The sequence below is a fragment of the Panicum virgatum genome, chromosome 4K (genome assembly GCF_016808335.1).
Source record: "Panicum virgatum strain AP13 chromosome 4K, P.virgatum_v5, whole genome shotgun sequence".
NCBI lineage: Eukaryota > Viridiplantae > Streptophyta > Magnoliopsida > Poales > Poaceae > Panicum > Panicum virgatum.
In genome coordinates, this window is record NC_053139.1 from 16,479,868 (window position 1) to 16,753,781 (window position 273,914).

At 45.2% G+C, this 273,914-nt stretch overlaps 12 protein-coding genes and 3 non-coding genes across 47 annotated transcripts in view; 6 read left to right on the forward strand and 9 right to left on the reverse strand.

Moving 5' to 3' along the window:
- The window catches only part of LOC120703317 (RNA polymerase I termination factor-like), a 7,119-nt gene extending 3,264 nt beyond the window's left edge, over window positions 1-3,855 (reverse strand). The window contains exons 1-5 of one of the 2 annotated variants that reach the window (XM_039987334.1): window positions 3,565-3,855; window positions 2,185-3,093; window positions 1,442-1,526; window positions 1,055-1,166; window positions 434-546 (exon numbers count right to left, since the gene is read on the reverse strand). In XM_039987334.1, the coding sequence (XP_039843268.1) occupies window positions 434-546; window positions 1,055-1,166; window positions 1,442-1,526; window positions 2,185-3,090 (1,216 nt within the window). In that variant the 5' untranslated portion in view covers window positions 3,091-3,093; window positions 3,565-3,855. Of the gene's footprint in view, window positions 1-433; window positions 547-1,054; window positions 1,167-1,441; window positions 1,527-2,184; window positions 3,104-3,564 lie in introns of both variants that reach the window. The other variant, XM_039987333.1, reaches the window with a different exon arrangement.
- Window positions 3,856-4,598: 743 nt separating this feature from the next.
- LOC120701968 lies at window positions 4,599-6,612 on the reverse strand. Its single transcript, XM_039985757.1, has 3 exons — window positions 6,043-6,612; window positions 5,545-5,955; window positions 4,599-4,844 (listed from the first exon to the last, which is right to left on the reverse strand). The coding sequence occupies exons 1-3, from the start codon at window positions 6,610-6,612 to the stop codon at window positions 4,599-4,601; spliced, it is 1,227 nt and encodes a 408-aa protein (XP_039841691.1).
- Window positions 6,613-58,779: 52,167 nt separating this feature from the next.
- On the forward strand, window positions 58,780-58,888 carry LOC120705385. Its single transcript, XR_005687965.1, has one exon. It is a non-coding gene; the product is annotated as a small nucleolar RNA R71 (small nucleolar RNA).
- Window positions 58,889-61,084: 2,196 nt separating this feature from the next.
- Window positions 61,085-61,193, reverse strand: LOC120705367. The gene has a single exon (XR_005687948.1). It is a non-coding gene; the product is annotated as a small nucleolar RNA R71 (small nucleolar RNA).
- A 58,267-nt stretch (window positions 61,194-119,460) lies between these two features.
- On the reverse strand, window positions 119,461-119,567 carry LOC120705365. The gene has a single exon (XR_005687946.1). It is a non-coding gene; the product is annotated as a small nucleolar RNA R71 (small nucleolar RNA).
- An 11,177-nt stretch (window positions 119,568-130,744) lies between these two features.
- On the reverse strand, window positions 130,745-136,962 carry LOC120703318 (polygalacturonase non-catalytic subunit AroGP3-like). Its single transcript, XM_039987335.1, has 4 exons — window positions 136,809-136,962; window positions 136,340-136,502; window positions 132,140-133,090; window positions 130,745-131,741 (listed from the first exon to the last, which is right to left on the reverse strand). The coding sequence occupies exons 1-4, from the start codon at window positions 136,857-136,859 to the stop codon at window positions 130,981-130,983; spliced, it is 1,926 nt and encodes a 641-aa protein (XP_039843269.1). The 5' UTR covers window positions 136,860-136,962; the 3' UTR covers window positions 130,745-130,980.
- A 6,832-nt stretch (window positions 136,963-143,794) lies between these two features.
- LOC120703319 (proteasome activator subunit 4-like) lies at window positions 143,795-165,281 on the reverse strand. 2 transcript variants are annotated; one of them, XM_039987336.1, is made up of 35 exons: window positions 164,926-165,281; window positions 161,315-161,417; window positions 161,113-161,225; window positions 160,916-161,038; window positions 159,484-159,585; window positions 159,224-159,389; window positions 156,499-156,615; window positions 156,083-156,150; window positions 155,898-155,999; window positions 155,599-155,809; window positions 155,205-155,432; window positions 154,991-155,118; window positions 154,775-154,892; window positions 154,465-154,680; window positions 154,231-154,380; window positions 154,043-154,119; window positions 153,726-153,940; window positions 153,289-153,505; window positions 153,130-153,209; window positions 152,942-153,059; window positions 152,694-152,864; window positions 152,138-152,306; window positions 151,684-151,727; window positions 151,137-151,179; window positions 150,883-151,028; window positions 148,777-148,871; window positions 147,732-148,630; window positions 146,535-146,816; window positions 146,350-146,445; window positions 145,571-145,749; window positions 145,008-145,089; window positions 144,641-144,762; window positions 144,422-144,514; window positions 144,085-144,238; window positions 143,795-143,993 (listed from the first exon to the last, which is right to left on the reverse strand). In XM_039987336.1, exons 1-35 carry the CDS (start codon window positions 165,084-165,086, stop codon window positions 143,952-143,954), a joined length of 5,430 nt encoding a protein of 1,809 aa, XP_039843270.1. In that variant the 5' UTR covers window positions 165,087-165,281; the 3' UTR covers window positions 143,795-143,951. The 2 variants fall into 2 exon arrangements, with proteins under 2 accessions (XP_039843270.1, XP_039843271.1); XM_039987337.1 differs by having other exon boundaries at window positions 153,289-153,502; window positions 164,926-165,086.
- A 3,483-nt stretch (window positions 165,282-168,764) lies between these two features.
- On the forward strand, window positions 168,765-172,638 carry LOC120703320 (protein FATTY ACID EXPORT 1, chloroplastic-like). The gene is made up of 6 exons (XM_039987338.1): window positions 168,765-169,202; window positions 171,163-171,358; window positions 171,679-171,846; window positions 172,076-172,122; window positions 172,227-172,267; window positions 172,351-172,638. Exons 1-6 carry the CDS (start codon window positions 169,041-169,043, stop codon window positions 172,430-172,432), a joined length of 696 nt encoding a protein of 231 aa, XP_039843272.1. The 5' UTR covers window positions 168,765-169,040; the 3' UTR covers window positions 172,433-172,638.
- A 7,774-nt stretch (window positions 172,639-180,412) lies between these two features.
- On the forward strand, window positions 180,413-182,225 carry LOC120705092 (putative cyclin-dependent kinase F-2). The gene has a single exon (XM_039989616.1). The coding sequence runs from the start codon at window positions 180,766-180,768 to the stop codon at window positions 182,041-182,043; it is 1,278 nt and encodes a 425-aa protein (XP_039845550.1). The 5' UTR covers window positions 180,413-180,765; the 3' UTR covers window positions 182,044-182,225.
- Window positions 182,226-185,799: 3,574 nt separating this feature from the next.
- Window positions 185,800-191,023, forward strand: LOC120703321 (ERAD-associated E3 ubiquitin-protein ligase HRD1-like). 3 transcript variants are annotated; one of them, XM_039987339.1, is made up of 8 exons: window positions 185,800-186,000; window positions 186,123-186,761; window positions 188,495-188,671; window positions 188,745-188,894; window positions 188,977-189,182; window positions 189,373-189,517; window positions 189,707-189,926; window positions 190,708-191,023. In XM_039987339.1, exons 2-8 carry the CDS (start codon window positions 186,229-186,231, stop codon window positions 190,795-190,797), a joined length of 1,521 nt encoding a protein of 506 aa, XP_039843273.1. In that variant the 5' UTR covers window positions 185,800-186,000; window positions 186,123-186,228; the 3' UTR covers window positions 190,798-191,023. The 3 variants fall into 3 exon arrangements, with proteins under 3 accessions (XP_039843273.1, XP_039843274.1, XP_039843276.1); XM_039987340.1 differs by having other exon boundaries at window positions 189,382-189,517; XM_039987342.1 differs by having other exon boundaries at window positions 188,977-189,170; window positions 189,382-189,517.
- LOC120703322 (BURP domain-containing protein 10-like) lies at window positions 190,844-214,809 on the reverse strand. 29 transcript variants are annotated; one of them, XM_039987351.1, is made up of 11 exons: window positions 214,343-214,809; window positions 214,192-214,226; window positions 214,025-214,083; window positions 213,624-213,705; window positions 213,458-213,548; window positions 212,952-213,097; window positions 211,950-212,061; window positions 195,495-197,309; window positions 195,176-195,341; window positions 191,232-194,995; window positions 190,844-191,088 (listed from the first exon to the last, which is right to left on the reverse strand). In XM_039987351.1, the coding sequence occupies exons 8-10, from the start codon at window positions 195,525-195,527 to the stop codon at window positions 194,166-194,168; spliced, it is 1,029 nt and encodes a 342-aa protein (XP_039843285.1). In that variant the 5' UTR covers window positions 195,528-197,309; window positions 211,950-212,061; window positions 212,952-213,097; window positions 213,458-213,548; window positions 213,624-213,705; window positions 214,025-214,083; window positions 214,192-214,226; window positions 214,343-214,809; the 3' UTR covers window positions 190,844-191,088; window positions 191,232-194,165. The 29 variants fall into 29 exon arrangements, 14 of the variants coding, with proteins under 14 accessions (XP_039843285.1, XP_039843283.1, XP_039843282.1 ...); XM_039987349.1 differs by having other exon boundaries at window positions 213,927-214,083; XM_039987348.1 differs by adding an exon at window positions 212,121-212,197 and having other exon boundaries at window positions 211,950-212,020; window positions 213,624-214,083.
- Window positions 214,810-218,321: 3,512 nt separating this feature from the next.
- On the reverse strand, window positions 218,322-226,493 carry LOC120701969 (enhancer of mRNA-decapping protein 4-like). The gene is made up of 13 exons (XM_039985758.1): window positions 225,643-226,493; window positions 225,044-225,093; window positions 224,619-224,775; window positions 224,313-224,531; window positions 223,850-223,978; window positions 222,355-222,913; window positions 222,081-222,263; window positions 221,737-221,996; window positions 221,462-221,647; window positions 219,755-219,949; window positions 219,437-219,595; window positions 219,169-219,294; window positions 218,322-218,917 (listed from the first exon to the last, which is right to left on the reverse strand). The coding sequence occupies exons 1-13, from the start codon at window positions 226,369-226,371 to the stop codon at window positions 218,609-218,611; spliced, it is 3,261 nt and encodes a 1,086-aa protein (XP_039841692.1). The 5' UTR covers window positions 226,372-226,493; the 3' UTR covers window positions 218,322-218,608.
- A 3,464-nt stretch (window positions 226,494-229,957) lies between these two features.
- On the reverse strand, window positions 229,958-240,811 carry LOC120703324 (serine/threonine-protein phosphatase 4 regulatory subunit 2-like). Its single transcript, XM_039987358.1, has 8 exons — window positions 240,657-240,811; window positions 240,260-240,471; window positions 233,498-233,578; window positions 233,107-233,155; window positions 232,921-233,029; window positions 232,153-232,205; window positions 231,933-231,995; window positions 229,958-230,738 (listed from the first exon to the last, which is right to left on the reverse strand). Exons 2-8 carry the CDS (start codon window positions 240,451-240,453, stop codon window positions 230,382-230,384), a joined length of 906 nt encoding a protein of 301 aa, XP_039843292.1. The 5' UTR covers window positions 240,454-240,471; window positions 240,657-240,811; the 3' UTR covers window positions 229,958-230,381.
- A 22,484-nt stretch (window positions 240,812-263,295) lies between these two features.
- On the forward strand, window positions 263,296-268,364 carry LOC120703325 (39S ribosomal protein L46, mitochondrial-like). The gene is made up of 6 exons (XM_039987360.1): window positions 263,296-263,579; window positions 263,680-263,745; window positions 266,283-266,357; window positions 267,417-267,546; window positions 267,672-267,791; window positions 267,926-268,364. Exons 1-6 carry the CDS (start codon window positions 263,374-263,376, stop codon window positions 268,073-268,075), a joined length of 747 nt encoding a protein of 248 aa, XP_039843294.1. The 5' UTR covers window positions 263,296-263,373; the 3' UTR covers window positions 268,076-268,364.
- Window positions 268,365-268,719: 355 nt separating this feature from the next.
- LOC120703326 (uncharacterized membrane protein At3g27390) lies at window positions 268,720-272,017 on the forward strand. The gene is made up of 10 exons (XM_039987361.1): window positions 268,720-269,039; window positions 269,189-269,297; window positions 269,451-269,643; window positions 269,739-269,875; window positions 270,063-270,351; window positions 270,464-270,570; window positions 270,700-270,871; window positions 270,949-271,147; window positions 271,263-271,503; window positions 271,591-272,017. The coding sequence occupies exons 1-10, from the start codon at window positions 268,943-268,945 to the stop codon at window positions 271,820-271,822; spliced, it is 1,776 nt and encodes a 591-aa protein (XP_039843295.1). The 5' UTR covers window positions 268,720-268,942; the 3' UTR covers window positions 271,823-272,017.
- The last annotated feature ends 1,897 nt before the right edge of the window (window positions 272,018-273,914 follow it).

Consider the following 273,914-nt stretch of genomic DNA (forward strand, 5'->3'; position numbering starts at 1 on the left):
CCTAAACGGACTTGAAGATAATGTGAACATGAAAACATAACAAAATTCGTGTCAAAGAAAAAACCCATTGCAAACAAAATATTGATCTGTACGGGCATATTGGCTAGTAAATGATAAACTACAAACCATAAGCAGATTCTATGAAATTATCTCTTCTATTGAAATCCGAAATATCACAAAATAAACTGAAGTGAAAAAAGTTGCTCTGCAGCTAAGTCCCAGAATATTGTTTTTTACTAAACCAATTTACCTGGCTGACGCGGAAATAATGCAAGTTCCGGTAGAGTGTACAGCAGGTAGAATAATGTAGAGATTTATAATTGCAATAATGAAAATAAACATTTATATGTAAAGAATCAAGTTTGGTGAAACACGGATGAATCTGTTAAATTATGATAATCTTATAAGTCATAGCAATAGCAGTGACAAACACCTTTTTTTAAATTTTTGGGTTTCATTCGTCTCCATGTATCTTTTACATGGATTTCACTCTTTCCAAGGTCTGTTGCCAGTTCCTTCCAACTTGTGCCATTCTTTTCAACAAACCTGTGTCATATGAAGCCAGTCCGAAACAAGATCTTAAGGCTACTCCGGGTCCCAATACAAGAATGATACGAAGTACCAAAGTAAAAGCATCAGTTACAAAGAAAAAATCAACTTCTTAAAGAAAATTCTAATATTCTACAGAAAGTACCAAAGTAAATAACTCAAGGCTATAGATAGGGAAGTCACAGAGCTATAAAGCATATTACCATACATGCCAATATGCCATTGTAGTTAATTTGACTTTAAAATGCAGTGATGCTAGTAGTTATCTCTTCATCTCTTAGCACAGTTTTGAATAGTAAAGAATCAAGACAGTTAAGGACTAGCGTTCACGTAGTCTGACTTTTTGGTTGAGTTCCACAGCTAAAACACAAAAGTATAGAAACTCTGGCAAACCACAATGGAGAATAATATGATTCTTTTCCAACATCAAATAAGTAACGCTAGCATGAAAATAGACAAAATAAAATAAAGTTCATATGATCTCAGAAAGAGAAATTTATGGTACCGTCGAACTATTTTGTACTCCTCTTCAGTCCATTTACGTTCCGCACTTCTATAAAGTAAAATCCGTGCTCGTTTGTATACGGCCATCTGTGGTCTATGAGGTAATGATGTTGCTGCAACAAAAATCATTAATAAGTCATCTGCTACCCAGATCAGGAAAACGTACATTAACGAGATTCAAGCAATGTTACATTATTCACTAGCTGATTTCCCAAAGTATATGCAAAGTACGTATTCTATGAGAACGAAGTTTGCAGTCAAAGAATGAGCCTAAAGACCGGTTTCCAATTTGTAGTTCCAGATTTACATGTGCAACTGATATTATCATTAAAAGGAAAGGCAACATAAGAGAATGTAAAAGAGATAGCGCTATATGTTTTTGGCTTACCTATTTCAGCCCAGCAACCCCTGATCTCTGGATGTTTCATGCTAGCACGAATCATCTCTAAACCTTTGTCTCCCAATTGCTTCATCTATACCCAAGAAACAAATTAACTGAATTGAAGTTTGGGCCACACTGAGGTGCTCACTCATTTATTTATTTGATAAGTAGAAAGTAAGAAGAATAATATAACATCAAGATCCAAAATAATTAATACATGTAATAAAGGTTACTATCCAAATATGGAACACAAATTACCTAAAAGGCCAGGTTAAGACTCTGCAAATAACATCACGAACTCCCCCATTGAAGGTAACACAAAAAATAAAGGAAATAAATAAGCACAACAAAAGCTGGATTACATGAATGTTGAATGCTCAGTTGAAGTTTCGTATACAAAACAGTACACGCAAATATAAGTGCAACACAAGTTCACTTCATCAATATGTTTAAAATTTCAACAAATAATTGGCAATAGTCTTGTAGTAAATAGGTTGATTTGGTAAAAGAATTGTCACAATCCATCTAAGTAAGTTAAAGAACAATATCACCAAGTAACAAACTATATTAAGTACTGTCTCGTACTTCCATGTCTAGGCCCTAGTTTCCAGTCAATTAAGTATGCTAATAGCCTGATACATGATTATACGCTTATTAGCAAGCAAAAAACACTAACCAGAAACACACATGACTTATTGAATACTTATTGAATGAACAATACATACAGACTACAAGGCAAGAGAAGACACCTCTGCATAATATACGATGGCTTCCATTAGTTTCGCATCTTCCTCAGGGGTAAACCGTTTGCCATGCACCAGGCCAGAATCACCAATCCCATCACCCTCTTCATGATCATCACCACCATCTATATTAAACACCTCCACATCATCAGTGAAGCTCACTCGTCTACCCTTGTCCTTTTGATGTGCCATGTTAATTTTTCCGCATTTGCCACCATCATTGTCATCCTTACTTGTTTTTTTCTCTTTGTTGTAATTCTTGCAATCTCCAGCTGGTGTATTCAGACTTAGGTCTACACCAATATTATCTCTCTCCTTTCTCCTCTTTTTCTTGCCCTTTGTGTTTTGCCAGATCTTTGAAATGTCAACTTCATTGCCCTCTTCCAAAGTAATTGAAGGTTCCTTCCTTTTCCTCTTTTTATCACCCCCTGAAACAATTTGATCATGAGAAGAACCATTTGAGGAAGTCTCCCCATCCCGGTGCTTCCTTTTGCCCTTCTTTGACTTACTATCATGCTCTCCTTCTCCTTTGTTCATTTCTAAATACTCTGACCCAACGGTTCCATCATTAGCATCAAGTATCTGCTTCTGGCTGATAGTATTAACCTCTTTATTTTTCTTCCTTTTCTTCCTGTCTTTCTTCACATCCCTTTTGCTCATGATGACCTCTGTATTCTCCAAGCATGGTTTTTCAGCCATCTTGGTTGACACTTCAGCATGCTTCATGTCAACACTATGATTCTTGTTGTCAGATTGAATTAATCTATCACCATCACCTCTGTGACCCTTGGCCTTGTCTTTCTTCCTCTTTCTCTGCCCCTTGTCTTTCTTGCTTTTATGGGCCTTTTTCTCCTCATTGCTGCCTAACACAGCCTTTACCTCACTGTAATCCGCAGCAGAATCCCTTTCCATTTCCTGTTTGATGCTGGCCCAAAAATTCATGAAATGAACCGATATTAGTATTCAGTGAGGTCATGCAAGTCCAATATCTAATATTACAATAGACCCATCTCATCATAGACCAAGTACAGAACTGGGATATTATTTGTGTAGCCTGAAATACGCCTATGTGTTTTTGAACCTTTTTGTGTTGAGAAGAATCCCAGTCCTCTTCAACACATTTAAATTTTAGCCTGCAAGTTTCGAGCAGTTGAGCTGTGCCAGTACCTCATATAGTACACACCTAAGCCTCTCATCCTGCCCATTACACAGATTTAGCTACACTAGAAGGGACAATGGCAGGGGCGGAGCTGCAGTGATTCCTGGGTATTCCCAGGAATACCCAACATCAGCCCCCACCCGCTCCCCCTCCCAAAAAAAAACGTGCTTTTCACGGTTGGGATGGGAGAAGAGGAGGAAGGATACAAGGGAACTGGTGGGGCTGACCTCGAACAGGAGGTTGTTGAAGATGACCTCCTTGACGTTGCTGCCGACGAGCCGCGCAAGCAGCGGTGGCCGCGGTCAGTCGGCGGCTAGCGCGGCGGCGGGGTCGGAGAGGGAGCGCGGCGGCGGGCTCGGAGAGGGAGCGAGGCGGCGGGGTCGGAGTGGAGCGCGTCGCCGGCACAGCAGATGCAAGGGACTGGCGAGCGGTAGGCGGAGCCGCGGAGGAACCGGGGAGGGGGAGAGGAGAGACCGGTTGGGTCTTAGCTAGGTAACCAAGTCTCCCTGACCTTAACCCGAAGAGCCCAACAAGTATTGTCTATGTGTGGCTCATATAAATATATCTACATCGCTAAAATCTCTATGCTTGTGCAATAAAGACTAATTTTAAATCAGAATCACATTAAATATTTAAATCCTGTACTCGCAACAGTACTCGGACTATTGTTCATGAATTACTGCTGATCACTGTAGCATGCGATCTCAACCATCCATTCCGGATCGGACGGTTGTCAACCCTTCCACCTCTCTCTGCAGTACTTTTGAAGTACTGTCGAGGATCTCGTTTCATTTTCCTCCCCCCTCGCTATTCTAGCGAAACGTCGTTCCTGGCGTCGTTATCCTCTGCCGCCCAGCTCATCTTCCCCGACGCCGCACCCTCCCCACCCTCGGGCGCACCCTTCCCTTCCCCTCCCCAGCCTCCGCCGCACCAACCTCGCCGCTGCCGGTCTCCCGCCGCACCATCCTCCGCCACACCAACCTCGCCGCACCATCCTCCGCCGCACCCTTCCCATCCTCCGCCGCACCCTTCCCCTCCCCGGCCTCCGCCGCACCATCCTCCGCCGCACCAACCTCCCCTCCCCGGCCTCCGCCACACCCACCTCGCCGGCCTCTGCCCCAACTTCTTCCCCGCCGCACCCCCATCACTGCATCACGACCCAGTGCCCTGTAGCCCTAGCTGGTCTGCTCCTCTGCCGTCAAGATCCCGTCTGTGGAAGCATGCGCGGACAACAATCCCCACCAAGGGGAGTCCGTCCCCTCTATCCGTCCATCCTGAGGCAAGCCCGGAGCGGCGGAGGGTCAAGTGGCATTGTGAAGGTGTCCATAGCAGAGTAGGGCCGATTTGCCGCCGTGGCAGGGAGAACCAGGGCGGTATCTGGTGGTCGCGGCCACAGAAGCGCATCGTCGAAGAGGGAGTGGATTTCATCCAAGACACTGAAGAAGGGCCAAGCGAGGACAACATTTTCATCAGACAGACCGATGAGGTTGGTCTCGGCAACGCTGTGCTGCAAGATTCGCAAGGTGAAGACTTTGTGCCAGAAACCCAATTCGACGATTCACAAATTATGGCCGCCAATTTCCGGAAACGAACCCAACATGCTAGGTACTCTCGTTTACATGCATCCACAATTTGTTGCAGCTAATTGCGCTCTTTCAATTGTGCAGTACTGACAATAAAATTTTGTTCAGTAGTGACCTCAACAGCTGACGAGAAGGGAGTCCTACCCGAACAGCAAAAGAAAGATAGGGATTTTGTTCTTGAGCTGCTGGCCACCATTATGCCTAACAATGCCGAGATATTGAGAAAAATGAAGCATGATCAGAAAGACTAGTCCTGTAAATTTAGTTTTTTTGTTATTACTGATGCTATAGAAATTGAGATGTTAGCACTTAAGATGACTGATGCTATGCAAATAAGAAATGATTTACACAACAATAAGAGTAACCTTCAACCTTTATAATGCATCACTGTAGAATGCCATATTTTTATATAGATACAAGTACTACTTCCTCTACCAAATGTATAACTACTCTGAATTCAGCAACTGCAAAAGCACTTAGATATAGGTCCATATCACAATTCAGACTTCTTGGGAGCATGCCAAACCTTTCTAAATGATCCTTGCTCAAATGGGGTATCTTGTATCCATTGCCTCATCCATCTTTCATAACTTCTATGAAACAGCCCTGTAGGGTAAGGAATACCTTGTCCACCAATTCTGTATCATAGTCCTCATACTCCTTTAGTGTGTTTTGGACAATGTCATCAATGGTTCTATCATTCTTTAAGTATGTCTTTGTCTGTAGAGATGCAAAGAAGCCTAGGTCAAGGACATTCATGTTAGGAGAGTTTGGGAGCTGATTCATTATGCGTATATCTAGACCGGTCTGAGCAACTGCTTCCAGAAATACTGGATCATTTGGGGCAACATGTGTTCTGGCATTGTCCTGTTGAATCCATATGGTCTTCCATGCATCCTCTCTCGGCCAAACTCTGCGAATAGCTGGGATAACCTTAGTTATCAAGAAAGACCTACTTATATCTTTATTTACATTGATAGATTCAGTGACCAATGTTCCTCGAGGTCTGTTGCGAGAATTCCTTTGTGCAGGCACCTAACACATTGACAACCATGAAAACAATCAGAAGCAATCATAAAAACTGTTATTTTAAATCAATATTTGCTCTTATCAGTTCTGTACCTGCTTAACAAATGGCCATATGCCAATCTTGCCATCAAAGTAGCGATGACCTCCATTCTTCCTACGTCTCGCGTGTGCACATAAGAACATGACCTTCTTAATGCTATTTTTGTTCTGGACTGTCCGTAGTGGTTCAAGTTCTGCATCCCGTAGGTAAATATTTTTCTTTGTTGTAGTGGCATTGAACCACTTCTCATCAATATGCACTATGTTTTGCATATCAATGAAAGTTGGTTGAGAATGTAGAGTTTGGGGATCCAACATGGAATTACAAAATCTGAGCCGCTCTTTCTTATTTTCTTCCTTCAAATATGGCTTCAAGGAGTTAGTGTGGCGACGGATCAGTCCTTCTTTGAATAACTTGTGCAGCTTAGACTTTGATACATGCAAAGCTTCTGCACATGACCTATTTGTTGTCCTGTTGTTGTAAGGAATCAAGTGCATTTGAGACAAATCTACATCCACTCTTTTCTGACCATAATTCTTTGCCCTTTTTGAACTGACATCCACTGGTTCATCTGCTTCACGGCTTCTCTTTGCTATTCTCCAAATGGATTGGACATCTTTCATGGTAACATTGAATTTGGAGGCAACTTCGGCTGTACTATGCTTCTTTTGTGTAAGCTTACCAGTTTTCTTTGAAATGACACATCTCTCAAGCAAAGCTTCATATATTTTCTCTCTGCTTGTTTGTCAAATACTTCCTCCTTCTGGTACTACCACTTGTATTTCCCTGGGCGGTTGTGGTGTCTATATCATCATGGTCTGATCCTATTACAACAGCCCAATTGACATCTGCATTCACTTGCCATAAAACAATGATAAATTTTTCAGCATACTTGGATTATCACTTGAAAGTTCCTACTCATTTTCTTCCAAGACAATGTGCGCTTCCTCAGCGTAGACATCAATGTCTTCATCTACAAATTTGTCATTGGGTGGGAATACATATATATGTAAGCAATTTTGCAAAAATCTTTAGGTCTGCAATCAATACCTATAGCCATATTTAGGTCAAAGGTATGTGCTGTTGTCTGTTCTCCTTCATCTGCATGCAGCAAATTTTGCAACAATATTTAGGTCAGCAGGGTATAAGATTGTGGCATGGCATGGATAGCAAATTTTGCATATTACCTTCATTGATGATTGGATCTAATTCTTGAACAGGGACAGCAGCATCATGTTCTGTTAAATTATGTTATGTAGTACTACATGGAAAATCAAGGACTAATTAAGTTTAATAGATTCATCTTGTAAATTAGTCTTCATTTATGCAATTAATTTATAATTAGTGTACGAATGGACTCGCTCCCTCGGACAGGCCTCAGACACGGACAAATGATAGAAAAGGGGCAAGACGAGCGATCGCGCGGCGCTATGAGAAAACATTGCAGGCGGGCGTACTCACTCCCTCATATATCAAACGGACGGAGTAAGAGCAGAAAAAATTTCATATTAAAGATGTAGCCTAATTAACATCCAACGTGCTGACTAAAAATTATGATCTAGCGATGTGATGATGTGCCATTACACAGGCAAGGGATATGTCTCGTGATACTATAGTAAATATATGTTATTTATAGATTAATTTGGCTTAATAAAATATGTCTTGTGAATTGGCCCTAGACTTATGCAATTAGTTTTACAATTAGCTCATATTTTGTCCTTCTAATTGGCATAAAAACATTTGGTATGACTAAGCTAAACTTTAGCCCATTTAATCCAAATAGCCCCCACAGCTGGTTTCTACTATCGTCAAATTTCGGCTTTATAGTAGATGGGTAAACACCACACACCATACAATATTTTTGTCCACAATCACTTGATGAGTTAATGTAAAAAATTTGATCACAGTCTATCTCTGATCCCCTTCCTCGCGCCTACGTTGACCAACCATAGGAACAATATTGCAAGAAAAAAATGGAAAAAAGTCATAGCAAACATTTTTGCTAGTACATGTTAAGGTGGGAGCAACACAATGTGTTAGAGTCCAGTAGTTGAGCACCGCTGCCGATAAAGAGAGTCAGAACTAAATGACCTGGGAATGATATATTGTTTTGTGAGCAATGATTAAGTAGTTTTCATACATGTCTTCTATATAAAAGGTTTTTTTCGAGGTCACAACCTTTGGTGATATTACTTGATAGAAAATAATTATCGTTTAGATTGCCTCAGTGTCCCTGCTATTTTGTTTGCTAACACAATTGCATATTTGCATTCATAGTTTCACATATTTAAGTCTAATATATACATTCATCTCTCCGTAAATATTTATAAAGTGTCCATTTTCGAAAACTTTAAAGATATGTATACTTCTTCAAATATGTAATGCATACTTGGAGGAAGGTTCTAGAAGAATGGTGAGAATTCATGGATACTTTCGGTGCTCCATGACAATGGAAGGAACAATGTAGAAACTATATATTTAATATCATAGAAAATATATCTGGTTAGTGGATAAGGATAAAAGAAAAATCTAGAGTTAGATATTTGTAACAGAAGAGTGTGAAAGTTGGCATCAATGATCATGGGCACTTATAAATAGAGGTGCTCTCATCTCTCTTGCTGTATCAAGTGAAATGCCAATAGGCTATTTGGAAGATGACATAGATACATAAAGAAGTGATATGGTATTGTAACATGGCATGAATAGTGTAAGAGTAGCCATATAAAAAGTGTAAAGTCCTTGTATTGCGTATATTTTGTAATAGATTGCTAATACTTATTTGTTTTATAGATATATTAGATTCAAGCAAAATTAAGGGTCAGGGAATACCCAACTTTGAAATTTTAACTCCGCCACTGGACAATGGCTGCTTAAATTTTATATAATTTAGAATATAACTATTGGGTAAGAAAATTATGTAGTAACACAACATCAAGCAATATTCTTCAGTGGGCTTGTCGATCCTTGGACCGGAGCTTAATCCAAGTATTCACACAAAAAGGACAAGCAAAATAAAGGAAGAATAACTTAGGAAGACGAGCGTCATACCTCAACCGGAGCATAATCCAAGTATTCACACAAAAAGGACAAATCACAAAGAAAGGAACTGTAACTTAGGAAGATGAGCGGCATATACCTCGTCCCAGGCCCTGCTCGGCCACCGTCGGCCGTCTGCCACGGAGCGCCGGTGCCCTGCGGTTGCGGGAGTGCGGGGCTGCAGGCTGTCGCAAATCGCTCGTCGCCACATGCTCGCTGAGGCGCCGGCCGCCGGCAGCCTGGCCGCGCCGCCTAGGGTTCAGTCGGGAGTGTGGCTGGGGGAAGCGGGAGGACTGAGGACAGACTGAGGAGGATGAGTTACGAGTCGGGGGAGCCAACGGGCTCCGTTGGTCAGACCACGGAGGCCCAGCTGAGTGCCAATGGGCCATGTGTGGCCGTGCGGGCTTTTGGGTGGAAGGTGTGTAGGCTGCTACGTTTTTGTTTTGAATTTATTTATTTTTATTTATACTTTTTATTTTATAATTTTTCAAAAATATACTTCCAATCAAAAAATCTGCAGATATATACCACTGCCGCCGAATGAAATACTTCCTCTGTCCACAAAAGAATGCAACTATGGGATCAATGCTGTCAAACTAGTTCAAATTTGACCAAATTGATAGTAAACTGTATTAGCGCTTATGTCACCATATAATTTATTATGAAACTATATTCTATAACTAATCTAATAGTACTTATTTTGCATCATGAATGTTATTATTTTTTACATAACATTAGTCAAAATTTAAACTGTTTGACTTCTCGAAAAGCAAGAATTTCCTTTTGTTTTATGGACAGAGGAAGTAGCTACAACTGGATGAACTGCTGGTAGGTGCGCTATAGCAACTTTACCGCCGATTCATCCGGCGGAATTTTCATGACTTGGACAGCTCACTTTGAAAAAAAAATCATAACTAATTATATGAACTCGGATGGAGATAAACTTTATATGAAAATTGTGGATCTCGATGAGATCTACAACTTTGTAGTTCAAACTGATTTTATTTGGAGCCTTATTGGGGCTAAAATAACCAATAAAAGCTTCAAATCTAAAATTTAATTTTGGATAAGAAGCTTGTGTCAATTATTTGAGCATCAAGATGACTGCAATGAAAAAAGTTTGTACTATAAAGTTGTAGATCTCTCTGAGTTCTACGATTTTCATATACAGCTTATCTCCATACAAGTTCATACAAATTAATTATTATTCTTTGAAAGTGTGTTGTCCAGTGTTCGGATAAAATTTTAAATTTTAGATTTGAAATTTATATCAATTATTTGAGTCCCAAGATAGCTACGAATGAAAAACATTTGAACTAAAAAGTTGTAGATCTCATCGAGATCTATGATTTTCATGTAAAAATTTATCTCCATACGAGTTCATATAGATTAGTTATAATTTTATGAAAGTGAGCTATCAAGACAGGGAAATTCTGCTAGATGAACCAGCGGTTAGGTTGCTACAGTGCACCTACCTCCGGTTCATCTGACTGTAGCCATTTCCTTCGGCGGAAAAGCGGTATAGATCAGCAAATTGTTTGATTGGATGTATATTTTTTAAAATTCATAAAAAATAAAAAAAATTATTTTGCCGGAAGAGTGTGTGACTTTGAGAGCCTGTTATGTTGTGTACTATTTTTATTTTGTGGCAAATATTTTTTAATTACACATGGGATTTATAGTATAGTAACAAATATGTCCACTCATTTTCATGGACAAAGATCACGTATGAGTCATGGTAGATTTTTTTCAGCGGTGGGTTTTCTTCTACCAATATTTTACTTGTTTTTATGTTCTCAATGTTGTGGCGGAATTGTCCAATTTATCCCGACTTCAGAGCGCCAGATCGCCTTTTTACAAAGATAATATCGTTATCACTCTTAAGACAGAACAAATCCAGTAGTCTGTCGGGTTTCACCCGAATCATCCACCGTACAACAGATATGCGTACATGATCATTTTGCATTGGAGCATCAGATATTATGCACAAATGTTCCATATAGATCATAAAACAAGATAAGAGTTATTACATAACAAGAACAACCCTTAATGCATGCCAAACTATAGAGTTTGAAACACGCAGATCCTATGGACGTAGAGTTGGTTAACATGCAGGCCTTAATTCACAAGAGTTTATATAAAATATCGGAAGGTGTATGGACTCATCAGCATACACTCCGGGTCTTGAGATCTTGAAATATTGAATTCCGAGCTCCTTTTGTATCAGCTGAACACACACAAGCACAAACACTGAGTACAAAAGGTACTCAGCAAGACTGACCCGACTAACTAATATAAATATATAAGTTTCAAGGATATGCAAGGCTTGTTGAGTGGACTGGTTTGTTTGGTGGCAACATTTGGATTTACTAGATACTAACCTTTATTCAAACAGATCCAATTACTAATTAAACCGAAAGATAAAGTTTACTTATCACATTCATCAAGATACTTCTAGATTCAGCAAACCAAAACTTTTATCAAGGTTGCATCGTACTTACTTTACGATGTTTAAGCGATATCAAGCGGCATTCATAACCGAGAAGTGCAGCGATTCGAATCGATTATACACCCGCAGGGGGATCCTTGATCACACGTCATGTACGCATTCCTGGGGTGGACTGTACGTGGCAACCTTTGGCCTGATCTCGACACAGATTTCAGACTACGACCCCGCCAACTTCCCACGCCAGGTGGGGTAATACTCGGTTCAAGAATCTAGGTCAAACAAGTTACATCAGCTTAATGGTCCCATTCAGCCTTCATGCGAATCAATATGTTCAATACTTGATCAAGGTTGAACATGCCATAGATCCTTATTTCTTTCTTTGGAAGTGAGGATAGAATTAGAGCTCCTCTTCTGTTCTGTACTCAGCGACCACCATACATGTCCCATATTTTCTTGATTGAATGGAGTGAACCTTTTGCTAGTATCTTGACTATTATTGCTTTTAGAGTAGTACACTTTTAGACAATTGGGTTCAATCTAAACTAGTTGAAAGGTGGCATCTATGTACTTAAGTCAACGAAGTTAAACATGCATAAGATGGGTATTCAAACAATTCCTAGACTTAAGCATTCAAATGCAGTACGTAAATAATAATATAAGTTAATTAAAATTAGTAGGCATAGATGCTCCGGTGCTTGCCTTGTTCTGATTCGGAAGGTGAAGCTTCAACTTGAATTTCTTATACGAGCTTTATCCTGATCAACTTCCTTTCTCCTCTTCCAAAGCCTCGGACAATGACTCGACGCGCTTGACTCACACAGCTTGGCCTTTAGGTTCTAAGCGTATGATATGTAGAATCGATGCAAGTAAAATATTTTAGAAAATGGATCACAACTTCCAATCTCAAAAAAGTTGTAATCCAACACCTAATTACCCTTCTACAAACCCTAACACATTTTATCCTAATTATTTAAACCCTAAAACAAATTTTAAATAATTCTTTAAGCTTGAGTTATTCTATAATAGAAAATCCTTATTTCCTATTTATTATTATTCCTAAGTATTTCTAATAATTGGTTAATAATTATACATATTTCATAATTTTATGAACTACGGATTTAAGTATTTATTTAAATACCTTAATGAATAAGGAAAGTAAATAAAAATCCTTAATATTATCCTTGGGCTTTTATTTTTTTAATGCAAAAAGAAAAATCACACAAACCTAATAAATTGATTTGACTATTTATGGACATTTCTAAAATTTATAATGAATTAAACAAGTTAAGCATTAAAAGAAATCTAAACTAATCTTATTTGCACAAAACCCCTTGAGAAAACTAACCTCTCCCAACTCTGCACCTCCTCCCTCTCTTTCTACTCAGGCGTGGTCAGCCTGAGGAACAGGGGCGACGGCGCCCCTGGCCTCGCCGGCGGCGAGCCTTGCCAGTGGCCAAAACCTGCCCCCGAGCAAACCCCAGCAACGGCACGATCCCCAGAACTCGCGGTCCCGAAGCACGGCCGTCCCCAGGCGAGAGACGCCCTATAACAGGCAACAGACCGGCCCTGGCCACGGCGACCAGCCCCGATGGCGCTTCCCCTCGCCCACCCTTAGCTTGGGAAGCACCACAAGCACCCCAAAAACATGCCACGACACCGGATTGGCCTCGGTGCAGCCTGAGCACACGGCTCAACGATAGCACCCTCGGCGACGGCTCGGCCGCGGCGACGCCGCGCGTTCCGGCCGGCCCGAGCACAGAACAAGACGGCAACTAGATCCTACAGCAACTATAGGACCTCACGACCCTGCTAGACCTACCAGAACGGATTGCAAGCCTCGGGAAAACAGAGCTCACCGGCGACATGCCCTTTTCTGTATGGAAGCGGACTGAGGAAGAAGATGACCGGGATTTGGGGCTCCGGTGGTGGATTTAATTCGGGAATGGCTCAAAAGGATTGGTGAAGACGATGCGCGAGGAATTGGAGGAAGATCGAGCGAGGGCGAGGAATTTCGTTCAGCATGGGGCTCAAGGCTGAAGATGATGAACTGACCGAGAGGAATAGAAATGATCTGATCAGCTATATTTTTTCAAATTCTTCACCGTGATCCATTGCCACCTCCTGCCTGCCTGTTAGAGCGTGTCCCAACTGCATACTCGACGCGTGGAAGAGGATAAAATCGAGCAGATACAGTAGAAGTCTGAATTGACTGAATCGAGCTATTTTCAGCCCTAAACCCCAATCTTTGGGCCCTTTATTCTCCAAATTTCATTACCAAACATTGAAATCGTCCAAAATAAAAGTTGTGGACCTCACATTTGGATATACTTTTGTTTTGAGGCACAGGTCAAATTCAGCCTCAATCATAGCTAAAAACTGCTGGCTGGTTCAGCCGACTTTCAGAAATTCACAAATATATATTCCATTTAGGAAAAAGTCTATATCACACCCTTAACTATGGAGGATGGACTGCATAACCCCCAACCTATAAAATGGTATATATCACCCCCTGGACTTTCTAAAACCGGTCAAATTACCACCCTAAGGTAGTTTTGAAAAATCATAGTAAATCACAAAAAAAACATAAAATAGAAAATCCAATTGTGTTAGACTTCAAATGAGTAGATCTACACAGTGAACATATAATATGATATTTTTTGGTATATTTTTTTTACAGCTATGAAGAAAAGCATAGATCTAAAGTTACAGAAAAATATATTAAAGCATGTCATATTATATATTCACTGTGTAGATCTACTCATTTGAAGTCTAACACAATTGAATTTTCTATTTTATGATTTTTCTGCGATTTACTATAATTTTTCAAAACTGCTTTAGGGGGTAATTTGACCGGTTTTGGAAAGTTCAGGGGGGTGATATAGACCGTTTCATAGGTTGGGGGTTATGTAGTCCACCCTTCATAGTTGAGAGGGTGATATAGACTTTTTCCTTCCATTTACCTGTTTTTGCATTCAAATTTAAATACATTTCTGCACTTTTCCATAGGAACAAATAGTACCCTTGTGAAGTATGAACATCCAAGTTTCCATTTTATACTTGTTATACAAATTTTCTACATCAAATGTTATTTTATTTACCCCCAAACTCAGCCATTTATCACTGTTTTCAGACTTGGCAAATTCGTTAGTCTTTGTTGAATTGTGGTACTTCTTCGAACTTTGGAGCTTCCAAACATGATCAAAACATTATTCAAACTCTTCCAATTTAGTTTCATGGCAAAGTGCATACTTCACAGTATCTTTTCCATGTTGACCCCATGTTGAGTTAGTCAACAAAATTTCAAATTAGGATCACTTAGGGTTTGATCCCACTCATTAAAAAGGGTGAGTTGTCACAGCCAAACTTTGGGCCCCTCAAATAAATTGTTAACACCTCCAAAACACTCCAACCTTAGTTCCTTTGCAAAGTATACACTTTGTATTGTATTCTCATGCTAACCAATGATCGACTTGCTTAGCAACATTTTCAATTATAAGCTGCTAAACATAGTCAAGTAGTCATTTTGTCTTTTTGAGGTAACACCTCAAATTCAATCCCTTTCTTATGGAAATTTGGATTCCATATTTCAAATTTGAGTGTCCTTTGTTGAAATATGTTGTTTGACACTCTTCAAAGATGTGCATTCAAACATTCCAAACTTTTCAAATTTGGACGAAGTTTGATCCAATTTGATCTACTCTAGTTTGACTTTTCTTTACTCTATTTTCTTTCCTTTTCCTTTCTCATCTCCCTTTCATCTTCTTAACCCTAGTTGCTTAGGGTTGATCCATGCTCATAATATGGTGGGTTGTCACAAACGTATTCAAGTCTGTTTTGGACACATTATGGTGTGGATTGATTCTTATTATATATACTTTGGATCCACCCATTGGTGATTTTGTTGGACCAAACCAAAATTTATGGTAGAAATATTGTGTGCTTTGGAAATATAGGTAAATATATACAAACTTTTTTGTCAACAATAATTGGTATTCAGTTGAATACCTATAAATTTAATTGGACTCATCCCTATCATGGCAGGGTGCAGGACGGTGTGGCGGTGGTTGGAGCACATGGAGTGACACATGGTATTATGCTCATGGCGGATGTTTGAACGTAGATCATGGTGAGTGCATATTTGGCGAAAGAATTCAGCAAGCATGTCATTAGACTACAGGACACTATAGAAGCAGTTGTCTCGAGAACATTCGAGCTGGATAGAGAAAAAGATGAATTGACTTATGCCCTTCGTAATCCATAACATCTGGGTCGAACACGAGGTAAAGACGTCCTTCCAGGGAAATATGGGTCTAGGGAGTTCATCATCACCTACAAAAGTTGGCAAAAAAAGGAAGAACGAGGAGTGAGAGCACTTGAGAAGGCTTGAAGAACAATTGTTATCACGTGATGCAAGAATGGAGGATTAAATTTAAATGGCAAGTGGCCTTAGCAATGGGCCAGTGTTGATGGTGCTTAAGTGCCATTATCACCCGTCAACTATACTCAATAATAAAGGAAAACTACATGCCTTACTCACATATTTGTATCACTAACCTCGCTCCATAGTTGTTTTCGAGTTTTGTACATTTCAGATGAGCAGGAGCGGAATAAGATGAAAACACGCAGCAGACGCCATACACCTACGCAGAATATCGCATCCGGCGTCACACCCTTACAAAGAGGGCCCACATGTCAGAGGAAACGGGGCCTCCACGCAAGATGCACCAGAGGATAAGCATCAAAGAATATACCATCCAGCAGAAGATCAGGCCGAGAGGCTGCCAGGTGGGGTCGGCCGAACCTGGCCTGGTTCCCGTCCAGGTGCACTTCGAGGAGGTGTGGCTGCCAAGGCACCTGATCACCTTCCATATGTGCGTTGGCGGGAAACTGACCTCTAGAGCTATAAATAGGCCTCTCCTCCACCCCCCTCAACAGACACACACACACACACACACACACACTTCATTCCACTTCATTGCAGAACCACAAGCCGAGGACATGGAGATAGATGAAGATGAACCACGACCAGTGCGGAACGATGAGTTGATGATATTATATGCCATGGTCAACAAAATCCGAATCTCCCCTGCACAAGCAATGGTTAAGCAATGGCTCACAAATTTTCGGATGACGGGTCCTATTGAATGCACTTTTTTGGTCACCCGCATCGCATCAAACATGGGGATCTTAGATGGAAACCCCGTTCCCTTCATTGAGGAGCCCCGTGTTATGATCGATGAGGCGTACTTGGTTCAAGGCCACACACTCAAGAAAGGCCCAGATGACTCCTTGATTTTCTTTTCGCTTGGTTATACAAGCGCGGGGTATCATCTGTATAACTGCCGTTCGCTAACCATACCTCTTGTTCCACAAGAGGAGAGCCGTAGGCATAGTATTTCTGGTCTTTCTGGCAGGGTTACAAGAAGCAGGGCAAGAAGGGAGGAGTTCATGCAGCAGCAACCTCAGCCTCAACCACAGCAATATGAGGCTGGAGGTTCGTCATGGCAGAGTGCCAGCTCCACCGAGTGGGCACGACAGGCCTCAGGGCACCGGTCCACTAGTTCCAGCTCCAGTGGTCCCCCGCGACGTACAGCTTCGTCCAGAGGCTTCGCCACTCTGACTCGGCAGATGGGCGAGCTGAACACGCGCACCACCAACATCGACGAGTCGTTGGGCCAGCACATCGAGTCAACTCAAAACTAGCAGAGATACACAGGCAAGAGGATCCGCAACCTGGAGCAGCAACAGCAGCAATCCCAGGAGGAGTGGAGGGCATACTACCATTGGGCTGGGTTTAATCCCAACCAGCAGCAGTGAGCCTGAAGCTAGCTTGGGGGAGGACCCCCATGAGAGGTACCTTGTATCAAACTCTATCTTTACTGCTTTCAAAACCTTGCATGAAACCAAATAAAAATTTGCAAAAGTCTAAAAATCCTTAAAAATTCGCATAACTAAAATCAAATAAAAATTGGCAAAACCTTTAAAAACCCAAAAATATTTACTTGCTTTCCAGTATGTGTAGTAAGCATGTGTAGTTTTTCCTTGTTGAGATGATGAATAGTTGCTCTGTTAGTTCCTTTCATATGCCTAGTTACAACCTTGTGCTCTCCCTAAGTTTTGAGTTTGGTGGCTAGATGTTCAAACCTTAAGCTTGAAACTTGTGGGTAGCGAAAAAGCAGAATTCGAATCTAGGTTGTTGTGGGTTATGATATGGCTGAAAAGAGTTGCTATGATCTTCTCCTACGTGATGCTTGATATCCAGAGTATTTCTTTTCAAAAATACAAAAATAAAAATAAAAGTTCCTTGGTGATATGCAATTCCCATCCAGAGCCATATGAGTTATAAGTTTGAACAGCCTTTCCACATATTCAACTTGTCATCTCATTGAGCTTTGTCAAATTGTTGTGACCCTTTGTGAGAATCACTTCATACGCCCATGATCAAGATCACGTACACGACCACTCACATGCTATACTTCTAACACCTGGAAGATAGCAAGTACATCCATCCATCCACAAATAAAACTCCATGTTGTACCATGTTTATCTCTCTCCAAAGTTATCATCATGATGTATGAGCTATACAAAAAGAAATAAAAGATGCATACCCAAAGAAGGTATGCCACATGCCCACAAGGCATGTCAAAGAGAGAGAGAGAGAGAGAGAGAGAGAGAGAGAGAAAAGATGCATACCCAAAGAAGGTATGCCACATGCCCACAAGGCGTGCCAAAAAAAAAAGAAAAAGAAAAAAAAGAAAAAGAAAATATAGCCCATACCAAAAAACAGTTTCATCCACCATCCACAAAAAATATCCACACACCTGCACATCTGGATCAAGGCTTATGACTTGTTTCTCCTGTGGATTTGGTCTTTGACTTAGCGAAATATGAAAAGCAAGTTTGCCATTATATCCTCCATACCTACAGATCCACCAAAAAGAAGCCATTAGAAGTAGGATGGAAAAAGAAAGGCGCATAAAAAGGCCTTGGTGAGGAATGAAACACATTGAGCGATCTGAGAGATCACCCGTGGAACTACAATATTTCTTTTCAAAAACTTTATAAAACCTCCGGATTGACGGTTAAACAAAGGAGTGGTAAGTGGTACTCTACAAGCCGTTCTGACCCTCAACCGCCAAAGATGAGGATGATGCTATAAGCCCCACAGGAGTAAGGTAAAAAGGTGCGAACAAGGCCAACTTATTCAGAATAAAGGTAAGAACACTCGGTTGTTCCTTGGGCATAAGTCAGGAATGCGACATTGTAGCAACTCCTGATCAACAACCTAAGTCTAAAACTTTGCTCGGGACGAGCAAAGGGCTAGCTTGGGGGAATTGTTGACGGTGCTTAAGTGCCATTTTCACCCGTCAACTATACTCAATAATAAAGGAAAACTACATGCCTTACTCACATATTTGTATCATTAACCTCGCTCCACAGTTGTTTTCGAGTTTTGTACATTTCAGATGAGCAGAAGCGGAATAAGACGAAAACACGCAGCAGACACCATACAACTACGCAGAATATCACATCCGGTGTCACACCCTTACAAAGAGGGCCCACATGTTAGAGGAAACAAGGCCTCCACGCAAGATGCACCAGAGGATAAGGATAAGGATCAAAGAATATACCATCCAGTAGAAGATCAGGCCGAGAGGTTGTCAGGTGGGGTCGGCCGACCCCCTGGGTCGGTCGAACCTGTCCTGGTTCCCGTCTAGGTGCACTTCGAGGAGTAGTGGCTGCCAAGGCACCTGATCACCTTCCATATGTGCGTTGGCGGGAAACGGACATCGGGAGCTATAAATAGGCCTCTCCTCCACCCCCCTCAACACACACACACACACACACACACACTTCATTCCATTCTCTCCAAGAAGGCTCTCCTCTCTCTTGCTCTCTTAGCTAGGTAGTGGAGCTAGGCTAGTAATCTTTAACGAGCAAGTCGTCCTCGGGGTCGTTGAGCAATCCTCGGCTCCTGGTATGGCTTTGTATCCGACTTGTCAGAATTCTATTCATAATATAGAGTTTTGCCATGGTTGCTTTACTATCTTGATAGTTTATCAATCCATGCTTAGATAGTTCATAAGTTTTGCTACGGTCTTGGTTAGGACAGATGATCCGGGTACGGATAGAGGTTCGTTGTTCTTTCGGGCTTGTTCTAGTGTTTTACTCGTCCATCCGAAGGGTGGGAGACCTGGGGGCACTAGAGTAGTGACTTCATACACGAGCGTGGTGCTCGGGTATGCGGGATCCTTCGGATATGACCATGCTCCATGGTGCGACTGGGGTAGACGGCAGGTGGTGACAGCCCTGTCCGTCCGGCGTAATAGCGGTGTTGCGTTTAGCGTACTCCCCGACATTCGGGGTTCGGTGTAGGAGTTCATGCAAAGAGGTAACGGGACTGGATGTACTCCAGTGCGGGACCTTCTCCCCGCTATCTCATTTTCCTGGCATCTGCAGTCCTAACCATGATCTAACATGACCCCAGCTTTGGATAGAAGCACTAGGATACCTAACCTAGCCTAAGCTCCAGCTGACTTGACATAGGATAGAGTAGTTCTTTGTTTTATAGTTTCTCTTCTTTATTCCTTCCTCTTGGAGTGTGGATGTGTGTTGTGTCGCATTACCCTTGCTGATTCTTTATCTGTACTTACCCCTATTAGAGTATTGCTTATTGCTTGAGGCACAATGTCATGGTTAATGTTGAGTACAATACCTTTGCCGCTGCCGTCCTTTGAGACACAAATAAATGACGATACCCTTACTCTCCGGGTGAAATGCTACAATGGTATATCCGTGCGCTTGCAGATCCATCTGTAATTGTATTGATTATACCACGAGAGTGGCACCTCTTGGGTGCAGTTGCTAGGATGGGTTCGGCGCCCTCATTTCTAGTGATTGCACTAAGGACTGCCAACAGGCATTTCTGGCGCTGTTGCTAAGGATTAACCATTCCTAGTGATTGCGCTAAGAAATGTTAACAGCCAGTAGCAGCAATCACACACAGCTCCAGAGCCTAATGTCAACAGATCAATCTTAGCAGAAAGCTTCCATGGGCCTCCCTATCAACACCGCCACAATCCCCACTATTGTAACCCAGTGCAATCATGTTGATGATATCACTCAGCGGACACCTTGTGAGTTGCAAAGTCCTTTCAAGAACTTAATCTTCACGGGTACCGCTAGGCCAACCAAACCAGGCGACATCTACCATGGACAACAGATTCCGATTCTAATTTAGAGACACTTTTGTGTAGAAATTTTATAATTTGTCTTTACAAATATTTCACATTGTACTATAAAGACACTTTTTATGGTACTTTAGAAAGCGTCACATGTATTGAGACACTATTTGAGGCATTTTAAATCATAGAGATATTTTAAATCATTTCATAAAATGTCAATAGAGATTATTAGGGGTAAGTTTGAGACACTTTAATTTTTGACCTTAGCCCCGGCATAGTTTGAGTCATTCGTTTTAGTATCTTGAGACACTATTTTAGATCATTGAGGAACATTAATTATGGAATACTCATAAGAATTATACTAAGTATATGTTAACAGTTGCTGTAGTGTTGAGATGTCTAGCAAGTTGAGGATTATGCAATATGATATCAGGTCAAAGTTCAAAACTTCAAAGCTCCATCACTCAAGTATTATCTTATTTTTTAATATTTTTAGTAGACCTAGAGGGTAGAGACGTAATTGTCAGACCCGGGGCAGCGGGACTGCTCACAGGCGTGAAATATTCTAGAGTAGGGAATAGCACATGGATACACCCTACCTCTACTGTAACTACTTGTATAGCAGTAGAACTAGCTGGAGTACAAGGAAACTGCCCGACCTACTCGGAGTAGAACTCTACTAGTGCTCGGCTAGGATTTTCCATGTACCCCTGTCCCCCCCTCGATAATATAAGGGTGGGCAGGGACCCCTCCAAAACATCGAACAACACCTAAGGAAATACAAACCACCACACAAGACGTAGGGTATTACGCTCCGGCAGCCTGAACCTGTCTAAATCCTTGTGTTCCTTGCACCATCGTGTTCTAATCTCGGCGAGTCCCTACTCACAACCACTCTCCTCTGGATACCCCTCGGAGAACCCGACGGTAAAATACCGACAGCTGGCGCCCACCGTGGGGCCATTTGCCGACAATTATTAGAAGAATTCGATAGCATCCTTCGACTTCGACTACCCGGCGATCGACGCCAGAACCACGTTTGTCTTCGGCTCATGGAGTTGCACTGCCGACGGATCAGGCAGCTTCTCTAGCCACCTGATTGACACCCTGAACGCGAAGGAGTTGCAGCGGGAGGAACTCGACAAAACCTCTTCCGCCGAGAATTCCCTCCCTCAACTCACGGAAGCGATCGAGAGGATCTCTCTCTCGAGCACGTCTTCAATGTTGACGCTCGCTAACGTCTCATTTCAAGGTTCACCTGGAGCCTGAAACCATGAGAATAAAGTCTCATACCTGCATATGTTATCCAGAAAGAGCCAATTCCACGTTTCCTCTTAGAAATATTGCTATATTGGAATTCGGGCAGAAATGCAGGTAAAACAGGCTTCAAGCATCAAGATACAAACCCGACCATCAGAGCAAGCCATCAGCTCTTGCATGAGCGTATGAAAGACAAGCATCAACACTAGTGGTAGGAGTTATTACTAACGAGTTCCACAAAGTGTTGGTGTACATTTAGGTGCAGGTTGCTTATGCTTGGAAATGAGAGGAGAATGCACCCCGAAAGCAAGGTGACACGTCATTGATCCGAGGCAACGAGTTCTCGACGAATCAGGCGCGTTCACGAGGATCTACGGGCCCACCAGAGCACCCAAACTGACTTAAGACAGTCCCTTACCCATATATATGACATGAGGCCCCACCTAGCAGCCATCTGACCGAAGACCGGGCCAAACGGGCCCAGCCCACGGTCGGCCGACCAAGTGGTGATGGCCCACGGGTCCCACCAACTTGCAGATGACACGTGGCAAGGTGCTATTGGTCCTCCATGGCGGTTTGGGTCGGTTCTCGGGCAAATGGCAGGTGGCTCCCTCTTATAAATACAAGGGGAGGGGCTCCAAATGAAGACACCACACACCACACCATTCACTCTTCTCTTGAGTTCTTACTTGGGTGAGAGTTGTCTTAAGGAGTTTAGGAGTAGAGCTACTCGGGAGGGGCGCCGGCAACGGCGCTCTTCTCCAATTTGTACCTCTACACGAGAATCAGGAGGAGTCGGGGGATGTGCCGGGCTTGTCGGCGTTCATCTCTGCTTGTACCTCGACGGATGCTTATTCGGTTGTAAGTGTTCGAGACTTTCTTTGTTTATTTAGAATTAGAGTTTAGATCGCTGTTGACAGTCCTTAAGTGTCATTTTCGACCTTCAACTCTTGCAGTTTTTTACCAGAAATAATCACCAAACATAGATATAGGGCTTACAACTAACCGTTTCCACGAGTTTTGGTGAATTGTCATCTGTAGGCACCCACATCTGTAAAAGAGGGAAAACACAAGTGAACATGAGGAAAAATGCACAAAAGATCCACACTGAAATGTGTCACTTACAAGAAGGGCACACATGTCAGAGCAAACGGGGGAACCAAGGCAAATGCACCACGGGATCTTGACATGGGCCCACATATTAGACTCCCCGAGGAAGATAAGGACGAGAGGCGACCAAGTGGGGCCGGCCGACCCCCTAGGTCGGCCGAACCTGGCCGGCCTCCCGTCCAGGTGCACTTCGACATGGCGTGCCCCCTACTCCTCCTGATCACCTTCCATATATGGTTTTGGCGGGAACCGACCCTGAAGACTATAAAAGGGGGCTCCCTCCACCTCTCACAACACACACCATATCATATGTGAAGGAGAAGAGTAGAGAGGCTCCACCTCTTTGTATCATTAGTCTAGGGAGTGTGTGAGGAAGGAGTGCGGAGAAGAGCCGGACTTGTCGGCATCTCTTCGGCTTTGTACCTCTACGGATATGGTACATTTGGAGTACATATCCGGGTTCTTCTAATTGGTGAGTTCTAGTTAAGTTATTCTTTTCTTCTCATTCGTTCGCGGGTTCATCGTCCGTTCTCGTAGCGGATACTCTAGAAGAGGGCTAATTGGTGAGTTCTAGTTAAGTTATTCTTTTCTTCTCATTCGTTCGCGGGTTCATCGTCCGTTCTCGTAGCGGATACTCTAGAAGAGGGCCCCTGATAAAGATGGGATAACCCTGCGCAACTCTAGAGTAGTAGTCGAAGGCATAGGCGTGGTGTCAGGGTCTTAGATTGCCTTTGTTTGTCTCGTACTCAGCTAGTATTGTGGGGTAGACGGCAGGTGGTGACAGCACAGTCCGTCCGCTACGGAGACAGTCTGCGTGGTTAGTGCACTCCCTCCCGCCTGGGTACGACATAGAGCGATACCGGATATTCCTTGGCAGACCAGGGCCAAACCGGTGCCTAAAGTGAGCGAGTGGAAATATTAGTGTATCTTCGCTTGAACCTATCCATAGATCAGAATCACACTACCCTAAGGTCTATTTATCTCCTATCTTCTTCGGGGTAATTTAGATAGAAGACAGTTACACACCCGTTCCTCGTGGAAAATACGATACCCTAAATACTCCCGGGTGAAGTGCTACAACGGTATTTCCGTGCGCTTGTGGATTCCTCTGTGAGAGTTAAGAAATACCAACTAGCATTTCTGGTGCCGTTGTCGGGGAACGGTTGCCGTAGTTGTCTTCGAACCTAGTTGCTCATGTATCCTTTCTTTTATTCTTTCTTCTCTTTTTATCCTTATTCCATGGATACCCTTTCTGTCCACCATCTCTCTGCTCCCTCGGGCGAGTTCTTAGAGCCACCACAGTCATCCAAGCCATTCACAGCTTCAGGCTTTGAACTCCGCCCTGGCTTCATAGCCATGGTCCGGGAACAACCCTTCTCAGGATATGAGCTAGAAAATCCCTACCATCACCTACGAGAGTTCGAGCAAATGTGCTCTTGCTTGTCCATTGCAGGCATGGCACAAGAAACACTTCGGTGGAAGTTATTTCCTTTCTCCCTTGCTAATAAAGAGAAACAATGGTACACCCATAACGTAGGAAAGGTAAACGGAGAATGTGAGGAATTGCGGAACATGTTCTGTCTCGCATTCTTCCCTATTTCTCGCATCGCTTCCCTGCGTAAAGAAATCCTCGACTTTCGTCAGGATGAGAAGGAGACCCTTGGGACAGCCTGTGCTAGATTCTCACAACTCACACATGCCGGCCCAGACTTGTCCATTCCCGACCATGTGCTGCTTCAGCACTTCTGGTTGGGGCTGAACAATGACACAACCCAACAGCTTGATATCACCGCTGGGGGATCTTTCGCCTACAAAACCACTTCCGAAGGGGTGGCACTCCTGGATCGTATCCTGGAGAACACCTCCTTCACAGAACCCCTTCCAGTAGTACAACCTTCAAGCCAGGAGGAAGTTTCGATAGTTGAGCCCATTCACTCTTTAGTAACCCATGACGAATTATTGGCCAGACCTTCCCCTGAACCAGAAGACTCGGAGGAGGAAGAAATTCTGCCTCCGGAATTCCCGTTTAACATTGAGGAGGATATATTCAATGACTTTGGCAATACCACATTATATCCCCTCCAGAAAAGGCCTCCAGTCCCTTTAGACCCACCGGGCGGTCTCGATAAGGCTTCCCTTAGAGAGACCGTGAAAAGGGTGACCGCTATCATGAGCAACGAATGGGTACATGAAGGGGAACATCTTCCGAAATAATCCAATTTCATGCCCCTCCTTAACCATTCCATGTTCCATAGAAGGGACTGCAATCACGGCTCTTTACAATCCCACAGTTGGAGTAAACATTATTTATGCTTTGTTCGCTTCTGATCGCTTAGGCAAAAGACGTGTTACTCCAACTACAAAATCCTTTAGAACTGGGCCACGTTCCACATTAAGAGGGATTGGGATTATGCACGAAGTGCCAGTTTGGCACAGGGAAACAGAGATTGCTCTAGACTTCCATGTCTTCGAAGTCCAGGACTTCGACATCTTGATAGGGCATCCCGTAGAAAAGTTCTTCCTAGATGTTCTTAATCTAAGAGAACTTCAGGTGTCTCTTGGGGGAAAACCATTCACTTTGCCTATCGGCCAAGCCAAAAACTCCATGGCCGAATCTGTTCCCCAAGAAGGACCCGTTGAGGATGTGTTGGCTGTCATGCCAGACGATGACTCTAAACCCTCTTTAGAAAAAGATGATGAACTCTTCATCCAAGAAGAGGACGAATTAGAGGAAAAACTCGAACTGCCCATTCACGAGAAGCCGACACAACCTCCAATAGAACTAAAAGTCCTTCCCGACAGTCTTCGCTATGCTTTCCTCAATGGTGACACACAAACTCCCGTCATCATTAGTAGTCACCTTTCCGACGAGGGGACGGCTAAACTCTTAGCCGTATTAGAAAAGCATAGATCCGTCTTTGGCTAGTCACTCGAGGACCTAAAAGGGATCAGTCCTACCCTTTGCACTCATCGTATCCCTATCGACTCTACCTGCACACCTTCTAGGGAGCCTCAGCGTAGGCTAAATAATACGATGAGAGATGTCGTTAAGAAAGAGGTCCTTAAGCTCTTACATGCCGGGATCATTTATCCCGTGCCACATAGTGAGTGGGTGAGCCCGGTACAAGTTGTACCAAAGAAGGGAGGTATGACGATCGTTCAAAACAGCAAAAAACGAACTCATACCTCAAAGACCTGTCATGGGGTGGAGGATGTGCATAGACTATCGGAAACTTAACTCGGCCACGAAAAAAGACCACTTTCTGCTGCCCTTCATTAACGAAATGTTAGAGCGGTTGACCAAGCATTCTTCTTCTATTTCCTTGATGGGTATTTCAGTTATCATCAAATTCTCATCCACCCTGATGATCAAAGCAAGACCACATTTACTTGCCCATACGGAACCTATGCTTATCGCAGGATGTCTTTCGGGCTTTGTAACACTCCCGCATCATTTCAGCGGTGCATGATGTCTATCTTTTCGGACATGATCGAGGAAATCATGGAAGTTTTCATGGACGATTTCTCCGTCTATGGAAAAACTTTTGATCATTGTCTCAAAAATTTAGACAGGGTCGTGCAGCGTTGCCAAGAAAAGGACCTGGTGCTGAATTGGGAAAAATGTCATTTCATGGTCCGCGAAGGCATCGTCCTTGGACACCTTGTGTCCGAGAGGGGGATTGAGGTGGACAAAGCAAAAACCGATGTTATAGAACATCTCCCACCTCCAGTTAACATCAAGGGGATCCGTAGCTTCTTGGGTCATGCGGGGTTCTATCACCGTTTCATTAAAGATTTCTCTCAGATAGCTAGACCGCTTACAAACCTTTTAGCTAAGGATGCACCCTTCGAATTCACGGATGAGTGCCTTCGCACCTTTGAAATCCTAAAAAAGGCACTCATCTCGGCTCCAATCATTCAACCCCCAGTTTGGAGCCTCCCGTTCAAAATAATGTGTGATGCTAGTGACTATGCCGTTGGTGCGGTCCTAGGCCAAGCCAAACATAAGAAGCATCATGAAATTGCCTATGCTAGCAAAACTCTGACAGGAGCACAATTAAATTATGCCACTACTGAAAAAGAGCTCCTTGTAGTTGTTTTTGCTATTGATAAGTTTAGATCTTACTTGGTTGGAGTAAAGGTTATTGTTTATACTGACCATGCAGCTTTGAAATATTTGCTCACCAAGAAAGATGCTAAGCCCCGTTTGATTCGGTGGATTCTCTTACTCCAAGAATTTGACCTTGAAATAAAAGATAAAAAGGGAGTAGAGAATACTGTAGCCGATCATTTGTCACGTATGCAAGTTACTAACCTGCAGGAACCACCAATCAATGACTTCCTATGCGACGACATGCTGCTCAAGGTGACAGACTCCAACCCATGGTATGCAAACATTGTGAATTTCATGGTTGCAGGTTATGTACCACCGGGGGAAAATTAGAAAAAGCTGATCTTCGAGAGCAGACGTCACCTTTGGGATCCACCGTACATGTACAGGGTGTGTACGGATGGATTATTAAGGAGATGTGTCCCTATAGCAGAAGGGGTACAGATTATAGAAAAGTGCCATATTGCAGAATATGGAGGCCACTTTGGAGCTTTCAGAACACAAGCAAAAATCTGGCAAAGTGGTTTCTTCTGGCCCACAATGTATGAAGACACCAGAGAATTTATTCGAAGGTGCCGAAGATGCCAGCTGCAGGGAGGCATCACTGCTCGCAATGCAATGCCCCTCACATACAATCTCCAAGTTGAACTGTTCGATGCCTGGGGTATTGACTTCATGGGACCATTCCTAAAGTCCCATGATTGTGAGTACGTCCTGGTTGCTGTGGACTACGTCTCCAAATGGGTAGAAGCGTTACCCTGCCGAGCTGCAGACGCCAAGCATGCGAGGAAGATGTTTCATGAAATCATCTTCCCTCATTTCGGAACACCAAGGATGGTTATAAGTGACGGGGGGTCCCATTTCATCGACAAGACCTTCCGTTTCTTCCTAAAAGAACTTGGTGCAAGACACAACATTGCTACACCCTACCACCCTCAGACCAGTGGACAGGCAGAAACTTCTAACAAGCAAATCAAGAGTATTCTGCAGAAAACGGTGAACGGAATGGGTAAAGGATGGAAGAATATGCTACCTGATGCACACTGGGCATACAGAACAGCATATAAGACTCCCATCGGCATGTCACCATATCAACTGGTCTACGGGAAGACGTGTCATCTCCTAGTTGAGCTTGAGCACAGGACCCACTGGGCCATTAAGAAATGGAACATGGACTACAAGCTCGCTGGGAGGAATAGACAAATGCATCTGGCAGAGTTAGAGGAATGGAGAGAAAAGGCATATCATAGTGCCAAGATATACAAGGAGCGTACCAAAAGATGGCATGACAAGAGGATCAAGCCCAAGGAGTTCAAGCCAGGTGACAAGGTATTAATGTTCATGTTGACGGTGCTTAAGTGCCATTTTCACCCGTCAACTATACTCAATAATAAAGGAAAACTGCATGCCTTACTCACATAGTTGTATCACTAACCTTGCTCCACAGTTGTTTTTGAGTTTTGTACATTTCAGATGAGCAGGAGCGGAATAAGACGAAAACATGCAGCAGACGCCATACAACTACGCAGAATGTCGCGTCCGGCATCACCCACTTACAAGGAGGGCCCATCTGGCAGAGCAAACAGGCGCGCCACGCATAATGCATACAAGGAAAGGTATCAGGGTCCACATGTCAGCCTGCTAGAGAAGGATAAGGACGAGAGGTGGCCAGGTGGGGCCGGTCGACCCCCTGGGTCGGCTGAACCTGGCCGGCCTCCCGTCCAGGTACATTTCGAGGAGGAGTCGGCCCCAAGTCTCCTGATTACCTTCCATACGTGCATTTGGCGGGAACCGACCTCCACTAGTATAAATAGGGCCCCCTCTCACCCCTCACACACACACACAATTCATTCCATTCTCTCCAAGAAGGCTCTCCTCTCTCTTGCTCTCTTAGCTAGGTAGTGGAGCTAGGCTAGTTCTCTTTAGCGAGCAAGTCGTCCTCGGGGTCATTGAGCAATCCTGGGCTCCTGGTATGGCTTTGTATCCGACTTGTCAGACTTCTATTCATAATATAGAGTTTTGCCATGGTTGCTTTACTATCTTGATAGTTTATCAATCCATGCTTAGATCGTTCATAAGTTATGCTACAGTCTTGGTTAGGCTAGATGATCCGGGTACGGATAGAGGTTCGTTGTGCCTTCGGGCTTGCTCTAGTGTTTTACTCGTCCATCCGAAGGGTAGGAGACCTGGGGGCACTAGAGTAGTGACTTCATACACGAGCGTGGTGCTCGGGTATGAGGGATCCTTCGAATATGACCGTGCTCCACGGTGTGACTGGGGTAGACGGCAGGTGGTGACAGCCCTGTCCGTCCGGCGTAACAGCGGTGTTGCGTTTAGCATACTCCCCGACGTTCGGGTTCGGTGTAGGAGTTCATGCAAAGAGGTAACGGGACTGGATGTACTCCGGTACGGGACCTTCTCCCCGCTATCCCATTTTTCTGGCACCTGCAGTCCTAACCATGATCTAACATGACCCCAGCTTTGGATAGAAGCACTAGGACACCTAACCTAGCCTAAGCTCCAGCTGACTTGACGTAGGATAGAGTAGTCCTTTGTTTTATAGTTTCTCTCCTTTATTCCTTCCTTTATCAAGAGAGAGGTGTGGCAGAACCACCTGAATTATCCCGGCTCAAGTGCGCATGCCATCACCATAAAGGCAACACCGGCTCAACACACTTCAAACGGAACAATTCTTGGTCTGTCAGGTAACGTCCCGATACAACCACCGGTTCTCGGATCGAACAAGCATACCCCGCACGAAGACGAGTCCAGAGATATTACAACCACAAATTTTACAACATAGGCAAGTTCAGTAGTGATTACAAACTAGTTCAAACCATTATTACAAAACCCAACTTAGTAGAACAGTTATACAAACCACAACTGTAAGTTCAGAGTTTGAAAAACAGCGGAAAAAGACAACGACGGCTACAACACGTCGCAAAGGTATACCAAGCTAGCCCAAGCAAGGTAGCACTCGTCAGGGTCAATGCCGGCCGAAGACGTATCCCACTCTACGGACCAGCCAGGAGGCAAGGAGCAGGGCCAAGACAAACTAGCAACCAGGTCCTCAAAACTCATACCTGAAAAAGGGTTTCAACAGCAAGGCTGAGTATTCTAATACTCAGCAAGACTTAACCGTCAACGGGTATATGTAGCCCACATAACTAGACTATGCCGGGTTTTGTGAGGCTCTGGTTTTCCTTTTTGCTGAAAAACAATAAAGAGTAGGTCCTTACTTTCAAATTTTAGTTTCCAGGATTCTAGTTGATTAATCATTCTATGTAAGCAACTACTATTCAACCATGGTAGATCTTTAAGCAAACATCAAGATTGATCATAATAATGTTGCTCTTATTACTCTGTGTGGCAAAGAGATCAAGCAGTCCCAAACTGTGGGAAGCAGACGATTCGAATCGAATTTGTTAACCTGGCCAGGCAAACCTAACACACACGTTTAGAACACCGTCGGGTCGTTCCCAAACAACCGTTTACCTTTCTTTCCGACCTGTGGATAGTGCCACTCTCCCCGACTACAGGGCACCAAGGTCCAACCTTGTCCCTCCTAGTCGCAGTGTTGCGCAACATAAAAATAAAACCTATCCCTAAGAGAGAGTGGAAGGTATATCCACTCACCGGTCCAATCGGCTACTAGGCTTACCGCGTACCATATTTATGGCATGTGGCTAGTACGTTCAAAAACCTAACCAGCACTACCACACACCGCGACCTTAGCAAGTTCATCAACACAGATGGGGTCTCATACAAGGTCATGATATCGAACACGACCCCGTCCGTCATCGTTATATTGATAACAGAAAGTAAACAAGCAATTCCTATAGAGCTCGCGAGTGACAGGCAATCACTCGACTTTTACCGGTCCTATAAGCTTAGCAATTATTCGAACTCAGGTCTAGTGTTCAGTACATAGGTTCCTAGGATCATGCATCTAGGGTTTCAATTCAAATCCTAAGAACTGTAAATGCACAAGTAAGTAATAACAATAAATGGTAATACTTTGAAATATAGGTTATGTCCGGGGCTTGCCTTCTCGGTAGCCACTAACTATTTCAGCCCTTGGCTCTTCTGAACTTTGGTCCGGGGCTTCAGTTAGTACAGCAGTGTTCACTTGAGCTTCGAAATCACCGCCGTCAGACTCCGGGATCAGCTCGTACGTTCCGTCCTATAAAGCAGTCGTATCTATATGTGATGCAAGAGATGAAATTATAAACAACTTTACTTCACGATAAAGTTGTAGTCTAATAATTAACAAACATACTTATCACATGGGCAATCGTTTATAGAGTAGTAACTTAACAAACCTAACTACACAAGGCATCATGATCAACGGCACAAAAGAAGCTTACTAACTTCATAAACAAGTGGTGGTTGTTTCCTATAGCAAATAAAACATAGTTTGCTAACAAATAAACAATTCAGTACACAAGCAGCAATAATTTCAGCAAAAATTACTCTAAACAGAAGGTACATAGAGCAATCTTCTCTGTCAAAAACATGTCAATTCATGCAGCCATTTAATCAGAACAATTCATTTACTCAGACAACACGTAGAACAAGATTGAATTAAACAGGTTAGAACAGAGTATAACAGAAGCTAGAAACTTAACAGCAGGTCGACACAGATCAAACTTAGCTACTGTAAAATTTTCAGAATTTATTCTGCATAGGATTAATTCTGAGAAAAAAAACAAAACAGACATCAATCTAACAAGATTCATTTTTAGCTCCTGTTCTAGTCATGAAATGGTGTTCAATTTTCACAGTCATGAACATATGATTAAAATAACACTCCACAAAAATTATTAGGATTTTCTAAACAATAATACTATTTATCATGATTAAAGATCACTTAACAAGAATTAAATCAAAGAAATATCTAAACAGAAGGAATGACCACGAAATTTTTATAGCAATACTATAGTTACATGAACAAACCACCATAAAAATTTCAGAGCATAAAAAGGCTTCAAGCAATAGTTAAGAAAAAGATAATACAAGTAGCCTTTTTGTACCTAGTAACATAAATCTACTTCTACAGCAAAAACGTTCAACTAACACCCATCATATTATGATCCTACTGCATAGAGGTACTCTCAAGGATTCCAAAACATCAAGGTTTACATTTTTTTGAATTTCCTACGAATTTCTATGGAATATAAAATTTTACAGCCAAAAATAACAAAGAGGTCCTTGCTGCTACTATTCATATGAGTCTTGGGCTATTCAAATAACCCCCTGGGATTTCTTGAATTCTAACCGAGGGGTCCTCGGCCGTGGTCAGAGAGGGTGGCGGGTTTGATCGGCCAAATCCGGTGACGGCGATCGCCGGCGGCGAGGGTGGAGGGGTGTGGGAGGTACAGCAGTCCAAGGCGCACCTCTGGGTGGCTTTGGAGGTAGAGGGGAGGACCGGAGCTAGGGCGTCGACGGCGAGCGGCGGCTGTTGGAGCTCGGGAAGCGGCGGTGGGGTGGCTCCGGTGGGGATTGGGCAAGGATGAGGGGTGGGGGAGCTGCACCAGGACACGGCGGAGCTGCTGGTGAGGTCAATTGAGGGCGGGGAAGGGCGGAAGAGGGGGTTCGACGGTGAGGTTGAGCTTGCCGGGGTTCGAGCGGAGCGGCGGCGGTGTTGTGAAGCGTGGAAGCGAGGAAAAGGCGAAAGAGCTCTTGGATTAGCTTTCTGGGGTACTTGTAGTGCTCATGCGCGCGAGAGGAGAGAGCGGCGGGCTCTACCCCGTGCTGTCCACAGCGGCGGCGAGGTGGCGGCCGGCAGGTGAGTCTGGGCGCGTGGCACGGCAAGGGAGGCTCCAGCGCGAGGCAAAAAGCGGTGGAGGAGGTCGGGCGTGACGCGTGGAAGCCAGCGCAAGCAGGAGGTGGCTGGGCTGGCCCTCGACGGCGACGGGCGGCGCTGCACAGCGGCGGCGGTCAGAGGAACAGAGGAAGCAGAGAGGCAGGCTGGAGGTGGAAAAAAGGACTAGTTTGCAGTTTTCGAAAATTCTAGGGACCCAACTGTAAACCAGCAATAACTTTTAGTCTAGGGCTCAAATGAAAAAGTGCCCAACATGAAAGTTGTTCAACTTTTCAAGATCTACAACTTTGATGTTGTACAAAAATTGATTTGATCAAAGGATAAAGAGCTATTTTTGAAAACATAGAAGGGATTTTGAATTCAAAGGACTTTTGTCTTTTTCAAGGTAAATTCATTTTAAACATAGGCTGAAATGAAAGATTTCCTGCCAAGCAATGATTACACTACAATTTGCAAATACACCCTCCACAAAAGCTATAATCACACATCCTATTCAAATAAAACTATAGAGAGGACCTTGCATAAAATCATAATTACACATATGACCTTTATATTTACAAAAAGATCCTTTTTCAAGCAAATCAAGCACATGATGCATAAAATAGATACACAACAACTGTGCAGACACCTAGGGTGTCACAACCTTCCCCCCTAAAAGGAATCTCGTCCTGAGATTACAGGAAGAAAAGGATGCAAAGATTTGGTACCTAGATTTGTTCTAAGAAAGTCGGGAAAGTTTCTTTGGAGAAAATTTTCAGTCTCCCAAGTGGCTTCTTCTTCGGTATGATGATTCCACTGGATCTTGTAAATTTTAAGTTTCTCCCTTCTCGTACTTCTTTCCTTGGTGTCAAGAACTTTGAATGGATACTCCACATAGGATAGATCGGATTCAATCTCGATATCTTGTGGTTCAAAGATCTCAGTAGGTACCTTGATGCACTTCCAGAGTTGTGATAAATGGAAGACATCATGAATGGCGGCCAACTGAGAAGGAAGACGAAGTCGGTAGGCAACTGGTCCACAAGTTTTGATGATTTCAAATGGTCCAATGTATCGGGGTGCTAATTTCCCTTTTACGCCAAAGCGTTGAACACCTCTAGTAGGAGATTCTCGCAAATATACGAAATCCCCTACCTTGAATTGTAAAGGATCTCTTCTTTTGTCTGCATAACTTTTCTGTCTTGATTGGGCTGCTTTAAGATTAGTCTGGATAACTTTGACTTTCTCCTCTGCCTCAGAGACTAAATCTGGCCCAAAGATTTTGCGTTCTCCAGCTTGTGACTGTTGACGCTCCTTAGCGCCCTGATTTGTATACCACAAGCGCACGGTTCGCGTAGCTTTTCCCTTAGAGTATTCCCCCAAGGTTTATCAATCCGTGGATTGACAAAGAACTACCTAAGGTTTTCCATCTAATCTAACGGATCTATCCTAACATGAAGCATTGATTGCATATAAAGGGTAAACCTTTGACAGATATGAGTGATGTGTAAAGGTTGATCTCATCCATGAACATAGGCTTAATCATAGCAAAACCAAAGACATGACTAGGCCTATCATCATCTAGTTGTAGTTCAAGCTAACGAGCAAATAAATCATGCATCTCAATCAAAAGCATCTTTAAATCAAAATCTCCAATCCGATCCTTCGATACCCCACCTACTCAGTGGAAGCGCCCTGTCACGACACCCCCCTTTTGACGAAAGTACCCTGAAGCAAGTCGAACCCCCTTTGGTAGTTCCGCCATGAACCTCTAGCCACCATGACTACAAGATCATGCTAAGCGATCTATATCGATAATAGATCTAAGATGAAGAAAATCCAAAGAAAAGAATGAAATCGAAAGAGAGAACATGATCGCTAATAGATTCGGAAGACATGATTATCATTATTCACATAATAGATTCATTTAGATCGTCACCACCGAGTACATACCATTGACGACTCCAACTAGCTCATGAACTCCACCATGGCACAACCACGCAGGGAGGCCATGGCAGCTAGGGGTGGCCTAAGCCATCTCCTAGACAACTTCGAAGACTTGCGGCAGCCGTTGTCTCCCTCCGGTCTTGGCCCTAGGTTTTCGTCAAGTTCTGGTTGGATGGATGCTCCGAGTTGAATAAGGTGCGAGCTATTTATAAGCCGAGGAAGCCACCGGTCGAAGGGGAGGCCGAACCGCCTCAGAAACGGGTTAGGCCGGCCGGCCCCATGGGCCTAGGCCAGCCGGCCTACCCCCTTTTGGGCTCGCCTCGGTCTCATCTTTCGCGTGCAGAGTCCTCGCATCTTCTAGAGTTTATGTCCTTCACGATTGCACCCCTTTGGACGTCGTTATCTTGGAGATATCTTCGCGGAAAGGATAGGATAGGGAATCCTTTCTTAAATCTTCATTTGCTTTGCTTAATCCCGAAGTATCTTGATCTCATCTTCGTGGGCTTGGTCCTTTGGGCTCTCTTGGAGGATGGATGTGCATGAATGGGCTTCGAATCAACATGGGCTTTGGTCCTTCCTTTGGGCTTTGGCCTTCGTCTTTCTCCGTGTTAGCGCTCGATCATGGGCCTTGTCATTTCATGCTCCAAAATAGGCCAAAAACCTACAAAAACAAAGTTCCTCCAAAATATATGTGCAAGTGTGAAAATGACCAATAATTATGCCGGGGTTAGGACGGTTAGTGAGTTTGATATTAAATTCATGCCATTATCAAGGATAAACAAGGGATAAAGTGGGTCCAGGAGTAAGTCCAGGAGCTTTGCTTATAAAGAAATCAGCGTTGCCCCTCAATGTCCTCTCTGCACTTAGTCATATATAACAAGACATATTGCTCTCTCAAGTATTTAGCATTTAAGTTCATGTTGTGACCGGCTACTTTTTCATTATGGAAGATAGACTAGCAATTAAAGAACAAACCACAATAATAAATAAATGCAATGCTCTCAAACTTAAGTGAACTTCAAACCTTTACCTTGTTTCATCGTGAAGAGTTTTCAAAAGAATGCATATCAAACATAAGTGAGGTTCTCTTGCAAAAGATCATGGAAATACTCATCTCATCAAGTCGCTCAAGCCTACGTTAGATTGTCTTCAATCTATTCTACTCATATATAAAAGTGGAAGGCTTATGTGGAGCTTGGTAGGTAAAAACAATCCTAGCAAAACATTATATCTGAAATTTTGTCAAACTAAGAGAGAGATCTATTGGATTTACTGTGACTAGTCAAAAAGGCCATTGGAAAATATCGTTGGAGAGGGAGAAAGATGAAACACACACATTTAGATAGGTGGACATGTGCAAGTGGCAAATGGATGATCCCGAGACACAAATGAAGTTCTCGTTATCGGATTGCACATGGTTGGAAGATTTGATTATGGAATAATTCTTCAAAGTAACTTGGAAAATTAATGAAGCCAAAAAGAGCTAAGGAGCATTTTATTCTTCTCTTTTTTTTCTTTCATTTTTCTTTTCTTTTCTCCTTTTTTTTCATTTTTCTATTTTTCTCTTTCTTTCTTTTTTTCTTTCTTTTTGCTCCTTAGAACTTTTGATAGCATAGAATACTTACCCAGCCATCCCCCCATGCTTGAACGAATGCTCGTCCTCGAGTATGAATAGTGGGAGAACCAACTAGCTAGGGTAAGTATCTCAAATTCACCTTCTTCTTCGTAGAACCTCTTGAATCTCCGGAGAGCCTTGTCTCCCAAAACTTTTCTTTATATGGTGCCCTTGATTCTTTTGATTCCGTCAAAATAATAATCCATACTCAAATTGGGTTGCGGTCAAGGAGGTAATCACAAAAAGATATTTTTGGTTTAGGGTGGATATCCAGTGAGGATTGCAAAATTCCCGAAGTAGAAACTCACAATGCATGGATAAATAGGCTAGGAAAAAGAAGGTTACACAAAAAAAACGGAATGAGCAGCTTCTTAGTCTCATACCAAATAAATCAATCTTAATCCAACTCATCAAAATATAAGTTTGCAATCTAAAGGTTTCATCATGAAAGAATATGTATGTATAGGCTTTGGTAGGTAGAAATTTGCAAGAGATTCACAAATGTAGATAACATATGAATTAAGTTTTCAAATTAAACAATCACAAGGTGTAAGGTCATCGGTAGACTTAAATCAAAGAGCAACATAGAATATGTGGGTTTAGAATTTAGTCATTTAACCTCCACAAATAAAAGAGCCGGTATTTAATCATTTTAATTCCATTTAATTGAGAGCGAATGGTCAAGTCATATACAACATAGCGTAGGTAAAACAAAGGAGCAACTTTCATCATTTTTCCATAAGCATAAGGCATTGCCAAAATGTATCAATGTGGTGAGCACAAAGTGATGGTGATCCTACACTTATTGAAAACAAAAACAAAACTTGGTTGTCCTCCTAGATGCCATGTGATAGGTTGAGAGGTATATACAAAGGTTGCATCTATGGTTGAAGGCATATATGTACAAGCATTTAGAAAAAGAGAGAGTTGAGGAAGAATTACTGTCCTTCTCGATGCTCGTAATGAAGTGTAGCGCGGCCTCCCCCATACTTAAGCATTGTGCTAAGCATGGAAGAAGAATCATGAGCATCTTGTGGCAACCGTGATTATCTTACTCCATGAGATCTTTCTTCCTTGTCCACGAAATCCTCCACCATGCTTAGCATGATGCTAGGCGTGGAAGGAGAAGATGGACCATCTTGAAATTCTTGAAGTCCTTCCCTCATGTGTATGAATATCATCTTCAATGTGTCTTTACCTTTGTTGCCTCAATTTCCTTCAACTTCTTCTTGTACTAAGTCATGGTCCCAATCATTGCTTCACATCGTCGTCGCCTCCTTCAATTCCTCGTTGTCCCATTGCTGCCTCATCTTCATGAATTTTTTTCTTTCAATTTTCAGAACAGAACATGTACTGAAACATTGCTCCATTGCAAAGTGCACGAATTTTCCTTTCCAACGAGTCCTCATTCGCCCAAAACTGATTCCGAACAAAAGAGTTATGTCCATTTCATCCCAGTGCTGCAATCTGTCTCGACGAATTTCAGAACGCGCAACGTCCAATGTTCTTGCCATATCTCCTTGTACGGGTCTTGAAATTCATTGATCTTGGATGCGTTGGAATGAGAATTTCATGGAGCTTCTGAATAACAACTTTTTATTCATTGTACATCTCTGTCCATGTACTAAATTTGATGAAAACAGCAGGGCTTGCTTTCGAACTTTGGAGATGTTGACGAATTTGATTTTTTTTATCACGAATTCATGGGAACGCTTTGTCATGCCTACAAAACAATTCAAGTGCACAATCTACCCCCAAGGTGACAGTCGAGAGTAGAGATAATTGCCAACAAACCTACAATTCCTAAGATCTCAAATTGTGGCATAGCTAGCTTAGCGAAAAAATAAAAACCTAGTGAGTGTACGTGTGTGCTAGTGTAAATGCAAATGAGAGGAAGTTATATAAACAAAGACAATATTTACACCTAGTTCTAAACACCATGTTTACAACTAGGTTGCCGAACTTCTCCATAGCCACAAAGACTTATTTAACCAAGGTCAAAACACCATGTCTATCCCAAGATCAATAGGTCTTCATAGCACAAGAAAAAAAATAAAGCGCATTGCAAAGCTTATAAACCAACCAAATGCAACCTCATAGCTTGGTTTATAAAACTGAATGATGATGGTCTTCAATCATATCTAAACACCATGTTTACACAAGATTGCAAAAAGTAAAATGCTCACGTCAAGCATTAACATGGATATGAAAGCTTTCATCAATAAAGTTCTACCGAAGGATCAAGCTAACAAAATGAAAGTGAGGACAATGAGGTGGATGCAAAATGTAAATGCAGTGCAAAGTGGAGAATAAAATGCACATGAGGTGGGAGAACAATATAGTCAAACAAAATGATGTGACATGAAAATATGGAGGTCCTAAAAAAAGAGTTAGCCTAAGTTAACTAGCCACAAGTTTAGAATCAAAGGGTGGTGCAATGCTTCATAAATCTCTCTAAAAGGGACACAAAGAAAAAGACTCAAAACGCTAATAGGCACACAAAAAGGTCTACAAGTTTCCCAAGATCAAATAACAAAGTGCTCCCTCAATAACATTTAGAAAGAACAACATGAAGTTGTGGTTTTTGTTAGAGCAATGGTACAATGTTACTTGATATTCCGATTAAAGAGTGCAATGTAGATGGTCATATTAATATATATAAAATAAAAGATCGGGTTGCCTCCCACAAAGCGCTTCATTTAGAGTCATAGAGCTCGACTTTCTTACATACCTTCTCATTAATGCGACGCCATGGTCCTTCATGCAAGAGGTGAAGGTGTTCCATGCAGCTCTTATTCGACTTCCCATGTTGGACATGATCAATCACGCTTAATGGAAAACTTGCCCAATCGTCTCTCACATCATGCTCACCTCCTTCTTTGTTGTCCTTCGTCGCTACCTTTCTTTTCACGGATTTTCCTCTCTGTCCAGATTGGGAATTGCGCCAAACAATTGATCCAATGCAAGGTGCATGAAATCTTCTTTCCAACAAGTCTTCATTTGCCCAAAATGTATTCCAATTGAGGGAGTTATGCCCCTTTTTCCCCGTCACTGCAATCTGCCCCGTGCTGATTTCAGCACGTGCATCTCCGATGTTTGAGACATAGCTCCTCCCGTGGGTCTTCAATTGTATCGATCATGGATGCGTGAACCGAGGACTTGATGGAGATCCTGAATATTCAACTTTCTTGCATTGTAAATATCTGGACTTGTGCACAAAATTGATGAGGCTTAGCGATGTCCGTTCCTGAAACTTGAAGATGTTGATGATGGTGTTCAAAATTTTGGGCACGGTTTTCCTCCTCATCATTTGAGTTTCATGTCCTGCATGGTTAGTGAAATTCGGGGCTTCTCCCGACATGTGCTCTTTTAGGGTTATGAGCTTGACCAAGTGCAAAGCAAGATCAAAATTTGCAATTATTTGTAAACATATGCAACATAATCACATCCTCAATTAAATTTCATCAACAAGGCATGGTGTAATTAAATGCAGCATGTGTTTCTTGCATAGCGCGGAGCTCATTATTAGGCAGAGGTTCTTTAAGCATGAAATCAACCTTCTCAAGAAACTCTAGCCTATCATCATGAAAAGAACAAGGCATAGAATTTAAACTTTCATTCCGACTATTGGTTCGAGCATGAGATTTTTAACGATTATCAACAAAACCAATAGAAGCTCGAGAATTCACTGTATACCTTAGCCTCGGAGCTTTTTCATACTCATTGCAGTTGTGGTGCTTTGTGCGAGATGTCATCTTGATGCACTCCTCGTGGTCCGTCGTGATTTGCTTCTCACGTCTCCATGTGTTGAATGTTGCGATCTTGTAATCCGTCGTGGTTTGTTTGCAACATCTTCGTTTGTCGAAGGTCGACTGCTTGTGGCTTCATTTGCCAATGTCATTGGGGTTCTTCCTCTACTCCAATCCTCTGAATTTTATCATGTACACTTGATGAAAACATCGCCCAAGCTCCCCTTCATTGTTGTCATCATCATCTTTTCTATCTTGTTCTCATCGCGTTGGTCCTACCTCTTCTTCATGGAATCTATCCTGTATACTCAACAGAACATATACCAAAATATAGCACTATTGAAATTTTTTATGAAATTACCTTTCCACCGAGTGGTCATTTGCTTTAAACGGAGTCCAAACGAGGGAGTTATGCCCGTTTCACTTTTGGCGCTGCGTGCTGTCCAAAAATTTTCAGAGTGCACAACCTTCAATGTTTTGGCCATACCCGCTTGTAGGAATATCCGATTGACTTGGTTCCTGATTCGTTGGGACGGGAACTTCGTGAAGCTTTTGAATATCCAAAAATATGCTGCTATTTGCTTCTGAGGTTGAGCAGAATATTGATGATAACAATGACTTCTTACGAATCGATCCGAAGATGTCGATGATCTTGATCTTGTGGTCTTCGGAGCGTCTTGTTGTGCATCTTTGGCTTTAAGGTCATCACCATTGATTCACCAGCGAGTAGCATGGCTCCAATGGTCTGTCTCCATGGTTCTTTCTTTGCCTAAGGTGTCGGGATCGAAGGAGGCTCCCGTGCTTTGTGTCAATGATCAGAGCGGTCTCTTTCTTTGATTGCACTCGACTAGAAGCTTCTTGAGCATCCCATGGAGAAGATGGGTGGCATCATGGTTCCTCTAATCTTGTTGCCTCTAGCATTGGTCAACTTCAAATCATCAACTTTTGTGCACAAGGTTCTCCAAACATCTTGCGACATCGTCTTCACTTTCTCCATTGTTTGTTGCTGCCTGTTCTTTGTTGAATTCCTTGATCATCCTGCACAGAACATGTACTAAAATTCTACTCCATGGAAAGCCTTATGAAATTACCTTTTCAAAGAGTGGTCATTGATCCCAAATGGACTCCGGATGAAGAAGTTATGGTCGTTTTACTCCGGCACTACGCTCTGTCCCGAGACATTTCAGAACGCGCAGCGTTGAAAGATTTTAGCATAACTCTTCACACCGATCTCCAAAATTCATGATTCTTGATGCGTTGGAAAGTAGACTTGATGGAGCTTCAAAATAATCTATTATTTGATCATGGTACTTCTCTGATCTTGGACGAAAAACTCATTACAACAGTAACACTTTGGAGATGATGATGATCCGATCGCACGATTTTCTTCGCGGGCATGCTTCATACCTATTGCTTGAACAAACATTTTTTCCCAAAAACATTAGTCTTTAAAATCAATTGACACGGCGGCATACCTTATTTATCAACTTTTGCTTTGGGGAGTGGGGACTCGATAGCGGATGCTGGGCCACTAACAAAAGTTAGCACCTACCACTAAAGAGCGGGTCTTCACGTAGCCATCAACTTGCTTGAGTGAGATTGGACTTGTCAAAGTACGGACGTTGAGAACTTCTCAATCGCTTTGTGTCTAGGGTTTTACCTGCATTCATGGACACAAACAAGAAACACAGGATATATGCAACAATAAAATTAGGGTTAGTCCAAAAACTAGATAGATCGCCCTAGGGTTCGTGTTGCCGATCCCCGGCAACGGCGCCAGAAAAGCTTGTTGACGCTCCTTAGCGCCCCGATATGTATACCGCAAGCGCACGGTTCGTGTAGCTTTTCCCTTTGAGTATTCCCCCAAGGTTTATCGATCCGTGGATCGACAAAGAACTACCTAAGGTTTTCCATCTAATCTAACGGATCTATCCTAACATGAAGCATTGATTGCATATAAAGGGTAAACCTTTGACAGATATGAGTGATGTGTAAAGGTTGATCTCATCCATGAACATAGGCTTAATCATAGCAAAACCAAAGACATGACTAGGCCTATCGTCATCTAGTTGTAGTTCAAGCTAACGAGCAAATAAATCATGCATCTCAATCAAAAGCATCTTTAAATTAAAATCTCCAATCCGATCCTTCGATACCCCACCTACTCAGTGGAAGCGCCCTGTCACGACACCCCCCCTTTTGATGAAAGTACCCAGAAGCAAGTCGAACCCCCTTTGGTAGTTCCGCCATGAACCTCTAGCCACCATGACTACAAGATCATGCTAAGCGATCTATATCGATAATAGATCTAAGATGAAGAAAATCCAAAGAAAAGAATGAAATCGAAAGAGAGAACATGATAGCTAATAGATTCGGAAGACATGATTATCATTACTCACATAATAGATTCATTTGGATCGTCACCACCGAGTACATACCATTGACGACTCCAACTAGCTCATGAACTCCACCATGGCACAACCACGCAGGGAGGCCACGGCAGCTAGGGGTGGCCTAAGCCATCTCCTAGACAACTTCGAAGACTTGCGGCGGCCGTCGTCTCCCTCCGGTCTTGGCCCTAGGTTTTCGTCGAGTTCTGGTTGGATGGATGCTCCGAGTTGAATAAGGTGCGAGCTATTTATAAGCCGAGGAAGCCACCAGTCGAAGGGGAGGCCGAACCGCCTGAGAAACGGGCTAGGCCGGCCGGCCCCATGGGCCTAGGCCGGCCGGCCTACCCCCTTTCGGGCTCGCCTCGGTCTCATCTTTCGCGTGCAGACTCCTCGCATCTTCTAGAGTTTATGTCCTTCACGATTGCACCCCTTTGGACGTCGTTATCTTGGAGATATCTTCGAGGAAAGGATAGGATAGGGAATCCTTCCTTAAATCTTCATTTGCTTTGCTTAATCCCGAAGTATCTTGATCTCATCTTCGTGGGCTTGGTCCTTTGGGCTCTCTTGGAGGATGGATGTGCATGAATGGGCTTCGAATCAATATGGGCTTTGGTCCTTCCTTTGGGCTTTGGCCTTCGTCTTTCTCCATGTTAGCGCTCGATCACGGGCCTCGTCATTTCATGCTCCAAAATAGGCCAAAAACCTGCAAAAACAAAGTTCCTCCAAAATATATGTGCAAGTGTGAAAATGACCAATAATTAGGCCAGGGTTAGGACGGTTAGTGAGTTTGATATTAAATTCATGCCATTATCAAGAATAAACAAGGGATAAAGTGGGTGAGCGCCAATAGTGACCAACTCAAAGGAGTTCGACACCTTCGACTGTATAATGCTTCAAATGGTGCCATTTGCAAGCTGGATTGATAACTGTTATTATACGAGAACTCTGCTAGTGCTAGGCACTTATCCCAGTTCTTGCCATATTGAATAGCACATGTCCTCAACATGTCTTCAAGGATTTGATTGATTCGTTCAGTTTGCCCATCTGTTTGTGGATGATAAGCTGAACTACGAATCAATTTAGTTCCAAGGGATTCTTGCAATTGCTCCCATAAACGTGCAATAAACTGAGCCCCACGATCAGAAATGATCGTCTTTGGAACTCCATGCAAACGGACAATCTGATCGAGATAAATCTCTACAAACCTCTTGGCAGAATAAGTTGTATGCACTGGAATAAAATGAGCGGTCTTGGTGAGTCTATCAACGATTATCCAAACAGAATCATGCTTCTGAGAAGTAGTGGGTAGGCCAACGATAAAATCCATACTGATGTCCTCCCATTTCCATGATGGAATGGGTAAAGGTTGGAGAGTACCAGCTACTTTCAAGTGACAAGCCTTAACTCTTTGACAGACATCACACTCAGAAACATATCTGGCGATCTCTCTTTTCATTCGAGTCCACCAAAAATTTTGTTTAAGATCTTGGTACATCTTGGTACTACCGGGATGAATCGAAAACTTCGATAGATGTGCTTCATCAAGGATTTGCTTTCTAAGCTGATGATCCTTGGGTACAAGTCGAGATTCAAACCATATAACTCCTCTATGATCCACATGGAAACACTTGTATTTTGCTTCTCCCTGGGATAGCTTTTCCTTGATGATCTTGATACCCTCATCATGTAATTGTGCCATGATAATGCTATCATGAAGTGTAGGCTCAATAGATATATGGTTCAAACTTCCTTGAGGTATCATTTCTAGATTTAATTTTATCATTTCCTGGCATAGAGTTTCATTGAATGGCTCTACAAACAGACAATGACATTGTGATTTGTGACTGAGTGCATCCGCAACCATATTAGCCTTTCCTGGATGATAGTGCACTTCTAGATCATAATCCTTTATCAACTCTAGCTAGCGTCTCTGCCTCATGTTGAGATCAGCTTGGGTGAAGATATACTTGAGACTCTTATGGTCAGTGTAAATATTACAATGAGTTCCCATAAGATGATGTCTCCAGAGCTTAAGGGCGTGTATAACAGCTGCTAACTCCAGATCATGTGTTGGATAATTCTTCTCATGATTCCGGAGAGCTCTTGATGCATAAGCAATAACTCGGTTGTCTTGCATAAGCACACAACCAAGTCCCGTACCAGAAGCATCACAATAGACGTCAAAAGGTTTGATACTGTCTGGTGTAGCCAGTACTGGAGCAGTAGTCAATCGTGCTTTGAGAGTTTGAAAAGCTTCTTCACATTTATCATTCCAAACAAACTTCACTCCCTTCTTTAATAACTCCATCATAGGTTTGGCTATTCTGGAGAAATCAGTAATGAATCGATGATAGTATCCAGCTAAACTTAGAAAACTGCGAATTTGATGAACTGAAGTAGAAGATTCCCAATCCATCACTTCTTGTACTTTAGTTGGAACAACTGATATACCATCACTGGAGATAGTATGGCCTAAAAATTTCACACTATCCAGCCAAAATTCACACTTGGAGAATTTGGCATAAATATGATGATCTCGTAATCGCTGAAGAACGATACGTAAATGCTGCTCGTGCTCTTCTTCATTCTTGGAGTAGATCAAAATATCATCGATGAATACCACATCAAATTTATCAAGCTCCGGCATGAAGACTGAATTCATCAGGTACATAAAATATGCTGGGGCATTGGTAAGACCAAAAGACATAACCAGATACTCATAGAGTCCATATCTGGTCGAGAAAGCTGTTTTTGGAATATCACAGGGCTTGATTTTTATTTGATGGTAGCCAGAACGAAGATCAATCTTAGAGAAAACCTTGGCTCCAGCTAACTGATCAAACAGGATATCAATGCGGGGCAGAGGATACTTATTTTTAATAGTGACCTCATTGAGTGGTCGATAATCAACACATAGCCTCAAACTGTTGTCCTTCTTCTTCACAAACAGGGCTGGACATCCCCAGGGTGAAGCACTTGGACGTATAAAACCTTTGTCAAGAAGGTCTTGAAGTTGGATTTTCAATTCTGCCAACTCATTTGGAGGCATTCGGTACGACCTCTTAGAAATAGGGGCGGTACCGGGTTGAAGCTCAATAACGAACTCTACATCTCTATCATGGGGCATTCCAGGTAAATCCTCTGGAAATACATCCATATACTCACACAATAGGAATATCTTCTATTTTAATTTCTTTTGTGGCATAGGCACAAGAGTTGAAGCACTCTCGTTGTGGCAGATAGAGTATGGTGGCTCCTTGATATGGTGAATCTATCTCGATAGCTCGGGAAGAGGTATCTAACAGTACTTTATGTCTAGTCATCCAATCCATGCCCAAAATAATATCCATGCCTTCTAAGTTCAGTAAGATCAAATCTGTCTTTATCACTTTGCTACCCAACTTAATTGGCACATATCTAATAATTTGATTGGAAGCTATCTTCCCACCAGGGGTTGCTATCATAAAAGATCCCTTAGTATGACAAAAGTCCAATCCTATTCTTGCTCCAAATTTGGTACTTATAAAACTATGAGTTGCACCAGAATCAAATAATATGACTGCGGGTTTATTGTGAATAGAGAAAGTACCCGTCATGACTGGTGCTCCTTCGGGAAGCTCTGCAAGAGTAGTGAAGTTAACTCGCCCCTGCCGAACTTGCACCATTTGCCTTTTGCCCTTGCCTTTGTTGTTGTTCTGATTGGAGTTCTGCCCTGGATCAGAACTCTTGGATTGCGGGCAATTTCTGGCGAAATGATCAGTACTGCCGCAGTTATAGCACCGATTGTTGTCATTCCCACGATTGAACTATGGGGCATTCGGCCTTTGGCCAGACTGCTGATGTTGTTGCTGCTGAGGCACTGGAGGTCTGAATCCTCCTTGCTGCTGAGGCGGCCTAAAAACAAGCCTGCCCATTGGGGCATTTCTCTATGGAGGTCTTGGTGGAGTATTCTGTACCAGACGATATCTCGGTGGCTGAGCACTCGAGGGTCCCGTTGGTGCCTTTCGCTTCTTCTCGGTGCGATGTGCTGTGATACAGTCCTCTTGAGTAATAGTCATATTAACCAGCTCATTATAAGTATTGGGCTGAACCAAGTTCAGACGTTCCTTGAGCTTGGTATTAAGGCCATGACAAAAACGGTCACGCTTCTTGGCATCAGTATCTGCATGATGGCCCGCATACTGGCACAGGTGATTGAAGACCTGTGCATATTGTAGAACAATGCGGGTTCCTTGATTCAGAGCCAAGAACTCATTCAACTTTCTTTCAATCAGTCCCTCGGGAATATGATGTGATCTGAAGACATTTCGGAATTCCTCCCAAGAGATGACATGTCCAGCAGGCTGCATCGCACAATAATGATCCCACCGTATACGTGCCAGACCACGAAGCTGTTGGGCGGCAAAGTGGGCCTTGTTTGCATCAGCACAAGGTACCGCTAGCAAAGCAAACTTAGAATTGATAGTACGAAGCCAAGCATCGGCGTCCAGTGGGTCATCAGCCTTGCTGAAAAGCGGAGGTTGGGTACCAAAGAATTCCTGGTAACCTGCGGGCTGTGCATCCCGTCCTCCATGCTGCTGGCGTGGCTGATTCTGCTGCCCTTGGACTAGCTGGCGAAGCAATTCTATTTGCATGGCCATTAACTCGGCCAGATTCGGTGGTGGTGGTGGTGGCTGCTGAGATCCACTGCCAGTCTCACGGCCGAAGCCTTCAGGAGATCCACGAGTATGACCAACTATCTGTAATTATGGAAGACATCCATTAGATATATTTTTCTTGCTCCCAAAATTAATGGTACGTGCAATGATCATACATTGGATATCAAAACAAAATCAGCAGAATTTAGCTAGATGCAGTGTAACACAATACGCATAACACATATTTGTTCAACCACATAATACAGAATTGGTCAACTGTTAGATAACTTCATGCTCCATCGTATTGATACTCAACGCCGAGAGCAAAAGGGTAAAGAAGATAATCTATCAATTCACTCTTCATCATTCTGTGCTACGCTGCTAATCAACAGAGATCATTAGTAGTGATTGGACTAAAATATAGTCTCACAGATTCAATAGGCTAAAATTTGATGAGCACACATGCCACAAAATTTGCAACATCTTTAGTATTCATCAAACGGCGTAGAAATGCACAAATGAAGAGATTTGGCAAGTAGGAAGATCATGATTTCCAAACTGGTAGTCGCTACTTATATTACATCCAAAGTAGCCTTTTTCTTACAATCTAGCATCACACACCCTTACCACATATATTACAACAAGTGGTACTCCTTCCTAGGTCTATTTTACAACATCTCCTTTCCTATGTACATATGCTACAACAAGGAAGATCATCGACTATCTAGGAAAATCCTAAGATGCCTAGAAGTCATCAAGGTTGCCAACGGAAGAAGCACTGCCGGAGGAAGAGTCGTCCGGCTGTGGGTTGGGCTCAGCAAGCGCGTGCTCTGAAGCAATATCTGAAACTCCCTTCATCTGCTCTGGATCCTCTTCTACTGCTGCAGGAGCGGCTGGAACAACTGGCTCCTCCTGGAGCATACCAATATGAGCCATAGCATCATCTAGATCTGCTTGGAGCTCATGCACCTGCCCCTGAAGAAAACCAATCACTGTGTTGCGCTGCTCTATCGCAGCACCATGCTCCATAACCTGATGCTCAAATTGTGCAATGACATGATCCCTTCCTGCAACAGCATCCTGAAGTACCTGGATCTGAGTATCTCTCAAACGAAGGCCTCGCTGGAAGGTCTGAGCCAAGTCTATCACCTGGTCCATATGTCGCTGCTGAAGAATCTGATAGTGGGACTGAGCATTCATATACCTGGTCACAGCCTGAATAGTCTCCTCCACTACATCTCCAACTAAGTGCCCGAAGTGTGTGGTCCTGAAAAGCCACTCTGCATTGCCAGCATTGACTGCTAGAAATAAACCAATAGGATACGCAGCTACCTCCTCGGGATGTTGCTCACAAAAAGTAGTGATAGCTTTGAGAGCTGCTGTCTCAAAAGCATCCACAAGTCGGTACCTAATCACCTCAATCTCAATAGGTGGCCACTCCAAAGTGGGGTGCTGAGGAATGGTCATGGTAACTCTGTTCTTCTGAACTCCATCCTCAGAAAACTGGCGTCCCTTGTACCGGAGTGGGTCTGGGTAGTGAAAAATACGGAGTGTATTCCACAAAATCCTCGGAAAGCCCTCCCAGTATAAGCAATCAGTATGAGCACATTCCTCCTCATCCCAAAAGATATGGTGACAGCCCGCCATCTGAATCAAAAAGGATTCAAATGTGAGTAATATGATTATCTCAAGACTTCTCAAATATAACTTTAAGAAGACTGCGGAAAAAATGTGATTCTAACTCCAAAGTTTACTAGGCTTAGGAAGTAAACAAACCACCATTGGTACTGGTTCATCATTTGAGATTCTATGGAACAAAAAGATCATCAAGACATCAAGATGGAACTATGGATAAAGACATGACTCAAACTCCCTCTCTCAAACCAATTTTTCATTCAACCCTTTGTTTAACCACACTAAACATATTCATGAAAACAACTCTAGAGATTCCTTAAGAAGACTCATGTAACAATTTCCAATTCTAGGAATCAAAGTAAACATCAACCAAATATGCATGCATGTCCTGTTCGTTCCTCACAAGATAAACAATTGCCAACTATGGTTGGGCTTACGTGGTTAGCACGGTGGCATAACATAGATACGACTCTCCCTATATAGCTAGTCGATAAATTCTAACCATTCTTAACTTATCGAATCGTGGTTAGTGCACCTGCAGAAGATTGACAAAACATATATATATCCATTGAATCTTTCATGCCAGCACTCATGAAAGCGTTCCCATACATTACCGCTCATTATAGAAGCGGCAGCCATACAATTTCCGCCGTATGGCCAACGTTAACACACGCTACTCAGTGGCGTATTCACAAGTTCCTTTACTCCCAATATAGTCGACCGAGGTCGGTATATTGGCAACAGCTCAAGTAGGCCACTGCTTGAGCGCAGCGTTCGGTTCGCATCACCGACGGGAAGGTCAGACTCCCTCAGCTGACTGAGTACACTTTACTTCCAATATAGTCAACTAATAGTTGGTATATTAGGAGCACCTCAAGTAAGCCACTGCTTGAGGGCAGCGTTCGGCTCGCATCACCGACGGGAAGGTCAGACTCCCTCAGCTGACTGAGGATCCTTACCTTCTTACCTTAACGTAGGTGCGTCATTACCAAAAATTAAGGGTTGCTTGTGAGTATGGTTTGACAAAATGTAAAGTGCTGGAAGTCAGATAACATAAACCATACATAAATAGCCACCTAGTAACTCCCGTAAATTCCCTAGGACTTTACGTTCTATGCACAACCTTTAACGAATCCAACGTAGTTTTTAGAAATACCTTGTTGGTCAAATTTTATACGGAAAACGATTTTTAAGGTTCCAACACCTCTGGTGTACGCTTGTAGCTCTGATACCAGCTGTGGCAGAACCACCTGAATTATCCCGGCTCAAGTGCGCAGGCCATCACCATAAAGGCAACACCGACTCAACGCACTTCAAACGGAACAATTCTTGGTCTGTCGGGTAACGTCCCGATACAACCACCGGTTCTCGGATCGAACAAGCATACCCCGCACGAAGGCGAGTACAGAGATATTACAACCACAAATTTTACAACACAGGCAAGTTCAGTAGTTATTACAAATCAGTTCAAACCATTATTACAAAACCCAACTTAGTAGAACAGTTATACAAACCACAACTGTAAGATCAGAGTTTGAAAAACAGCGGAAAAAGACAACGACGGCTACAACACGTCGCAAAGGTATACCAAGCTAGCCCAAGCAAGGTATCACTCGTCAGGGTCAATGCCGGCCGAAGACGTATCCCACTCTACAGACCAGCTAGGAGGCAAGGAGCAGGGCCAAGACAAACTAGCGACCTGGTCCTCAAAACTCATACCTGAAAAAGGGTTTCAACAGCAAGGCTGAGTATTCTAATACTCAGCAAGACTTAACCGTCAACGGGTATACGTAGCCCACCTAACTAGACTATGCCGGGTTCTGTGAGGTTCTGGTTTTCCTTTTTGCTGAAAAGCAATAAAGAGTAGGTCCTTACTTTCAAATTTTAGTTTCCAGGATTCTAGATGATTAATCATTCTATGTAAGCAACTACTATTCAACCATGGTAGATCTTTAAGCAAACATCAAGATTGATCATAATAATGTTGCTCTTATTACTCTGTGTGGCAAAGAGATCAAGCAGTCCCAAACTGTGGGAAGCAGATGATTCGAATCGAATTTGTTAACCTGGCCAGGCAGACCTAACACACACGTTTGGAACACCGTCGGGTCGTTCCCAAACAACCGTTTACCTTTCTTTCCGACCTGTGGATAGTGCCACTCTCCCCGACTACAGGGCACCAAGGTCCAACCTTGTCCCTCGTAGTCGCAGTGTTGCGCAACACAAAAATAAAACCTATCCCTAAGAGAGAGTGGAAGGTATATCCACTCACCGGTCCAATCGGCTACTAGGCTTACTGCGTACCATATTTACGGCATGTGGCTAGTACGTTCAAAAACTTAACCAGCACTACCACACACCGTGATCTTAGCAAGTTCATCAACACAGATGGGGTCTCATACAAGGTCATGATATCGAACACGACCCCGTCCGTCATCCTTATATTGATAACAGAAAGTAAACAAGCAATTCCTATAGAGCTCGCGAGTGATAGGCAATCACTCGACTTTTACCGGTCCTATAAGCTTAGCAATTATTCGAACTTAGGTCTAGTGTTCAGTACATAGGTTCCTAGGATCATGCATCTAGGGTTTCAATTCAAATCCTAAGAACTGTAAATGCACAAGTAAGTAATAACAATAAATGGTAATACTTTGAAATATAGGTTATGTCTGGGGCTTACCTTCTCGGTAGTCACTAACTATTTCAGCCCTGGGCTCTTCCGAACTTTGGTCCGGGGCTTCAGTTAGTACAGTAGTGTTCACTTGAGCTTCGAAATCACCGCCGTCAGACTCCGGGATCAGCTCGTACGTTCCGTCCGATAAAGCAGTCGTATCTATATGTAATGCAAGAGATGACATTATAAACAACTTTACTTCATGATAAAGTTGTAGTCTAACAATTAACAAACATCTTATCACATGGGCAATCTTTTATAGAGTAGTAACTTAACAAATCTAACTACACAAGGCATCATGATCAACGGCACAAAAGAAGCTTACTAACTTCATAAACAAGTGGTGGTTGTTTCCTATGGCAAATAAAACATAGTTTGCTAACAAATAAACAACTCAGTACACAAGCAGCAACAATTTCAGCAAAAATTACTCTAAACACAAGGTACATAGAGAAATCTTCCCTATCAAAAACATGTCAATTCATGCAGTCATTTAATCAGAACAATTCATTTACTCAGACAACACCTAGAACAAGATTGAATTATATAGGTTAGAACAAAGTATAAAAGAAGCTAGAAATTTAACAGCAGGTCGACACAGAGCTAACTTAGCTACTGTAAAATTTTCAGAATTTATTCTGCATAGGATTAATTCTGAGAAGAAAAAACAAAACAGACATCAATCTAACAATATTAATTTTTAGTTCCTGTTCTAGTCATGAACTGGTGCTCAAATTTCACAGTAATGAACATATGATTAAAATAAGACCCCACAAAAATTATTAGGATTTTTTAAACAATAAAACTATTTATCATGATTAAAGCTCACTTAACAAGAATTAAATCAAAGAAATAGCTAAACAGAAGGAATGACCACGAATTTTTTATAGAAATACTAGAGTTACATGAACAAAGCACCATAAAAATTTCAGAGCATAACAAGGCTTCAAACAATAGTTAAGAAAAAGATAATACAAATAACAAAGAGGTCCTTGCTGCTACTATTCATATGAGTCTTGGGCTATTCAAATAACCCCCTGGGGTTTCTTGAATTCTAACCGAGGGTTCCTCGGCCGTGGTCAGAGAGGGGGGTGGGTTTGACCGGCCAAATCCGGCGACGGCGATCGCCGGCGGCAAGGGTGAAGGGGTGTGGGAGGTACAACAGTCTAAGGCGCATCTCTGGGTGGCTTGGGAGGTCGAGGGGAGGACCGGAGCTAGGGCGTCGATGGCGAGCGGTGGCTGTTGGAGCTCGGGAAGCGGCGGCGGGGTGGCTCCGGTGGGGATTGGGCGAGGAGGAGGGGTGGGGGAGCTGTGCCAGGACACGGCGGAGCTGCTGGTGAGGTCAATTGAGGGCAGGGAAGGGCGGAGGAGGGGGTTCGATGGTGAGGTCGAGCTTGCCGGGGTTCGAGCGGAGCGGCGGCGGTGTTCTGGAGCGTGGAAGCGAGGAAAAGGCGAAAGAGCTCTCGGATTAGCTTTCTGGGGTACTTGTAGTGTTCATGCGCGCGAGAGGAGAGAGCGGCGGGCTCTACCCCGTGCTGTCCACGGTGGCGGCGAGGTGGCAGCCGGCGGGTGAGTCTGGGCGCGTGGCACGGCAGGGGAGGCTCCAGCAAGAGGCAAAAAGCGGTGGAGGAGGTCGGGCGCGACGCGTGGAAGCCAGCGCAAGCAGGAGGTGGCCGGGCTGGCCCTCCACGGCGACGGGCGGCGCTGCACAGTGGCGGCGGTCAGAGGAACAGAGGAAGCAGAGAGGCAGGCTGGAGGTGGAAGAAAAAGGACTAGTTTGCAATTTCCGAAAAATCCAGGGACCCAACTGTAAACTAGCAATAACTTTTAATCTAGGGCTCAAATGAAAAAGTGCCCAACATGAAAGTTGTTCAACTTTTCAATATCTACAACTTTGATGTTGTGCAAACATTGATTTGATCAAAGGATAAAGAGCAATTTTTGAAAACATAGAAGGGATTTTGAATTCAAAGGACTTTTGTCTTTTTCAAGGTAAATTCACTTTAAAGTTAGGCTGAAATGAAAGATTTCCTGCCAAGCAATGATTACACTACAATTTGCAAATACACCTTCCACAAAAGCTATAATCACACATCCTATTCAAATAAAACTATAGAGAGGACCTTGCATAAAATCATAATTAACCATATAACCTTTATATTTACAAAAAGATCCTTTTTCAAGCAAATCAAGCACATGATGCATAAAATAGATACACAACAATTGTGCAGACACCTAGGGTGTCACAAGAGGAGAGCCTTCTTGGAGAGAATGGAATGAAGTGTGTGTGCGTGTGAGAGAGAGAGAGAGAGGGGGGTGAGAGGGGGCCCTATTTATACTAGTGGAGGTCGGTTCCCGCCAAATGCATGTATGGAAGGTAATCAGGAGACTTGGGGCCGACTCCTCCTCGAAATGCACCTGGACGGGAGGCCGGCCAGGTTCGGCCGACCCAGGATGTCGGCCGGCCGCACCTGGCCGCCTCTCGGCCTTATCCTTCTCTGGTAGGCTGACATGTGGGCCCTGATATCTTTCCTTGTATGCATTATGCGTGGCGCGCCCGTTTGATCTGCCAGATGGGCCCTCCTTGTAAGTGGGTGACACCGGACGCGATATTCTGCGTAGTTGTATGGCGTCTGCTGCGTGTTTTCGTCTTATTCCGCTCCTGCTCATCTGAAATGTACAAAACTCGAAAACAACTGTGGAGCAAGGTTAGTGATACAAATATGCGAGTAAGGCATGCAGTTTTCCTTTATTATTGAGTATAGTTGACGGGTGAAAATGGCACTTAAGCACTGTTAACAACTCCCCCAATCTAGCCCTTTGCTCGTCCCGAGCAAAGTTTTAGACTTAGGTTGTTGATCAGGAGTTGCTACAAAGTCGCATTCCTGACTTATGCCCAAGGCACAACCGAGTGTTCTTACCTTTATTCTGAATAAGTTGGCCTTGTTCGCACCTTTTACCTTACTCCTGTGGGGCTTATTGCATCATCCTTATCTTTGACGGTTGAGGGTCAGAACGGCTTGTAGAGTACTACTTACCACTCATTTGTTCAACCGTCAATCCGGAGGTTTTATAAAGTTTTTTTTGAAAAGAAATTTGTAAGTTCCTCGGGTGATCTCTCGGATCGCTCAATGTGTTTCATTCCTCACCAAGGACTTTTTATGCGCCTTTCTTTTTCCATCCTACTTCTAATGGCTTCTTTTTGGTGGATCTGTAGGTATGGATGATATAATGGCAAACTTGCTTCTCATATTTTGCTAAGTCAAAGACCGGATCCAAAGGAGAAACAAGTCATAAGCCTCTGATCAAGATGTGCAAGTGTGTGGATATTTTTGGTGGATGATGGATGGGAACTCATTTATATGAATTCTCTTTCTCTTGTAATGTTTTTGGTATGGGCTATATTTTCCTTTTTTCTCTCTCTTTTTTTTTGACACACCTTGTGGGTGTGTGGCATACCTTCTTTGGGTATGCATCTTTTCTCTCTCTTTTTTTTGACATGCCTTGTGGGCATGTGGCATACCTTCTTTGGGTATGCATCTTTTATTTCTTTTTGTATAGCCCATACATTATGATGATAACTTTGGAGAGAGATAAACATGGCACATCTTGGAGTTTTATTTGTGGATGGATAGGGGATGTACTTGCTATCTTCCTGGTGTAGAAGTATAGCATGTGAGTGGACGTGTACGTGATCTTGATCATGGGCGTATGAAGTGATTCTCACAAAGGGTCACAACAATTTGACAAAACTCAATGAGAAGACAAGTTGCATATGTAGAAAAGGCTTTTCAAACTTGTAACTCATATGGCTCTGGATAGGAATTGCATATCACCGAGAAACTTTATTTTATTTTTGTATTTTTGAAAAGAAATACTCCGGGCGAAAAGAAAATCAAGGAGTCATCCGGGCCTTTCTTGAGCGTATGGCCTTGAACCAAGTACGCCTCATCGATCATAACACGGGGCTCCTCAATGAAGGGAACGGGGTTCCCATCTAAGATTCCCATGTTTGATGTGATGCGGGTAACCAAAGAAGTGCATTCAATAGGACCCGTCATCCGAAAATTTGTGAGCCATTGCTTAACCATTGCTTGTGCGGGGGAGATTCGGATTTTGTTGACCATGGCGTATAATATCATCAACTCATCGTTCCGCACTGGTCGTGGATCATCTCTTGGAAAGAGAGTGACAGCCACCAACTTGTGCATCAAACGAAGAGTCGGATTTTGAATGTCATTGCACCGAGGTGCAAACTTGCCATGAACAACTTGACCCGAAATCAAACCCCAAAACTCATGTCGATCAAAACCGCGGCAAGCTTTTGCAAGGGAAACTGGAAAGCGCACGCTAAAACCAAGGAGGTGACTGAAATTTCTCCAATTAAAATAGTGTTCAACTCCAAAAAGTCGGAAAGAAACACCATCGTCCACCTCCCGAAGAGTGCAAAGAAAATGGATGGTGAGGAGACGAGAACCATTCTCCTTAACGGGCACAAAACCATCCCATCCAACCGCATGCCAAACACGAGCGAAGTCAACGTCCATACCTATTTTTCGAGAAGGTCTGGATTGAAGGCTCTGGTATGACCAAAGCTTCGATTCTTGATCATGGCGTAGGCTTGATGCTCGCGGTCGTCTTGCAAGTCGAGGTACGGTGCATCATCTTCATCTATTTCCATGTCCTCGGCTTGCGGTTCTTCAGCTTGCTCCTCTATTTGTTCCTCTTGTTCGTCTTGCTCATAGTCCATCGTGGTCGGCGTTGCTGCAGGTTCAGAGGAATGATGAGAGCTCGACTCGCCTCATGAACGGGACGAGCCTAACCTTGTCATTCTCTTGAGAGCTCCGGAGATCTTACGTCCTGCACCTCTCATGCTTACAACAAGAACGAACAAGAACGAATGAGAACAACTCGATTCGGGTTACGTTAGTGAAATGAAAATGAAACTCTTACCCGAAAGTTGTTCTTCCAAAAGCGTAGACAATCTTGCAGCAAAGAAATGAGAGAGAGAGTGTGTTCTTGCAATCAAACTTGAGCCAAAATCCAAAGGAAACCCGAGCAAGAATGTGTGAGAAGGAGTGTGAGTGAGGGAAGTGAGCATGAGAGCTTCACACCCCCCTCTCGGTCTCTATTTAAAGGGAAGATGGCGCGTGAACCATGGAAGAGGCCGGCCACAAAGGCTATGGAGCCGTTGGAGAAGGTGGGGCCCAGGAGCCGTTGGCCCTAGGTCGGCCGACCTGTGGGGTCGGCCGGCCCCAGGGTGGGACCCTTGGTGCCCCCCCTTCGGCCTGGTGCTTCCTCAACGGTTAAGTTCTTTGAAAATATGGTGCACGGCCAAAAGTTTGCTCGAAAAGATGTCCACATTATTTTTTCCAAAGGATTTTAAAACTCAGAAAATATTTTTGGTCTTTTTTGTAAAAAGGGAAAAATGCTAGAAAAATTCCAGCATGCAGAAAACAATTTTGAAAATTTTCAAACATGCAGTGGAGAAAAACAAATAAGGTGCAAAGAAAATGTTGAAAAGCGGAGAAAGCAAATATGAGATAAATACCAATTTATCTTTGGCAAGGGCGCGTCGTTTAAAGTCCGACGTGCACGACTTTTCCCTATCGTTATTACCATTCGTCGGCTCGTCCTGGAGAACTGGACGAGGCCGAACTCTCGACCTTCCGCCACAGCTTCTTTTCCTTCTTCTTTCTTTTAGGTGCGGAGGGTCATTGTTCTGGCTGGGGTTCTGATGCACCCTAGAGTGCTTGCCCTTTACTGTCTTGTTGGATCATGAAGCGCTGCTCTTCCTTCTTCTTGAACCTGAAAATCATATCCTCCCTTCCGACACGGAAATGGATTTCTCCCTTTCCGACATCGATCCTTGCCTTGGCATACCTTAGAAAAGGTTGCCCAAGTACGAGGTCGACTCCGAGGTCGCCCTCCATATCCATTACCACAAAGTCGGCAAGGATGAAGGAGTCTTGTACTCGTACGAAAATGTGTTCGGCTATCCCTTCGGGATACCGAATGGTTGAATCTGCAAGCTGTATGAGCATGGTTGTTTGGGAAAGAGCAGGATATTCAAGTGCTTCATATATTACCTTGGGCATTATATTCACACTTGCCCCCAGATCCCATAGGCATCGCTCGAAGTGTTTGATGTAGATCGAGCAGCTGATCATGGGGACCCCTGGATCCTCTTGCACCGCTGCCACCATGCCATCCCAAACGTCGTTCCTTGGGGGATAGTACCTACCTACATGGTTATTGCGTGGTGGCCTCCGGGACGAGTTATCCCATCCGGTAGACACCATGCTGACATTTTCAATGGGAGACTCGGGTTGCCACGGGATTTACCCGCTCTCAACAGCAGGTAACGAAGCAGCAATTTGTGCAAGCTGGGTTTCGATCATTTTGTTGAAACTTAACTTGTTTTTAAGAGTTGAAGACAAAGTTTCAAGCTTGACATTTAAACTTTCCAGGGATTTGTCAATGACCAAAAGCTTTTTATTTATATTTTCGTTGATTTTAACTTGGCCAAGAACAAGTTCTCTCAAGGGAGGTTGGTTTGAATTGAAATTTGAATTGAAAGAAGAGTTGTAATTATTACCTCCCTGAAAAGGTGGACGTGGCTGGTTCCACTCCTGGCCTCCTTGTTTTTGACGGTACCCGTTGTTGTTGTTGTTGTTGAGGTAGGCGCAGTCTTCACGGGTTTCGGGGCAGTTGTTCTCCGAGTGTCCATCATTACCACAGACTTCGCACGTGAAGTGCGAACCCATGGCGTAAACAGGAGCATGGATTAGTTGTTTGCTCCCTTCCTCCATCTTCTTGATTAGGAGGTCCAGCTTCCCGGCAATCATATCCATCTCTTTGACGGTATGCATGCCTTTTGTTCGGGGTTGGAGTCGTTCATCACTCCACCCATGATTGGAGACCATCTTCTCGACCAATGCTTTGGATTTGGCTATGGTTAGGTCGAGGAAGGCTCCTCCAGCAGCGGCATCAATGTTGGCTCGAGATGTCGTTGTGAGCCCGTTGTAGAAGCTTTGCAGGACGAGCCACTCGTCCAAGCCATGATGAGGACAGGCCAAGATGTATGGTTAGGTCGAGGAAGGCTCCTCCAGCAGCGGCATTAATGTTGGCTCGAGATGTCGTTGTGAGCCCGTTGTAGAAGCTTTGCAGGACGAGCCACTCGTCCAAGCCATGATGAGGATAGGCCAAGATGTATTCCTGCAGCCTCTCCCAAGCTTCTGGGATGGATTCCATCCCTGTCTGCTGGAAACTTGAAATTCTCCCGCGCAGGGCATTTGTTTTGCCCAGCGGGAAGAATTTTGTGAGGAACGCCTTGGAGCATTTGGCCCAGGTGTCGATATCCTTTTCTTTGTAAACCACAGTTTCGCCTTCCCTAGCAGGGAGAAGGGGAAACAGACGAAGCTTGATAACATCGGCGGCAACACCCCGTATGACAACGGTGTCGCAGAGCTCTAGAAAATTCTGCAAATGTGCATTTGCGTCCTCATTTGGCTTGCCACATAATGGGCTAGCCTGCACCATGTTGATGAGGCTTGATTTGAGCTCGAAGTTCATGTCCCCGACATTGATGTTGGGGCCAGTGGCCACATTGTCGGTGGAGGGGACGGAGAACTCGCGGAGAGTCTTTTTAGCCATAGCCTCAAGAACGAGTGGTGCTTCTGAAATGGGTTCCTGTGCCAGGAGGATAGCGAGAGGAGGAACGACGTGAGGTCATGCCCTTCTCACGAGCCTCTCTGGATTGTCTGTGTAGTTTTCCGACAGGGAGAAACCGGTCATACACTATCCCTGTCTTCTTTCAAATCAAAAATAAAAGATTGTCTGTGTAGTTTTCCGACAGGGAGAAACAGGCAGTCCTTAGACTAGAAATGAGGGCGCCGAACCCATCCTAGCAACTGCACATAAGGGGTGCCACTCTAGTGGTATAATCAATACGATTACAGATGGATCCGCAAGCGCACAGATATACCGTTGTAGCATTTCACCCGGAGAGTAAGGGTATTGTCATTTATTTGTGTCCCAAAGGATGGCAGTGGCAAAGATATTGTACTCAACATTAACCATGACATTGTGCATCAAGAAATAGGCAAAACTCTAACAGGGGTAAGTACAAATAAATAATAAGCAAGGGTAATGCGACACAGCACACATCCACACTCCAAGAGGAACGAATAAAGGAGAGAAACTATAAAACAAAGGACTACTCTATCCTACGTCAAGTCAGCTGGAGCTTAGGCTAGGTTAGGTGTCCTAGTGCTTCTATCCAAAGCTGGGGTCATGTTAGATCATGGTTAGGACTGCAGGTGCCAGGAAAATGGGATAGCGGGGAGAAGGTCCCGTACCGGAGTACATTCAGTCCTGTTACCTCTTTGCATGAACTCCTACACCGAACCCGAACATCGGGGAGTACGCTAAACGCAACACTGCTATTACGCCGGACGGACAGGGCTGTCACCACCTGCCATCTACCCCAGTCACACTGTGGAGCACGGTCATATCCAAAGGATCCCGCATATCCGAGCACCACGCTCGTGTATGAAGTCACTACTCTAGTGCCCCCGGGTCTCCCACCCTTCGGATGGACGAGTAAAACACTAGAGCAAGCCCGAAGGCACAACGAACCTCTATCCGTACCCGAATCATCTCGCCTAACCAAGACCGTAGCATAACTTATGAACGATCTAAGCATGGATTGATAAACTATCAAGATAGTAAAGCAACCATGACGGAACTCTATATTATGAATAGAAGTCTGACAAGTCGGATACAAAGCCATACCAGGAGCCGAGGATTGCTCAACGACCCCGAGGACGACTTGCTCACTAAAGAGAACTAGCCTAACTCCACTACCTAGCTAAGAGAGCAAGAGAGAGGAGAGCCTTCTTGGAGAGAATGGAATGAAGTGTGTGTGTGTGTGAGAGAGAGAGAGGGGGTGAGAGGGGGCCCTATTTATACTAGTGGAGGTCGGTTCCCGCCAAATGCACGTATGGAAGGTAATCAGGAGACTTGGGGCCGACTCCTCCTCGAAATGCACCTGGACGGGAGGCCGGCCTGGTTCGGCCGACCCAGGGGGTTGGCCGGCCCCACCTGGCCGCCTCTCGTCCTTATCCTTCTCTGACAGGCTGACATGTGGGCCCTGATATCTTTCCTTGTATGCATTATGCGTGGCGCGCCCGTTTGCTCTGCCAGATGGGCCCTCCTTGTAAGTGGGTGACGCCGGACGCGATATTTTGCGTAGTTGTATGGCGTCTGCTGCGTGTTTTCGTCTTATTCCGCTCCTGCTCATCTGAAATGTATAAAACTCGAAAACAACTGTGGAGCAAGGTTAGTGATATAAATATGCGAGTAAGGCATGTAGTTTTCCTTTATTATTGAGTATAGTTGATGGGTGAAAATGGCACTTAAGCACCGTCAACACTAGGCCAAATGCTCCAAGGCGTTCCTCGCAAAATTCTTCCCGCTAGGCAAAACAAATGCCCTGCGCGTGAGAATTTCAAGTTTCCAGCAGACAGGGATGGAATCCATCCCAGAAGCTTGGGAGAGGCTGCAGGAATATATCCTGGCATGTCCTCATCATGGCATGGATGAGTGGCTCGTCCTGCAAAGCTTCTACAACGGGCTTACAATGACATGTCGAGCCAACATTGATGCTGCTGCTGGAGGAGCCTTCCTCGACCTGACTATCGCCAAAGCAAAAGAATTGGTCGAGAAGATGGTCTCCAATCAGGGGTGGAGCGATGAACGACTCCAACCCCGCACCAAAGGCATGCATACCATCAAAGAGACGGATATGATCGTTGCCAAACTTGACCTCCTACTAAAGCATCTCGGCGAAAGGGACGAATTCAAGAAGCATAGAGAAAATTATGCTCGTGCCATGGAATCGCACTTCACGTGCGAAGTCTGTGGTAATGATGGACACTCGGGGAACGACTGCCCCGAAACCCGTGAAGACTGCGCCTACCTCAACAACAACAACAACAACGGATACCGTCCACAACAAGGAGGCCAGGGGTGGAACCAGCCACGTCCACCTTTTCAGGGAGGGAATAATTACAACTCTTCTTTCAATTCAAATTTCAATTCAAACCATCCTCCCTTGAGAGAACTTGTTCTTGGCCAAGTTAAAATCAACGAAAATATAAATAAAAAGCTTTTGGCCAATGAAAAATCCCAGGAAAGTATAAATGTTAAGCTTGAAACTTTGTCTTCAACTCTTAAAAACCAGTTAAGTTTCAACAAAATGATCGAAACCCAGCTTGCACAAATTGCTGCTTCGTTACCTTCTGTTGAGAGCAGGAAGATCCTGGGGCAACCCGAGTCTCCCGTTGAAAATGTCAGCATGGTGTCTACCGGACGGGATAACTCATCTCGGAGGCCACCACGCAATAACCATGCAGGTAGGTGCTATCCCCCAAGGAATGACGTTTGGGATGGCATGGTAGCAGCGGTGCAAGAGGATCCAGGGGTCCCCATGATCAGCTGCTCAATCTACATCAAACACTTCGAGCGATGCCTATGCGATCTGGGGGCGTGAATATAATGCCCAAGGTAATATATGAAGCACTTGAATACCCTGCTCTTTCCCCCAACAAATATGCTCGTACAGCTTGCAGATTCAACCATTCGGTATCCCGAAGGGATAGCCGAACACGTTTTTGTACGCGTATGGGACTCCTTCATCCTTGGCGACTTTGTGGTAATGGATATGGAGGGCGACCTCGGAGTCGACCTCATACTTGGGCGACCTTTTCTAAGGTATGCCAAGGCAAGGATCGATGTCGGAAAGGGAGAAATCCGTTTCCGTGTCGGAAAGGAGGATATATTTTTCAGGTTCAAGAAGAAGGAAGAGTAGCGCTTCATGATCCAACAAGACAGTGAAGGGCAAGCACTCTGGGGTGCACCAGAACCCCAGCTAGAACCCCGACCCTCCGCACCTAAAAGAAAGAAGAAAACAAAGAAGGTGTGGCGGAAGGTTGAGAGTTCGGCCTCATCCAGTTCTCCAGGACGAGCCGACGAATGGTAAGAACGATGGGGAACGACGCGCCCCTGCCAAAGGTAAATTGGGATTTATCTCATATTTGTTCTCCGCTTTTCAACATTTTCTTTACACCTTATTTGTTTTTCTCCACTGCATGTTTGAAATTTTCAAAATTGTTTTCTGCATGCTGGAATTTTTCTAGCACCTTTGCCTTAAACAAAAATACCAAAAAAAAATTTCTGAGTTTTGAAATCTTTTGGAAAATAAATTTTAACATCTTTTCGAGCAAACTTTGGCCGTGCACCAAATTTTCAAAATATTTGACCGTTGAAGAGATGCCTGGCCAAAAGGGAGACCCAGCGGGCCCACCATGGGGCCGGCCGACCCCACAGGTCGGCCGACCCTAGGTGACCGTTGGGCGGGTCCCACCTTCTCCAACGGCTCCATAGCTGTTGTGGCCAGCCTCTTACATGGTGCACGCGCCATCTTCCCTTTAAATAAAGGCCGAGAGGGGGGTGTGAAGCTCTCATGCTCACTTCCCTCACTCACACTCCCTCTCACACATTCTTGCTCGGGTTTCCATTGGATTTTGGCTCAAGTTTGGTTTCAAGAAATCTCTCTCTCTCATTTCTTTGCTGAAAGATTGATCACATATTTGGAGGAACAACTCTCGGGTAAGAATTTCATTTTGATTTCGCTAACATAACCCAAACCGAGTTGTTCTCGTTCGTTCTTGTTCGCTCTTGTTGCAAGCATGAAGGGTGTAAGTTGGAAACTTTCCGGAGCTATCAAGAAGATGACAGGGTCAAGCTCATCTCGTTCACGGGGTGGGTCGAGCTTCTGTCATTCTCCCGAACCTACTCCAACGCCGACCACGATGGACTATGAGCAAGACGAACAAGAGGAACAAATAGAGGAGCAAGCTGAAGAACCGCAAGCCGAGGACATGGAAATAGATGAAGATGATGCACCGTACCTCGACTTGCAAGACGACCGCGAGCGTCAAGCCTACGCCATGATCAAGAATCGAAGCTTTGTTCATACCAGAGCCTTCGATCCAGACCTTCTCGAAAAAACAGGTATGGACATTGACTTCGCTTGTGTTTGGCATGCGGTTGGATGAGATGGTTTTGTGCCCATTGAGGAGAATGGTTCTCGTCTCCTCACCATCCAGTTTCTTTGCACTCTTCGGGAGGTGGACGATGGTGTTTCTTTCCGACTTTTTGGAGTTGAACGCTATTTTAATTGGAGAAATTTCAGTCACCTCCTTGGTTTTAGCGCGCGCTTGTCGATTTCCCTTGCAAAAGCTTGCCGCGGTTTTGATCGACATGAGTTTTGGGGTTTGATTTTGGGTCAAGTTGTTCATGGCAAGTTTGCACCTCGGTGCAATGACATTCAAAATCCGACTCTTCGTTTGATGCACAAGTGGGTGGCTATCACTCTTTCCAAGAGATGATCCACGACCAGTGCGGAATGATGAGTTGATGATATTATACGCCATGGTCAACAAAATCCGAATCTCCCCCGCACAAGCAATGGTTAAGCAATGGCTCACAAATTTTCGGATGATGGGTCCTATTGAATGCACTTCTTTGGTTACCCGCATCGCATCAAACATGGGAATCTTATATGGGAACCCCGTTCCCTTCATTGAGGAGCCCCGTGTTATGATCGATGAGGCGTACTTGGTTCAAGGACACACGCTCAAGAAAGGCCCGGATGACTCCTTGATTTTCTTTTCGCTTGGTTATGCAAATGAAATCTCGTTGCCAAATGCGGGGTATCATTTGTATAACTAATGTTCTCTAACCATCCCTCTTGTTCCACAAGAGGAGAGCCGCCGGCATAGTATTTCTGGTCTTCCTGGCAGGGTTACGAGAAGCAGGGCCAGAAGGGAGGAGTTCATGCAGCAGCAATCTCAGCCTCAACCACAGCAATATGAGGCTGGAAGTTCATCATGGCAGAGTGCCAGCTCCACCGAGTGGGCACGGCAGGCCTCGGGGCACCAGTCCACCAGTTCCAGCTCCAGCGGACCCCCCCGACGTACAGCTTTGTCCAGAGGTTTTGCCACTCAGACTCGGCAGTTGGGCGAGCTAAACATTCGCACCACCAACATCGACGAGTCGCTGGGCCAGCACATTGAGTCAACTCAAAACTAGCAACGATACACAGGCGAGAGGATCCGCAATATGGAGCAGCAACAGCAGCAATTCTAGGAGGAGTGGAGGGCCTACTACCGTTGGGCTGGGTTTAATCCCAACCAGCAGTAGTGAGCCTGAAGTTAGCTTGGGGGAGGACCCCCATGAGAGGTACCTTGTATCAAACTCTATCTTTACAACTATGCAGAATGTCACGTCCGGCGTCACCCACTTACAAGGAGGGCCCATCTGGCAGAGCAAACGGGCGTGCCATGCATAATGCATACAAGGAAAGATATCAGGGCCCACATGTCAGCCTGCCAGAGAAGGATAAGGACGAGAGGCGGCCAGGTGGGGCCGGCCGACCCCCTAGGTCGGCCGAACTTGGCCGGCCTCCCGTCCAGGTGCATTTCGAGGAGGAGTCGGCCCCAATTCTCCTGATTACCTTCCATACGTGCATTTGGCGGGAACCGACCTCCACTAGTATAAATAGGGCCCCCTCTCACCCCTCTCTCTCTCTCTCTCACACACACACACACACACACTTCATTCCATTCTCTCCAAGGCTCTCCTCTCTCTTGCTCTCTTAGCTAGGTAGTGGAGCTAAGCTAGTTCTCTTTAGCGAGCAAGTCGTCCTCGGGGTCGTTGAGCAATCCTCGGCTCCTGGTATGGCTTTATATCCGACTTGTCAGACTTCTATTCATAATATAGAGTTTTACCATGGTTGCTTTACTATCTTGACAGTTTATCAATCCATTCTTAGTTCATTCATAAGTTGTGCTACGGTCATGGTTAGGCAAGATGATCTGGGTACGGATAGAGGTTCGTTGTGCCTTCGGGCTTGCTCTAGTGTTTTACTCGTCCATCCGAAGGGTGGGAGACCTGGGGGCACTAGAGTAGTGACTTCATACACGAGCATGGTGCTCGGGTATGCGGGATCTTTTGGATATGACCGGGCTACATGGTGTGACTAGGGTAGACGGCAGGTGGTGACAGCCCTGTCCGTCCAGCGTAACAGCGGTGTTGCGTTTAGCGTACTCCCCGACGTTCGGGTTCGGTGTAGGAGTTCATGCAAAGAGGTAACAGGACTGGATGTACTCCGGTACAGGACCTTCTCCCCGCTATCCCATTTTCCTGGCACCTGCAGCCCTAACCATGATCTAACATGACCCCAGCTTTGGATAGAAGCACTAGGACACCTAACCTAGCCTAAGCTCCAGCTGACTTGATGTAGGATAGAGTAGTCCTTTGTTTTATAGTTTCTCTCCTTTATTCCTTCCTCTTGGAGTGTGGATGTGTGCTGTGTCGTATTACCCTTGCTTATTCTTTATCTATACTTACCCCTATTAGAGTATTGCCTATTGCTTGAGCCACAATGTCATGATTAATGTTGAGTACAATACCTTTGCCACTGCCATATATCTGTGCGCTTGCGGATCCATCTGTAATCGTATTGATTATACCACGAGAGTGGCACCCCTTGGGTGCATTTGCTAGGATGGGTTCGGCGCCCTCATTTCTAGTGATTGCACTAAGGACTGCCAATAGGCATTTCTTGCGCTGTTGCTTAGGATTATCCATTCCTAGTGATTGCGCTAAGAAATGTCAACAGTTCAATTCCAGGGTAAAACTCTTCGGAGAAGGAAAACTTCGTAGCAAATGGAAGGGCCCGTACACCGTCGTCAACACATCTTCTCACGGGGCAATCACAATCTAGGATAATGACGGTGAGTACTTCAAGGTAAATGGCCATCGGCTTAATCTTTTTCATGAACCTTTCCGACCCGATGAAGTTTTTGATAAAATTAAGTTAGTAGATTTCGATTCTACACATGACCTTAGAAGCCCATGCACTATCTGATCACCTAGCCCATGACCTTAGAAGCCCACACACAGAATCTGGGGCCCAGTAGAGCCTAGAGGGGGGCAACCGAACCTAGGGGTCGGCCGGCCCCACCTCATGGCCGTTGGTGCTGAACCTTTGAAATTTAAACCCTCCAACGTCCCTTTTCATGTTTCCTTGTGTGGAGACGCTGAACTTCGGAAGGTTTGGCACCATTTTGATCCGCTCTTCCCTTTAAATTCATCTCCTCTCCTCTCCTTCTTCTCATTCATCCAAAGTCCAAGCACTCCACTCATCCTCAGCCTCTTCTCACCAGCAAAGCACCATTACCATGGCCGGAAAGTCCATCATCCCGTTCGTTGGGTCTGAGTCCACGTACGACTCAATGGCGAGCCATCTCCCGCCAACCAAGCTTTAGCGAGCCCTGCAGTGGAAGAAGAGGCAATGCACATTGCCACGACACCGCTGGCGATCATGCCAGCATCTGGGAGGAAGATAACGCCGAGGGGCGCCGAGGAGGGGGTGGCCGACCCCCTGGTTCGGATGAACCAGGGAGGAGGGTCCTCGGCCTCCCCTTCGGCATGGCGCATCGTCAAGAGGGCTACTGCCCAGAGGGGGAGGGGAAGGTGCCCAGGGACTACGCCAAGGCCAATGACGGGCGAACTTCGCCCAAAGGATGTCGTCATTCGCCTCTTCGCCGACCCGATGCCTCTGATGCCCACGGAAGAGGGAATGCAGCATGCTTACACCATGAGGAACAAAAGCGGCGACGTAGTTAGCCACCATTACACCACCTCTCTCACCCCCATTAGAGACAATTCTCCAAAGCGTTTTAGGGTCATAGGAGTCTGACTCTCGGAGGGGGGTACGGTATGGGCCTCTTTCCCGCGCTCTCCCCCAAGGAGAAGGGAGAGGCCGAATCCGTTGCGTCCACCCCTAAAAAGGTGAAGAGGCACCTAACTCCTCCTCCCATCACACGTCCAGGGGGGCAGTATGAGAGTGAGGACGAGAAGGTCCTAAAGGGGCCCAAGGTCGTCCAGCTTCTGAGGACTATAGTTGCGTTAAAGAAGGAGAATCAGAAGCAGGGCGACCAACTGGCGGAGTTGTCCTTAGAACTGAAATCGGTCAAAGACGACCTCGATACCCTCCGTCGTGGCCTCAGCTCTAGGATCTCACGCCTGGAGAAGGGTAAGGACATCGCTTAGGTGTACGCCTCCACCAAGCGACATGGCGCATTTACTTTTCATGTTTAGTTCTTGAGTTTACCTTTGCATCATGTAATAAGCGCCCTTTTCATTTCAATATAGTAAAGTTTGAGCTCCCCGGATTCCAATCCGGCAGAATTCTCTTTTTATTTGTGCCATATTTTTTCTTGAGATTTTGTACAGGCACAGAAACAAGTGGGGAGGGGATGCACCTCACAAAAATGCGACACAAAACTGACATGACCAGCACGCAAAAGAGGAGGGTGAGATGGCCCTCCTCAGAGGAGGCCGAACCCATGGGTCGGCCGGCCCCTGGTGGGGCCCACTCGACTCCCCCCAGCTCCAGATCGTTGGTTTGTGTCTCCAAATCCTTAAACATCCCTGCATTCATTTAAATTCAATGAATTTCTTCGCAAAAAAAATCACAAACTCCTTATGCCTTCAAAAAATAAAACCTTGCATGCATTTTATTCTTAGCTTTCTTTTTAACCTTGTGAATAAACTCCTATAGGGACCCCATGCTTTCAAAGTAATTGATCAATGAGATATGACTTGGTTTGATGGCATCATGCTCTTCCTTGCAAAAGCACTTGTTTTCTTTTTCAAAAGTTAAAATAAATATAGCTTGACTCCTCAAATTATCATGAATTCCTACCAAAGCCAAAGACAAGTTTTCATGCTCAACATTCAAATGTTGTTTACCTTTGCTTTGAGCTTTGTCAAATTCTTCGACCCCTGTTAGAGATTTGTCATGCTCTCTTGATCAAGATCACGTACACATGCTATACTTCCCCAGTTGGAGATAGTCGCCACATCCATCACTCCACAAAAATAAGAACTCTATGACCCTGCTCTCCAAAGCAACCTGGGCTATGCAAAAAACAAAAATAAAAGATGTCTACCCAAAGAAGGTAGACCACATGCTCATGGAGTATGTCAAAAAAAAGAGAGAAAGAGAAAAGAGAAAAGATGCATACCCAAAGAAGGTATGCCACATGTTTGCAAAGGCATGTCAAAAAAAAAGTTGATAGCTCACGGTTGAAAATAACAAAGGGAGAAAGAGTCAGGTAAAAGGAGTTCATCCATGAATCACCAAAAATACTCCACACACTTGCACATCTTGATCAGGTTGTATGACTCGTCTCTGCTCGGATCTTGTTTTTGACTCAGCAATACAAGCAAGGCAAACATGCCCCTCCATTCCTACCCTGAGCCCCACATAAGCCTGAATAAATGGTAGGAGAAGGATGGCAGCATCTTTGCCTTGGTGAGGATGTAAAACAAAAAGAGTGATCCAGAGAGTAATTTGAGGAGCAAGGCTATCTCTTTGTTTAAAAATAAAACATCCAAGTGCTAAGCAGGAAGAGTCAGGAGCCTGAATTCTGAGTCGTTCCTTTGTTCAATTACCCAAGACTGCATGGAAGCTAGACAAAAATTCACAAGGATGAGAAGAAGCTTGGAATAACTTGTATGCAGGTTGAATTCAAGGGGTAGCATCCAACTTGGTCCTTCAAACTTTACTCGAGGACGAGCAAAGGACTAAGAGTGGGGGTGTTGTTGACGGTCCTTAAGTGTCATTTTCGACCGTCAACTCTTGCAGTTTTTTATCAGAAATAATCACCAAACATAGATATAGGGCTTACAACTAACCATTTCCACGAGTTTTGGTGAATTGTCATCTGCAGACACCCACATCTATAAAAGAGGGAAAACACAAGTGAACACGAGGAAAAATGCACAAAAGATCCACACTGAAACGTGTAACTTACAAGGAGGGCCCACATGTCAGAGCAAACGGGGGAACCAAGGCAAATGCACCAAGGGATCTTGACATGGGCCCATAGATCAGACTCCCCGAGGAAGATAAGGACGAGAGGCGACCAGGTGGGACCGGCCGACCCCCTGGGTCGGCCGAACCTTGCCGGCCTCCTGTCCAGGTGCACTTCGACATGGCGTGCCCCCTACTTCTCCTGATCACCTTCCATATATGGTTTTGGCGGGAACCGACCCTGAAGACTATAAAAGGGGGCTCCCTCCACCTCTCACAACACACACCATTTCATATGTGAAGGAGAAGAGTAGAGAGGCTCCACCTCTTTGTATCATTAGCCTAGGGAGTGTGTGAGGAAGGAGTGCGGAGAAGAGCCAGACTTGTCGGCATCTCTTCGGCTTTGTACCTCTATGGATACGGTACATTTGGAGTACATATCCGGGTTCTTCTAATTGGTGAGTTCTAGTTAAGTTATTCTTTTCTTCTCATTCGTTCGTGGGTTCATCGTCCGTTCTCGTAGCGGATACTCTAGAAGGGGGCCCCCGATAAAGACGGGATAACCCTGCGCAACTCTAGAGTAGTAGTCGAAGCCATAGGCGTGGTGTCAGGATCTTAGATTGCCTTTGTTTGTCTCGTACTCAGCTAGTATTGTGGGGTAGACGGCAGATGGTGACAGCCCTGTCCGTCCGCTACGGAGACAGTCTGCGTGGTTAGTGCACTCCCTCCCGCCTGGGTACGACATAGAGCGATACCGGATATTCCTTGGCAGACCAGGGTCAAACCGGTGCCATAAGTGAGCGAGTGGAAACATTAGTGTATCTTTGCTTGAACCTATCCATAGATCAGAATCACACTACCCTAAGGTCTCTTTATCTCTTATCTTCTTCGGGGTAATTTAGATAGAAGACAGTTACACACCCGTTCCTCGTGGAAAATATGATACCCTGAATACTCCCGGGGTGAAGTGCTACAATGGTATTTCCGTGCGCTTGCGGATTCCTCTGTGATAGTTAAGAAATACCAACAATCGCAAGTTATCATCTCTGCCTTATATTAGTCGATGTGTATGCTTAGCGAGAAGAATTTGACTCTAGAGTTGGGATCCAGATAGACCTGATCGCCTCTAGAGTTAGTAGGGAAAGGCATAGATGTGGTGTCTAGGCTGGACTATACCACTCAGTTGTCCGATAGTCCCACGGTTTGTAGAGGTAGCCGGCTGTAACACCCCAGGTGTTTCATTAGCTAAACCAGGGTCATTAGCACCAAATCATGTACCCTTAACCCAATGCAAGTCTACATGAAATAATTAGGAATTTAAAATCTTAGTTGTGTTAGATTTAAAATAATTTTCAAACCGTGGTTTAATTGAACATTTTCCTAAAATAAAACTTGTAGAGTTTTAAGTGTTGAACAATTTTCATGTTTAAATATTTTTAAGTTTTCATACAAAAGTCGAAGAAAATTTGAATTTAACTCGAATCGGGTAATAACGTACTTTCGTCGGAATTTCAAATTTAACTTTTGAATTGAGCTCCAAATGAAAGTAAGCCTGAAACAAAAGTGGTAGGGTTTGAATTTTGGAACAGCTTTCATATTCAAAACTTTTCGAGTGTTATTTGAAAATTTTTGAGAAAAATTCGAATTCGAATCAAACCTCTATTTCTCTCTCTCTATTCTCTCTGTTCTCTCTCTCCCTCCCCTGTTCAGCGCCGGCCGAGCGCGAGGCCGCCGGCCACGCGCCGCTCCCTCGCCGCGCCCCTAGTCCGCTCCGCCCCCGGCTTCTCCCGTAGCTTCTCGGCCTCGCCACGTGTCGCAATCCATGGCGCGCTCGTCGAGGATGGCCGCCGAACCGCCACGGCGACACCGTGACGACCCGGCCGACCGCGCCTCGACCCGTCTCGCGCCCTTGACCGCCTAGGGTCTTCCTTCGGAGCCCAGAGGCATCCCCAACCCTTCTTTCTCCCCTCCTGATCGCGAGAGCCACGCTCAGCCCGCCCCTTTCGCCTGGAACGGCCACCGCCGCCCGCCATGCCCGCCGCCGCCCCCTAGGCTCCCGCGGAGCTCCCTCCTCCACCCTTCCTCGCGCCCAACTGACCCCACAGCTAGCTCCCTCACCCTCCGCTGGTGCTCCCCGACCCGCTCGCCGCCGCCCAGGCCCGCCGGACCGCCGTCGCCGCCGCTCACCGCCACCGCCACCGCCGGCCGCTGCTCCGCGGCGCCGCCCGCTCCGGCCACCCCAGCCCCAACCGAGCCCACTCCTAGGTTACTCTCGCCGCCCTCTTCCTCCTCCCCCTATTCCCCCTCGCCACCGGTGCCGGAATCCGGACGCCCGCCGCCTCCCCTGTCTCCAAGTCCGGCTAGGGGCTTATTTGCGAGGAAATTTTTCCTTCCAGGGGCCCCTGTGCAAAAAGAAATCTTTTTCCTTTTTAATTTCCAAAGCAGTGAACTTGTAAAATAGATATCAATTCGTATAAAAATCTAAAAAATGCAAACTCAATTGATCTGAGTTCCTTGTTACTAGATCTACAACTTTCATTACATGCACATATTTATTTTCTGTCTATATTTTAATCTATGAAAAATAAAATATTACATAGGCTATAATTATTCTAGAAGTTATACTCAGCATTTATAGGTGATTTTTTTCTGGTAGCTACTTCATGACATGTTTAGCTTTGTGTAAAAATTTGAGCACTAGTTAACACTTGTAACTGGATGAAACCCTAGTCTTGGCTAGATCTAGTTGAATCACTTACTTTTTATTTATGGATGTTCTGTTATAGATTTGTGTATGAAACTTTTTCTGTGTACTTGAAATACTAGATTAACACCACTGTCCAAGGTTTGTTATTTTTAGATTTGTGTAGCTAGCTCTGCAATTTAATCCTTAAAAATGGTGCTATATTGTGATAAATAGTTGTTGCATCTGGAAAAATATAAACAATTTACCATGGCTCATTATTCAGAAGTTAAGCTAGCATAAAAAATTTTAGAGCCAAAAACATTTTTTAACTCTATGTACTAATTAGTCTTGTTATGTGTGAGTTAAATTTGTCAATTTTATTACTCCTGTTTTATGTCTAGAAAAATTCTGATAAATTGAAAGTGTGTTTAGCTTTATGTGTAGACTCCTCTGTAAAAATTTGAGGTTCAAAAGTGTTGTGGTTTAATCTGTGTAAATTCATCTTGATCCTAGCATGTTATCGTTAGTGTTGTTAAAGGAAACAACTTTTGGGTGTTTTGGTCTGTGATGAAAACCCCACCTTGACTTTATGAACTAACTAATATTGTTTTCCTACTTTATAAATGATTGCTCAATGAAAGGAAAATGATAGTGTTTTATTTTCTAATTTGAGTCTTGTTGTATTACACTTTTATTGTGAACTAACTCATAAATTATTACCATCACAATGAATCACCCATGTGCATTGCATCTCATATAGATACTACTACTCTCGCTGATGGAACATACGAGCTGGTGCCCGAGTCCGAGAGTGAACAGCGTGAAGCTCAAGTTAATCTAACTGAAGCTGCGCAAGACCAGAACCCGAGTTCGGAAGAGCCCAGAACTAGTTACACCCAGGAAGGCAAGCCCCGGAGCATGTCCTACAATTTTAAATTTATGCAACTTATTATTATTCCTATCTATTTGTGCATTTAAGTTTACAGGAGTTGACTGGAACCTTAGTTGCATAATCCTTGGTACCGATGTTTGAACACTAGTATGTGTAGGTCGCTAGTTGGCTATGCTAATGTTTCGGTAGAAGTCGAGTGATTTCCTGTCACTCGCGAGAATTATAGGAGTTGGATGTTTACTACCTGCTGCAACTATAAGGCCTACGGGCGGGACTGTGGTACATGGGATGTCCCGTCTGTTTAGTGAAATTTGATAAGGCCGCAGTGTGTGGTAGTGGTAGTTAAGCATTTGAATGTACTAAACACATGCCGAGAATATGGTAATCGGTAAGCTTAAGTATCTGATTGGCCCGGCGAGTGGATTTCTCCCTCACCTTCTTTGAACGTCGTTTCTCATGCGCACACATGCGGGTGCAGAGTCGTCATACTCTGTAGTCGAGGATGGTGACCCTGATCCACAACCCGGAAAGAAAGGGGAAATGTTGCACGTGCGACTCTGGGAGTAACCACGTGACGTGTGTTTAGGTCTGCCTTGCAAGGTTAACAAATTCGATTCGAATCGTCCGCCTCTCACGGATAATGGGACTGCTTAACTCTTCTGCCACATAGAGTAAGAAGTGGAAGATGATGATGATGGTAAATTTGGCTGATTGGATGATGAAAGATAATTGTTTTCACCATGGATGCTGTTGGATAGATGCTCACTTAGAATGGTTAATTGAACTAGAACCTGAAAGCTAAAATATGAAATTAAGGATCTATTCTTTACTGCTTTTCGGCAAACAAACCCTTCAAGCCAAAAACCTTGCATGTCTAGATAAAGGGCTAAGTATACCCTTAGTCGGGTAAGCCTTGCTGAGTATTAGTGTACTCAGCCTTGCTTGTGGCTATATTTTGTTTCAGGTGAAACCTTTGAGGATATGTTTGCCAGTTTGACCTGGCCTTGCACTCTCCCGCCTGGTTGGTCCGTGGAGTGGGATACGTCCCCGGCCAAAAATGACAAGAACGAGTGATGTCATGAATCGGGCTTCATCGTGACACCCATATCATCGTTAGTTCTCATGTTTACTTTCCGCTAAAATAAAGGACTCTGGTGAACTTCTTTTATGTTGGCTTGCAAAGCTCTTTGTTAAGTATGGAACCTGGTTTGTAATCCTACAGTTATGTTAAACTCTCTGTGTTGTAATATATGGTGTAGTGTTGCAATCTCTGGACTCGCCTTCGCGTGAGTTATGCTGCTTTGTTCGATCCAGGTTTAAGTGGTTTTATCAGGAATTTACCCGAGGGACCTCCGATGTGCTCCGTCTGCTGTGCGAGTTAAACCTAATTGCCTTTGCAGCGATGGTTAGCGCACTTAAGCCGGTGGTGATAGCCCTATTCGAGCCCTAGTAATCCTCCACGTTCGGATATCAGATAGAGCATTATTACTGGAGCTATCGGCTTGTATAAGCCGGTCGAAACCAGTAGCTCGAAGTATAATGGCGACGTGATCTCTTCTTCTAAACATAGATTCTAGATATTAGAAAGTCCTCTCTTCCTATCCTCCTACACCAATGTGTGTGTCCTTGGACTGTCTAAACAAGTAGATAGTGTACTCACGTTCCCCAGTGGATACGATACCCTGGAATACTCTTCGGTGAAGCTACAGTGGTATCCGTGCACTTGCGGATTTTATTCGTGACGTTACAAAGTACCAACAAGCTTTCTGGCGCCGATGCCGGGGAACGGCAGCTACGTTATCTTCGGACTCAGTCGTCCTCGTATCTTTTTCATTTTCTTTCCTTCTACCTTTACCCCTACTACCCATTGAGCAGCCAATCCTTTCATGACTCTCTTACCCCCCGGGCGAGTTTTGGAAGCTGTCATCCTCATCGAATCCATTTCTTTTGGCAAACGGTGAACCCCGTCCTGCCTTCATAGCCATGGTTCGAACTCGACTCTTCTCTGGAATGATTAGTGAAGATCCCTGCTATCATTTGAGAGTGTTCGAGGGACTGTGTTCAAGCTTGGTAATCCCAGGCATGACACAGGAGGCCGTGCGATGGAAATTGTTTCCTTTCTCTCTCAAAGAGAGGGCGGAGCAATGGTATGCCCGCACGATAGGAAGTATGTGTGGTAATTGGAAAGTGCTTTGAGCTGACTTTTGTCACTCGTTCTCTCGCAATAAACGCATAAACTCCCTACCGATAGATATCCTTGACTTCAAGCAATTAGAGGAGGAATCTATAGGTGCATCTTGGGCTAGATTCTTACGAATTTTGGCATCTAGACCAGACTTTTCTCTACCCGAGGATGTATCATTGAACATCTTCTGCTCGGGTTTAGGCATGAAATCTGCCCTGAATCTCGACATCACCGCCGGAGGTTCGTTTGCTCAGAAAACTCCAATGGAAGGAAGAGAGATCTTAGATTTTCTTTTAGAAAACTCTTCATTCCCTACCAACCACAACGAAACCATCCAACAAGAGTGCGAGTCACGCCAAGAGGAGCTTCCAGCAGCTGAATCCAGTCCTTCAACTTCTACATCCTTAGATTCAGCCATAGAACTCACGCCCGAACTAGGAACAACAGAGGAAGAAGAAATTCAACCTCCGAAGTCCTGTTTTCGATTCGAGGATGAACCTTTAGGAAACATCCGAAACACCTCGAATCATCTTAGGTACGATGAGCCTATGAAATCGATGTGTCTTTATGAGACCCTTGATATAATTCCTTTACGAGTTGTTTTTCATACTCTCATGATCGAGAATCACGTACACACCACCTCCACATGCAAAAACTTCCACACCGGAAGAATAGCATTTCCATACCATCCACTCATTCATATCCTCTTTAATGTTCCATATTCCATAAAGTCTCTCCCAAAATTCTCTCCAATAAGGGCATGATCTATGTATTGAAAAAAAAGGGGCACATGAAGGCCCATGAAAAAAAAATGATGGACACATGAAGGTCCATGCAAAAATAAGAAAGAATTAGCCATGCCCAAAATATAAGAAGGGAGAGACAAATTCATGGAACACCTTATCCTCTTGCTTTCCAGTCCATCCACCACATACCCACACACATGCACTTCTCGATCATGGTTGTATGGCTTGCTTACTCTTTGGGTCCGATCTTTGACTTTGCAAAACACTTGAAACAAGTATGCCTTAGTTTTTCTCCCTGCCTTGAGCTCCACAAAAGCCTTTAGAAGTAGGAGAAAGATGGCACACCAAAGGCCTTTGTGAGGATGCAAACACTTTTGAGCGGATGAGAGTGTCATTCGAGGAACTTGTTTGTATTTTTGAAAACTTTTGAAAACATCCGGACGTAATCTTGAGCAAGGAACGGGTAAGTGGTGCTCTATGAATCATTCTATCTCCCAACCACCCAAGACAAGGAGAAGGCCAAAAGTGTAGCAGCACCGTCCAAATTAAACCGGCTTAAATGCACTAACCATCATCTTAATACTTAATCAAGTTACTGTGCACTTAAAACGGTGTAACCTGACAGGCTATCGGGTAAAATCCCGATTAAACTACTGTACTCCAGGATCACAATTGCACTTAGACGTGTACGAAGACGAGCACAGGTGATACCAGCACATAGAAATCTTCAAATTAATTTACATCATAGGTTTTACATAAAAGGTCCGAATACAAACGACAGAGTTTAAAAGCACAGCGGAAGGTTAAAAACTGAGTTCGAAAAACAATACGATAACCACGACGACGATACAAGGTGAGCTCCACATCCTGCCCACCGATGTGATGCCAACCTGCCCGATCTTCACGGGGAAGATGGGGCCCACTCGACGGTCCACCCAGGAGGAAGCGGTTGTCCAATCCAGGACGCGCAGACCTCCTCGAAGTCAGCGGCGACACAACCTGCTAAAAAGGGTTACAACAACAACCCTGAGTATACTAATACTCAGCAAGGCTTACCCGACTTTGGGTATACTTAGCCCATTACCTAGACATGCAAAGCTTTTTGGTTCTGGAGTTCTTTTGCTGAAAGGCTGCTAGAAGTGAATCCTTACTTTCAATATTTTAGCTCCATTTAGTATACCAAGTATTAACTAAATTCGCCTAACCATCTAGAGCACACATGGTGGAACAGATTATCTTTCAGCAACTTCCGAACCAGTCTTTTCCATTCCGTTTTCATTCCACTTTCTTACTACGATGTGACGCAGTGACCAAGATTCTCTTAACCGAGAGAGATGGCAAATCGATCTGATTTAACCTTGCAAGGTGGACCTAACTCACACGACAAGCGTAAACCCCGTCGGGCCACGCACGTCAACTGTTCCCATCATCACCCCGACGTCTGAATCACGCCTGCCAAAACCCGGGTGAAGGGTCCCTCACGGCGAACTCCCGGAGAACCCGGAGGCGACATACTATCCAACACCCGCCATCATTCCACTCCCAGAGTAGCAGGTCGCGATTCAAAGTATCGTTGCAAATCAGGTAATTAGCTTACCGGTTTCGACTACCTCCTACTTCCGGCATGTGGCTAGTACTGTTCAAACTCGGTCATCAGGGCCAACAACGGTACGGTCCTCAATCGACACAGGCGGGAGTTCATTTTCTCATCTATTCCAACTCATTCCCGCCCGGTCTCCAATTCTTTTTACTCATCAACGCATTTCCAAGCCAAAGCTAAGGGATCAAGATCCTAAACTCGCGAGTGACAGTAATCACTCGACTTCTACCCAAATCCTATTTAGCAAAGCATTTCTATCGACACCTGCATACTAGTATAGGCCCACGGTACCTAGGGAAAACATACATACTATGGTTCCATTCAACTCCTAGAACATAAATGCACAATACTTAAATAAACATTGAATAATTTAAATTATGGTTATGCTCCGGGGCTTGCCTTGCAGGTCAGCGGGGTTAACGAAAACCTCTGGAGCGGGCTCAACGGCGTCCTTCTGCGGCTCTTCTGCTCGTAGCTCCTGGACCGGCTCAGCAACTAGCTCGTGGACAGCTTCGTTCGTGGCGTCTACACGAATAAAAATATGCCATGCAACAATTAGAACACAGTGCAATGCATGAGCGCTTATGGTGTGATGAAAAGATCAACTCATTTTAGCCTGAAGTGTTTCTTTCGAAAAACAACTACTAAACTTGCTTTGCTTAGGGTAGCAGGGATTAAAACAGAGGCTTGCTTTGCATGCATGAAACAATTAACTAACAACACTTAAAAAGAAAAGAGCAAAGCTAGGGCAAAATATAAGCAAAACCCTAACCTACAAACAGGACCTAGCAACACAATTTACCAGCTCAAGCGGAAGCAGTACAGCATGCCTCACAAAATTTTCCAACAAAAGTTGCTGCTAACAAAGCAATTAACTAACCCTAGCAAGGTAAAAGGAACATAAATAGATCTACACAAAAGTGCATAGCAATAGGTCATGAAACTTTTACAGTGGACTACACATGAAATGAGTAAGCCACTGCGAATTTTCCATAATTTTTAGAGCCCTAGAACAACTGGTAATAAATAAACTAGGTTTAACGCAAACCGAATTTTCAGCAGAGCAAAAGTGACAATTGACATGCACAACTATTTTTCCTCTGAAGATCATGATTTTAGAAACCTAACAAAATTGGGTTTGTATTTTTAGGATTTTTCTATGATTTATTACACAATTATGAACTTACAGCCGAAATAGAATAAAAAAATAACAAAAATGAAAAACATAAAGAGGGGGGCTGACAGCCGGGCCCCACTGGACAGTGGGCGCCGGCCCAGCTCGTCCCCCTCCTCTGCTTCGCGCCCGCACGCGCGGGGCGCGGCCGGGTAGCCCGCGGCGGCGCTCCCCGCCGGCGGGGCTGACCGGCGGCGCTGCAGCGGCCGAGCCGAGGCCCCAGGCGGCTAGGGGTGTAGGGCGGCCGGCGGTGCATGGGGAGGTGCAGGGGGGGCTTGCGCGGTGGCTCGCGGCGGCGCACAGCTATGGGCGGCGGCGGCGGCTGCGTTCCGCCGCGGCAAGGCCAAGCGGCGGCAAGGCGAGGCGGGGCGAGCACCAGGGAGGTCAAGCGGCGACGAGGCGCGCGGTGTTGGCCCGCGGGCGGGCACAGGGAGGCCCGGCGGTGCACGCGGGCGGCGCTCAGTGCGTCCGCGGCGGCGCGGCGGCGGCGGTGGCCGCGGATTCGAGTGGGGAGAGGGTCGGGAAGGGAAAGGAAGTCGCGATTGAGCTCACCGTGGGTCGATTTGGGGCGGAAGATGGCCGGGAGAGGGTCATCGATGGAGAGGGTGAAACTCGGAGAGGACGGCGATGACGGACGGCGTTCTGCAGCTCGATTTCGGCCGAGGGGTGGCTCGGCCGAGCTCGGCGACGGACGGAGGAGGTTCGGGGCAAGGTTGCGCAGCTCGGGGCATGATGAATCGAGGCGGGGTGGCGAGCAGTGGCCGGCGCGGCGAACGGCGGCGACTCTGCTCGACCTAGCTCCGCACGAGCCCGAGGATGGGGATGGAAGGGAAGGACGGGATGGGGTAGGAAGCTTCGAGGCGTGCGTGAGGAGAAGAGCGGCGCTGAACACCGAGGTCGGGCGCGATTGCCGATGCGTGGACGCGCTCGCCGGCGACCACAGCGGCGGTATGGGCATCGCGGCACAGTATCGAGCTCGTTTGAAAGATTTTAGCTCGAGTTTGACCAGTTGAAACTCCAAATTTCATATGGGAACATGAAATTTGGCCAAAATAGAAGTTGTAGAGGATTAAAAGATCAACAACTTTCGTTTTGGGCGGAAGTTGATTTGGAGCTCAGATCAAGGACAAAAACTAGATCGAACATCGCTAAAACAAAGATTACTATGCGAATCCGATTAACGCAAACGACGAACTTGAGTCCACGATTAGCGAAATAAATCGTGATTAGCGAGCACGATTAACACAGGGGTGTTACAGCCTTCCCCCCTTAAAAGAATCTCGTCCCGAGATTCAGGCATGAAGGAATAAAGACAGATGAGAAGGTTCGAAGGCGAATTACCTGGATGAGCATTTAAAAAGTCCGGATACTTGGACCTCAGAAATTCCTCTTTCTCCCAAGTAGCTTCTTCTTCGGAGTGATTGCTCCATTGAACTTTGTAGAATCGGTTGGTGGTGCGACGTGTAACTCGATCCTTGCGATCAATAATCTTGATAGGGTGCTCAGGATAAGTGAGATCGGACTCTAATTGAATCGAGTCACTTTCCACAACTTCAGTCGGAACTCTAAGGCACAATCTGAGTTGTGACACATGGAAGATGTTATGAACTGCAGAAAGATTCGCTGGAAGATTCAACCGATAAGCCACAGGACCGCATCATTCCACAATTGGATATGGACCGATGTAGCGGGGAGCTAACTTCCCTTTTATTCCAAATCTTTGCACGCCTTTCCAAGGTGATTCTTTCAGATAGACATGGTCACCGACCTTAAAGACGAGTGGATCTCTTCTTTTATCCGCATAGCTCTTCTGTCGAGACTGTGCAATCTTTATGTTGGCTTGGATAAGGCGGACTTGTTCTTCGGCCTCTTGAACCATGTCGGGTCCAAAGATAGTTCTTTCTCCGGTTTCAGACCAATTGAGAGGTGTACGGCATCGACGACCGTATAATGCTTCAAATGGTGCCATTTTGATGCTCTATTGATAACTATTGTTATAGGAGAATTCAGCTAATGGCAAACATTGATCCCATTTCTGTGGATAGGTCAAGACACATGCACGAAGCATATCTTCTAGAATCTGATTAATTCTCTCTGTTTGGCCATCTGTTTGAGGGTGGTAAGCAGAGCTGCGAATCACCCGAGTTCCTAAGCAAGTATGCAATTGTTCCCAAAAGCGAGCAGTGAATTGGCTACCACGATCAGAGATGATAGTCTTGGGTATACCATGCAGGCATAAGATACGCTCAACATATAACTAAGCATATCTTCTTGTGGAATAACGAGTACTGACTGGAAGAAAATATGCTGACTTGGTTAGCCTGTCGACCACAACCCAAATAGAATCGTAACCCTTTTGAGTTCGAGGCAGGCCAACTATAAAGTCCATACTAATGTCTTCCCATTTCCATTCAGGAATACTCAAGGGTTGAAGAGTCCCAGCTGGTCTGAGATGACTGGCTTTAACCCTCCGACAGATATCACACTCTGACACATACTTGGCTATTTCCCTTTTCATCCGAGTCCACCAAAATCGTTGCTTCAGGTCTTGGTACATCTTGTTGCTACCCGGATGAATTGATAACCGTGAAGCATGGGCTTCATCAAGGATCTGTTTTCTGAGTTCAAAATTCTTAGGCACCACTAATCGGTTCTTGAACCATAATACATTCTCAGTATCTTGGTGGAAGCAATTCACTTTAGGATCTCCTTCTAATAGTCTTCTCTGAATTTCCTTCACCCCTTTATCTTGCTTTTGTGCCGCTATGATGAGATCACGAAGAGTAGGAGTAAGCTCTAGATGAGCCAATGTGCCATGTGGTACAATGCTTAAATTCAGCTTTTCCATTTCATAGCAAAGAGACTTTCTTAATGGTATATCTGAAATGCAATGACAGTGAGCTTTGCGACTTAGCGCATCGGCAACTACATTCGCCTTGCCAGGATGATAATGCACTTCGAGCTCATAATCTTTAATTAACTCAAGCCATCTTCTTTGATGCATGTTCAAATCAGCTTGAGTGAAAAGATATTTGAGACTCTTGTGATCGGTATAGATGTTGCACAATGAACCTAGAAGATAGTGTCGCCAGATCTTTAGAGCATGGACGACAGCTGCTAATTCAAGATCATGAGTGGGATAGTTTTCTTCATGCCTCTTGAGTGATCGAGAAGCATAAGCAATCACTCGGTTCTCCTACATCAGAACACAGCCAAGTCCTGTGCCTGAGGCATCACAGTAGACATCAAAAGGTTTTGTAGTGTCCGGCTGGGCCAAGATTGGAGCTGAAGTGAGAAGTGTTTTCAATTTCCGAAAGGCTTCTTCACATTGGATACTCCAATAGAATTTAACACCCTTTTTCAGAAGTTCAGTCATCGGCTTCGCTATTCTGGAAAATTCTGGGATGAATCGACGATAATACCCAGCTAAGCCCAAGAAACTGCGAATTTCAGGAACTGAAGTTGGGGCTTCCCAATCGAGTACATCTTGTACTTTACTGGGATCCACAGAGATGCCCTCAGCAGATATGACATGACCAAGGAATGGCACTTCCTTCAGCCAGAAGTCACACTTGCTAAATTTGGCATAAAGCTGGTGCTCTCTCAAACGCTGAAGTACTATGTGAAGATGGTGAGCATGTTCTTCCTCATTCTTGGAGTAGATCAAGATATCATCAATGAAGACCACGACGAACTTGTCTAACTCCGGCATGAATACCGAATTCATGAGGTACATGAAGTAAGCTGGAGCATTGGTTAATCCGAAGGACATCACCAAATACTCGTAAAGACCATAACGAGTAGAGAAAGCTGTTTTTGGTATATCCACCGGTCTGATTTTGATTTGATGATAACTAGATTGTAGATCTATTTTTGAGAATACCTTAGCTCCGGCTAGTTGATCAAAAAGAATATCTATACGAGGAAGTGGATATTTATTTTTGATGGTGACTGCATTCAGAGGTCGATAATCCACACATAGCCTCAGTCCGTGATCTTTCTTCTTTACGAACAGAGCCGGGCAACCCCAAGGTGAGGTGCTCGGTCGAATATAGCCTTTATCCAGCAACTCTTGTAACTGGATTTTTAATTCAGCTAACTCACTGGGAGTCATTCTATATGGCCTTCGAGATATGGGCGCTGTGCCAGGCTGTAACTCAATGACAAACTCAATATCTCAATCGGGAGGCATGCCTGGCAAGTCCTCCGGAAACACATCGGGGTATTCACAAACCACCGGAATTACTTCTAGAATTTTTCCCTCAAGATGGTATATGATAGTGGCTGGGATTTCATGCTTGGAAAGTTGAATATCCGTAGAACCATATGTGGGGGAGTCAATCCGGATGACACGAGAAGAAGTATCAAGGATAACACAGTGTTCCTTCATCCAATTCATTCCAAGTATGATATCTATCCCTTGGCTTGGAAGGACAATGGGCTTGGTTTGGAAGATTTTTCCATCCAATTCAAGGGACACACTCGGAATTATTCGATGGGTGTGCAACCGTGCACCCGGTGTACAAATAGCATAAGGTCTTTTCGTTTGAAAATCTTGCAAGTTGAGTCATTCTACGCATGCTTGACTGATAAAGGTATGGGATGCTCCCGAATCAAATAGCACAGTAACAGGGCAGTGATTAACGGAGAACGTACCCGCCATCACTTGGGTGCCCTCCGGGACTTCCTCCAGAGTGGTGTAGTTCACACGACCAGTCTTGGCAGGTACAACCTTCTTTTTCTGATCCTTCTGGCTGGAACCTTGACTCAGCGCTGGAGTCTTGTAGTTATTCTGCCGAGGTGGCAGACGGCAGTCATGTGCAAAGTGCCCCAGGTTACCACAATTGTAACATGGGTAGTTGTTGGGGCGTGGAGCTTGTAGCATTAGGGGCCTCTGCTGCTGTGTCGGAAAACGGGGTGCCCATTGCTGCTGTTGCTATGGTGGTCTAGCGACCCAACGGCCCTGCTGTGGAGGACGGTTTGCAGCCTGCTGATTCCCTGTCTGAACCAGCTTGTACCTCTGGGGTGCATTGCTGGAGGATCCAGCGGGTGCCTTTCTCTTCTTGTCAGCTTTGTGTGCCAACGTGGCATCTTCCTGCGTGATGGCCTTATTAACCAAATCGGTAAAGTTGTTGCATGTGGTGAGAGCTAGCTTGTCCTGAAGCTTTGTGCTAAGCCCCCTTCTGAAGCAATCTTGTTTCTTCTCATCAGTATCCACATGAAAACCGCCATACTGGGACAACTGATTGAAAGTCTGAGCATACTGGAGCATAGTGTTGTTCCCTTGCTTCAAGGCTAGGAACTCTGCCATCTTTCTCCTCATCAAGCTTGTCGGGATGTGGTGGGCTTTAAAAGCTGCCACAAACTCATCCCAGGTGAGACGTGTACCAGCGAGAAGTAGAGCCTTGTGATTGACCCACCATATTTTCGCAGGTCCTCGTAGCTGTTGCACTGCAAAGGCGGCTTTGTCCATCTCTGTGCAATTGAGGATGCTGAACTTATCCTCAATGGTGCGAATCCAGGCATCAGCCTCAAGGGGATCATCGGCCTTATGGAACAGAGGAGGCTGGGTCGCCAGAAAACCGACATAGTCAGTTTCTGCTGGTGCTAGTGGGGGAGTGTGTCGACCTCTGCCGGCATTGACTTGGGATTGCACCAGTTGCCTTATTAACTCCGTCTGCTCGTTGCGGTCAACGATAAGAGCTGCAACGGCTTGAGCCAAAGAGGGAGGTTGTTGGGGCAGTGCTTCGTGATTCTCATTGTCATGATTATCACCCATCGGCAAAATAATCATTCCCCTGGTTAGTCATTTCGCTATCAGGACTAATTCATGCAATTTAAAGAATGTGCATATATAATATGAACACACAGCATGAATCCTTCCCCTCGCGATATGGTTCACCAAGGGAAGATAAACTAACTTGCTTTGGTTGACACCGCCTCAACTCAACAAGTTTCGTCCAGAGTAGCTCTAACGTATGCAATACTAAACATCGCTCAACAAATAAATCAGTTTCAAAGACGGTCAAAGCGTAACTTGATAGAGCCGGAGTGCCCGATCTTTCGGTGAGTGGGGATAAATTCGACTTGGCGGAAGATGACCCTCACGATCCGACTACGACGAGCAAACCCGAAGCGCCAATGCAATCGCTGAACCAACTCCCTGTGGTTACTGACCTTGTTGATGCAAGATCAGCCTGATCACGAAGATCGTTTCCTGTCCGCAATCGAAGAACGAACAAGAAAAAGATGCGAGCAATCTGATTATCTCTCGAAGGTGGAGTTCTGAATACACGAGGACAGCGCTGATTTGCGCATGTTCCAGAGTAGCTAAAGCAAGATGTAAAACAAAACTCAAGTCTGAATTGAAAAGAAACCTCTCTATAAATAGAGGGAGAGGGGGCGCAGCCCCTAGGGAAAGGCGGCCAGGAGATGGGGGCGCCGCCCCTAGCATCCAGGGCAAAGGGGGAGGGCGCAGCCCTAGGCGCCCACACAAGGGCCTTTATTGGGCCAGCCTCTATTCTTCTGGGGCCTTCATTCTTCAGTAGTATGACGAAGTTCAGTTCTCTTGCACGGGCCCGAGTGATTGGCCCAGAAGGTGGCGCCTGGGGTGGAGGTGCATCTGGAGGCGCTGGAGAAGGTGTTGCTGGTGTAGACGTACTCGTGGTGTCCTCATCATCCTCCCCTTCTTGAACTGAAGTCGTCCTCGACGGCAACTCCTCATCCTCGCCCGCATACTGTTTCAAATCTACAACATTAAAACTAGTGGAAACACCAAACTCCGCAGGCAGGTCAAGAACATAAGCATTATCATTAATCTTGGTTAGCACCTTAAAAGGACCAGCAGCACGAGGCATTAATTTAGAACGACGCAAAGTAGGAAAACGATCCTTTCGCAAATGCAACCAAACCATATCACCTGGTTCAAAAGTAACATGTTTTCTTCCTTTACTACCAGCAACCTGATACTTAGCATTAGTAGCAGCAATGTTTTGTTGTGTTTGTTCATGGAGGTTAAGCATGTGTTCAACATGTGCAACAGCATCTATATGTGGGGCGCCCTCAGCATCAAGCGAAAACAAATCAATAGGCGCCCGAGGAATGTAACCATAAACAATCTGAAAAGGGCACATCTTTGTAGAAGAATGTGTTGCACGATTGTATGCAAATTCAATATGAGGCAAACAATCTTCCCAACGTTTCAAATTTTTGTCTAAAACAGCCCTAAGCATTGTTGACAAAGTTCTATTAACCACCTCAGTTTGTCCATCAGTCTGAGGGTGACAAGTTGTGCTAAACAGCAATTTAGTTCCCAATTTATTCCAAAGTGATCTCCAAAAATGACTGAGAAACTTAGCATCACGATCAGAGACTATTGTATTTGGAATACCATGCAAACGAATAATCTCTCGAAAGAACAATTCAGCAACATTGCTAGCATCATCAGTCTTATGACATGGTATAAAATGAGCCATTTTGGAGAATCTATCAACAACCACGAAAATGCTATCCCTCCCCTTCTTAGTTCTAGGCAATCCCAAAACAAAGTCCATAGAAATATCAAGCCAAGGGAAAGTAGGGACAGGCAAAGGCATATACAAACCATGGTTGTTCAGTCGTGACTTAGCTTTCTGACATGTAGTGCAGCGAGCAACAAGGTGCTCGACATCACGGCGCATCCGGGGCCAGAAGAAATGGGCGGCCAGCACCTCATGCGTCTTGTAGACGCCAAAGTGTCCCATGAGACCGCCTCCGTGTGCTTCCTGTAACAACAAAAGACGAACCGAGCTTGCTGGAACACATCGTTTGTTAGCGCGAAACAGGAACCCATCCTGCATGTGAAATTTGCCCCATGGTTTGCCATTCATACAATGAGCTAAGATATCTTTAAAATCAGCATCATCGACATATTGATCTTTCACAGTTTGCAAGCCAAAGATTTTAAAATCTAACTGAGATAGCATGGTATATCGACGAGACAAAGCATCAGCAATGACATTTTCCTTCCCATTCTTGTGTTTAATAATGTAAGGGAAAGACTCAATGAATTCTACCCAATTAGCATGACAACGGTTCAGATTTGTTTGGGTACGAATATGTTTCAAAGCCTCATGATCGGAATGGATTATAAACTCGCGATGCCAAAGATAGTGCTGCCATGTTTACAAAGTGCAAACTAAAGCATAAAGCTCCTTATCATAAGTAGAATATCTCAGGCTAGCACCGCTTAATTTCTCACTAAAATAAGCAACCGGTTTTCCTTCTTGTAACAAAACAGCACCTAGCCCAATACCGCTAGCATCACATTCAAGCTCAAACACTTTATTAAAATCAGGCAATTGCAAGAGGGGAGCATGTGTTAACTTATCTTTCAAAGTGTTGAACGCTACCTCCTGCGAGTCGCCCCAAGCAAATGGCGCACCTTTCTTTGTAAGCTCGTGCAAAGGGGCTGCAATGGAGCTAAAATCACGGACAAACCGACGGTAGAATCCTGCAAGTCCAAGAAAGCTCCGAATCTGTGTGACCATCGTCGGTGTAGGCCATTCCCGAATGGCATCGATCTTGCTGCTGTCCACCTCAATGCCCTGTGGAGTAACAACATAGCCAAGAAACGAGACACGTTGTGTGCAAAAGATGCATTTTTCTATGTTGCCAAACAAGTGAGCAGCACGCATCGCATCAAAAACAGCACGCAGATGTTCTAAATGTTCTTGCATAGACTTGCTGTAAATCAGGATATCATCAAAATAGACAACAACAAACAATCCTATGAAAGGCCTTAGAACTTCATTCATTAAGCGCATAAAGGTACTGGGAGCATTAGTCAATCCAAACGGCATAACCAACCATTCATATAACCCAAATTTCGTTTTAAAAGCCGTTTTCCATTCATCACCCAGTTTCATTCTAATCTGGTGGTAACCACTACGCAAATCAATCTTAGTGAAAATAATGGCACCACTAAGCTCATCTAGCATATCATCAAGGCGTGGTATAGGATATCGATAACGAATGGTGATGTTATTAATAGCACGACAATCTACACACATACGTCATGATCCATCTTTCTTTGGAACAAGTAACACAGGAACTGAGCAAGGGCTAAGAGACTCACGGATGTAACCCTTGTCGAGCAACGCCTGTACATGGCGCTGGATCTCCTTCGTCTCATCCGGATTTGTACGGTACGGTGCGCGGTTCGAAGCTATGCGCCTGGAATGAGATCGATCTGTTGCTCAATACCACGGAGTGGTGGAAGACCCGGTGGCAAGTCCTTGGGAAAGACATCAGCGTACTCCTGCAAAAGGTTAGCAACCACAGGGGGAATATCCAAAGACGGTGCATCATCGAGTGAAACGAGCACACTAGCGCATACAAGTGCATAACAGGGCAAATGAGCATCGCGGAGATCATCAAAATCAGCACGTGTAGCAAGTAAAACAGGAGCATTCAACTTGATTTCAGAATTAGAGGGCAATGGTGATGGTTCAAGTTGTTTAGCATTCCTAGCAGCTCGAGCAAGATCATCTTTAACAATTTGTTCAGGTGTCATTGGATGTATAATTATTTTCTGACCCTTAAACATGAAAGAATAATGATTCGAACGACCATGATGCAAGCTATCAGTATCGTATTGCCAAGGTCTACCAAGTAACAAAGAACATGCTTCCATGGGAATAACATCACAATCGACAAAATCAGAATAAGCACCCATGGAGAAAGGGACACGCACCGACCGTGTTACTCTAATTTTTCCACCATCATTAAGCCACTGAATGTGATATGGATTCGGATGCTTACGAGTGGGTAATGACAACTTCTCGACCAGCACGGTACTCGCCAAGTTGTTGCAGCTGCCGCTGTCGATGATGATGCGAATCGACCGCTCCTGCACAACGCCCTTTGTATGGAACAGAGTGTGTCGCTGATTTTTCTCGGGCTGGGCGACCTGTGTACTAAGAACACGCTGCACAACAAGATTTTCATACCTATCTGCATCGCCCGGGGTGACATGTACCTCCTCATTAGCTGCATGGTCAGTGGCAAGCATAGCATGTCGAGGTTCTTCGGAATCACTTTCAGAAGAGTACTCACCATTGTCACGGATAAGCAAGGTACGCTTGTTTGGGCAGTCCCGAATCATGTGCCCAAATCCTTTGCAACGATGGCACTGAATATCCCATGTACGTCCTGTGGAAGGAACAGCGCCTGTGGGAGAGGGTGCTGCAGGTTTGGCCGACCCCTCGCGTGGTGTACTGCTGGTCGTGGATGACGCAGGTAGAGCAGGCGCTGAGCTGGTTGCCGGCCTTCTTCCTGCAAAAGAGTTAGGATATGTCTTCGAACGGCGTCCCTGCACTTCACGTTCAGCTTTGCAAGCATATGCAAACAATGTGGTCATATCAGAATATTCTTTATAATCAAGGATGTCCTGAATTTCGCGGTTCAAACCACCGCGAAAACGAGCCATAGCAGTGTCATCTGTCTCAAACAAACCACAACGAATCATACCTTTTTGTAACTCCTGATAATAGTCCTCAACAGACTGTTGACCTTGTCGAAAGCACTGCATTTTTTCAAGCAAATCTCGTGCATAATATGAAGGGACAAATCTGTGTCCCATGGCAGCTTTTAATTGAGTCCAAGTGGTGGGAGTGGGATGTTTTTGTTTATATTCACGCCACCAAATTAAAGCAAAATCAGTAAATTCACTAATAGCAGCTTTAACGTGAGAATTAACAGGAATATCATGGCATGAAAATTTCTGGTCGACCTCTAGTTCCCAATCAAGATATGCAGCAGGATCATATTTGCCATTAAAAGATGGAATTTTAAATTTAATCTTAGCAAATGAGTCATTAGGTTGATGACGTACCACACAGCGGGCACGACCGCTGCGAGTACCCTCTTCCTGTTCCGTGTCACCGCCATAATCTTTCTGTAACTCTGTGATCGATGTGGACAATGTGTCGAGCCGTGCCACGATGGTGTCGAGCGTGGTCTTAGCGGCCATCTGAGCAAGGTCGAGCTGATCGAACCTCTCGGTCGATGACGTGATCGTCGAGACAAGCCGTTCATGCATCGTCTTCATGTCCGCGGCCAGACCATCAACTCGTGTCCGCATGTCCTGCAGCTTTTCATCCGTCATGCCTTCGTCTCCTGCCATAGTTAGCGCAAACACAAAAACAAAGCCTACGACAACAAGGGTGTAACGGTTCACAAGGCGCTCACAGTAGTGCTGTTATCAAATTCTTATCCGTTCTTACCTAGCACACAGGGGTGATCTGCAACCAACAGGTAGAACCGGCGAAAGATTGGAGGAGTGATTGCCTGGAGAAACAAAGTCTGCTCGTCGTAGAACTATGTGGGGTTCTGGGTAGGCTGCACTCAATTCAAGGGTTAGCACAATCAAACAATAATGCAAGGTTGAATTATAGTGCCAAACACGTAATCAAAGATGCTGGAAACAAGGTGCAAAAGTTGAGCAGGGGTATGGGGGCAAAGGAAAAACACAAGAGGGAAGAACAAGGAGCAGCAGGTGCGCACACCTGGGCGTCCTGCGTGATGCGCCCAAATGAGGTAATCTCCTTTCTGTTTCCCTATTTTTTTCGTTTCTGTTTTTTTTTCTTTTCCGGAGAAACTCACAAACTGATTATATGAGCAAAGGAATACAAATGAGCAAGTTACCACACACACTTTTCAGGAAAGGTAGGGGTATTCCGGTAACAAGAAGATCCGGACGTCCCTTTGTATGGTAGGACTGCCAAAGCGACCAAAACTTTCTCAATTGAAGTCGATCAGGATTAGGCAAACCCCTTTTTTTTGTTTTAAACTTGCTAAAAGAAATACACAACCGGTGGACAGGGAGGTGTGATCCGAAACAAAAAAAGAAAGGGTGGAGGGCGTCGGCGCGACCAGAAATCACGCACGCGGTTGTGTTTCTCTCTTTCCTTTTTTTTGACTTGCCAAACACACAAGGCAGGGGAGGGCGATCAGGGGCAGAGAGATGGTGGCGGCGCTAGGGTTAGACGAAAAGAAAACAAGGATAGAACACAAAGTAGCCAGCAACAATTGAACGTGTAAGCACACAAATTCAACAATGCAAATTATTGAAAGAAAGTGCAAGGCTCAAAAGGGTGCTGGGACAAGGATCTAACCTGATAATATTTTTTTTGGTTTTGTGGACTGTAGGAAAGGGAAGAACACTAGATAAACTCACCGATCAACCTGGAAACCTGATACCACTTGATAGAGCCGGAGTGCCCGATCTTTCGGTGAGTGGGGATAAATTCGACTTGGCGGAAGATGACCCTCACGATCTGACTACGACGAGCAAACCCGAAGCGCCAATGCAATCGCTGAACCAACTCCCTGTGGTTACTGACCTTGTTGATGCAATATCAGCCTGATCACGAAGATCGTTTCCTGTCCGCAATCGAAGAACGAACAAGAAAAAGATGCGAGCAATCTGATTATCTCTCGAAGGTGGAGTTCTGAATACACGAGGACAGCGCTGATTTGCGCGTGTTCTAGAGTAGCTAAAGCTAGATTTAAAACAAAACTCAAGTCTGAATTGAAAAGAAACCTCTCTATAAATAGAGGGAGAGGGGGCGCAGCCCCTAGGGAAAGGCGGCCAGGAGATGGGGGCGCCGCCCCTAGCATCCAGGGCAAAGGGGGAGGGCGCAGCCCTAGGCGCCCACACAAGGGCCTTTATTGGGCCAGCCTCTATTCTTCTGGGCCTTCATTCTTCAGTAGTATGACGAAGTTCAGTTCTCTTGCACGGGCCCGAGTGATTGGCCCAGAAGGTGGCGCCTGGGGTGGAGGTGCATCTGGAGGCGCTGGAGAAGGTGTTGCTGGTGTAGACGTACTCGTGGTGTCCTCATCATAACTCATAGCTGAAATTTCACACACTGACAGAAAAGATCATCACGGAAGTAAAATTTACATTAAGCAGCCACGCTGCTTAAGCTGGAACAAGGTTCACTACAATACCAAGCCATGCTACGGCAACAAACTAACATTAGAGAAGGGTTCACAAACGACCCGAGAACACACCACTACTAGCAAGGGGTTATCCTACATGACTCGAACTACCGAGCCACAAAAGAATTCTCAACCCAAGGTTAGCCTAGAGCACTATGTTGGTCATCCTACCCAACTATCCTACAGTTAGGCTCCACTGCAAGGGGAGAATCAACACTATCCCGCTGCGTCCTCACGGAGTCCCAGGTCCTGACTCGACTCCCGACACTCCCTCGATCTCCTCAGGGTCCTCTTCCTCTTCTTCTTCTTCTTCTGGCTCCTCCTCAGCTGCCTCGGCCTCCATCTCTGCTGCTGCCTGCACCTGAGCCTGGGCGTCCTCAATCCACTCCTGGGCCTGCTGAAGCTGCCCCTCAAGGTGCTGCACCATCTGTGTCCTGTTCTCCAGCTCCTCCTGCAACTCCTGAATCCTGATCTTCCTCGCTCTGGACTTGGCCTTCAGGGTCTTGATCTTGTCTTGAGTACCGATCATGTGCTGCTCATGGAGGTGAGCCTCTCGAGCCTTGCTCCTGCATATCGCATTTTCCTCGCGAAGCTGCTCATACATGTTGCTCAAAGCTGAGGAGTAGCTGAATGAGAGAGCTGTCCTGACGTTGTAGTCAGGCATCATGTAGTTCAGGTTGCGGTTAACCCGATCTGCATAGGCCTGAGTGGTCTCATCCTTCAGAGGAAACACACTGTAAGGAGAATCTATCACCTCTGCATTATGCTTCTCTGAGAACTCCTCAATAGCCTACCTAGCTGCAATCTCACAGGAGTCTGCCAGCTTCCTACCATAGACAGTGAGCTGCCACGAGTCCCATTCCAAGCGAGCGGGGCAAGCAGGAATCTTCACTATCATCTGACAACGCTCGGTGCCCAGCAAGCTAGACTCGTGTCCTGAGTACTGTGGGGGCTCAGTGTAGTCAAACGCCCTGAGCATCTGCCACAGCAGACGAGGAAAGTGGCCGGTGTGGAGGGCATTGGAGTGCGCCCAACCCTCAGCGTCCACGATCACGTGCGTGAAGCTTGCCATTTGTAAGAACACATAGCGCTAACATAAATCACAGTTTTCAACAGAAACAGGTTTAAACTGGCAACACAACACAAATAAATTTTTTAGAACACATAGTAAAAACATGGTGATCCAAATAAATTTTTGTGAAGCGTAACCAAAAGCAACAAAACAAACAACAACTTAGGAATGCAAGATGCAAGATGCATGCACGTTCTAGCGTTTTCTCACCCAAACAAGTACCAAATATGGTATACGAGGACAAACGGTGGCACATTTACGTACTCTCCCTATGTATATACTAGTCGTTCCTACAATCAAGGATTTTATAACGCGCTTATGTGGTTAGTTTCCTGCAGAAGAACACAGAGACAGATATAATATCCATTTCTGGACCCTTCGTGCCAGCACACACGAACGGCCCCCATGTGTCCTACGCCACACGGGTAACGCATATGCAATTTCCCACATATTCACACATACATTACCATCCACTATAGAGATGGCACCCAAACGTTCGACGCTGAATGGGCAGCGCTGCATACGTCATAACAATGTATTCACTTTCCGTACACTCGCCTTACGGAACATCCAAGGGTAGACGTGTCCCAAGGGTCACGGTCATGGCCAACCGCATGACAGGTTTACATCTCATAACATTGCCTTACGAAATGGCCGTGATCACAATCACACGGCATGAAATCCGCACTCCATATCAGGCGGTAGATAGCGACAGACTCGTTTGAATTGAGCCTTATCACCTCCTCGTATGCTCATCATACGGGACCCGCACACGTATGAAACACGTGGGCTATTCTAAAGGACTACCAAGAATGCTTACCTTGCTTACCTTAGCGGAGGTGCGTCGTTACAGAAGTAAGGTTTAACAAAAAGTAAAAGCTGGAAGTGCTGGAATAAAATAGATACTTAGATGCCACCTAACTTACACGACATAATTAGGGCATATGAACTATCTATCCTATTCCTTAGCGCATCTAGCGTCAACTTTTCGAGAAACCCGAAATCATTGCAAGGTAATCACCCCAGTGCAATTTAGAGCTCTGATGCCAGCTGTAGCAGCACCGTCCAAATTAAACCGGCTTAAATGCACTAACCATCATCTTAATACTTAATCAAGTTACTGTGCACTTAAAACGGTGTAACCTGACAGGCTGTCGGGTAAAATCCCGATTAAACTACTGTACTCCAGGATCACAATTGCACTTAGACCCGTACGAAGACGAGCACAGGTGATACCAGCACACAGAAATCTTCAAATTAATTTACATCACAGGTTTTACATAAAAGGTCCGAATACAAACGACAGAGTTTAAAAGTACAGCGGAAGGTTAAAAACTGAGTTCGAAAAACAATACGATAACCACGACGACGATACAAGGTGAGCTCCACATCCTGCCCACCGATGTGATGCCAACCTGCCCGGTCTTCACGGGGAAGACGGGGCCCACTCGACGGTCCACCCAGGAGGAAGCGGCTGTCCAATCCAGGACGCGCAGACCTCCTCGAAGTCAGCGGGGACACAACCTGCTAAAAAGGGTTACAACAACAACCCTGAGTATACTAATACTCAGCAAGGCTTACCCGACTTTGGGTATACTTAGCCCATTACCTAGACATGCAAAGCTTTTTGGCTCTGGAGTTCTTTTGCCGAAAGGCTGCTAGAAGTGAATCCTTACTTTCAATATTTTAGCTCCATTTAGTATACCAAGTATTAACTAAATTCGCCTAACCATCTAGAGCACACATGGTGGAACAGATTATCTTTCAGCAACTTCCAAACTAGTCTTTTCCATTCCGTTTTCATTCCACTTTCTTACTACGATGTGACGCAGTGACCAAGGTTCTCTTAACCGAGAGAGATGGCGAATCGATCTGATTTAACCTTGCAAGGTGGACCTAACTCACACGACAAGCGTAAACCCCGTCGGGCCACGCACGTCAACTTTTCCCATCATCACCCCGACGTCTGAATCACGCCTGCCAAAACCCGGGTGAAGGGTCCCTCACGGCGAACTCCCGGAGAACCCGGAGGCGACATACTATCCAACAGCCGCCATCATTCCACTCCCAGAGTAGCAGGTCGTGATTCAAAGTATCGTTGCAAATCAGGTAATTAGCTTACCGGTTTCGACTACCTCCTACTTCCGGCATGTGGCTAGTACTGTTCAAACTCGGTCATCAGGGCCAACAATGGTACGGTCCTCAATCGACACAGGCGGGAGTTCATTTTCTCATCTATTCCAACTCATTCCCGCCCGGTCTCCAATTCTTTTCACTCATCAACGCATTTCCAAGCCAAAGCTAAGGGATCAAGATCCTAAACTCGCGAGTGACAGTAATCACTCGACTTCTACCGAAATCCTATTTAGCAAAGCATTTCTATCGACACCTGCATACTAGTATAGGCCCACGGTACCTAGGGAAAACATGCATACTATGGTTCCATTCAACTCCTAGAACATAAATGCACAATACTTAAATAAACATTGAATAATTTAAATTATGGTTATGCTCCGGGGCTTGCCTTGCAGGTCAGCGGGGTTAACGAAAACCTCTGGAGCGGGCTCAACGGCGTCCTTCTGCGGCTCTTCTGCTCGTAGCTCCTGGACCGGCTCAGCAACTAGCTCGTGGACAGCTTCGTTCGTGGCGTCTACACGAATAAAAATATGCCATGCAACAATTAGAACACAGTGCAATGCATGAGCGCTTATGGTGCGATGAAAAGATCAACTCATTTTAGCGTGAAGTGTTTCCTTCGAAAAACAACTACTAAACTTGCTTTGCTTAGGGTAGCAGGGATTAAAACAGAGGCTTGCTTTGCATGCATGAAACAATTAACTAACAACACTTAAAAAGAAAAGAGCAAAGCTAGGGCAAAATATAAGCAAAACCCTAACCTACAAACAGGACCTAGCAACACAATTTACCAGCTCAAGCGGAAGCAGTACAGCATGCCTCACAAAATTTTCCAACAAAAGCTGCTGCTAACAAAGCAATTAACTAACCCTAGCAAGGTAAAAGGAACATAAATAGATCTACACAAAAGTGCATAGCAACAGGTCATGAAACTTTTACAGTGGACTACACATGAAATGAGTAAGCCACTGCGAATTTTCCATAATTTTTAGAGCCCTAGAACAACCGGTAATAAATAAACTAGGTTTAACGCAAACCGAATTTTCAGCAGAGCAAAAGTGACAATTGACCTGCACAGCTATTTTTCCTCTGAAGATCATGATTTTAGAAACCTAACAAAATTGGGTTTGTATTTTTAGGATTTTTCTGTGATTTATTACACAATTATGAACTTACAGCCGAAATAGAATAAAAAAATAACAAAAATCAAAAACATAAAGATGGGGGCTGACAGCCGGGCCCCACTGGATAGTGGGCGCCGGCCCAGCTCGTCCCCCTCCTCTGCTTCGCGCCCGCACGCGCGGGGCGCGGCCGGGTAGCCCGCGGCGGTGCTCCCCGCCGGCGGGGCTGACCGGCGGCGCTGCAGCGGCCGAGCCGAGGCCCCAGGCGGCTAGGGGTGTAGGGCGGCCGGCGGCGCATGGGGAGGCGCAGGGGGGCTTGCGCGGCGGCTCGCAGCGGCGCACGGCTACGGGCGGCGGCGGCAGCTGCGTTCCGGCCGCGGCAAGGCAAAGCGGCGGCAAGGCGAGGCGGGCCGAGCACCAGGGAGGTCAAGCGGCGACGGGGCGCGCGGTGTTGGCCCGCGGGCGGGCACAGGGAGGCCCGGCGGCGCTCAGTTCGTCCGCGGCGGCGCGGCGGCGCTGCGGCGGCGGTGGCCGCTTATTCGAGTGGGGAGAGGGTCGGGAAAGGAAAGGAAGTCGCGATTGAGCTCACCGTGGGTCGATTTGGGGCGGAAGATGGCCGGGAGCGGGTAGTCGACGGAGAGGGTGAAACTCGGAGCGGACGGCGATGACGGATGGCGTTCTGCAGCTCGATTTCGGCCGGGGGGTGGCTCGGCCGAGCTCGGCGACGGACGGAGGAGGTTCGGGGCGAGGTTGCGCAGCTCGGGGCGCGATGAATCGAGGCGGGGTGGCGAGCAGTGGCCGGCGCGGCGGACGGCGGCGACTCTGCTCGACCTAGCTCCGCACGAGCCCGAGGATGGGGATGGAAGGGAAGGACGGGACGGGGCAGGAAGCTTCGAGGCGTGCGTGAGGAGAAGAGCGGCGCTCAACACCGAGGTCGGGCGCGATTGCCGACGCGTGGACACGCTCGGCCGGCGACCACAGCGTCGGTATGGGCGTCGGGGCACAGTATCGAGCACAGGAGAGGCACTGTTTGCTCGTTTGAAAGATTTTAGCTCGAGTTTGACCAGTTGAAACTCCAAATTTCATATGGGAACATGAAATTTGGCCAAAATAGAAGTTGTAGAGGATTAAAAGATCTACAACTTTCGTTTTGGGCGGAAGTTGATTTGGAGCTCAGATCAAGGACAAAAACAAGATCGAACATCGCTAAAACAAAGATTACTATGCGAATCCGATTAACGCTAACGACGAACTTGAGTCCACGATTAGCGAAATAAATCGTGATTAGCGAGCACGATTAACACAGGGGTGTTACAAAAAGCCCCATGGAGATTAAGGTAAAACAGGTGAGCAAAGTTTGACCAACTTATTCAGTTCGAGATAGAATGTTTCGTTGTAACTTGTGCATGATGAAAAAATAAAGCATTGCAGCAACTCCTGATCAACAACCTAAAGTTTAGCTTTGCTCAGGGATGAGCAAAGTTCATCTTGGGGGGTCTTGTTAACGCTCACTAACGAGCATTTCAGAGCTACTAATAAATCACCGAATTCTACATGTCCCTCTAGATTTCTATAAGTGCAGGTTTTAGCTGAAAATGGAGGGCAACATACCCTTTTGTCCAAGGAGCAAACACCGACTAATCAGACATCGCCACACATGGATAAAAAGGCCACCAGAGAAGAAATCCAGCAGGAACAAGGCCAAGCCACACCCCAGTGACAAGTGGGCCTCGAAAGCAGCCCATGGGACAAAGGAGAAGGTTGTTGGGCCCACTGGGAGGCTGGCCGACCTATAGGCCGGCCGACCTGCCCCTGGGCCCCACCTCCTCAATCCTTCGACGTGGCAGCTCCTCATTGGATGATGAAGTCGGTTCAAGAGGTTCCATGCACAATTCCCGGCCATGGAGAGGGTGGATCCCCTCTATATATATGAGGGGAGGGGCTCCATTTCAAGACACACATCCATCAAGCCAGCACATATTACTCAAGCTATTCTCTCAAGATGTAGTTCATCTTCTCTTGTAGAGGTCTTAGGATTAGAGGAGTTCGGGTTTGAGTTGTAGTTCGAGGTCTTAGAGTCTGCATGGAGAGTCCGGTATGTCTTTTACCTTCTCTTTATGTAATTCTCTGATTTGTACTAGATGCTTATTTATTTATTTATTCAGTACTTTGGTTCATATGCTCCTGATTGTGTATGTGATCCTTCTTGTGAGTTATGATTGTCTTGAGTGATTCATATGCATAGACTAGTTCGTGTATCATGGCTTTGTTTCATCTTCCTTAATTGGGCGCTCTAGAACTAAGGCCCCGGATAGACAAGGGTGTCCTTGCGCAAGGCTAGAGTGGTGCTCATTAGCGCAGGCGTGGTGCCTGGGTTGATGACAACGTTTGAATGCAACTCTACCCCATGGTTTGTAGAGGTAGCCGGCAGGTTGTGACGGCCCTGTCCGAGCCCGAGTAATCCTCCACGTTCGGGTAGAGGAGTAGGAGGTACATAAAGCCGGCGGATGTTCAGGTTCCTCCTGTTCATCTGGATGCGGTCTCCCAAGTCCATTGGTCAGGCTTTTCTCTAGTGTGTGAATGACTCAGTTCAGTTTGCTCATGTGAGTACGATAGATTATGGCTCTAGTTACCCTTGATCTTGCTTTTCCCTCTCTGATGTCCTAGGCATATTATCTAGTTGTGCTTGTGTGTGTTCTACCCTCATTTACCATGAATATTATTCCCCTGTTCGGATCATTGACATTAATCCATAGTTGTTCCTCCTGACTCAATTAAATTCTATACACCGCCACCTTCCCTGCAGAAATATAAATGACACCCCGGGTTACTCTCGGGTAAAATGCTACGGCGGTACTCCGTGCGCTTGCGGATTTATTCGTGGCCCATGAATTACCTACCACCCAATTGGCGTCTGCGGGCGTCATCACCGTTTCCCGGTGGTGACGTTGGTAGACGCCAACAAGCATTTTTGGCACCGTTGCCGGGGAAGGCACAGGTTAAAAGAATTTATTTAAGGTAAGGAAAAGCTCTTTGGTTAGTGGCCAGTGATCTGACAGGACAACCATGATGTCTTCTCTTTGTGTGAGGACAGGGGTAGTCTCCGATCAATTTCAATTCGCCAAATGAATTTCACGACGAATCCGAGTCGACTTCAAGACAAGCATGATTTGGCACTCTTGACTATGAAAAGTCAACACTTCAGCAATTGAATTGATCATGATTGCATCCATCCTTGGAAAAGGCTCGAACCTCGAATTCTCCGTTTGAAGAAGTGCTCTATTATCGTTGCTTGATCACCAATGGCAATGAACACTGCATCAACCGAGAAAACAACCATATTACGATGCAATCCAGGTAAGTAAATCCTACTTCTTATCTTAGGGGCAGTACCACGGGATGATATTATCATGAGAAGTTCAACCCGATCAGAAGAGGACCAAATGATAATCCCGAGTACCCCAGACACCACATCAAGGTACGAATTTTTCCGACTATCTTTACGAAGTGGTGTCGCACTTTGGAATTATTTCGTCAAGCCAATCAAGGTTGATGGAATAAAATGTCTCGTTCAAAAGACTCTAAATTTTGAGCCCTTGCCGACAGGTAAGTCTGTAGTTATCTCATATTTGATTTCAACCAATGCATGTTTGAATTTCCCTCAATTTCATTTGATCTTTGCATGAGCATTTGTAAGACCTCGGTGTTAAGCGTGACGCTAATCAAGTGTTTAGTCGCTAATCAGGGATAATCAAGGTCTTTAGCGCTAATCAAGTTTAGTAATTTCTAGTTGAATCAAAATTTCCTTCAAATTTTGGGCTTGACTCGGCTCGGTCTCTCGGCAGTGGAGAAGAGCATGACGCGTGACACGCCGTGATCGACGCCGTGCCCACGTGCCGGCCATCCTAGGCGTCCGTGCCACCGCCACCTCATCGTACCTCATGACCTCATCCCATCCCGGGTGCCCAAGACCAACTTCGCTTCCTCCCCCGGCCTTCTTCCTCCTTGAGCAGAGCCCGAGCGAGCTCACGCCGCTCGCCACCGCCGGCCGCAATCCACCACCTCCGCTCGAACCTCTCTCGATTCCTCGCGCCCAGAGCTCCCTCACCACCCCCTCCACCTTCCCCGACCCTCACCTGAGCTCTTCCCCGGCCGAGTTGGCCGAAACCCTAACCCTACCATCGGCCGCCATTGGAGCCAACCCGAGCTCCGCCTCCCTCGCGTCAATCCGCTTCTCCGACCACCCTCCGCTCAAATCAACCCCAAGAACGGGTTCGTGGTGAGTCACTCGTCCTCCCCGAGCTCCTTCCCCTCCCCTTCTAGCGCCGCCGCCGGCAGAACGCCGCCGCGGGCGCCATGGCCGCCACTGCTCCTGCCACTGCACGCCGCGGGCAGAGCCCGCGCGGCTTAGGGCTGCACCACCGCGCGCACCAGCGCCGCCCGGACGAGCTGGTGCTTGCCCCGCCCCGCAGTGCCGCTCCCTGGCCCTGCGCTGGCCGGCGTGGCCGCGCCACCGCCGCGCACAACGCGCCGCCGCAAGCCACCGCCGCCGCGCCAACGCCGCCGCCTAGCTCCGCCCTGGGCTTCCCCCGCGCGCGCCCCTACTCGGCCGCGGGCGTGCTGGGCCTTGCGCGCGAGGCCGCCGTGCTACCTCACCGGCCGGCCGGCCCAAGCCGCCGCACGCTCGCTCGGCGCACCGCCGGCGGGCGTGGCTGAGGCAGGCCAGACAGAGCAGGGGAGGGGTGCCCCCCTTTTCTCTCTCTGAGCCACTGCCGGGTGGGGCCCACGGGTCAGTGAGAGAGGGGGGATTAAGGGTAATTTTGTTTGTTTTCTTTTTTGTGTATTTCGGCTGAAATTTCTTAATTGCAAAACAATTCATAGAAAAATCCTAAAAATGCAAAATAAATTTTATTAGGTTTCTAAAATCAAGATCTATAGAAGAAAAATACTTGGGCATGGGAAATGTCACTTTTGCCCTTGCTAAAAATTCAGTTTGTGTTTAATTTAGTTTATTTTATACCAGTTGTTCTGTTGCTCTGAAAATTTTAAAATTTGTTCAGTAAATTAGTTTTTGTATGTGTAGTTCACTGAAAAATTTCCATGGGTAAAAGCTTTGCGTGTTTTGCAAATCCATTTATGCTTGATTTATTGTAGCTAGTAGCTAAGTAAATGTTTTCTTTTCTCAATAATTGCTAATAAATTTTTCTTGCATGTGTTATCAATGTATTTTCATGCTAGTAAAGTTTTGTGATTTACTCATGTCGGTAAGTTGAGTTCCTGCACATGTTTCGCTCCTAGCCGCAGTTTTCCTTTTTGCGCTGCCATAAAATCTTTCTTTCGGTGTTATCATTGCATCTTGATCTCTTGTGTCTTTTCCTTGCACCATTTTAATTAGTGCATGGCATCTTTCGTTACGTATAGATGTCACGAGCGAAGCTGTCTACAAGATAGTCGTTGAGCCGCTCCTGGAGCCGCAAGTAGGGGAACCGCAAGCCGAAGCAACCGTCGAGCCAGATCCAGAAGTCGCTAACCCCGCTGACTGGCACGGCAAGCCCCGGTGCATAACCCTTAATTTCAGTATTCAATATTTGTTATATAATTATTGTGCATTTAAGTTTCTAGGAGTTGATTGGAACCTTAGATGCATGATCCCTAGTTTTCCTCAGTCACTCTACTAGTATATAGGTCGTTAGTACTGCAATGCTTAATTAGGATTCGGTAGAAGACGAGTGATTCCTGTCACTCGCGAGATATAGCTCTTGTTACTTATGAAAAAGTTGCTGGAGAACGAATCTTTGAGAAGAAGAAAGGAAAAATGGAGACCGGGCGGAGATGGATTTCAAAGCTTGTTTTAAACTTTAAACTACTTTCCGCTGCGTTTGAACTCTGAGTATTAAATTGTAAAGTTGGCTTGTAACCACTTTTTGTAGTTTAAGTTGGTGCTTCTGTTAAACTCGGGTTGTAAATGACTTTAAACGCTTTTGTTGCCGGTAATCATCTGTGCTCGTCTTTTGGCGAGAGTTCCTGTGTAATCGATCCTGGTTACAGCAGGCGGTCTGAGTGTATTGGTTGAGTGCAGTAATTCTGGTTTGAGTTTAAGTGTTAATTATTGCACTTGATTGGTATTATTTGGACTGTTCTGTGATAGCTGGTATCAGAGCTAATTGCACTGGGGGGTGATTACTGGCGTACTTAACTACGTTAAGTAAACTTTGTTTTGCAAAAATTTCGGGTTTTCGAAAAGTTGACGCTAGATGCGCTAAGGAATAGAGTAGATAGTTTGTATGCCCTAATTATGTTCTATAAGTTAGGTGGCATCTAAGTATCTATTTTTATTCCAGCACTTCCAGCATTTACTTCTCGTTAAACCTTACTTTTATGCACAACTACTATTCTGTAATGACGCACCTACGCTGAGGTAAGCAAGGTGAGTATTCTGATAGTCCTTAGAATAGCCCACGTGTTTCATACGTGCGCGGGTCCCGTATGTTGAGCATACGAGGAGGTGATAAGGCTCAATTCAAACGAGCCTGTCGCTATCTGCCGCCTGATATGGAGTGCGGATTTCTTACTGTGTGATTGTGATCACGGCCATCTCGTAAGTCAATGTTACGAGGTGAAGACTCGTTATGCAGTTGGTCATAACCGTGTACCTTGGGACACGTGTACCCTTGGGTGTCCCGTAAGGCGATTTGTACGGGAAGTGAATACATTGCTTCGGTAATGTATGCAGCGCTGCCCATTCAGCATCGAATGTTTGGGTGCCATCTCTATAGTGGATGGTAATGTATGTGTGAATATGTGGGAAACTGCATATACGTTACCCGTGTGGCGTAGGACACATGGGGGCCGTTCGTGTGTGCTAGCACGAAGGGTCTAGAAATGGATATTTATCTATCTCTTGTTGTCTTGGTTTGTTTGCAGGAACACTAACTACGTAAGCGCGTTATGAATCCTTGATCGTAGGAACGACTAGTATATATAGGGAGAGTACGTAATTGTGCCACTAGTCGTCTTCGTATACCATAATTGGTAATTGTTTGGGTGAGAACGATAGAACGTGCATGCATCTTGCATATTCGAGTTGGTTGGTCACTTCATAGTTAATAGTTGTGCAACCTTAAGACTGCGACGTTATAGCTAGCCGAGTTACCAACCTGTTGTTCAACCCGATTAGATGCGGTTTCAACTAAAGCAAACCATTTTATTCTCTTGGTGAACCATATCGCGAAGGGAACGATTCATGCTGTGTGTTCATATTAATTATGCACATTCTTTACTTGCATGGATTAGTCCCGATAGCGGAATGGCTAACCAAGGGATGGTGCTTTTGCAGATGGGCAATAACAACGCTGCTAACCGTGGAAATGGTGGTCAAGGAGCACAGCCACCACCGTCTCCCTCCTTGACTCAGGCTATTGCGGCTCTTATCGCCGACCGCAATGAGCAGACCGAATTGTTGAGACAACTAGTGCAAAGCAATGCTGGCAGAGGTCGACAAGCACCACCAGCACAAACTGACTACGTCGGTTTTCTTGCCACCCAACCGCCTCTGTTCCACAAGGCCGAAGATCCCCTTGAGGCAGATGCTTGGATTCGCACCATGGAGGACAAGTTTGGCATTCTTAATTGCACAGAAGTGGACAAGGCTGCCTTTGCAGCGCAACAGCTGAGAGGCCCGGCAAAGATATGGTGGGCCAATCATTTAGCTATGCAACCAGCAGAGAGACAGATTCCCTGGTCAGAATTTAGAGAGATTTTTAGGGCACATTATATTCCAGAAGGTTTCATAAAAGTGAAAGTGGAGGAGTTTCTAAATCTAAAACAAGAGAACAAATCAGTGATGGAGTATGCTAACATTTTCAATCATCTTGCACAATATGCTGCACATCACGTAGATACCGATGAAAAGAAGCAAGATTGTTTCCAAAAAGGGTTAAATACCTAGTTACTCATGCATTTGGCAGCGAGAACATTTACCCGCTACAGTGACTTGGTCAGTAAAGCTATCCTCCAGGAAGATGTGATGCTGAAGCACGAAAAGGCGAAAAAGAGGAAGAAATCACCTATTGGGTCTTCTGGGAATGTTGTGCAACGCCTACGCCTGGTGCCCACTAGCTTTTCTCAAACTCAATATAAACTACAACAGGGGATGTCTGAACTTGTGGCTCCTCCACAGTTGGAGCAAAAGAAACCCGTATTGCAGCATGTTTTTCGCTCTCACCCTGATCTGTGCAAGCATCACCTAGCCGAGGGTGGCCATCACTCGGAGAATATCTGTTACATTCCACCCAAGCCAAGAAAAGGCTCTAGCAATACAAATAAGAAAAAGAAGGCGCAATATATTAAGGATGGGTGTGTAAGTTACACCACTTGTGAGGACGTGCCAGAAGGGGAACACGTGATGGCGGATATATTTTCCCTCAATGATCATCCAATTAGGGTTCTATTCGACTTTGGTGCTTCGCATACATTTCTTAGTAAGGCTTGTGCAGATAGGCACGGATTGAAAATTGATTGCATGAACACTTCATATAAAATTCAATCCCCAGGTGGTCAAATAATCACAAACCAAATGGCGAGAAAGGTACCAATCAACTTGGCGGGGAGAATCTTTCCGACCAATTTTATCATTCTCCCACATCAAGGGATTGATATCATATTGGGTATGAAATGGATGAAGGCGCATGGAGTGGTGTTGGATACTCAGGCGCATGTTGTTCATATCAATTCACGTGCACATGGTTCTACGATGTTACCTTTGACCAAGTACAAGGCACACAATACAACCATAAATAAATTGGAGGGTAAAAGCTTAGAGAAGATACATGTAGTGTGCAATTATTCAGATGTCTTTCCAGAGGATTTACCTGGACTGCCACCTGATCGGGACGTTGAGTTTGTTATTGAACTCCAACCGGGTACCGCACCTATCTCTAGAAGGCCATATCGGATGCCACCGAATGAATTGGCAGAACTGAAGGCACAATTGCAAGATCTACTGAATAAGAGTTTCATCCGTCCAAGGTCATCAACGTGGGGATGCCCAGCTTTATTTGTGAAAAAGAAAGACCAAAGTTTGAGGTTATGTGTTGATTACCGGCCTCTAAATGCGGTTACCATCAAGAATAAATAACCATTGCCTCGCTTTGATCAGTTAGCCGGAGCTAAAGTATTTTCTAAGATAGATCTTCGATCCGATTATCATCAAATAAAGATCAGACCTCAGGACATTCCAAAGACTGCTTTCTCCACTCGCTATGGTTTATTTGAGTACCTAGTCATGTCTTTTGCATTGACTAATGCTCCAGCTTATTTCATGTATCTTATGAATTCGGTTTTCATGCCTGAGTTGGACAAGTTTATTGTGGTATTCATTGATGACATCCTGATATACTCCATGAATGAAGAAGAGCACGCCAAGCACCTTCATATTGTTCTTCAACGTCTACGAGAGCACCAGCTGTATGCAAAATTCAGCAAATGTGAATTTTGGCTTAAAGAAGTTCCTTTCTTAGGCCATGTCATATCTGCAGAGGGTATTTCAGTTGATCCAGGAAAAGTTCAAGATGTGTTGGCTTGGGAGGCTCCGATATCGGTTAAGGAAATCCGCAGCTTTCTAGGATTAGCTGGTATTATCGTCGATTCATCCCAGAGTTTTCAAAAATTGCTAAGCCTATGACCGAGCTACTCAAGAAAGGTGTCAAATTTCATTGGAATGACAAATGTGAAGAGGCTTTCCATACTCTGAAAAAGCTTTTAACTTCTGCACCTATCCTAGCTCAACCCGATACATCAAAACCATTTGACATATACTGTGATGCATCTGGTATTGGTATTGGTTGTGTCTTGATGCAGGAGAACCGAGTGATTGTATATGCGTCTAGGTCACTCAAACGCCACGAGGAAAACTACCCAACTCATGATTTGGAATTAGCTGCTGTAGTTCATGCTCTGAAGATATGGCGGCATTATCTCTTGGGTAGTCCTTGTCGCATCTACACTGACCACAAGAGCCTTAAGTATCTTTTTACTCAACCTGATTTGAACATGCGCCAAAGGCGATGGTTGGAACTGATCAAGGATTATGAACTTGAAGTGCATTATCATCCTGGTAAAGCGAATGTAGTTGCAGATGTGCTAAGTCGCAAAGCTCACTGTCATTGCATCTCAGCTATACCATTAAGCAAGTCTCTGTGCTTTGAAATGGAAAAGCTGAATTTGAGCATTGTACCACATGGCACACTGGCCCATCTAGAACTCACTCCTACTCTTCGTGATCTAATCATCACAGCACAAAAGAAAGATAAAGGAATAAAGGAAATTTAGAGGAGATTATCAGAAGGAGATTCGAGAGTAAGTTGTTTCCACCAAGATAGTGAAAATGTGTTATGGTTTAAGAACCGATTAGTGGTGCCTAAAGATTTTGAGCTCAGAAAGCAAATTCTTGATGAAGCTCATACCTCTCAACTATCAATTCATCCTGGTAGCAACAAGATGTATCAAGACCTGAAACAACAGTTTTGGTGGACTCAGATGAAAAGAGCGATTGCCAAGTATGTGTCAGAATGTGACATCTGTCGTAGGGTCAAAGCTAGTCATCTCAGGCCAGCTGGAACATTGCAACCCTTGAGTATTCCTGAATGGAAATGGGAAGACATCAGCATGGATTTCATTGTCGGTTTACCTCGAACTCAAAAGGGTTATGATTCGATCTGGGTCATTGTAGACCGCCTTACCAAATCAGCACATTTTCTCCCAGTTAAGACAAAATACTTGACCAAACAATATGCCGAGTTGTATATGGATCGCATTCTATGTTTACATGGTGTGCCAAAGACTATCATATCAGATCGAGGGACCCAGTTTGTTGCTCGCTTTTGGGAACAATTGCATACTTGTTTAGGAACTCGATTGATCCACAGCTCAGCCTATCACCCTCAAACAGATGGCCAAACGGAGAGAATCAATCAGATTTTAGAAGATATGCTTCGCGCATGTGTCCTAGCCTATCCACAGAAATGGGATCAATATTTACCATTAGCGGAATTTTCTTATAACAATAGCTATCAAGAAAGCATAAAAATGGCACCATTCGAAGCGTTATACGGTCGTCGATGCCGTACTCCTCTAAATTGGTCCGAAGTTGGAGAGAGGACTATTTTTGGACCTGACATGGTTAAAGAAGCCGAAGACACAGTTCATCTTATTCAAGAGAACTTGAAGATTGCACAGTCCCGTTACAAGAGTTATGCGGATAAACGGTGTGATCCACTTGTTTTTGAAGTTGGTGACCACGTCTATTTAAAAGTATCACCTTGGAAAGGCGTGCAAAGATTTGGGATAAAAGGAAAGCTAGCTCCCCGCTACATTGGCCCATACCTAATTGTAGAAAGATGTGGTCCAGTAGCTTACCGGTTGAACCTTCCTGCAAAATTTCCGGCAATTCATAACATCTTCCATGTATCCCAATTAAAGAAATGTCTGAGAGTTCCTACTGAAGCTATTGATAGTGACACCATTCAGTTAGAATCTGATCTCACTTATCCTGAGCATCCAATCAAGATACTTGATCGCAAGGATCGAGTTACTCGTCGCACAACCAACCGATTCTACAAAGTTCAATGGAGTAATCACTCCGAAGATGAGGCCACTTGGGAGCAAGACGAATTTCTTAAGGCCAAATACCCTGATTTCCTAAGCACGCATCAAGGTACTTCACACTTGAACCTTCTTGTCTTATATTTTCCGTTATGCTTGAATCTCGGGACGAGATTCTTTTAAGGGGGAAGGGCTGTAACACCTCGGTGTTAAGCGTGACGCTAATCAAGTGTTTAGTCGCTAATCAGGGATAATCAAGGTCTTTTGCGCAAATCAAGTTTAGTAATTTCTAGTTGAATCAAAATTTCCTTCAAATTTTGGGCTTGACTCGGCTCGGTCTCTCGGCAGTGGAGCAGAGCATGACGTGTGACACGCTGTGATCGACGCCGTGCCCACGTGCCGGCCATCCTAGGCGTCCGTGCCACCGCCACCTCGTCGTACCTCACGACCTCATCCCATCCCGGGCGCCCAAGACCAACTTCGCTTCCTCCCCCGGCCTTCTTCCTCCTCAAGCAGAGCTCGAGCGAGCTCGCGCCGCTCGCCACCGCCGACCGCAATCTGCCGCCTCCGCTCGAACCTCTCTCGATTCCTCGCGCCCTGAGCTCCCTCACCACCCCCTCCACCTTCCCCGACCCTCACCTGAGCTCTTCCCCGGCCGAGTTGGCCGAAACCCTAACCCTACCGTCGGCCGCCATTGGAGCCAACCCGAGCTCCGCCTCCCTCGCGTCAATCCGCTTCTCCGACCACCCTCCGCTCAAATCGACCCCAAGAACGGGTTCGTGGTGAGTCACTCGTCCTCCCCGAGCTCCTTCCCCTCCCCTTCTAGCGCCGCCGGCGGAACGCCGCCGAGGGCGCCATGGCCGCCATTGCTCCTGCCGCAGCACACCACGGGCAGAACCCGCGAGGCTCAGGGCCACACCACCGCGCGCGCCAGCGCCGCCCGGACGAGCTGGTGCTTGCCCCGCCCCGCAGCGCCGCTCCCTAGCCCTGCGCTGGTCGGCGTGGCCACGCCACCGCCGCGCACAGCACGCCGCCGCAAGCCGCCGCCGCCGTGCCAATGCCGCCACCTAGCTCCACCCTGGGCTTCCCCCGCGCGCGCCCCTACTCGGCCGCGGGCGTGCTGGGCCTTGCTCGCGAGGCCGCCGTGCTGCCCCGCCGGCCGGCCGGCCCAAGCCGCCGCGCGTACGCTCGGCGCTCCGCTGGCGGGCGTGCCCGGGGCAGGCCAGATAGAGCAGGGGAGGGGCGCCCCCCTTTTCTCTCTCTGAGCCACTGCCGGGTGGGGCCCACGGGTCAGTGAGAGAGGGGGGATTAAGGGTAATTTTGTTTGTTTTCTTTATTGTGTATTTCGGCTGAAATTTCTTAATTGCAAAACAATTCATAGAAAAATCCTAAAAATGCAAAATAAATTTTGTTAGGTTTCTAAAATCAAGATCTATATCAGAAAAATACTTGGGTATGGGAAATGTCACTTTTGCCCTTGCTAAAAATTCAGTTTGTGTTTAGTCTAGTTTATTTTATACCAGTTGTTCTATTGCTCTGAAAATTTTAAAATTTGTTCAGTAAATTAATTTTTATATGTGTAGTTCACTGAAAAATTTCCATGGGTAAAAGCTTTGCGTGTGTTGCAAATCCATTTATGCTCGATTTATTGTAGCTAGTAGCTAAGTAAATGTTTTCGTTTCTCAATAATTGCTAATAATTTTTTCTTGCATGTGTTATCAATGTATTTTCATGCTAGTAAAGTTTTGTGATTTAGTCATGTCGGTAAGTTGAGTTCCTGCACATGTTTCGCTCCTAGCCGCAGTTTTCCTTTTTGCGCTGCCATAAAATCTTTCTTTCGGTGTTATCATTGCATCTTGATCTCTTGTGTCTTTTCCTTGCACCATTTTAATTAGTGCATGGTATCTTTCCTAATGTATAGACGTCACGAGCGAAGCCGTCTACAAGATAGTCGTTGAGCCGCTCCCGGAGCCGCAAGCAGGGGAACCGCAAGCCGAAGCAGCCGTCGAGCCAGATCCAGAAGTCGCTAACCCCGCTGACTGGCAAGGCAAGCCCCGGTGCATAACCCTTAATTTCAATATTCAATATTTGTTATATAATTATTGTGCATTTAAGTTTCTAGGAGTTGATTGGAACCTTAGATGCATGATCCCTAGGTTTCCTCAGTCACTCTACTAGTATATAGGTCGTTAGTACTGCAATGCTTAATTAGGATTCGGTAGAAGACGAGTGATTCCTGTCACTCGCGAGATATAGGTCTTGTTACTTATGAAAAAGTTGCTGGAGAACGAATCTTTGAGAAGAAGAAAGGAAAAATGGAGACCGGGCGGAGATGGATTTGGTTATGGATATGGAATGGATGGAAAGTAAGCCTCCACCTGTGTCGATTGAGGACTGTACCATTGCTGGCCGTGCTGACCAAGTTTGAACAGTACTAACCACATGCCGGGAGTAGGAGGTAGTCGAAACTAGTAAGCTCAGCACCATATGTGCACCGGTAGGCGGACTTGATACTGTCTTCACCAGTGGAGGTAGTATACAAACTCATGGCTGACCCTTCATTGGTATCGGTGGGGCTAGCAGTCCCGGGTCGCAGGGCAGTTCGCCTATTCGGTGTGCATATGTGAAGGGTTGTCACGTAGGGTCCGACGGGGCCTATATGTGACATGTGTGTTAGGTCCACCTTGCAAGGTTAAATCGGATCGATTCGCCGTGACTCGCAGTTATGAGAACCTTGGTCACTTCGTCGCATCATAGTAAAGAAGTGGAATGAGACTGGAATGGAAAAATGGGGTTGTATATTTCTACAGATTAATGTGATCAACCATGTATGCTCTAGAGTACTAGGCAAACCTAAGTTATAGCAGTCAACTCAATTGGCGCTAAAATATTGAAAGTAAGGATTCAATATTAGCAGCTTTTCAGCAAAATAACTCCAGAGCCAAACAGCTTTGCATGTCTAGATAATGGGCTAAGTATACCCATAGTCGGGTAAGTCTTGCTGAGTATTAGAATACTCAGGCTTGTTGCTGCCATATATTTTAGCAGGATGCGTTCTGGAGGACTTCGAGGAGAACTGCGCCTCGTGGATCGATCAACCACTTCCTCCGAGTTGGTCGGTCGAGTGGGTCCCGTCTTCTCCATGAAGTTGGGCAGGTGAGCCTCACATCAGTGGGCAAGATGTGAAGTTCGTCTTCTGTGACATCGACGTTATCTATCGTACTGAATTTTCAAAGCTTGTTTTAAACTTTAAACTACTTTCCGCAGCATTTGAACTCTGAGTTTTAAATTGTAAAGCTGGCTTGTAACCACTTTTTGTAGTTTAAGTTGGTGCTTCTGTTAAACTCGGGTTGTAAATGACTTTAAATGCTTTTGTTGCCGGTAATCATCTGTGCTCGTCTTTTGGCGAGAGTTCCTGTGTAATCGATCCTGGTTACAGCAGGCAGTCTGAGTGTACTGGTTGAGTGCAGTAATTCTGGTTTGAGTTTAAGTGTTAATTATTGCAGTTGATTGGTATTATTTGGACTGTTCTGTGATAGCTGGTATCAGAGCTAATTGCACTAGGGGGTGATTACTGGCGGACTTAACTACGTTAAGTAAACTTTGTTTTGCAAAAATTTCGGGTTTTCGAAAAGTTGACGCTAGATGCGCTAAGGAATAGAGTAGATAGTTCGTATGCCCTAATTATGTTCTATAAGTTAGGTGGCATCTAAGTATCTATTTTTATTCCAGCACTTCCAGCATTTACTTCTCGTTAAACCTTACTTTTATGCACAACTACTATTCTGTAACGACGCACCTACGCTGAGGTAAGCAAGGTGAGTATTCTGATAGTCCTTAGAATAGCCCACGTGTTTCATACGTGCGCGAGTCCCGTATGTTGAGCATACGAGGAGGTGATAAGGCTCAATTCAAACGAGCCTGTCGCTATCTGCCGCCTGGTATGGAGTGCGGATTTCTTACCGTGTGATTGTGATCACGGCCATCTCGTAAGTCAATGTTATGAGGTGAAGACTCGTTATGCAGTTGGTCATAACCGTGTACCTTGGGACACGTGTACCCTTGGGTGTCCCGTAAGGCGATTTGTACGGAAAGTGAATACGTTGCTTCGGTAATATATGCAGCGCTGCCCATTCAGCGTCGAATGTTTGGGTGCCATCTCTATAGTGGATGGTAATGTATGTGGGAAACTGCATATGCATTACCCGTGTGGCGTAGGACACATGGGGGCCATTCGTGTGTGCTGGCACGAAGGGTCCAGAAATGGATATTTATCTATCTCTTGTTGTCTTGGTTTGTTTGCAGGAACACTAACTACGTAAGCGCGTTATGAATCCTTGATCGTAGGAACGACTAGTATATATAGGGAGAGTACGTAATTGTGCCACTAGTCGTCTTCGTATACCATAATTGGTAATTGTTTGGGTGAGAACGATAGAACGTGCATGCATCTTGCATATTCGAGTTGGTTGGTCGCTTCATAGTTAATAGTTGTGCAACCTTAAGACTGCGACGTTATAGCTAGCCGAGTTACCAACCTGCTGTTCAACCCGATTAGATGCGGTTTCAACTAAAGCAAACCATTTTATTCCCTTGGTGAACCATATCGCGAAGGGAACGATTCATGCTGTGTGTTCATATTAATTATGCACATTCTTTACTTGCATGGATTAGTCCCGATAGCGGAATGGCTAACCAAGGGATGGTGCTTTTGCAGATGGGCAATAACAACGCTGCTAACCGTGGAAATGGTGGTCAAGGAGCACAGCCACCACCGTCTCCCTCCTTGACTCAGGCTATTACGGCTCTTATCGCCGACCGCAATGAGCAGACCGAATTGTTGAGACAACTAGTGCAAAGCAATGCTGGCAGAGGTCGACCCATGAATCTTGGAATTAGACAAGTGCCCAAGGGGCAATTTTGGAAGAAAATGGCAGCCACAAAAATTTGGAGTGTAGTGCATGCATAAACTTGGATGATTTACATGTCTAAGTGCATTTGGGGCCACTCCTTGGCCTGCACCGGCCTACCCCTACACCAATTCACTCATTGTTGGACCATGTGGCAGCTATTATGCATCACTGAAAAGGAGGAGGAAATTGGGGCCAGCCACAGGCCGGCCGACCCCTTCGTCGGCCGACTCAATGGTGGCGCCCCTCTATTTAACCCGGTGCACAGGGAGCCCATGGCACTCCCTTTGCCCGAGTTCCACCAGTTTCATTTCATGATCTTCTCTCCTCTGCTCTCTTTGCTCTTGTTTCTCTCCAAGTTCATAAGAAAAAGAAGAAAAAGATTTCCCTCTTTTTGCATTCCCATTTGCATCCCATTTGCATTTCGTGTTTACCTTTTTCTCCTTGCAAGAACATGTTTGTGGTGGTACTACTACCCCGCAAGAACGGTTTTGTGGTGCGTCATCGCCCACAAGAATGATTTTGTGGAGTGTTATCACCCACAAGAATGATTTTTGTGAGAGGCAACCATGCCCCACAAGGACTACTAACTCTCGGACAGCTGACTTGATTTTCACTAACTCTCACATATTCCTTCCGCGTGTTTGGTTTGTTTGTTTGCTGTAATGTCATTCAGAAACATCGGAAGGAAGGTGACGGGAGCACTCAGGAAGGTAACTGGGTCGAGCTCAAGCCGATCAAGCTCGCATCGCTCAGCCACTCCTACACCGAGCTACACTCATCAAGAGGAGGAAGCCGAGTCTCAGGCGCCAGAAGAGCAACCAGCACAACAAGAAGAAGAGGAGGCACCTAATGACTCTCACCTCGACATTCGAGGGGAGCGAGAACTCCAAGCATACAACATCCTGAAGGCTCGGACCTTTGGGCATACTGACATGGCGTCAAGTTTGATTGATGTTCTAAAGTTAATACTTGTATAGATATTGGTTGCATATGTGGACTAACCCCTGCAGGAAAATCAAATCCAATCGGGTGAGTCATTAATGCTAAAATCAAATGGAAAGGTAAGTAGAGATTTTGGATTAATATTGCACGGCATACTCATGCTGATGCAACCATGATTCAGCCTTGCTTGAGTAAGTATTATGGTGAGATTAAATTTTAGTTTTAATAAATTTTAGAAGCTCCCTGGTTCTTAAAACCGGTAGAGCCATTAGTTTGTTTCCGTAGTTTTGTTTTTGAATAAGCACCAGGTACAAGAACAAGTGTGGGGGAGATCTCTCGGAATTCGCATGCATATACACTCGAGATCTCCCACAACATGTGCACAACACCGAACGAACCAGCATGCAAAAGGCCAAGACGAAGTGGTGCTACCACCATTCATTCTTCATCGCAACGGTTTGAGCGCTCTAACCCTCACTCTCCCCAACCTATGAGTTTAGATGAAAGCCATGCTTAATCATTAAAATTAAACTCAAGGTATCCTCTGGTTCTATGCTTCTCGATGGTTGGCTTGCATACTTTTTATTCTTTGCTAAGCCTGAGCTTGTGAATCATATCTTAGGGAACCCATGATTGTTAAGTTGTTGACTAGTGTGATATGGTTTGATGGAAGAATCCTTGCTTTCTCATCTTATGTGTCTAGAAAAAATTTTATCAAAAGGACAAACCTCCATAGCTTTACAACTCCACGTGTCTGTCCTACCAAAGCCATATGATGATCTTCATGATACAAATCTTTACACGTATGTGCCTTGCTGTTGCATTGAGCTTCATCAAACTTTGTGACCCTAGTGAGATGTCTTTCATACATGTTTGATCAAGATCACGTGCACTCCACCAGCTAAACTTCTATACTAGAAGCTAGCTATGCCATTCCATCCATCCACAAAATAAACTCCATGTTTAATGATCTCTCTCTCTCTAGTATCCTTCAAATGAGGCATGGGCTATTAAAAAAAGAGAAAGATGGCATGCCCAAGAAGCATGACCCAAAAAAAATGGACACATGAAAGTCCAAGAAAAAAAGATATACAATAATATAGCCATGTCCTCATGTTATCCAAATAAAGGAGAGAGAGATTCATAAAAGGAGTATTTCATTCCATCATCCACCTTCCACACACGTGCACAATCTTGATCAACTTGTGTGATTTGTCATCTCCATGGATCCTTTGTTTGATTTTGCAATATATGTGACACAAGTGCATGCTTCCATTCCTCCTACCATGAGCCACATATAAGCCATCTTTAGAAGTAGGGTGAAAAGAAGCAAAGCCTTGGTGAGGATATATACACAGTGAGCGACATGAGAGATCTTATGGAGAAGTAAAGCTATGGTTGGTCTTTGCAAAAATATTTTCAAAACCCCAGTCATATGGCAGGAAAGTGGAGGAGACCGAAGTCAGCACCGTTCCACTCTTCAACTTCCCACACATTTATGGTAGACACATTAAAATTCACAGGCAAAGGTAAGGCCTAGAATATTTTATATGCAGGTGTCATATCATATGAAGTCGGGTCCGCCTTAGTTCTTGCCTTTACTCGAGGACGAGCAAAGAACTAAGTGTGGGGGATCTTGTTGACGCTCGCTAACGTCTCATTTCAAGGTTCACCTGGAGATTGAAACCATGAGAATAAAGTCTCATACATACATATGTTATCCAGAAAGAGCCAATTCCATGTTTCCTCTTAGAAATATTGCTATATTGGAATTCGGGTAGAAATGCAGGTAAAACAGGCTTCAAGCGTCAAGATACAAACCCGACCATCAGAGCAAGCCATCAGCTCTTGCATGAGCGTAAGAAAGACGAGTGTCAACACTAGTGGTAGGAGTTATTACAAGCGAGTTCCACAAAGTGTTGGTGTACATTTATGTGCAGGTTTCTTATGCTTGGAAATGAGAGGAGAATGCACCCTGAAAGTAAGGTGACACGTAATTGATCCGAGGCAACGACTTCTCGACGAATCAGGCGCGTTCACGAGGATCTATAGGCCCACCAGAGCACCCAAACTAACTTAAGACAGGCCCTTACCCATATATATGACATAGGGCCCCACCTAGCATCCATCTGACCTAAGACCGGGCCAAATGGGCCCAGCCCACGGTCGGCCGACCAACAAGGTCGGCCGACCAAGTGGAGATGGCCCACGGGCCCCACCGACTTGCAGATGACACGTGGCAAGGTGCTATTGGTCCTCCATGGCGGTTTGGGTCGGTTCTCGGGCAAATGGCTAGTGGCTCCCTCCTATAAATACAAGGGGAGGGGCTCCAAATGAAGACACCACACACCACACCATTCACTCTTCTCTTGAGTTCTCACTTGGGTGAGAGTTGTCTTAGGGAGTTTAGGAGTAGAGGTACTCAGGAGGGGCGCCGGCAACAGCGCTCTTCTCCAATTTGTACCTCTACATGAGAGTCAGGAGGAGTCGGGGGATGTGCCGGGCTTGTCGGCGTTCTTCTCCACTTGTACCTCGACGGATGCTTATTCGGTTGTAAGTGTTCGAGACTTTCTTTATTTATTTAGAATTAGAGTTAAGATCGCAAGTTATCATCTCTGCCTTATATTAGTCAATGTGTATGCTTAGCGAGTAGCATTTGACTCTAGAGTTGGGCTCCGGATAGAAAAGGATAACCCTGATTGCCACTAGAGTTAGTAGGGAAAGACGTAGACGTGGTGTCTAGGCTAGACTATACCACTCAGTTGTCCGATAGTCCCACGGTTTGTAGAGGTAGCCGGCAGATGGTGACAGTCCTGTTCGAGCCCTAATAATCCTCCACGTTCAGATATCGGATAGAGCATTATTACTGGAGCTATCGGCTTGTATAAGCCGGTCGAAACCAGTAGCTCGAAGTATAACGGTAATGTGATCTCTTCTTCTAAACATAGATTCTAGATATTAGAAAGTCCTCTCTTCCTATCCTCCTACACCCACAGAAGGAATGCAACTACACGAGCTCAGCAGGCTCCCACTCAACATGGGGCGCGTGACTTACGACGAGACTTTGATGAAACAACCGACAATGTTTTCAGCCCAATTATCAATCTAGCCGAAGCAGCCATCTTGATGCAAAGCTTACCAGACTCTCCCGTGGTGCGTTAAATTCAACGTCTAACCAGAGACGCTCTGCACCAGATCGGTAAACAGCAGAACCCGGTTCCATCGGCATCTCGTAATAGCCGCACCCCTGCTCGGAACCAAGAAAATCAAGAAGCAAGCCAAGGGCAACGCCCGCGTGGTCATCAGAAACCAAGGCATCAGGACGAAAGTCATCAGGCTGGTTCATCCCAGAATCGCGACCACAATAATTTCGGTGACGCACGAGATATTGTTGACGGCCATTATTTCCCATTTTGACCGTCAACTTCTCGGGAATAAATTGAGCCTTGCACTATGTTCCATACATATTTTACCTAATCCTAACAAATTCCACAAGTTGTGGTGGTCTGAGAGGTTTTGCAGGATTATGCTCAGAATATGCAAGAAACAACACTAAATGGAGCATCTACAAGGATGGTGAAACACGGATATAAGATGACACCATTATAAACATTGTCAAATGCAAGATTTGACATTGCCATGTTGAAGAGCTTGTCGAGATGATCGAATTGGACACTTGGATCACCCAATTCGGAGTCCGGACGCAAAAGTTATGCAAATCACAAGTTTCGGACTCGTGTTGCGTAGAGGCTGCAGGCCGGCCGGCCCGGCACCTTTGCCGAGCACATCATCCCTTGCCACAAGACCACTAGGGACCCTCCAATGGACCCCTATTCACTGGATAAATAAGCAAATACAAAAGTTATGACCGAAAGGCCTAGCACAAAGATTAAAGGACCCATTTTCAGCACTTGTCGAGATCTTTTGGACCGGAGCACCACTATGGACTTCATGCACCCCTTGATCAAGATGTTGATGAAACGGAGGGCCGAGATATGCCAACTCCAGCCCGCCGGCCTAGGGGAGGCCGGCCGGCCTACAAGTTTCAGCGTTGAAGCCAAGCAACCTACACCGCCATCTAGATTAGATCAGGAGCGTCCACGAGAAGGTCGGCGCCAGGCCGGCCGGCCCCACTTTGCAGCGTCTCGAGTCCATCTTCGCGTGGAAGCTACGTCAACCGACCCTCTTGCATACACCCGATGCCTCGGCCAAATACCGACCACTAGCTAGTATAAATAGGCCCCCCATCCTCACTCTCAACACACACCAAAGGAGATCTCTTCTCTCACTTTTACTTTCTAGAGTAGGTTAGGTAGTTGGGAGTTAGAGTCGAGTCGAGCTTGTCTTGGGATTCCAGAGTCATCATTGGAAGTCGGTATAAGCTCTTGTATCTTTTCCTTTGATATTTATCAATATAGTTATCTTCTTTATCATTCCGAGTCAGCTTTACTTTCCACATTATTTATCTTCTCAAGTTATCTTACTTGTGTGCAGAAGTAAGTTCCTCTAGCCTAGGCTTGTATCTTTCTTGTTTATCGGGATCTTACCTTACGGGTTTTCTCGCCCGGACTAGGAAACTCAAGTTAGGTCCCTAGGTTGAGGGGGATTTCTCTTGAACGCGTCAAGAGAAATCCTAACACCAAGTACAGACGTGGTGTCCGAGCTTAGTGTTAGCTAGAAAGTGTGTTCCACCCCACGGTACCGTTGCGGTAGGCGGCAAGTGGTGACAGCCATGTTCGTCCCTTGTAGTCCACCACGTTCGGGTGCTTTCATAGCAGTAGTGCCGACTGCCGTTGGAATCCCATCTCACCCCAGTCAGAGTCCTTCCTTGAGGCCGCCGAAGTAAGCTCTAGGTTCCCGATAACTAGTTAGAAATGATGTTTAGTCTAGAGACGCTAGCTCGAGAGTTTAGAAGTGTTTTAGGAGTCTTTCTCGCTCGTTGTCCTCCCAGCTGCTTACCTCTCTAAGGATTAGAGTCTCCTGTGTTAGACGGTCATCGTTGGCCACTATCTTATCTTATCTATTAGGATTACCCCCACTAAGTTAATCGGTTGATATCTCTAGTAAAGTTTGTCATTCGATTCTTCGATACTCTTTACCACAGTGCTTCTCTGAGAAAAATTACGATACCCTGGAATACTCCAAGGTGAAGTGCTACAGCTGTAATTCTGTGCGCTTGCGAAATCCATATTCTATTGAGCATAAGAAACACCAACAAGCATTTCTAGCGCCATTGCCGGGAAAGCAATAGGCTAAAGATATCGTCGAATAGTTTGATAAAATTTACTGATTTAACACCACTAATTTTAGCGGGATTACCGTTGCTCCTGGATATCTGTGATTTCTGCAGAGCAGTGCAGGACCATTTTCGATCTACCATATCACTTCATCTCAGATCCAGAAGAATTGGGTGAATTGTTTGACGCATAGTCGTCCTACCAGAAGGAATTTTCTAGGATCAAGGTTTGACAACATTTGACAACACCAGCTTCAATACCCATGGCTCAGAAGACACTCCATCAATTCTCAGCCCCGTCCAATAGCCATATCTCTACTGGACTGACCAATGACCAAGGCACTGATGACTTTGAGATAAAGACAGGTCTTATCAACATGATCCAAGCAAGTCCCTTCTGCGGAAAGGCATCAGAGGATGCCAACGCTCATCTTCAGAATTTCCTGAAAGTGAGCAGCATAATCAACCCAAAAGGCACTACGATGGATAATATTCGTCTTCGGCTGTTCCCATTCTCTTTGCTTGGGAAAGCAAAGATGTGGTTCTACACCTTCAAGGAAGGATTCGACACATGGGATGCGTGCGCCAATGCTTTTCTGGTCACGTACTTTCCGGTGGGCAAAACCAACGCCCTTAGGAAAAGGATTTCCAGTTTTGAACAACTCCAAGATGAGACAGTCTCGGAAGCCTGGGAACATCTTCAGGAATACATTGCAGCATGCCCACACCACGGCATGAAAGAATGACTTATCATTCAGAACTTCTTCCATGGCCTGAACCAGTGATCTCAAGATCACATGGACGCAGTAGCGGGAGGAGCATTCCTCTCCCTCGATGTTGCAGGAGCTAGAGTGCTCATTGACAAGGTTGTTTCCCACCAGAGTTGGAAGGTAGATAGGCAGTCGGCCTATGCAAAAGGAATACATGAAATCGATAGTGTTGATAGGCTGGTAGCCAATATGGATCTTCTCATGAAAAAGCTGGAATCTCCACACCAGGAGGTTAGCCAGACTGAGTCTCGAATGACATGTGAGAAATGTGGCAATACTAGACACTCGGGCAGATCTTGCTCGTTCACTCAAGAGGACGAGAACTCCATTAGGAATGACACTCCCAATAACTCAGACTGCCGTCCTCAGCAAGGTTGGAATTCTAAGCCTGACCTCCCCTTCAGCCAATAGTGAGGTAATAATTTTAATAACAGTTTTCAGCCCTCGCTTAAAGACTTCATGTACGGCCAAAAACAAATCAATGACAACATTAGTGAGAAATTTCTTGCTAATGATAAAATTCTGGTGTCTTTGGCTATACAACTAGAGGGGTTTGACTCTGTTATTAAAAATCAGCTGAGCTTCAATAAAATGATAGAAACTAAAGTAATTTAGTTGGCCTCATCCTACCTTAACCATAACACGGGGAAGCTATCCAGGAAACCGGAAGTGAACCCAAAAGAAAGCATGAATGCGGTAGCTGTGCGGGCAAGACAATCCGCACAGAGACCACATCTTCTGCAGAATGAAGGTGCACGGCGGAAGACCGTAACCGCCAGAAATACCGATGCTGATGACGGGGTACTGGAGGAGGCCGAAGAATCCAACACCATTGCTACCCAGAAACACCCCGTGGAACCCCCTAGAACTTCACGGAACTGTAATGATACAACCGCCTTACCATTTCTAGAGCGGAAAAGGAGGCCGGTGGCCGACGAGCAATTTGGCAAGTTCGTCGAGGTAATTAAGAAGCTTTATGGCAACATACCACTTCTTGATACTATGCAGGTTCCCACGTACGCCAAGTATCTCAAGGATATCCTTGGCAACAAGAGGGTCCTGCCGACCACCGAGGACGTGCAGCTTACGAATGAGTATAGCACAGCTATACTCAACCCTCTCCTGGAGAAGAAGAAGAAACCAGGAAGCCCCACCATCACATGTTCCATCAGAGCTCAACACTTTAAGCATGCTCTTTGCAATCTGTGAGCAAGCATCAGCGTCATGCCAAAGGTAATTTATGATAAACTTAACCATCATGTGCTTGCTCCTACTGCCATGTGTTTGCAGCTAGCAGACCAATCGATTCGTCATCTTGCGGGGATCGTGTTGCGTAGAGGCTGCAGGTCGGTCGGCCTCACCTAGGCCGGCCGGCCCGGCACCTTTGCCGAGCACATCATCCCTTGCCACAAGACCACTAGGGACCCTCCAATGGACCCCTATGCACTGAATATACAAGCAAATACAAAAGTTATGACCGAAAAGCCTAGCACATGGATTAAAGGACCCATTTTCAGCACTTGTCAACATCTTTTGGACCGGAGCACCACTATGGACTTCATGCACCCCTTGATCAAGATGTCGGTGAAACGGAGGGCCGAGATGTGCCAACTCCAGGCTGGCCAGCCTAGGGGAGGCCGGCCAGCCTACAATTTTCAGCGTTGAAGCCAAGCAACCTATACCGCCATCTAGATCAGGAGCGTCCACGAGAAGGTCGGCGCCAAACAGAGAGAATCCCATGCCGGCCAGCCGAGGGGTGGCCGGCCGGCCCCACTTTGCAGCATCTCGAGCCCATCTTCGCATGCAAGCTATGTCAACTGACCCTCTTGCATACATCCGACGCCTCGGCCAAATACCGACCTCTAGCTAGTATAAATAGGCCCCCATCCTCACTCTCAACACACACCAAAGGAGCTCTCTTCTCTCACTTTTACTTTCTAGAGTAGGTTAGGTAGTTGGGAGTTAGAGTCGAGTCAAGCTTGTCTCGGGATTCCGGAGTCGTCATTGGAAGTCGGTATAAGCTCTTGTATCTTTTCCTTTGATATTTATCAATATAGTTATCTTCTTTATCTTTCCGAGTCAGCTTTACTTTCCGCATTATTTATCTTCTCAAGTTATCTTGTGTGCGGAAGTAAGTTCCTCTAGCCTAAGATTTGTATCTTTCTTGTTTATCGGGATCTTACCTTATGGGTTTTCTCGCCCAGACTAGGGAACTCAAATTAGGTCCCTAGGTTGAGGGGGATTTCTCTTGAACGCGTCAAGAGAAATCCTAACACCAAGTACGAACGTGGTGTCCGAGCTTAGTGTTAGCTAGAAAGTGTGTTCCACCGCACGGTACCGTTGTGGTAGGCGGCAGGTGGTGACAACCCTGTCCATCCCTTGTAGTCCACCACGTTGAGGTGCTTTTATAACAGTAGTGCCGACTGCCGTTGGACTCCTTTCTCACCCCAGTCTGAGTCCTTCCCTGAGGCCGCCGAAGTAAGCTCTAGATTCCCGATAACTAGTTAGAAATGAGGTTTCGTCTAGAGAGGCTTGCTCGAGAGTTTAGAAGTGTTTTAGGAGTCTTTCTCTCTCGTTGTCCTCCCAGCTGCTTACCTCTCTAAGTATTAGAGTCTCCAGTGTCAGACGGTCATCATTGGCCATTATCTTATCTTATCTATCAGGCTTACCCCCACTAAGTTAGTCGGTTGATATTTCTAGTAAAGTTTGTCATTCGATTCTTCGATACTCTTTACTATAGTGCTTCCCTGAGGAAAATTACGATACCCTGGAATACTCCAAGGTGAAGTGCTACAGCGGTGATTCTGTGCGCATGTGGAATCCATATTCTATTGAGCATAAGAAACACCAACAGATATCATCAACGCCAAGCGATTCGGACGGCCAGCAGATGAAACCGACCGTTTTCTAGCTTTTAGCCAGAATATAAACTACGCTGAGTACCTGACCGGTTTCAACCCAGTCAACATGCAGAACCTAAACAAATACGATGGCAAACAGGATCCCCGCCAATGGCTACGAATCTACTCGACTGCCATCGAAGTAGCAGGAGGGACAAATTCTATTAAGGTCATCTACTTCCCAATGGATCTGGAATCTGCGCCCCTCACATGGATCGAGAGCTTGAGGCACGACTCGATCCACTCGTGGGAGGACTTGAAAAAACTCTTCAACGACAACTTTCAAGGACCCATTCATCGCCCAGCTACTCACCATGACTTATGTCTGTGTAAACAGGAGCATGGCGAAGCCTTGAGATCGTACATCAAGAGATTCTTCGACACCCGTGCCACTATTGCCAACATAGCAGACGACGATGTCATCGACTGCTTTCACAATGGCCTTGCTACCCAGCAGTGGTACCGCTACTTCGGAAGGAACAGCCCCCTTTCAGTCATAGCACTTCGCGACATGATGTTGGGATGGGCCGACCAAGAATAACAGGAGCGCGATCGCTTCCCCCGTCATGATGATAACAACCAGAAACGCAACGGAGATCCGCGATCTGGTAAAAAACAGCGCAACTTCGACAAGAAGCAGAAGCCGGAAGACATAGTGGCGACAATGGACTGGGGTCAACGATGCAAAAAGGGAAGTCGACAAGATGATTTCCAAAAACTACTCGCTAGACCTTGTCCTCTCCATCCAAAGGGAAAGCACACGATCCTCGAGTGCATAAATCTTTGCAAGTCTCTCCAAGAGCGTCAGATGGAAGAAGATAAAAATAAAAAGGACAAGCAAGACGATGAAGACAACAATAAAGATGGAACCATGGGATTCCAGCAACCTGCCAATAGGGTCAACATGATCAATGGAGGAGACTCTTCCCTCAGCAAGAGAAATCAGAAACTGGTTTGGCGAGAAATACTAAAAATGGAACTAGCCGTTCAGAAACCACTCAGAAACAGCGAGATCCTGATTACCTTCTCAAGGAAAGACCAGTGGACCAGCTTCTCTGAACCAGGAAAATTCCCACTCGTTCTGGACCCAGTGATGGCAGGTTCCATACTTACTCGAGTACTTATTGATGGAGGCAGTGGCTTGAATCTCATATTCATGAGTACAATTACGAAAATGGGACTCGACATCTCCGACAAATTGAAACCAAGCAAAGAACCTTTCTACGACATCATACCAGGAAACGCCTCTTTCCCAATTGGCATTGTGGTACTCCCAGTCACTTTTGGCACTCCAGAAAATTACCGGACAGAGCTCATCAAATTCAAAGTAGCAGACTTCGAGTCCTCATACCATGCAATACTCGGACGACCGGCTTTGGCCAAATTCATGGCAATCCCTCATTACGTCTACCTTCTACTCAAAATGCCGGGAAAGACAGGAGTCCTTACTTTCCGCAGAGACCTTCAGAAGTCTTTTGAATGTGAAAAAGAAGCCATTACCTATGGTTCCACCAATCGACAACCAGACACCGTCGGAAAAGTACTGGCAACTGCTCAACAGTACTCTGCATCTGGGATAGAAATCCCCATGAAGAAGACAAATCGGTCTTCACAAAAACCACCCGACAGCATTGGAGTCAAGACAATCCAATTGCAAGAAGGTGATCCGTCAAAAATGGCGTTGATTGGAACAGGGCTCACCGACAAATAGGAAACCGCGCTCATCAACTTCCTTAGGGCCAACCGTGACGTATTCGCTTGGAAACCAGGTGATATGCCTGGTGTCCCTAAGGAGTTGATCGAGCACTCCTTAAATGTCAACCCAACCGCTACTCCCAAGAAACAATGCCTACGAAGATTCTCATCTGAAAAGAGAAGCCATCAAGAAAGAACTCGCTAAACTGCTTGCGGTTGGATTCATCAAAGAAGTCTATCACCCCGAGTGGCTGGCGAATCCCGTACTGGTTCTCAAGAAGAGCAACAACGAGTGGATGATGTGTGTTGACTACACAGACCTCAACAAACACTATCCGAAAGATCCTTTCGGGCTTCCTCGCATCGACCAAGTCATCGACTCGATGGCTAATTGCGTTCTACTATCTTTCCTTGACTGCTACTCGGGCTATCATCAAATAGCCATCAAGGAAGAAGATCAAATCAAGACAGCGTTCATCACTCTGTTCGGTGCATATGCATACAAGACCATGTCCTTTGGATTAAAGAACGCTGGAGTAACATATCAGCGTGCCATATAGCTATGCTTCACCAATCAGCTTCACCGCAACGTGGAAGCTTATGTCGATGATGTGCTCGTGAAGACAAAGGAATACGATTCCTTTATTCCTGACCTAGAAGAAACCTTCAATAGTTTATGAAGCTTCCGGTGGAAATTAAACCTGACCAAGTGTGTTTTCGGCGTGCCATCCAGAAAACTACTCGGCTTCATCGTCAGCCACAGAAGGATCGAAGCGAATCCCGAGAAGATTAACGCTATTATGAACATGGAAGCTCCAGCCTCTATCAAAGATGTTCAGAAGCTCGCTGGATGCATGGCCGCCTTAAATAGATTCCTCTCGAGACTCGACGAAAGGGGACTTCCTTTCTTCAAGCTACTCAAGAAGCAAGATAAGTTCATATGGTCGCAAGAAGCAGTCGATGCACTCGAAGATCTTAAGCAGCATCTCCAGTCACCTCCTATCCTCATGGCCCCAATGCCAGGAGAGGAGTTGCTCTTCTATATCGCAGCTACCACACACGTCGTCAGCACGGCAATTGTGGTAGAACGAAACGAAGAAGGGCATGCCTACGGCATCCAACTACCAGTTTACTTTATCAGTGAAGTACTCTTCGAATCAAAGGTGTGATACCCACTGATTCAGAAACTTCTCTACGCAATACTGATCACATCAAGGAAATTACAGCATTACTTCGATGAGTACAAGATCTCAGTCATCACAGACTTCCCACTAGGTGATATCCTACACAATCGGGATGCGACTGGCCGCATCTCAAAATGGGCAATCGAACTAGGAGCACTAGAGCTGAAATTCAAGCCAAGAACAGCAATCAAGTCTCAAGCCCAAGTCGACTTCATGGCTGAATGGAGAGAAAATCAAATACCTGCTCCAGCATCCATCTCAGATCATTGGACCATGTACTTCGATGGCTCACTGAAGTTGGGCGAGAGAGGAGCAAGAGTACTCTTCATCTCTCCAAAGGGCGAACAACTCAAGTACGTTTTCCAAATTCTCTTCGAAGTATCCAACAACGAAGCAGAATATGAAGCCTTCCTACATGTCTTTTGACTGGCCATCCCTCGGCATCAAGCGACTACTCGTCTATGGAGATTCCCTCCTTATAGTCCAAGAAGTAAACAAGGAGTGGGATATCAACAAAGAAACCAAGGATGATTACGTTGCGGAAATCAGGAAGCTCGAAAACAAGTTCTCAGGACTGGAAATCCATCATGTCATCCGTGACAACAACGTTGCAGCCGATGTCCTGTCAAAACTTGGCTCTAACAGAGCAGAAGTCCCTCCGGGAATATTTTTCCACGAGCTTCATCACCCCTCAATCAACACTCCACCCCAATGGAAGTCGACTCAGATTCTCAAGAAACCAGTCGAGAGATCATGATGGTCGAAGTCGACTGGCGCACTACGTTCATCGACTACAACAAGGACCAAGTACTTCCTCCGGGAATCAAAAAGAACGACGCAGAGGCAATACGCATCATGCATCGCAGCAAGAACTACGTCCTCGTTGACGATAAACTCTACAAATGAGGCACAGGATCCGGTATCCTCATGAAATGTGTCACAACAGAAGAAGGAAAAGGGCTTCTGCAAGAAGCCCATGAGGGCACATGTGGAAACCACGCAGCTTCACGTACTCTGGTCGGTAAAGTCTTCAGATCAGGATTCTATTGGCCAACAGCATTATCAGATGCAGAAGCACTCGTCAAACGGTGTCAAGGATGTCAGTACTTCGCCAAACAAAATCACTTGCCTGCTCACAACTTTATCACCATACCTCCATCCTGGCCGTTCGCCTGCTGGAGCTTGGACATGATCGGGCCACTCCCTATAGCAGCAGGAGGGTTCACACACATATTGGTGGTGGTCGACAAGTTTACTAAATGGATCGAAGCCAAGCCAATCACAAAGATCTCATCAGATTGCGAAGTCGAGTTCATCAGTGAAATACTCCACAGATTTGGATTCTCCAATACTATTATAACCGATCTTGGATCAAACTTCACTTCGCAAGAATTCTGGGATTACTGCGAGAACTCCTGCATTGACATCAAATATGTATCAGTCGCACATCCGAGAGCCAATGGCCAGGTGGAACGCATCAACGGACTGATAATTGATGGCTTAAAGAAAAGGATCTTCGATTCTATGAGCAAGAAGGGAGGCAAATGGCTTGCACGAACTACCAATGGTAATCTGGGGGCTACGCACACAACCTAGCAAGGCAACTGGTCAAACACCCTTCTTCCTAGTATACGGCTCCGAAGCAATACTACCGGCAGACATCATGTGGAAGTCACCTCGCCTAGAGATGTATGACTCAACAGAAGCCGATGGAAGTCGTCAACTGGAACTAGACTCACTCGATGAGATGAGATGAGATGCAATACATTATTACGATCCACCTGATACCTTCAAAACATGCGAAGATATCATGATCGCAACATCCAGACTAGATCTTTCAGTGTGGGAGACATGGTCCTCCGCAGAATTAAAGATGAAACTGGTCTGCATAAACTCAACTCACGATGGGAAGGACCTTTCATTGTCACCAAAGTCACAGGACCAGGCTCCTATCGACTGATCTACCCAGATGGACCTGAAGTCCCCAACTCATGGAACATCGAGCATCTGCGAAAGTTCTACCCATAAGTTGTCAGAAGAGCACTCCCCCAGATTTGAAATTTCAATAAAGAGACATGGTTCTTTGGAGTTTAGATCAAGTGCACACGGCAGCTTCAGGAGTCATTACTCCATCTGCTACCTCAAGTACCAACCTTTCTTTGTTAAGTCAAAGTCAAAGGCACGGCCTATCGAGTAGCCGGGGCAAAGAGAAATGCTCTCCGCGGCCATAGAGACAGGTTCTCTACCAGCTTAAGGAGTCGTTACTCCATCGGCTACCTCGAGTACCAACCTTTCTTTATTAAGTCAAAGTCAAAGGCGCGGCCTATCGAGTAGTCGGGGCTAAGAGACATGCTCTCCGCGGCCCTAGAGACAAGTTCTCTACCTTCTTCAGGAGTCGTTACTCCATCGGCTACCTCGAGTACCAACCTTTATTTGTTAAGTCAAAGTCAAAGGCATGGCCTATCGAGTAGTCGGGGCTAAGAGACATGCTCTCCGCGGCCCTAGAGACAAGTTCTCTACTTTCTTCAGGAGTCGTTACTCCATCGACTACCTCGAGTACCAACCTTTCTTTGTTAAGTCAAAGTCAAAGGCATAGCCTATTGAGTAGTCAGGGCTAAGAGACATGCTCTCCGCGGCCCTAGAGACAAGTTCTCTAACTTCTTCAGGAGTCGTTACTCTATCGGCAACCTCGAGTACCAATCTTTCTTTGTTAAGTCAAAGTCAAAGGCACGGCCTATCGAGTAGTCGGGGCTAAGAGACATGCTCTCTGCGGCCCTAGAGACAAGTTCTCTACTAGTTTCAGGAGTCGTTACTCTATCGGCTACCTCGAGTACCAACCTTTCTTTGTTAAGTCAAAGTCAAAGGCACGGCCTATCAAGTAGTCGGGGCTAAGAGACATGCTCTCCGTGGCCCTAGAGACAAGTTCTCTACCCCTTTAGGAGTTGGTACTCCATCGACTACTCAATAAGTTCACCTTTAATCAGTCAAAGGCACGGACTCCCGAGCTGTCAAGATAAGAGACATGATCTCTGCGACCCTAGAGACAAGTTCTCTAAATACCTACACGAGTTGATCTACTCTACGATTCCATATTGCTCAGGCAATGTTTTTCAAAAGAATTGGACAACACGCTCTCAAAAATGTCATATTTACATGGCAAGGAGAAGACACAGTACATCCTACTGTTCTATCAACTTTATAATTTGGTCGGCCATAGGCTCAGCCTCCTCAACATACTTGACGAACTGGTCATGGTTACATTTTGAACACATACCATCGCCAAGAATGGCTATCTTCGCTGAAGGCCAATATGACTTAACAAGCCCCAGAGCTTGCGCTACACAATTCCTAGAAGTTTCGGCTAAGTACTCGGCAAACTTCTGAGGAGCACTCTGCAGCCGATCAGCCAAACTGCTACCGGATTCTTCGGCTGGACCAACCAAGTCTACTACAGTTTGAGCTGCCACCTTGAGTTCCTGCAGCTCTTTATGATGGCTCTCGGTCCCATCTGTTGATAAAACAAGAAGAACGTCAACACCTAGGCGACTAAACAAGAGAGACCCACAATAAAGACAGCACAGGAAACTACCTCGATTCTTCTGAATCACTTCCTTCAACATCTTGGACTTCTTCGGCGCCATCCAGAATGTCACGAGACTCTTCTCACGCATATGCTCGGGGGCAAAGGAATTAAGGGAAGGGAGAAGACAAAGCTCAAATCAGAAGATTGAGAAAATTAGCGAGAGCAAGAACAAGTGAGAGACCTGGATCGGCCTGGCACAATTAAAAAACCAGGTCTGTGGCATTTCTAAAAATATCAAGAAGCTCAAAGATCACACTTCAAAGAACACCTCGATTTTGGAACCTTAACACTAAATTAAGGGATTTCAAGTCAAGATTCGGGAGCTGCGGAATACATGTCATAAATGGCAAACTTTTTTCAAAGATGATCTAAATTTCAAATGAAAATTTGAAGAACCCTGAAGACAAAGATGATCCTCAGCCTGATCCTTCAGTTCAACCTAAGGCTCAGGGGCTACTCCATATAGAGCGCGAGTACATCGCGCACCATATACAGAGAAATGAATTCGGAGCTTGAGCACCTCATAGCCTCAATGCAGCCAAGAAAGTACTCAGAAGACTACTCGATGGACTCCAAGCCTGGGCAACAAAATCGGAAAAGCGCTCAAGACAATACATGCCAGGTCCATGGACTCCAGAAGCATTCGAAGCACTCGACAGAACATCTTCAGAAGCACTCAACGCCTGCAGAACTCGACTACGAAGAGCTCGGGGCTTGTCAGACCCGGGGCAGCGGGACTGCTCACAGGCGTGGAATATTCTAGAGTAGGGAATAGCACATGGATACACCATACCTCTACTGTAACTACTCGTACAGCAGTAGAACTAGCTGGAGTACAAGAAAACTGCCCGACCTACTCGGAGTAGAACTCTGCTGGTGCTCGGCTAGGATTTTCCATGTACCCCTGTCCCCCCAGATTATATAAGGGTGGGCAGGGACCCCTCCAAAATATCGAACAACACCTAAGGGAATACAAACCACCACACAGGACGTAGGGTATTACGCTCCGGCAACCTAAACCTGTCTAAATCTTTGTGTTCCTTGCACTATCGCGTTCTGATCTCGGCGAGTCTCTACTCACAACCACTCTCCTCGGGATACCCCTCGGAGAATCTGACGGTAAAACACCGACAGTAATAGTATCACTACAAGTTGTCTTATAGAATATAGAGATAATTAATAATAAAGTGTCTCTTCTATCAAAGACAAACCAGTTGTAGTGACACCTCTACGACATAATAAAACATAACTCTACGATTATGTAAGATGTCTCTAGAAGCCAAAAATAGTGTCTCTACATGCATGTTTTGTTGTAGCAGTTAGAGTTGGCGTGGAGCAGGTGTGTGAGGAGTATGAGATGCTCAAGCTCAAAATTCCTAAAGGTGATGAGGAGACCACACTAGTTGAGGTCATTCATAGTTACATCCTATGGGAGAAGTGGTACATCCTCCTCAAGCCTACTGGTCGGACATCAAGGCCATCATCACTGCAACCGCCGCCTTCAAGGACACCTAACATGAGACGACCGTCTTTGCCAGCTGCACCACAACATTCTCCTTCACCATCATCTCCTAGGCAGTTGTTGACATTTTTCTTTTCAAAAAAAAGTCTCATGTTCTGCTGTTCCGCTAAACGTCAGCGATGTAATAGCGGATGTTATCGCGTACGTAGCAGCTTTGGATGGCCTCCACTAAGTTCCATAGCCTGCGATTTCTTACCTTGATTTTATTTAATACTTTATTGGTATGGAATTCCTACTGCTATACCCGAAGAGAAAATCTAGCTATTAACAATTTAACATCCACTTGCTCAGGTAAATACAAAAACTTGATATGATCAACTGATCAACTGTTTAGCCAAACCAACTACAACCTGTTTCTTTAGCAAATCACAATCACAACACGTTCACGCGGCTTTTATTTAGTACTAAAAAGCCACGTTGTGTTCCATACGCGTTACAAACAAAAGCCACAGGTCAGAGCTCACACAAATAATGCTCTCTCGGGTACTTCGTGTTCTACCAGGCTTCACGTGCGCCTCCTTGCTCGCCGTCGCCGGCCGGGACCCAGATGACGCTGAGCTTAGAAAGAAAATGGCAAACCGCCACATCACCTGGCTTTAGGTTGTGCGCCACTAAGAACGGTTGCCTGGGTGTCCACTGTGATGTGTCGAGGTGGCACACTGCCAGCGCCTCCATCGCCGGCGCCCTGCCGCCCTCGGCCGCCGCCAGCGTCACCTGGTACGTCGCCACCTGCTTGGTCGTGTGGCAGTAGAACACCGCATAGGGGTAGGTCAGGTCATGGCACGTCGCGGCGACCGGCGACTCGGATAGCTTCCGCACGGCCGTGACGTTGTGCCTCCCCCGTCGAGCCGCCGTGCCCGCCGGGTCGACGGGCATGTCGCCGGAGAAAGCGCGGACGTTGCGCGTGCCGAGGAGGGCAGCAGGGAGCTTCGCGAGGGACTCGAGCGAGGTGGCGCAGCCGGCCTTCTCGCCTGGTAGTGGACGTGGGTGCTCGCAGGACTCGAGCGTCGACCGCATCTCGTCGGCCATGGCGAGGGATGCGGGAGCGAACATGGCAAGGATGTCGCCCAACCGCGCGGTGGAGAATGGGAGGGAGTCAGCCTCACGGCGCGGTAGCAGCGATGGCAGGGTGGTGGTCACTGGGATGGTCGGCGTGATCACGGACCCTGGCCGTAGGACGTCCTGGAAGAAGAACACGTCTGCTAGCCTGTTGACGTTGTCGTGGTTGTGGACGTGCTCATGTGCATGCCTATACCCTGAAACAAGTTTGAGGGCATGAATTATATTATATCCCTTTTTCAGAAGTACCAATCCCATTTCAAAAGCACCGACCTACAGCATCACACAATTAACTGTTCTTCAATTATATTATTCCTCTACTTGATATGATAAAAGTGTATATTAAAGAATTTAGTCAAAATTGACTCTGGATTAAAAAGACATTCCCCTATATGTCATTTTATCATCTTTGTTGGACACAAATAAGTTACTTGTTTTATATGGTGTCATATATATATCATGGGATGCATAACTCAAAATAATATTGACATTACATAAAAAATTAGACCTAGAATGGTTTCTACAAACTTGCTAGCTAGTACAAAGCGAATAAAAGAGTAATAAAGTAATATGATTTTCTAGAAAAGGGACGCACCTTTACTTGCTTCACCTTTCTCACTTACACCCCGTTTATGATCATATATGGTGATCATTGATAAAGGGTCCTCTTTTTGGGAACCATATGATGTGTCGATCTTCCTTAATTCCTCACCTTGGGACCCATATGATGTGCTGATCGTTGTTATATCCTTATCTTGGGAACCATATGATGTGCTGATCGTTCTTAAGTGCTCACCTTGGGACTCATATGATGTGCTGATCTTCCTTAAGTCATCACCTTGAGACCCATATGATGTGCTGATCGTTCTTATGTCCTCACCTTGGGACCCGTATGATGTGCTTATTGTTCTTAAGTCATCCTCACCTTGGGATCCGTATGATGTGCTGATCTTTCTTAAGTCATCACCTTGGGAACCATATGTAGTGCTGATCGTTCTTATGTCTTCACCTTGGGACCCATATGATGTGCTTAACGTTCTTAAGTCATCCTCACCTTGGGATCCATACGATGTGCTGATCTTTCTTAAGTCATCCCCTTGGGAACCATATGTAGTGCTGATAGTTCTTATGTCTTCACCTTGGGACCCATATGATGTGCTTATTGTTCTTAGGTCACCCTCACCTTGGGACTCGTATGATACAGTGATTTTTCTTAGATTGTCTTCATTACCTTGATATCCATAAGATTCTATGGTCTTTCTTGGGTCCTTCTGAATTTGGGAGGTATATGATGTTGAAATCTTCTTTAAGTCTTCTTTAGCTTTTGTCCCATAAAAATTTAAATTGTTGCCCATCCCTTTCAACATCAAGATATTTTTATCCTCTTCAAATTGTGCACCAGAAAATTGCATTTTCATTTCTACCTCATTCCCTTTTCCAATTTTTTGTGGTCCTTTTACATATTCTTCACCTTGTGATTGGTCATTTTTTATTGCATCTGTGTTCTTCCCTTGAGCAACACCCTTGCCATCCTGAGAGGCATGCACTGATACATGCATTATAGATATTACGAATGAGTATATAGATTAATGACGATAAAGACAATGTTGCAAAAAAATATAATAATTAGTTCATAGATTCAAGCTTCTTATGCAACCAATAGATATATTTTTTCTCTTGTACATTCTTATATATTACATTTATTAGGTTGGATTATTGGGGAAAATACAAATTTGATCACTATTTACAGTTAGGAATATAAAATATGGAACTCTTTTTACAAATTCCATTTAAAATCCTTATATAAAAAATGTTACTTTCAATCATGACCTATGAAACTAAAAATTCAGATTGGAATAACACTAACGTACTACAAATTTGTCATTGAAATTAATGTTCAGATTGGAGTAGCTATCATTTATTTGAATATAATGTTGGTCAAAGTTAGTCTAGTGATACAAATTTTTATATGTAGCATTGACACAAATTCTAAAATACCTATTATGAACCTTTTGATCTCTAATAATAAATTAGAATTATAAATACAAACAATATTATATTTACCTATTCAATAACATACCAATGGTGGGAATTTAATGTATTATATACAAGAACAATAATAGGTGCTGAAAATATGTTGATTCTTTATCGAAGCCAGCACGGGGCCCCTACCTATTTTTCTTTAAGTTTATATTGAATCCAATTTGCTTTAGTTTGCTTTCACAAGGAGTCGAAGCTAGGTTTGATGGATGCTACTCAGGTGTTCTAACCACTAGGGTAAAGGTCCTTTAGTCATGTTAAAATTTTCCTATTGAGACCATGTAATATAATCTAGTTCGAGTCAGTGATCCGCAATTGCCAAATGCAAACACTAGGATTGAAAATAAGTCAAATATAATGGAAATAAAAAACTAACCCGAACAAACACTGATAGAAAGCTTTGTTCATAGAAAACTAATCCAAACAAATATAGATATACTAGATGGAGTGCATTATTATGAAATTTTGACAATTTTTAGTATTTAAATGAAACATGGATAACTATATATACATCTCTAGGATGGTTTCTTACTATCTGAGCCTATAGTTTTACTAGTAATTAGTTCATGATATGTAAATAATATATGTGCCACGAAATTGATACGATTGGATTCATTTTCAAAGGAACTTCCTAATGAATATAATTCTTAATACTAATAATATGTTATAGAAATAATTGACCAAGAAAATTTTTGGACAATGCAGAATTAATATTCATGCAAATAAGAAATTTGGATTTCATTTTTGTAAATGATAGATAAATTAACCTAAAATCTAACCCCCCCCCCTAAATTGATCACTATTCCATGATTGGAGAAAGTACTTTCATATCCATTAAAACTTCTCCTTAACCATACTCAATGCAGATGCTCTTGCAAGCTACCTGCAATCGGAGCATGCTCTCAACCAGCTGGATTGGAGCCCTGTTACCTTCTAAAATCATAGGTGGCGGACCCTTCTAGTCTTCTTCTATGACAGTCATAGAATAAAATTATGTTATTAGCAAAGTAGGTGTATATGCAAAGGGTGTGCATCACTTATGTGACAAAAAATTTCCATCATGTGAAAGTGTGCATCACCACTAGCCCGTTGGCCCACATGCATTGCGGCCTGTCACGCATAAGAGTTTGTTGCAAGCTCAGTGTCCACCAGTTGGCCCATTATTGGGTTGGGATTCACAAATCACAGCGAATCTCATGATTGATACGCATCTATGACCCAAGGAAATTGATGATACCATCTCATGTGAAAAAATATTTGGAACTAAAAACAAAATAAATCTTAAAGTGAATATGCAATATAAATTGTGATTGCGGTGTTGTATGTTTTTTACAACTTGATGCAAAATAAGATCCCACTTGATTATTTTTAGATATTTTTTTATTAATATTATTTTATAAATATAGAAGGTGTTATGAGACATGTAAAAAAATTCTATTAAAATGGGGAACAAAAAAAAATTATGTATCAAACGATTGTACAAACTCACTGAATAAATGTGAATAGCCATGGAACACAGAAATTTGAAACAAGTAAATGTGAAATAGTATGAACTCATGTAACAAAATAATTATATGCATCGAACAAAGTATACACACTCAGAAAATGAAACTATGTACCCATGAAACAAAATATACTAACTCAGAGAATAATATATGTACTTCTTGAACAAATATACAAATTCACGGAACAAAGTATTGCATATCTAGAACAAATTGCACCAATCAAGGTTACAAACCTAAAATATGTATACGAACTTAGTGGAAAGATTTGTACCACAAATACAATGCGGACATTTACCAAATACTATAATCTATGAAAATAAAGTATACAAATAAATTTATATAAGCACAGAAATGAGGGAAAATTTAAACTAAATAAAAATGTGGGATAAGAGGGTAGGCAAAGAAACAACAGAAAAAAGGAATAAGAAATAAAACTGAAAATTTATTAGAAAGATTAAAGAAAGATAAGAACATAGAAAAAGAATGGTCAAGTATGAATGTCTTTGTAGCCTTGTAGTAGTCACACGCTTAGTCCATAGAAAACAGAAAACAGAAATAAGATAATAAATAGGAATAACGATCGAAGAACCAAGAAGCAAGAAGAAAAGAAAAGTAAAAGAAGAAAAGTAAGGAAAACGAAGAAAGACTTTACGCCAACGAAGGATAGATCAACCAACGCATGCACTTCATCCAAGATCAAGACAGTGTAGCTTTTTTTTGTTGTAATGATATTGATGTCTGAATATTAATGTTAATGTTTATTTGTAGAAAGAAAATTTGACCCATTAAAAGATTGGTCAGGTGGCCTATCAGCAGCCAGCCAGATTGGGCCGAACATAATGAAGCTCGGGTATGTGCTGGCTGTGCTGAGCATAAGTTTGTTGTCGGGATGCTCCATCCTTGGGGTTGAATTCCCTTAGTTGGCCCACATGGAAGACTCTTGTAGCGATACATAGAAGAAGTGTAGCGGCGGCGATATATAGTGTTCCACATATGCAAACCCATGTTATCATGTCCACAGTTCAGGAAAATATTGCTGGAACAAGGCATAGCTAGCTTATTGTCTGACATTGTCCAGTCGGCAGAAGTAAACTAAGATAGCTAGAGGTAGCAAAAAATTTAGTTTACACATTTCCGGGCTAAATTAAGATCGTACCTAAATGTGTGTGCAATTAAACAAACTTTTACTCACTCGATCGTGAGAGAGAGCGACTCATATATATACATATGTTATTATATTACATATATACCTGTAGAATGGATCAACAGGTCGTGTATGGCTTGGGGCATGGGAGTCAGGGGAAGCACTGCTCGCCAATAGTCCATTGGCGCCATCGTTCTAGACGACGACGCCACGGCAGCCGCAGCCGCAGCCGGCCGATCCACATGTTTGCTTGCTACTGCTCCAGTAACCTGCACGCATGACACACACACACACACACACATTAGTATAATAATTAAACAATAAAATGTATTTACCATGGTATATGGCACGGCCCGTTTCGGTCATACTTAGTAGGGCAAGGTTCAACTACTAAAGAAGCGGACAGGATCCTACTACTTAGTAGAGGGATTATTGAAAGGCCATTACTTTAGGTTTACTACCGGAGTTTAATTAAGCGATGAAAATGAAACGGAATGGTCACCCGTAATGCATGCAGATATGAGTGCGTCGTAGCACTCGCAGCTACAAATATGCAAAAATGTACACGCACTCACCAGGAGGAGTATGACGAGTGACGCCATGACATCCATGTTGTGCTTGTGCATCGCGCTGTACCAGTTTGCACTAGCTTTGTGTCAGCTATTCATGCCCGGCAGGTGGCTATTTATAGGGCCAAACAGCAACTTACACTCTAGCTCGGATTACCATCAGTGTCGGTCAACGATAGTTCAATCGTGGAGTAGGTCACTGGTTGTCGTTGTTCGATGAATATAAAGTTTACGGAGACAGTGGCCCCAAAGCAGATGTCTGATGTCGATGTAGCATGAGCGCGCCAATAATGCTTCGGGGCCTCCCAACATATGGCCATTAAAGAATGGATCACGTGGAACACGCGTCCTCCATTGTTTATTGTGAGAGGGTAATAATTGTCTCGCGAGATTGGGTGGTTTAACACCTGGTTAACATGAAGGTGCCTATATGTCCACCTGCTAATTAAGGGGTATTTGGATCCCCTGTCCCTGTAAAAATGTTTGGATGCTAGGGGGACTAAATATTAGCTAACTATAAAACTACTCGCATAGAGACTAATTCACGAGATGAATTATTAAGCATAATCAATCTATCATTAGCACATATTTACTCTAGCACAATATTGTCAAATTATGGACTAATTACGCTTAATGGATCCGTCTTGCGAATTAGCCTCCATATACATTTATGCAATTGGTTTCGTAATTAGCCTATATTTAATTTAATACTCCTAATTGGTGTCCAAACATCCAATACGACAGGGACTAAAGTTTAATCAGGGAATCCAAACACCCCGTAATAAAAAGGTTACTATGGAGAAATGTCCTTCCATCCATACACCATGCATACATACCAAAGGTAGATCCGATACTGATGCTAGCTGGTCACTTATCACCACTACAGAAAGCATTTCTATCAATGGTCAAAACGTATCTGTGGTGGCAGATTTAACATCCGCCACCAATTTTGTGCAAGCACAAATCAACATTTGTACTTGCGGGTGCACCAACGCTAGCATTCTTAAGTACCTGCCACCACAAATAGATTTCAGCCATTTTACAATTTTAAATACAAAAATAAGATAAAAATATTTTTCACATTTTAGTAAGCATCTACAACCATCCATCATTCGACACAAGTTCCATATTTTTTTAGCACATGCAGTGCACATGGTTCGAACCCGAGATCTCTTTGCTTCATGCTGTCCTTTCCTTACCATCTCACCTACCCATTATATCTTATCTTTCCAAGATATGCTATTCTTTTTATATCACCTTTCTCAATCTTACATTGCATGTTTGATACTCGAAACGATCTCAAATTAAAAAATTATTAACTACAAAAAAATTTAGATATCATCAAACACTACAAATTTTGTATAAAGTTCATATTCATCCAAGGTTGTTTAAAAGATTAAAAATTTAAATTTTTATTTTCAAACTAGATTTTAGAAATGGTAACGAATATTTGGCCTAGTAAATGATCTTGAAAGAAAAAATTATCAACTATAAAAAGTTTTAGATCTCGTCAAACTCTATAACTTAAATATAAGGGTTGTTTGCATCTTATGGTGTCTATAACTAACTTGGATTTAGGTTTAAGATTTGATTTCTGATGTGGTAACAGATATTTAGTCCAGTAAATAGTGTTGAACAAAATATTGTCAACTACAAAATTTTAGATCTCGTCAAGCTTTATAACTTTTATATAGAAATTGTTTTCATCTAACTTCATATTAAATAATTATTTTAAAAAAAATATTTTGTACTAGTGGTTGACATAAGCGACCGTCATCACATACCCCGTATTTGTGTTGGTGGTCGCATAAGCCATCTGTTAGTACAAATCTATTGGTGCCAGCGGTTGCTTATATCGTCTGTCAGCACAAATACAAGGCATTTGGTGCTGACGATCGGCAATAACAACTACCGGCAGAAAAAAAAATTGAGGTGCCTTCTGTACTAGTGTATTCCACCATTTCCATGAAACAAATTACATTTGGGTGCTTGGTTTGAATAATGAGGTGGTCCATTATCTTCTTATAATTCCATACATTTTTTATTTGGTTTATTAGGATATAGGCTATAGGCCCTGTTTGGATCCCAGTGGCAGTGGGTGAAAGTGCTAAACTTTAGCACTGATTTATCCAAATAGGAGTGCTAATAGGGTGGGCTAAAGTTTATTAGCCAATACTAAAAAAATTTACCATGTGTATGAGTGCTACTATGTGCTAAAGTTTAGCACTCAACTTTAGCACATCCAAATATAGCTAGGTCCATAGAATGGATTAATCAATCACCACCTCATCATATGCAAAATTATTAATGTACTAATGCATCGCGTGCAACTCTACAAGCTCACATCATTATCAAATAATGTCATTTCGATCCAATATGAGTCTAGACCCAAATGCTTTGTTGTTGAGGTTGTACAGACTATAAGCCAACATGATATAATTTGATAAAGATAAAACATACGAGCGGCCCTTGAACTTGTGTCAATATATATGCTATATAAGTCAAGAATTAACTCTCAAACTACATGTAACAATCATTTTAAGCGATGTACTGTATCATAGGGTCCATACCACCTCAACCCTGTCTCCATGATGATTGCCATGCCAGGTAGGCACATGTGTATCTTTTGCGTGGGGTATGTAAGGATACTGCTCTCTATGTGATTGATTGGACGGTGGTTTCGCGTGTTTTGTATAAATCGAAGCAATATATACAATCGCCAAGAGCAATGTGACGAGTGACATGTTGACATCCATATTGTGCATGGCACCGTTCCAGTTTGCACTAGCTGGGTGGCCGATCATGCCCGGCAAGTGGCTATTAACGGGGCCCAACAGCACCACTTGCACTACATGATCATCAGCAGCGTACAAGTCGATCATGTAGGTACAAATGGCCATTAAAGAATGGAGCACATGGAATGCGTCCTCCATTGTTTATCGTGAGAGGGTAGTAATTGTCTCGAGATTTGGTGGTTTAACACACCTGGTTAACATGACGGTACCTATGGTGGTCACCTGCTACTAATTAATAAGAAGGTTACTACCGGAGAAATGTTGTTCCATCCACCACAGATCCGATATTTATGCCAGCTAGTCACTTATTGCACTATTTCCACTAAGCAAATTGTACGGGGTATTTGGTTTGAATAATGAGGTGGTCCATTGTCTTCTTAGGATTCCTCTTATATATTTTTTGTTTGGTTTAGGATATATAGGCACATTTGGATCCAAGTGCTAATAGGTAAAAGTGCTAAACTTGAGCATTAGCTCATCCAAATGGGTGTGCTAAGAGGGTGGGCTAAAGTTTTGCCAAAATTCAAAAATTTAGCATGTGAGTGCTAATATATGCCAATGTTTAGCACTCAACTTTAGCACATCCAAACAAGCCCATAGAATGGATTAATCAATCACCACTTCGATCATATGCAAAATTATTAATGTACTAGTGCATATTCACGTGCAATTCTACAAGCTCACATCATGATCAAATAATGTTGTTGAGGTTGTACAGACTATAAACCAACATGGTAAATAACTTGATAAAGATAAAACGTACGAGTAGTGATTTAACTTGTCTCAATATGCTATATAAGTCAATAATTAAGGGTCTGTTTGAATGGGGTAAAGTTGACTGCTCAACTTTAGCATCTATCAGCATTCATACCTCCTTCTAAAGTTTTTTAGTCTTGGCTAAAATTTAGCCACCCAGCACTACTGTTTGAAGAGTCGAGGTTAATACTTTGAGAAATTATTAGCACTTAGATCCAAACACACCTGGCTCTCAAACTACATGTAATCATTTTAAACCATGTACCGCAGGGTGCGTACCTCCTCAACCCTGTCTCCATGCTGATTGGCGTGCCAGGTAGGCACATGTGTACTTTTAGCGTGGGGGCAAGGATACTGCTCGTTTGGAAGTTTTTTTTTTCCTTCAGCTTAGGTTTTACGTGTTTTGTATAAATCGGGGAAGCACCAAGAGCAATGTGGACATAATTGCATCCATATGGAGTTTGCAACTGGGTGGCCATTCATGCCCGGCAAGTGGCTATTTATGGGGCCCAAACAGCACCACTTACACTACAGGATCATCAGTATCTCGGCTAACGTGCATGTCGATCGTGTAGGTACGGATGGCCATTAAAGAATGGAGCGCGTGGAACTCGTCTTCCATTGTTTATTGTGAGGGGTAATTGCCTTAAGGATTTGGTGGTTTAACATCTGATTAACATGATGATAGCAATGTTTAGAAAGAGGTGGTCGATCTCGACCCCAACTCCACAGACGTTATCAGAAGCGAGCCAACAATAATTCCAGCTTGGGGTGGGGGGGTTGATATATATTAATACTATGTTAATTCAAGACAGGATTTTGAGAGTCGTATGTAATATATAGATTGACCCTTTTTATACAGTACTAACAAAACAGCCTTCACTACCAGTTGGAGACCGGCTTTAGTCCCGATTCTCCAACCGGTACTACTACGAGCGAAGACTAAGTCTCGATCTTCGTCACTGAGTAAATAACCCGGTACTAAAGACCCTCCATTATCGGCTGGTTTGGACTTTCCAACCAGGAGGCAACTATACGTGGAGAGCCCTCTCCACTTAGCGTTAAATAGAGAGCCTTACTAGTTACTATATTTAGCACCTATACATGCACTGAAACCGGAAATGCTTCCCCAACAAGGCTTCTGGGTCTGTGAAAGCAATACCCCTGCGCATGCACGTGACATGGCGCAAGCGATCCCATGCAAGTTAAAAAATCCATAGTCTTACAACCATACATTGAAATCAAAATCCGATCATACCATTATGTTTGTTTTATCAAAAGCTTCAAAATAAGATCCCACATAACTATGTTTTGTTCAAGGTGGTGAAGTTACTTTTTAAAAAATAAACCTTACTTCCTCTGCATATAAACTAGTTACAAGTTACTTGATATCATGTATACTATTGACAAGTTACTCCCTGTCACAAGGCAGAAAGTTACTTTTTAAAAAATAAATCTTATTTCCTTTGCCATATAAACTAGTCACAAGTTACTTCATACCATGTACAATATTAGCAAGTTACTTTCTATCACAAATCAGAAAGTTACTTTTTCTAAAATTACTATTACTGCAATGTTACCTTTTTAACTTTCACGAAGTATAAAAGTTACTTTTCAAAAACAAATCTTACTTCTCTACCATATAAACAAGTCACAAGTTACTTCATATCATATATCATGTACACTATTGGTATGTTAGTTTCTATCACAAACCAGAAAGTTATTTTTCCTGAAATTCGTATACTACAATATTACTATTTCCTAACTTTCACAAAGTATAAAAGTTACTTTTCTTAATAAAGGCATAAATCGTAAAAGTTACTTTTTTGTAATATTAATGTATTATAAAGTTACTTTTTTGTAACTTTCACAGAGTACAAAGTTACTTTCTTAACATTGGGTTGTAAAAATGGCAACTTTTCTTTTTTTGGAAACCTGGTGGAATTACACTTTCCATTTTAGAAAAGTTTGAGGGCTCGCCCAAAGGAGAGGCCTCTCCATTAATATTTTCCATAATAATAAAGCTACTCTTATGTACTCCATGCATCATATCATGCAGCGACAGTACAGTACTATACATGCACCGTTAGCAAGTTAGGGCTCCTTTGGATTGAAGGAAAAACAAAGGAAATATACAGGATTGAGAATCCTATGAATCCATCTACTATTCATCCCTTTGAATTGTAGGATTGCATCATAGGAAAACCAAAGGAAACTTTCCTACACAGGTGATTCTATAGGGGGAAAATAGGAAAATAAACATCCACCTTGACCTCTTTCTTTCTTTCCTATGTTTTTCTTACGACCATTCCAAACAATCATCTCTACAAAATTCCCATGTTTACCAATCCCCTGTTTTACATATATATGAATTCCTATCCTATTCCTGTGTTCCAAAGGAGCCCTAAGCCTTAGTCCCTCTATCCCAAAATGAGTATAACTATGGGTTGCATACCATGTAGTAGTTCATGTTTGACTAAATTTGTAGTGAATGGTATTAACATTATGGATCCAAATCAATTTATCATGAAAATATATTTCATAGTTAATCTAATGGTATTTATTTAATATCTTACATAGTGATGCTTTTTTTTATCTATAATTGGTCAAACTTAAGATACTAAAATATAGCATTGTGCTAGAATTGCAGTTTTTTTTTTGAATGAGGACTTCTTTTTTTACCAAAGTCAGGGTGTGTTTGGTTGTGCTTTTTTTGGGCTGTGGCTTCAAGCCAAAGCCAAAAAGCCAACCAAACTGGGGTGTTGTGGCCAAGGTGCTTTCAAAAATGCAACATCACGAGTTGTAGAGTGGGTTGCGGAACTATTGAAGTGCAAATTTCTCTTTTTTTTCTTTAATTTCTTCTTAGCACAAACTTTTGTTCAACCTTAAACTTTGCATGATTGTAGATGCTTATATGCTCTATCCATTCATATTTTTGGTTAAATTTATGATGCAAAAATTTATATGTAAATAAAGTTGATAACACGATAACACCATAAGGACCGGTAACACCAGAGATGAATCACCATTTGCTCTGGTTATAAGATAACAGTAGGCCTTCTATCGTCTTGCTGATCCGCGTGAGCTTCATTGAGGTCATGTAAAGCCTCTCCATCTCCCACAACTGCTGTGGGCTGTGGCAGGTTGAGTCTATGTCCTTGTGCTGTCTGTCTTCCGCTATTGTTGTGGATTACAGAGCTGATGAAAAGGGCAAAAGACTCATTCCGAGCTTTTGGACCTCTGTAATTTTGAAGGGGGCTGAAAGTTTTGGCGCAATGTGCAAGTTCATTTATTTTTTGGCTTAGCTGTAAAATTTGGGCTGAAGTTAAAACATTTGTGAATATAATTTTTATATGGGCCGGGCTACGCAGCACAGAAAATTGTTTCGAGTATTCTGAAACCTTTTATGGTATAACATGCAATTCACTGTGCGCAAGCATATATCGTCCCAATTGTACAAAGCAAAAGCCTTAATAATGGAGAAAAGCAAATATGATACAAGGTTATACCAAATTAGCAACACTGGCACCTCAACTGTTACAAATTTATATACATCGCACGGTATTAGAGAATATCCTATAACCTTCAGAATTTTAATCTAGGCAAAGTATGATGAGGATGAGGATGTATCACGAAGAACCTGCATGAGCAAAGTGAGCGAAACTGTGAGAATGTGTGTAATCTCTAGAGCAGTAACAAATGGGTGGTCAAGGGGAAGATTTCAAGCTTGCCTCCAGTTCGTCTTCCGTGAACGCATCCTTCTGGATGCTCCATGTGTCAGCATGAGTACGCTTAAACTCCGCAACAGCTTTTGTTACGGTTGATCTTATGGGGGAAGGCTCGCTGATGAAGCGAGCGAGTAGCGTGACATGAGCAGGAAGCCAGCTGCAAAGGCCACAAAACCACATGTCCAGTCAAGAGAAAGGTAGTTGGAACACAGAATTATGGGATAGATATATAATTAAAATCGACAGAATCATCTACACATACAAGACAAGGTACATCTGCCTCCTTCGTGTAAGCATCTGACATATACCATACATAGAAAGTAAATAGCACAAAGAGTACCTAGGCATGTCATATGGGACAGAAAGGACCGAAGCTGTCAAAGCAAGCACAGTACCATGGATGGTAGCAATAGAGTGGCCCAATTTTGAAGTTCTGTAACCAATAATGTTAGTATTAGTTGACTGCATACTCAACAAATCAACGCAAAGGAAAGAGAGAAGGTGCAATTGGTCCATGACAATTGACAATGTCACAACCCACAACCAGCAGAAATTTTACCTTCTCCGCGCAACAATAATACGCTGGGCTTTTGCAAATGACCTATCACGGAAATCCTTTGATAGATCTTCATCTATACCCTTCATCAAGCTTGCAAGAACACCAGCAGCATGTTCCCTAACCTGAATGTATAATAACAAAATTCATACCACTGACAGAAGCAGCCTCCCACATAGGATCTTTAGCTGAAAAGTACTTTCATGTGTACACCAACCGTACATGTTTTCTTAGGGCAAAGGTCACAATGTAAGTAGCGTTGTTTATTATATATTTATCTTGAGTGAACCGGGACTACACATTTTCTCAAGTAAGAGGGTATAGGAAAATATAAATATTCATAGCATGGAGGTGAAACCAACAGACTTGCCTCAACTTGGTTGTCCACAAGCAACTTCTCTATTGTTTGCCAGATTAGTGATTTCTCTGAACCAGAAAGGATGAATGTGTGCCTGTGACAAAGGTAGCATAATGCATGCATTTTTTGTTAGCTCTATGATACCGTGAAAAAAAATTAAAGGCATGCAATACCATAGTGATGTTATCACATAATAAGTATGTAGAAATATGCTAAATCAAGTACAAGGTATTTTTCTGTTGGTCTTGCATCTCTTCATCTAGCTCTATCGCTATTCTCTTATGGTTTGTAAACTCCAACAAGTTTTTCATTACAGAGGTAACAGAAATGGTTGGAAAAATGTTTCTATTAGTCTTAATGAGAATACATGTATCAGTAACATCTCAAAAGTCATGGCACTCACTACAATGGAAATGAAAAAAAAATGTGCTATTAGCAAGGACCAAAATATTGGCATTCACAATGTACTACTAAGCTAATCCTATTATACTAAGTATACGCAAGGAAAGAAATATTCATGGTGGAGCGAAAACACTGTCATAAAAATGGGTATAGTGGCAACAAAGTAATCAGACCTGTATGTAAAGGTCCTGAGGTATGATAACAGCGCAGATCTGGTGCGCCAGTTAGGATCATTAACTGAAGAAAGAATAGACGAAATAGCAGTTTCAAGAAATGGCCGATGTAGAATCCTCCACTTGAGCAACTCAAAAGCTGATTTAGCGAGCAATGAAAGGTCCTTATTTGATGTTTCCTGTGAATAGAAAATATGTAGTACATACAAATAACAATTGATTGCAATAAAATTCACAAATTTCTGCCGCCAAGATCCAGAGTTTCTGAGCATGTCTTTGGAATAAAACCCTTAAGGCCTTAACAACTTCTAAAGTTCAACAGACTAAATCAACTTCAGTTAGCTATCAGACCAAGGTGATCAAACAGCCTGAAGAGAAATTTCACTTTTAAGTTTCCCTTAAAACATTAACAAAGAAAGAGAAAATTTCCTGACCATCAACATTTTTATTTCATCACAAGAGACAATATATTGAATATCTATACCTATTTCTAAAGCGAGTAAGGTTTCCACCTAAATTTTTGGTTTGGTCTCCTAAATTTTTGGTTCGGTCCGCCTTGTGGGTGGGTCTTAGTCTATCCCTTATGCGAGTCGGATTAGCCCTTAGCCCATGACTCGTTCATGTGAATCCCTACAAATTAACGGGCAACTATATATACGTATCCGACACGTATACCAACTTTGCCCGTAGCAATGCACAGACAGAATTATCTAGTAACATTACAAAACAAGAAAGCGAGGAATAAAACCCTTACACCACTATAAGATACCAAAATTTACCTGTAGTGAGAGAACAGGGTACACGAGCCCAATAATAATATCTAGTAGAACAGAAGATCTCCCAGACCTCAAAGATGCGATCATGAAATGAAAAATCTGCAAAGAAAAAAACATAAAGATGTAAGACAGAAATGAAACAAGTGGATATGGAACCTTAAACTTGGAGAAAGGTAAAAAATAAGCACCGTTTCCATCCTTTTAGCATCAGACGACTCTCTATGATCCATGCTATTTTCAGTAGCCGAATCTGATGTTGACTCCAGTTGCTTAGATTGAATACTGTTTTGTATACTTACAGCTAATTCATTAGCTCCATCTGTCAAACATTTAGACCAATATTCATTTCCTGTCTGTTCGATCATGCTTACGTCCCCACAAAGCTCTTCTTGTGAACCAGGGCCAAATGATCCACCAAGTCTCATATTTGAGCATGTAACACACATGGCAACACCAATTGCTTCTCTTACCTGAACCAAAAATTAATTGAAAACATAAAACGGTTGAGAAAAAAAATATTGTTGCAAAGACAGTAAATATTTCCTTGCAGATATGTGTCCCTTTAACAATGGTAACTTACAAAAAGCTTACTTAATATAGAAATGGCACTTGACTAAACTAAATATGTGTTAATATTTTTCTTTATTCTTTATTCCATTGCTTTTCAATCCATAAAAGTGTTTTAATTCTTCCTTCTCTTAATTTTCAGAAAAGCGGAAGGGAAATATTGGACAAATAGTTGCTGTAACAAGCAAAAAGGTTTCCAATGTTTCTTTTTATTATTTTCCTGATGAAGCTGAGTTTTGTCATTGTTCCTCCTCTTTAATACATGAAGAAAAAGGGAAACCATTGGAAGACTAGCTGATGAACTTATCAAATAATCGAAATAATTTACTATTTGACATGTATAGGAGTGCCTACATCGTATTAAGGGCACATGTAATGAGCATTGCCAGTGACCCATCAGAAAATAGCATATATAAAAGTACTCCCTCTGGTCAAGCAAACGTGACGTTTCAAACAAGAAAAACAAGTACAAAACAAGCTGGTATTGCTGTCTGAAACGTCAAGTAAACTTGACTGGAGGTAGTATAAGCCAGATCCAGGTTATAGGTACTAAGCAATGATGGCATAAACTCGATCCAGCTTACAGGAACTACAGATCCAACCTACCTACCTGAACAACAACAGACCAGACACAGTCGAGCATCAAAACCTAGTGGCAGACCAAGATATGATGGCATACTTTATAATTGTTAAAGAAAAAAATTAGAAGCTTCTATAAAATGCTCTTCAGCTGTGAAAGCATTATATTCTCAAAATACGAGGGAAATAAAAGGAATGTCAACTCATAGACACCCCCACACTGGAGCCATTTGGTTTACCTGTGCAGATGAATGGTTCATGTTGTCAAGTAGTTCATCAACAATTTTAACATGGTATTGCTTCTCTGCTGGAGTCATTTTTGGTGCAGATATTTCTATTAGAGAAACAGATAGAAACGCATATCTCTTGGCAAGTACGCTAGTTGCCATGGATTGAGGAACAGGACTACATAAGCACTCTAATACTTTTTGTCTGAGAACAGGAGCACGAGTTCCGGATCTTTCTTTTCCTGTAACAGCATATCGAATGCAAGCTGCCCATTCAGGATTTGATTCCACAGATGGTACTAACATAATCTTCTGCAGTTGAACCATCAGCCAGTTATTCTGAGACTCCAAATTCCCAGTGATATCAGAGTGGAGCATCCCTGCCATGGCTTCAGCAGCTACACATTGCCTTGCTCTCTCTTTAGAACTTAGAAAATCTTCCAGTGCTGTCTGAAGAGAAGATATTACTGGCACGCCACATTGTTGTATAAGCCTTTTGAATATCCTAGCAAAGCTGGAATAGAACATGTGACCACCCACTAAAGAAATCCAACTAGGAGTACGTGGCCACGAGGCAGAGAAATCAAAATAGAAGTCAGTGATTGCTTTGTCAGATCCGCTTTGAAAAGATGAAGCACCATAACTCGCTTTTGAGGAACCATCGTTATCAGAAAAAATATGGACATGAGATAAACAGTTCAGTGTCTCATTCATGAATCCTTCCTCTTGAATAATCTGATTCAAAATTTCTCCTGTTGATGAAATATTGCAATATTCGGGGTGATCTAGTGATTGATGTGAATCTTGTGGATATGCCTTATGAGGCGATCCTTGCAATAATGTGTTCAGCGCAGATATTGCAAGCATTCTCGAGTGGGGCAGTTGACTCTTCAAATTCTTTAAGAAATGACCTAAAATAAAACATTTATTTTGAACAATGATGGTCAATTAAAATATTTTCAAAGTTGGCCTTTTCAAACATGATGATAAAGGCATGATGGCCGAAATGTGTTTCATAATAACAAGAAGCTAGAAAGAGGAGACATGCTGTCCATACCAGCAGTCTCTGCCAGCATTTGTGAATATACGCCAGATTCACTTTTGGATGCCAAAATTAGCAGCAGAAGTACTCTGTTGGCCATCAAATTGTACCTGAAATTAAACAGATGCAAGTTTTAAGTATGTATCTATGTTAATGACTACAAGATAGTAAAATTTGATTCAAGTAGATATGGATCTATGGTTGATATTACATTATTAAAGGAACAACTAATAGTTTTTTCTTGTTACAATGATGCTCAGCTCTCCTGCGTATTCGAGAAAAAAATTATGAAAATGCAATTTGTGCACTACTATGACTGAACAATCAGCACAAAAGGTTGTTCTGTACATCCTGCATGTTTTTGGTTGTGGTGCAAATTCAATTGTAGTATTATTTTGCAGTGGACATATGTAACATGCAGACAAGGCCAGACAGCATGGCTTCAAGGTGGCTTATTGAAAACAAAGTGTGCCCCACTGAATGAGAAATATGCATCAATTCAAATGAAAGAATTTGGTTGACAAAAGACCATCCAAATTGCTTGGTTAACAAAGATACAATTCTGTCCCATTTTTTACTAAGGCAAATGCAACTAATATGAGAGAAGATGGATTTTCCTTAAAAAAATATGAGGAAATGGATTACTAAGAAATATGAGGTAAAAAAATGTATCACTACACAGTGGTTGAATCCAGGGAACAGTTGCCAGAACATTGAGATAGAATATAAGAATTGAAAAATGACAATTTGGTTGCAAACGGGTGCCTAGCCGGATTGGTTAGGTGGCCTCAGTAGCACTCCTCTTGTCCTGGGTCCTACTCCCGATGGGAGCGAATTTCAGGCTGACGTTAAAAAAAATCTCCCTTGCCTGCCTACATGCCAAAGCACATGAAAATAGGCCCCGAGTCACCCTGGCCCGCTCACACGGGTTACGGTATGGGTTACGGCGCCCCTGTATAAGGGTGGGTAGGGGTTCGGAGGTTCTCTCGACCTGTGTGAGAGGTCTTCTTACATTAATGCTCGGGAGGCGGCTTGCCCCTCGCAGGTCGAGTTTTTTTTTTACAATTTGGTTGGTGAATGTCACTAGAGAACATTTTTATATGCAGAAATATTCAGTTATATATGTCAACAAAATGTAGCAAAATACGCACGGCCCTGATTAAACTGTCCGGCAAAGTGTTCAAATCACGGCAGCAGAGGCAAATCACCGCCCCCGACATCGTGGAAGTCCATTGAACCTTATCATCCAGAGGAAAGAACATTTGTAACAAGGTCTCATGACCCGACAAAACACACTAAAACCCATGCCACCGGGCCCCAGCCAAGGCCCTCGACCTTTGTTCTTGGGGGGGGGGGCTTCAACAACCCACGGCGCCAAAGGTGTCAAGGAAACGAAAAGCTACTGAACTTCCAGTTCTTTAAGATATGATACGAAGAAAGCTTATGTTGTACTCTTAATTATTTTCTGTTAAGGGTAATGAAAAAACTGTATACCTTGGGCCGCCAGAAAAATAGAAAAACAAAAACCTCAGTCACTAGTCATTAACAATTAAGAAAATGGCAAGCGCTTACAAATACCCGTGCTATGCTGTCATATCATGTGGGTAAACAAATAAAAGTAGACACAGCATTCATTTGTGACCAGGGTTTCTGGCATCCTTATTAGCAAAAATATGATTATCCAACATATTGCAATGTTTCAAAAAATTCCATAAAGATCATGTAAGTATTACAAGCAAGTATATGTGAACATGCCAAAATTCAATTTCAAATGCCCATGACATGAGCTTTTTCATTTGTTATCTTCAATCTATTATTAAATAGCATGACCTGAGATGGATTAAATTCATGACAAATTCGAAAGGAGAACTAGTTTCATGGCATCTAAAGGAATTGGGGTATGGTGACTTAATCAATGAAAAGACTCCATAGTGAAAAGAGAGCTCAGCACATAAATTGGTGTATGTTGAAAGGTAGAAAACAGTAAAAAAGTGAGACAGAATAACTAGTTTAGCGTATACAATTGGGATGACAAAAATCTTAAAATTTGAAGGTAACAAAAAAAGTGACATATGTCACTACAATTGTGTTAAAATATGTGAGAATATAACAATTGCTCACCTCCAATGCAGGCTGTTGCTCTCAAAGCCCAAAGCATTGATTTGACGAACTAAACTGAGAAATCCCGACTTGTCGACATGACTTTCAGAGTTTTTAAAGAAACTCCTTGATATTCCAGAGAAACGTATATTATACATTACAAAGAGCTGTAAACATCATATACAGAAATCTTCAGTGGCACATTTACCTAACAATTTTATTTAGTTTATCTCTCATTTTTTGACAGAGATTGAGATTTTTTTATTGAACAGTACCTCGGTAATAGCTTTCTGACACTTCAACGATTCATGGTGAGAGCTACAGAAGGATTGGAGTTAGTAACATATTCATCAGCTCTCCTGTTTCAACAAAAACAAATTGCACACTTTTCCATTCCCCAATTATCAAATGCTGATTATTTTTGTTAGTTCAAGTGTGATGTACTGTTAGTCCAGTGATAAAGCCCCCCCTCTCCCCCACTCTAACACCTGGGTTTTAGGGTCGGAGTGGCTAGAGGGGGTGGTCTAAGTTGGTACCAGAGCCAGGTCCCGGGTTCGAAACCCACCGGCCACGCATTTCTTCCGCTGCGCGATTTCCCCTGTGGGGTTCGCTGAGACCAGCAGCCAGCAGCCACAGGCGCGGCGCGGCTCGCTCGCCGTAGGGAGAATGTTGGTCCAGTGATAAAGCCCCCCCCCCCTCTCCCCCACTCTAACACCTGGGTTTTAGGGTCGGAGTGGCTAGAGGGGGTGGTCTAAGTCGTACAACAAAAACATACTCATAGGGCAAAATGTAGAAATGATGTAGGAGAAATTTAGAGTCTACCTTTCCAGAATGCCCATGATAAATGACGAGAGAGAAACGAAATCCTATATGAAATAATTATGTTAATACTATACACATTATGAAATCAACATACTTCCTCCGTCCCAAAATAAGTGTTCATTTAGCATCATATTTTGACCCACAAATCTTTTAGATTGTAGTGAAGTTCATCTAATTAAAGCAATGTCACATACCAAGAAAAAAAATTGTATTGAGAAGGGCATCAAGCCAATCAAATGCTTAAGTAGATGCTACTTTTCTGGTTCCAATGCATTTGCATTTATTCAAGATCTAGGGAACCAAACAAACAACGCGGTTTTCAATCACAACTGCTATAGTTAATTAGGGGTAACATTTCTCACTACTACTAATGTGTCTGAAATTTTCTAAACGAACACTTATTTTGGGACGGAGAGAGTAGGTCTAAAAAATGTAAGTAGCCAAATACACATACAGTGGTCAAGTGTCTTAAAACAGTCTGTGATGACAGGATGCTGCAAGAACCAAGCACCACATGCTCAGGAGCTTTCGGGTCGCGCAAATTTCCAGCAAGTGTGAGAACACAGTTAGAAATTAGAGAAGGCCAGCGCTTCAACAATTTTGTTAAAGATCTTCCAGCATACCTGAATAAGAATGTACAGAAACAGAAACAAGATGGCATTACCGGAAGATAATAACTAGAAGAAAGACAGACAATTGTGTGCTGCTCATATCCCATATGATGTTTCAGACAAAATATAAAGGAATGAAGGTATACCAATCTTCTCGTCAAAGAAAAGGTATGCTGATAAAAAAATTAGATAGTTTGTAAAACTTGTGTGTTGCACCTGTTCATGGCAACACTCAACTGAAATATGTGCCACCTCCCATCACTTTTATATGACATTAGAACCAAAAAATAATGGCTACATGCAGGACTGGAGAGAGTACTAAAGCTAAGACATTTCTAACATATAACTAAGGCCAGAGAGAGAGGGAGCGAGGGAGGTAGAGAGCGAGAGAGAACTTACGAGCGAACAATTTCATAGTTGTGCAGTGAGAGATCTAAGAGATCATTCATCAAATCAGTCATGAGGCCAGATGGAGATACTTCTGCATTTGTTCTGTATCTGTGATATGATGATTGTGAACATCTCCATGTACTATGCAAGTTTGCTTTGTCGACAAGTGCCCATCTAGGTCTAATGGAAACAAAATTGAGAACTTCAATCACAATGCACATAGAAGAATCAGAATCCACAAATTCAGACAGGCATACCTCTTTTTTCCTTGAGCATGAAATGGAACAATGAAGTTGCATGGAGGCTCAATTATAGAAGCAGACTCTACTTTCCAAGCTTGTAAATGGCGTGACCATTCTAGATATTCCAAGCTGCCTACAACAGTAAACCATCACATAAACAGGGAAAAATACTCAGCTTGAGTCTTTGAGCCTAGTGAACATACCATAGTTTACCAAAGCATCAATAACGCGCACAACAAGTGCGAGGAGAATACTGTCATCAGTTCTTTCCTTTAATAAGTACCTGTTGATAGAAATGCAATTGTGAGACTAAATATTAAATATTATCAAATTATACTTGATTAATTAAAAACAAACTTCACCTGCAAGCTATGTGCACAAATTCTGCAGCCTTTTCACGCATTTCTGAGCTGCCAACAGTGCTGCCAGTACATCCTGCTATGAAGAATATGGGCTCCACTTCCTTCGACCGCCCGTCTTTATATGATGGGCGCATTTCTGGCAAGCAAGACATGACACCATGCAATGCAGAGAAGATGCGTAATAGAGTTACTTTTAGGTGCTCCTTCTCATCTCCTGCTAAAAGAAAAAAAAAACTTATAAGTAGGCTCCTGAGAAAACAATAACCAAATACTAAAAAGAGGATAACATAGCTATGTTGACTGCATAGTTTTTTCTTCTATTTTTTCTTTTGGGGAGGTGGGGCGTTGCTTAAGGTTGACATGAGATATTGATTTTCTCCGAATGAGTAATCAAACAGCAAGAAAACTGAATGTCAATGGCCAGAAACCATAAATACCTGTCTCAGAATGAAGTTTTGTCTGACAAATAGTCAAAAGATCATCTAAAGCTGACTGGAAATGAAATTGTAGTAACTCGTTTGCAAAAGAAAGTTCATCTTGACTGGGATCATGCCACTTTGGAGGGAAATTAAGCATTTCAACCTCCCTATCCTGATGAGCTTTTGAACAGCCCCATGGTTCAATAATATTACCAGGCTGACAAGTGAATGGCCTACAAAAAATTTAAAAATATCAGGATAATATATTGGTTATTGGGTAAACAATTTATAGATCAAATGAAGAAACCATCAGGTGAAACAAGACGTAAACATACTTGTACTGATCTATTGGATAATAGGAAACCAAATTTCCTAGCAGAGAACGAAGGAGATAATCCCCAGCTCCATTGACCTAGTCATTCAAAAGGAAAGCAAATTCTTCATCTAGAAATAGTATAAAATATTACAGGAGTCGGGAATACTATATGTTCAAATGTATGAAAAGATAGAAGAAAAGTATAACCTTCCATGAAGGGGCCTGGAACGCAGACGTTATTATATGGTTTAATTCTTCCTTATAATTGAGTAACACGGGACCAGCATAACTGATGGCTATGGCCAAAACCCTCAGATAGTAGTCTAATGCTGTTTCCAGGGCAGGAGAAAGTGCAGCCTGCATATCATCAAATAAAAGTGGTGCGTAACACATGGAATAGCTCGAGTAATACTGACATAGACATTATATATTAGAACAGACCTTTTTAGACGTTTTATCAGGAAATGCTCTTCCAACATAACCTGTTGTTGGGGTGCCCTCAAAGGAGGACATGATAATCATTAAGATTGGTTTAAAAAGATGGAATGAAGCCTCCTCAGGATATGAATGAACGCAGGCACAACAAAGAAGCCCAACTTCTGAAGTAGCACCAGGGAGGATATTTGCCTTAACAAACTTGGCAATTCTCTTCAGGGACTGTCAATTGCAAATGAAGGAAACACGTGCATGATTGGAAATTCATATTTACTGGACAAGGAAGTGTAGCAACATTTAAATAAGGATATGATACCTGATCAAATAAGGGTTTTGATAACTTCCCAAGAAGAATTTCAAGCATGCAGAAGTAATATGAGCTGTCCTCAGCAAGAAAGGTCCCTGACATGAAAGAGGTTTGGTAACCCTCATTACTGCAATATCCGAATGAGATAATGTCAGTACAATGCTGTATTGCTGACAAGTATTTCAACAGTAAAACAACTTTCATATGCAAACCTTTACAGCTTACATTGGACTACTTGATTCCAAATTTTGAAGCACAGAAAACAGCCGGGAAAAGAACTCATCTAGCCAGTTTGATAAAGTGGTAGATTGGAGAAATGCAGGCGCATCATCATTAGCACCAACTGTAGCTAGCTAGATACACCATAGGATGGTTAGTATAACAGTACTCTTTACCACAAATCAGCATTGCAAAAGAAAAGGTAAAAGACAAGACTTACATTTGAAAATATGGAACCAATTAACTGCATTGTAGCTATAGTTTTGGGTGGATCGTTGGCATCCATGCCAAGTAATGCATTTGAAAGGGAAGTGGCAATAAGATCACTGAATGAATCGACAACACTACTATCATCAGACTGGGATGAACATAAAGAACACAGAAGAAGAGCACGTCCAGAAAATGCAACAGATGTGACAGCATTCTTCAATTGATGGGTTGCTGTAGTCTGTTAGAAAACAATTTAAATAATTAGCAAGTAATTTAAGTATGCTCTTGAGCATGAGCACATCAATTGAAAACTAAACAGATTGTAGGGCTCTCACAAGCCAACTACATGAAAGATATATAAAAAAACAAAATGAAGGGCAATGCATATTTATTGTTAAACTTACTGTTTCTAAAGCTAGTTGGAAGTTTGTTGTAACAAACGGAAGCACAAGGGTTGGCTCAACATAAGACAGGATGGAAGTTGCAATGGAAACTGTTTCAGCAAGAGAATTATCTTTGCTGTACTGACCACGATCCAGTAATTTCAATATAACTTTGATAAAAATAACTCTTTCTTCCTTTCCAAGACGATCATGTTCCTCAACCGTCGCATCACTAGTGTACATATTGAAACACATGGAGTGCAGTCAATGAGATGAAGATGTTTTTAAGCTACTCATGCAAGTAAAAATTGATCACTTACAATTGTTCAAGTTGAAGGCGTTTTTCAAAGTAAACAACAAGATGCCGCAGGAACCGCTCCAGTGAGTAGGTCCATCGACCCCCATTTGATGGATGATAGAACCTAAAAATAGTGAGTAATCGAGTTAAAACAAAATGAATAGCCACTGCGTCAAGCTCAAAAAGACCGAAGGTCAGAAGGCATACTGTTCCAAAAAATTAATGAGCTTCTCAAAATGCTCGAATGCTAAACTTTTAGGCTTCAAAAGGTATACCTGCAAAATGTAGAAACAAAAATGGGTGATTTCTTTCTTGCTATAGTTGAACCATGCAAGGTGTAACAATTATGAAGTAACATAAATATATCATCTCCTCGGTTCATTTGCCAAGCTGTTGTGTATGGATATACAGGACAGCAACAATTTTATCAGTGGTTATTAGAAAACTTTAACAGGCTACTGACTGAATCAAGCATCCTTATTAAACTGGAGCTGTTACTGATCAGTATATATTCTGCCTATACCAAGGCATCAGAGATTCAGAGGCAAAAATACATAAGTACTTCCATGAGCCAATCGGATCAAAATAAATAAGAGCTGCCTTAAAGGATGTCAATAACTTACAATGGACTTTGCAATTGCCTTGGCAAGTGATCTTGTCTTACTGGAAAATAAAAATCGCGTGTTCCCAGGAACCTCCACTGGAAAGGGGTATGACCCGTTCCCACTTGATATAGGCACCTAGACATGCAGAAAGAAATATACAGATGATTTGGTAACAAAAAAAATCTAATCCGCCAACCTTTTGCACAACTCAAAGTATTTACCAATTAACAAATAATTGTGTTTTAAATACATCAGTTGAATATCATAACATACATTTTTCTAGTGTATCAACTATGTTCATTTACTGAGAAATACACAAGCAAATACCTTTTATGATAAGTTTAACATAGTGCAAAAACAGTGGACAAATATTGAGGAAATTTTGATAGCTCCAACAAAGCATTGTATAAACCTGGATGTTTCAGACAACACATTATAGTGCTCGTATTGGGGACATGGTTGGGTAGACACTACACGGGGACCAATTTTAGCTCTCATCCGCAAATGCAACGGGGATTAATGTTAGCTCTCATTCGCAAATGCACTTGAGAAAATTCCCTATATAACACTGGATAAAAATCTGATTCCCTATATAGCATTGGAAATTTTTGCTCACTTATTTGACACCAAAACGTATCTTCTATTCCTTTTTCAACACTTCTGCTAGATCCGTCAGCAAGTTCTGTTAAAGTTCAGTCTCATGCATGTCACAGATTTGGTGTGTGACCAAATTAGCCCAGAGAACTTCTGCTCAGCCCGACTCATCCCAAGTTCCCGACACATACATGTGGCTGGCAGCGGTGCAGGCATGAGGATGGTGCAGAGCGCAGCCCGCTCAGCACCTGACGCCAGTTCTTGTGACGCATGTCCATGGCTCCACGCCCAAGCTCGTCTGCCTCGTCGTGAGGAGCTGGAGGAATGGGAGTCACACCTAGCGGCCATGGCCCACCTCGTCGAGCACCTACACAACCAGCAGGTCCAGAGCGAGAACCGCATCCTCTCAAGTCATGCCGGGGTGGTAAAGGGCCTTAAAATTTGACTTAGATTATCTAAAAGGACCGGGTTCTAATCTTATACAATTTTGAGCTAAAAATATATAAGGGCCAACTTGGATTGTGAAGAGACCACTAGGGCCATGGCCCATTACCACCCCTAGTCTCATGGCCACTTGCCCATGCGCGCGGAGGTGGAGGATGAGTGGATGACAGCTCATCGCCTCATCAGGGTCCCCAAGATCTGCTAGCTGCCGTCACTCTGTCCCACGTGGCGCTCGTCCATGAGGTCGGCATGCTCCTCGTGCCACACATGCAGCGCTCACTTGTGTGGTCGCAGCCGCTGACTCCACATTGGTCTCCGGCGCACGACTATTGGATGGCGGCATCTGCGTGCTGGAGGCCCAGTTGCAAGTACACAGCATCTGCGTACTGGAGGCCGATTTGCAAGTCCATGTATCTTTAGACAGTCAATATTATTTGGAAAGAAGTGCAAAACATATGAAAACTGAAGAATGGTCATTGGGATACACAAAGGAATTATTCTATGAGATCCATGAAGGAATTATTCTATGAGGTTGGACATCATGTCAAAAGCCCTTCAAAAGTCATCTGGAACGATCCACTCTAAAGAATTTTAATAGGAACTCTGGAGGTTCATTTTGTTTTAAAGGGCTACATAGTTAATTTTTCCACATGATTTAATACCGTCAAAATTTCACCATTTTTCCTATGTTCAAAAGGAAATTAATAGTTTGAAAACTTTTAGCAAAAGAAATGGACTACAAAGAGCTATCCTATAAGAAAGAAAAGGAATGCTCCACCTTTCCTTATATGGCCTCCTACATTAATCTTTCTATCCAATTAATGCATGTGAACTCACTAGCATCTTTATCTCAACTGGTTGGGGAGATAGGTGAGGAAATCAGGCTTTGGATTCAGGCAGGACAGCAGAGGCTTGGTGAACAGCATTGCTGAAGTTCCCACATCAGGAGTAGTGTATGACGCCTATCACTTAGATTGCATCATGTTTCGTTCATTTATTTGGTCTTTTCTAGTTTCTTTAGCACAAGCATGTAAATTGTTCATGTAATAGCAAGCGCCTCACAGCAGCTCGTGTTGTATTAGTTCCTAATGAAAAAGATAAGCAAATCTCCTGATGATTCTCGAAAAAAAAATGCATGTGAACTCATACCCATATATTACGGTTCACTTGCCTACCTTCATATACTTTTTCCTACTATTTCTCTCTGAACGTAGTTTGTAAATTTCTAGCTGCTATGTTTCGAGAAAGCTACAAAATAGACTTTAAAGGTACTACTTGTTTTCAGATAATTCCAAAAATCATGGTATTGACATGCATTGTTCTGATGTTATCTTGGGTCTTTGAAATTAAAATAATTACTCTTCTACTTTTGATGTTTAATTTAAGATAGAAACTATTTATTGCAAATATGGCCAATCATACTATTACATATGCGTGGCTGCTAGAGAAACACTCTGCTACTGCATTTCCACTACTGCTATGTAAACTCTACCACTGCACATGAGAGAAAATTCTGATGGAAACTAAGAAAATCTCAAGAAATTTCAAACTAATACCTGCTTCATTTCTACAAGAATAAAATAAATTCCTATCCTTAAGAAAGTTGACCAATGGAAAAAAAGTTGTGGCAAGATATTTAAGATTTTATTCAAATATTGTCCACTCTGCCAGTCCGCTCAAGAATAAACTGAAAGAAGCAACATACCGCAAACATGTTCAAGTATCTTGTGAATAGCAACGGCAAATAATCATCCCAGTTCACTGATCTAAAATTTTTTATACAGCGTGCTATGATGGAAGCCCATTGAATATCCCAGAAGTTACAATTTGTGACAGAATCCCATATGTCAAGACATTGTGCAATCCAATCACTGCAACAGAGCAAAATTAGTTGAAATATAAAGTACAATGATGCTCAACTACAGAAAGAGGGAAGGGAGCTTATCCACCAAATATGTGATTTACATCGTAAAGTGATCCTGATTCCTTGAGTTCGCAGGAAGAAACAGCCTGAGAAATCCAACACCTTCAAATGCTGAGTTATGCCATGGATTATCCAGCAAGGGCCTGTAGTTCCAGTACAGTATATGGTAAGGTACTTCAATGTTTGCAGCCCTTTGAGACATGATGAAATAGACACTGAATACATGCAATTAGCACATAAGAAATGGACATCCAATCTATGATTTTATTTTTACATAAGCACTACATTCATTGCAAAACTTAAAACACCTAATTCCAATGCTTTTTTTTTTTGAAAGCTGCACATAATTCCAATGTTGTTCCATGTATCTTGTCCATCTTCCTTCTTTGATGTTAAAATTGTAGCACCAACTAACAATATGCAACATTTTAGTTCTCTTCGCCTACTTGCATTCCCAAATGGCCAAATTGCTCCTCATTGCACTGCTCAGGTACCCTTACAATGAAGGAATCAGATATTTGCTCCCAGTACCACAATGTGAGGTGAGGATTTTTTTTTTTCACATGCTTGGACCTTGGTGTTTGTGTGCCCAGCGTACATGTGAAAACAACATGAGCTACGTCGTCAATCATCAGTTCCATGTCAGCTACGATTATTAGCTGATGGATTAAATGGTTAGCTTACCTAATTAAACGAACACAAGTGCCATACTTGGCAAGTTTAAAGACCCGCAAGAATTCAGATAAAAATGCAGAATTACATTCTTTGTAGAGAGTTCTTGTGCAGCTCGCACCAAAAGGAACATAATACTCTTTGATGCAGGGTAAAATATAACAAACTATTCCTAGCGCACACTCTTTCTAGTTCTACTGTTCTAGGATATCTGATTAGTGCTGCAAGGGTTTGACACCAATGGTAAATATCTACGAGAGCTTTTTAAAGACAATTGGTACAGGCTTTTTATATATTGCACTACAGGTGATTAAATACCTTTGTTATTGCAAACCCACAATAAAAGTAAAATGAATACTCTGTTCCAAAATGTAGGTTTTAGTTTTTCCTAAGTCAAAACTTTCCTAATTTTGACAAGTTCATAGAAAAATCAAGGTGACAGGGAAGAAATTCCTCAGTTTGAAGCCTGTACTAATCTAAAATACCAAATAAATGCACTACCAAGACAAACTTCATAGTGGATTTAATGTAACAAATTTGATGTTGTAGACACTGGTGCATTTTTGTATAAGCTTGGTCAAAGTTACAGATGTTGGTGCATTTTGGAATGGAGGGACAATATGTCACGCACATGCTTAGTCAATTAATCTGTGATTCTGTCTAGCCAAACACTGCACTGGCTTCTAGAGCATGGATAACACGGATCATTAAAAAAATAAAACCAGCAAAGCAGTTTTAAAATATGACTGTGCTGGAATGAAGTAAAGGTTCGTGCTGAATTTGTCATAGAAGTTGCCAAACCTGAACTCTGACCAAATCTCAGCGGCCACACCTTCAGGAAAGAAATTCCTAGATGCACACACCAAGGAGGTGACAGTTTCAAAGTGTTGCTTTCTTACTTTCCAGCCCTCAGGCCCCATGTTTCTGAAACAGACATGACATTCAGTCAGATAAATCATTCTTTCATTGTTGGAGAATGTGTACTGGTCAAACTTTACCTCTTGAAATGAGTCTTTATCAATGTATCATACAGCGGCCTCCATTGCACATCAAGTAAAAGCCTCTTCCTGTGCTTTCTTAAAAGCCTGATGAGCAAACCTCCCCACTTAATCTGATTATCATCCATTTAACAAGAAAAGAATGTGTCAAAAAAGAGCAAACAGATCTGAACTATCCATATATAGATCATTAATTACTTACCTGGACAACAAACTTGTTCTGAGATGCATGAAATATCTCCAACCCAAGCTTTACAAGATCCTGTACATCCTCAGGAGAAATATCACTCTTCGCTTTAATAAAACTATACCATTGGAAAAACAAACACCAACATTAATACATCCGCAAACACTGTAAACCACATCAGATACAAACTCCATGGTAATTAGAGCTTAGAGCGTGTTTTGATTCCGTGGTGTTGACGTGTTGGATGCCCTGGAGGGAAAAGGAATAATAGAACTTTCGACCGTAGCATAAAAACACTAATTTTTTTCTCGAACGCGCAGGAGAGCTGCGCATCAATATATTAAGAAGATAAAAAGGAGGGAAAGAGCCTCCCGAAAAACAAAAAATGTTACAGGGATAGAGGGTCTGTAACACACCCTAAAAGAAAATAAACTCTCTCAACACACTAACTACTATAAGACCAGACCACACACCACCTGCCCAGGGCATCTAGGAGGTAGGAGGTAGGGCAAGGAGATAAGAAACTCCTCGAGCCCCAGCTACAGACCACTGCTGAACATCTTCTCTAAAAGTTGTCATGACCCGGGATAAACTAGGGGTTCCCCCATCAAACACACAGTAGTTACGGTGCTTCCACACTAACCAAGATCCTAGGATGATGATGGAATCAACTCCCTCTTTAACCTGACCAGAAAACCTGCTGCTTGCTTTTGCCCACCAATCAAAAAAACAGTGTTCATCCAACCGTGGCGCAACAGCTTGCAGCCCAAACTGCTGCAGGATGCAGAACCAAAATTGCCGGGTGAAAACACAAGAGACCAACAAATGATCAATTGATTCTCCAACCTGATCACAGAGTGGGCATTTCGGTGGGTGGTTAAGGCCCCTTTTAGCAAGTCTATCTGCTGTCCAACATCGATTATGGGCCACAGTCCACATGAAGAACTTGCATTTCCCTGGAGCCCAACTCTTCCAAATTCTTTCCCATGAACCAAACTGAGTGGCTCCAATGAATAAGGCCTCATAGGCTGATTTGGTGGAGTATACCCCAGTAGTTGAGAATCTCCAAATATGTGTGTCGTCCACCCCAGCCTGTAGTTCAATATTGGAAAGAAGGTCCCACAGGTGGAGATATTCAATCAGAACCTGCATATTCAAAGCTCCTTTAATATCTGAAATCCATCTTCTACCAGAGATAGCATCATAGACTGTTCTCCTTCTTGCTCTTACTGCAATTGCACTGAACAAATGTGGCAGGGTCTGTTTTAAGCTTTGGCCCAACAACCATCTATCCAACTAGAAATGAGTATTTTTTCCATTTCCAATTATTGTTTCAACAGCCATTGCAAAGAAGGCTTGAAGCTGGGGCTGGGCTTGGATGGGGAAGAAGGCCCATGCCTTTTCAGGCTCTGTTTTCTGCAGCCAAAGCCACCTGAGTTTCAGGGCTAACCCTAATTTTTGGAGATCAGAGATGCCAAGCCCTCCCAAACAGATTGGTCTTGTGACCTTTGGCCAAGCAAGCAGACAGTGCCCTCCTCTAGCATCTTTTCTGCCCTTCCACAAAAAACCTCTCCTTATCTTGTCGATTGCCTTTAAAACACAAGATGGTAGCTCGAGTGCCAAGAGAATGTAGATGAGCATTGAAGTGAGCACATACTGCACCAAGATCATTCTACCAGCTTTGGTGAGCAAATCAGCCTTCCAACTTGGGAGTCTGTCTGCTATTTTCTCCACAATGGGTTGTGCTTGTGCTTTAGTGATCTTGTGAGGAGAGAGAGGAACTCCCAGATACTTACACGGGAATTCAGAGATCTGACATGGCAGGGATTCTTGTAAGAATGATTTGTCATCTTCAGTACAATGTATGGGGAGAACACTACTTTTTTGGAGATTAGTTGTGAGCCCCGAAGCATTACCAAAGAGCTGTAGGATATCTAGAGTAATTGCAATATCACTGGCCGAAGGCCTCAAGAAAAGCACAACATCATCTGCATATAAGGAGATCCTATGTTGCAATGCCCTTCTAGCAAGTGGTTGTAAGAGGGTTCTTTTGTTAACAAAGAGGGTTCTTTTGTTAGCACCCAAAGAGGGTTTGCACAAGACACACAGTAGATCAAAAAGAAATTAACCAATCAACTATCACAAATTAAAGAGAATTAAAAATACTACTCAAAGCATTGATCAAAAATGCTACAGTACAAGAATTTGGTCAATAAATTGCCACTTTTTTTTAGCACCGTCAATAAATTGCCACTGAAAAGGTAGCAAATCACAATGTACTACATTCAATGTTAGGCTAGGCGCTAGGCGGTGACCCACCGCCTAGAGCCTAGGCGAGCCTAGGCGTTTCTAGGCGGTTTTCTAGGCGGTGTTGCATATCAGTTATATCTCTAAAAGAAAAGAAAAACTAGAGACAAATGGGCCTAAAGTTGGATAGAAGGCTCATCAAACCAGCCCAATCCAAATCTCAATCCCACCTAAACCTAGCTCCACCTTATCCATTCGATGCTCCCCACCTCTATGCTCCTCCACCCGCCGCCTCCTCTGCTTCTCCTCCACCCGCCGCCTCCTCTGCTGCTCAGACCGCTGCCCGCCCGCACGCCCCTGCCTCCTCCACTGCCCAGGCCGCCACCACCCACACGCTCACCTCTGCCTCCTCTGTTGTACAGGCCGCTGCCCGCACCCGCCCATGCTTCCTCCTCCACAGTCGTCACTCTCGCCGGCGCGGATTCGATGCTCCAGCCTCTTCCGCCGCCGTTGCCCGCCCTAGCCTCTCCCATGGCCCATCCCTGCCTCTTTCTCCGCCGTCGCCACGAGCCGACGTCCCCGCCGCTAAGCAACTGACATCCGAGCCTCCGCCGCCGTCCCAGCCCACCTGCAATGCCTAGGGTACCGCCTACCCCCTAGGCGAGGCGGAACCCCTCCGCCCAGCGATTAGGCGCGCCTAGGTGGCCGCGGAACACCGCCTTGTCGAACATTGACTACATTGATCTATTTTCCATTTTCTTAAACCAAAGTTCCTTATTTCTGCTTTTCTTAATGTCAAATGCCCAAATATTCATATTGTCCTTAACCTTGCTAGGCCAGTTAGAAGTTCCTGGGGATGTGATTGACCTAAGAAGCCGGTGTTATCGATACCCCCAGTTCGGTCAAAAATACACCTCGCAGACAACTAACCATCAAGAGCAGTTCTCTGAAATCACTCGCTCGCTGTCGTAATCCTCAATGTGCAGCGTGGTTCAGGAAAGCACTTGCAGAATACATAAATTTAACAGAAAAACGGGCATAGGTCTATATGAGGAATGAACTACCAAATCTACAAAACAGAGCATCAGAGAGTTGAGATAGCGATTGCCTCAACCCGAAATTCCCTCTACCCAAACGCGATAGCACCAAGCAGAAATAAGCACCCAGACCCAGCCCACGCATTGGCAATACTACCAGCCGAATTCCGCGCTCCCTTTCCGCTACTTGACAAACCGGATGGCCAAGTCAACAGCACTCCAGGCAGCACCAGTCGGAGCAGGTCGTATCCGCACACCGAAAGCCTAAAACGAGACCTCAGAAGCAATCGAGCAGCAGCGCGGGAAGAGGGGTGGGGGGTGAGAGTTGGAGTAGGCAATTACAGGTCGAACACGGAGATCCACTTGAGCGTGGCGTAGGCGGAGTCGGGGTCGCCGGGCCGCCACGCGTTGGCGGCCGCCCGCACCGCGCCCGCGAACGCCGCCGCCTCCCCGCGCGCCGCGGCGGCCACCGGCGGCGGCAGCCACGCGTTGTAGAGGTGCATCCTCGAATCCTCCCCTCGGACCCCCTCCTCTCCAACTCGCGAGTCTAAGCGGAGATGGATGGGCAAGTCAGTGGTAGGTTTGGGGAGTTTAGTTGGGGAGGCTGGGTCGGCGGGCGCGGGGCATTAATAGGTGGGCGCTTTCTTTCTTCGCCTCCAAGAAGAGGGGCGTCCAGCCGTGGAGATGACGACGACGACTGGGAGGGAGGGAGACTTGGGGCGGCCCGTGCTCCACTCCGGTGGTGTTATCGGCGGCGGGGGGGGGGGGGGGGGGCGGAGGGGGGTGGGCTCGGTGCACGGTGGACTGGGACGGCTGAAGCTGACGAGACGGTTAGGCTCGGGCCTCGAGCCGTACGGATCACGGGGATCTCTGCTGCTTTGTTTGATGCGACGGCGATGCACGCACCACGCACGCGCCCAATCAGATTCAGGTCATGGGCATCGCAGCCCGTGGAGATGCTGATGCCCAGAAATCACGTCAAAATTGTCAAAATCCTTACAAGTTTGAACCACCTAACTTGCGATGAATATTTTTAAACCAGCAGTTTTATTGAGGTTCTAATTGAGATATGTTTGATGATGCAGATGAAAGAAAATAAGGAAAAAACGTAGTGGTCGCTTCGCAAAACAACTTCCTCGTATGCTAGAATTAAAGACCATAGACCGCTTAGTTACCATATTGCATGAGTTGATGTTATAATACTACTCACAATATTTTTTTATTAGACAAATTAAGGGGATATGGTACTACTACAAGAAAACAAGAATGACAAACATTGCATGGTTATCTGTTCAATCGTCTCAAAATGGCATGTCATGGCATGAGATCGTCTATTAGACGACACCAATGTACTTGCCCTTCAACTTTGAACTTTTTAGTACATAAGCATTTTTCTTTTCCATTTCCATTTTGCTAAATTTATTTCACTCATGTTCCATGGAAATTTTCAAAATTTTATTAAATTATTCAAATTTTGTGCAAATTTTCCTTTATGAACAAATATTGTTACGGAACTGTTGGCGGTCCTTAGCCTAACAAAATAAATCCGCAAGCGTATGGATACTGATGTAGCTTTCACCTTGGAGTATTCCAGGATATCGAATCTACGAGGAACGAGAAGTGTACTAGTAATGACTCTTGTTTATCCAAGGGATATGATGGGAGTGAAGAGATCCAGATAATATAGATAGAGGTAGTCTAACGTCATCTTATTTACTACTCCTATCAAGAATACTTGACTTTATTCTCTAGTTGCTTCGGCGGCTGAAAGAGGAAGGAATTCAGAAAGGGGTGAGAGGGGAGTCCAACAGCAACCTGCAACTACTGCTATGAAAACACCAGAACGTGGTGGACTACGAAGAACGAACAAGACTATCACCACTTGTCGCCTACCACTGCGGTTCTGCGGGGTGGAACACAATCCAAGATAACTATCCAGATTAGGCACCGCGTCTACGCTATTAAGTTACTGACTTCCACCTCGCGCTATGAATAGAAGAAACCCCAAATGATAGAACTTGCTACCCTGGTAGACAAGGAATCACACAGCTAGAGAGATCAAGTATTCTAGTACTAATAAGGCAAAATAGCCATTTTGGTCCTTCAACTTTGCTCCAAGAGTCTCAACTCTTGTTCTGGTATTGAACATATTTTAATACTTAGCCTAATTTGATATTGAACTCAATTCAAGGCGAAACCTCCAGTATCGACGTCCAAACAAGTCTAAAAGTGGGTATGCCACCCTATCCGGCACCACGTACTGCTTTCCAGTAAAATGAGCTACAGCGGGGTACTGGATACCCTATGGTAAAAAAGCGGAAGCTCCCGGATCCTTGATATGCAGCGGAGGTAGAGGCCGTTCACTACCCCCATGCTGGTCCCACCTGTGCACGCCTTCGCAACCACCGTGCGCTCGCTCCTCCGCCGCCGCGCCCCTCACTGCTCCCACCGCCGCCGATTCCCGCGCCCTCCTCCGCCACGCGCACCCCTTCCTACTCCCGACGCTGCTGGCTTTCCAACCGCACCACCCTGCTCCTGCTGTCGAGGAGTGCGCAGGGATGCCATGGACGCGTGCATGTACTGTTGCACCACGCCGCCACCGCTTCACCCCATCGCACCGCCGCTGGTGCTTCGCCCGCCCGCCATGGCCCCGCGGCGGCCGAGCTTGAGCTTGAGGCAGCAGATTTGGACCCTGCCCTTGCTCCTCCTCCACCTCCTCCCACACGCGCGTGCGCTGTCTCTGCTCCGTCCCGTCGCAGCCGCACGTCTGGCGCGCCGAGGATCCGCTGCCACGACGCCGGCTCCGCCCACCGGCGCGCGCATCGTCAAGGGTGGGCCCCTGCTCCTCCGTCTCCTCACCTTCGCGCTGCCTCCACCGAGCTCGAGGTTGCCGAAGCTTGAGGCCACCCAGCTCGAGGAGGGAGGAGCCCAGCTCGGCACGAAGTTGCTGCTGCCTGCGCCATCGCGGATCCCCTGCTCTGGGTGCAACAAAGGAGCCTAGGCGGAGCCGTCCACCGGGGCGGAGTAGACGGCGCGCGGCCGTTGGAGGAGGGCCGCGCGGATCCGACAGTCGCCGCCCGCGGATCCAGCGAGGGAGGAGGCTGCCGTACGAGGGAGCCAGGGAGGAGGAGGAAGAAGACGACCGGAGAGAGGATGCTGTAGAGGGATGCGCCGGCCAAGGCGGAGGCCGGCGAGAGAGGAGAAGGGCCACGCCGGAAGCCGGCAATGGAGGAGGAAGGGGCAGTGAAGGGAAGACGCGGTGGGGGAGAGAGAAATTGGGAGGGGTCGATGGGTTGGTGGGGGAAGGATAAAGGATTCTAACGTATCGTATGGGTCCACCGGTCCAGGGCTGGTAGTTGGTACAGAGAACATGTTGTAGAGTACAATAGGTGAGGTGCGGGAAAAATTAATATAGAGAATAAAATTTTGATGACCAGAACAGAATATTCGTTTTAGAGGATGGATATAGAGTATTAAGGGTGCGAACAGCCTAACGCTAACTGAAGGTGTGTTTAGTTGTTTTTACGTAAAGTTTTTGAAATATACGAACACACAATTGAAGTATTAAACGTAGACTAATAACAAAACAAATTACAGATTTCATCTGTAAACTGCAAGATGAATTTATTAAGCCTAATTAATATGTCATTAGTAAATATTTACTGTAGCACCACATTGTCAAATGATGACACAATTAGGCTCAAAAGATTCGTCTCGCTATTTACACGCGAACTGTGCAATTGGTCTTTTCTTGTGTCTGCATTTAATACTCCATGCATGTATTCAAACCTTCAATGGGACGTTTTTTTTCAACTTTTTTAGTTCTAAACAAGGCCGGTTTTCGAACAAATTTTGAGTTCAGGACTTGTTTAGATGCAAAATTCAAAATTCCAAAACTATTTTGCGGCATATGCATGGAGTATTAAATCTAGATGAACTAAAAAAACTAATTGCATGGTTTGCTTAGAAATTACGAGACGAATCTAATGGCCTAATTTGTTCATAATTAGATAATAAATTGTTACAGTAAAACGACACTGAATATGTTGTAATGACAGATTAATTAATATTAATAAATTTGTCTTGTAGTTTATAAATAAATTCTATAATTAACTTTATGATTAGTCAATATTTAATATTTTAAATGTGGAAGATTTTCGTTGAAAACTTTACACGGTGCGAGCATGCCTCGTTATCAAATCACTGTTTCGCTGCTCCCCGTTTCCCACGAGGCCACGACGCACGTGCTCCAGGCGCCGCCGAGGCCGAGCAGGAAGAAACAGCCGCGTCGCAACGACCAAGCAACCAACTACATCCCCCTCCTCCTCTGAGGCTACCGAGGAAGAATCAACGACCCCATTCCGCACAATCCGCGGCGCGAGTTCCGAGCAAGCCCGCCGCTCTCTCTCACACAACGGTGCCGGAGGCGCGAGCGAGCCCCGCGGGCGGCAGAGTCGATGGCGGCGGCGCAGATCCGTGGATCCGCCGCGACGGCGAGGCGGTGGCTGGCCTCGCCCAGCGCCCGGATCCTCCGCTTCGCGCCGCTGGCCGCGTCTGCCGTTCCGGCGTCGCCTCGGCGGGGAGCGTTCAGGGGCCTTGCCGCTGGTGCCGCGTACAAGGTGAGCTTCCTGCTTCGGTTTTCGTCAGCTGCCTCGCCTACCTGGATCTAGATTTTAGACATGTTCGTGCTTCGGTCCTTGCGTTGCGTTGCTAGAATGAGGACACATGGTTTAGGAAATTTTCTACTGCTACTACCAGAATTGTATAAAGAGGAGGAAGATCTAGTGCCAGAGAGTGCACGGAATGGCTTGTTCCAAATTGGGAATAGAACTTAGTACAGGTGGTTAGTTTCAGAAAAGAATCACAAATTTGAATTTTCTGTCAATATTTTCATTTAACTCTCCCTGGCAAACAAATAAATGCCGAATTCATGTATTTTACCTCATTTCGTTACCAGTGCAGTTATTTTGTATGGGTTAGTCTGGGGGTCAACATGGCCACTCATCATTGCTACAATTCTGCACTCTTACTCCCATTGTCGCCAATGCTGCTGTATAAGTTATGAAGCCAATGCCATGGAGCATGGCATAATTCAAGTTTGTCAGTGTGAAAATTCCCAGAGGGCGCCTTCTTTGCCTTTTGCGGGAGCGCTTGGGCAACCTTTTTGTCCTGATTTTCCTTGTCAAGCGGTTTGCTTTTGTGCCCATTTTTGTTATGTGGGTGCGCTCATAAGAAAGAGGAACCTTTCAACTTGTTGTGGGTACTAAAGAACGGAATTTCAACTCAAAATGAGTCTATAGCTTCAACCTGTCGAGCTGTCAGAACTTCGGTTTCCTGGCCCAATAAACCAGACTGTTATAAGAATTATTTCTGTATGCAGTAGTGTCCTTGGTTTTCAGTGATCTCGAATCAGTCAGCAATATTTGTGTGTTTAGTTACTAAATCTTTTCTGTGTTGTTAGTTTAAAGCTAGTTGTATTCATGTGCAGTTTTTTTTCTGTTCTTCTTTAAATCTGAATTTTGTAACTTGTGATAGAGAACTAAAGTATTGTTTTCACACTAATAAGGTTTTGTTGTGTAACTTAGCAGTAGACATCAACTACATGATTGCTTGTAGTTCAATTTGCGTTAGTAGCCCTTGATTAGACATGTGCGTGTGTTTTTTCTGAATCCTATAGCGGCTAATCAAGCTTTGTACAGCTGTGCTCTTTATCTATTCAGTTTATTGGTGCTGCAGTAGCAGTGTTCAGAACTGTCACTTGTCATATTTATATGCTATTATTCAATTCCAAATCTGGAACTAGATTCCAAAGTCTAAAACTACAAATATGTTTATTTGGTAGACTAAGTTGAAGGACCGGAGTTAATATGCCATTAATCATTATGGCCTTTACTATCTCTTTGCTCTTTTTTTCTTTTAAAAAACTGAATATGCCTTAAGTGCTGTAGAACTTGGAGTGCATTTCCTGGTGTGTGTTACATTACTGAAGTTCTATATTTGAGCTTTTCAATTGTTTTTCTCATGAGTAGCCTTGATACCTATCAACGCCTTCATGCTTTTGCCTCAAATTAATATTGCAAATATATTGTTAGATCATGCTATTGGAAACTTCCATCCAAATACTCCTTCGCGAAACATCACTTTAACTTAATTGTCAGATTAATTAAATAATTTTTTGGTTTCAAGATACGCGCTTACTGAAGTTAGCATCTATTTATACAAGTTCAAAGCTAAAGCAACTAGCAGATCTCATACCCTTTGTGCCTAGAATGTTTATATCATTTTTATGTGCCCGTGTTGTTTTATGATGTAAGAGATAATATTTCTGATTAAAGCAAGCTTTTTGTTGAACCCCATGAATATATGTATGTGTGATTATGACTATGTTCTGTACCTTCCATGCAAATAGTTTAGTGTTCTTCCTTTATGGAGGAGTAAGCAATTTTTTAGCAATAGAAATCTTTTCTAGCAAAAAAGTTTCTGGCATATTTTTATCTACTCTTGTTTGCATTGGTCCTCTTGTGCTCCTAATCTCTATGGTTAAATTTGATCTGATGGCATTGCTGTATCACTCTGCAGCCATTGACTACACTGTGCATGAAGGCAGACTATACCACTCCTGTTGATTCTGTCACTGCTACAGAGCAAGCAGGTGTTGAACTTGAAGAGCCAGCCATTGTGGCACCTGCCAATGAAGAGATAAATACAGCGCAGGAGGTTGCTCCTCAACAAAAGTGTGCAAAAATACATGACTTTTGCCTAGGGATTCCTTTTGGTATGATTTCATATTTGTTCTAGCAAATTTTAGTGTGAATACCTTTAAGCCGAAGCTAGTCATTACTTTAGTCTTATTTATATAGTTTGTTTCTTTTATTTTTATATAATTTGTTTCTTTTACTTTTGAATGATATCTTATATTTCTTCTATTTTTCCATGCCTCAGATATTCTATCATTAGATATAACTGAGGAAGAGTTGTATATCTCAACCTTTTTGTGAGCTTGTTAATTTCTTTAATATTATGCTACCCTTCGTTGTTCGATATTCTCTTCAAAAAGTTCATTAGTACTAACAACATGCACTTTCCGTCTTTCAGGTGGATTTCTGTTTTCTATGGGCCTTATTGGATTTCTATTTTGGAGGACTCCTGTGAGTCTTACTTTCGGTGTCGCACCTGGCCTTGCTATATTAGCCCTTGGCGTGCTTAGCCTTAAGGTTTGGAGAAGTGGAAAATCCAGCTTGCCATTCATACTGGCACAAGCGGGTAGTTTGCTTTTTCCAATATAGCATCTTATCAGATTTCATTGAATCAAAGTGAAGAGTTCCTGTGCAAGTTGACTATCTGATAGGTCTTCTTAGACGTATTTCTGAGGAGGCAATATGATAACTTCCCTAAAATCTTAGTCCTGCTGATTATCTGCTACCATAATCCGAATTGAAGTTCTGCATGTGGAAAATTATGAAATTTAATCTGTGATGCTCATCATTTGCAGGTGTTGCTGCTGCGGTCGCTTGGAAACACTGTCAGGCATACACTATAGTAAGTCAAACTGTAATTTTTTTTTGAAAATTAGTCAAACTGTAATTTGGTTATCAAGGACCACTTTGATTCACTTTCTGATCTATTTTACTCTTTTGTGATAGACGAAGAAGCTACTTCCCTGGGGCTTCTATGCTGCACTCAGGTACTACTAACCTCAATTCTGTGTCTTGTTTCAAAGTTATGTTCATACCTCCACTATCTTTGAAAACCTGTTGCTTTCACCAGTGTTGCAATGATCTGCTTCTACTCCTACGTTCTCCTTGCTGGAGGGAATCCGCCTCCAAAGAAGGCAAAAGCTGCTGCTTGATTGTCTTGAAGACCTTTCACTCAAGCTTCTCATAATTGTACTAATGTTGATGATAGGGTTACGGTTTTCTTTATGTTGGTGAATACTGAACACAAAATTGCGTTGTAGCATCTGTACTAAGTGAAAGACCGAGTGTAGATAAAATTTTCCCTGATTTTACATGACTGTTGTTTTATTTATACACCAATAACATCACTCTTTACCTCCAATCAAGCGAAAAAAAAACGACTTTTGTAGAACAGTAGAAGCAGCTCCATATATTCCCTTTTTTTATTGTTTCAGATAACCTTAAATGCCATTTCCTTACCGATTTAACCCCTGAATGAGTAAGCTTAAAAAGCCGTACTCTTGTCTTCACTATCTAATGGCAACTAACTTTTGTTTCTAATGACGGGAATAATTAGTGTATTCCTCCAACCCTAGATGGGTGGGTATATATAGATCCTATACATGGGCATCTAGATAGGCCTCTATATACATGGGCTCAATATACTCCAACACTCCCCCGCAATCTGAATTACCGGCGCAGCGGTGTTCAAGACTGGACAACAAGAAAGCTAACACCCCCCGCAGTCTGAACAACCGGCGCAGCGGTGTTCAAGACTGGACAAGATGAGAATACAAGTAGAGCACAAAAGGGCTAAGACCCCCCCTCCCCCGCAGCCACAACTAGCCATCGGCTACGTTGAGGCTGGATCGAAACTCCGAGAAGGTCGACGAGGGCAGCCCCTTCGTGAAGATGTCAGCAAACTGGGAGGTAGTCGGGACATGGAGTACCCGAACATTGCCGATGGCGACTCTGTCGCGCATGAAGTGTAGGTCGATCTCCACGTGCTTCGTCCGCTGATGCTGGACGGGGTTGGTGGAGAGATACACGGCGCTGACGTTGTCGCAATAGACGAGCGTGCTCTTGGCGAGCGGGCTGTGGAGCTCCGCCAAGAGCTGTCGCAGCCAGGACGCCTCCGCCACGCCGTTAGCGACAGCCCGGTACTCCGCCTTGGCAATGGAGCGGGAGACAACCGGCTGCCGCTTGGACGACCAGGAGACCAGGTTGCCGCCCAGGAAGACGGCGTAGCCGGAGGTGGAGCGATGAGTGTCCGGGCAGCCAGCCCAGTCAGCGTCGGTATAGACCACCAGCTCAGCAGTGGACGAGCGGTGAAGTACCAGGCCGAGGTCCATAGTGCCACGGACGTACCGGAGGAGACGCTTCAGCGCAGCAAGGTGTGACTCCCGGGGATCATGCATGTGGAGACAGACCTGCTAAAAAGCGTAGGTGAGGTCCGGCCTGGTGAATATGAGGTACTGCAAAGCGCCGGCCAGACTCCGGTAGGCTGTAGGGTCAGCCACCGGATCACCCAGATCAGCAGACAGCTTCGCCTGAGTGTCGACTGGAGTGGAGCAGGGCTTGCTGTAAGCATCTAGGCCCTCAAGGTAAGTTTCGGTGATTAATGACAACCATTATTGTGACTAATGAGTTTGTGCAGCTTAATAGATCATTATCGCTCATTTGGTCATATGTCAAAAGAGGCCCCTTAATTTCATTATTCAAAAAGGCGATCTCGGTATTCAACTCATATATATGTCAAGACTAAGGATCTTTCTAGTCCTAGGTGTCACAAGGTTGAGAAGGACACTTAGGTTAGTATATGTTTTATAGTTTTGTAGTGATCGCACTATTAAGAGGGATTAAGGCCAAGTAACTTGAGCATGGACATGGTCAATCAAAAATGGATGCACACTATGGTCACTCAGGTTCGAAGTTCAAATAAGTGGCTTTCAACTTATATCTCAAGAATATTTGGATTTCATTCAAGACTCAAATCAGAAAAAGGCAAAATCAGAAAAAGTCGTTAACACCGGTTTAACCGACGCTCTCCCTTTTATATACGTCGGTTAAACGAAGTCAGCAGAGTCTGGACAAGTCAATACACCGGTTAAACCGACGTGTTTGAATTTAACGTCGGTGCATTAGTCCAGAGTTGGTTTTTCCAGGGTAATTCAAGTTCTATACACCGGTTAAACCGACACTATTTGAAATGAGACGTCGGTGCAATTGACCAGTGAGATGGTTTTTCCATGGATCTCTGAAGTTGTACTCACCGGTTAAACCGACGATGGTTTTGAGTTAACGTCGGTGCAGTTGTCTAGAGACTTGGTTTTTCAGTTGATCAGTGGACAACTACACTCACCGGTTAAACGGATGATACGTCGGTTAATCTGCCCAAGTTGTAACGGCTAGTTTTCAGAAGGGGCAGTTTACATTCATCGGTTAAACCGACGATGGCTATTGGAGGTACGTCGGATTAACCGGCGCTACGCAGTTTTCTGGCAGCTTTTTCTCCAACGGCTCTATCCGTGTGAGCTGCCTATATATACCCCTCCAATGGGTCATTTTGCCACTCTTCACACCAGGCAACATCCATACACTCAATACTATAGTCAAGAGCTACTTTGAGCTTCATCTTTCACATACTTGTTCATTCAATCAATCAAGAAGCAAGATTAAGGACTTGAGTAGAGAGAAGCTTGTGTGCATCCGTTCTTGGTGATCGGTTCTTGCTCAAGTGAAGGCCTTAGCTTGTTACTCTTGGTGATTGGCATCACCTAGGCGATCTTGGTGATCGAGGTGTTTCTCGCGGAGCTTGCCAAGGATTGTGGGAGCCCGGAGAAGAAGATTGTACGTGGCTTGATCTCCACCACGCCGGGATGGTGAGCGGAGACTCTTAGTGAGCGCCCTCGTCTCGGTGACTTGGGAGGTGACAAGACTCTTTGTGAGTGTCACAACGTGGATTAGGGGTGTGTGCCAACACATCGATACCACGGGAAAAAATTCGGTCGTCTCTTGTCCACTCTCTTCATTCAAGCATTTTCTTTCATGCAATTTATTCATGTGCTTGACTTAGAGATCATAACTTAGCTCTACCTTGCTAGGCTTTACTTCTCGTTATCTCTCTCTTAGCTTGTGTAGGTAGCTTAGTTATCCGGTTGGTAAATTGGTGCCTTACTAGCATTGCATAGGTTAAGGTTGCTTAATTGTGTTTTAGAAATTGAAAAAGGCTCAATTCACCCCCCCTCTTGGTCCATCGATCCTTTCACTTGCATTCAGTCATCCCAGCCCGCTCCAGAATATCGAGGGCGTACTGCCGCTGGTGCAGAAGAAGACCAGACGGGTGAGGCTCAACAGTGACGCCCAAGAAGTGGTGGAGCTAACCAAGATCCTTCATAGCGAACTCCTGCTGCAGAGAGGAGATGACACTCTGAAGCAACTGCTGACTGGAAGCTGTGAGCACAATGTCATCGACATATAGCAGCAGATATGCCGTCTCATCCCCACGGCGGTAGATGAAGAGAGACGTGTCAGACTTGGCCTCGGTGAACCCCAGTGTCAGCAAGAACATGGCGAACCGAGAGTACCAAGCCCGTGGAGCCTGCTTCAGCCCATGGAGAGACTTGTTGAGCCGGCAGACCATATCCGGACGACTCGAGTCCACAAATCCCGCAGGCTGAGAGCAGTAAACAGTCTCTGACAAGGTGCCGTGAAGAAACACATTCTTCACGTCCAGCTGGTGCACAGGCCAAGTGCACGAGAGCGCAAGGGAGAGGACCGTGCGCACCGTAGCGGGCTTCACGACCGGGCTGAAGGTCTCATCATAGTCCACACCAGGCCGCTGAGTGAACCCCGGAGAACCCAGCGAGCCTTGTAGCGCTCCAGTGTGCCGTCAGCCCGACGATTATGCGTCCAAATCCACTTGCCAGTCACCACATTGCAACCAGACGGACGCGGCACGAGGTCCCACGTCTGGTTGGCAAGAAGAGCCGCATACTCCTCTTCCATCGCGCGACGCCAGTGAGGATCCGCCAAGGCGTCGCGGACAGAGGAGGGTACTGGAGAGACCCGCGGCTCTCCCTCGGTGGCGGAGAGAGTCGCAGCCTGGGACGCCATCCGCCGAGTCACCAAGGGATGGATATGTCGAGGATCCCGATGGATGACCGGCGGGTGGTACACCTCCGGCTCTGCTCGAGAGGGAGCCGAAGGAGGCGGCGACGGCTCCGGTGTCGGCGTCGCAGGAGCCTCCGGAGCAGGAGTCGGCGCCGGTGTCGACGCGGAACGACGCCGGTACACCTGCACCGGCTCAGCGTACCGCTGCGGCGCCGGTTTCGGCGCCGGACGACGTCGGTACACCTGCACCGGCTGAGCGTACCGCTCAAGTGCAGGGGAAGGCACCGGGGCCGCGCGTGGCGCAGCAGAAGACACCGGTTCCATGCGCGGCACGACCGGAGGTCCGGGGGCCGCGCGTGGCGCGACCGCGGGCACCGGGGCCGCGCTCGGCGTAGCAGGGATCACCAGAAGCGGTGTTGGTGCGCCGGGAAAACCTGCAGGAAAAGGACAGACAAGTAACGGTGGCTGAACCACCGAGTCAGTCGGAAACAGAGACGCCAGCTCGGGATCAGAAGAAGGTGTGGAGGAGGTGGAGTAGGGGAAATCCGACTCGTCGAAGACGACGTGCCGGGAGATCAGAACGCGGCGAGAGGTGAGGTCAAAGCATCGGTACCCCTTGTGGTCAGGGGAGTACCCGAGGAACACACAACGAGTCGAGCGAGGTGCCAGCTTGTGAGAAGCGGTGGCGGAGGTGTTAGGGTAACACGCACACCCGAAGACCCGAAGGTGGTCGTAGCGAGGAGGGGTACCGAAAAGAGCGTGGTGTGGTGTGGGAGCAGGAGAAGCAGTGGACGGAAGGCGGTTGGGCAGGTAGGTGGCGGTGTGGAGGCTCTCAGCCTAGAAGCGCGGGTGGAGAGAAGCCTGGATCAGAAGGGTGCGCACGACGTCGTTCGTCGTGCGAATCATCCGCTCAGCCTTGCCGTTCTGAGGAGAGGTATACGGACAAGACATACGCAGCTGAACACCCCGAGACAGGAAGAAAGACCGGGAGGTGGAGTTATCGAACTCCCGCCCGTTGTCACACTGGACGGCCTTAACGGTGAGGCCGAACTGAGTGGACACCCAGGCAAAGAAGTGGAGGAGGGTGGGGAAGGTCTCAGACTTGGCGCGCAAAGGGAAAGTCCAAGAGTAATGAGAAAAATCATCAATAATGACCAGATAATATCTATAGCCAGACATGCTGAGTACATGAGATGTCCACAGGTCACAGTGAATGAGATCAAAAGCATGCGCAGCATGCGAAGAAGAAAAAGAAAACGGAAGTCTAACATGACGACCTAACTGGCACGCATGACAGAGGTGCTCAGCAGGAGCCCTAGTACATGGAATATCGGTACTACGGCGGAGCTGAGCCAAAACGTCGCGGCCGGGGTGACCAAGCCGGCGGTGCCAGGTGGTGGAAGAAGGCGTCACGGTAAAAGCAGAAGATGAAGAAGCCGAAGGCGAGGTAGCGGAACCCACGGCGGTGACAGGAAGGCAAGACTCATCACCAACCATGATAGAAGAAGGACAAAAGGGGTGTGGGGGTTGGACAGAAGAGAGGATACCAGCATCGGGAGTGGTGTGGAATGAGGCACCCGAGTCGGCGATCCACTCGGTGCTGGCCGGCGGCGTCAGTCCCATGGTGCTGAAGGACTGTGCTAGTGTGGCCTGGTCCCACCCCCCAGGCCAAGTCGGCTGTTGGCTGGGCTGAGCGGGCGGGGGCCAGGACGGCGCGAAGAGTGGAGCAGCGCCAGTGAACATGGCCGCCGGCTGGAGCTGAGGACGAGGCCCCCCTCCCGGACCCTGGAACGGCCACACCGAGATGCGCCCTGACCATGGGTTGCTGAAGGATGGCCAGGGCGTACCTCCAGCGGCAGGGGCAGGAGCGGGAGCAGGAGCCGGTGTCGGCGCGCCCCGATGGCCCCCACCGGTACCGGTGTTCCTAGAAGCAGGGCCACCAGTGCCACCACCACCACCCCGTCGCCGGCGACGTCCACGGCCCCCCCTCATCCGGTCTGCCCGGCGGAAGCAGCACCAAGGAGGGAGGTGGCAAGAGCAGCAGAGGAGGCCGGTGGAGCAGCAACAAGCGCGGCGGGGGTGGGCGAGGACGATCCGGGCGCGAGACCCCTGGTGATCTCCTCGAGGGCGAGGTCGTCCCGGACCTGGAGGAAGGTGGGGAAGGGCCTCTGGCGAGCGATCCAGCCCTTCAGGTGGTCGTAGGTGCTGCTCAGTCCCCGTAGGACATTGAGCACCAAGACCCGATCGGACACCGGATCCCCGAGGTCGTGAAGAGCATCGGCCATGCTCTTCATCCGCCGGCAGTACTCACCGACGGAGAGGTCCCCCTGCTCGAAGGTGCGGAAGGTGGCGTCGAGCTGGAGGTCCTGAAGATCCAGGGAGATGGTCCCGAAGATCCAGCACATGGCGATGCTGTCGAAGCGCAGCCACGCCACGTCCCGTGCCTCGATCGGCGAGTCGACGAGTGCGTGGTCGTCGAGGGTGTAGCGGCGGAGGGCAAGCAGAACCTGGTCCCGCCAGCGGCCGTAGGAGGAGGGCGCGGGGTCGAGGAGGACGGAGACCAGAGCCCTGATGTTCTGGACCCCGGCGGCTTGGAGGTGGAGCTGGGTGACCATGGGGTCGGTCGGGTCGTACCGGGCTCCAGATCCAGCGGGCGGCGCCTGGCGTGAGGAAGAGGCGCCTGGCTCGGTGTCGACGGGCAGCTGGCCGGAGGAGGCGCGGAGGAAATGCTCCGCCTCGGCGACCCGGAGAGCGGAGGCATCGGCCGCGGCGCGCTCGCGCTCCCAGGCGAGGGCAGCCACGCGGACCCGCTCCTGGGCCGCCGAAGCCTCCGACTTGGCGGCGAGGAGGGCCGCGGCGAGAGCGGCGTCGGCGGCGGGCTGCTTGCCCGCTGCGACAGCAGTGCGGTGGGCCACGGCGACGGCGGCGGGATCTTGCAGCACCTGCGCCGCGGCCTGCAGGGTGGTCGGATCGACGCCCGCGGCCTGCAGCAGCTGCGCCGCGGCTCGCAGGACAGCCGGATCGACGGCGGCGGCGCGCTGGGCAGCAGCGCGGGCGCTCTGGGCTTCGGCCACAGCTGCATCAGCGTCGGCCGTGGGCCACTGCTGCACCTGCTGCAGGGGAGGGAACAGCTGGGCGGTGCCTGCGTCGGCGTTCAGTGGCTGCTGCATGGGAGGCTGCAGCTGGGCAGTGCTCCCCCCGCTGCCTGCTGCAAGGCGGTGCTCCCCCCCGCTGCCTGCTGCAAGGCGGTGCTCCCCCCCCCCCCCCCCCGCTGCCTGCTGCAGGGGAGGCTGCAGCTGGGCGGCGCTCCCCCCGCGCCTGGATCCGCGGCGGCGCCAGGCTGGGAGGAGACCAGGGCGGCGGCCGGCGGCTGGGAGGAGACCGGGGCGACGGCCGGTCGGGGCCGGGCACCCGCGCCCGCGCCAGCCGCTGCAGTAGCGGCGGCGACGGGCTGCAAGGCGGCCACGGGCCGGATCTGCGGCCAGGAGTCCGCGGCGCCCCAGGCAGAGGATGCGGCGGCGCCAGCAGGGCTCAGCGCCTGCTGCGCGGCAGCAGAGGAAGGTGAGGGTAGGGGAGGGAAGGAGGAAGGGGAGAAGGGCGGCGGCGGCGACGCACCAGGGAGCCGGCGGCGGCTGGAATAGAGGAGTGAGGAGAGGTGGAAAACCTAATCTACTGATACTGTAATGACGGGAATAATTAGTGTATTCCTCCAACCCTAGATGGGTGGGTATATATAGATCCTATACATGGTCCTCTATACACATGAGCTCAATATACTCCAACAGTTTCTTCTAATAACAAAGGTTATGCTTTAATTTCTTTATTCTGAAAGAATGCAGTGGTTCTGCAAACTTATCCCACGTGTCGCAGTGGACCCCGTTTGTCACAAACTTATCCCCTCCCCCTCTCCTCTCCCTCCTCCCTCCGTCGTTGCTACGTAGCATCGTGGGCCACCGCGGCGGCCTCTTGGCTCCCGGTGGTGGGGCTTGCCGGCGTGGGCCGTCCCTTTCACGGCTCTCTCCCTCTCCCTCTCCAATTCAGAGACAATTCACAGATGGAGCATGATGTATGGCGAGGGTGCAGCACCCAAGCGAGGACGTGGCGCCAGCTGTTCGGCGTGGCCCGCACTGGCCCGGCGACCGTACACACCGCGCGGCAGTGGCCTCCCTTCCACCAACTCCTGGCCTACTCCGATTGGCAGCAGCTCCGGCAATGTCTCGGATTCCAAGCGCGATTCGGAACGATTTCCGAATCCGACTGCGATCACCAGCAGGGGTTCCCTCCATATAAACCCCCCCGAGTCTCCCTTGTTGATCTGTGTGATTCGTGACATCCAGTTCGCAAGCGTGCAGTTGCAGAGTGCAGACAGACACGACCAAACCTCGCCGCCGCCATGTCCGCCGCCGAAGTTGAGACTGTTGCCGCCTCCGTGACTGACACTGTCGCCGCTCGGCTCGCGGCCATCTGCGACATGATCCAGGGGCACCGCGCCTCGGGGACGCCGATCAGCGCCAGACGAGCCGCCGCCATCTCCGCGATGATCGACGACGTCGCCGCCACCGCCGCCGAGGGGAGGCCGAGGGCGTTCAGGCGGAAGCGTCGGATGGCCAGCGCCCGCGGGTACAAGCAGGAGGGCCGCAGGCTCGGCCAGCAGGGCGGGAGCGGCGGCGTCGTCGTCATGGCGCGCCACCGCGCCACGGGCCGCGCCGTCGCCGTCAAGTCCCTCCACCGCAGGAGCGGCGGGAGCTACGTCGGCGACGTCCTGCGCGAGGCCTGCTTCACGGCGGCCGGCGGGGGCCACCCCTCGCTCGTCACGTTCCGCACCGTCGCGCGCAAGCCCGGCACCACGGACTACTCCATCGTGACGGACTACGTCGGGCCGAGCCTCAGGGCTGTAATGGGTGACCGCGGCGGCCGGCCGTTCCCGGAGGCCGAGGTGCGCCGCATCATGCGGCAGCTGCTGGCCGGCGCCGCGGCCATGCACGGGCGTGGGATCGTCCACCGGGACGTCAGGCCCGACAACATCCTCGTCGGCGACGGCGGCGCCGTCAAGATCTGCAACTACGGGGCAGCCAAGTCCATGGCCGAGAAGGACCCGCCGTGCTACGACCCGGCCGGAACGTGCGCTTACGTCGCGCCGGAGGTGCTGGTGAAGAACGCCGACCACGGCGAGCTCGTGGACACGTGGTCGCTCGGCTGTGTGATGGCGGAGCTCCTCACCGGCAAGCCGCCGTTTGCGGGGGAGGACGAGGCGCACCAGCTCTTCAAGATCTTCGACGTGGTCGGCGTGCCGTGCAGGAGGGCGTGGCAGGCACTGAAGCCCCAGGTCCACGACGACAAGGTGCAGCTTTGGCGAGCGCGGCAGCACCGGCGAGTGGGGCTGGGGCCCCGCAATCGACTGCGCGAGCTGATCCCCGAGGAGACGCTGTCAGGCGAAGGCTTTCAGGTCCTGAAAGGGCTCTTGTCGTGCGATCCCGAGAAGCGGCTGACGACGGCCACCGCGCTCCAGTGTCCGTGGTTTACCGAGGACGACGACGACGCTCCTGTTTCGGGGATGATCATCACGGTTTCCAAGATCGGCTCCATGGCCAGCAAGTCGTTGTTACTGGCCATGTCTTCCATTGGATGTGCGCTAGCAGGTTTACTCAGGCCCAAGGCATTGCGGCTGTGATTGTCCAGTGTTGTCGACGAGTAGTTTTTAGTGATCTGTTACTCTCTCTCTTTTACTAGGTGATTCTCCACGCGTTGTTGCAGGATTTGAGCAATTTTTTTTGATAAATTATGACTAAAAATATAAAAAATTAGATAAAAATACAATGGAGAGCATGTAGTATTATATTGATCAAGATTTGTTGAAATATGTGAAATGGTGGATTTTTGAATAACAAAACCTTGTCACTAATTGTCACAAAAACTTGTCACTAATTGTGAAATGGTAGAGATTATGCTAGTTGCTGAGATCCAATAGACAATACTAATTGAGATGATGGGGCTTAACGTGGTTGCAGAAAAATCAAAGTAAATGACTTTTAGTGATGACTAACTTCATAGGTTTTATAGATTACCAACAACAACACTAGTTTAATGCCTGTTCGTTGTAAGAGGGAGCAAAGAAAACTATGAGCAGATAATAAAATTTATTGAATGAGGCTAATGCGAAATAATACCAAGAACATCTTAACCCATCAGAGCCACACCTGATTAACAGCTAAAAGATGAGTACTATTAGACTATGACATGATAGCAGGCAGGTAAGACTCAAAGTGATTTTCTGATCAACAACCTGGTTTGTACTGCTTTGCTCGGGACGAGCAAAGAACAACTTCTGGGATCTTGTTGACGCTCAGTAATGACCAATTATAAGCGTCAACCTAATCAGAAAATTATGAGAGTTTGCATTTCTTACACGCATTATTTTTTAAATAAATCTCAAAACACACTTTATCCCTATAACAAATGCAAGATGTGTTTTCGATCTAAAATGCAGGTTGCAAGCACATTTAATCTGAGATAAAATACCGGCAAATCAGAGCACAAATTCAGAATCAAATAGACCAAAGGATGCCCAAACACCTAAGTTAACTGGCTTAGGGCCTAGCACCTTGTTTGGACAAGAGGGAGCCTTCGACAGGCCAACCCCAACAGTTGGGGGCAGTTGGCGCCACTGGTTGGTCGGCCGACCATCCCAGTTGGCCGATGGCCCAGTCGGCCCCACCGCCTTCAACCAGGCATGTGGAGGCATTCCATTGGCTCCCAACGTCGGTTCGAGGAGGCATATGTGCAGAAGAGTGTTATGCTGCCCGTGGCTCCCTCCTATAAATATGAGAGGGGGTGAGATTAAGGACACACCTCAAGTTGAAGCTCAAGCTCACTCTCTTGTTTTAGTGGAGTTTAGGTGAAGTCTAGTAGTCATCGAGTCCTCGGAGTTGCTTAGGAGTTCTGGTATGGGTTCCTCTCTAGTTTTCTTGTGTAATTCTCGGTCGTTTGTAGTAAAATTAAACTATGGTTACCAATATCTGTATGATTTATATTCTGAGCTATCGGATATATATTTCATGATCTGGAAATATCTCCATGTGCTTGCGATGGTTAACATATTAGCTTTAGAACTCTGGCAACTGCTCCAGTATTCGTTTGTTTGCTCTAGTATGAGTCTGTCCATCCAGAGGGTGGGGGCTCTGCGCGAGATACTAGAGTACTCCCTCCGTCCCAAAATACTAGTCATCCTAGGATTCAAAATTTGTCCCAAAAAACAAGTCACCCTACCTTGTTTAGAAAGTGCATGTGAATGCAAGAATCAATTAGTGCCAAATATAGATAATATATAGGGGCAAACATGGTCATTTCACCTTCTTGTTAATTTGTCTTAGAATTCCTAGAATGACTAGTATTTTGGGACGGAGGGAGTATTTCTTACTAGTGTAGACGTGGTGTCTAGATTAGTTAAGTGTTGCTGGATTGTCGCCCTTTCTCACGGTGTGTAGAGGTAGCCGACAATGGTGACAGCCCTATCCGTGCCCAATAATCCTCCACATTCGGATTGGGGGTAGGAGGTCTATAAAAAGCCGTATGGTTTGGTCGGCTCCTCCCGTCAAGCTAGTAGCGGTCTCCCTTTTGTACCAGTTTAATCTTCTGTTGATCTAACCGTAGAATAGCATAGATATAGCTAGCCTAATACCTTTGACTCGAGTTGCTAACTTCTTCCTTACTCCCTACCTATAGAATATTTGGAGCTGAGTGTAAATTTGTGTGTCACACTATTTCCTATCCTGCTATTTTATCTTACTCCTATTTATGTAATTGAATATCTAATCTAGATCAGTTCATTAACTAGCCTTAGCACTTTCAACCGCCATCTTCACTGTGAAAATATAAATGACACTCTGGTATACTCTCGGGTAAAATGATACAACGGTATTGCGTGCGCTTGTGGATTTATCGTGGTTCATGAAATACCGGCCACCCCTCTTGGCGTTGAGGAAGCAAGTATGGCTGAAATGAAGATTATGACCTATAAAAATAGGAATTCTCGCTGGAATTTTCCCACTCGAAAACCAAAACAGAGAATACAGTCAAGAAAACACCCCAATTGGATTCGATCCTGTTCCCGCTAGTTTTCCCATTTTCCCCCCTGTTTTTCTAATTTTCTCGAGGAAGTAATTTACTGTCGATTTAGACGATAAACGGTGTCGTTCGGGATGACATTTTCCCATCCCATTTTCATCTACCTCTTGAGGTGCTCAAAAAAGTGGAGTGGAGCTAGTTCTTTGTGGAGTGGAGTGGATCAGCTCTTTAATTAGAATTTGTGAATGTCTGAATGAACTCTTGGATTTGTAACCGGGAAAGTAATAAGGTAATGATTTTGTAACGGCCGGCCGTACGTTTGCGCTATTATATAGCAGACTAAATTCACCATCAAATTCATCAAATTCACTATACTGCTAGAGTGGACCAGCAGTATAGTGACACATGCAAGCAATTTTAAAAATAAAAAAAATTATAGTTCTTAAACGATTCATCAAATTCAAATTCCGACTGCACAATTATATCTCTTTTGAGGAGATCTTCAGAACAAGATCTCACTTGAATATATTTCGACAATACTTTTCAAAACCCATAAATTGCTTTATGTACAATGAAAAAATACCAAAATAAATTATTTAAAATGCTCAATCGATCTGCTAAAGTTGCCCATTATTGATCATGCAATCAACATTCACCTACCTAACAAAATTATTTTCTCTTATCCATTATGGACAGTAAACAATCTATCTTCATAATATGAACACCAATATTTACTTAACTGAACTCGGGCATGCAAAAGCAACATTATGTAAACCCTTAAGCAACTTTTGCAAATACTGTAAGCAAATTAGAATACGTGAAAAAATATTTTTTTCTCTCAAAAAACTATATCATTAAAACATAATGGTGTGAGATCTTGTTTTGAAACTTTTATTGAAACAAACACACATGTGCAATCGGATTTTGATTCCGATGCTCAGTTTTAAAACTATGATTTTTTTATTATGAAAGTAGGTGTATGCATGTGCTTTTTATTTTCTTCTTGCCCCTTCATAGGCATGTCGGTGCTACCATCCACCCAACTTATTACAACCCACTCTAAATTAGCCGTGTCCAAGTAATAATGAGCAGGCCGAGTAATAATGGCTCCCCTCTGGCCATCCTCCACGCTTCTTGTACACGTGGAGGCCACTCATTGGCGCAAGCCACGCCATCCATGGACCCTCAAGTCCGCGCCCACGCCGCAGCCTTCCAATTCCTGTTCCACCACGACACGGCGCCCCACCGCCGTCCATCACCCACACGCCAACATCTTGCGTGGGCGCGTGGTGGACCGAGCCTAGTCACCATCTCGCAGGCTCACACCTCTTCTTCTTCCAGCCGGGTGCCGGGAACTCCGTTTTTTTCCCAAAAAAGAAAGTAAAAAATCGAACGAGCAAAAAAAAGAAAAGGAAAGGAAATTCCAAACCCTCTTCCCCCAAAATCGCAGCGGCGGCTTATCCACCTTGATCGAGTCGAAGCCTCTCTCCGACAAGGCGTCGCCGTCGGACCTCTCGTAGAGCCGCCGACCTTCTCCGCGCCTCGCGCCGGTGAGGTGATCCGGGTAAGGGGCTGACATCGCACTGGCGCTCCCGATCTGATACAGCACCTAGGGTTTCGAACGCGCGCTGATGTTGGTGAATTTTTTTTACTATTCTGCTGAGTAATTTGGATTGCTTGTTCTAGGCGATCTGATCCAGTGGTGGTGCGGTGCGATTCTGTTGCGGAAATTTTTGTTGAGGGGGAATTTTCTGCGGGCGGCGCCGGCGCCGGCGCCGGAGGCGAAGCGAAGATGATCCGTCTTCAGACGTACGCGGCGTTCAGCCTGCTGGCGACCGCGTCGGCGGTGTACTACGCCTTCAGCAGCCGGGATCAGTTTTACCCGGCGATGGTCTACCTCTCCACCTCCAAGATCTGCTTCGTGCTGCTCCTCAACACGGGCCTCGTCGCCATGTGCGTCGCCTGGCAGCTCGTCAAGCGCCTCTTCCTGGGCTCCCTCCGGGAGGCCGAGGTCGAGCGCCTCAATGAGCAGTCCTGGCGGGAGGTCGTCGAGATCCTCTTCGCGGTCACCATATTTCGTCAGGACTTCTCCGTCTCCTTCCTGGCCATGGTCGCTGCGCTGCTCCTCGTCAAGGCGCTGCACTGGCTGGCACAGAAGAGGGTCGAGTACATCGAGACCACGCCCTCGGTGCCCATGCTCTCGCATATAAGGATCGTCTCCTTCATGGTGTTCCTACTCATCATCGACTGCCTCTTCCTGTCGAACTCGCTCAGGTCGCTCATAGACAAGCGGGAGGCGTCAGTTGCCATCTTCTTCTCATTTGAGTAAGCTCAATTTTCAGCTCTTATTTTTCCTGAAATGCTTTCTTTTTGCGGCCTCGTGCATATGGAAACTCTTGAGATGTATCTGTGTTTCTGTTTTCACGTTATAGCTGTATCAATGGGAGGCACTACAGTAATTTGTTCTCTTTTGCAACTTTTGAGTAGGGATAGAAATTGATTATGATGAACAAATACCGTGAAACAACAATTCCCACGCTAATGGCAGAAGTACTACATGTTATTATGTCCGTGTATCAAGCGACTCTCCTTTTGGAGTTGCACTGTACCAAGCCTACCATAAATGTCTTGGTAATTTTTACGTAATGCATCTTTGAGCATCTCCAACCAATCTCTCAAATTTGAGCCCCTACTGTCATATGAGGGCCTCTCATCCATATTGCAGCCCCCTACTTCTCTATGCACTCCAACCAATCTCTCATTTGCCTCCCTACTTCTCACACACACCTTTATTTTATCTATATCTTGTAACTAACAAGTTAGCCATTTTATATGCAAGTGGTAATTTGGGACAAGTTGTTCATACATTGTCAGATGAATTAAATGTGCATGATCTAAAAAAGTACATAAAAATTGATAAGAAAACACAAAAGTAAATGATCGATGAATTGTATATATAAAAAAGGCAGCCAGCGGCAAGCCAGCCTCCAGCTGGGTCGCTCTCTCGGTCCCATCTCCTAGTATTTCTCCCCCTCCTTCCTGTGTGTGTCTCTCTCACACACCCCGGCAAGCAGCGACTGACGCCAAGCCAGCAAGCTAGCTTGGGCAGGAGGCCAGGGCAGAGCCTGTGCAAGCGCAAGCAGCTCTGGGCGGGAGGCCCGCGTGGCCCCTGGGAGCAGTGGCACGGGGCAGAGAGCCCCCGATGCTACAACACCAGGCTGCCGGGGGGGGGGGGGGGAGGGGGGGGGGGTGCTCTCTCAACTCGATTCTATGGCTGGTGATGGGGGCATTCTTGCATTCTTGCTGTTGCTGCTGGGCTCTATAGGAGGTGGGCAGCAGCGCTGTGGCTGCCTCGATTGTTAGGTTTCCAAGCCGTGGTGCGAGTTGCTGCAGTTGGTGGCGCTGTCGGATGAAGAGCTCGAGTAGGAGCTCCTACATCTAGGAGTGAATGAGAGTCGGAGTTTGGATGAGGGATCGGTTGGAGACATTTTTTTATGTTTGGACTCTCAAAATGAGAAAGGGGCTTGAATAAGGTGTTAGTTGGAGTTACTCATTTTGTGTAGCATCATTTGCACTCAGCCTTAACCTAAACCATTTGAATAATGCCAAATTTACAGTAATTGCTTTTTTTATTCACTTGTTGTACGTACTAATTAGTAAGCCATGAATATTTCTTAGGATCAAAGGTTCACCACCTCAACCATCTCAAGGTTACTAATCTGTTTGTGCTACTATATTACAAGATGTCAGTCTAGCAACTTGTGCAGATATGTTTGTTTTGGTTCGAACAATACTTTAAGTGATAGGCTGATAGCACTGCAAAATATTAGGCCCATTTAGCATGAAATTCCAGGCTCCAGCTATAGACATTGTTCTTAACTTGTTGCTTTCAAAGCAAGGGGCGTGTCTTCTGGGCAAGGTTACAACCCCATTGGCTAACCTTAATATGGCATTAAGATATGATACTATTGTTCTGATTTCTAAATGCCTGGAAATTATTTCTTAATGTATTATTTGGAGATTCAAAATACTCATTTGTAGCTCTAACGTGGTTTCAGATATATGATACTGGCAACATCCACAGTATCAACATTTGTGAAGTATGTATTCTATATCAGTGACATGCTAATGGAAGGTCAATGGGAGAAAAAGGCAGTGTACACATTTTACTTGGAGCTCATCAGTGACCTTGTACACTTATCACTATACATGCTCTTTTTCATAGCTATCTTCCTGTAAGTGTTGTTATTATGGCGCTACACCTCTGTAGTGTAAAACTATGGCTGTTGATCCATTTACTGATATCAGGAACTACGGTGTCCCGCTGCACTTGATTCGCGAGCTATATGAGACCTTCCGCAACTTCAAAATTCGTGTTGCAGATTATGTACGCTACAGAAAAATCACTTCCAACATGAATGAACGCTTTCCAGATGCTACAGCAGAGGAGCTCAACGCGTGAGTTTTATACTGTTCTGTTGGCACTATTTAGTTGACTCCGTTATAAAAATTGTTGCGATTTACATTTTACTGTATTCAGGAGTGATGCTACATGTATTATTTGCCGTGAGGAGATGACTACAGCAAAGAAGTTGCTTTGTGGGCACCTGTTCCATGTGCATTGTCTAAGGTCATGGCTAGAGCGCCAGCACACTTGCCCCACGTGCAGAGCTCCAATCATTCCGCCAGATAATGGACGTGCTGCATCAGCCCGACAACATGGAGCTCAGCCTGGAGTTCAGCCTGGTGAGGCTCATTTTATTGATCTGATTCTTGTGCCACATATTTGTATATTCTGATTTTAATCTTCTAGACTACCCCAACCTGCTTGAGACTAAAAGGCTTTGTTGTATATTCCAATTTTAATCTTACTTATCAATGAGCACTGCACTGTGTAATCAGTTCTGCTCTGGTTGCTGATTTGATTTGAGAAAAGCATCTGCAGGTACTGGTACTCCAGCCTCAGAAGGAGCAGCAGGTGACAACATGAGCAGGCGCCAAGCAAAGCTTGAAGCTGCTGCAGCAGCTGCTTCTTTATATGGAAGATCTTTTGCTTATCCTCCAGCAAACATCCTAAATAGGTATGTTTCTGGAACAGTCTAGACACAAAGCTTTTCATGTTTTGCTTACATATAATCTTCTCAAGATGGTGGTTAGCGATGCTCACCTTGTTCACTATATTTAATTATTATTATATTGTTATGATAACAGTACGGTCTTTTGTTTTAACATAAAGTATAATATTAAGTATGTCACATTCAACTAATCAGGTCAGGTCCTCCACAGTCTGCATCAAGTACACCACAATTTGAAGCAAGTAGCTCCAATCAATCACAGAAAGACCAAGAACTGCAGTTACATAACACCAGCGATGGTTTCGCACCTCTGCCTTTTAATGCACATGGTGCCATTGGTTCAGGAACAATCACCAGGGATCTTGAAAATTCACTGCAGAGGGCACAAGAAAACTTTATAAAGAGCCAGATAGAGGTAAGAAAGAATCTTGATTCCGAAAAGCACAAAGAATCTTTCTGCATATACTCTATGATGTGACCAACAAGTATGGCGTATGAGCTACAAGGAGCTAAATAGGTGTACATTGACTGCTTACATGGCACAACATTTTAGATATTTCTGTTGCACGCTCATCTTTGGGTGCAATCAAGCAAAGCTGCATACTGACTGATCTCCATATGTACCATTAGCTTAGATTTGTGGTGACTTGTATACATGAGATATGGATGGATAGCTTCTGAATCACACAATTAGCTTGAAAATACTTAATGAGGCTACCGTGTACAGGCCTCATAATCTGTCCACTCAACTCGCATCTGTCTAATGGTTCATTAACATGATAGTTTGCGTGATTGCACATGAGAGAGTGGGTTGCACTAGGTATGTCCACAGTCTACTTGTCATGGTGCACAAATATGCAGCGCCTAAGAATGCAAGTTAGTTACCATTGATTTCTATAAACAGTGGGGTACCAGTATTGTAACTAGCCTTTTGAATAATCTTGATTGTCATCTGCATTCTACTGTAGCACTTAAAGATTATGTCATCTGTGAATTTGCCCAAGCTGTAAATGCTCCCCTTGGAAATTAGCACTTGATAACTACTTATGTTGTTGCATTCATGCATGCATGTTTTTCGTTCTTGCTTTCACCTTAGATTACAATGACATGCTAAACATAATGCATGGCTTCTTTTGGTTGATATTGGTATTCTCAATCAATATTCAACAAAACTCATAAGTTATACTTCTTCGCAGATGTTACAAATCCAGCTGCAAATGGTTCAGCGTGGTGCTGCTGTGCCGGCCACTAACAATGAGAATGCCGAGCACACAAAGAATGATTGAAACTGTAAATACTTAATAGGCAGAGATGAGGACGAGATAAAGAAAACAAAGATTTGGCTGTACCTGAGGGGAAACTGTTGCATGATGCCTTGCCTTGATTTTGGTAGGTTTGTTCATTTATACTTCCCTTGTTAATGCCCTCTTAGCAACACCAGATGTTTCTTCTTTTTATGTGTTGGCTGCGCAGTTTGGATCTCTGTCAAGCCCGTATAATACCATTGATATAGTCCTTTTGGCTCCTGTCACCAAAGCTGCACACTGGCCTCCTCTGGCCACAGCAAACCTGCAATACTGTCATTGCCGCAACATCAAAATGGGTGAAAGGTTAAAAAACTAGATCTACTATCAATTCTATGGATGATTCCGCAACAATCTGGCTAAGAACAAAGACAACTACTTGAGAGTGTAGATGTTTGATGTAGCACATGACATACCAGAAGTGACATGAAGCATAGAAGAACACCCATTTGTTCCACGGCTAGTTAAGACTTGCTACTATGTTGTTCTGTGTTCTCACCAGGCATTTGGGCACAGTTATTTATATAGGTAAATAATGGACGCTGACAGCTCTTTAGCTACCTATCTTGAATAGTCGGCGGGCTCTAATTTCCGGTTGGACTAATTAAATATCGTCGAGGAGATGAACGCTTCATCTTTGCTATGTTCCACATTGTAGGTTGCTCGTTGGCTGTACGCCATGTGCTAGAAAGCATCAATATGTGCGGTTTAATAATATATAATAGAAGCATTAATATGTGCGGTTTAATAATATATAATAGTGAGTCGGTTTAACAATATATAATAGAAGTATCAACACATGCGGTTTAATAATATATAATAGTGAGTTTTTTAGGCACCGGCAATAGTTAAAGTGACCTACTCGCTATAACTAGTGTCCACCTAGGATGCAGCAAGTCTCGTAGATAATACGTCCAGCAATTTACTTTAGCACGGTTTACTAATAGCAACTCTAGTAGGGAGAGCAAATGGACTGCCATATAAAGATTTAGTCGGTGGACATCGAAAATCAATTTCCAGCAGAGGAAGCAAATGAGCTGTCATTTTGGTAGTCCTTTCAAATTTCTCATCCACCCAACCCCAATTTTGTGGCCCTCTATTTGGGCTGCAAATTATGGGCCTTCCAAATTTCTCCCCTCACCCCCAATGACAGGTCGGGCCCAGTTGTCACTTGAAAAAATAGAAACTCAATTTACTTAGCCTGCTGGAGTGGAGCCCCATATTTGAGTGAGTAAAATTTAGAAGTGAGCTTCTAAATAGGCATTTGCTCACCTAAATTTAGCAACTCTACTAGAGTTGCTCTAAATTAACGCGGGACCCATATTGGCAGAAATTGTTTATAGGTTTATCCTCTATTCCTCCTCCTGAACTCTCCACTAGTTCTTCTCTCCATGTGCCTCCGGCTCCTAGGTGGGCCCTGCTCGTGTGGAACCGTGTGCTAGTGGCTCTCGCTAGACATAGCGACGATTTCTCCTCGTTTCTTTAATTGGAAATGCTGATGTGGCTTTCTTGTAGAGAGCTCATAACGACCTGTTGCGGGTGCTCTTAGTATATTAGATTATGTGACGTGATAGTTGGGTTGTTGGCAGCTGCAGGTGTTTAGTACATTTATATAGCGGTTATTGCCGGCTGTAAGAATTTAATGCACCCATAAAGCAATGTTAGTTGGCAGGGGCAAGTATTTAACACATATGTGCTGGTATTTATGTATGTATGTATACCATCATGGCCTATGATGAGCAAGACGTTATATGACAGTTGCTGGATTTGTTGGCAGCTACAAGTATTAAGTACATTCGTATACTGGTGGCTTCTGGTTGTAAGAGTTTAATGCATCCATAAATTAGTGGTTGGTCGACACAAGTATATATAATACATATGTAATGGTTTGCATGTCGATCATGGCTCATGAGCAGGATGATATACAATGGTTGTTGGGTTGTTGGCAGGTATAAGTATTTAATACACTCTTATAGTGGTTGCTACTAGTTGTAAGAATTTAATGCACCCATAAGGTGGCTGTTTGCGGACGCAAGTATTTAATGCATTGGTCTGCATGTCTATCATGGCTCCTGAGCAAAAGACACCTTGTACATGCCATTGCTCTAGCTTGATGCATCTTTACTTCATTCTCCTTGATGCCTAGCATGGTTGATGCATAATGATGCGACAACCTCAACTCAAATAGGATGAGATGCAAAGCCACGCCAGTTTCTTCAATTTTTACCTACTCTTATACAACATTATTTCCATCATTGTATATTTGTACGATTCTTCAAAAAAAAAATCTTCTCGGCTAAGTCATCACTAGTATGATCTTTATGCTATCTTGATAGTATATTGTGTCGTGTCCTGGCCTTCCATGAGTTATATGTTGTATGCGAGTAGGCTAGTTGATCAATGCTACGACATCGGTTCATTGTGCCTTTGGTCTTTCTTTAGCTCTTTGTGTTAGTGTGATGTTTTACCACACTGAGCATGCCGAGGGATACCCCGAGATGGTAGATTTGTTGGCAGGGTGTCACCGAAATCAGGAACTCGAAGGATGCAAAGCCACCGAGATCAGTAACATCATATTTTGTGGTTTGTGTTGTCTGAGGTTGTAGATTGCTTTGGATGGGGTCCCTGTCCACCCTTATATATATACTCTGGGGGATAGGGTTCCAGGTATCCTAGCTTGCTACAAGCTTCGGAGTTCTACCCGTACTCTGTACGGGTAGTTCCCTTCTATACCGATTAGTCCTACTCGTATCCAACTACATTACAACATGTTAAGGTGTAGGACATGCCATATCCTTATTCTCGCAAGATTCGTACCATGTTAGCAATTCACAACTCTAGATCTGACAAACCCTCGAGCTCCTCGTAGCCGAGTACTCCAGGCTTCCGAGTACTTCTTGAATCATATTCGAGTTCTTCAGAATTGCATCTTTATTATGTCTTCCAGAGTATCTTCCAGGCTGCTTCGAGGCTATGAGCGAGGTGCCCTTGCCCCGAGTAGACTTCAAGTCTTTAAATAACAACTTTTATATGTGCATGCGGGTACTTTAAACTATGGTGCTCTTTGGGAGATTGGGACAGGATATCACAAGAAGCCTCGGTGTCATGCAAGTGGGCCCACCATGGATAGCAAGTTGGAAATGTTAGTGTAAATAGAACCAAACATGCGATAAAATAAATAAAGATAACACATTTGTAGATGAGCACACATGGGCAGATGGAGCATGCATAGTACTCGAGCTAGGGATCACATATATTAGGCAGTACAGCTCGGCGCACATGAAGGTGCTTTCAGCCTTGCTTTCCTTATTTTCTACATACAACAAGGCTCATATCGAGCATACCACTACTCAAGCAACTAACGCAGGTGTCCAGAGGACATCACCCCTGGTAAGGAAGTGACACACCGAGGCTTGCCCTGGCTTGAGACCAAGCTTCACCCAATAATTCAATTTGGGGTCAAACCCTGAAGTGTTCACGTGGCATACCACTAGTGCCCGGACCACCGGCGACATTCTCTGCGTAGCAGAGACAACACCGTTCTCAACCTTCAACGTGACCTCATAGATCCTTGTCGGGTTGACAGCATGGCAATAGAACAACGCGAATGGGAAGCTCATGCTGTGGCACGTCACAGTGTTGGATGCTTCCTTGCTAGCTCCATAGGCGGTTATAGCACGCACTGCCACCACCTTGTAAATGTCCAACGGTGAGGCAATGCCCTCCTCTGGCACATCAAGGGATGTGGAGAAGCCATGGATACTGCTTGTTCCTAGTGCCGATGCTACGAACTTGTGCATGGACTCCAAGGATGTAGCGCAGGCCTTTTGCTCACCCACCACCTCGCGGGGGTGCTCACACGAGCTTAGCGTGGACCACATATCACGGGCCATGGAGACGGACACTGGCGAGGACATGGTGGCGATGTCAGTAAAGTTCTCCGTGGACATCGGGATTGAATCGGCAACATCACGATGAAGGAAAGTGCTGTGCAAGGCGGCCGCCCGGTCGATGTAGAGGTTGATCTTGGACCCCGTAGTGAAGGCGCTCTCTGGGTACAACAGCTTCTCTGAAGTTACCCTGTGTGCCCAGTTATGGAAGATCTTCGCATCCCTTTTGGTAAGCTGATCAGAATTTATGGTCCAGTAGTGTTCCTTTTCCTGATCTTTCTTCTCGGTTCCTGTAAGATGTTTATTCTAATGTTAGTCCAAGTAAATCCCTATCTATATATTGCACACCTAAAATAGAAGGTACAATAGTACATGAACTCGAGAACTAAAGTGCAACTACACATTTTTTGCCCCAATGATCTAAGGCTTATATAGTATATGCAGATATTGTGTGTAAGGTAGAGAGGTACCAGAAGGTGCACTAAAATGAGTGAGTATGGCTGATGGTATGGGCCTATTGGGAAACACTGACTGCCAGTATGTGTTTAGCTCTAACATAGAGGCATAGTACAACACAGTAGTCCCTTTGGCTCCTGTCACCAAAGCTCCACACTGGCCTCCACCGACCACAACAACCTGCAAGACCGTCATTGCCGCAACATCAAAATGGGAGAAAGGTTAAAAAAAACTAGATCTACTATCAATTCTATTGATGATTCCCCAACAATCTAGCTAAGAACAAAGACAACTACTTGGGAGTGTAGATGTTTGATGTAGCACATGACATACCAGAAGTGACACGAAGCATAGAAGAACACCCATTTGTTCCACAGCTAGTTAAGACTTGCTGCTATGTTGTCCTGTGTTCTCACCTGGCATCTGGGCACCGTATTTATACAGGACGCTGACAGCTCTTAGCTTTCTATCCTGAATAGTTGGCAGGCTCTAATTTCTAGTTGGACTAATTAAATCTTGTTGTGGAGATGGACGCTTCATCTTTGCTATGTTCCACATTGTAGGTTGCTCGTTGGCTATACGCCACGTGCTAGAAAGCATCAGCACGTGCGGTTTAATAATATATAATAGTGAGTCTTTTAATATATTTGATTATCTAACGTGGTTGTGGGTTGTTGACAGCTGCAAGTATTTAGTACATTTATATAGTGGTTGTTGCCAGATGTAAGAATTTAACGCACCCATAAAGTGATGTTAGTTGGCAGACGCAAGTATTTAATGCATATGTGCTAGTATGTATACCATCGTGGCCTATGATGAGCAAGACATTATGGAACAGTTGGATTTGTTGGCAGCTACAATTATTAAGTACATCCATATACTAGTGGCTTCCGGTTGTAAGAATTTAATGCGCCCATAAAGTGGTGGTTGGTAGACACAAGTATTTATTGCATTTGTAACGGTCTGCATGTCGATCATGGATCATGAGCTGGATGATATACAATTGTTGTTGGGTTGTTGGCATGCATAAGTATTTAATGCACTCATAGTGGTTGCTACTAGTTGTAAGAATTTAATGCACCCATAAAGTGGTTGTTGGCGGACGCAAGAATTTAATGCATTGGTCTGCATGTCTATCATTGCTCATAAGCAACAAGACAGCTTGTACATATCGTTGCTACAGCTTGATGCATCTTTACTTCATGCTCCTTGATGCCTAATATAGTTTATCGGTTTTCATGCGACACCTCAACCCAAATAGGATGAGATCCAAAGCCACATCAACTTCTTCAATTTTTACTTACTCTCATACTATAGTGTTGCTATCATTCTATATTTGTGCAACTCATCAAACAATTCTTCTTCTCGGCTAAGTTATCACTAGTATGATCTTTATGCTACGTTGATAGTATATTGTATCGTGTCCTGACTACTGACTTTCCATGAGTTATATATTGTATGTGGGTAGACTAGCCAATCTATGCTATGACATCGGTTCGTTGTGACTTCGGGCTTTCTCTAGCTCTGCATGCCGGTGCGGTGTTTTACCACACCAAGCCCACCGAGGGATACCCCGAGATAGTAGATTTGTAGGCCGGGTGTCACTGAGATCATGAACTCAAGGTGCAAGCCACACAAAGTTTTAAATAGGTCCCGGCAGCAAGTTGCGTAACATTGTACGTCCTGTTTGGTGGTTTGTGTTTTCTGAGGTTGTAGATTGCTTCGGAGGGGGTCCCTGTCCACCCTTATATAATACGGGGGATAGGGTTCCTAGTATCCTAGCTTGCTACAAGCTTAGGAGTTGTAACACCACCCCCCCTAAGCAAACCCTAACCGGGATGCCACCACCAACATATATCAACCCAAGAAGAATTTTTGGCAGCATCTCTCCTATTTTGACTTCAAGTGGAAGCAACACCAACATGATATATGATTTAGTAAGTGCACTAGCATGATAAAACAATCTAAAGAGAAGATAAAGACCACCAGGATTTAGGAACAACTATCATGATCCACAAGTCTAACACTTTAGTCTAACCAAATTCTAACACTATTCATATTACAACACAAGTTAAACTAGACAATAGTGTGAAAGAGTGATGTGAGCTGCTAATTCCCCACCCCTTCACGCAAAAGCCACTCGAGTACCTAGGAATATAAAAGAGGGTGTGTGATGCGAGATCTCAGTAAGTAAAATGCTTTAACAAGCTAGTTAAACTACAAAGAGGAACAATAAGATATATCGAATCAAATAATACTGATGAGATTAACCGCCACCAATCCTTAGATAAGGATCGCTTCTTACCAATATCTCCCAAAGCCATACTCCAAGACATACACCACACATCCCAAAATCACAATACAAATGCAATGCAATGCCATGTCTCTTGCCTTCGTACCCAACAAGGTATGAAGCTACATCATTATGCCCAATAAACGATATTGTACCAGCATGGTCAGAATATAGGTTTGCGACATAACTCCATATGCCAATGCAATGAATGAGATGCAATTGGATGCAATACAAATGCCATATAAAGAAAAAGGCAAACCATATATATCTCAATAAGCATCTCCCTTGATAGAGAATAAAAACCATTCCATTCCACCACCAAAAGCATCATTAGCCATAGATAAAGAATCATAGATTTTTCCATCGAATCCATAGAGAAGATATAACATACTAATTAAATAAAATCAAATATATCATATTGTATTAATTGTGGTTATGAATTTTTAATGTGGAGTTAGAATAAATAACAAGTTAAAGCGTGTAGCCATCACCGCTGCGTTTACTTGCCTCCAACAAAGAGATAACTGCTTTAGGCGCGATCCGAGGCACTAGCACTTGTTTGACAAAGCAAGACCAGATAAAAACACATACCAATAAGCATTCCAATAAGTAAAGCGCTCCTACGCCCCCTCCCAAACCACTATTCAACCCAAACATCGAAAAGACCACAAGAAATTGCAGCACTGTTGCTTCACTTTTTTGTATCTTTTAATCTACAAAAGATATGATAGCAAAAGAATATATTATTGGAATATAATGATAAAGACCTAAAACTTTCATAGGGGAACTTTATTTTTATTATGGCTTTAAGATGGTCAAATCTGCAGCTGAAAACAGAACTTTAAATCTGCCCAGAAATCAGGATAGCAAGCCCAATAATTATGTACTCCCTCCATTCAGTTTTAATTGATATATTTCCATATGACACAATGACCAAGGGCACCAAGTGTGCTTATCAATCTAATAAATGCAATATGGATTTTTTTGTTGGTCCTCCAATATTTTAACTGGAAACTCCTCGTTACTAGTTCTATTTATTGCCAGAACCCATGCCAATAGCAAATATAGCTATCATTTTTGAATATTTGAGTTTTTGAAATATAGCTATCAAAAGTGAATGGAGGGAGTATCTCCAAATCTGTATATCCAAATATTATGAAACTTCATCAGAAGGTAGATAACTCCATAGCCACCAACTTTGGTAGTACGAACTTTTGCTAAAAGGGTCCACAAGATGGCCTAAAGAAGGGCTCAATCTAAACTCAACTTTCTGCTGACAAAACAGGAAGACTGATTTTATAAATCTAAAACTGAAGCTATACTTATCCTAAAAATACAATCTTTACCAATCTGGAAAGGTAATGAAAAGTCCTACAAGTTTCTCAAGGCTGAAAAGTCTAATTATGCCTTTAAGGTTTTCAGAAACCTCCTTGATCCAGCTCTGTCCAGAACTTCGTTAGAAAATGACAGCTAGCTCATAAAATCTATGTCTCTCAAATCTCTTGGGATAAAATCACGAAATTTCACGAGCTACTAAATCTGAATGTACCCTACAACTTTGTTGTTCACCCCATGATTTATTTCGGCTTCTAAGTGGCCCAAATCATCCTCTCAACACAGCTACAGTAAAATAGTGAACCTAAAATCCTAGAGAGACACCAAAACGTCCATTCTCCCCACCAATCCACTAAAACTCAAGGGCAAACTCCATCATGAATGCCTAATCAGTGTAGGAAAAGGGCAAATCTATCTCACCTTGGGTTTTCCCCAAACCCTAGCCAAGGGGAGTGGGAAAAAGCAAATCCGTCCCAAAGATGCACCTCTTCGAGCTCCTCTTACTCTCCTCATTTTGTTTTGCTACTCCCCTCTAAGGATTGGGTGCTGTAGTGGGGGATGTCGGGAGGAGCATCCACGGGAGGAGGAGGAGAAAGAGAACGAGAAAGAAAACAAGAAGAGGAAGGAGAAGGTGTTGGGTCTGGGGAGGAGATGGCGTGGGGAGGAGTAGAAGTGGGCTAGATGGGCCTTGACTCTTCTCCCTCTAATAGCCCTTTTCTTTTTTTCTTGGTATTATAGGAGTTCTACCTGTACTATGTCCGGTAGTACCCTTCTGTACCTACTAGTCCTACTCATATCCAACTACATTACAACACATTAAGGTATAGGACATGTCGTATCCTTATTCTAGCAAGATTCGTACCATATAAGCAGTCTCGTGGCTCTGGGTCTGACAAGCCCCCGAGCTCTTTATAGCCGATTAGTCCAGACTTCCGAGTACTTCTGGAATGATATTCGAGTTCTTCGGAATTGCATCATGATTATGTCTTCCCGAGTATGTAAACAACTAGGGGACTAGCACTACTTAACTAAGAAACTAAAGCACAAAGAATATCACAAACACTTACTATGATTGATAAGCATCCATCGAGGTACAAGCAGGCGGAGGGTGCTGATTCCAACAAACCGAGCACCTCCCCGACTTCCCCTCGCTCTCTCCCTAATGCCTAAGCTCCACTAGGCAGAACTAGGCCTCTAAGGAGAGCTCCAAACTCCAAAAGTGAGAGAGGACTTGATTGTGTTGTGTCCATTTCTCACCACCTCCCCTCATATTTATAAGAGGGAGCAAAGGGTGTCTTGGCTGAGATGAAGCTTGGCGCGCCTGGAACCACCTTCTAGAGACAATGGGGAAGCAGCACACGGAAGTTGGAGACGAGCGGGCCCAGTGCTAGGTTTGCCGACCAGGTGGTCGGTCGACCCAACCGCCTTCGTTCTTCTCTAGTTGACTAGTAAGTGGGTCACAAGGTCAGGTTTGGGTGTGACGTGCTATCCTAAGGTGGATTGCCCCATCTAGTGGGCCCATGGATCATCGTGCTCGTGCTTGATTGGTCTAGAAGGTGTTGCCTTGGATTGATGATGTGTTCATGCTCATAGACTGTGTTTCCTTCTCATGTGAGGTTGTCAGGTGGGCCCTTTGATCCTTGTGCTTGCTTGTGATTTGTTGGAAATATATAACTTGGATCATACTTGCTAGTTTCTTGCATTTTTGGCCCAAATTCACCTGCATACATTTTTAGACTGGCATCTGTGGAATTCGTCAATGAATCATACTATGCTAACATTTATTCCCTTTGATGTTCATATTTTGTGCAAGATTTGATAGTCAAAATGGGTCAAAATAGACTGTTAATACACATAACCAAACTTTTGGTCACCACATAACAAAAGAACTCCCATAACTGAGTGGTGGGCTAACTTATCTGCCATGTAATTCCCTAACATAAGACATGTCCATCGATGCTAACTTAACTAACATAAATAAGTGCCAACTTTGTACAAGTGCAAAATAATTACATCCTAATAACTCCATCACTGTGTGACTGACGTTTTGGCCTTCTTGGCGGCAGTTTTTTCTTTTAGTTTGAAGCCTGTCTTGGCTTTGCAGGAAGGCTTTGCAAGAGCTACTTTGGTCTGCTTTCTTGGAGATGAGCATGATGCAGATGGAATATCTTCATTAGCAGCTATTGTCTTCCTTGTCTGCTTCTGGGGCCTGCTGCTCTCTAGCACCTAACAACACAGTGTATTAGTATACAACATAACATGTGGGTACTGGAAAGAAAACAAATAGAACCTGCCTCTTTCCCTGCTTCATAAATCCTCCTTTGTGCCCCTGATTTAGGCTGACAAGACCTAGTGTTGTGGCCTTCTTTGTGGCAACTTGAGCACTTAATCTTTGTTCCTATCCTACTGTCCTTTGTTGCCTTTTTGGCCTCACCTTGTTCTCTTCTCCTCTCTTTTATGGGCCTTCCTGAAATCTTAACATAGGCTAGTGGTTGTAGTTTGCAACTATCTGTTGGCCACTGACCCATTCCTTCCATGGGCATCAGGCAGTGCTCAGAGATTTTGTTGTAATCCACAACTAAGTAACAGTCTAATGTGTAGTCCTTAGCAGGCTTAGAGCTAAAAAAGAGCACAATAATGGCCTGTGCACAAGGTATACCTGCAAGCTGCCATTACCTACATGAGTAGGTTCTCCTTTCTATGTCTTTCCAAATTGTTGCGCATTGTTGTGCCAAGTCAATGTACTTGTTGAGATTATTCAGGATATTTGGACAGATCCTAGACAGCCATTTTACTACCTTGCTCCTATTTTGCTGAATCCTAATGTATACCTTAGTCCTAATACCCTTAAGCATGGAAATGATTGGATGAGCCCACACATGTACTATCCAGTTGTTGAAACTTTCACACATGTTGTTGTCAAACACTGTCACAGTTGGAGCCAATATTGAACCAAGCTCTGCTCCAATACTTGGGGTTGGTATTCATCATTTCTTTAGCACCATCAAGGGTCTTCTGTGCAAGCTTTGCCCTACAATAGTTCAAGAATTGCACATTTGATACTTTGGCACACATCCAAAATGGCTTCTAAAAATCTTCATCTCTAAACTTCTTCCTCCAGTTAGAAAATGTGCCTCATTATGTGCTCAATATCAGGAAACAACATAACAACTGCATTAAGAAGACCCTTCTGCTGATCAGATACTATTACCCATCCTCTACCACCAATGGAAACCTGCAGATCCTTCTGAAGAAGCCCTAGGAACCATGTCCAAGAATACTCAGTCTCCTTCTCAACCACTTCCATGTTGCTGGATATCTCAGGTTGTTTGTATCCCAGTCCAGAGCACACATTAACTCTCCATTACAAGCCCCCTTGAAAAAACATCCATCCACTCCAATAACTCTCCTACATCAGCTAGGAAGCCTCTCTTGCAAGCATCAAAGCACACATATATCCTTTGGAACACTAGGAAGTTGTAGTCAGGATCCAAAGAAACGGCACATGTACTTCCAGGTTACTTCTAAGGATTTCTGCCTAATGTTGACGCTTGATAACGACTCATTTCAGGCGTCATCTTAAGCCTAAAATCATGAGAATAAAGTCTCATACCTGCTTACGTTATCCAGAAAGAGCCTATTCCACGTTGTCTCTTGAAAATATTACTACATTGGAATTCGGGCAGAAATGCAGGTAAAATAGGCTTCAAGCATCAAGACACAAACCCGACTATCAGAGCAAGCTATTAGCTCCAGCATGAGCGCATAAAAGACGAGCGTCAACATTAGTGGTAGGAGTTATTGCTAACAAATTCCACAAAATGTTGGTTTATATTTGTGTGTAGGTTGCTTATGCTTGGAAATTAGAAGAGAATGCAGCCCATAAGCAAGGTGACACATCATCGATCCGAGGCAACACCTTCTCAACGAATCAAACGCGTTCACGAGGATCTACGGGCCCACCAGAGCATCCAAACCAACTTAAAACAGGCCCTTACCCACATAGATGACATGGGGGGCCACCTAGCAGCCTCCGGACCAAGAATAGGACCGATCGGGCACAGCCCACGGTCGGCCGACCATGAAAGTCGGCCGACCATGTGTCGGCGGCCCACAAGCCCCACCGCCTCTCAGTATACACATGGCAGCGTGTGGTTGGTCCTCCATGGCGGTTTGGGTCGATTCTTGAGCAAATTGCTGGTGGTTCCCCCCTATATATATGAGGGGAGGTGGTTCAAATGGAGACACACAACATATCACTCACCACCAAGTGTAGAGCCTCACTAGCTTTTGTTTAGTGTAGGGGAGAGGAGTACAGGTACTAAGGAGGGGCGCTCGGTTGTCGGCGCTCTTCTCCAATTTGTACCTCACAAGAGAGCGAGGAGTCGGGGGAAGTGCCGAGTTTGTCGGCACTCTTCTCTACTTGTACCTCGATGGATGCTTATTCGGTTATAAGTGGAGACTTTCTAATTTAGAATTAGAGTTTAGTTGCAAGTTATTTCTTCTACCTTTTTATTGAATTGAGTGTATGGTTAGAGTAGCATTTGATCCTAGCTTAAGACTCCAAATAGAGAAGGATAATTTTGGCTAGGGTTAGAATTAGTACAGAATAGTGTAGACGTGGTGTCTAGGCTAGACTTTACCACTTAGTTGTTCTATATTCCTATGGATTGAGAGGTAGCCGGCAGGTGGTGACAGCCCTGTTCGAGCCCTAGTAACCCTCCATGTTCGGTTATAGAATAGAGCATTATTGCCGGAACAACTGGCTTGTTTAAGCCAGAGGAAAACAGTAGCTCGAAGTACAAGGCGAAGTTATCTCTTCCTCGATGCATAGATTCTAGATCTTTGGAAGTCCTCTCTGTCCTATCCCTCCTACACAAGTGTGTGTCCTTCGATAAGCTTGAACCCGTAGATAGTGTACTCACGCCCTGGAATACTATTGGGTGAAAGCTACAGCGGTATCCGTGCACTTGCAGATTTTATTCGTGACGTTACAAAATTCTAACAAGCTTTCTGGCGCCGTTGCCGGGGAACATCAGCTACATTATCTACGGACTGAGTTCATCCTCGTATCTTTTTCTTTTTTTTTCTTTCCTTCTACCTCTACCCCCACTACCCATGGAGAAGCTATCCTTTAAAAGCTTCTCTATCTTATGGGATGTATTCACCATCTTTTTTTATTTTCTCTCTGCTATCTATACCCCCGCTATACCTCGGAGCAACCCTCTGTCCACAACCATTCTACTCCTAAGGTCGAGTTCTCTGAGCCATCACCACCTTCCTCATCTAGCTATGAACTCAACCCTGGCTTTACAGCCATGGTTCGGAAGCGACCCTTCTCTGGAGAAATTAATGATCCCTATGAGCATTTGGAAGAATTCGAGGAATTGTGTTTGGGCCTGGTAATCCTAGGCATGACACAGAAAGCCTTGTGGTGGAAATTGTTTCCCTTCTCTCTTACAGAGATGGCGGAGCAATGGTACACCTGCACGATAGAAAATATGAGCGGTGATTGGGAAGAGCTTCGGGATGACTTTTGTTACTCGTTCTCTCATCGAACACATAGATTCCCTACCGATTGACATCCTCGACTTTGAGCAATTAGAGAAGGAGCCTATAGCTGCAACATGGGCTAGATTCTTACACCTTTTGGCGTCTAGCCCAGACTTGTCTACGCCCGAGGATGTATCATTGAACATCTTCTACTCAAGTTTAGACATAAAATCTGCCATAGAGCTTGACGTCGCCAGTGGAGGTTGGTTTGCACACACAACTCCGGCAGAAGGAAGAGACATCCTAGATAGCTTTCTAGAAAACTCTTTCTTCGCTACCGACCATAGTGAACCCCACTGAAAGGAATCCGCGTCGAGCCATGAGAGTCCCTCAACAATCGAATCAGAGCTTTCATCTTCCACATCCCAATATTCGTCTGTTGAGCCCTCTCCCGAACCACGAACATCAAAGTAAGAAGAAATTCAACCTTCTGAGTTCTCTTCCCTATTCGAGGATAATCATTCAGGAAACATCCTAAACACCTCGAATCATCTTAGGCACAAGAAGTCTACAGAATGGATTTGTCCTTATGAGACTCGATAAAATTTTCCGCCATACACCTACAGTGGATTGGTCAAACGAGGCAAGGCGTACTTCCGAAGCAATTCGGATCAGCTCAACCTCCACGACCATCCCTTGTTTTATGAAGGGAAATGTCGTAGAAGCCCTTCATGACCCTGTTGCTGAGGTTTGCATCATACTCGAGTGACTCTTGGGCACTCTTGTGGGTAACAAGCCTTTAACCCCGACTAATAAATATTTTAAAAGTTCATCCGAATTGTTCTTTGAATGTCGGGGAATTGTAAGGGACCTGTCTATCACCATAGACAAAATAGATGTGCATTTAGATTTTTCACATCTACGATATCCTCGATTTTGATCTTCTCCTAGGCTACCTGCTAGAAAAACTTCTAGCATCTCATGGGAGCCTAGATGAAATGCTAAGGGAAAATGCTTCTGCCATTAGCATTTCCTTGAGCGGAACTCGCTCGAGGAGATGATGCATATATCTCCGTTCGTATCGTCCGAGTCAGTTCTCTTGGAAGTTGCAACATCTACTACTTTCGAAGAATATGACTCAGAAAATAGCCTTCACTATTGTGAAGATGACGGTCGGACGACCATGACGGTCAGTCGACCATGTGTCGGCGGCCCACGAGCCCACCGCCTCTCAGTATGCACGTGGTAGCGTGTGGTTGGTCCTCCATGGCAGTTTGAGTCGATTCTCGAGCAAATGGCTAGTGGTTCCCCCCCCTATATATATATATATATATATATATATATATATATATATATATATATATATATATATATATATATATATATATATATATATATATATATATATATGAGGGGAAGGGGCTCAAATGGAGACACACCACACATCACTCACCACAAAATGTAGAGACTCTCTAGCTTGCGTTTAGTGTAGGGGAGAGGAGTAGAAGTACTATGGAGAGGGCGCCCAGTTGTCGGCGCTCTTCTCCAATTTGTAACTCTACAAGAGAGTGAGGAGGAGTCGGTGGAAGTGCCGGGTTTGTCGGCACTCTTCTCTGCTTGTACCACGATGGATGCTTATTTGGTTGTAAGTGTTCGATACTTTCTTATTTAGAATTAGAGTTTAGTTACAAGTTATTTCTTTTGCCTTTTATTGAATTGAGTGTATGCTTTGAGCAGCATTTGATCCTATCTTAAAACTCCAGATAGAGAAGGATAATCTTGGCCAGGGTTAGGATTAGTACGGAATAGAGTAGACGTGGTGTCTAGGCTAGACTTTACAACTTAGTTATTCTATATTCCCACAGATTGAGAGATAGCCAGCAGGTGGTGACATTCCTGTTCGAGCCCTAGTAACCCTCCACATTCGGTTATAGAATTGAGAATTATTGCCGGAACAACTGGCTTGTTTAAGTCAGGGAAAACCAGTAGCTCAAAGTATAAGTCGAAGTTATCTCTTCCTCTAAGCATAGATTCTAGATCTCAGGAAGTCCTCTCTGTCCTATCCCTCCTACACAAATGTGTGTCCTTAGATGAGCCTGAATCCGTAGATAGCGTACTCACATTCCTCAATGCATACGATACCCTGGAATACTCCTGGGTGAAAACTACAACGGTATCCGTGCGCTTGAGGATTTTATTCGTGACGTTATAAAATACCAACACCTGGTACTCAAAGATCTTGGCATATTCTACTTTGCAGGACTTATATCCTCCTCATAACAATTGCCTTATCTCTTTTTATATTGGATAGAGAGACATCAGCACCCATTTCAAGCAAAATTGTCTCCTTGATATTCTGCAACTTCTAGGATGGGTTTGCCTTGATGATGTGCTCATACTTGTTAGCTATCCTTGGCCATGTGACCAACCTATTGTCGTTCCTTTGTCGGCAGATGTGCACATTGTTGAAAGTCTTCACCTTAAACTTGTCATTATCCTTGGAAAGAAAAATGAACCAAAGGCAGCCTTTCCAAGGACACTTGGCTCTGATTCTGGATGCTTCATCCTTAGGAAAGGCAAGGTGCCTCCTAGTGGCAAAACCATACTTCACTTCCTTAAACTGTACCGTACCACTGAAGATCATCTCAACTTAGAAAATAGGAACATTTAATTTAGGGTCATATCTTGCAAATCTACTCTTCCTTCTAATTGCTTTCCCCATCATCATTCTCATAACTGTATTCATCACTAATATCCATTGTGGTGCCTCATCATCATCTTCCAACCCTTGGGCTTCATCTGCAAATTCCTTGATGACAAGATCAGATATTCTAGCACCTCTTCCTAATCCTGATGGACTTTTTCCTCTGATTCCTTGAATTTGCTCCAAATTTAGTTGTTTCTTCATGAGTGAAATACACCAGCGGCCTTCGAATTTGTCCTCAGGTGCCACTTAGGTCCACGAACTTGTAAAATTAAAATTTGGCACCCTGAACATGTTAGTTGTGCCACTTAGGACCATAACCCTTCAAGGGGTATGAATATATACAAAAAAACCCTTGAGTTTTATCATCTTCTATATCTACATCCTTCTCGTCTCTTTCACCTCTCTCTCACCGCTGGCAGCCACTCTGGCACCCGCCTCCACAGCCGCCTGCCCCGGTGGTTGCCGGCACGCACCTCCACTGCGCTCCAGGAATAGCCGGAGGCGAGCAGTGCGCTGCATAGGGCAAGGCGTGGCATGGGCTAGGGACGGAACCCTAATCTGCACCACCGAGGCTGCCGCCGGGCCGCACCGCCCACCACCGCAAAGCAGAGCCAAGGCGTGAGGTCGAGGCCCAAGATCCCATTGCCGCCATGGCCCTATAAAATAAACCAGCCAACACCTGGATCCGACGAGGGAGGGAGGGCGGAGGAGTAGGCTAGCATGGGAGGAGCAGTGGCCCTCTTCTTCCATGACGACTCCATGGCGGCCGCAGCTACCTGCGCCTCCTCATGATCGCCCAGGGCCATCTCCTCCTCGTCCGGCTCCTCGGGCGGCTTGGCCTGCTTGGGCAGCGACTTCTCTCAAGCCGGCCATGGATGCACCGCCACCACTAGCACTTCCCGCTATGCCGATGGGGTGGGGCCCCTGCTCCATCGTGTCACCGGCTCGAGACCGAGTGAAGGGAGCGACGAGCCAAGGGCCGGCGGTGTGATATAGATGTCACGAACTCCAGGGTCAGCGGCGAGCATGGAGTCCATGAGCTCTAGGGCAGCTGCGTCCGTGACGGCCGCGAGCTCCAGTGGAAGGAGGCAGGGGCGGCGGAGAGCTCCATGCACCGGCGAAGGAAGCAGGGTAGGCGTGGGAGAGAGAAAGAGAGAGAAAGGGAGGAAGGGGTGAAGGTAGAAGATAACAATTTTGGAGGGGTTTTTTTGCATATATTCATGCCACGTGGTGCCGTATCAAGGGGTATGGACCTAAGTGGCACAACTTCACAAGTTCAGAGTGCCAGATTTCGATTTTGCGAGTTCGTGGACCTAAGTGGCACCTAGAGTCAAGTTCGAGGGCCGCTGGTGTATTTAACTCTTTCTTCAATATAGTCAGATGTGATAATACTCATCAGCACTAGTCTTCTTCTTCCTCTACATAATCTTCGTCATCAGAAGGAGGATTGTAAAATGTCCATATCTATTATCTCTCTTTGTTGGGTGAACTGTAGAATTCTCTCACCTTCTCAATATCCCTTCTAGTTTGATCAGCACTACCCTGAATCCTTACTTGCTAAGCTCCATCAGACCTGAACATCTCTACATATATCACAACCACTCCACCCTCTGAAATGCAGTCTGCCATGTAGAGGTAGGTTTTATCATCTTCTGTCCTCCTTAACCCAAGTCCTAGATCTGATCTTGGGAACAACCAGTGAAACTGAACCTTGTCTTCTTCAGGTTCACATGATCAGCCAAGAAGCCTCTCAATTCTAACACGGATACTTTGTCCCCGTCCAAGTATGGCATGTGCACTTCCCCACCAACATACTTCAGATCATCATCAATGAAGTCAAATTGCCTCCACAGTGAAACTGAACTGGAAGAATGTCTGTGGGATCTCTGGGATCCCCTCCATCCCCCAAACAGTAGTGAAAAATGTAATTCAGAATAAAATACAAGACAAAGATTCAAGAAAAGGCACTTCCTTTTAAGCCCATCTGTACTCATCAATGTTTAAAATAACCGGATATTGTGTTTATCGGCAAGGTTTTCCAGCAGCTATAAAGGATATAGCTGGATATATCGGCCAGCTAAATGATTTAGCGGTTTTCAGTAAACACTAAACTCACGCCATGAATCAGTGATGTATACATAATTACATATGCTAATAAACAAGGGATTAGGATCATGAATATGGCATACCTTCATACAGAGTTTCCAAGCAAACACATTGTTCAGTAGTGCAATAGCATAGATGAGACGAAACTAAAAGTTCTAGTGTTCAAATAAGTTCAGCACAGCAGTAGCTACAATGCATTCAGCAGCAGAGCTCTTCAATTATGCTATCTTGAGTTTCTTCATCAGCAACCATCTTAGTAATGCAAGCAATTACAGCTGCTGCTGTTTGTGTTACCGAAGCTGAGGCAGCACTTGATTGGTTACCTATTGCAAAAAGGGTCCAAAGTACAGCACAATAATCAGCTAGGTTCAAGCTTAGCTCTGTTCTATGTACTCAGTAAGCAAAATTCATGTTCAATATTTACTGGACCAAATGAGTAGTGACAGCCGACATATCTACTTCTAAATCCATGTATTTATGTCTAAGGCCTACATATTTGGCAGTGAAATAGGCAAAATCTCAACAAAGAAGAACAAAAGAAGAGAAAATAACTTGCCTGCTACTTGATTTGGCTGGGATTGAGACATGGCTTTCAAGCTTCAAGTGCTAGACTGCTAGGTCGTCGAGGTCGCCGTCAAGCAGGTGGAGGGAGCCGTGGAGTACTTGCTGGTTGCTGCTGCAGCAGCTGGCCTACTGGAGGAAGAGGCGGAGAGTACAAGATCCACTGCCGCACTGCTTGCCACTGGTCTACTCGAGGGAGAGGAGCAGAGGACGCCAAGAACAGGGCATCGGCGCGGTCGCCGCCACTGCCATTTCTCTCGGAGACTTGGAGTAGAAGAGGGGATAGGGTTTGTAGAAGAGACTGCGGTTCCTAGTTTATATATGTGTCGTTGTAGTCTACCTGTTGGGCCTCCCAATTTCGGCCCAGGAGGAGAAACAAAGCTGAGTTTAGCGCTATTGGCAGTGTCATTTGGCCAATTTATCGGGCTAATAGCGGATATTAGCGGTTCTCTTCGTTTAGCGCTAAATGGGGAATATCTTATCCCCAGCCCTTCCCAGCAGATATATCCGGATATATCGGTGGATATAGCCGGTTATTTTAAACCTTGGTACTCATCCTAGCCAGTTCCAATCTAAAGAATGCAACCCTAGCCGAAATAATCCCATCAAACCCCTCAATTTCGACCAAGATCAATTCCGCCGAAATTAATCACCCCAACCCTAGTCGCCTAGAGAACATGATTGTCACTAAAGAAAGCATCCTTCATAGGTGGTAGTGGGGGATCACATTTACGCTATAGGCGCTGATAAACTCTTCCCTCCTGCGGTCGTGTCGATCGATCCACCTCGGAGCCTAGATAAGTCGGGGAGGAGAGGAGTAAGAGGAAGGAGTCGACGGGCGGCGGCATGAGGAGCATCTGGGGCTAGGACGATAGGGGGGGCGTTAAGTGAGCCTCAAACTGTTTTGCCACGTCGGACAGCCCACGTGTCCACATGAGTCGGCAAAACAACCGTCCAGTCAGCAAAATCGGATTACGAGGTGGGGCAAAGGTGAACAGTGCACTGGTTTACAAATTCTTGAGGGGTAAGTGAATGTTAATATTTTTTAGGAGGTTATCCGGACTTTGCTGATAGTACAGGGTAGTAAAAATGATTTTTTTTTCCTTTATAAGTCCAACCTTCATGCAGGGCTTTTGTGGGGAAATAGAAAAGTTCATTGTGCTCCTTGGACGTTTGTTACAGAAATCTTCTGTTCCACAAACCTTACGAACCGACAAAGACAAGTTGACACTTTTTTTGGTAGGTGGGGTGGCGGGGCAAGAGAAATGGAGACTTAGGCCTCATTTGGTTTTTAAATAGCTGTCACATTGAATATTCGGATATCAATTTAAATGTTCGGATGCCAACTTAATATAAAATTAATTGCATAAGTTGTAATTAGAACTCTAGACGAATCTATGATGTATAGTTAATGCATGATTAGTGGATGGTTACTGTAGTAATTAGTGGTCAAATTATAGACTAATTAGGCTTAATAAATTTGTCTCGTGATTAAATCATGACTTATGAAACTAGTTTTGTAATAAGTCTATATTTAATACTTCTAATTAGTGTTTAAACATGTGATGTGAGGGACTTATGACTTAAAGAAAAAAAGCAACAGAGCGGATAAGGCTACCAGCTCAGGTAGTCAGGTAACGCAGGGGCATCAATCATCATCTTCTAGAATCTCTGGTGACTGGTGTGGAGCCCACCGTGAACAGAAAACCAGCTGAACATCCATGCAGGCCCGGGAACACAAGATCTCAGTCACCGAGCCCATCAATCCTTCTAGAAGAAAGCGACGCCCCATCCCGGCAAAGCCGCTAGCGCTACGGATAAATTTTAGGCATACAAAAGACATGATCTATCTATAGTCCAAAATGAGAAATATTGACTGAAAATGAAGCATGGTGCATTAAGCAGCAGCATCCAGATCAAAATCTCACTACTTAAATGGAAATAGAAAAGTGGGATGCGCAACACTCATGTTACTTTCCCCTTGGTTAAGCCATCCATGAAAAACAACGACACAATTTGCAGGTTTATTCTTTTTGCTTTCTCCTCCAACTCCTGGCTTCTCAGCCATATATTTATCAACAGAGTCAGGTCCACTCAACAAAATGCTATGAAACATCAATAATATCATTGTTTCGTCTAAGCATATGAATTATTTGTAGATGGCAAATCTCACACAAAGATGTTGATACGAACACAATGATATCAATATCATAAAAAACATTGGCATGGAATTTGATTTGCAGCAGCGCATGGCATGATATAGCAAAGGCAATTTAGGGGAATAGATGCTCACCTTGTGTGTTTGCTAGTTCCTTGTGGTTATATCATCCATTCGAAAGCATAACTCAGCTCTGATTTTTTCTCCTGCAAATTTGATTGTTCAATATCCTTCACATGGATTGCCTCTGCAAACATTGGGAACAAATAAGAAATGGTAAAATTGAGGACAATGACATCTAGTTACCTAAAGTTCCAATTTTTGAAACACCGGCACCATGGTTGAAATGGTAAAATTATGCTGCCTTGAATTGTTCCGTATCTCTGTATAATTTTTAAGTTTATTGGAGTATAAAACAGTAAGCCTTCGGTGAAGTGGTGAAATTGGTAAAATAAGAACCAATCAAGCAATCAGCAGCACAAGTGCCAGATTCATTTTTTTAAGCAATTCAGAGCTATGAAATGGCAGATCAGCCTCCATGAAGCTTTAGATCAGAGAATGCAACTATTGTCATGAATTAAACTGGGCTACCTCTTTATATCAGCGCAAAGTCATTGGTTGGTTGTGCTAGAGCTAGTTACAACATTCCTGAAGTGAACATGATTCAGCTGGGCACAAAAGAAATCAGCAATGAACCAAATAGCAGCACACAAATGCAAATTTTACCCCAGAAATAGATGGCTGAAGAATTTTAATGTTCAACCATTGAACCATCTATTGGTCCTACATATTCATCATGCTTGTTCTCCTAGACAACCTATTTTTGGAGAAATATTATGGTCTGTAATCCATATATATAAAAAAAATTCAAATAGCTACATGAAGAAAAATGCATTCAAAAAATAAACCAAGAGGGCCAGCTAGCTTATAGCATTTTGTTATCATGAGGTCAAAGGCCGATGCTGGTACAGAAAAGAGCCCCCAAGTATATAATGGTACTTCACTATGTATACATCTTCTGAGGCAGTTTTACGCAAGTCACCTATATAATGCCTGGCAAGAAGATACAAAATATGGTAACATCTTGTCAGGCATAGTATGGAGTCTTACAGCAAAAGGAACCATATATTGTATTACCTTTGCCCTCTTTATTTTCATTTTTTCTTTCTTCTTGCTCTGTTGCTCTGTCATCTCCATGAGCCAGTTCCCGAACAGTGGCAAAACAACACTTTACCCTTCCGTCGGACTCTTGATGCATTGACCCGAACACTTTATTACTTCACCTGGGCATTGACAAAATAGCCACTGAGTATTTATGTTCCAGCCAGGCAATGTCGACAAACAGACAGAGAAGGAAAAAAAGGATAATCTCTCGCAGTCAGAATTTAGCCGATCATTACACGCCAATGCTAAAGGCAAATGCTCCCCTTGTACTTGTTGCCCTTGACTACCCAACATCACAAAATATAGCACATCTAGATTAGCAATAAAGCAAAACTTTCAATGGTGTTTTTGTTTAGAATCATACTTTGCTTCCCCTCCTCATCTCTCTCTGTCCTTAAAACAATTAACACAAGTCTTAATCCTCTGCACTAACGGAGTTTGCCAGAACAATGCTCTAATTCGCGTTATATTTGTCAAACCTAGCGAGGTGACGACCTTTTCGAGATTGACGATGTTCTGGTGATGCAGCTTCTTGAGGATTTTAATCTCCCTGATGGCCGTGATAGGGAACTGGCCCCCAAATTCAAGAGAGATAAGAGCCGTGAACCGGTACATATTTCCAAATGCAAGCAAGGGAATACTTACATCATCTCGCTCGTTGTCCATGCGGATCTTCTTGACTGCCACGATTTCCTTCGTCTCCATCTCCTTTGCCATGAATACTTGCCTAGCACCAGTCACAACAAAAAACAAATCAGTGGGGGGCATGGACATACCTTCAAATTAGAAGTACCATCATAACTGACTTGCACATATGCTCAGAAAATACCATGAAAATTCTCAGATCTAAATCTTAAAAAAACACCAATGACAGCAAACAACATGTACAGTCTGTATCACCAGTTTTACAAGGGAGAGGGTAAGGAGTGCATTTTTGCATATACCGACCGAGCAGTGGCAGGACTCCAAGCAGCAATGGGGGACAAGCTTTGAAAAGGACAGATTTGCAACCACGAAAAAGAAGGAATAAGAAGAAAAAAAGGAACCCCATCCAGGAACGTGGCTTCTCATCTCCAGAACAGTCAAGAACTCAGATCCCGTCTAGCTGCAGTGAGTTGTAACACAAAACAGCACGGATTTATGAGATTTGCAACAGCTATTAAGATTGCAGATGAAAAAATCGAGGAAAAGGGAAGGGGAATCGAGAGATTACTTGCCCGTGCACAACAACCATGTGAGGAATCCGCACTACAAAGCAATAGGAGAGAGGGACGGTCAGTTACACCTTCAATCGATGCAGACCAGAATAAGCAAGAGAGGAGAGGAATAGAAAGGAGAGGAATGGTTGGAGCGACGACTCGCACCCGACGAAGAACCGGAGGCCCGTCCGCCGGCGCCTCGCGGAGGCGGAGCAGCGCGCCGGCGGCGCCAAGCCGCCGCTCGCTGTGTAGCCCCTGTGCGGCGCTCGGACCCACCTTGGAACGCCTGCGGGGCGGCCGCTCGCTGACCTCCTGCGGAGGATCTAAGGAGGCGTCGATGGGATGGAGCTTTGTGGATCTGAGGAGGGGGACGAGCGGGGCTAGGGGAGGATCTGAGCAGGGGCTTGCGGCGGTGAAAAGCGCGGAGGGAGAGACACGGGCTGATGGTGGCAGCAAGCGAGGGAGAGAGGGGCGACGGCGGCGGAGAGCGGGAGTGGAGCTGGGCGCCGCGGTGGCGGCAGCTGGGGCATGGAGAGCGGGAGGGTGTCAGGGTGGATCGAGGGGAAAAAAGAGCGCTCGCTGGGAATCGAACTCAGGCTGTCACGGGAAAGGGAGGTGGGGGGCGGTGCGTGGCGTTGAAGCCTCCCAGGGGGCTGCGTTGAAGCCTCGCGGGTTGGGCCGTCGGGTTGGGCATGTCGCTTCCAGTTCTGCAGGGGGAGAGCACTTTGCGTTTTTTTTGAGAAAAAATATATAATTTATACTACTTGTATAATGGTAGTGCAGGGTCTAGTTGTCAGTCACTCATCAACCGGGCCCACCAGTTGGCGACACAGCTTTTGTAAATACACGTCAATATAGTAGTACCAGGTTACTGATGTGAGGCCATCACTCAGCTTTCATGCGCAGACTCCGGTTCCATATTTCCACATATCGATCAATGAATAAGGCCATCTTTAGTTCCCACCCCGTAAACGCAAAAACACAAAAACGCAAAATTTTGTGAAGAAATCTTGTTAATTTGAAGTACTAAATGAAGTCTATTTACAAAACTTTTTGCATGGATGGGCTGTAAATCACGAGACGAATCTAATGAACATACTTAATCCATAATTTGCAATAGTAATGTTATAGTAACCATCCGCAAATTATTGCTTAATCATGGATTAATTAGCATCATTAGATTCGTCTCGCGATTTACAACCCATCTGTGGAAAAAGTTTTGTAAATAGACTTCATTTAGTACTTCAAATTGGCAAGATTCCTTCGCAAAAAAATTTTATGTTTACATGTAAAGTGAACTATACAGGGCCTAAATATCAAAGAAATGGTGCTCAAAGTTTAATGCAGGGCACTGAAACACTTCAGCATCGAAGCGACAGGCTCCGTGTTCAGTGATGCATTGGGTAAAACTAGTCAGGTTGGCGCTGTAGCGCGCCTATACAAAAAACGTGGACATAAAATATTAATAGAAATATATTATCCGTTATTATGTTCGAAGCAACATCGTATCGATGTATTGAGTTAGATCTAAAATTACAGTAAAGCGGCATAGTAGTTTTGTGTTTGAGAGCACGCCAATCTCAAGCATTGTAGTATAGAGGTACATGTAATTTTTCCTTAGGAATTTTTTTTTGTGTCAGTAGGCATAGTTTAATTACTTTAGTAGGAAAAAAAAGTAAGATTAGAATTGAATGAACAGTTTAATTATATTTTGTGGGTTTACGGAGGGAAATCAAAACCCAAGAAGTAGTACAACTACCACATGTAAATGTAGTATACGAAGTTTAGTTATTATTTTTGTATGTAGGAAGTAGTTAAATATATTTTGTATTGTCAAATAATGGAAGGAATTTTTTTTTTAAGATAGAGAAACTAACTTTATAGAATCATGGGCCCACATGGGTCCCGCTTGAATAGTACATGGGTCCCACGTGGGTCCCGCCTGAATAGTACGTGGCCCACGTGGGCCCGCCTGAATAGTATATGGGACCCGCATGAAACAGTGCACGGCCCCACGTGGGGCCACGACTCATGAGGTTGCGCCGTTTCTTGGCCCTTTAGGCATGAACAGTGCACGGCCCCACGTGGGGCCACGACTCATGAGGTTGCGCCGTTTCTTGGCCCTTTAGTATATGTACTTAATTAGTATTTCAAATTGGCAAGATTTCTTCGCAAAAAAATTTTGCGTTTACATGTAAAGTGAACTATACAGGGCCTAAATATCAAAGAAATGGTGCTCAAAGTTTAATGCAGAGCACTGAAACACTTCAGCATCGAAGCGACAGGCTCCGTGTTCAGTGATGCATTGGGGTAAAACTAGTCAGGTTGGCGCGCTACGCGTGCCTATACAAAAAACGTGGACATAAAATATTAATAGAAAGATATTATCCGTTACTAAGTTCGAAGCAACATCGTATCGATGTATTGAGTTAGATCTAAAAATTACAGTAAAGCGGCATAGTAGTTTTGTGTTTGAGAGCACGCCAATCTCAAGCATTGTAGTATAGAGGTACATGTAATTTTTCCTTAGGAATTTTTTTGTGTCAGTAGGCATAGTTTAATTACTTTAGTAGGAAAAAAAGTAAGATTAGAATTGAATGAACAGTTTAATTATATTTTGTGGTGTTACGGAGGGAAAATCAAAATCCCAAGAAGTAGTACAACTACCACATGTAATGTAGTATACGAAGTTTAGTTATTATTTTTGTATGTAGGAAGTAGTTAAATATATTTTGTATTGTCAAATAATGGAAGGAAAATATTTTTTTTAAAATAAAGAGAACTAACTTTATAGAATCATGGGCCCACATGGGCCCGCCTAAATAGTTACATGGGTCCCACGCGGGTCCCGCCTGAATAGTACGTGGGCCACGTGGGGCCCCGCCTTGAATAGTATATGGGACCCGCATGAACAGTGCACGGCCCCACGTGGGGCCACGACTCATGAGGTTGCGCCGTTTCTTGGCCCTTTAGGCATGAACAGTGCACGGCCCCACGTGGGGCCACGGACTCATAGGTTGCGCCGTTTCTTGGCCCTTTAGTATATGTACTTAATTAGTATTTCAAATGGCAAGATTTCTTCGCAAAACAATTTTGCGTTTACATGTAAAGTGAACTATACAGGGCCTAAATAATCAAAGAAAATGGTGCTCAAAGTTTAATGCAGAGCACTGAAACACTTCAGCATCGAAGCGACAGGCTCCGTGTTCAAGTGATGCATTGGGTAAAACTAGTCAGGTTGGCGCGCTACGCGTGCCTATACAAAAAACGTGGACATAAAATATTAATAGAAAGATATTATTCCGTTACTAAGTTCGAAGCAACATCGTATCGATGTATTGAGTTTAGATCTAAAAATTACAGTAAAGCGGCATAGTAGTTTTGTGTTGAGAGCACGCCAATCTCAAGCATTGTAGTATAGAGGTACATGTAATTTTTCCTTATGAATTTTTTTGTGTCAGTAGGCATAGTTTAATTACTTTAGTAGGAAAAAAAGTAAGATTAGAATTGAATGAACAGTTTTCTATTATATTTTGTGGGTTTACGGAGGGAAATCAAAATCCAAGAAAGTAGTACAATCTACCACATGTAAATGTAGTATACGAAGTTTAGTTATTATTTTTGTATGTAGGAAGTAGTTAAATATATTTTGTATTGTCAAATAATGGAAGGAAAAATATTTTTTTTAAAATAAAGAGACTAACTTTATAGAATCATGGGCCCACATGGACCCGCCTAAATAGTACATGGGTCCCACGCGGGTCCCGCCTGAATAGTACGTGGGCCACGTGGGCCCCGCTTGAATAGTATATGGGACCCGCATGAACAGTGCACGGCCCCACGTGGGGCCACGACTCATGAGGTTGCGCCGTTTCTTGGCCCTTTAGGCATGAACAGTGCACGCCCCACGTGGGTCACGACTCATGAGGTTGCGTTGTTTCTTGGCCCTTTAGTATATGTACTTAATCCCATTCGAGAGGAGAGCCCAGCAGGCTGATAAACAGAGCACGGAAAGCTCGCACCAGAATGCACCACGCTTTCTCATGATCCAGGGCTCCAGGTTTCAGAGCCTGGACAGCCAACATAAGCATCTCCGAGGGGGTGCTACACATTTACACGACCAAGCGCAGCAGACAATGAGGAGTCCACACGATCTCCATCCACAGCCAGAACTCGAAATGTAGTTATGAAGCTACAGGTGATATAGCAATTGCGCTGGTAACCCAACATGCAAGGTAATGAACCCGACATGCAAATGCAACTCAGTACCATGTCACACATGACCAATTTACACCGGAAGATACCTTCCACACTGCTAACTAGCCTCCTGGTTTTGTCGGGCATAACGTGTCACTCCCTTTCTTTCAGTTTCATTTGCTATGCAAAATTTTCTATGTACAAAGATGCAGTGTCAGGATGCACCTTACATCATCACTTGTGGCTCATCAGCACTGAGGTGATCACATGCATGATTAAGCTGATTTTTGTTGCATCAGATGCATTGGTTGTTGGCAGCGACCGCTGGTGTGCCAGGACACCATAGACTTGTTCGAATATTGGCCTTACATGCATAGCGATTATCGGATCTGTTGGTTGTATTGCCACAGCAACATTTGTCATCCATTGAAGCTTCCGGGACGTGTCGTTGGCAATGTCACACGCTAGCTGCTGGAAAAGGGCTAGGAGAACCCCTTGGTTCAGAGGGATGGGTACTGTCCCACACAATACTTGCAAATCAACCTGAAATAATTTTGTAAGACAAAATATACACAAGGTAATATTTATAAAGCAATAAAATGCAGAAACATCCTGACAAAATGACTGCTTTTCGTAATGTGTGAAGCATGTTCCATTAACCATTAATTGGAGGTTTGCATGGTGATACACATCTTTTTTGTTCATTTAGCAAAAGGCCCAGGGCCATGCATGTGTGGTAGGTCATAGGTTTGTAAAAATGACTTTTAAAATGGCAAATTTGACATAGGGTTTACCTGAGAACACAACCAAGAAACTATAGAGACATCGCTTCTTTGAAGAGCCATTGTAAATGCCTCATCAAATTTCCGCTCCGCAATCAGTCGACCTAGTTCTTTCATAGGATCCAATGGAGCATCAACCTGAAAGCGCAAATTAACCGAATGAACCATTCAGTATGTTCTGGGGAACACAATATTCAATTACGCAGTTAACCAAAGACAACCCTGTCTCATCATCATCTCAACCAACAGAAGAAAGCAGAAAATTAAAAGTATATCCTACCTCAGGGAGATTCGTCACTGGTCCGTTACTGGGCTGCAAAGCACCTGTGCTCTGTGATGTTGGGCTCGCTGATGCAAATAGTGACAAAAGCTTGCGCTGGCCATCAAGTAATTCTGATGTAGCACCCTGGTTCATTGACGATGCTGAATTGATTGCTTCCTGATAGAATCAAAATAAGACAGAAGACAAGTCACTAATCAATAATCATAAGGGGTGAAAACAGAAAATGCACATAGATAAAAAAGAACGCATTTGTTTTAGTGTTTCATCTTTCTGTTGCCTATGTATTGTTTATAAGAAAAGATCTGGTAAACTTACCCTTAGAGTTTGTGCTAATGGAGTATGTGCTGTCAGGACGTGCTGCTGGATAGCAGCACTGTGCTCGGACATGCCTTTCTGAAATGAACCATCTACTTGCTCAAATATTTTCTTGCATGATTGTTCAAACGCTGGAATAACTGACGACTCAAAGCTAGAGCGGAACACATCCTGCAGGGATAAAATCAAAAGGATTCAGCTGCTAGTACAATACACACTAAAATACAAGACATCAAGCTTGTTCAGTTTAACACGATATAGATGAACAGATTCCAGATATGTAAATGAAAGGTGCTTGGTGCTATGATCTGGCATTCTTTATGCTGTATAGGTTTTGGTATTTGCAAGAGGATGTTAATATTATTTAATTGACTGGACAAAACCAGTAACAGATGTAGTGTTTCAAACTTTGGATTAGTATACCAACAAGCAGTTGTTTAGGTGACTAAATTCAAAAGCATAGTATTTGGAGCGATAGATGTGTGTCCATAAGGGCAATCCCAACCCATGGTGTCCATAGATGATATTTATGCTGACATATAAGCAAGACACATCCTTTAGAAACTATACAACCCATGATGTCTTAGTGTGGGCCTCTAATAAATTTGCTCTCTCTCCTCTCCACCTATCACATTTGTTTTCCATCTATCATGAAGACACTATCTTCTCCCAATGCAAACTTAATAGTGTCTAGTGTATTGGACTTCGCGTTGAAACCGAGTCTTGCATAAGACCCGGCTTCTTTCCCTCTCTCCTCTCTCACTTATTATAGTGCCACATAAGCTAAAAGTCCTATCTGGCAATGTAATTAATGTAATGAACACCATCCTACATGGAGGGGTTGGGAATGCCCTAAGAGAACCATGCTTCATCAATTAATGTGACCAATGGTTGCACGAGATGATGCAGCATAATATGTTTACATAAATAACTGCCATGTTTGGAGCTCAATTGTCAATACAGGCCTTCAACCATTTTGGGAAAGCATATCAGCAAACTATAAAACATACAATTACAGGTTAGAACTCGAGATGGTGCAGTGACTAGTATCCTGAAAAAGGATATTCCAATTTTGATGTGATGACTAAATATTTTTAAAAAAAAATCCCGGCCAATGTAATGTCACACTGATAATGTTAAAAGAGTAGATGGACTAGGATTTTTACTACACAGTTAACTGAATAGGTGTGAGCATGATGTCCATGTCAAAACTGTCTGATTTCTGGGAGCAATTGAAGAGGTTCATTCCTTGAAACTGGATCAGATAATGCTTATGATTCAGTTTGCGATTATTATGCAATGAATACACAAACTAACCTTTCAACTTCAACATCATGACAATTATGAACCATATACACATACATAAACAGCCTACCCCAACTTGCTTGGGAAAAAAGGCTATGTTGTTGTTTGTATACACATACATAAACAATATGTCATTTCTTATTTTGGAACAGGAACATGAAACTTATATGACAAAGACACTGATGCCTTCTGAATCAGAAAGTATCATGGTGCTTCAAAAAATATTAAAGTAGTTAGTTTGAGCATACTGACTGATTACCTTAGTGCATCTATGTAACACAGTAACACTGCATAAGAACACTAATGCACATTCCCTAGCATATTTTTAAATAATCACGGAGAGCATCTATTACAGCACACAAGGTTGGCACAGAGGGGCAAAAGTATTTAATGCATAATCACCTGTTGCAGTGTTCCTTGAATAGCTGCAGTTTGCAGGGAGGGATCAATAGGAGGGTTCTCATTGATATGAGGTTCTTGCGAGGAATCAGCAGAGTTGAATGTGCTTGTAGAAGGAGATAGTTGCCCAGATACTTGAGGATGTATGATTTTCCCCTCATTGGTAGTTGAGGGGTAATGGTAAAATCCCTTAAGGCGCAAGGACGTTCAGTTCCCTCAGAAGCTTCAGTTGCTCTCTTCACAACACTTTCAATCTCCAGCCCCAGAAGACTGTTTCAAAGAGTTGGTACTGATCTACCAGGCAGAGGCTGTGAATCTTCTACACTGAACTTGTCAGTTATTGTGCGTTCACTGACAGCATCTACAGTTTGCTCTGAAGGCATGACAGGTCTCTCTTTTTTCTCAGGAAGAATATGGGTCTCCTTACCAGCCTCAAGTTTAACAGTATGATTTGATTTTCTCGCATCTACATGTTTTGCCTCTGCTTCCACATTCTGTGAGGTGCCACTTGCAACCATTTCTGCAGAAGTGACCACACCTGAAATAATTTCAGATGGAGTTATCAAGTGTGTGGCATGGCCTCTCTCCTGAAACACAGGACGAGGATCAGAAATTGTTATACCATCACTCTGGACGCCTCTCAGCTCTTCCTTTCCGAAGCTATCCTTTCTCCCAAAAGGTGATTGGTCCGCATCACGATCGCGATCACCCACTGAAGGATGTCTACTTAAGACAACTGGAGATCCAGCCTGATTCATCTTTGATGTAAGAGCTGCAGATGGAACATGGGGAGGAGAATCAGCTTCTGCATAACAAAAATGTGAAGTTTGTAATTGTATCCTGCTAAATATCATCCAATTAACGGAAACAAATATAAATGAAGCTATTATACATACCTGTGCCCTGACTGTCATTTGATGGCTTAGTTGAAACAGCAATAGAAGATTCAACGGGAGTAGTTGCTGTGGAAGGCTCCAGTGCTGCCATTTCTGGAAGCCTCTCGTTTAAATGAGAAATAGCTGGGTCTCTTCCAGATCCAGTGTTATCAGCTGTAGGAGGAAGACAGAGCGATAACCCCAACCCATACTGCTGGATAGCCATTGTCTGGACACAATAAACTTGAACAACTTGTTCACCATCATGAGTTCCCGTGAGACTCAAAATGGGCATAGTAACAGTAAAATCTGCTATGTAGTCCAACCGAGTTGAGGCGGGATCTTGACCATACTCAACATGCACAGCATAAATAGCATTCTTTTTGGCATTTGCAATCAATATAAGGCTATCCTGTGGCAACACTGCAACTTGGTTGAAAAATGCGTCATCAGACCTATGTTCCAGAGAACTTACAAGTTCCAACGTTTGAGTGCATTTCCATGTTTCCGAGTCACTTGGCAACAACCAGCCTTCTTCATTAGTGGAGGCCCAAATTTTTACTTCTCGGTTGAGTGGGCCCTGCAACATAAAAAAGCTAATATTTACTAATCCTATTCAAGAACGATGCTAAACAAGAAGTACGATATGAGCTTTCTTTGCTAAGCTTCCATGCTAAACAAGGATGAATAGTGGAGAATATTATCCCTTCAGAAATATATACCCCCTCCCAAGGAACAGAAAGCAAATACTAACACAAGAGGCATGACATCATTCCAAAAATTTACAGTGAAATAACCAACTTACGATTATGAAACATTGATTCTTTTCAGATTATTCAACTCTGAACATGGCCAAGTCCCTCATTTCGGGAACATCGTTCCAGGAACAATTACATTCAGGTAGTGTATAATTGTCGTACCACGTTCCCAATCCCATTGTTCTATGTTATGATGTACATATGTGGTCATCAAAAAGAAATTCAGAATTATAATTATTTCAATGTAGTGGCTATTCATTCAGCATAAAATGCTTTTTAGAATAGCGCAGCATGTATTTCTAGAATAGCATTGTCCATAAATGTAAACCGTATCTGACTTCATATAACAATGCAATGTGTTGATCCCCACATATCCCTAAGTATTATCCAGTTTGTACCTCATACTGCTTACATGCATGCATGGAATAGACCGTCGACATAATAGCTGTCTATGCAGCTACCCTGTGATGTGGGGTGTGTGTGTTCTATATGGCTATTTTAGCCTTTCTACTTTCTTAGTGCAATGATACGCATACACAGTTCTCCTGCATATTCGAGGAAAAAAAGATAATAGTTGTCTAATATGCAGGACAAAATACGCCTTTCATTGGTTGGTGGAGCAAGTAACACTTTTAAATTACTGAATATCTTCCTCTAAAAACAGTAATAAGAATACCAGGCTCCAATAAGAAAATATCAAATCAAGAATTAGGCTAATATAAGAAAACAACAAAGTGGAAAGACACAAGAATACATACTGCTGTAACAAGATTTATATGATTTGGTCGTTCAGGTGCTGTAACAAAAGAAACTGAGTAAACAGCTTGACCATCATGTGGTTTCAGCACAGACAGAGGGGCTACCCTGCGATCATCCCAGACCTTTACCTGTCACAAACAAATGGAAGACATTACAAACTGCATTCAACAATACTGAATAATGTTCTGTACATCTAATATGGTCCCAAAACTAATACAGCTGTAATCTATGCCCCATCGCCCAGAGAAGGAATAACAATTCTCTTAACAGAGACAGCAGATTTTGTCCAAGTGCAGCAGCATTAACGATATGAATGATAAAATTATGTTCAACAATAGTAGCACCCATTCTGTGTGGGTTGCATGCTAATTTGCACTGGAACTAGAAACAAGGATATTGTGCTCTAGTATATCATGACAGTTTTCCTAACCAAAAAGAGGATATCCTGTATAGAGTACAAACCGTGCCATCTTTTGATGCTGAAGCCAGACGTGTAGTCATCCATTGAGATATGGAGAGATCAGTAATGTCTCCACCATGTTTACCAACTATGCTCACACCATCAAAGAGCTTGTCAAGTGGGCATCTTAGAGGCTCTTCCGTATTGAAGTCTCTTCCTCTTCCCACTTTTGTTATGTCTATTCTTAAGATGCAATTCCCAATTCCAACATACAGAATCTCCTAAAAAAATAGAAACTACATGGATCAATTTGCAGGAATAGAATCATGACACTTAAGGTGTTAGAGGTCGTATAGATGAGGATTTACTTGCTTATGAGAGTGCCAACATATTCTCGGATGATAGGTTTCAGCATCTCCTATAATCTGGATGGTGGTTTCAATCTTTCCTGAAATTTGAGATTTATTTTCCTCACCAGGTCCCTCATCAATCTTCCAAACATATACCCGCCCATCTACACTTGCACTACAGAAGAATAAAATAAGTTGGTAAGTTTATGACACAGAGAAAAGGTTTGATGCTGTGGGCTGTGGCAACCTTAAATATTATGTGATATTTTTGGACTACCAAAAAGAGTAAGTTTATATTGCACTAATAACTGTAGACAAGAGTTAGACCTACCCACTTGTCCGCTCCGCAAAGGCAAGGAGAAGAAAACAGATACATGTGTCCTCATGCACAACACGAAGAAGAAAAACAAGTCTGAAACGGCATATACGTGAGTACAAAATACCTTGCTAGACGATGGACATCTTCTGCAAAAAAGGCCATGTCCGTCACCCTCTGCGCCAAACACAAATAAGACCATGCAAAACACAAATAAGAAAAGCTACTTCATGCTGATAACAAATCTCACAAGGAACAGGGAAACTCCAAATTACCTAACAATAAATACAACCTTAAAAATAAAAAAGGTTTACAACAGATAAATAGTCAGTTACTGTGCACTTGACTGGCATAAATGAAAAAAAGGAAAGCTAGTTTCAAGGACCATAAAATACGTAGCTATTGATTGCTGCTACATGAACATGCAGCAGGCCAGCAGTCATAGCAATTAATTTATAACACATATTTCAACATAGTAGCACATATTTCAACATGGTCATTACCTAATCTCACAGCATGGAATAAGACAGCACAAAGGTTATTATACCAAACACACTGTGCATGAGATGTCCATGTTCTAAGACAAAAGCAATAGTTCACTTCAGAGCTACTATCAAGTATCAACACTGGTTCATGCATGCACCATAAACTAAAGTACTACCGATGCTACTCAGGAGCCAGTGAAACACAACTACAGCAGTCACACCCTCACACATTCAATCATACCTGTGTGTGCCCCCGAAGGAGGGAGCGGAGTGCAGTGTTAATGTTGAGCACACGGATGTTGCCTAGCTTAAGACCGTACACGATGTACGTCCTGTTCACGGCGATCTGCCTGCCGAGGACCAGCCCGGGGTCCGAGGTGTACTTGGTTATGGGCGTCACCTCCAGCTGTGGCGGCTCTGCCTCCCCTGGCAACCGCGAGTCCACGTCGTGCACCACTCGGTCCCCGGGCCCCAGCAGCCTCCCGCGCGGCATCTTGCTGCTGGGCATCCTCGCCGGTGGCGCGGACGATGACGCCGGAAGCGCCGCCGCAGGGGCCGCGGAGAACTCTGACGAGGGCGGCATGGACGACGCCGACTCCAGGTGGGTGGGCGCGGTGTTGCCGAGAAGCTGCATGAGCCGCTCCCCCGGGTTCGGGCCCGGGCCTGGGTTCGGGATAGGGTTTGCGGTGGGGTTAGCGTTGGCGAAGGCGGCCGCGGCGGGGTGGTGGAAGCCGTGGGGGTCGTTGGGATAGTGGAGGTAGGGGCCGCGGTGGAAGGGCGGGGTGGCCGGCGGGTAGGAGTAGGGCCCTGTGGGCGGTGGCCCGGTAGCGGGGCCAGGCGCGCCCGGGAAGACGCCGGTGGGGGTCGGGGCGGTGGTGGGGTGGTTAGGGTTTGGCGGGGGCCGGAAGAGCTTGCTGAGCTCGAAGGGGGCGCTGGGGGCGGGGTTAGGATTCCCCGACGGAGCAGCCATCTGAGGCGGTGAGGGGCGGTGGTGTGGATCTGCGGTGGGGACGAAGGGAAAGGGCGGAGGAGCACCGAAAGAGAAGTGCGCCAGAGGGAGAGAGGAGGAAGACGAGGAGAGTGTGGTTTTGCATTTAACCCCCGTAGTTTTGTGGTTTCAATTGATGGGGATCCTGGGAGCAGATTGCAGCTGGGTCCGTTTTTGCAAAGCACAATGGTATTTATTTTATTTTATTTTATATTTTTGGAAAAGAAAGTCGGAGGGGCGTTGAATCATCCGGCTTCGCCAAACTTTTGCATTCTCATCCAAACTTGTGGCAGGTTTTATAGTGGTACTTCACCATTCTCTTTTGTTAGCTATATTTTAAAAAACTCAAATATTTAAAAATGATAACTATATTTGTTATTAATATAGTCTGTGACAATAAATAGCACTAGTAAAAAGAAGTTTCCAGTTTAAAGCATTGGAGGACAAAAATAAACTATGTTGCATTTATTTTAGGATATAAGTAATATTATTTTTCTTGGTCATTGTGTCAAGAAGAAATATAGCTATCAAAATAGAATCAAGAGAGTATAAGGTCAGTCTCAGTGGGAGTTTCATTCAAATTTCATCTGCATGTAATAAGCTGCCACATAGGCAGTTTTTATGACGTGGCATCATATTTAAGAAGAGAAAAGAAATGAGTTTATAGGGAAGAAACTTTCCTAACACAGTTACCAACTCGCAATGAGTCATGGAATTAAATGTTCATGAAACTATAGAATGAAACTATACTTTGCGAGTAGTTCTTTCATTCAAGTTTTGTTGTATTTTATATGATGTGGCATTCTTGGAAACAATGCTATAAAACTCTCCATTAAGAGTAGCCTAAGAAACAGATAAATTAGGCCAATCTTAGTGCACAATGTCGCCGTACAGTTACTAAGAATGCCATGTCAGCTTGATATCGGAATAAAACCACCTCCCTCAAATGCATAATTTCATTGAACAATTTCATAGATAAGCTGTCACATTTAATTGTTGGTTAGTATTAATGATCAAATGTGCCATATGATCAATAGAAGTTGATCAATGTGTGTAGAAGAAACTCAATTCCTCTTAACGGAGTTTCAATCCAGTTTCATAGCTCTTGGTAACTGTACACATCAAGTTTCATCACCATGAAACTCTATTCTTTTCTTTTTTCTTAAATTGTGTAAAATATCATCACTTTGGCCTATATAACATGTCATTTATTGAGAATGAAACTCATATGAAACTTGCATTGGCCGAGATGTGATAGTGTATCCGATAAAAGCAGCCACACATATACCATGTTGTAAGTGAATATCTCGGAGATTGATCATATAATAATATGTGTGCACGTAACGACAGGATGACTGTGTATAAAAGCGTCTACATATATATTTTATAAAAAATATAATATAAGGGTATAAGTGTATATTCTTAGTTGATAAGAGGCACAGGTTCAAAAAATATAAACTTCTAAAAATTAGATTTAACTCTAGAAGAATATAAAAATATAAAATATATTATTACGAGATATTTTCATAAGCTCCCAATTATTTTATTTAGGTTGTGATGTATCTCTAGTGTCTTTGTTTGGAATTTTTGAGAATTTTGTGTGGTTAGAGATGTTTTTATGGTTTAAAAACTATATCTGTTGAATTTGTTTTTGAACTAAAAATATGGTTCGAAACCACTTTTAATCATTCATGGACCCAGATTTCTAGTTTTCTAAATTTAGAGGCCGAGATGACACACTCTGTCAATTTCAAGGATCCCGATTCCTGGTTTTAAAACTTGAGTAATCGGAATGACACATGATAAGTTTAAGAACCGGACGTGTATTTTATTTTTTTAATAAATTGTTTAAGAGGAGCACATATAGTGGGAAAATGAAACACCACTATTTTCTATATTTAAGCGGTGGCCCCTAATCGGCACAACCTAGGTCCGCCTGTAGTCACGTACGTAGCTTGAAAGAATTTTCTTCCAACCTCACATGATTTATTTCTTAGTCGTTACACTTACACGCTCACATGACTCGAGGAATTTTGGCTCTTTGGCAACTAATTAAACTCGACCCAGGCAAAATAAATAAATAAATAACAGTAAAATAGACCATATTGGAGTATTTGCTGGGGAGCATATAGCAAAACATGAGAATTTAGCGCTAAGCAGATATCTAAAAAAATCATCGCTCGAGTAGATTGCAAGAGATGTGAGCTTCCCCTCTCTAGTATCCTAATTAGGACTACGGAAACTACAAACAGATAAAGTTCAGCTACAATGCATGGGATAGAGAGAGGAGAATCACTCCAGCTACACCACTCACTCCACATAAGAGGTCGCCTTCAAGCCCAATGGCCTAACATTTTTTTCTTTTTACGAAAGATAGCCTAACAATTTGACTGACAATGACATTAACAGGATGTGGCATACGAACTCCAGTCACAGCGCGACAGCGCAGCGCCACATACATGAAGACGTAGCCTCCAACGAGCGCAAGCACCGTGTCATGATGCAATTTATGCAGCATGCTCTAGTGGCAAAATATTGTGGCCCGTACTAGCTATCATGATAAACAAGCAACGAAAGCTTCTAGAGCGCATCACTAACCAAATAATCACTATGCAGATGGGGGCGGGGTGTTCTCAAGATAGTCGCTTATGCCAACAGCTAGTCTTGAGACTTGAGGGCTGGCTGGTGCCAAGCTCTGACACTGAGTGGTAATTTACCATGGTTAAAGTCAACCTTCAAGAGAAAAAAAATTCGGCAACAACTTATAAAAACAGCATATGACCGTCAGCAATACTTTGTTCCACATAACATAATAACCTAATAACAATGACATCAAACTAAACTTAAGGACCACCTCAGTTCAACAGCAGCAGGTTAACTACCTTAAAAGTATCATACAAGCACAACAGCCTTGACTCGGCTGGAAAGCGCACAAATGGACCCGGCAGGTGCCATATCCAAAGACAATGTACTCACATAAAAAAGTGTTGAACATCTTGAGATGTTTGGCTAGGTGGTCAGCAGGTCATTTTAGTGTCGTTATCCCCAAGTTAAAGCCGCTAAATTGTCGCCCAACAACCCACCAAAGAACCAATCCAAAACCAACACAAACGCAGGAGTTTGCATCATCATTTGATTGCAACATGAACCATTGAGTCACATCATAGGTACATTTGACCATTAGTCCCCACCGTTGTATATGGAGCAGGAAGCACAGATAGATAACCTTGGCGTGCACTTGTGAACAACATCATTATGATATTAACTGCGGTGAACGGAACTAATGGAGGATGGAAGTTAATCCGCTTGGCTATTCACCGTGATAAGGAAGACAAACAGGAAAACCACAGACACTAAAACCAGTCTTTTCAAGCAAAGGCGAATTCAGACCAGTCCTTCCAAGCAAAGTAAAATTCTTACAGCCTTACAGGGTAAAAAAGATGAACATAAATCTAGCACCATCAATAATCTAGCGGCACATCAGCAGTCAACCACGTAGCTTCTTATGCACAGTGCAGGCATGGGGTAATTCGTAAGCAAAATCTTCGCTGTTGATGAAGGCATCAGAGGTCATCGCAAATTAACATAGGTTCACTATATTGAAGATGCAATAAGTGAAGCCAGATATCCATTGGATACATCATGGATATTGCCAACCCCAAAAGGTAAACCAGAACATACTTCTAGCCTGGATGGTGCATCATAGCACCCATGGTAAAATTGATGAAAATGTACCATGGCTATTTAGAACAAGACATCTACTAAAAGAATGTAAACTGATTTGGGCATATCAAGATCTACATGCTTATACAATGCCCACTACAGCTTACATCAATAGTATAATCATCTAAACCCAGTAAACTTGAATCCACCTTTCATTTTGGTTATCCAACCAGACTGAATCCCAGGAGTTAGTGAGCAACAGGTGGATTGCCAAATGGCAGCTGCAGTGGAACTTGGTTCCATTGCTTTCTTGTCATGCAAGCTCAAACTCAGCTTTGTGGCTCTGATAAGGGTTCACTGACATTAGCTGCTTCAGTGTCAGCTGCGGCAGCAGGGTTAGCATTGGAGCTAACATTTTCAACCTGATCAGGCTTGTCCTCCTGCATCTCTACATCGCGGCTACCAGACACTTCCTCAGCTTCTGCATCAGCCATCTCTTCATCACCATCTCCTGCTAAATGCTCCGTTCCATTTGGTACTGCTGTAGTATGCTCAGGTGTGCTCTCAGGCTCTTCATCAACAGGGCCAGAATTATCTGTAATTTGTGTGCAATCCGAACTTGGTGGCCCATGAGCAGCTGGATATGGGTCGGTGGACTTGGCTATTGTAGATGTGACTAGGAGATTCTACAAACAAGAGGCAAGAATTGGTAATGAATGGTTCAGAGCGAATAAAAATAAAAAGATCAATAATAACTATCACGAAAGCATCTGGCTATCCAAACAAGAGGCAAGAATTGGTACTGAATGGTTCAGAGCGAATAAAAAGATCAATAATAACTATCATGAAAGCATTTGGCTATCCGGACACAAATATAATGAACGAAAAGGATTGTTAACAGATATGCATCAACTCGGCGTCCACAAATGAGAAATCCAATTTCAATTTTCTTGCTTTACAGCAGATCTGAAGCATACTGGCACATGTAAAAACTCAGTGAGGTATTTGTTATCAAGGTGCACTCGATGTTGGGCATGTTTGGAGAAGCTATTTAGCTCAAGCAAATAGCCCTCCAATGAAATATCCCTTCACATGTTTGGATCCAAAGGCTATTTGGCTCATAAAGTACTTTTTCAATCATTTGGGTGCTACTTTTCCAAGAGAGAGAGAGTGAGAGAATAAGTGGGGTCCACTCAAAATAGCCCAAATAATCACCCCTTGGGTGGGATAGTTTTTTGAGGTGGGCTATTTGCAAATAGCCAAGAACTAGCCCTCATGTTTGGGAAGTTTGAGCTATTTTAGGCTAAAAAGGGGTGGGCTACAAATAATCCCTGGGATCCAAATATGCCCGTTGTTTAAGGAATTATCCCTCAGCTGAGGTATGATACTTTGGGCATGTTTGAATGCCAGGGATTATTTCTAGCCCACCCATTTTTAGCCCAAAATAGCCCAAACTTTCCAAACATGAGGGCTAGTTCTTGGCTATTTGCAAATAGCCCACCTCAAAAAACTATCCCACCCAAGGGGTGATTATTTGGGCTATTTCGGGTGGGCCCCACTGATTCTCTCACTCTCTCTTGAAAAAGTGGCAGCCAAATGATTGGGAAAGTGCATTAAAGGACAAATAGCCTTTGGATCCAAACATGTGAAGGACTATTTCATTGGAGGGCTATTTGCTATTTGCTTGGGCAAAATAGCTCTAGCCCAAATAGCCAAGAGCTAGTTCTCCAAACACGCCCTTTGACTTCAGGTGGGAAACCAACCAGTGCAGGAACTTGCACTTCAGATCAATAGGGAAAATTCAAACTTTACATGATAACATAGCAAGAACCAAGTGTATTTATATTCTCTAGATGGCAGTGTAAGCTTAGCTAACAAACCTTCTCCAAGGCCAAAGCAAGCTTTGACAATTTTGTATAAGTTCCTTTTGGATTCAACAAAATCTGTCAATCGAAAAGTAGTGTAAGACCTTTGCTACAGAATAGGATGAATGCATGGTATAAATGAAATAAAGTGAGTTTATTGTTAAGAATTGCATCACTAATAATAAATCATTAGGACAGTTTTTTTTTGAAGTAAACAGTATGGTAAAAGTCTCACCTCACAAAGCCTTTGCAGTGTGAATGGAGGGCCCTCTTCAAACCTGCAGAGGGCTGCAAGATAATTCAACAAACAATCACATATATGCAAAGACTTCAAAGAATAGCTATTGCAAATATTCCACTAAGTAGCCATCTCTCCTGATCAAACCAGTTGATGCACAAGTAGATCTTGTAAGAGCAGCAATGGAAACCCACCAGCAGCTTCCAAGTGCCTAGTTTGTCGAATATATATATATATATATATTACCCAAAGTTCTGAACCCTTTTGAAAATTGCAATGCTAAAAGCAAGTCAAGGATCCACTGAATGCTGCTCTCAATGTAAGTGTTTGGCAGAAGTGAAGGAACAGAGGAGTACAATAGTTATATCATATAAATATAAAAATACCATTTTTCAACTATGAGTTAGCAACATTGCAAGCGGCACAAAACCAACAGCTTCAAGAACAAATTCTTTTTCCAACAATGAGCGGTGAATCTTTTATCCAGCAAATCATAAAACATCAATCCAGGTTAGTAACTAATGTCTAGCTTTCGTTGTCATGAAAGAGTACTATTTCAATGCTTCAAGTTCTTTGCAGCCAAATAAGCTAAATGGACGCACAACTATAAAGCTCAAAGTGGAAAGCAAAATGAATTTGGTATTGTAGTCAGCAAAGGAACTATTCCAGCTTGAAAAATATCCGGAAATGCATATGCCTTTACATCAACCAGATACTGACTTGAACTTTATGGTGAAAATTAATTATAGAGACTAAAGACCGTACCATCACTAAGTCGGCTAACAAGCTCAGAGTATGTCTCCCCTGAAAAAGACCTCTGTTGCTGTACATCATCTTGGCTCACCATTTGAGCCTCAGAATATTCATCCAAGACCTCACATCATGAATACCAGTTTAGATGATAAACATGCACTATACGATCATAACATCCAACATACCCAATACACATACCTGCTTCAATTGGAGAGACAGTAAGCTCTTGAGGAAATCCCAGTCATGCCTGCAAAGAAATTAATCTGAGCGTAAATGTGCGACTCCAACTATTTGTCCCAATGTTCTGCATGCAGCACCTATGTCTTTAAAACTAAATACAAGGAACCTTAACCTAAGCTTGAAGTCAACTGAAAACTTCTTTCAAATGTTACATATTAAAATATTACAGCAGATTCTACTCAAAGATCAAAAAACACATGTACCGTCAGTTTAAATGAGGAAAAATACTACATATCTTGTTACAAAAAGATGGAGTCACTCACAATGTGACTTTAAACTTAGTTAGAAATGTGAATATATGATTCATCCAAGAATCATAAGCACAAAGCGGTATGAGATAAGTTTGTACCAGAATTTTCCTGTCTCAGCTATGACTTCAATGATGCTTCTCATTTCCTCAGGACTGACATCTACATTTGTCACTGTCTCCCTGAAATGAAATTCATTGCAGCAAAGCTCAGAAACAAAAATAAAAAGGTAAATAAAAATTCAGTGAGCTGGCATAGCAAAACTGGAAATTTTATAGTTCAATGTGGAAAAAATTGGAGAATTAAACCATCACTACATTTATGCTGTCATACAGTATTCAATACATTTTTTAACCAATGTATCAAAAAGATGCAATTTTAAACGTGAAGGAAACAAGAACAATGGTCAATGTTGGGTATATTGAGCCCATGTATAGAGGCCCATCTAGAGGAACTATATATCCCACCCTTCTAGGGTTTGGAGGAATACATCCATTATTCTTTCCTACATGGTATCAGCCTAGATTTTTCTCTCATCCCTCCTCCCAACACCAGCCGCCGCCGCCGCCGCCGGCAGCCATGGCCGGCCGCCGGCGCCGCCCATCCCGGCGCCGCCCCTCCTCTCCCCTTCCTCCCTCCCTCCCCATCCTTCCCTCTCCTCCCCTGTTCCGGCTGCCGCTGCTGCTTGGACCAGGCAGCCGCCGGATCCCGCCGCCCCTGCCTGGCCCAGGCCGGCGCCGGATCCCGCCGCCGCGGGCGCGGGAGGTGTAGCCGCCGCCCTGCAGGCCGCCCCGCAGGCGCAGCAGCAGGGGCCCGCGCCGGGAGGTGCAGCCGCCGCCCTGCAGCCTGCCATCGCCCTTGCGGCCGCTGCAGCTGCAGCCCGTGCTGCCGTCGGCGCCAGGGCCCTTCCCGTGGGCGCGTGTGCCCCCGGCGCGGGCGCTCTTCCTCCCTACCGCGGGCTGGGCATGCCCCCCGCGGGCGCTCCTTGCGTCGCCGCGGCCCTCGCGGCGGGCTCGCGGCCCCTCGTCGCCGGAGCTCCTACGGCCAACGACGCCCTCGCCGCCGCCCTGGCGCCTCTCGTGGCCCCCGGCGCTGCCCCTGCTACCGCGTATGAGCGCGCGCAGGAGGTGCTGCGGGACCTCGAGGCCAAGCTCGTCCAGGCCGTCGCGCGGGCGCAGGCCGCGCGGGCCGCCGCCTCCCTGGCCGTCGCGCCCATCGCGCAGGCCGCGCGGGCGGCCGCCTCCCTCTCCGCCACGCACATCGCGCAGGCCGCCGTCGCGCCCGCCGCGCGGGCCGCCGCCTCCCTCGCCGCCACGCACGCCGCGCAGGCCGTCGTGCCCAGGGACCCCGCGCGGGCTGCTGCCTCCCTCGCCGCCGCGCAGGCTGCCTCCCCGGCCGCCAGATCAGCCTTACCCGGGGCCCCTGGCGCCGCCCCTGCTGCCAGACTTCCCGTGCACGCGCCCGCGCTTGCGACGGCCGCACTGGCCATGGCGCGCGTGCCTGCGCCCGCGCCCGCGTGGCCTGCGTTCGGTATGCCGCCCGCGGTCGCGCCGTTCTGGACCCCGCCCGCTCAGTCCAGCCAACAGCCGACCTGGTCGGGGGGTGATACCAGGCCGCACTGGCGTAGTCCTTCAGCGCCATGGGGCTGACGCCGCCGGTCAGCACCGAGTGGATCGCCGACTCAGGTGCCTCCTTTCACACCACCCCAGATGCCGGTATTCTCTTCTGTCCGACCCCCACACCCCCTCTTGTCCTTCTTCCATCATGGTTGGTGATGGGTCTTGTCTTCCTGTCACCGCCGTGGGTTCTGCTCCTTGTTCTTTTCGTCTTCCCAATGTCCTTGTTGCTCCTCGGATGGTTCATAACCTTCTTTCCATTCGTCAGTTTACTGCTAACAATTCTTGTTCCATCGAATTTAACTCTTCTGGCCTCACTGTAAAGGATTCGGCCTCCCGACATCCGCTCCCCCGGTGTGACAGCACGGGGCCCCTTTACACCCTTCGCCTTCCGTCTTCCACTGCACCACTTTCGCCTTCTTCTTCGTCTGCCGCTTTTGCCGCGACGCCGTCTTCCACCACCTGGCACCGCCGTCTTGGTCACCCTGGCAGCGACGTTCTAGCTCAGCTCAGTCGTAGTACCGATGTTCCTGGTACTAGGGCTCCTGCTAAGCCCTCTGCCATGCGTGCCAGCTTGGTCGTCATGTTCGACTCACTTTTTCTTCTTCTTCTCAGGCGACGCATGCCTTTGATCTTGTTCACTGTGATCTGTGGACTTCTCCTGTTCTTAGCCTTTCTGGCTATAGATACTATCTGGTGGTTGTCGATGATTTCTCACACTACTCTTATACTTCTCCTTTGCGCGCAAAGTCTGAGCCCTTCCCCACCCTCCTCCACTTCTTTGCCTGGGTGTCCACTCAGTTCGGCCTCACCATTAAGGCCGTCCAGTGTGACAACGGGCGTGAGTTCGATAACTCCACCTCCCGTTCCTTCTTCCTCTCTCGGGGTGTTCAGCTGCGTATGTCTTGTCCGTATACCTCTCCTCAAAACAGCAAGGCTGAGCGGATAATTCGCACGACGAACGACGTCGTGCGCACCCTTCTGATCCAGGCATCTCTGCGCCCGCGCTTCTCCTGCTCCCACTCCACACCACGCTCTTTTCGGTACCCCTCCTCGCTACGACCACCTTCGGGTCTTCGGATGTGCGTGTTACACTAACACCTCCGCCACCGCTTCTCACAAGATGGCGCCCCGCTCGACTCGTGTGTTCTTTGGGTACTCCTCTGACCACAATAGGTACCGATGCTTTGACCTCACCTCTCGCCGATTCCTGATCTCCTGACACGTCGTCTTTGACAAGTCGGATTTCCCCTACTCCACACCTTCTCCTGACCCCGAGCTGGAGTCTCTGTTTCCGACTGACCCGGTGGTTCAACCACCTTTTCCTGTCTGTCCTTTCCCTGCAGGTTCTCCCGGCACATCGACGCCGCTTCCGGTGATCCCTGCTGCGCCACGCACGGCCCCGGTGCCTGCGGTCGAGCCACACACGGCCCCCGGATCTCTGGTCGGGCTGCGCGGGGAACCGGTGTCTCCTGCTGCGCCACGCGCGGCCCCGGTGCCTCTCCCTGCACCTGCGCGATACGCTCAGCCGGTACAGGTGTACCAGCGTCGCTCGGCGCCGGCGCCGGCGCCGCCGCGGTACGCTCAGCCGAGGCAGGTGTACCGACGTCGTTCAGCACCGACACCGGCTCCGGAGGTTCCTGCGGCGCCTACACCGGAGCCATCGCCACCGCCTTCTACACCGGAGCTGCCGTCGCCTCCGCCGACTCGCTCTCGAGTCGAGCCGGCGGTGTACCACCCACCAGTCATCCATCGGGATCCTCGGCACATCCATCCCATGGTGACTCGGCGGATGGCGTCTCAGGCCGCGACTCTCTCCGCCTCCGAGGGAGAGCCGCGGGTCTCTCCGGTACCCTCCTCTGTCCGCGACGCCCTGACGGATCCTCATTGGTGTCGCGCGATGGAAGAGGAGTACGCGGCTCTTCTTGCCAACCAGACGTGGGACCTCGTGCCGCGTCCGTCTGGTTGCAATGTGGTCACCAGCAAGTGGATCTGAACGCAGAAGCGTCGGGCTGATGGCACACTGGAGCGCTACAAGGCTCGCTGGGTTCTCCAGGGTTTCACTCAGCGGCCTAGTGTGGACTATGATGAGACCTTCAGTCCAGTGGTGAAGCCTGCTACTGTGCGCACAGTCCTCTCGCTCGCACTCTCTCGCTCCTGGCCAGGGCACCAGCTGGATGTGAAGAATGCCTTTCTTCACGGCACTCTGTCAGAGACATTGTACTGCTCACAGCCAGCGGGATTTGTGGACTCGAGTCGTCCGGATATAGTTTGCCGGCTCAACAAGTCACTCTATGGTCTGAAGCAGGCTCCTTGGGCTTGGTACTCTCGGTTCGCCACGTTCTTGCTGACTTTGGGATTCACCGAGGTCAAGGCTGACACTTCCCTGTTCATCTACCGCCGTGGGGATGAGACTGGCTACCTGCTGCTCTATGTTGATGATATTGTGCTCACCGCCTCCAGTCAGTGGTTGCTTGAGCGCGTCATCTCCTCTCTGCAATAGGAGTTTGCTATGAAGGATCTTGGTCAGCTTCACTTCTTGGGCGTTACTGTTGAGACTCGCCCGTCTGGCCTGTCCCTTCACCAGCGGCAGTATGCACTCGACATTCTGGAGCGGGCTGGGATGACTGATTGCAAGCCATGCTCCACTCCTGTCGATACTCAGGCGAAACTGTCTGCTGATCTGGGTGATCCCGTGGCTGATCCTACTGCCTACCGGAGCCTTGCCGGTGACTTGCAGTACCTGACTTTACCCGTCCGGATCTCACCTATTCCGTTCAGCAGGTCTGTCTTCACATGCATGATCCCCGGGAGTCTCACCTTGCTGCACTGAAGCGTCTCCTCTTATATGTCTGTGGCACTGTTGGCTTCGGCTTGGTTCTTCACCACTCTCCCACCTCTGAGCTGGTGGTCTACACCGACGCTGACTGGGCTGGCTACCTGGACACCCGCCGCTCCACTTCCGGCTACGCCGTCTTTCTGGGCGGCAACCTGTCTCCTGGTCGTCCAAGCGGCAGCCGGTTGTCTCCCGCTCCAGTGCCGAGGCGGAGTACCGTGCTATCGCTAACGGCGTGGCGGAGGCGTCCTGGCTATGACAGCTCTTGGCGGAGCTCCACAGCCCGCTCGCCAAGAGCACGCTCGTCTACTGCGACAACGTCAGCGCCGTGTATCTCTCCACCAACCCCGTTCAGCATCAGCGGACGAAGCATGTGGAGATCGACCTATACTTCGTGCGCGACAGAGTCGCCATCGGCGATGTTCGGGTACTCCATGTCCCGACCACCTCCCAGTTTGCCGACATCTTCACCAAGGGACTACCCTCCTCGACCTTCTCGGAGTTTCGCTCCAGCCTCAACGTAGCAGGTGGCTAGTTGTGGCTGGGGGGTATTTGCCCTTTGTACTTTTTTTTGTCCATTCTTGAACACCGCTGCGACGGTAGTTCAGACTGCAAGGGGTGTTGGCTTTCTTGTTGTCCAGTCTTGAACACCGCTGCGCCGGTAGTTCAGACTGCGGGGGGTGTTGGTGTATATTGAGCCCATGTATAGAGGCTCATGTATAGGAACTATATATCCCACCCTTCTAGGGTTTGGAGGAATACATCCATTATTCTTTCCTACAGTCAAGATGGATGTGCTGCGAATTCCTGAACAGTTATGAGTCCATGTATGGGTGGGCATTCGGGTAACCTGAAAATTTCGGGTCAGTTTTTTCGGGTTTTTGAAATTTCGGGTTTTGAAAATCGTTACCCGAAATATTGAAAACCCGACATTTTGGGTACCCGAAAATTCGGGTTCGGATTTACCCGAACTGCCCGATTTCAACTTGCCAAGCAACGAGCGAGCAATAGGGCGTGGGAGCCGAGGGAGCGGCGGCCGGCGAGCAGAGCCCCATTGGCTGCCTCACCCCGGTGGCGACAGTGGCCCACACCACCTCCTCCAGCACTGGATGCCCTACGCCGCCTTCGGCGCGGATGCCCCGCTCATCCTCAACGCCTGGACGCCCCGCGCCGCCTCCGGTCCTCGGCGCCGCCGCTCGCTGCCCATCCCGTCCTCGGCGCCACAGCCTCCAGTCCTCGACGCCGCCCCCGATTCGTTGTGGCGTGGGGGCTGGGGTGGCCGGGTGGCACGGATAGGGTTAGTGGCAGTGGTGGGATGGTGGCCGTGGGAAGCATTATGGGCTGGTGGGCCTTGTCATGTTGCTAATGGAAAGAATGCAAGGTAAAGGAGGTTTGGTGGGCTGGGCTGAACAAAAATACTTGGGCTGGACTGCTGTTCGAGTAGTTCGGGTACCGTGGCCTGATACCCGAATTACTTGTAATAATTTCGGGTACCATAGGTTGGAACCTGAATTAAGGTTCAGGTTTTTCGGGCTCGGTTTTCGGGTTCGAGGGTTTCAGGTATTCTGCTCACCCATAAGTCCATGTGAAACTTTGGTGAATATTTGGTATGTCATATGAACAGGTTAGTTCTGAAAATATGTTGAGTAATGAACGGCTGCGTATTCATTTTGGACACAGTGATATATTGATATATTGCAAGCAACCGATCTTTTAGTGGAAGGACTACTTTTACTAACGCGATGACATAAAAAATACTTGGCTCATAGTGACATCAAGAACTTTTAACCCACAATATTACATAATATAGCAAAATAAACTTGACCAAATACATCTCAAGAACGAGAAAAGAGAAGGTGTTTTCATGCTTGGTATTTCGGTTTTCACAAAGAAGCATCTGATGTAAAGATGGAGCTATAACATGACGCTAAAAGGCCTGAAAAGGTCTGCTGAAATTTAATATTTGGATTCAAGCTAATAATGTGCATTTGTCCATTTTTATGGACAGTGAACCAATAAATAGCCACTGCATATCATGGCACAAAACAAATAATGTGCATTTGTCCATTTTTATGGACAGTGAACCAGACCAAGCAAGTGCTTTGACTTAATCACGACGAAGGGATGCCTTTTCTGATCACTCATGAGTTTTTTGTAATTTTATCACATTTGGGGCAATTTGCTTTTACATCCTTACCAGATTTTGCTTCTAAAGAGCATTCTTCTCATAGAGAAAATGCACAAAAGAACACTTGTAGAATGAATTCGTCTTTGGTAACATCAGTCGCATCACACAGGTATCCTTATAAATTATAACACTCCACGTATGCAAATCTAGGTATCAGTTCCTAATAATCATGAAAGACTGCAAATACAGATGAATTGCTGCCCCATAAATCCGCGTCACTTACCCGTGCCTCCCGTCCTCCGGGCCTGCATCCTCGATAATCTGATCCGCGTCAGAAGTTTCCTCTATCGCCGCCGTGGGCGCCGCCGAGTCCTCCACCACCGCGCCACCCTCCCCGCGCGGATCCGCGTGGACAGCCGTTTCCGGGGCAGCCGCGCCCACGGGCGCCTCCGCATTCTCCGTCACCGCACCCTCCATTCGCGGTTCTTCCCGCGCCTGCAAGATAGGGGCGGAGAATTCTTAGCCCGTACAATCGAGCCGGAGTATGGCAGGCTATGGTGGCTAGGGTTTCTACATTTCGAGGACGAGGCAAGCTGGAGGCAGGGAAGGGTGCAGGGGGTTGCCATCTAGGGTTACGGGAGCGGTAACAGTGGTGGTGGTGGTGATGTTGGGGATCTCACCTGCGGTTTCGTCGCCGGCGGCGAGGGAGCGGCGGATTCACTTCCGGAGGTCGGGGAGACGAGAGAGGTGTCCGCTCGTAGGCCGGCCGGCGGATGGAAAGGGGAAATTTCTACGCGGTGACTGAAAGCTGGGCCCACCGTTTCTGCCAAGCGGAAAAGAAATGCTCCGAGCCTCGATCAAAGCTGCTTTCCTTTCTTGCCTAGCTTTAATCGGTATTCCAACCCTCCAGTGCTGTTTGTTTACCTGTGAAATTATATAATTCAGTTTAGATCTAAAAATAATCTAACAAGGAAACAAACACTCCAGCTTATTCTACACCTCTTATAAATTCTTATAAATTATAATAATCCATAAGCTGTTTAAAACATGCTTATTTTAGATTATAGTAATCTAGACATCAAATAATTTATACTCCGTATTGCCAAACATCTCAAGATTATTTCTTTCAAATCTATAATAATTATGGTTTTAAATAACCGGCTATAGCTCCGCTATAGCCTTTTTAGAGGGTTCCCGCTACGCTATTTGTATTTGTGCCGCTATGACAACTATGTACGCTAAATTGAGCTATAACTGCGCTAAATGGCGTAGCTTTAGCGCCGCTATAGCCTTATCTTTATCTCAGTGCTATTGTTTTGGTCTTTTGGACAACTGAATATTTGATTGTATGAATTTTATTGTATTGTCAACTTAAGTAATGTTCCCGTGGCTCTAGAAATATAGTTATGTTTATAAAATTTGCTAATTATTATGTTTTTGTGCATCTATTACTTATATTTTTTATGATTTAGTAGTAAACTGCTATTTGCCATAGCCTGCTATAGTCTCCGCTATAGCCTCTTAGCCTTTAAAAAAAATACGCTGCTATTTGTCATAGCCCGCTATTTAAAACCATGTAATAATCCAGATTATGTAACCCATCACCTATAACCTATAAATTAGATTATATAATCTTGCTTGTAAAGAAATAAGGTTTAAGCTGAAAAATATTTTACTAATTGGCAGATACACTTCATCGTACATCAATTGTGGACATACAAGGATGGTATATGAGCGACAATATGGGATAAATCCAAGATACTGGACAATGGTTATTACTACTGATATCACAGTCATTTACTACTGTAGAACTTATGCGTTGGGTGTGAGAAAAAACCAATGATCTTAAGTGACAATAGTGAAATCTATGAGTATATATATGTCACTACTCCTAGACCTGAGTGAGCTATGATTTTTAAGGGAGTATTCACGAAGAAAACATAAGGAATTCGAATAACGATACAAGTGGTTACGATCGTCATGCAGCCAAACTGCTTGGGAGGACAAGAGTGACTAAGGGATGAACAAATATAGTTAAAAATAGATAAAGAAGAATAATATATAGGTAAATGAAAGACATCCATAGATTTGGATCATATTCGACATGCAACCATTATTAACATAAATGCATTCATATGTTTGTCTAGACATTTCAGGGAATCATAAAATGAAATGTAGCTCACTACTTTGAGCTTCGACTCGAGAAAGTGCAAAAGTTTACTTATCACATGAATTCCTTTATCATAGCACTTTGACTTTCTTTAAAAAAACTCTGGACACATATAGACTTTAAATTATGGAGTCAGATAATAACCCTTTTCGCAATGACACTAGAAAGATTGGCGCGGCATTGCCGCGCCATGACATGTAGCCTAGTGATTGGTACGAAGGCTGGGCATGTTTTCTGCAAAATTTTAGGCTATAGATTAATTTATAGAAACTTTAGGGTACTATTATTTAGTTAGAATGCAGGGGCCGTGGGTTGATCATCATGAATCTGGGGGGCTAGTCTGCAAAGTTTCGGGCTGTGGGTACATTTTTAGGAAGTTTATTTTTTTCATAAATGTCTGTGGAGCGTGGGTTAATTGTTATAAAGCTTGGGTTTGTAAAGAATGCATGGATTGCGGGTTGGTTGTCATAAAATTACCTGAGAGGTGGCTAGACCGAGAGAGCTGTCGTAAAATTGCCGGAGAGGTGGCTTGAATAAATGGTATTTATGAAAAGCTCGGAGGGGTTAATCTGGGGGGGCTAGTCTGCAAAGTTTCGGGCTGTGGGTACATTTTTAGGAAGTTTATTTTTTTTCATAAATGTCTGTGGAGCGTGGGTTAATTGTTATAGAGCTTGGGTTTGTAAAGAATGCATGGATTGCGGGTTGGTTGTCATAAAATTACCTGAGAGGTGGCTAAACCGAGAGAGCTGTCGTAAAATTGCCGGAGAGGTGGCTTGAATAAATGGTATTTATGAAAAGGTCGGAGGGGTTTCAGTAAATTGTCAGAGGAGTGGTTGGACTATAGTTTAATTTTGATAAAGTTTGGGGGAATTTTGTAAAATTGGCAGCCTTGCTAGCATTCGTTCAAAGTTAGCGGTGGTTTTCATAAAACTGCCTGAGAGTTGGTTGGATTAAAAATGTATTTATATGAAGCTCGAGGGGGTTGCCGTAAAACTGTTTGAGAGGTGGCTTGAGCAAATACTATTTCAGCGAAGCTCAAGGGGGTTTCTATAAAATTAACTGACTATGGTCTAAACTACATATTAAGTTTAATAAAGTTCAAGGGGTTTTTAATAAAATTGGGGAGCCTCATGGATAATCCGAGCCATCCATGTGCGGTCCGACGGCCGAGAAATTTCGTATGACGTGGCTCAAATTGTATTTCTATAAAGCTTGAGGGGGTTGCTGTAAAATTTCTGTGAGGTGGCTTGAGCAAATGTTATTTCTACAAAGTTCAAGGGGGGTTTTTATAAAATTAACTGAGTGTGGCTGGACTATATATTAATTTTGATGAAGTTTGGGTTTTTTTTTATAAAATTGCCGAGCCTTCTAAATAATCCAAGCCATCCATGTACAATCCGACGGCTAGGATTTCCCGGCTGATGGGGGGGCGCAAAAATCCCCCCGTTTTAGGTCTTTTAAAGATGTAACAAACAATCAGCCACAACCATGTCTCCTGTATAACGCCGAGTTCATGTGGAGACACACTTTTACTTGTAGCAACATGCCGAATATACTAGTCTTGTTGTACCATTGACATGCTCCATTCCTTGGTTTATCATGTTTTTTCAATTTTTAAGACCTTTCATGATAATATTTTTTAGAATGTTACTTTTCTTAAGGTGAACACCTTGAGTCACTGTAAAGATTAGGATTAAGCTAGTGAAACCTCATAGGGTTTAATGTCGCTGTTGATGGAATTTTGGACTTGACCCATTGTAATTTTAAAAATTTCAAATAAATCTCAAAGGTCAAAAATCAATCCAATCTGAATTAAAGTTTTGCATCTTCTCGTTTGTTGTGCCGCCTTTGTAGTTCTACTCGATCCCGAGCGCCGGCGTGCTGAAAGGACCTCGGATGTCGCCTAGAGAGGGGGTGAATAGGAGTACGACAAATTCTGCAAATTAAAACACTTAAAAACAAGCTGTTAGCCACTGACCAGTCAGACCGGTCTAACTTAGACTGCTGAACAGAACAACCAACCAGTCAGACCGGTTGGGGTGACCGGTCAGACCGGTCTTACGCAGAACATGCACAAATATCAGAGTTTCTCCCCTCCTTGAGCTCTAGCACTAATACCACTTGGTGTAATGTTTCTGCAGGTGAATATAAATGTATTGCAAGTCTCTGCACACACAGAAACATCATACCAAAGCAGATCGATGCGAATTATAAACTAAGTGCTAGAACACAATGTAGCAAACCACAATGGAGACACAAGAATTTGTTTCCCGAAGTTCAGATTCACCACCGTGAATCCTACGTCTCCGTTGAGGAACTCGTTGGGCGTGAGTCTCTTTCAACTCGATCCCTTGAGTTGGGTCTCTTTCAACCACTTCCTCACTTCCAATATCTTGATCCTTTCCACCAAGGGAGCAAGATCACGCCCGCACAAACTTGCCGCTGCTCACCACAACATTGGGAGCTAGCCGGCGACACCTAGCCATCTAGGAGGCAATCCTTCAAGAGTAACAAATGCAATTTGAAAGTTTTGATGAATCTCAAAGGTGTTCAAGCTATGGTTGCTCAATCTCTCAACCCAATTCAAAGATATGCAATCTAATGAGCTTAACTCACAAAAAGTGTTGAGGAGAGCTAGCTGGTCAAGAAATAGCTTTAGGAAGCACCAGCAACCCACACAAGAGAGGGTTGAGGGGTATAAATATCCCACTCACAAAAACTAGCCATTGCTACTGTCTGTGCAGACCGGGTATATATATCATAAGTGTATATCTCTTCTTTTACTTCACTCCATGAAGCCATGCAACAATATTTTCAACAATTTATTTCTCAAATATGCTTCAAATATGTCAAGCCATGAATAGAAACCATTTGTTGTCATTGCATGAATACTTGTCTTTTCTTTCTTATTACAACATGCTTGACTTTGTCTAATAATCTCTCTTTTATTTGATTCCTTGATACATGAGTCAATACACAAATAAATCTCTACTCATGATATCTCAAATAAAGCATTAGTCTTTTAATTATGTTGTCATTCAATTCACCAAAACCCATTAGGGGCCTAGATGCGAATTTTTTTAAATAATATTATTTTAATAGTTAATCGCAGAAATAAATAATGGGGAAAAAATTGCAAAAATATGTGTCTGTCGGCTGTTGAACAGCCGACTGGGCACCTATCGGCTTATTAGTAGCCGACAGGCCGTAGTCGGCTAGTAAGCAGCCGACTAGTCCCGCCACCGTGGCACGCGCCCAGCCAGCGTGTCCTGTCGGCCTTGGAAGCCCAGTTTGACCGATTAGGGACCTGTCGGCCCCTCCACGGCCGACAGGCCTTTTCCGCCGGCTGGTGGACTAGTCGGCGGGTGGGGGGTAATTACACTGACAGGCCTGTCGGCCCCCACCCGCCCCTTTCACCGCTGCCCAGATTTACTTTCACCGCCGCCCCCGTGCCTCCCTCGCCCGCCCGTGCAGCCGCCGGCCCGCCAGAGCCGCCACCGCCGCCGCCCCTCGCCGGCCAGCGAGCACGCCCGCCGGCCCTCCCCGTCCGGCTGCGCTGCCGCCGCCACTCGCCGCCGCCCCTCTCCTGCCTAGCTGCGCCGCCGCCGTGCCCCTCGGCGTCCCGCTAGCACCGCCGCCGCCCCTCTCCCACCCGGCTGCGCCACCCCCGCCCCTCGCCGGCCCCCAGCGCCGCCGCTGCCCCTCCCCGCGGGCTGTGCAGGGGGGCCTAGCGCGGGCTGTAGGGGCCCCTGCCCCTCCCTCACCGCCGTGGCCGTGGGCGGCTGCGGGGTGCCGAGGGCGCCGAGGCCGCGGCTGGTCTCTCGCCGCCCGTCTGCAAGGTGCGGACGGCGGCCTCCCGACAACTGCATCGCTTAAGGGTGAATTTGTTTAATATAGTATATTTAATTACATTCTTTTTTTAATCACAGTTACAATAAAGTTTTATATGATTGCAGTGGATTATATATTATAGGATTGCAGTGGATATGTTGTGTAGCAATTATGATAAGTAGTGTAGCAATTGCAGTAATTTAAATTTAAGAAATTGTCATTGCAATCAATATTGATTTCAATATATTGTTATGTTGGTAATTATATTATGATAATAAATTGTCTTTGCATATATAAAATGAAATCATAGTTGTATGTTATAGTACATAGTAAATTATTTGTGTTCGGTCATATGGAAATATACTAGGAAAGAGATTCGAATTTAATGTCAAAGTTGTAGCAGCAACGTTCTAGGATTAAAGAAGTAAAAAGTTTTTGGATGTTCCATCTAACGTACGATCATCTGATGCAGTACCAGGATGAGTTCTGAAATAGTAAATATAAGAGTTCATTATGGCAACGGATTCATCAATTATTGTGACTCCGGGGTAGATTTGAGTCAGTTTCAGTACGTAGATACAACTGTGGTCAATCCGTTGCACATGCGACATGCGGATCTGTTAAGTTGGATGCATAATTTTCTGCAAGTGGATCCAAGCCAATGGACGATAAAAGTTAGTGGTGTTGTTCCAAGGCATCGTGAGCACAGTTGGCGGTGGGAATTATGTGAGTTGAGCAACTCGAAATGTTGGCGTGCATTAGTTCATATGGCTATGAACAAAATGAAATTCCCCTTTATTGTGCTCGTTGAGTAACAACTGGCTTACGAAACTCAAGCGGAGAGTAGCCATGCTGTTCCTGCAGCTGAGGCGGTCCCTGAAACCGATTGGCCTCCTGAAAATTCTACTGCAGAGGATCAGCAGTCGCAGCCTGAAGTCCACCAACAAGCTGAGCATGAAACTGAAGCTGGCGATTGGGAATTCGGAGGTCACATGATTGCTGATCAAGGGGAATTAGATGAGACAATAGTTGATGAAATGGATCTAGATGACGAGGAGTACAAAACCTTTGTTGAAGGTAGAGATGGTCGTCTATTTGAAAATGAAGATACCGTCCCTCAGGATTGGGGCAACTTTGGCATGGATGAGCTTACGGTTAATAACGGCCATGACAGTAACTGGGTGTACAATCAAATGGAGATCACAAGTGGTCAATTGTTTCATGATAAGAAGCACTTGCAGCATGCTGTTAAGAAGTGGTCTTTTTTAGAAAAGAAACCATTCAAGGTGGTCGTTTCCAATCCGACCACTTATGATGTCAAGTGTCTTGCCCCGGGTTGTCCCTGGCGCGTTCATGGGTATCTGCCGAAGGCTGAGACCAACTTTGTGGTCTCGATCGTCGTTGGCCACTCATGCAAGCTTTCAAAAACTGTTGTGAAGCACAGAAACATGACAGCAAAATTTGTGGCTACTGTGTTGTATGGAGAAATTGTGAAGAAGCCTTCCATCTCACCTTTCCAGATTATGCTTGCAATATCAAATAGGTACTCCTATGAAATATCTTATGATATGGCATGGCGAGCAAAGCAGAAGGCGCTTGAGTGGAGGTTCGGGTCGTACAAGGATTCGTACCACCACCTTCCACATCTCCTTGCACTACTACAGAGTAGAAACCCTGGAACTATAATCGATATAGATGACTACCAGAATGCTAATGGTGATAGAGTTCTTAGGCGTGCGTTCTGGTCCTTTGGTTGCATGATTCAAGCTTTCAAACACTGCAGACCAGTTCTTTCCGTCGACAGTACATTTCTTACAGGAATGTATAAAGGTCAGATGCTCACTTGCATTGGGGTGGACGCAAATAACAAGGTTGTGCCGATTGCCTTTGCTTTTGTTGAATCTAAAAATGCTAAAAGCTGGCTGTGGTTCCTTTCACTGATCAGGCGGGCGGTGGTTTGTGAGTGGCCAAACGTGTGTGTAATCCATGATCGCCATAAGGGCATACTGTCAGCTGTGAAGAAAATGCAGGAAGGTCGCAATGCTGACGTTTCTTGGCTTGACTTGCATAGTCAATGGTGCATGCGGCATATGGGTGCAAACTTTTACTCGCAGTTTAGAAGCAAGCGTCTCGAGGATCTCTTTAAGAAAATGTGTAAACAGAATCAGCGTTGCAGGTTCGATGAATTATGGGCCCTTCTCGATAAGCTGACAACGAGTCATATGGAGGATGTTCGTAAGAAACCTGTTGTGGCACGTAAAGAGGAACCGCGGGGCTTAGAACCAATTGAGGGCGAGCCTGCACGTGTCACAAGAAGAAGAAAGGGGGGGGGGGGGAGATCGGTGAAATGCTTCTCCGAGTGGATTAAAAATGAGCCCCTAGAGAAATGGGCTTTGATTGCAGATACGGATGGATCAAGGCACGGAATGATGACAACAAATCTTGCTGAGGTGTACAACTGGGTAGTCAAGGCATGCCGCTCCATTCCTCTTGTGGCAATTGTTGAGTGCATTCTTCGAGGTACAATGGCATATCTTCGTGAATGCTTTCAGGAAGCTTCAATCGCGTGTGTGAAATCCTCAAATGGTGTATTGCAGCAAAATGACAGAGATATTACAAAAAATAAGTGCCAAGGGGACTATGTGTTTCGGGCTCCTACGTGTATCACTTTGAAGACTATGTGTTTTACGTTTGCATCAGATATGTAATTTACGATTGAACTGTATGTATTCTTTGTTTGTACTATAAGCGTAGTTTATGGTTGGACCGTATGTGTACTTTATGGTTTGAACGTGTCAGTACTTAATTGGTATATTGTATGTGCTGTACGAATGCCTATTGTTCATATTCTATGTTGTATTGTCGCTAATTCATATGTCCTTGTTGTACTATATTTCATCGTTTATGGTTCTGTATCTTTTATTTTTGAAAATTAAGTATTGTCTTCAATAGTTTACATTTGTTCACCACATGTGTTCTTGCTGCAGGTATGGCGAACCTTGAGCTGATCGATCCGGTGGTTGACGCGAAGCACCGTTCGCACTTGGTTGACGGACAGCTACCTCCGCCGTTGAGGTTACGGATGCACGACGAGTGCTGGAGCCTAGACGCACGTTGGCTACCCAGGTTTGTAAAGTAGTGCCAATGGGTACTCATTTTCATCTGTATAGTTCTAAGTGCTGATCGAATACACTTGTTTTGTACAGGTTGAGCGCGTCCGGGTTGCTACCGTTGTGCCATTTGGTGGAGCCGACGAGGGAGGGCAGTCTTCATTTTCCGGTTGATCGCGCACTGCTGTCGGCCTTAGTGGACCGATGGAGACCAGAGACTCACACGTTCCACTTGCCGATTGGCGAGATGGCTATGACACTGCAGGACGTGTCTATGCTGCTTGGTTTGCCGCAAGATGGCCGAGCCGTGGCAGCTCGGCCCATTGGGCTGCACTGGAGGCAAGAGATCTTGGACCGATTTGCTTGGGTTATCGAGCCGGCCGAGGACGAGCCACCTCAGATGGAGTTTACTGAGAAGCACGGGCCTACGAAGGCTTGGCTCCTTCAGTTCTGACCGGAGCACCTGGCTGATGATGCCGAGGACTGGAGGGTGAGTAGGCACCTCGAGGCGTATTTGTTGTGGCTCTTCGGATGGGTCATGTTTACTAGTTCCCACCACGACAGCATCGACAAGCACTTGGTTTGGTTTGCTCAGCAGATTGCCGACGCTCCAGAGGACCTAGTTCCTCAGTTCAGTTGGGGATCCGCCCTGCTCAGTGCTACGGAGAGAGCGTTGTGCGACGCGTGCACATGACGCTCGTCCACTGGTATGTTGGCTGGTTGTCCGTTGTTGCTTATGTTGTGGTCGTTTGAGAGGTTCGACATCGGACGGCCTCAGCTTTCGAGGTACGAGTTGTATGAGGACGCCATGTACCACCTAGACGCGGGCGGTGCGATCGACATCATCGATCAGCCGACCATGGGGACGATCTGGACAAAAAGAAACATAAGTACAATTTATTGTATTTTCTTTATCTTAAAAGAGCATACGTGCTATTTAATTCTAACTACTGAATTGTCTGCAGCCTAGGTGGGCTACAAGCACTGGACGCTTGACGTATCTAGCTTTTGTCGCAGCTTTTGACCAGTTGACTGCGGACAGAGTTCAGTGGAACCCTTACACTGCAGCCTTGACGGTGGCACACGCTCCACAAGGTTTGTCCTTCTTGTGCTACCGTGACCAGCAGCACTGGTTCACGAAGAAGCCTTTGGTGTTCGATATTTTTGTGGAGCCCTACTGCGTGCACCGAGTGATGCGGTAGCTAGGTTTGAGGCAGGAGTTTCCACTTCCATGAGAGCAGATCGACAAAAGTTCGCACATGTAAGTCTTTAAATTGGTTGTTATTTATCTACGAACGCACAATACAATATTTGACTGTTCGTTAATTTTGAGCAGTCTCACGAGTAAAGGCCAAGGATTGCGTATGAGGCTTCTTGGGCGGCAAAGATGGAGACATGGGCGCAACAGTGGGATCACGCTGGCGAGAAGGTCCACCAGGCAGCTCTACCATACAACGCGTCCACCTACGCCGCGTACCTAAGATGGTACCACAGCGCCACATGCTGGCGGTGCTTCCCCTTCTCGGAGGACCCCGAGCCCCACCACGCAGAGATTACGGACACGTTTGCCACAGAGCCACTAGCAGCTTTTCACGTTCTCGTAAGTGCTCAAGAACTTTTCATTTCGAACCAATTGTTAGCTGTGTCCTTATATGCTTCACTAACTACATCTTTTTACAATTCATTTTGCAGACGGATATATGCAGCGATGTGAGCGAGGAGTAGACTACGTACGCAGAACGTCTCGAGGCCAACCCGCCTTGTGTCGCGAGGATGGAGTTGGCAAGTGGCCTACGTCGACTCGCACAGTGCTGCATTCGGGGAGTACGTCGTGCTTCGTGCAGGGGCACGACGGACGTGGCAGTTCCACAGCACATGTCCAGTACCGCGCACACCGCCCAAGCTGGTACGTCACACACAACTCCTTCAGCCGGCGAGTATGCAGGGACCTCTATGCCCACCGGATCTACTGGTACGTATAATCGTTTTGTGTTTCAATTATTTACAATTAATCGGATTTAGTGTCTAACGCATTTTGCTTTTACGAGCAGCTTACATGCAGCTTCATGTAGCGAGCATAGTTTCTTCGTGGCCGATCAGGACATGTGGCCTGAAGTGGACCTCCTTGGTGGAGACGAGATTGCCGGAGCCCCCTTCGCGACTTAGCCGACCCAGGAGCTTCCAGAGGACTCGACTCCACTGCACCCTCCCCCCGTGATCGCCACCCACACCGTGACAAGTTCACGTTTCCTATGGATCAGTTAGCTAAGAGGAAGCGGTAGGTTTCCAGTTTCGTGACTTATCTAGTACTTAATTACAGTACTATATACTTGTACCATTTGGATTGCATGTGTTCACATGTTGTTGGGTTATATGTGTGGCAGCTTTGGATTCGGTGTATGACATGTCATTGCGTTGGCTTTTACCCAATCCATTGAAATCACGACATTGCGTAGGCTCGTACCGCTAGGTCGGTGCAGGGCTATCATCTCTAGGCCGGTGCCGAGCTATCAACGCTAGGCCGGTGCAGGACTATCATTGCAAGGCTGGTGCAGGGCTATTAGCGCTAGTCCGGTGCAGGGCTATGTTTGCAAGGCATGACCAGTAACTCATAGGGTCAAATAAGCCAGGACTAAGCAGGCATGTATATTCTTTGTCGTGGTGTGGCAAACCACAGCCGGGTGGCGGAATGCACCCGCCTAAGCCCAGAGGGTGAGTACTCGGGGGCTAGCTAGTGACTAGTTCAATCTCCATGGAAGAACACGATGAACACATCAGGTTTAGAGTGGTTCGGGCCGCCGGAGCGTAATACCCTACGTCCACTGTGTGCTGTATAGCTTGAGTCTGGGTGAGCTTGAGTGTATCCTCAGCTGAGTCTCGAGAGAGTCTCAGGATCTGTGTCTCCTCAGCTGAGTCTCGAGAGAGTCTCAGGATCTGTGTCTGTGTTCTAGCGGGCGTGCTCTCCCTTTTATATGTCCAAGGGGGGCACGTAAACTGAGCGGGGCCCCGACATGTGGACCCGGCGATGTATTATAAACTACACTTTGGCCTTCAATGCCTCAGATCTGGAGATCTTGTCGTCGGCTTCCGTGCGTAGCTTCTGACCAGGGATGGTCTTGAGCTGTCCTGTCAGAGTAGAGTCTAGCCTCTGCAGCCGCGCGTCGAGGTCATGATGAAGTGCCGAACTACTGACTCAGTCCACTGTAGCAGTGTGCACTGTTGCTCCAGTCAGTAGCTGGTCATCATGACTTGTCGTCCATGCGCACGGCGCCGAGTCTTTAATGCTTGTCTTGGTAACTGATGAGCCGCCTCGGTAACTGGCGATCCACAGTGTGGACTGACAAAAGCTGCCCCGTGCCCAGAGGTAGCAGATCCCGCCTCAACCACTGGCACTTAATGCGGGTGGGTGAGGGAGCTTCCAGCGGAAGGCTTGCGCCCGCGCCCGCGTCTGCGTGACACGTGGCGGCTCCGGACCCCTCCCGAGCAGCTAGCTGAGCCGAGAGCTCACGGGGGTCCGGATAGGCACATGGAGGTCCCGGACCCATCTGCGGGAGTCTGGATGGCACGTGGAGGTCCCGGACCCACCTGCGGGGGTCCGGGTCCGCGGTCACAGGTGCTGAGCATTTCCACCTTTTGGACACGTGGTGACACCGGACCCGCTTCCCGAGCGGAAAGCGGGTCCGGGACCGTTGGTCCGGTGAGATGGAGTCGGACCCCAGGGGTCCGGCTGCTCAGCTCCTTAGGGCATAGTTACGGATAACTACGCGAGTCTTGGCACAGTAGGAGTGGGTACCCCAGTTGCAGGGTACCGACAGAGGCCCCTGGGCCCGCCTCGGGAGAGGCAACGAACCCGCAGGTGGGGCCACTACTGTGAGCAACTTGGCTGCTTCTGGCGCCCAGCGGTGCGCGCCGCAAGGGTCTTGTCCTGCATCGTCCATCCTTTGGGTCACCTGCTGCATCATCACGTTTGGACCTGCACATGACTTAAGGTAGATGCTTAGTAGCGTGCCCACGGGTCCCAAATCCTGTTGGCTGTAATCCTTTGAGATAGATAGCTAGGTTCAGTGAACGGAGCTCAAGGGGCCGGCCTTTAGGTTAAGAGAAAGTCCGGACCTCCAGGTTCCCAGTCCTAGGTACTATGACACTCATTCACAGGAGGTGGTGCGTGCAGGCTTAGGGTACGGAACCAGGCTAAGCGGCTACACGACTCCGGACCTCCCCGGAGAATGAGTGCGCTTCCCTGAACCTGCAGGTTCCTAGGGATCCGAACCCCTCTCTTCCATGAGGGGTCTCGAGCTAAGTCACTAACTAGCCAACTCAATTCGGACCACAATCACCACACAAGAGTAAGAAGCCACGTGGGGGTTAGCGCAAACAGAATGCGTAGATTGAAATTGGAATGTAACATCCTTAGAGGCGAACTGAGAATAAACTTTTCCTTTATAACTAGATGTACATGAGATGTGCGATGTAAACCAGAACACGGGTTTATGAGGCCAGAGCTGTCCGGACCTCCGGCCCCCAGTCTTAGGTACTACGGTACTCGCCCTAGGGAGGTAGAGCATGCGGGCTTAGGGTACGGAACCAAGCTAAGCGGCTACACAGCTCCGGACCTCCCCGAAGGGTGAGTACGCTTCCCTGAACCTGGTTCGCAGAGGTCCGGACCCCTCCACGGGGGAGGCTCACCAGACTGGACCACACGGAAGTACTACCTAGTTACAAAGGAAAATGCTTTATTCCCTGCTGGGCCTCTAAGGGTAGGACTTACAGAGATGTAGAGTCGGGGGTGCGACCGGAGTCGGCTTTCCGCCGGAGAGAGCCACTAGAGTCGGCTTAGCGCGACCGGAGTGGGCTTTCCGCCGAGCGGGCTTGGTGCGACCGGAGTCGGCTTTCCGCCGGAGCGGGCTTGGTGCGACCGGAGTCGGCTTTCCGCCGGAGCGGGCTTGGTGCGATCGGAGTCGGCTTTCCGCTGGAACGGGCTTCCTCACATGAGTGAGGTATGCTATGAGCTGGGATTTGTCGCTCTGCCGCTCGCAGCTTGTGAGGGGGCCCTTGACGGGCGCCCTGACTCTTGCCGACGTGCAGCGCGCGCCGCTGCCGACGGTGGCTGCTTCACGGGCACGGTTGCCCCTGGCGCAGGAAGGCGAGAGGCGTGTGGCGTGGATGACGCCACACCCTCCGTCATCTCCACGTCGTCGTCGTGGTGGGAGTGCTCAACCACCCGAGCCATGGAGATGGGCAAGAGATGAGCTAAAACTAGCTAAAGCCACCCCTACCTGGCGCGCCAAATGTCGTGGTGTGGCAAACCATAGCCGGGAGGCGGAATGCACCCGCCTAAGCCCAGAGGGTAAGTACTCGGGGGCTAGCTAGTGACTAGTTCGATCTCCATGGAAGAACACGATGAACACAGCAGGTTTAGAGTGGTTCGGGCCGCCGGAGCGTAATACCCTACGTCCACTGTGTGCTGTATTGCTTGAGTCTGGGTGAGCTTGTGTGTATCCTCAGCTGAGTCTCGAGAGAGTCTCAGGATCTGTGTCTCCTCAGCTGAGTCTCGAGAGAGTCTCAGGATCTGTGTCTGTGTTCTAGCGGGCGTGCTCTCCCTTTTATATGTCCAAGGGGGGGCCCGTAAACTGAGCGGGGCCCCGACATGTGGACCCGGCGATGTATTATAAACTACACTTTGGCCTTCAATGCCTCAGATCCGGAGATCTTGTCGTCGGCTTCCGTGCGTAGCTTCTGACCAGGGATGGTCTTGAGCTGTCCTGTCAGAGTAGAGTCTAGCCTCTGCAGCCGTGCGTCGAGGTCATGATGAAGTGCCGAACTACTAACTCAGTCCACTGTAGCAGTGTGCACTGTTGCTCCAGTCAGTAGCTGGTCAACATGACTTGTCGCCCATGCGCACGGCGCTGAGTCTTTAATGCTTGTCTTGGTAACTGATGAGCCGCCTCGGTAACTGGCGATCCACAGTGTGGACTGACAAAAGCTGCCCCGTGCCCAGAGCAGCAGATCCCGCCTCAACCACTGGCACTTAATGTGGGTGGGTGAGGGAGCTTCCAGCGGAAGGCTTGCGCCCGCGCCCGCGTCTGCGTGACACATGGCGGCTCCAGACCCCTCCCGAGCAGCTAGCTGAGCCAAGAGCTCACGGGGGTCCGGATAGGCACGTGGAGGTCCCAGACCCATCTGCGGGAGTCCGGATGGCACGTGGAGGTCCCGGACCCACATGCGGGGGTCCGGGTCCGCGGTCACAGGTGCTGAGCATTTCCACCTCTTGGACACGTGGTGACACCGGACCCGCTTCCCGAGCGGAAAGCGGGTCCGGGACCGTTGGTCCGGTGAGATGGAGTCGGACCCCAGGGGTCCGGCTGCTCAGCTTCTTAGGGCGTAGTTACGGATAACTACGCGAGTCTTGGCACAGAAGGAATGGGTACCCCAGTTGCAGGGTACCGACATTTTTCCATGGACCTTGATTAAAAAATTTGGAACAATTATTCCATGGACCATGAATAAAAAATTTGGAATAATTTTTTAGATGCCCGCAAGCATGGGTAGTTGCTATAAATCCTCGTTTCCACAAACTCTTTCTCATGTTTTCTAAAATTAACATGAGTTTATTTGTTTTAGTCTTCCGAGGCTCCGGAAGGCTGCAAATTCGCTAGATGTGTTGATCCTCCTCCTATTCATCCGCATGCGGAGTACATCTACTACCTGCAGAATCATATCTTCGATCTAGAAATGGCAGCGAGCGCCGGTGACGTGGAAGTTAATATCAACAGTGATGATACCGATTCACAGTAACTACTCTGCACTGATCCCTATTGCAAGTGCCCGTATCACAAGAACAATGGTCCTCCACCTCCTCCCCCCCGCCGCCGCCGACAAGCATGGAAGGATATTGTGGAGAAGGTTCAACTCAGTTTGCTAGGTGGGATCACTACTAAGTGCATTACCGCTTCCTGTAACGACGTTAGATCATTTGTAGTCATTTATATTCCCTAAAGCATGTTAGGTTTAGTTATGGCACCTCTGCCATTACATGCCAACGATTGTGTTGTTTAAATTTTCCAAGGCATGTTAGGTTTAGTTATGGCACCTCTGCCATTACATGCCGCTGCACTGGTTGTCTAATTTAAATTCACTATGTAACGTTCAATTCAGTCGAGTATTCTAAAAAACATATAATGAAGTAGGAAATGATCCATAAATTCTCGGCTCCTATTACAAAGTACAAATGCTGGTGCGATAGCTAAGCTTGCATCGAACCATTGCATCTCTACTACTACGGTAACATGACACAAAAGTCCTTTGCCCGAAATGGTAAACTTGATCAACGAAGTGCAGTGGCATGTGCAACATGATAGCCTCGTGCTGAAACTAAACCTAACATGCCTTAGGGAAAATAAAATGCCGGGACCACAACTCTTGTGATTTACTGAGTGCACCGAGGATATTTTCCCTTCCTAATTGCATCGGGCCCTGCTTCCTTTGCACGGTGTGCCCTCTCTCGCTTCCTCTCCCTATCCGCTTCCCGTTCCTCCGCCTCTTGACGCTCCACTTCTTGAATCCTTTTGCGGATATCTTCTTGCTCTTTCTTGCGCTTCTTCTCTTTCTCTTTCTCGTGCAACATTCGCTGCCACCTTTTCGTAGCCCACATTGCTTGAAGTTGAACCCACCCCTTATCTTGCTGGGTCTGCTCCGTGTCCACCCACTGCATGAAATCACAAAGAGAGGGTGGACTCTATGTCCAACGCAAGTTAGAAGTTGCTGTCAAATCTGTTACTACAAACATTACATTCATATCGTACCTTAGGTCTATCCTAGCCGCGACGCTATGGCGGGTCATGCGCATAGTTCTCACACATAAAAAACCTCATTCCGGAGAAGTCGCCCAAAACCTTTGACTTCATGAGCTTGCATAAGGAACCGCAGAAGCACATAGGCACCTGCATTCCTTCAGGCACTAGTTCCCTCACCTTGTTCCATGGGATGTCGGTCGATCCTAAGGAAGACATCATGTAGAGAGCTGGTGGTTGTGCTGTGCGGCTGCGTGCTTTCGGGGAGTGTCCTATGGGGTGGAGGCTCTATCGTGCCGATATTTGTACAGATTTTTGTAGTGGTCATCGCATTGCCTGGCATGCGAGCGCAGTAGTGCGCGGCAGTGACTAGTCGTGTCCACGAAAGTGGATTAGCAGTGAGCGCGGCAGTGCGAATCAATTAGTGCTCTTGTCCGTGCAAGACGTGCGAGCGTAGCACTGCGGACCAGTGACTTGTCACTTTCGTGCCTGGGCAGCGAGCGCGGCAGTGCGAATCAATTACTGCTCTTGTCCGTGCATGGCGTGCGAGCGCAGCAGCGCGAACCAGTGACTTATCACGTTCGAGCCTACGCAACGAGAGCATCAGTGCGAATTAGTGAGCGGTCTTGTTCGTGCCTAGCGTGCTAGCGCAAAAGTGCGGAGCAGGGAGTGGTCATGTCTTTGCCTGCACACCGAGTAGCATGTAGAAGCATCCGATGCTAAGTATCCAATTTAAATTTTTGTGATCACATCTAACAATCCGACATACAACTGTTGACGTGAAACGTCACTGAGAATCCTAAATGATAGACTTCGGCGTGCTTCAACTCGTGACTCCGTCGCTGTTTGAAAGGACATCACTACATGGGAAGTCACTATTTACAATACTGTTTCGATATGGTTACATCCTGAGTCCTTCTTTGGTGTTGTAAGCTCGTGACTCCGTCGCTTTTTGAAAGGACGATGGAGGCAGTGCTGCGTGTATAAAAGGCGAGGACGTTGTTGTCGAGAGTAGAGACCATTTACCTTCGAACATATTGGAACCGTTATGAGCTCCTCATCTAGGGCAGCTATGCGTCAGGAAATGGAGGCGCATTTAGGAGGCCCTCCTAACGATCCAACTAGATGTGTTACAGATTGCAAGGTATGGCCGAAAGGTGTAGAGCCACCCTTTTGCTATTGCTAGATGCATTGTGTTCCCAACATATCGCGTGAGTACGAGACTTTTGGCCAGAGGTATTGGCCTTGTAAGAACATTGAGGAAGTCCAAAAGGTATAGCTATTTTTTTGAATATGTTTGTCTAGTTTTTTTGAATATTTCTAATAATTTTGTTTCGTTTCTTGTTTATGAAAGCACGCATTTCAGGAGACGAATACTCATTTCTGTCATTTCCATGAGTGGATTGACACATCCATCAGTCGTCGTGAACAGCAATATATGGTGTGGTTGAAGAAGGTGGATGATTGTGTACGCAAGTCTGGCATTGACAAAGCAAAACCTGGCAACAGTAGTGGCCATGAATGATGGACGTCGTACTGACCCGTTTCACTCGGATCAATCCTGCTATGACAAAGCAATATCATGCGTCTTGAATAAGTTAGGTTCCTTCCCGACCAATATGTTGCGTGTTTGTTTCGGAAGCCACTTCTGGCTTCCTATGTAATATTTTTTTCTGCGTACTTTGTATGTGTACTCGTTGTAGTTCTAGAAGTTGTTCTCGTTTGTAATAAAACCGTGCATCGTTCTCTGAATAGCCGGCTGTAGCACGTATTTATTTCAACAAAAATCTCCTGCTTAGGAATACACTGCGAACGTGTATTTATAGGCAGTCAAAATGGATAGCCCTAAAGGCAGCAAGGGGGGACAGGGGGACCTGTCGGCTCCCTACTGGCCGACTAGCCCCTGTTGGCTTCCCAATAGCCGACAGGCTTGTCGGCTATACTGGGCCATCGGACCGACTGGGCTATCGGCGCAAAATAGTGCCGTCGGCCATTCAAGGGCCAACAAGTCCTTTCGGCACCAACAGCCGCCCGAGCGCGGTCCCGGGGTGACACGGTGGCCAGCCCAGTCGGCTCCTCTGGCTACTATTTGTGCAATTATTCTATTTTCCTTTTATTTCTGCTATTAACTATTAAACGCCTAGATGCACTTATACGTGCACCGGCGAACGGGAGAGCAGGTCTCTGGAACTTTTTGCCTTTGGGATCCTGCACCGGGAGATGGTGAATAAGATTTTTAGAAAGCGCCCGGCGCGACCGCTCAACGATCTTCATCATGGCTCGTCCTTAGTCTAAGTCAGGCGCTGCGACGAAGTGTTGTCTGCGACACCGGCTGCTGCACTCCGTCTGTAAGACCTCCCGTCGATGCCGTTCGTCTTTACTGTTGGTGTATATGTGAGCCCATGTATAGAGGCCCATCTAGAGGCCCATGTATAGGATCTATATATCCCACCCTTCTAGGATTTGGAGAAATACAATCTATTATTCTCTCCTATATGGTATCAGCTAGGTTTTCCTCTCTACCTCTCTTCCTCTAGCTGCCGCCGCCGCCGGCACCATGGCCGGCCGGCTGCCGGCGCTGCCCCTCTTCCCCTTCCCTCCCTTCTCCTCCTTCCCTCCCCTTTTCCTCTGCTCAGGGCGCAGCCACCCCCTACGCCGCCGCACTGGCTGCCGCCACCGGTGCGCCCCCAGCGGCATTCGCGGCCACAGCCCCTGCCCCTGCCAGCGCGGGTGCGGGCACGGCCAGCACGGCCTGCCCCGCGGACCCCGCAGCCCCCGCGGCCTTCGTGGCCCCTGCCCGTGCGCCTGCCATCGGCTCCGCCGCCATGGCGCCCCTGGCGCCGCCAGACCCGCCACCCCCGGTGCGCCTCCGGCCATAGGCGTGGCAGGCGCGGGCACGGTCCCCGGCGCGGGCACGTGGCCACCCCAGGACGCCGCCCCTGCAGCGTGGCCCTAGGGTGCCCCCGCGACCGCGAGCTTCCCCTTCGCTCGGCTGCCCAGCGAGCCCCTGGGAGGCACGCCCGACGCCGCCGCCCCTGCAGCGTGGCCCTAGGGCGCCCCCGCGGTTGCGAGCTCCCCCTTGCGCCAGGCTGCCCAGCGCGCCCCTGGGAGGCACGCCCGCCGCTCCAGCCGTTGCGTGGCCTTGCGCCTCTGCCGCCCCCCACCACGGGCTGGCGCCTGGGCTGCACGCCAGCTCCGGCCTGTGGGCTGTGTCCTGCTCCTGGGCTGGGCCAGCTCCCACCTGGCCCACGCGAGCCTGCTGCCGCCAACGCCTGGTTCCGCGCCGCCACACTGGACGCGTGCTCCTCGCCGGCGTGCCTGCTGCCCTCGGCCGGCGCGGCTGCAGCCGCCGTGGCCGCCCCTCCTCTGCCCCAGGTCAAGGGCACCCGCCGCCGCCCTCCGCGCCGCTCTCGCCGCAGCCCAGGGCTCGCGGGCCGCTGGCGCGGGCGCGCCAGGCGCCTCCGCCGCTGCCGCCTATGGCACGGGGGCCGCGGGCGCGGGCATGCCATCCGCCGTCGCCGCCGCCGCCCACCTCGTGGCCGCCGCTACCACCCATGGCCGCGCAAGCGGCGCCTCTTCCAGCACCCGCACCGCCCATGGCCGCGCCCGTGGTGCCTCTACCCGCGATGGCCGCCTATCCTGCTACGGCCGACGCGGCTCTCGCCGCGGCACTCCTCGCCGCCAAGTCCAAGGCTGCGGCAGCTCAGGAGCGGGCCCACGCGGTTGCCCTCGCTTGGGAGCGTGAGCGCTCCGCGGCCGACGCTCTCACTCGTCGGGTCCCCTTCACCGAGCATGGCCCCCTCCTTGGTGCTCCTCTCACCGGCCAGACTGGGGGTGGGGGAGGCCGAGCGCGTCCTCGGCGGAGGGGACGTGGTGGTGGTGCTCGGGGCATTCCGGACCCGACTCCGGCTCCCACTCCTGCTCCTGGCCCTGGAGGTACGCGATGGCCATCCTTCAGCGCCACATGGCCAAGGCGCATTCTGATGTGGCCGTTTCAGGGTCAGGGGGCCCTCGTCCTCAGCCCCAGCCAGCGTCCATGCTTGCCGCTGCTGCTCCCCTGTTCGCACCGTTCTGGACCCCGCCCGCTCCACCCAGCTAGCAGCCGACCTAGTCTGGGGGGTGGGACCAGTCCGCACTGGCGCATTCCTTCAGCGCCATGGGGCGGACGCCGCCGGTCAGCACCGAGTGGATCGCCGACTCGGGTGCCTCCTTCCACATCACCCCAGATGTCGGTATCCTCTCTTCTGTCCGACCCCCACACCCCTCCTGTCCTTCTTCCATCATGGTTGGTGATGGGTCTTGCCTTCCTGTCACCGCCGTGGGTTCTGCTCCTGGCTCTTTTCGTCTTCCCAATGCCCTTGTTGCTCCTCAGATGGTTCACAACCTTCTTTCCATTCGTCAGTTTACATCTGACAATTCTTGTTCCATCGAGTTTGATTCTTCTGGCCTCGCTGTAAAGGATTCAGCCTCCCGGCGTTCGCTACTCCGGTGTGACAGCACGGGGCCCCTTCACCGAGGCCAAGTCTGACACATCTCTCTTCATCTACCGCCGTGGGGATGAGACTGCATATCTGCTGCTCTATGTCGATGACATTGTGCTCACAGCCTCCAGTCAGCAGTTGCTTCAGAGTGTCATCTCCTCTCTGCTGCAGGAGTTTGCTATGAAGGATCTGGGTCAGCTCCACCACTTCTTGGGCATCACTGTTGAGCCTCGCTTGTCTGACCTTCTCCATCACCAGTGGCAGTACACACTCAATATTCTAGAGCGGGCTGGGATGACTGATTGCAAGCCCTGCTCCACTCCTGTCGACACTCAGGAGAAGCTGTCTGCTGATCTGGGTGATCCGGTGGCTGATCCTACTGCCTACTGAAGTCTGACTGGCGCTTTGCCGGACCTCACCTACGCTGTTCAGTAGGTCTGTCTCCATATGTATGATCCGCGGGAGTCACACCTTGTTGCGCTGAAGCGTCTCCTCCGCTACGTCCGTGGCACTGTGGACCTCGGCTTGGTGCTTCACTGCTCGTCCTCTGTTGAGCTGGTGGTCTACACCGACGCTGACTGGGCTGGCTATCCGAACACTCGTCGCTCCACTTTCGGTTACGCCGTCTTCCTGGGCGGCAACCTGGTCTCTTGGTCGTCCAAGCGGCAGCCGGTTGTCTCCCGCTCCAGTGCTGAGGCGGAGTACCGGGCTGTCGCTAATGGCGTGGCAGAGGCGTCCTGGCTACGACAGCTCTTAGCGGAGCTCCACAGTCCGCTCGCTAAGAGCACGCTCGTCTACTGCGACAACGTCAGTGCCGTGTATCTCTCCACCAACCCCGTCCAGCATCAGCGGATGAAGCATGTGGAGATCTACCTACACTTCATGCGCGACAGAGTCGCCATCGGCGATGTTCGGGTACTCCATGTACCGACTACCTCCCAGTTTGCTGACATCTTCACCAATGGATTGCCCTCCTTGACCTTCTCGGAGTTTCGCTCCAGCCTCAACTTAGCCGGTGGCTAGTTGTGGCTGCGGGGGGTATTTACCCTCTGTACTCTATTTGTACTCTCTTCTTGTCCAGTCTTGAACACCGCTGCGCCGATAGTTCAGACTGCGGGAGGAGGGGTGTTGGTGTATATGTGAGCCCATGTATAGAGGCCCATCTAGAGGCCTATGTATATGATCTATATATCCCACCCTTCTAGGGTTTAGAGGAATACAATCTATTATTCTCTTCTACATTTGCGAATGCCAAAACTTAGTACATACACTGTTATTTAGTCCAGCTTTTAATCATGCTTTTAAAGATCATGATCCTGCTATGCCTTGTTACTAGTACAATAGAGTTGTTCATACTGGATCTTATCATGTTCATAATTTATTTATTTTAAAATATAATCATGCAGTTGCCTAATTATTCGAAGCTGTGTGATCTTATTTTTGGTCAAAAGACAATGTTCTGCGCAATACAGACTTCTTACAACACCAATAGTAACAATTGGTACAACATATTTGGCCAACAAGAAAATGGTACAAACGAAAGAGTTTAGTTTTTTTTATGGCAGGAAAGAGTTTAGTTTTGGAAATAAGTATCTAGTTACTTTTAATTTAAAAAATATTAGAAAGAGGTCCTGCTAATACTTTTTTATTACTACTTATGCTTTGAGTTCATAAGCGTTTATGCTCAACCATTCAAAGTTTGACTGTTGGGGGAGAAACTATATGCATGTTGTATCTGAATCATACTCGTACCAAATCTTGTATGCAATGTATCTTTTGAGAGGTGTAAAGTATTTTTTATAAAAAAATTGGGGGAGAAAAGAAAAAGAAAACCAAGGGGAAGAGAAAGTGAGAGCACAGAAAAACGGGCTTGCGGCCCGCTGGGGCAAAGGCCCACGAGGCCACGGTTTAGGCCTTTAGGGAGGGTTCTTCCTCCACTTCTTCCCTTCCCACAATACCACCACCGTTGCGGCGCGGCGCGGCGCGGCCCCCGAACCCGACCGCCGCTCCCCACCATGCTGTCCCGGTCGTCAACGACGGCGAGCCTGCTGCTCCGGTCGCTTCTCCGGCAGCCGCGAGGCTTCAGCTCTTCCGCGGCCGCTGCGCCGGTGGCGGCGAAGGAAGGGGGCGACGGCAAGCTCGTGGCGTCGGTGCTGTTCGAGCGCCTCCCCGTTGTCATCCCCAAGATCCACCCCGTCGTCTACGCCTTCCAAGAATTCTCGTACGCCAGATCCACTCATCTCTGTTTCGCTCCGCCTTATCTGATCTCGCTTCCTTGTGCTGATTTGATTTTGCGTGGTAATGGTTCGTTTCTCTGCTAGGTTTCGGTGGAGGCAGCAGTACAGACGGCAGTACCCCGACGAGGTCCTTGGCAAGGCCGACGCAAGGTGATCCTTTTTCTCATCGCGTTTTATATATTTTTGGCTTTTTTCGCCACCATTCCTGAGTAGCAGATTCTTTGGACAATGGGATGAGTGCAGTTTTGTAGTGCATTGACATAGTAGCTTTAGAATAGCCCAAAAGAGAATTTGCAAGAAGATGGTGAAAAGGTGTGATGACTTAGTAGTTAGTGCCATGCCTTGTGGCAATGTGCAAATTGTGTGGTTATTAGAGCAACTCCAACCCGCCTCCTACTTTTGGCCCCCTATTCCACCCATACGAGGGTCTCTCGTCCTGTTTCTCTCTCCTATTTCACAATGAACTCCAACAGACCTCTCATACTAACTCCCTAACTCCCTGTCTCCAACTCCCTTATTCTTTATTCATATCAAGTAACTACCATGCGCATTATTTTGAATTACCATTTTGTTTTTGCATGATTTATTTCCAACGGCTATATTTGGAACCACTATATTTTGAACAGCCTGTTTTTCAACGATCGTAATTTGGACGGTACTTTTCACAATGGCTATACATGATGTTAAGTTATGGTGTACCAGCAGATTTTATGGATCAATATATTCATATAGGTGAAAGTACTGTTATAGAAAGTCACCGTGTTCGGTAGGCTGGAGCTGGAGGCTGGAGCTGGAGTGGTGTGAGAGAAAAACACTGTTATCTGGCTGGTGGCTGGAGGCTAGTGCTGGAGCAATGTGAGAGAGAAATACTGTAGGGCTGGAGACTGGTGCACCAGCCGAACACGGTGAGTCTTAGAAGGCTTGTCAGAGGTATTATCGAGGTCTTTGGAGATGAGTACTTGAGATCTCCAAATGAGCATGACATTGCTAGACTACTTGCAATTGGTGAGAGTAGGGGTTTTCCAGATGCTTGGGAGCATAGATTGTATGCACTGGGAGTGGAAAAATTGTCCTACAACATGGCAAGGTTAGTACAAGGGTCATGTTCATAAGCCCACAATCATTCTGGAAGCAGTTGCCTCATAAGATTTATTGGTTTGGCATGCTTTTTTTTGGTGAAAAGGTGTGATGACTTAATAGTTAGTGGCTTAGTGCCATGCCTTCTGGCAATGTGCAAATGTGTGGTTATTAGTATTTAGATTTACATGGTAAACACAGGAAACATAGAAAATATATGAGGCAACTTGTTAGAGGAGTCAAGGGCCTATTGGGCCTTAGCCCATTAGGGTTAATTAGTTGCTTGCTTAGGGGTCAAGTAAACCTCTCTATATAAGGAGAGGAGATGTATCAATCTAATGAAGCAAGAGATTAGAAGGAAATCTCTTCTCTCTTGCCGGCCGTGGGCAAAGCCCCGCGGCAGGCGTTCCCAGCGCCCCAGCAGCCCTAGCTGTCTCTCTCCTTCCTCCTCAATCCTCTCAGCCCAACACCAGCCATAACACAACTATCTCATCAGGATTTTCGGTATTCACCGATAGTTCTGATCTGTGAGTAAATATCAGCGGAGACTTCCTTTTGTAATGGTCTATGGTGTGACAAAAAGGGGCAAAATGGTTAACCGTACAACTTTGTCATGTGAACCAGGATTACAAGCCTTGGGGTCATATTGTAACTAACTTCCAGAGTTTGAGTGCATGTTGTGAGTTGTCAACTGGCAGTCTTGACCGGAGACTGCAGATCAATGTTCAAAAAAGCGCTAGGCGGTATCTAGGCGGTGACCCACCGCCTAGAGCTTAGGCGGAATTAATCGGGATTAGGCGTTTCAAGGCGTTTTTCTAGGCGGTACAATATAATACGTATACTTCACCATATACTCTAAAAAGAAAAGAAAAAAATAAGGAACTAGTGGACCTTGAATGGAAAAGAAAGACCCAAGACAGCCCAAATAGCCCACCAGCCCACCTCCCCCACCTTATCTTTCCACCCATGACCCAACGCCTCCTCACCTCATCTGGTTCGACGCGACGACGCCTCTCCGTCGTCCTCTCCGCTCGCCCCTGCCTCCTCCTCCTCCTCCGAGCACCTGCCTCAACCTCCTCCGCCGCCGCCGTGCCCGTCCCCTGCCTCCTCCTCCGCCGCCGTGCCCGTCCCCTGCCTCCTCTCCGCCGCCGTGCCCATCCCCTGCCTCCTCCTCCGCCGCCGCGCCCATCCCCTGCCTCCTCTGCCGCCGCAGGCCTCCTCCACCGCGCACCTGCCCCAACCTCCTCCTCCGGCGCCGCCCATCCTGACCTCCGCCTCCACCATGGGGCGCCTAGGGGACCGCCTACCCCCTAGGCCAGGCGGGACCCCTCCGCCCAGCGCGTAAGCGCGCTTAGGCGGCCGCGGAATTCCACCTTTTTGAACATTGCTGCAGATCGATGTAATGCTATAGACCCAAACTCAATGAAACTGGAAAGATATGGCTGTTAATGATCCCGAATGGAGCTTAGAATGAATGTCTGTAAATGATGCATATTCTATATGAATTTGGTAATTGGCATGACCTGCATGAGCTTAGCTGAACCCTGCACCAGAAAGTAATACATGGTGAAAGTATCTTCTGATAGCATATCTGAAATCTTATTTTGTAGGGGTAAGGGTGATTATCAGATTGATTATGTGCCTGCTTCAAGAATCACAGAAGCTGACAAAACAAATGACCGGAAGTATGTTTTGAATTTGCATTTATGTTTTAGTTTCTACTTTTGTAGCATTGGCAGTTGCATCTCGAGACTAGCATGTCTTGTGTTTATTGTATGTGTGTACATGTTACTTTACAGTTATGCAAACATGTGCTAACTGATAAACTCAGGTGTCTTGCATGTTTCTGATTACTATGGTAACTAGCCCAACTGCTTGAACGATTTTGCAGTGATGTTACAATCGTATTTGCTATGCAATTCAATACATACAATTAGAATATAGCTTGTGTTGGTTAGGCAACCACAACAACCATTAATCCAATATTACGAATACCTGTATTAATTTATGCAATTTCACAATTTGGTCATGATAATGACATGTATCTTCTGCTTTTCCTTTTGGTTAATTATATTACTTATTGGACTTGTCCCATGCTATTATTTAGGCAGACTCTAGAGTCTGGCCCTAAAAGCTATGGATTTGTCCAATTCTTTAACAATCAATGGACGATCTTGTTTGGCTTTTTACAGCGGCAGATAGATTGTGATGATCCTGAGTTCCTGACTAACAAAGTTCAAATATGTATCTTCAGTTGTACTTGGTTACTTGCTGATTGTGACCCGCTTTTTTTATTGGATTGTGACCCACTTACTTGTACTACAGCAAGTTTTAAAGATTGATGTGGTTCAGATACAGATGCACAAATCTTAAATTACTTTGCGGTCAAGTAGCCAAGTAAAGCTACAACAATACATATTTGAAGGTTGCTAGCTACAATCATCAGTTCATCACAATCTGTCTGCAGTGTGCTCCTGTAAGAAACTGAAACCGGAGAGCATCCATGTATCTTTCATAGCTAAAGCATTCATTGATTATGGTTGCTTCTCATATAATGACAGTAATAGCTATTTGTCATTTCCAGTTTTGTACTCAGTATTATTAAGGGTCTCTTCTTTTCACCCTGCAAGCATTGCATCATAGAACTGCACTGTAGGTTGAATCTATATAACATGAAGCCATGAGCTTGCTAGTCTGTCAGCATTGCACTGTACAAGCATGCACTAAACCATTGTTTTATGTAGGTCTTTACAACGAGCTCTTGATAATAAACTTTATCTTGTCCTATATGGCAATGCATATGGGGCTCCTGATGGAAAGCCTGTCTGGCATTTTCCAGAAAAAGTGTACGAAAATGAAGAAACTATGCGATTGGTATGCAGTTCTAAAAATATACGAATGAAATATCATCAATTCATGCTGTAGTCTGATTCTTGTTTCTTTGACTGGTTTGAAGCTGTTGTTTGAAACTGTTTCATATGTCCTTTGATTTATTTCAGTGTGCTGAGTCTGCATTAAAATCTGTTCTTGGGGGACTTGACAATACATACTTTGTTGGCAATGCTCCAATGGCTCATATGGCGATTGAACAAACGGATTCAAGTGTTTCACCATTCAAGGTGCCTAAACGAAACTTTGTGCAACACATTCATAGCACTGTCTTCTTCATTGATCCGTTTAGAGACCTTGTATGCTAGGAAGATATGTTTGCAGGCCATTCTCTGTATCCTTAATCCTTCTATGCTTGTCGCAGCGTTTCTTTTTCAAGTCACAAGTGGTTGGCACAACAAAATACCATATTGGAAAATGCAAGGACTATGCGTGGGTAACCAAGGATGAGCTACTGGAGCTTTTTCCTGAGAACAAGGATTTCTTCAACAAGATGATCATTCACATAAGATAGCTCTCTAATGAAGGCATGGGAAAGCTGAGGCCAGTCTGAACAATTAGCATTTTGTTTCTTGACTTGTACAAGTTTAGCACCACTATAGTCATGAATTAGCAGGAAACGACTACTCAAAACTTACTCCATTTTGCCTCTGTTTTTTTGGGCCAACTCTGTATGACAATATGGCATTGCTGTAGCATGTAGTCCTCTCCCAGCTGCTGTATGTTTACATACCATATTATCAGTTTGCTATCGATGGGAGAAAATAATTTTCAGGGTGGCTTTTGATTCCCCTGCTTTGTTATGCTTTTATTATCTTGCTAACTTGTGCCACGATGGTTGAGCCTGGAAATCTCTACTCTGCATTTCTGTTTTCTGCCAAATGCTCCTGAGCAAGTTTTATCCAGCCTACTCTGTCAGCAACCCGAATGACATGCAGTACGCCTTGTGATGTGTTCAAAGTTCTATATGCTACATATCTTTCCATATTTTCCCTTCTCTACTCTCGACATATTTTATCCAAAAATGATGGTCTCCGATGTACGCACAGCTGCTTAATCTGCAATTGTCATGGGAAGGTTCGCCGGTGGCCGACACCGGCCATGACACCAATAGAAAATGGCAGGCTTCAGGAGCGTGTGGCGCATGCAAGCCAACACGCGTCAAGTCCAAGCGCTTCCACAGCACACCGCCTCTGATTCTCTGTCCACCTCCAGCTCCAGGCTTCCCACCCTATTCTCTTCTTGTTCTGCCTGTCGTTTACTTGGTCTCGGCTTTCTTTGTGCACTGTGCTTGTTGCCTCTTCTCCCAGGGCAGAGGAAGAAGGCAGCGGGAACGAGCCGAGCAGGAGGAGGTTGTGCTCGGGGCGATTGCCCGGCATCCATGCAGGTCCCTGTGGGCTTTCTCGGCAAGCTCTGGAGCTTCGTGTCCTTCCTACCCTTCTTCATCCTCCTGCTGCTGCTCCTGGGCTCCGTCAAAGGTAACAGCAGATGCCGCATGCAATCCTGTAAATCTGCAATGTTTTGAGGATAATTACAGCAGTGTGCTAAGAGTTTAAGGTTTATGATGATCAGTTCAGACTGGATGTTAATGAGGTAGGTAAATAGTTTACTGTTTCTTCCCCTGCAGCTGTCCTGATCGGTCCAGTTGCGGCCGGCATTGTTTTCTTTGGGAACTCTGCGGTGATTATTGGACTGTGGCCTGCACATTTCATCTGGACGTACTACTGCGTTCTCAAGTAGGGTAACTTCTTCCACTTTGGTAAATTTGGCATGAATTCTAGCAGCAGATGTACATTCTTATTCAATGAAATGTGGAACTAGTACTAGTTAATCTTCTCTTGGATAAGACCAAGTCAAGGTTTAGTTTGTAAAGAAGGCTTGTCTTGCAGAACTGAAAGGATCGGGCTAGTGTTGAAGATCTTTATTGGAATATTGTTGCCATTACCCCTGCTCCTACTGCCAGTACTTGCTATTGTCGGGAGTCTGCTGAGTGGTGTAGGCTATGGAGTTTTTGTTCCCCTTATGGCAACCTTTGAGGCTGTTGGCGAGGGTGTCACGGACAAGCTGGTTCATTGCTTTATGGTATATGCATGTGCCTATTGAAGTTCAGATAGTATTGTTGATTTTCTTTTATGGGTAAACGTCATGAATAGTATTACAAAATCACCATATTTTAGGATGGAACTGCTAGTACAATAGCTGGAGCTTGCACGGTTGTTCGCGATGTCATGGACTTCTGCTTCCACTCGTACTTCTCCTTCATGGATGATCTTATTGAGACAATGGGGGAAGATGAAACCCCTTTTGACATCAAGTATGTTTTTTCTGTTTCTCTGTTTTGAGTAATCAGATACTGGAGCCTCATTCAGAAACCAATGCGAACTATGCATATCTTCTGGCCTTCTATACTTGTACCCTCTGGTCATGCACCCTGATAGGAATACTTATATCAAATTATGCCTGTGCAAGCATTACTGATATAATTTGGTGTTTTTGTGAAGGTTGTCTTATCTACCACGAAGTGCGCTTGTTGCCTTTGTTGCTGTTCCAGTAGATGTACTGATGATAAGTGCAGTGGCTTTGTGGAAAAGCCCTTGCATGTTGTTGAAAGGATGGCAAAGGTTATGCGAGGATCTAGTCGGAAGGGAAGGACCATTTCTAGAAACTGTCTGTGTGCCTTTTGCTGGTTTAGCCATTATACTATGGCCTCTTGCTGTGATTGGGGGAATAATAGCTTCATTTTTCAGCAGCTTCTTGTTCGGTTTTCGTGCAGGACTTATTGCTTATCAGGTCTGTTTAGCATCTTTTCTGATGAAGAAACTGCCCTTACAGAGAATTCATACTCTAGTAGCAGCGTGATGTGAATCATTAGTTATATATATGCCAGAATGATTATATGCAGGAGGCTTCTTTCAAGATGGGTCTTGCATACATGATTTCAGCAGTAGCAATTTTTGATGAATACACCAATGATTTGCTTTACCTAAGAGAAGGCTCATGTCTCCCAAGGTATGTTTCAACAGCTATTTCCACAACATAGCAGCTTTCTCTTGAAACTTCCCTCCTTGTTTGCATGGTGTTGCATCCATGCATAGAGCTTTTGGCAATTAGCTAGTCAGTAACCCCTTTGACAGACAGGCCCAAATACCGAAAAGCAGATATCCAGAAGTGTGAGACTGGCCAGAACAAGGAAAGGTACAACATTACAGCTGATCCTGCAGTGAGGCAACATGGCCATCATAAGCATAGAAGGGCATTGCAGCGATCCAAGACATTCATGCAAACCATCCAGCGACTAAGACCAATTCAGGTGAATGTCTCTTCATCTTGCATGATGTATATACCTGTTTTAGTAGTGTAACTATCCTTTTTCACTTCACTATGTAGATATGGGATTGGTTCTTCCGATCCTGCAGTGAGCTCAATGGAAGGATATTACTGAGTGAGGGCCTGATCACTGCTGAAGATATGGAGGAATATATCACCAAAGGAAAAGGCAAGAAATTAAGCATCAAACTGCCTGCTTGGTGCGTTCTTCAGTGTCTGATACGATCTGCAAAATCTGATTCGAACGGTTTGCTCATATGTACGTCTACCTACCTAGCATATGACTTTCTACTTTAAGACTTCATGATTTATACATATCATTCCTAGCTACTTCCTCATCTTTATGGCTCACCGTGTCCCATCTGTACTGGTAGCTGATAATGTCGAAGTGACGAACTTCAATTGGCCTAAAGACAAAGTATTCGACTGGATGCTCGGACCACTTGTGGTCATAAAGGAGCAAATGAAAAAACTAGATATCAATGAAGACGAGGAGATGTGCTTGAGGAAACTCATCATGACGAACAAGAACGAAAAGCCATCCGACTGGGACGATTCTGGTTTCCCATCGGACGATAGTATAAAGAGAGGTCAGCTCCAGGCGATAATCAGAAGGTAGGAATGCACCTCCCAATTCAAGATGTCCAACTTTTAACAATATTTCTGAAGCAACCCTAAGTGACCAAACTCCTTGATTCACAGGTTGCAGGGGATCGTGGCAAACATGTCCCGTGTACCAAGTTTCAGGAGGCGGTTCATCAATCTGGTCAGGGCGTTGTATCTGGAGGCGATCGAGGCGGGAGCCATTGACGGATCACGGGATGTGAAGCGCAGAGTGAAGGCTGATGTTGCTTCTGGAAAGATTGGGGAGGAAGGCACGTCAGATGTTGCGGGTTCGTCAAATGATACGTTATGGAACATCGACATGGTATGATATTGTGATGTGCAGGAAATCTTCTGAAACTTTCAGCACTCTTCTGGGCCTTGTTTTAGTTGTGAAAAATATCTCTGGTACACGGTTTGTACGACTTGTGAATAGTATAATCCATCTTTTCTGTTCATACTGTAGAAAATGAATGTGCCTTTGTAGTTGATTGGGCTACAAATTCCAATGTTCTATGTTGCACGAGTTTCCTGGAACGATTATATGCGTTGTGTCGATCCATGGATCAAGGGTAGGACAGTGAAATGAAGACATCAAAAGAATAAGAAAAAAAAATCTCGCTCAAATGTTTCAGATGCCTGAGCAACATCTATGAATGGACGATTGGCTTCAGTTGCAGCATGGCGCGCAGCTGGTCGGTCGGACCTAGGACTTTTACCGATTTCGGCTTCGCCCGTTGTTTGGACTAAATTGAGGCACTTGAGCAACATCCACCTAAACATGAAGCTGTATCGTCAACAAATGCATCCAAACAAACTAAACACGCCATTCAATACCGCCTGCAGGGTACAGATTCGAAACTCCGAGAAGAAGAAATAAGTAAGTAGTATAAAGCCTCCACCATCCCATGTTACCCTATTCTTATTAGGGTGGGTATAGATTCACATCCATATCCAAAGGGAGAAATATAGTTAAGATACAAGTAAAAAAAAATCGACCATTCAATCAGAATATCAGCATGGCCAATGCACTGCAGTTATTCATGAAAATCAATTGAAAATCACGCAGACGATTCAGCTATGCAAGTTTGGGGGTGGGGTGGGGTGGGGGGGGGGGGGGGGGGGTTGGCTATATATCGCCTAGGCATCGCCTGAAGCACAAATTGGCCCGTTTCTAATTACATCGGGCCCAATAGCATCACATTTAGTACCGTGCACAAACTTTACTTCTCTCTTTTCCATGCATCCGTTGGCCAGCTGCATGCAACATGCACATGCATACATAGCAGTACATTATCTTCTTTTTAGTTTATTATTTGTTCTCTACTACTTCGATTGTTTCCTTTTCTTTATTCTTTCTATTTCTTTCCTTCATTCTTTTTCTTTTTTCTTTTTTATTCTAAGCCTGCATATACAAATTTATTTTATATATAAATAATTTTGCATATTCTTTTGTTCACATTTAAAAGCTATCCACACTCAATGTAGACTTATTTATCTGTATTGTAGATTTATAAAAAAAATAGTATGTAAAAAATAAGTAGTTCTTTCTATATGCTAATTTTTCTTCATGTAAAAATATTTGTCTGCGTGTAACTAATTTGTTCGTAATGCTAAATTATTTGTTTGCTTTGTTGATTAAATTATTTCGTGACGTTGATCCATTTGTTCGCGATGTTTATTTTTCATTATTTATTCTATACAACCAAATATTCGCGGTGTGTAATATTTTATTTGTTGTATATTATTATTTGTTCATTATGTTTAATTTTTTTGTTTGTAGAAAATAATCATTTGTTCATGTTCTTAAAATATTTGTTCTCAAAATCCGAAATTCACTATTTAGTTTTAAAAAATATTTAAAAAATATCATGCAAACATAGACAAGTGTGATCTTATTTTGAAGATCTTGTCGTAAGAAAGATAATGGTGCACTCCAAATTTAATCTGAGTGCTTGGTTTAATAGTTGTAGCTTTTTTTAGTTTTAGATTTTCATGCATGTGGTGATGTCATCATGTTTGTCCACACAAGTTACCTATCAACAAGCGCAGCAATTCAACATAAGTGGGCCACAGCAATTCAACATAAATGGTCCGCCTCGAACTATAACCATGCCCGCATGATGATGGGGCGTAGAGTGGTAAGTTCAACCTCACACCCATAATAAAAAAACTTCACAAATTTTCTATTCTTTTAGATAATAGTTTAGTAGCTATTCTTTGCAAGTTATCAAGTCTTTACACATTTATGAATGTAGGATATAATTTTGAAGATCTTAAAAAATCCACTGCTAGGAAACGGTTGATTCCTGATGGCAAAAAACCAAGAGAAATTACTGATATATCAACAGGAATACACTTTTTGACTGAAAACTGGCAAGAATTCTGACATGATACAATGGTAGGCCAACATGAGGTGAGAA

What these genes read in the sequence shown, in the direction of transcription:
- LOC120701968 (XM_039985757.1), bottom strand. Translation starts at nt 6,612, where the DNA reads ATGAAAGATGTCCAATCCATTTGGAGAATAGCAAAGAGAAGCCGTGAA. An exon ending in TATGGCCATTTGTTAAGCAG is followed by an intron (nt 5,956 to 6,042) that starts GTACAGAACTGA and finishes TCAATGTGTTAG; the next exon opens with GTGCCTGCACAAAGGAATTC. An exon ending in ATACAGAATTGGTGGACAAG is followed by an intron (nt 4,845 to 5,544) that starts GTATTCCTTACC and finishes CGAATCTTGCAG; the next exon opens with CACAGCGTTGCCGAGACCAA.
- LOC120703318 (XM_039987335.1), bottom strand. Translation starts at nt 136,859, where the DNA reads ATGCACAAGCACAACATGGATGTCATGGCGTCACTCGTCATACTCCTC. An exon ending in CCTGTTGATCCATTCTACAG is followed by an intron (nt 133,091 to 136,339) that starts GTATATATGTAA and finishes TGCATGTATCAG; the next exon opens with TGCATGCCTCTCAGGATGGC. An exon ending in GAAAGGTGAAGCAAGTAAAG is followed by an intron (nt 131,742 to 132,139) that starts GTGCGTCCCTTT and finishes AACTTGTTTCAG; the next exon opens with GGTATAGGCATGCACATGAG.
- LOC120703319 (XM_039987336.1), bottom strand. Translation starts at nt 165,086, where the DNA reads ATGCACCTCTACAACGCGTGGCTGCCGCCGCCGGTGGCCGCCGCGGCG. An exon ending in AGGCAATTGCAAAGTCCATT is followed by an intron (nt 156,151 to 156,498) that starts GTAAGTTATTGA and finishes TACATTTTGCAG; the next exon opens with GTATACCTTTTGAAGCCTAA. An exon ending in TCCAACTAGCTTTAGAAACA is followed by an intron (nt 155,433 to 155,598) that starts GTAAGTTTAACA and finishes GTTTTCTAACAG; the next exon opens with ACTACAGCAACCCATCAATT.
- LOC120703320 (XM_039987338.1), top strand. Translation starts at nt 169,041, where the DNA reads ATGGCGGCGGCGCAGATCCGTGGATCCGCCGCGACGGCGAGGCGGTGG. An exon ending in ATTCATACTGGCACAAGCGG is followed by an intron (nt 171,847 to 172,075) that starts GTAGTTTGCTTT and finishes CATCATTTGCAG; the next exon opens with GTGTTGCTGCTGCGGTCGCT. An exon ending in GGCTTCTATGCTGCACTCAG is followed by an intron (nt 172,268 to 172,350) that starts GTACTACTAACC and finishes TGCTTTCACCAG; the next exon opens with TGTTGCAATGATCTGCTTCT.
- LOC120705092 (XM_039989616.1), top strand. Translation starts at nt 180,766, where the DNA reads ATGTCCGCCGCCGAAGTTGAGACTGTTGCCGCCTCCGTGACTGACACT.
- LOC120703321 (XM_039987339.1), top strand. Translation starts at nt 186,229, where the DNA reads ATGATCCGTCTTCAGACGTACGCGGCGTTCAGCCTGCTGGCGACCGCG. An exon ending in GCCATCTTCTTCTCATTTGA is followed by an intron (nt 186,762 to 188,494) that starts GTAAGCTCAATT and finishes ACGTGGTTTCAG; the next exon opens with ATATATGATACTGGCAACAT. An exon ending in CCAGCAAACATCCTAAATAG is followed by an intron (nt 189,518 to 189,706) that starts GTATGTTTCTGG and finishes TCAACTAATCAG; the next exon opens with GTCAGGTCCTCCACAGTCTG.
- LOC120703322 (XM_039987343.1), bottom strand. Translation starts at nt 199,302, where the DNA reads ATGAGGAGAGTAAGAGGAGCTCGAAGAGGTGCATCTTTGGGACGGATT. An exon ending in GGGTTTGGGGAAAACCCAAG is followed by an intron (nt 195,342 to 199,209) that starts GTGAGATAGATT and finishes ACGGTCTTGCAG; the next exon opens with GTTGTTGTGGTCGGTGGAGG. An exon ending in TCATTTTAGTGCACCTTCTG is followed by an intron (nt 194,996 to 195,175) that starts GTACCTCTCTAC and finishes AACATCTTACAG; the next exon opens with GAACCGAGAAGAAAGATCAG.
- LOC120701969 (XM_039985758.1), bottom strand. Translation starts at nt 226,371, where the DNA reads ATGGCTGCTCCGTCGGGGAATCCTAACCCCGCCCCCAGCGCCCCCTTC. An exon ending in TTCAAGGAACACTGCAACAG is followed by an intron (nt 219,950 to 221,461) that starts GTGATTATGCAT and finishes ACTAGCAGCTGA; the next exon opens with ATCCTTTTGATTTTATCCCT. An exon ending in CAGTGACGAATCTCCCTGAG is followed by an intron (nt 219,295 to 219,436) that starts GTAGGATATACT and finishes TTGCGCTTTCAG; the next exon opens with GTTGATGCTCCATTGGATCC.
- LOC120703324 (XM_039987358.1), bottom strand. Translation starts at nt 240,453, where the DNA reads ATGGAGGGTGCGGTGACGGAGAATGCGGAGGCGCCCGTGGGCGCGGCT. An exon ending in GCTGAGACAGGAAAATTCTG is followed by an intron (nt 233,156 to 233,497) that starts GTACAAACTTAT and finishes ATTTCTTTGCAG; the next exon opens with GCATGACTGGGATTTCCTCA. An exon ending in TGTTAGCCGACTTAGTGATG is followed by an intron (nt 232,206 to 232,920) that starts GTACGGTCTTTA and finishes ATTATCTTGCAG; the next exon opens with CCCTCTGCAGGTTTGAAGAG.
- LOC120703325 (XM_039987360.1), top strand. Translation starts at nt 263,374, where the DNA reads ATGCTGTCCCGGTCGTCAACGACGGCGAGCCTGCTGCTCCGGTCGCTT. An exon ending in GACAAAACAAATGACCGGAA is followed by an intron (nt 266,358 to 267,416) that starts GTATGTTTTGAA and finishes TGTTTTATGTAG; the next exon opens with GTCTTTACAACGAGCTCTTG. An exon ending in ATGAAGAAACTATGCGATTG is followed by an intron (nt 267,547 to 267,671) that starts GTATGCAGTTCT and finishes GATTTATTTCAG; the next exon opens with TGTGCTGAGTCTGCATTAAA.
- LOC120703326 (XM_039987361.1), top strand. Translation starts at nt 268,943, where the DNA reads ATGCAGGTCCCTGTGGGCTTTCTCGGCAAGCTCTGGAGCTTCGTGTCC. An exon ending in GCTCCTGGGCTCCGTCAAAG is followed by an intron (nt 269,040 to 269,188) that starts GTAACAGCAGAT and finishes CTTCCCCTGCAG; the next exon opens with CTGTCCTGATCGGTCCAGTT. An exon ending in ACGTACTACTGCGTTCTCAA is followed by an intron (nt 269,298 to 269,450) that starts GTAGGGTAACTT and finishes CTTGTCTTGCAG; the next exon opens with AACTGAAAGGATCGGGCTAG.